The sequence below is a fragment of the Galleria mellonella genome, unplaced genomic scaffold (assembly GCF_026898425.1).
Source record: "Galleria mellonella isolate WM207_F2 unplaced genomic scaffold, CSIRO_AGI_GalMel_v1 utg789, whole genome shotgun sequence".
Taxonomy (NCBI): Eukaryota; Metazoa; Arthropoda; class Insecta; order Lepidoptera; family Pyralidae; genus Galleria; species Galleria mellonella.
In genome coordinates, this window is record NW_026442155.1 from 58,012 (window position 1) to 331,811 (window position 273,800).

The window sequence follows — 273,800 nt, forward strand, 5'->3', positions numbered from 1 at the left end:
TTCAAAATTGTGGTTTGTGGTAGGTAAACAAACAAAAAATACTGACGGTCCACCTGATAGAAAGTGGTAACCGTCGCCTATAGACATGAGCAGTACCGTGGACATAACAGAGTATACTGTTTCGCCCATGATACACCCCAAGCGTTGCCATTCCTGAGGACTCAGGTGTTATTCCTCTGTACCCAGTAAATTCACTGCCATATCCCACCCTTCAAACTGGTTCCAATTGCTTCACGGTTGAAACACGAATGGGACAAAGATGTGAATGAAAACGCGAAATTAAGTTTCATTTCATGGTAGATTCCTAGGTCAGCTCATTGTGATGAACTGAATAACACATAAATCACGATGGTTTTTAGGGAGAACCGCATGGAGGGAACTTAAGAGTTGTCTCATCGTGATGAGTTCACTTGTCAATCATGTTGGTTTTCAGGGTGGACCGCGTGGAGGTCGACCTGACAGATTGCTAGCAATATATCTGCTAACAATATTATTAACTATCCCATTCAACAATTTTTTTCCCTGTAAGTTATGGTAATTATTAAACAGTTTTGACCTGCTTTTGATTTTTAAAGCGATTCCAAAAAGAAGGTTCTTGTCAATTCGGTTGTTTTTTTTAGCTTTGTAATGAGATTTAACAGGCCTATAATGGGGAAAGGGATAATTAGTATATTGCTAGCTATATACCCTGTCAGGTCGACCTCCACGTGGAGTCCTCAGGAATGGCAACACATGGGGGTATCATGGGCGAAACAGTTTTCTCTATTATGTCCATGGTACTGCTCATATCTATAGGCGACGGTGACCACTTCACATCAGGTGGGTCGTCAGCTTATTTGCCATTCTAAGTTGTATATAAAAAAAAAACACCGAAATCGATCCAACAAATGGAGATTAACATTTTGTTCATCATAAATCCTACCGTAAAAGTAAAAAAGAACGCTATTTTATTATTTTAAATATTTCTAAACGATATTTATTTATTTATTTATTCATTTAGGCACAGCAACAGTAATACAATTCACGTTGCATTGACTATAATAAGCTTTATAACTAAGTAATTGTTATAAAATGGTACACCGTTAGTTGCTACGCGCAGCGTTACCTTATATGCTACTAGTTTCAACTATAGAAAACGGGAACAATTATATTATATACTAGCTGACTCGGCAAACGTTGTTTTACCATATACGTTATTTCTAGAACTATACATGAAAATTTATCGTACTACAATTATTATATTCGATTGCCATCTTGCAACCCTATTGCGGTATATAAAAATCGCGATTAAACAACAGGGGTTGATCGTAAAAGCGTGAAAATTTGAATTTGTATGTATTTTTCAATGCTAAATCGTAATAATATAAAAAAAATTGTCAAAAAAATAAAAAAAATATATATTTAAGAGTAGGTCACCCTTATCATTGAGGGATATGAAAAATAGATGTTGGCTGATTGTCAGACCTATCCAATATGCAAACAAAATTTCATAAAAATCGGTAAAGCCGTTTCGGAGGAGTTTGGTAACAAACACCGCGACACGAGAATTTCATATATTAGATTATGTAAATTTAACATCAAATTTGTGTAATATTTGGCCGCGAAATTTCGGAAAACATTTCACGGTGGGCCCTCTAGTTTTATCCTCACCTATCATCCCTCACTGGTGCCCCGTCAGCGTATACCGATACAATACCACAGACAAACTTGTCACTCTATTTGCTCAAAAAAAAAACAAACTAGGTACATTAGTCCCTTAACGTATTCAATACAAGTGTGCCTATTCAGTACCTACCTATATAGGACATCGGAGAAGGGTTGCCAACTTTTTTTACAATAAATAAACTATATGTTTTTTTAATGGTAACCCCGCCTGCGCTAACGATATACGCTGGCGGGGCACCACTGAGTGATGATAAGTGAGAATGAAAGGGGAGGTCAGTTAGCCTGTCGTGATGAATACACTTGGAATTCAGCATGATAGTTTTCGGAGGGGACCACGTGGAGGTAATAAACTATATTTAGGTCTGAGAAGAATATTAAACAGTGTTTTAGAAAAATTAACAGTAATTTATGTATTTAATGTTTTAAATACATATTTTTAAAACTTATTACACAACTTATTAATTTACAGTATTTTTTTTTTTAAAATACATGCCTTACCACAATTATAACAAAAAATAAATGCGTAGCTCGTTTTTTATAAAATTAATCTGCACTGAGCGCCCTCTAACTGAAAAAAACATCTGTAAGTCTCTAACACTTATAGTGTAAAGCATTTTGATCCTTGAAACAGTATTTTTTAAAGTTTATTTTTGTTCAACAGTAAAAAGTATGAAGTAGTGAAAAACAGTATAATACTGTTTGTGGGGGAAAGGGATTGTAGTAATGGGGTCTAACTCACCCATTGCCAGTAATACACCTTATCAGGCCGACTTCCACGTAGTTCCTCCTAGAAACCATCGTGGTTAATTTTAGTGGAATTCGTCACGGTGGGCTAACTGACCTACTTTCATCCTCACCTATTGGTTACCACTGGTGCCCCGTCAGCGTATACCGATAGCGCATGCGGGGTTACCATTCTATTTTTATCCAATAAAAAAAAATCTGTTTGTAACAGTACAGTTGGCAACCCTACATCGGAGGCAACATTTCCGGCGGCATGGCGTTACCTCACGACGGACGAGTCGTGTTCACGAGAACTCACCGACGTACAAGCACCTTTATGTAGTTTTTATTCTTTTGTTATTGTATCGGAAACGTGTGAGGGTATTGTCATTGTTTTTTTTTTTCAAAACATGTCGTATTTTGTTATTAAACAATTAACTGGCCTTTTGGGGGGAAAAGGATTGTTAGTGATGGAGACAAAAATCCCATTACTAGCAATATACATAACCAGGTCGACTTCCACGTGGTTATCTCTGGAAACTACCATGGTTAATTCCTGATGAATTCATCATGATGGGCTAACTGGCCTGTTTTCATTCTCATCTATCACCCTTCACTGGTGCCCCGCCAGCGTATCCCGTTAGCGCAGGCGGGGTTACCATTCCATTATCATCAATAGAAAGAAATAAAAAAGAAAAAAATACTTTTGGATGCTACTTTGTTAGAAAGCCAAGGATTACTTCTAGATGGCCTATGGACATGAAGCATACACCAGATTTTAAATTAGACCTTTAGAAATACAACGGTGAAAACCTCATCGAATTTGATGCAGTAATTTTTGCGTGCTACCGGAACAAACATGCAAACTAATAGACAAACTAAAAATATCGATTTTTCATAATGGTAATCATTATTAAAAAACCTTGTATTATTATTTTTTCTTAAATATCTCCCATGTAGATCCCGTCGTCTAGTCACAATTTCATTATACAAGCATCAGTAAGCTATGTACAAATAAATCTTCATGATAAGAATTATTTTAATTCAAGTAAACTTAGATTTAGGCAATTTTGAATAGTCATTTTTGAAGTAATTTTTGAATAGTCATTTTTGAAGTAATTTTTGAATAGTCATTTTTGAAGTCATTTTTGAATAGTCATTTTTGAATAGTCATTTTGAATAGTCATTTTGAATAGACATTTTTGAAGTAATTTTTGAAGTAATTTTTGAATAGTCATTTTTGAAGTCATTTTTGAATAGTCATTTTTGAATAGTCATTTTGAATAGTCATTTTGAATAGACATTTTTGAAGTAATTTTTGAATAGACATTTTTGAAGTAAGTTTTGAATAGTCATTTTTGAAGTAATTTTTGAATAGTCATTTTTGAAGTAATTTTTGAATAGTCATTTCGAAGTCATTTTTTCATAGTAATTTTTGAATAGTCATTTTGAATAGTCATTTTGAATAGTCATTTTTGAATAGTCATTTTTGGAGTAATTTTTGAATAGTAATTTTTGAATAGTCATTTCGAAGTCATTTTTTCATAGTAATTTTTGAATAGTCATTTTGAATAGTCATTTTGCATAGTCATTTTGAATAGTCATTTTGAATAGTCATTTTTGAATAGTCATTTTGAATAGACATTTTGAATAGTCATTTTTGAATAGTCATTTTGAATAGTCATTTTTGAATAGTCATTTTGAAGTCATTTTTGAATAATCATTTTTGAATAGTCATTTTGAATAGTCATTTTGGAATAGTCATTTTTGAATAGTCATTTCGAAGTCATTTTTTCATAGTAATATTTGAATAGTCATTTTGAATAGTCATTTTAAATAGTCATTTTTGAATAGTCATTTTTGGAGTAATTTTTGAATAGTAATTTTTGAATAGTCATTTCGAAGGCATTTTTTCATAGTCATTTTTGAATAGTCATTTTGAATAGTCATTTTGCATAGTCATTTTGAATAGTCGTTTTTGAATAGTCATTTTGAATAGTCATTTTGAATAGTCATTTTTGAATAGTCATTTTGAATAGTCATTTTTGAATAGTCATTTTGAAGTCATTTTTGAATAATCATTTTTGAATAGTCATTTTGAATAGTCATTTTGGAATAGTCATTTTGGAAGTCAGTTTTGAATAGTCATTTTTGAAGTCATTTTTGAATAGTCTTTTTTTTTTCATTACCGCCCATTCGGAATGCAATTTCAGCTAAAAAGAACGGGCAATAAACTCAGCAGTTGCTTCTTTGAGTGGGTATGTCTAGCCCATTCGTATTTCTGTCATGAAGCTGTTGCCTTGTCATGGCTGTATTTCGATGTGACGAGTATATCATCAATGTTATGTCAGCCATTAACTGTCCACTGCTGGTCATGAGTCTCCTTCTTGGGGGATTTTACCAGTACTTACCAAGCTTTTGGCTGGTTGGTTGGTTGGTTTTTGGATATGTTTTAAGAGGGACGCTGCTGCCCATCCCTCGCCCTGCCTTAATCGCCTCTTACGACACCCATGGGAAATAAAGGGGCGGCCTATTCTATGTTGGGACCGACACGGGACAAATAAAAGTATTGTACATGATTCTATATTTTTTTTATTACAACATTATTAATTATTTATTTTTATTCTATATACACAAATCAATTTTATTGTTAAGAGTTTAGCAAACATTTGATTTTACAAAGGACATATTATATTTTAATATAATAACTGCCGGTTTAGCTTACGTATACACAGATAGATAGATAGATACTCTTTATTGTTTCCTCCATAAGATTACAATAGTAAACTTATTATCGATATAAACGATTACAAGAAATAATCACAATGAGAGAACAATGGGCGACCTTATCGCTAAGAGCGATCTCTTCCAGGCAACCTTTGGATGGTGAGGAGTAATTATAAACTGTTTGATTAGAGGCACGATGAAGATCCTATTATTAGTATAATTATCTAGAGAAAGTTAGACTAGTTTCAGGATCAATTCGTGATCCTTAATCATGAGCGGCTGTGACGCGGCGCGAGGCTGAATGCGCGCCTCGGCTCACTGAGCGCAAGCTGTAGACACTCGGGGACCGTCAGAGATAAATTAAACCGGTATTTATTACATTAAAACCAAATATTTTAACACTAAACCTACCGACATTTCATATATACCTAACCTAACCATGAGCGGGGGGAAAGGGATTGTTAGCAATGGAGTTTGACAGCCCCATTGCTAGCAATATGCCCTATTAAGTCGACCTCCACATGGTTCCCCCTGGAAACCATCGTGAACAATTCTTGTTGAATTCGTCACGATGGGCTAACTGACCTGCTTTCACCGTCACCTATCATCCCTCACTGGTGCCCCGCCAGCGTATACCATTCCATTATCACCCATTAAGAACCAGTCATGAATGGGCAAATATAGAAAATATCATATAACAAAATGGCGGGACAGAGATTCGAATACGGGACCTCAAATATGCAAAGCACAGTCACTGCGCCATGAAGATCGTCGATAGAAGGGGAGGGATTGCTAGCAATGAAGTTTGACAGCCCCATTGATAACAATATAGCCCTATTAGGTCGACCTCCACATGGTTCCCCCTGGAAACCATCGTGAACAATTCTTGTTGAATTCGTCACGATGGGCCAACTGACCTGCTTCATCCTCACCTATCACCCTTCACTGGTGCCCTGTCAGTGTATGCTGATAACACAGGCGGGGTAACCATTTCACTGTCTTCCATTAAAAAAAAAAATACCACATCAGATCGACCTCTACGTGGCCTCCCTCCCTGGCATGTATAATGGTTAATTCTTCACGTTGAACCAACTGGTCTGGCTTCATCCTCACCTATCATCACATGGATTGTAACCCTCTGAGCGTGCATCCCGTACTGCTATTTGTTGTCAAAGCAAAGTGCGGAAATGAAGCGGAAAAATACGCGATCAAAGGGTTAATAAAGTCTATTAGCCCCATGGCTAGTATGTAACGTATCCCATCATGTCGACCTCCACGCGGTTTCACTTGGAAACTACCGTGGTGGATTCTAGCAGAATTCATCATTGTGAGCCAACTTATCTGCTTTCATCCTCACCAATCATCTCTCACTGGTGCCCCGCCAGCGTACACCGATAGCGCATGCGGGGTTACCATTCCATTTACACATTTTTTGTATACAACTTAGAGGGCAAACGAGCTGACGGCCCTCCTAATGGAAAGTGATAACCGTCGCCTATAGACATGAGCAGTACCATGGACATAACAGAGTATACTGTTTCGCCCATGATACCCCCCATGCGTTGCCATTCCTGAGGACTCAGGTGTTATTCCTCCGTACCCAGTAAATTCATGTATATTAAAAACTCATCCCTCACTAAACCATTAGCACGTGGGGTTGCCATTCTCTCTTCATGCACTAAGATAGTCCTTGATAATATTTTGAACACGCAACACTTAAAACACGTTCTCTTAATATTCCCCTACGTGTCCACTATTGATAAGTCTTGGAATAGATTCTCTTCCAGTTCGCTGGTGAAGGTAGGACGGTCGAAGCCTCTGGGGCGTTCCCGAGTATGACTCCTGCATCAGACAATGAAAGGATGAGTGGTTTTCTTTCTGTAAAAGGATGACTTTGAAGCATCGCATATAACTAAAGACAACCGGGGGGAAAGGGATTGTTGGCAATGGAGTTTGACAGCCCCATTGCTAGCAATATGTCCTATTAGGTTGACCTCCACGTAGTTCCCCCTGGAAACCATCGTGAACAATTCTTGTTGTATTCATCACGATGGGCTAACTGACCTGCCTTCATCGTCACCTATCATCCTTCACTGGTGCCCCGCCGGTGTATACCGATAGCGCGGGTGGGGTTACCATTCCATTATCACCCATAAAAACAAACTAAAGACAACCGTGGTGGTATACTGCAGGGGTGGCCAACTTGACTAGACCCAAGATCTACTGTTTACTGACGAAACCCTGTACGATCTACCAATTACATTTTTTTTTATACAACTTACAATGGCAAACAAGCTGACGGCCCACCTGATTGAAAATGGTAATCGTCGCCTATAGACATGAGCGGTGCCATGGACATAACAGAGTATACTGTTACGCCCATGATGCCCGCATGCATTGCCATTCCTAAGGACTCAGATGTTATTCCTCTGTACCCAGTAAATTCACGCCATATCCCACCTTTCAAACCAAAACACAACCATGCAAACACAACTGTTTCACGGTTGAAACACGAATGGAACAGAGGTATCCAAGCAATCACTTCACATCAGGTGGGCCGTCAGCTTGTTTGCCATTCTAAGTTGTATAAAAAAAAAAGAACGCTGCTGCCCATCCCTCGTCCTCCTTTAGTAGTCGACACCATGGGAAAGGAAGGGGTGGCCTATTCTATGCCGGGACCACACGGGACATATAATATGTATTTAGTTATGTCTATCAATTGCTTATCCGCAGTATAATCTTTGTTTATGTAGTTTGGAACCAAATGGAACTGTGTATTATATTTAAGAGTATTTATTTATACGGCCCGCCTTATGGTGACTACCCAGCCCATGAACACCTCCAACACCAGATCACTCTTGTCTTAACAACCCTTGTGACATGAAGATCTGAAGTCGAGAATGACCAGTAACTTTACTGTCACCTCTCACCTTTCAAACCGAAAAACAACCATGCAAGAAAGAGCTGTTTTTAGGAAAAAAAAAAAATAGAATTTAGACAGGACAACGGAATCGATTCTCAGGTACGATTTCTCTAAATCTATCTGTTAATTTAATTCTTTAAATGGGGGGAAGGGATTGTTAGTAATGCCAGTTTTATTGCTAGCAATATACCCTATCAGGTCGACCTCCACGTGGTCTCCCCTGGAAATATCATCGTGCCGAATTCCACGTGTATTCACCACGATGGGCTAACTGACCTGTCTTTTCATTCTCACCTATCATCCCTCACTGGTGCCCCGCCAGCGTATACCGATAGCGCAGGCAGGGTTACCATTCCATTATCATCCATTAAAAAAAAACTTTAATTTCATAGTCTTAAAGCATTAACAATATGTCATGAATATTCATCACTGCTACGTATGATGAAGCGTTTTCAGCGGTAAAGCGACTGCTAAGTCATTAATAGACGATCACACACAACATCAACCAGTCACAAGAGGGGGGAAAGAGATTGTTAGTAATGGAGACTGAGAATCCCATTGCTAGCAATATACCCAACCAGGTCGACCTCCACGCGGTTCTCCCTGGAAACTATCATGGTTAATTCCTGATGAATTCATCATGACGGGCTAATTGGCCTGTTTTCATTCTCGTCTATCACCCTTCACTGGTGCTCCGCCAGCGTATCCCGTTAGCGCAGGCGGGGTTACCATACCATTTTCACTCATAAAAAAAAACCAGTCACAAGAGACGCTCATCACGACATCGCGAGAACGCCAATCATAACGCAGGAGAAATTTACATGACCTTTCAGGTTTCAAACTGTAACCTTACTTGCAAAACAACCTTCAGCGCTGTATATCAAATTTATATTAGGTACATTAACGCTTCAAAATAATTTATTTTTATTTGCCCTAGTTAAACCGCTTCAAATACTAGGTGTATTTATTCATCATCATCGTCATCATATCATCCGTTCATCATCAAAACGCAAACGCACATCATTAACACATAGTTACGTGAAAAATTATAATATTTTTTTTATATGAATGCATTAAAAATATATCTCATATTTAATAAATTATTTCGTCATAATCGTAGAATACTGACGGATCTATATATCGTCATAGTGGTAGAATACTGACGGATCTTTATATGTAATCTTCGTCAGATCCGTCAGTATTCTACGACTATGACGATATGGTCCTTAGAATAATTATTGTGTTATAAAATCAAATTAAAATTTTTAAAGATAGATTTAGAGAAATGACATCCTAAAATCGACCACATTCTGTCTGTCGGTTCAGATACCTCGATCAATAAAATATACATATTTGAAAACATTCATTTATTTATTTCATAACAAAACATTTTTGTATTTAATAAATAAATTTATATCACAACTAAATAAGTTTATATACATATGTTTACAAAGTATAAAAATATATACTTAGGGCGTAGCTTAAAAAATATATAGTTGAAATAACATATTATTTCGATATTAGATTCTACGTATTGCTAACTTCAGGCTGCAGCTGAAAATCAGTGGTTTGCTTTTAAGCAAAACTATCACTGAGCTGTAGCCTATTTTCGGTCACTGCGACACACTTGGCGAAAACATATTTCCATACTTCATCTTTTGTTTTACATTAAAAAAAAAGTGTAATTAATTTGATTGTATATTTTTTTTATACAACTTAGAATGGCAAACAAGCTGACGGCCCACCTGATGGAAAGTGGTAACCGTCGCCTATAGACATGAGCAGTAGCATGAACATAACAGAGTACACTGTTTCGCCCATGATACCCCCCATGCGTTGCCATTCCTGAGGACTCATAAATTAATTTACATGTGTCATAAATGGCTCAAATAAAGTGTTTATCGTATCTATCTATCTAACTACTGCTTATTTTTATTCGTAAAACTACACAAATAATTAAAAACACAACACGAAATAGAAATTAATTAAAAAAATATAATTATAGGCATATAGAGTCATATGTGTTACAAAAATTTATTATATTACAAATGTCTTACATATAATTAATAAATAATAATAATAATAAAGTATTAATCTTAATATATCAGTTATTCTATTCCCCCATGCACAATTAGTATATTTATTTTTAATTTATTATTAAATATAATAAATATGGCACACTTGTGTCTAACAGGAAGCATAATGCATAAATTGACAAAATAACTGCTTTAAAATGCAATGAAATCTACAAACAGCTTCATCCTCAACCATCACTGCTCACTGAGGAGAACAAGTTGTTGGAAGAAGTTTTTTTTTTTAATGGGTGATAATGGAATGGTAACCCCATCCGCGCTATCGGTATACACCGGCGGGGCACCAGTGAAGGATGATAGGTGAGGATGAAGCAGGTCAGTTAGCCCATCGTGACGAATTCAACAAGAATTGTTCACGATGGTTTCCAGGGGGACCACATGGAGGTCAACTTAATAGGAGGGCATATTGCTAGCCATGGAGCTGTCAAACTCCATTGTCAACAATCCCTTTCCACACTGTTAGGGGAGGTTAGTTCACACTGCTATCAGGTTGATCTTCTTAACCCCTGGGAAACCCTCGTGGTAGGGGGGAAGGGATTGTTAGTAATGGGGAAGTTAGTCCCCATTGCTATCAATATACCTTATCAGGTTGATCTCCACGCGATTCCCACTGGAAACCATCGTGACTAATTTATCGTTAAATTCGCCACGATAGGCTAACTGACTTGCCTTATCATCTTCACCAATCATCCCTCACTGGTGCCCCACCAGTGTACACCGATAGCGTAGACGGAGTTACCATTCCATTATCATCCATTAAAAAAAACCATTGTGGTAATTTTTTTTATACAACTTAGAATGGCAAACAAGCTGACGGCCCACCTGATAGAAAGTGGTAACCGTCGCCTATAGACACGAGCAGTACCATGGACATAACAGAGTATACTGTTTCGCCCATGATACCCCCCATGCGTTGCCATTCCTGAGGACTTAGATATTATTCTTCTGTACCCTGTAAATTCACGCCATATCCCACTCTTCAAACCGAAACAGAGCCATGCAAACACAACTGCTTCACGGTAGAAACACGAATGGGACAGAGGTGCCCAAGCAATCGACTTTTGTACAAAGTCTCCTTGTTAATTCGTCACGATGGACCAACTAACTTGATTTCATGCTCGCCTAGTACCTTGCTGACAAAAACCGATAGTACAAATGTTGTTACCATTTCATTTTCATCCATTAAAAAAACATACAATATAATAAATATACTACAAAATTAATTACACTACCCATACATTATACAATTTTACATACACTTAAAATACAATCACTTTTACAGGAACAATATAACATAATTATATTATGTATTACTAATATATCACATATAATTCCCATTACCAGGCATAACAGATTTTGAGTTGGTTAAAACATGAATAACTCCGACTGCATCTTCACTTGCATAAGTGTATTTAAGTGGGGCCAGATGGGCCATACCCAGCACAGAACTGTCTTATGCCCACTCCAGGACAGAGCGAAGCTTTCAATTATGTACAAAGACATATCTGAGAGTACATAATCTTTTTTTTATATATATGTTACTAAAATATTACTGAGATACTATTACTGTTAACGTTATTCAAGCAGATCCGCGGGACTACGCTAGTTTATTACATTAATAAGTGTCTAAGATTATTTAACCAACTCAAAACACAGCGTACTCCAAGTCATCATCCCCGAAGGCCGCACCCACCAGCAACTAGGTGAGAACATCAGCGTGCCTGATGGCGTACCTCTCGTAGAAGTGCATCAGCTCGAAGCAGACCTCAGCCAGGATGAGAGCGATCACCATCCACTCGAGCCGCACGTGGTGCCTGTCCGCCGCCCACGAGGACAGCAGCTCCAGCAATTCCACACAGTGGGCCAGCCGCTCGTTCAGAACCTGGGCGGAAGTTACAATTTAGATCGAAAACATAGGTAGAATATAGAAATATTTTTTTATTAATTCATAATGATGTCTGAGGTACACATTGGACCCATGGGTTTTTTTTTATGGATGAAAATGGAATGGTAACCCCGCCTGCGCTAACGGGATACGCTGGCGGAGCACCAGTGAATGATGATCGATGAGGATGAAAACAGGCCAGTTAGCCCATCATGATGAATTCATCTGGAATTAATCATGATAGTTTCCAGGAGGAACCGCGAGGTCGACCTGGTTGGGTGTATTGCTAGCAATGGGATTCTTAGTCTCCATTACTAACAATCCCTTTCCCCCCTGGACCCATGGGTTTTTTAATGAATAATAATGGAATGGTAACCCCTCCTGCACTAACGGTATATACAGGCAGGGCGCCAGTGAGGGATGATAGGTGACAATAAAAAGATAGGTCAGTTAGCCCATCGTGAAGAATATACCTGGAATTCAGCATGATCGTTTCAGCAGATGATGGTTGACCTGACAGGGTAATATGTAGTAATATTGCTAGGAATGAGACTGGTAGTCCTTTCCCCTCTGAACCCATGGACTATAACGGATGATACCAGAGAGAAATGACAATTGAGAATGTATTACTTGACTACATCCTCGTTTCTCATTATTGTCACCGATTAGTTGATTATTTTGTTTAATTCCACTACCACTCGTGTGCATGTGACTGCCAACATTTGAGAATTGACTTATACAACTTAGAATGGCAAACAAGCTGACGGCCCACCTGATGGAAAGTGGTAACCGTCGCCTATAGACATGAGCAGTACCATGGACATAACAGAGTATACTGTTTCGCCCATGATACCCCTCATGCGTTGCTATTCCTGAGGACTCAGGTGTTGTTCCTCTGTACCCTGTAAATTCACGTCATATCCCACCCTTCAAACCGAAACGCAGCCATGCGAACACAATTATTATTATTAAACTAACCCTGGTCCTCCTCGGTATGGTGAAGTACGCGACGGTGCTGGAGTAGAGGCGCTCCAGCTCCTCCTGCTCCCAATAGAAGTCCGGCGTGTCCAGCAGATCCGACTCCACGTTGAGGGTGTGGCGTAAGGCGAACAGCTCGCCCAGTTTGCGTACCACCTGCCATACAATTACAACTGGTATTTATACTCTATATGTTACAGCTGCCAAGCGTGGCAACTGTAATATAATGTAAATAGGACTCTATTTTCCGCGCTTAGCCTGTCATTTGGGCCGTTGTGCGTATGAGTCGTGGCTAGTACAGCCAACCCAACTTCGTCCAGAAGCACAGAAGCTTCCTGGGAATCTTCACAAGCCTCACAGAGCGACCTCACCGTTCCGAGGATATCTAAACGTTGAGGGGCCACAGGTTCACATTCGTTAAGGATTACGTGAGCAGCCGTTTCTTCGGCGTCGAAACAGCCTCGACATAGAGGGCTGTCTGTGGCTTCTATTGTGTATAAATGTTTGTTTAATGGACAATGACCCATTATTGTCCATTATTTTGAGGTTTTTCCTATTAAGTAGTTAACATAGTTTTGACGTATGGTCCCAGCATAGAATAGGCCACCCCTTCCTTTTCCGTGGGCGTCGTAAGAATCGACTAAAGGAAAGCGAGGAATGGGCAGCAGCGTCCCTCTTAAAACATCTCTAAAAGCCTAACTGCGGTTGCCAACCCGCCTGCCAAGCGTGGCAACTACTGGCAAAACCCCCCAAGGTGAGGCTTATGTTCAGCAGTGGACAGTTAAAAGCTGATATGATGATGTTGATGTTATAGAATGGTATTAGGTCAGGGGTCGGCAACCTACGGCTCGTGAGCTATGTGCAGCTCTTTGGATGTGAAACTGCGACTCTTTAGTTCCATACACAAATAATATTTATTTTATAAAAAAATATCATACTGAATCAATTAACGAGGATTAGGCACTAAACTTTATTTATGCAAATACTATTTGTTATCTATTATTGTTGGCATGAAACATTTTTGTGGCTCCATAACTTTAAAATTTTGCCAATTGTAATTTTTTACTCTTTCGACTGAAAAGGTTGTCGATCCATGGTATAAGTAGCAGGGCACTAGGAAACAACAGGAAGTCGGAAGTGAGAAGCAGGTAATTAAGAACGGGAGATAAATAAATGGGAGAGAGGATCAGAAAGTACGAAGAAAGAAGGGGAATGAAAATTAAAAGCAGAGAATTAAGAGTGGTAATCAGAAAGTTGGAATCTAAGAACAGAAAATGACGAGAAAATAATAATAATAATAATATTTATTTTTATACAACTGATTCGATACATACAGAGAGTATACACATAGATCTCACACAACGTGATAGCTTAACAACTAGAACATATTAAATCTTAAGATCAGACCAGAAAAATAAAGAAAGTACACTAGTTATTCTGTGAAACAAATAAATGACAATCGCCACCCACCAATGTTAGTTTTTTACATCAAAATAGACAGTACAAAAATGAAATGAAATGTATCTACTTTGTAACATCAACGCCAAGTAACGTGAGGGTAGTTTAGGCAACGAAAATGTTTTATGATTATGAACATATTTTATGTTTATCGTACCTACTCATAAAGATTCTATTTTATATAATGCAAAGGTAGGTAAGGTAAATGATATTAGAGTTGGAAGCTGAAGCCATGAAGTTGAAACTGGGATTTGGGAGTTGGGAGCGACGATGAAAAAGTTGGAAGGAGAATCAGAATGTTGGAACCTAGGATCAGAAGGCTAAGAACGGAAAACAATAACTTGGAATCCGGAACCAGGATGTTGAATAATGGAAGCGAGTAATTTAGCAAGCAAAAATCAGAGTAATGGAAGTTAAAAGCAGGGAAGTTTGGAGCAGTAAAGAAGGATTCAGTCGATAGAAGATAGCTGGGACCCGGAAACAAAATATTTTTTTTAATGGGTGACAATGGAATGGTAACCCCATACTGCGCTATCGGTATACACCGGCGGGACACCAGTGAAGGACAATAGGTGAGGATGAAGCAGCAATCAGTTAGTCCATCGTGACGAATTCAACGAGAATTGTTCACGATGGTTTCCAGAGGGAATCACGTGGAGGTCGACCTAATAGGGCACATTGCTAGCAATGGGGCTGTCAAACTCCATTGCTAACAATCCCTTTCCCCCCTGCAACAAGACATTGGAAGCTGGGAAGTGGTTGGAGAGAGGTGTAAGCTGTAGAGCGCGTACCTCCTTCTTGTCGACCTGGGCGATGCCGGTGCGGCGCATGCGGCGCGTGTGGTAGCTGACGGCGGCCGCCAGCGCCTCCAGCCGCGCCTCCCACGCGCCCAGCCGCGCCGACTGCGCCATCGCCTGGCTGCCGAGCACCATTCATTACCAGATTTAACGCACCATATATGTGTACATGGCGCTTCACTTCTTTTTTTTTTATTTTTATAATGATAATGTAGTTAGTCCTCGGACTTCCTCTTCCTCTTTTTCCCTCTATTTTTCCTTCTACTATGCTCTTAAAAAGGAAGACCGAGGAGTAACTACATGGGACAGATAAAAGAAACACTAGGTGTCATGTCGTATAGGGAGGTCAAGGATATGGCCTGGGATAGAGCTGGCTGGAAGAAGATGCATGAATTAGTTGCACCGACAAGAGGAAACTCTTAAATAAAAAGAGAGAGATGATAATGTCATTGTCAATTGTGATCATCTTCTATTCAGAGTTTATTTTTTTTTTTTTTTTCTTTTTGATCAGTGTATTAAGTCTTCTAACTGAAAAATGGGTATTGGCGACCTGCATGAATGCTAAAGTTGAATGAGGTAAGGGGCCGCCTGAAAATCAGCGCTATATAGGTACATCTCGCTGAAGGTGTGCATATATAACAAAATGTATTGATTTTTTCTCTTTTTGTTGTTTATTTTTACCTGTAATTATTGTTATTGGTAATAATCTATATATCGATTTTCATACCGTGTGCTCCCAGCATAGAATTAACTGTAGGAAACTTTTTACTGTAGGACTCAAACCTCTCCTGATAGAACGATATAAGGTCTTGTCTCAAGTTTCCCTTATTTTGCACTTGTGTAGTGTTTTGTTGCAGTAGTCGCTTATTATAAAGAACACAGAACTAACAAAATAAAAATCAAAAAAATATATAAATTGCCATTCTTACCTGAAGGTATACCTCTCCAGAGAATTATCCTTATTTGGCACCATTACAAAGCACGACTCTTGCAAGTAACACTTCTTTCTGGAAAAAAATACCCAAAAATTCCAGATGTTTTATAACCAAAAAAAATCTAAATAAATAATTATGAAAAATATTATATGTCTAAATGTATGTATTTTTTTTATGGGTGAAAATGGTATGGTAACCCGCCTGCGCTAACGGGATACGCTGGCGGAGCACCAGTGAAGAGTGATAGGTGAGAATGAAAACCAGTTAGCCCATCATGAATTCATCAGGAATTAACCATGATAATTTCCAGGGGGAACCGCGAGGAGGTCGACCTGATTGGGTATATTGCTAGCAATGGGATTCTCAGTCTCCATTACTAACAATCCCTCTCCCACCTAAATGTATGTATTGTGTATTTTAATAAACTTGTAAGCATTTACGAAATTGCAAAAATCTTACAAATTAAAACACTAAATAAATAATCAAGTTATAATAATAATAATAAATATTTTTTATTCAAATAAACTTAATAATACATATATACATACACAAATAAACATTTTTTAATAGGCCATTCTTTTTTTATGAAACTACCGCCCAATTCGGAATGTAATTTCAACTGAGAGGAACAGGCAAGAAATAGACCTGTTGGTTTTTTTTTTTTTAGATAAAAGTCAAGTTTACAACAATAAATTGTGGATAGATAAAATGACTATCACAGACTTCGTATTGAGAAAATAAAGAACTAGATAGCTAGTTAAAAGAACTAGTTCTAAAAAGTTTAAAAAGTACCTCTAAAAAAAATATTTAATTACAAAAATTTATTATACACTACAGGAATTTTTCAATGAGAAAATTTAATTGTATTTGTACCTATTTGTTTCAATGTAATAATGTTTTATTTATTTTATGTTAATCGACGATACATATATATAATGTAAAAATTTTGTTATGTACTTTATGAAATATTTATTAATGTGATCGCTGCGCCCTACCAGGGTTCGTGTCGATTCTTTACCTTTAATAACTTAAGACCTAAATTGTTACAACGTGAAATAGCATTAAATTTACAGAATAACATAATTTGTACTCTATTATTAATTACCCTAGCATATAATTTGTTTTTGTTTTAATGTTATACATATCGAAAGCTATTTATTTTGTATACGCGCTGTATCTGAATTTTTTATGTACTCACCATCACCTTTTTTTGTGAAAGTTTTCATCTGTATAATTTGTACTGCTCGAGGTAAGGGTCCTGGTGACTTGTAATACAGGTTTAAGACCTAGTACAGGCACCAGCTCCCACAAATAATATTGTTAAAATGTTTTGCAAGTTATAGATATTAAGTCCTAAATTGTTTGTGGTGAGAAATATAATAATAAATAAATAAATAAATTAGCACTTATATGTATGTATTAAATGTGATGTATCTTGTACCCAATAATAATTTTGCATGCTTTAGAATATAAGGCGAACATTTGTCAATATCTGTAAAAAACAATGTTCTCGCAAATAAAGAAATCTAATCTAATGATTGAATTGAATTGAACCTACGCGTTTGGTTGATAAAAGTAACTCATGACTTCTCTCTCTCTATCCACCACTTCTGTTGGGTAGCTCTCGATTTCGTATCTGAAATTACATACATACATATATTAAGGTTAGATATATGGTTATATATATATTTTTTTTTAAGTTAAAGAAGCAAACGAGCAGACGGTCCACCTGATGGAAAGCGGCTACCGTCTCCCTCACCAGAGGGAGACTTTGTACAAAAGTCGATTGCTTGTGTAGGGTCCCATTCGTGTTTCAACCGTGAAGCAGTTGTGTTTGCATGGATGTGTTTGGTTTGAAGGGTAAGATATGGCGTGAATTTACAATGTACAGAGGAATAAAATCTGAGTCCTCAGGAATGACAACACATGGGGGGTATCATGGGCGAAACAGTATACTCTGTTATGTCCATGGTACTGCTCATGTCTATAGGCGACGGTTACCACTTTCCATCAGGTGGGCCGTTAGCTTGTTTGTCATTCAAAGTTGTATAAAAAAAACCCTTGAAGACCTGCAATACGAGAAGAGTTGCTTGTGTCTTGCTTAATACATAATGGAAGGGACAGGTTAGCCAAAACGAAAATAGCTGATTTAGATGGTCCGAATCGACGGTAGATTAGTTTCCCACCGGAAATGGATCACAGCCATATTATAATTAACTATTCGTAATTTTGACATTTAAAAAAAAATATATTTTCCGAAATGAATTTCCACTGATGTTTAGTTCAGATTAATAGTCTTTTAATGGGCGATAATGGGACGGTAACCCCGTCTACGCTATTGGTATACACTGGCGAGACACCAGTGATATTCTGACGAATTCAACTAGAATTAGTCACGATGGTTTCCAGGGGGAACCATGTGGAGGTCGACCTGACAGGGTATATTGATATTAATGGGGCTATTTGACCCCATTACTAACAATTCCTTTTCCCCCTTATAGTTTGGATTCACTGTTTCACTTTTTTGTCAATCTATCCCTTACACTCTGTATATAATATTAAAGTTTTTTTTTATTGGATGAAAATGGTATGGTAACCCCGCCTGCGCTAACGGGATACGCTGGCGGAGCACCAGTGAAGGGTGATAGATGAGAATGAAAACAGGCCAGTTAGCCCATCATGATGAATTCATCAGGAATTAACCATGATAGTTTCCAGGAACCGGGAGGAGGTTGACTTGGTTGGGGATATTGCCAGCAATGGGATTCTCAGTCTCCATTACCATTTTCACCCATTAAAAAAAACCTGTAATGTTGATGCAATAAAGTGTTAAATAAAAATAGAGGTATTGGTGATGATATTAATGAAAAAAAAAGTTTTGATCCCTAAAAACTCATCATTATCCCCCTACTAGTAGTCTGTAAAAAATAAAATATTAAAATAGACAAAAAGAGAATAAAAAAAAAATTCTTTCTTTGTCAACTCAGCAGCTAATTAATTAATTATCCTGATCTAATTTTGAGAACATGAAACTTACTTTTTAATGAAATCCAACACATTGGACGCCTCCAACTCGGAGCAGTTCCAAAAAACAACTGCACCCTCACTGAAGAATATGATCTCGCGTGGCTCATCACCAACTCTGTATACAGCATTGGCGACCACCACATCACCTATCTCCTGGGCTTGCAGTCTGAAAACAGAGAATGGATCGTCAATTAAAAATGCATCTATTTCACAACTGTGGAGCATAATTTGTTAACCCTTTGCACTGGGGGGAAAGGGATTGTTAGTAATGGAGACTGAGAATATGCTAGCAATATACCCAACCAGGTCGACCTCCTCGCGGTTCCCCCTGGAAACTATCATGGTTAATTCCTGATGAATTCGTCACGATGGGCTAACTGGCCTGCTTCATCTTCACCTATCATCCTTCACTGGTGCCCCGCCGGTGTATACCGATAGCGCGGGTGGGGTTACCATTCCATTATCACTCATAAAAAAAATCCATTCATTTTACATGAAAAATTAACAAACATCCATCTGTCCTCACAAACTTTTGTACTTTTGCTCTCAACTGAAAATGCATTCCGAATGAGTGATGGAATCATAAAAAAAGTTACTATTAAAAAGTACTTGTAAATATAAACTCGCTTGGATAAAAAATATTATTATTTCAAATTCATAATATAATAGGATAAAAGAATTTAATTTTTATTCATACCTTTATTAACTGCCATTTTATACTATGGTATATGTTACAAAAAGCAGAAATAATCCTAAATAGCATGCATCATTAATATATTTGCACAAATGGCTGTCTATATTTCATACTAGCTACCCACCTCGGCTTCGCACGGGTGCACACTTCATCACATCATATTAGAAATTTCTAAAATTATCAATGTTTCTCTACAATTTTATGCATGTATTATACATATAAACCTTTCTCTTGAATCACTCTATCTATTAAAAAAAACCGCTTCAAAATCCGTTGTGTAGTTTTACAGATTTAAGAATACATAGAAATGGACAGACAGCGACTGCGGCTTTGTTTTATACTATGTAGTGATAACTATGTAAATAACAGTTTGTAAATAAATACAAGTGTTTTGTATACAAGAAAATTATGTATTGCATCATAATCATAAAAACAACTGAAAACCTTACGTTCCGGGTTCGTACAGCTTCTGTTGCAGAAGAGCTTCCTTCAGGCCCTTGAGATCGTATGAATTGGCCGTGGCATACGCCATCGTCAAATAATGTCCCTCTTTTTGCGGCAAATCTGCCAATGCCGCTTTTTTATGAATAGTCTTCTTTTTCAACGGTATACTCGAATTTTCCAATGCCGCAGTAGGATGGATAGCATCACTGGAATAATTTCTAACATTTCCTCTCCGGACAATGGAAAATAAATCGTTTTTTGAAAAGAAAATGTTTGAATTGGTGTAAGCAGTCTCGGTGGAAATAGTTACGTTCAGACATCTTCCCGAAGATGTCCTTAGCATATTAAACGCAATTCTTGATAAATACACTGTCATTGTGTTGATTAAAAAATAAAAGTTGAAAAAAAATATTTTATTGCCCAAGTATTACATAAATTGAGGTTATGCGACTATTATGACAGTTTATTTTTTTACTGTTTTTTTTAACAATTTTTTTAATTCTACCTGAAGTTCTTGTTTTATTATGTCAGTATTACCAGTATTTTATCAGTGTTACCAGTTCTCTAAAATTTGTTTTATTAAACAGTAAAGAAAAAATCTTAAAATGCCAAATATTATTAAGCGAATTCAAGAAAGGAAACTCACAATTTGTTTATTTTTTTTTTTATGTGTATGTTTTACGCGATATGTTCTACCATGCCGAATTCATTTTGATGACTTTTTAATCTATTTACAAAACCTTCATAATTTTTTGAACAATTTTCAGTAACAACTTAACAAAAATTCTTAATAACAACTTAATTTTTTTATAATATATAAAAAACAATATAAACTTTCATTAACATAAGAGATTATCCCCATATTTATAAAAATGCAGGGTTACTATTCTATTATCAACCATTAAAATTGTTTTGTAGTTTTTATAAACACATAATATTCCAAACGGTGGACATAGGCAAATTACTATTTATAAACCTATTTTATCTATTAAAGTGTTTTGTCTTTTTCTTTTGCGATAAATTCTTAATTTGAAAGAAAGTATCAAAACATTTCAATAACTAAAATAAGTTTATAGGAAGTTTAAGTTCTTGTGAATAACATTTGTAGAAAATCGTATTTACTTACGATTCATTTGATTATCGTATTGGAGAATTAATACGCACCTATGATATTGTGAGTGCTAATACATCATCAGATGATTTGCATACTTGTTTACTCTGTCATCGTCTTCCTACCCTTATCCCAATTATTATTTGGGGTAGCCGTAATATGTTTTTTATCTATATTACAAAAAGATTTGGCTTATAGTTTTACAACTGGCCGCCTGCTTGACGTCAACCCTCTTTGGGAATTTTGTCAACTCGTTTGCTCTGTATTATTAAAAAAAATTGTTCATACACAATACAAGCCGGCTATATAGCACTATAAAATAGACATTTATGGTTGTATAAATTAAAAGAAGATTTTTTGTCCTTTTTTTTTATTTCATAATAACATTTCAGTCTATTAATATATTTCCATCCTCAGCCGTAAATAAAGTGTGAAGTTTCCTGGCGAATTCGGGTCCAAGACGACGTGCTCTGGACCCTGGAATGGCCGCTCTTGATACACCAATATCGGCTAGTTCGTTCAAACAATTTGGCGATTGCAGCGCCTAAAAGAAAAAAATATTGTATCTGATAGTATGCTCCTAATTGTGAATACATTATTCTTCTTTTTATTTTGCACTTGACTTATTTAGTAAACAGTCTAAATCTGCATTTTTATCTAATTTACTCGTTTAAAATAAAAGAAGTTACTATAAAAGTAACTATAAAGTCATACAAAGCATCTGTCATATCTTGATGTCACTTATTGCTTTCGCTGCTAGATGGCGTTATATGGAAAAAATAAATTCCAAGAGCAATATTCTACTTTCAATAAAAACCACAAATTTAATATAGTTACCATTATCTTACTCGTCACGTCCGTGTGGTCCCGGCATAGAATAGACCACCCCATCCTTTTCCGTGAGTGTAGTAAGACTAAGGAGGGGTGAGGGATGGGCAGCAACGTCCCTCTTAAAACATCTCCAAAGCCTAACTGATGTTGCCATTCCGCTTGGCAAGTGTGGCAACTACTGGCAAACCTCCCGAAGGGGGAGGCTTATGTTCAGCAATGAACCATTAAGAGCTTATAAGATGATAACCATTACCTTATAAAGTTCGAGCGGAGATTTATAGAGGGCGCACAGTGATCTGGAGGTTTCTAAACTCGACAACGGTAACACGGCGATCATCTGCTGCCACAGTCTACTCAGACCGTTACCTGGATGTAAAAATCGTATAAATTAACCCTTCTTTGCATAATGGTGGAAATTTCTATCATAACATTGAATGCCCAAAAATATATAAAAGAACAAGTTTACTTTAAGTTGATCGTGTCTGGATACCTTTTTAATGGCCATTGCAGAAAAAAAACATAGCTGACATTTTTTTTTTAAATTTTGAACAATTATTATGTTACCTCGATTTATTTCACCAATAAAAAAATCATGCAAAGAAGGGTTAATATAAAAACTGAGATAAACAATATAATAATATAAGTGTTTATGGTTTAAAAATGGATTCATTACACCACTTATGCCATTGTTGTAATTGGCGGAGTACTAGTTAGTGATGAGCATTAAGTCAGGTCAGTTGACCTATCAAGAGTTGATAAGTTCAGTGGTAATTAACTAAGATGGTTACCAGGGGACCATTTGGAGGTCATAGTTACCAGGGGGAACCATTTGGAGGTTAATTTGACATGGTATATTGCTAACAATGGAGTTACTAACCCCCATTACAAATGATTCCCTTCCAACCGACACTAATGAATAGTTATTGTAAACATAATTTTACCATCTTTATCCACTGGTACGGATTTCTTCTTGTCACCTCTCATGTAGAACTCGGCTTGCTCGTCACATGCGCGTTTTGATTTCCTGTAACAAACTGGTATTTATTAGTAGTAATTCATAACGTAGTATGGCAACATTACACTCAACTGTCAATTTTGAACAACAATTTTTTTTTTAATATTTCCAATTGATTATTTAAAAAGTACTCTACTAGCGAACTAAAACGTAAATAACAAAATAATATTCTTATTAAGCTCTCATTGACAATTTGAAAATAGATGGCAAAATTTCAATTGAAAAACTCTGAAGTAGGTGCAAAGTTTTTAGTGTAACCTGTGATTAATTTAGTTCACTAACAGTTAGATTTAGTTCACTAACACAGTACTTTTACAAATTAATCAGGAACATTGAAAATTGTCCAATTGTTTTTGAAAATCAACATTAAAATGGCGTTTCTACACATCAATAGGCTAAAAATATAAACGCTTATAAATATGAAACATCTTACAGTAGCTATCTTTAAAAAGTCACACTCCATTATTTTTTTGGTAGTAGTTTAATATCCTTGACACCAGAGGGTAACCACACTCGCACGACTTACAAGAAACAAAATAAATATTGAATGACGATGAGACATACTTGTAAGGTTCCTCCGCGATCGCCTTCGTGAACTGGACGATGAGAAGCGCCAGCTCGTTGGGTGTGTTCACCACTATCGTGTCCACATCGGCGCTCACCAGTAGATCTGTATTTTTTTTATGAAACTTTGAATGGCAAACAACCTGACGACTAGTCATGAACAGCACTATGGACATATTTTTTTTTTTATATATTTTTTATAATAAATTTTAGAATTAAGCACTAAATAAACATTTCTTTCTTCTCCAGATAAAGATTTGAATTATAATTGGATAAATTAAAAACCTTTAACTGTCCACTGCTGGACATAAGCCTTCCTCATAAGGGGAGTTTTGCCAGAAGTTGCTACGCTTGGCAATCGCAGTTTGGCTTTTAGAGATGTTTTAAGAGGGACGCTGCTGCTCATCCCTCGCCCTCCCTTAGTCGCCTCTTACGACATCCACGAGAAAGGAAGTGGTGACCTATTCTATGCCGAGACCACACGAAAAAGTAAAAAAAATATTAACCGATTTTAAAGATTGTACACCTATAAAAAGCTACATTATCAGCAAGTCTATCTACCAGAGGGAGACTGTACAAAAGTCGACTGCTTGGGTACCTCTGTCCCGTTCGTGTTTCAACCGTGAAGCAGTTGTGTTTGCATGGCTGTGTTTCGGTTTGAAGGGTGGGATATGGCAGTGAATTTACTGGGTACAGAAGAATAACATCTGAGTCCTCAGGAGTGGCAACGCATGGGGGTATCATGGACGAAACAGTATACTCTGTTATGTCCACGGTACTGCTCATGTCTATAGGCGACGGTTACCACTTTCCATCAGGTGGGCCGTCAGCTTGTTTGCCATTCTAAATTTTATAAAAAAAAGGTGATGTATGGCTGTATTTTTTTAACTATCTACTACCTACGTAGCTATACGAAGCCGGAGTGGCTAGCTAGGTCTATTGTACTGAAAAACAGTAATCGTAAATTGTAATACGACTCAGCTATTACCTGTTATGGCCATTTCTAGATCAATTTCCGTTATCAATTTCTTATTGCTGTTTATCGTGTTTCTACCTGACGACCTGAAAGAGGTACAGACAATTAAATTTTTTTACACATAACTCATCAGCTCTGATCGTGTTTTGTCCCAGAAGGGATTTTGTTCAAAAGTTGCCTACTTGATTACCTCGTTTTATGGGTGGGTCTTATAAAATGGTAACCCAATGTGCACTATTACTTTATGCTGTTGGGGCACCAGTGAGGGATGTTGGTGAAGATAGAGCAGGTCAATTGATCTATCATGGCAAATTTTATTTTATACCATGAATGTAGCAAATAAGTTTTCAACCCGTCCGATGGTAAACGAATTCTGTAGCCTGTGGAAGCCTGCAACACTAGGGGTGTCAAGTGTGCATTGCTACCCCTAAAGAAACCTTAATATATCCTTTCTGAAATACCCCATCGTGTAGTCTTTAGGGAAAACCTTGACTGGGAGCTCATCCCACAGCCTTAGCGTTCGTGGAAGGAAATTCTTTTGAAACCGCACTGTACATGACCATTTGGTTGGAGCATCAAGCGTGTAATATATTATATTCATCAGGAATTAACCACGACAGATTCGAGGGCAGCATGCACGTTAACTTTAGATAGATAGATATATAATTTATTTGCATTACTTACAGCACACAAATTATAACATATATAGATATACATAAAAAACGAGATAATATACATGAATAAAAAAAAAATATATAAAGCCGAGTACATTTTTTCCTATTGTGCGTGTGCTGTAACAATACAAAATGGCCACAACTCAGTTTATTGCTGCGCCCTCAAAAGAGCAAAGCACTGATATTCTGTTGCGGCCAAAGGGAATAGGGTAACAATAAAACAATACTACCAGATTATCTATACTCTTCTTTGCAGGGTATATTGGTAATAAATTCCCCCCCCCCCCCCTTTCTCAAGATTGAGTGAAAAATAGTCCCTAACAATAATTTTACCCACTTGAAGTAATCGTTGAGGCCGAATATGACAAGCGTGAGCGGGCAGCTGGCCATGTCGCGAACAGACCCGAGGTGGCACGCGAGACGCCGCCCGGCCGCCAGCTCAGCCGCTGTCGCCGCCTCGCAAACGAACAGCGCACGGTTGCAACGCTCCTTCCCACCACTTAAACCCACCTGCGATTGGGAGGGGATTGTTAAAAATGAGATTATAGTCTCTACGTTTGTTCTACAATTTAACATTTTAATTCTCCATTAAAGCAGTTTTAATTCAAAAATATTGAAAAGTACGCAGTGTGTGCCCCAGCATAGAATGGGCCACCCATTCCTTTCCCGTGGGTGTCATATGAGGCCACTAAAGGAGGACGAGGGATGGGCAGCAGCGTCCCTTTAAAAACATCTCTAAAAGTTTAACTGCGATTGCCAACCCGCCTGCCAAGCGTAGCAACTACTAGCAATACTCCCCTTATGAGGAAGGCTTATTTCCAGCAGTGAACAGTTAATGGCTGAAATAATAATTGAAAACTACCTGTATACCGAGGCCACATCCGTGGTCATGTCGTTAGTTTATAATAGTTTACTCATATTTTATTTATTTATATGTTTTTGTATTATTTTATTTATTTATATACTTTTAATTAGTGTCCGACCGAACTTTCGATTTCAGTTTCGGTTTCGGCTAGTTTCGGTCAGAAATTCTACTTTCGGCTTTAGTTTCGGTTTCAGCCAAAAATTAGCCGAAGCTTTCGGCCGCGCCAAAACTTTGTGTGTGTGTTTGCGTTGTATGTGTGTCTAACTGAAAGTTGTTTTCTTTAAGTTTACTTCCAAGAGTAAGTCATAATTTTAACATGTTTTTACATATAAATATATATGACATATACATACATACTTTTAGTACATAAATACATACTTTTAGTGTTTATTATTATCCTTTAACTATCTGTATTTTTGTGTAAACAATTGTGTAAAAAATACACTGGATTTCAGTACAGAAGAAAAATTTGAAATATGTTTCAGTATGTTTCGGTTTCGGCCAAAACTGAGACCAAGGCCGAAAGTTCGATTTCAGCTGTAAAACCTATTTCGGTCGGACACTACTTTTAATATAGGTATTAGGCTATAACAAAACAAGACGGACTTGGTCCTTGAAGGCGATTTCTTCCAGTCAACCTTGAGAACCCGAAAGGAAAAATTGTCTATAGGCTTTGTACAATCCCTTCCCCAAGAGACGAGCTATCGTTTTATATTTGTATTAGTTCATTTATGCTACTGCGTAAGTCGTATAATTCTATGAATAAATTCTTTCTTGCATTTTTAATTGGACATTGACAGACTGTCTACTATAATACCCTGTAACTGAAATCGTTAACATCTTTTGTGAAGAGTATTCTACTAACGAAAGTGGACATTATTAACAAAGCAATATGGATCAAAATCGAAAAAAAAATTTAATTAGTGTAGGACACTCAAAAGAGACAGATTAAAAAAACTATTGAGTACAGAAGAGAAAAAAAATTGGGACGCTTGATACGACACGACGAAGATATGAACATTATAATAGAAGGTAAGATAGAAGGAAGGAGGGGAAGAGGGAGACCGAGACATAGTTACATCAGGCAGATCAAGGAAGGAGTTGGTGTCGTGTCGTATCAAGAGGTGAAGAGACTCGCTGAAAATCGTAGTGAGGGGCAAGAGCTCCACCGACAAGAGTGCAACTCTTAAATAGGATCAATAGATAGATAGTAGGACATTAATATTTTTTTTTTTATTTTTGTTTCCCGGTATTTTTAACACGAATAAATTCTTAGTTGGCCCCGCTTAGGATTCCGATATGTCTGTGTGCCTGTCCTCACCTGTCGGCCGGCCGCCGCGAGCGTGCGGTGGGCACGGTGCCGCGACCACATGACGAGCGCGGGCTCGCACACGTCCGCGGCGCTCGCCACGCGGCAGCCGGCGCCGGCCGCCTCGCGGGCCACGTCCGCCATGTACCACGCGCCCGCCAGCACTGGGTGCATCTCAATACTCATATGCTTGAATGAAATATAAAAAAAAAATGTTTTTTTATTATGGCCTTATGGGAAATTTGAACATTTTTTTTTTATTTTATTCATACCACACAATCTATTTCTATAATCGTTAATCAATCAATCAATGCTTATGGTGTCCCACTGCTGGGCAAAGGCCTCCTCAGGAATGGCAATGCATGGGGGGTATCATGGGGGAAACAGTATGTGTGTTTACTGTTATGTCCACGGTACTGCTCATGTCTATAGGCGACGGTTACCACTTTCCATCAGGTGGGCCGTCAGCTTGTTTGCCATTCTATGTTGCATAAAAAAAAAACTATTTCCTTCTCGCAAGATCACTGACCAACCTGTTGCCAGAAATTTCTATAATTTTAATATAAAGATTGTAAGGGGTAAGGGACAGGTTGGTAAAAATTGAAATAGTGATTTTAGATCATTATTCTAAACTGAAAACCAATAGAAATTCTTTCCAGAATATGTCAAATATTTTTTGTTTTTTTTTTTTAATTTAAAATCATTTTTTAATTCAAAATATTTTATAGTGAAATACTATGAAATACCAAAAAACAGCAATGTAATATTCGCCTTAAATTCCTGTTACTACTACTATGACATGTGGAATCAGTTGTATATTATAGGTGATAATACGCGCGCGGAATGTAGTCTCTCCACCCGCGCTATCGGCTCATTCCATACACTGAGTGTTCGGCTGAAACCGCGTTGTACGCGACCATTTAGGCTGCAAGGTCAGTGAAGGCTATGATAGGTGAGGATGAGGATGAAGCAGGTCAGTTAGCCCATCGTGACGAATTCAACAAGAATTGTTCACGATGGTTTCCAGGTGGAACCACCTGGAGGTCGACCTAATAGGGCATATTGCTAGCAATGGGCCTGTCAAACTCCATTGCTAACAAACCCTTCCCCCCAATCAGCTGTATAAGGTCAACGCCACAAGCATACGTAAACTACCTACAAAGAAGCGCCATTGAGCACGCATTGTAGGTATCACACGTCATGTGGTTGGTAAAATTTTAAATACATTGCGCGGCGTTAAAACTAATCATCGTTATTTAGTCAGCCTGTGTACTATTTTAAAGTGTTTAAAAGAAACAAAACAAACCTTCATACACTCTCCAGGCTTAAATATTTTATTCATCTCTCTGTCTGCAGCTCTAGCCGCTTTACTTTCAGCTATTCTCTGCTTTTTAGCTTGCTTCTCTGCAGCATTACTTTTTTTCTTACTTTTTTCTTGCAAACTACCTGTTATAATAATTCTTGTATTGTCTATTAAATCTTTTTACATTTATATAAGAGTGTTCATAACAAAATATGGCAACGTTGTAATTATTCAATAATTTAAAAAAACAATGTAACATTTTTCAATGTATCAGAAATTGATTATTTAAAAATTGCTTTTATAGCAAACTAAAACATCTATCATAGAATATATTGCATATACCAGAGGGAGACTTTGTAAAGTCGATTGCTTGGGTACCTCTGTCCCATTCGTGTTTCAACCGTGAAGCAGTTGTGTTTGCATGGTTGTGTTTCGGTTTGAAGGGTGGGATATGGCGTGAATTTACTGGGTACAGAGGAATAACACCTGAGTCCTCAGGAATGGCAACGCATAGGGGGTATAGTGGGCGAAACAGTATACTCTGTTATGTCCATGCTACTGCTCATATCTATAGGTGACTGTTACCACTTTCCATCAGGTGGGCCATCAGCTTATTTGCCATTCTAAGTTGTATAAAAAAAAATATATACAAGTACACAAAAAAAAATCAATTACAAAGCAAAACACTAACCAACACTCTTCCTTCCCATCTTCTTTCGACCGCTAGTGGTTGCGCTAACTTCTGATGCTGTCCCACTACTTGCAGTTGATGTTTGTGACCTGGACGGAGCTGATAAATCTATATATTCACCTGAAATTTATAAGTAGCATCTTAGTACTCAATGGTTGAGGGATGCTGCCCATCCCTATCAAAAAGGCACCAAAGCTTAACTGCTGCAGTTGCAAACCTGCCTGCCAAATGGAGCAACTACTGACGGTCCACCTGATAGAAAGTGATAACTGTCATCTACAGACATAAGCAGTACTATAAACATAACAGAGTATACTGTTTCACTCATGATACCCCCATGCACTGCCGTTGCTGAGGGCTTAGGTTATTCCTCTGTACCCTGTAAATTCGCTGCCCACCCTTTAAACCTAAACACAGCTATGCAAACACAACTGCTTCAATGTAGAAACACGAATGGGACAGAGATGCCCAAGCAAACGACTTTTGTACAAAGTCTCCCTCTGGTAATGATGTTGATGATGTGTGGTTGTTATAGTACCATCAATTGATTTCACAGTTGAATACATCAATATACAACCCAAATTAAATAGGGGGGGAAGGGATTATTAGTAATGGAGACTGAGAATCCCATTGCTAGCAATATACCCAACCAGGTCCACCTCCTCGCGGTTCTCCCTGGAAACTATCATGGTTAATTCCTGATGAATTCATCATGATGGGCTAACTGGCCCGTTTTCATTCTCATCTATCACCCTTCACTGGTGCTCCGTCAGCATATCCCGTTAGCGCAGGCAGGGTTACCATACCATTTTCAACCATTACAAAAAAAACCCCAAATTAAATGTTTAAAAATCATGATTCAACTTACAAGGTACTTCTTGATCGTCCTCTTGAGTCAGATCCATAATCTCAATGCTATTACTATCGTCACTTTGTCTTTTATGCCTTTTCGATGTCATCTAAAAATTTCATTGTTATAAATGACGATATAGTTGCATCATATATTTAGATATTATTCTACTACGAATTAATCAATACAATAGAGCAATATTACGGGGAGAAGGGATTGTTAGTAACAGGGATTAACAAACCCATTGCTAATAATATACCCTTTCAGGACGACCTCCTCGCCGTTCCCTCTGGAAACCATCACGACTGGTTTATTGTTGAATTCGTCACGATGAACTAACTGATCTGTTTCATCCTTATCTATCATCCCTCATTGGTACCCGCCAGTGTATGCCGTTAAGGCAAGCAGAATTACTATTCCATTATCATCGATTTAAAACAATATACAATAAGGAGCAATGTAAATAAAATGGTTACAAGAGAGTAATAAAATTCAGCAATTGAATATCTATTAAAGTTTACAAAATTTATATTAAATGTTTAAATAAACTTACCTTATAGAAAACTAGTAATTTGTAAAAAATATCTCTATTAAATCCCTCTATTAAATAGTGAAAAATATTTCATTTAATATGTTTATGTTTGTTTTTGCTTTGTTTATATAAAACATGCTAAAAGTACCGGTACCAACGAACTCCCATCAAACTTATTTGACAATCAATTGACATTGACATCTTTCATTTTAAGTTTTTGACACTGACATATTTAGATGCCATTTTATTTATAGTTCCGGTCAACTGAGTAAAATATGATTGTTAGTACAATTAAATTTAATAATTTTAATAGCAAAATAGTTATAATTAAATGAACAAGAATAATAAATTAGGTAGCAGGCAGCTTAGCCTGTGCATAAAACTGTTTTTAGGAGAAATTTCTGATTTTCTACAGCTAAAATCTGGAATGATCTTTCACTTCCTTCACTTCTTTCCTTTGCTTGTTCAAATGTCTCTTAGGGGGGGAAAGGATTGTTAGTAATACGGACTATCAGTCCCATTGCTAGCAATATACCTCTTAAGGTCGACCTCTACGTGGTCCCCCCTAGAAACCATCGTGCTGAATTCCTGGTGTATTCAAAACACAATGGGCTAACTGACCTGCCTTTTCATTCTCATCTATCACCTCTCACTGGTGCCTCGCCAGTGTATACCTTTAGCGCAGGTGGGGTAACCATTCCATTATCATCAAAAATAAATTCAAATGTCGCAAATTTCTTTCAAAGGTTTAACAGGTTTTAAACAAGTGAAGAACTTGTTTCATACATACATACATATCTGTACTTTTATATATATATATATATATATATATATATATATATATATATATATATATATATATATATATATATATATATATATATATATATATATATATATATATATATATATATATATATATATATATATATATATATATATATATATATATATTTAATATATTATCACATCCTAAAGTAAGCGACCTGCACAAATGCTAAAATTAAGTAAGTGAAAATGAACGCTATAAGTAACTGAAAGTGTATATATATAATCAGATGCTCTGAGGGTGCCCCTATTAGAAGCAAATTGACTTTTTTTCTGTTGTTATTTGTTTTAACTGTGTTTTATTATTATTATTCGTAGTAAAGAATCTATCTATCTATTTCTACATGTAAGACTGAGATGCTACTGTTCTGTTTTAATCTTACAAATGGCAACAGATATGTGCTTGACCCGAGTCAATCTTTTTTAAAGGTGATAATAGAATGATGTTTACCAGAGGGAGACTTTGTACAAAAATCGTTTGCTTAGGTACCTCTGTTCCATTCGTGTTTCAACCGTGAAGCATTTCATGGGGGTTTCATGGCGAAACAGTATACTCTGTTATGTCCATGGTAATGCTCATGTCTATAGGCGACGGTTACCACTTTCCATCAGGTGGGCCGTCAGCTTGTTTACACATTCTAAGTTGTATAAGAAAAAAAAAGTTTAAATTAGTCAGGTCTGTTCAGGGGGAACCTAAGAGTGTGGAAAGAGAATAGAGGTGGACCTGATAAGACATTTATTATTATATTGATATGATAGCAATGGGGACTAACCTCCCAATTCATAGCAATCCCTTTCCCCCACCATAATGGGTTCAAATATGCTCTGCGAAATATGGCCATGAGTGTTACGTTCGTCACTACATTAACTTTATTTTTTATACAACTTAGAATGTTGTATTAAAAAAAAAATTATTTTTTATCCGGACAGAATAATTTATTTCTTATTCTTTCTGCAGTAATCTTTTAGAGGGGACAATAAAGTCACCCAACAAAACAAAACCCTCCTTTCATAGTCAAATGTCCAAATTGAACTTCAGGCTGTAGCTGAAAATCAATGGTTTGCTTTTAAGCAAAACTATCACTGATCTGTAGCCTATTTGGGTCACTGCGACACACATGGCGAAAACATATTTCCATACTTTATCTTTTGTTTTATATATAAAAAAGTGTAAATAATCTGATTGTATAAACTCATTTGTTAATTTACGTGTGTCATAAATGGCTCAAATAAAGTGTTTACCTATCTAAGTTCCAATGGAAAACAAATTTACGCATTTCAACAAGCATAGAGACGTCTCATTCGTAAATTAAATGGCAGTAATATCCCAAAAATAGGCGACACTACAGAAATCTTACAGAACAATAAACGGGTTCATTTGACGGGCGTACAAAGCCAGCCGCGCACCGCTGAGCTATTGATTTCCCATAAAACGCTTCAATAAATCATCCTGGCAACCCTTGCTTGAGTGCTTTTAGCTTTTATTTACAAGTGCTAGACTGCCTGGCGTCAGTAATAAGATTTCATTTTTTTTTATTATAACTAAATAAATTATAATTACTCCTCTCCATCCAAAGATTGCCTGAAAGAGATCGCTCTTAGCGATAAGGTGGCCCATTGTTTTCTCACTGTGATTATTTCTTGTAATTATTTATATTTATAATAAGTTTACTATTGTAATCTTTTGGAGGAAACAATAAAGAGTATCTATCTATCTATCTATAAATAGATAATTAAATACAGACAATTTAGGTAACCTATTTCTTCTATATATGTTTATAAGTTTTTTTTTTTTTAATTTTGCATGCCTGATTATAGCGAAATATATATATTGGTGGAGAAGGATTGCTAGCAATGAGTACGTTAATCCACATTACTAGCAATATAATCCATCAGATCGACCTCCACAAGTTTCCCCTGGAAATCATCGTGATTAATTATCGTCAAATGCATCACAATGGGCCAACTGAACTAACTTCATTCTCACCAATCATCTCTCACTGGTGCCCCGGCAACGTAGTACAAGTGGCGTTACTATTTCATTATCAAGCATTAAAAAATGTGTTTTCATTCATAACTGTATTTTCTTATTTACCAATCGTAGGACTTACCTGTTTATAATTAATATTTGTTAATGTACATGTTATTAGGAGTCATTGTTTTTTATAATAATGGCATACATAAACGAGAGACATTTTATCCGCAGATAAAATCTGTGTTCGACTGGTCTTCCCAGGGCTTTAAGCCTAGCTTCTAATATTTAAGTCTGCGTTATATTGTTTATAAACTTTAACCTACTTTATTATAACCGACAAATATTAATGAATTGATGGTTTATTTTTTTCTTTTCACAAAGATTAGTAAAAAATACACATCTGTAATATCTCTGATTTTGCAGGTGTGAAGGGTCAAATGGGAATAAGAAAATAGATATCTTCAAAGGCATTATATACATATATATGTGTTATGAGCACTATTCCAAGCTTAGCTTGTCGTTATATCGTCTATGTTTCCAGGAGAAAAAAAATACATAAAGAAAAATAATGATGAATGTGGAAGAAGCGAAAGAGGTTTGTTTGAATCGAAGCATTTGGCGTTCCATTGTTTCTGCCTACCCTAATGGGAGACAGGCGTGACAGATATGTATGTATGTATATGTAAAAATAATATCCACCTGTGTACGAGGTCTGTCCACGGAAAGTTCGTATAAAATTTCTGGAATGCGAGTTATAAAAGAGGAGTGGGGAGGACAGGTAGTCACTTACGCAGTAAAAATATTGAATTAAATTTAAAATCTTTCTTCCTATATATCCTAACAATGCTTGATGTTCTGGTCTGACCGCCGTGCGCTGTAGCGAGTGAAAACAGACAAGGCTTGTCACGCCATCTGTGAACTTTTTACCATGTTTCTTAACGAAACCTATTCCGTCGAGAGATGGAGCCCGCTTCCGTTGAAGAGCAGCGCGTCGTAATCAATTGTTTCTCTCGAAACTCGGTCTCAGCAAGAATGAGATTCACGTGAAAGCAAAGAGTGGAAGACAATATATCCGGGGAACCACGAACAAAAAAATCTAAAGAAAATTTGCTCAAATGTCAAGAAAATGTTGATTGTTTTTTTCGATGTTCTGTGGATTGTCCATCTAGAATTCGTCCCTCCAGGCCAGACAGTTGATGGAAAATTCTACTCTCGATATGCTCAGACGCCTCAATGCTCGTATATGGCACGATTGGGACAATTCGTCCAGAATTGGCGCGAGAGGGGCGTTGGATTCTTCTGCCACGACAATGCCGGATTGACGGTGCGAGAGTGCCCACACCTCTCTTGTTGTCCGTGAGTTTTTGATCTCTAAAAATCCGCCGGACTACGGTGACCGAACATCCCCCCTATTCGCGGACAAGTTGGCTCATCCGTGTGACTTCTTCTTGTTCCGCTCCACAAAACGCAAATTGGTACTTCGGGGGCTGGTCATTTGGGGGACATAAATGAGATAAAAAAAGCTACGACGGCCGGCAGCTCGAGCCGCTGAAACCCGTACAACCAGAGGACTTTCAAGGAGCCTTCTCACAGTGGACGCACAGGCATTGGCCTTGGCACAAGTGCATTATGTCACAGCCCTATGTGGCCTGAGTACTTTGAAGGGGATAAAATTGATGTACCTGAATAATTGTAAAATAAAATTTTTAAAAAACTTTTATACGTACTTTCCGGACAAACCTCGTATCCACCACAAACATATTGTCTGTGATATCCACAAATGCATGGGGCCAGACATATTTTTGCATATCAGTTATAAAGAAGTTGCATTAGCGGGTGTCCATGGACAGTGGTAGTCACATACGAGTAAAAATATTGAATTAAATTTAAAATCTTTCTATTTATATATCTACTATATTTCACGACACATTCCACTTTGATGCTAGTCGCACAGAGTACTTTATTAATTTAAAAACAACCCTTCAAAAGTTGTTTATTAACCTGACTACAGTGCGCTGTAGCGAGTGAAAACAGACAAGCGACTCCGCGATCCCGACCCAACAGACATGTCAAGGGCTTGAACTTTTTACTCCATGTTTCTTGTCCCTCACAACCCTATTCCGGACGCGACCGAGAGATACGAGGGTCACAGATTATACGCGAGATATGGAAATTGCGAAATTATTACTAACTCGTGTCGTGGAACCCCTGCACGAAATATGTATTGAGAATTGGTTGTAGGTACGTGCAGAGTAGACCTTCGCTGTCTCTATGTGTGTGTTGATCCAACTGAGATTCACAGAGGGAAGGGATTGTTCGTAAAAGGGAAGATTAGACCCTTTTGCTATCAATATACCCTATCAGGTCGAATTCCACGCGGTTTTCCCCTAGAAACCATGACTAATTTATCGTGAAATTTGTCTCGATAGGCTAACTGACTTGCCTTTTCATCCTCACCTATCATCCTTCACTGGTGCCTCGCCAGCGTATACCGTTAGCGCAAGTTGGGTGTTATCATTCCATTACCATACATTAAAAAAAAACAGATTTACAGCCGTATGTATATTGAGGGGAACGGATTAGCCGTGCCTACCTCAGAATTGTCTGGTACCCACCCTAGAATATGGAGCTTTCAACTATATTTCAGAAAAAACATGACTGAAAATATATAAACAAAAAGCTGAGATTTCGTTTTATGGAACGCTAGATTCTAGGAGCATACTTCTTTACTATACTAGCAGATCCAGCGAATATTGTTCAGCTTCCCACTATCCACTAAAAGGGCCATTTCTCAAGTTGAAACAAACGTTTGCAAAATCTTACTAAAATCGGTAGAGCAGTTTCTGAGATTAGCATGCTCGAATATTATACCCGCCATCTTCAGGGAATTCATCTTCTTACCCTGAACTAAAACCAATACAGCCGGATACAATGCTGTCTCAAAGGAGCACTCAGATTATGGAATGTGAAAGCTTCCTGCTGAGGTTTTCCCTCGAGACACAGTGTAGATTTTTTCAAAAAAAGCGCGGGTTTCTTCGAGGTCTTGTAGATGTAATCCTTTCGTGACAGGCGTTCTTAGCGTTTTCTCTCAAACATCATCATGTCATAATTTTGTCAGCCATAAATTGTCCACATCTGAACAGTCTCGCCATATGGGGGGCCTTGCCAGTAGTTGCTACGGTTGGTAAGTAAATTGGCAACTGCAGTAGGTCTTTGGTGATGTGTTTTTGGTAACGCTGCTGCCTATTCCTCGGCTATTAAATTTCCTTAGTCGCCTCTTACGACACTCACGGGAAAGGAGTGACCCGTTCTATGTCGGGACCGCACGGCATCTAAAAGATATCTAGTTTAAGTAAATAAATATATATGCTAGGATAGTTTTTTTTTTTTTATAATGGATAAAATGGCATGGTAATCCCCCTTGTGCTATCGGCATACACTGGTGGAGCACCAGATGAGAGATGATTGGTGAGGATGAAAAGACAGGTCAGTTAGCCAATCGTGACTAATTCAACGGTAAATTAGTCACGATAGTTTCCAGGAGGAACCGCGTGGAGGTCGACCCGATAGGATATATTGATAGCAAAAGGGACTAACTTCTCCATTACTAACAGTCCCTTCCTCCCTCTTGCTAGGATAGTTGGACTGACATAGTCAATACAAATAATATGTAAGCACTGGAGATGTATCTGTAAAGAAAAATACAATTACACAAATTTTTCTGCAATCACTTTGATATCTGCAAGTCATTGTGCTTAATACTATTTTAAGAAGGATGACATCATGCTTTATTTGACAATCAGACAAAAAAAAAAGAATATTGGATCAAGCGCGGTAGCACGTTAATGTCAAATTCTATATGAAACGAAACGAATGTGCAAACAATTGTAAAATTCTGGAACTTTTTGTATTGTGTTTGCTCTGTGTTGAGTTGAGGGCTGAGGGTTCCGTTGTCTAGTCCCTCCTACGAAGTCCTGTCTGTGTCCGATTCCGATTCCTGCAGTCTCGTTTTGTTTACGAAGGGGAGTGCCCGTCGCGCGACGCGTCCGTCGACCTCCCGCGTAATTGCGTTTCATTTTAAAAATAAAACGAAATTCTTTTGGTTTACTGTAAAAAAAAAATAATTATATTCGTACACAATTATATTTAATTGATTCAATAACAACAAATTCGAGTTATCAAAATAAGTTTTGTCGGCAGCGGAGTGAATCAAAACAAATAAAATTTCACAGCGCATTTTGTTTTCAGAATCAAAAGCGGTTCCGTTGGACCAGTCAAACGACTCGCATGTTTAATATTTATATAATAGAAACACAGTAAAATAAACATATCAGATGATTGGAATACATGTGTAAGCATTTTTACAGAGTGATGCTAGTGTGAAATCTTTTCTAAAATGGACTGGCGCGAAAAACTCTTCGGGAAAGTGCTTGTGAAGTGCGAGTCACCGGGAACTCAAAACGGCCAATTCGAGTTAGTGCCAACTTTACAAGGATTGGGCGATTGTGTCGAAGAAGGGGATGGTGCTGTGTGTGGAATTTATTTTTCATTCGCGAACATTAGCGACACAAGTGATGATTTTGGTGTACGTCTAGAGGAATTGTACAAAATAGTGCAACCGCGGTTGAAAGTGGTACAGGTGGTGCTCTGGGCTCATGTTGGCACACCTGAAGGTCCGGTGGAGAGAGAGGCGGGTTTCCGTAAGAGTTTGACGGGAAAGCCGTGGTATGCTGTGCCTTTTCACGATGTGGATACTAAGGTAATAATACTTACCTGAAAAAGGGAATATTTTAAAATGTTTCTATATATATATAATAACTTAAGATGGCAAAACCAGGTTTTTTTTTTATTTCGAAACATAAATACTAAACTGATTTTGATAAAATTTCTATGGAACCAACCTTTAAATATATCCTGTCAGAGAAAAATATTTTTTTCCAAATCGGTTTACAACTATTATTTTTATATGTTATGCATATGCATGTCTATACATCGATTTACAACTAACGGAGTTATGAGGTAACAAATGTAAAAGAAAAAACAACTGAATTCAGGTACTTCTTCATTTTGAAGTCAGTCGAAAATGTAAAAAAAATAAATTGAAAATGAAGCCCGGATGTAGACTCGACTAGCAGTATTAATTTATGCACCCATTCCTGCAGCCTCATTCCCGAGAGAGTAAACATTACAACATAGCTGGAAACTGCATACGAGAAAGCATTATGCTATTTCGAAAAGTAGTCTCCCAACATATTTTAATTAAAAATATTAAATGCTATTCTATAAAAAAAAAAAAAAAAAAAACAATAAATCTACTTGTCTTTTTCTATCCTAAGTAGACATGGGTAGATTTTTTTTAATGGATGATAATGGAATGGTAACCTCGCCTGCGCTATCGGTATACGCTGGCGGGGCACCAGTGAGGGATGATAGGTGAGGATGAAAAGGCAGGTCAGTTAGCCCATCGTGACGAATTCCACTAGAATTAACCACGACAGTTTCCAGGGGAAACCGCGTGGAGGTCGACCTGATAGGGTGTATTGGGTACCCTGATAAGGTCAATTAGACTCGGTACCGTGGACATAACAGAATATACTGTTTCGCCCATGCGTTGCCATTCAGAACTCAGGTGTTATTCCTCTGTACCCTATAAATTCACGTCATATCCCACCCTTCAAACCGAAACAGCCATGCAAACACAACTGCTTTACGGTTGAAACACGACTAGGACAGAGGTACCTAAGCAAACGACTTTTGTACAAAGTCTCCCTCTGGCAAATTATAAGATTGCTTTCAACTTAATAATAAAAAAATGTCGACATGATCGAGAATCAAACTCGATACATCATTTATACAGGACATAATGCGTACTACACCGCCACGAAGTCATCACAATGATTCGAGAGAGCCTAAATTTTAAATTATACAACCTAAGAAGGAGGAATCCAAATAATTCCTAATGGAAATTTGAATACTGCACAATAGTAGAACAAGAGGCGTATTCAAACACAATGAAAGACAAGTAATCCCATTAAAATAATAAAACGATCTCCGACTCTATTATAAATGAATTTTACTTATCTATTTACTATACAACAAAAAATTAAAGTTAATATACAATTCCTTAAATACTAATACTATTATTATAAGTAAGTAGTCTCCCAACGCACCACACCGAGGCAGCGTACCCAAGATACTGGCGGCATTACCTCTTTGGATTGCCAAACTTATCTTTTGGGCAAAGTAGCTACCAACTCTCGGGTCACCAGTAACCTCGATGAGGCGCGCTGCGATCGTCCGATAAAAATTCTTTGCATCTGGGCCCCACGGGCACATCTTTTTTTTTTATACAACTTAGAATGGCAAACAAGCTGACGGCCCACCTGATGGAAAGTGGTAACCGTCAGCTATAGACATGAGCAGTACCATGGACATAACAGAATATACTGTTTCGCCAATGATACCCCCCATGTGTTGCCATTCCTGAGGACTCGGGTGTTATTCCTCTGTACCCAGTAAATTCACGCCATATCCCATTCGTCTCTACAGCAAATGGCAGAAAACAATAAGACCCCAATATGTGAGTATTTACGCCTCTTTATTGTTTCCGCTGTCACTGCCGCAGCACCCGAACAAGAGAACGATCTAGATAGACGGTTACCACTTTCCATCAGGTGGGCCGTCAGCTTGTTTGCCATTCTAAGTTGTATAAAAAAAAAATGACTTGGAGCTAACGCATCCCACACCATTATAAATTATTGTTTTTGTATCAATTTTTAGCCGAAACTTTGTTCACGTGACCGGGGAAAAGAATAAAGCGCAGAAGTAAATAAATATTCAATTTGAACACTTAAACTCGCGGTGGGTAATTAAAATCTCTAGCCGCAAGAGGCCCTTATTTCAACTCAAAATCCCCCATTGCTACGAGAAAATTATACGTCTGAGAATTTACGGGGTACTTAACTTCTTAGCCTCTGAATGGTTAGTGAATCGACCTAGTAGGAATGAGTGGGGAGGAGAGATAATGTTAATAATGGGAGTCACCAGAGGGAGACTTTGTACAAAAGTCGATTGCTTGGGCACCTCTCTCCCATTCGCGTTTCTACCGTGAAGCAGTTGTGTTTGCATGGCTGTGTTTCGGTTTGAAGGGTGGTTTATGGCATGAATTTACAGGGTACAGAGGAATAACACCTGAGTCCTCAGGAATGGTAACGCATGGGGGGTATCATGGGCGAAACAATATACTCTGTTATGTCCATGGTACTGTTCATGTATATAGGCATTGGTTACCACTTTCCATCAGGTGGGCCGTCAGCTTGTTTGCCATTCTAAGTTGTATACAAAAAAATCTTTCACTGTTAGCAAGGTTCCTATCCCTGGGCGCTATAGACCACTTTTTATTTTGGAATTTTTTTTTTTTTTAATAATTAGCCACAGTAAATTGAAGACGGTAAAAATTCTATAATCAGTCAGTAGACCGGAGATTGCCTCGAACATTCAAACTTACAATCTTTACCTCTTTATCATATTAATAATAGATTATCACATAACCATTTTCCATCAGGCGGATCGTCAGCTTGTTTGCTGCTCTAAGTATCATAAAAAGTAATATAATCATTTAAAAACATACATAAATAATAATTGTGAATCTCCTCTTTTGGAAGTCGGCTAAAACTAGCTAAAGTTTACAATATTAAAATCTCTTAAAACTCTTTTACAATATTAAGACGGGTGGACTGTTACTGAGTGGCGGTGGCAGTCTACCATCTTGAGGTAAATGCCCCCTTTATGCGGGCCCCGGATCCTGAATGGGTCGGTTCATTCAACGTGCACCCGTGGAAGGGCCGTAATTACGGCGAGGCCGGGGGCTCCCGTCAATACTGTGTATCACCCTAAATTACTTTCCACCCCACTTTCTCTTGGGGCGGTTTTTTACATACACAGGTGCGCTGTTACGTTAACATTGGGATTAAGCCGGGCCATTTGTTGGCGCAACATTTTCTTTACCGTAACGTATTAAACTTTTTTATTACTTAACTAGAAATAATCTTTTAAATCCTTTTCAATCTGGTTTCCGCCCTGGTCATAGTACGACGACTGCTCTTATTAAAATCACAGACGATATAATTAACTGTCCTAACGTTATTGATTTTAGCAACGCCTTTAATACTGTTGATTTTGATATTTTATTAGAATTGTTGGCCTCTCTCAACATATCTCCAGTGGCAATTGACTGGTTTCGTAGCTACCTGTTTGGACGTCAGCAGCGCATTCGTATTGATGACGTTTTGTCTTCTTGGTGCCATACGTCTGCTGGCGTACCGCAGGGTGGCGTCTTATCTCCTCTTCTTTTTGCCTTATTTATTAGCACTATCTCTTCTAAACTTCAGTCTTCCTACCACCTTTATGCAGATGATCTCCAAATTTATTCTCTGGCCCCTCTCGCTGATATCGCTTTAGCAATATCTACTGTTAACACTGATCTTACACATATATCAGCCTGGAGTAAATCTTATGGTCTTGTTGTAAACCCTTTAAAGACACAAGCCATCATTATAGGTAGCAGGCTTATTTCAAAAATTTCCTTGGAGAGTCTCTCGCCTCTGATTTTTGATGGAGTTCTAATAGATTACAAAAAAAAAGTAAAAAATCTTGGCATTATCTTTGACAGTACTTTATCGTGGTCTCCGCAAATTTCAGAGGTTAGCAAAAAATTTTTTGCTGTTACTAGCGCCTTGAATAGATTACGCAATTTCCTTCCTGTTACCACCAAAATTGCGCTTGCACACTCCTTACTCCTGCCCATTCTTGACTATGCCGACTCCTGTTATTTAGACCTTACTGAAGAGCAATTAAACAAGCTTGAGCGTCTTCAAAATTTATGTATTCGCTTCATATTTGGTCTTCGCAAGTATGATCACATTTCTCAATTTCGTACTCAACTCAAGTGGCTCCCTATCCGTTTTCGTCGTAATTTACATATCCTATCTCTCCTTTACGCGATTCTTTTTAACCCCATTGTTCCTGATTATCTTAAAGACGATTTGTGTTTCTTAGTGAGGCCAATGGCCAAACTTCACGCAGTGTCAATAATCTCCGTCTCAAATTTACTAACTTTCTTTTATTAATAGTTCGTCTGTGGAACTCACTACCTACCTCTATACGGTGCGCTCAATCTCTCGCTAGTTTCAAAACCTCTGTTAAAGCCCATTATCTCTCCCTTTAAGTAACAATTTTTTCCCATATTCTATCTTCATCTTCCAGTGTCACTCTCTCCTGTTGTATGTGTACTTTTAAGTTTGTGTATGTTTATGTATGTATTTGTTTATGTATATATATGTATATACATGTATATGTATATATCTTTGTATATGTTTGTTTATATATAATTAGTACTAATATAATAGTGCTCCACCTACCCTTTATTTTTCTTTGTTTTCTCAATGTTCTCTACCCAAAGGTTGTCTGGAAGAACACTTAAGTTAAATGTGTTTACTATTCTATAAATGGTGCAATAAAGTGTACATAAATAAAAAATAAATAAACTCTTGAGATGTTATAATTCAACTGTATAAGGTTTCATTTGTTTATCAAACACTAGCGACCGACCCTGTCTTTGTGTAACATCCATATATGTAAATATTTGATAATAAAATAAAATAAAACATATAGAAGCCTGTCCTTATAAAAAAATCCCTGCTCTATCGGTATACACTCACAAAGTACTAGTAAAAGTTGATAGAAGAAAATGAAAGGCAATACAGGCAACACTAAAATTGATAATGATACTAAAAAAAAAAAAAATATGAACAACTACATTAAATTACATTAAAATAAAATAAAACATATAGAAATAAAAAAAAATCGTTAAAATAATTAAATTAATTTGGAATTTAATTAAATTGATGAAATTTAAATTGAATTATTGAAATCTATATGAAAATTTAAGGATCCTCGCTTCTAACTGCGACCCGTAAGTAACCCCGTGCAAACTGAAAATCTGCGTTGAACGCACGTTAGGTCAGCAAAAGCTGAGTTTGTACCTATTGCCAAGCATACGGGTATTTTTTTTTTTATGAATGATAATAGAATGGTAACCCCGCCTGCGCTATCGGTATACACTGGCGAAGCACCAGTGAGGGATGACAGGTGAAGATGAAAAGGCAGGTCATCGTGACAAATTCAACGATAAATTAGTCACGATTTTTACCAGGTGGAACCGCGTGGAGGTCGACCTAATGATTGATAGCTATGGGAACTAACCTCCCCAATACTAACAATCTCTTCATATATATCTTATATAACAGACTTTGTACATATTCCAAAATAGATATCCGACCGATATAGGCGATATCGAAATGCGTGAAGATCTTTTTTCCGCTATCAATGTCCAGAGAAACCCAATATATAGATATCGGATCGGTATCCATAATACCCATGCCTACATCTACGTATGGTAGGTAATCACTGAAGGATGAAATAAACCCTCCTAAATGAGTGGCACACGAAGCCAACGATGGAATCTTTATTGCTAGTATGAGATCTATCTATGAGACAAAATGAGATGGCAACGTCCGCTGTCTCGTTCTTTCTCATATAAGCATTGACCGAAACTGTTCTATCATAGACATAGTATAACGTAAGATATTTCTCGATAAATTCGTATGTTATTTGTCGATGGGGCAGGTCAGTTGATCTAATGAATTGGAACGTATACTCTGTTATGTTAATGGTACAGCTCATGTCTATATGTGACGGTTACCACTTTCCATCAGGTGGGCCGTCAGCTTGTTTGCCATTCTAAGTTGCATAAAAATGGTAACGAATTCTCTAGAAATTACCCCCATACCCCTTTCTGTTCTCATTAATACTCCGGTAACAAAAAGCGCTCTTAATAAGTCAAATTATTTCAAATCCACGGCAGGCTCTCATTATTGGTGAAAACAAAAACTAATCCAGACAGTAAAACTAAAAAATAATAATTAATTTTAAACTTTCGCGTATTTAAAATACACATATTTTAAATACATAATCGTTGGCAATAAAAAAGAAAGTATGTACATACTATTTACCAGCAAAAGTGTTTTTCATCGCATTAAGTCCCGATTGTGTATATTAGACATATTTAAAATTAAAAAAAAAATAGTAGCTAAAAATCAAGCAATGTTTTTATACTTTATAGAGCCACTAGTTTTTACTTGCGACTTTGTCCGAGTGGCCGGAGTATTTGATTGACCGATATTCGAGATCTGACATTATAGAAATTTTAATAAAAAATAAAAATTTTCGAAAGATGAGCAGCAGCGTCCCTCTTAAAACATCTCCAAAGCCTAACTGCGACTCCCAATATGTCTGCCAAGTTGGCCAACTACTAGCGAAACCCCCAAGGAGAAAGCTTATATTCAGCTGTGCACAGTTAAAGGCTGGCATAATGATAATATTAAAAAAAAAAAATATGTAACCTTATATTTATGTTACCAAAGATTTAAAAAAAATAACTGTTGAGTTTCTTACGGACTCTTCCCAACTAATTACAACCTAACAAACCCTGCAGTAGATTAAAAAAAAATGACGATATAAAAGTGCTTGTAAACAAGTCTATTTTAATAAAGATGGTTAGAATGTGTATTTGAAAAAACTTGGATTGGTCGCCTGGTAGCGACTGCTTTTAACATAATAGTTACTGTGGTGAATTACTATTTATATTGTAGGTTTAATTAATTAATGAAATATATTATTTATGCATCATTTATATAAGTATGTATCTATATAATACAATTTTACCTTTTGCTGTTAAATTGGTTACACAGGTTACACTCTGGGTTTGTTGCACGCGTCCGTGTAGCCTTACTTCAGGTTGCAGCTGAAAATCAGTGGTTTGCTTTTAAGCAAAACTATCACTGAGCTGTAGCCTATTTGGGTCACTGCGACACACTTGGTGAAAACATATTTCAATACTTATCTTTTGTTTTATATTTGAAAAAATGAAAATAATCTGATTGTATAAACTCATTTGTTAATTTGCGTGTGTCATAAATGGCTCAAATAAAGTGTTTATCTATTTATTATCTATCTAAAAAAGAAATTAAATTTGATGTCTAGAGTTACTCATGTACCTACATAGCATTATATATTTCATTCCTTTGTCTCAGAAAGTTAGTAAAATATAGGTATACATTTTTTTTTTTTCGTTTTAGATACAAAGCGATATAGCAGAGCGCGTAAATAACTTTGCGTTAACAATACGCCAAGGGGGTGCGTCGCGCCCCATTTATAATGTTATCTTTTTAGTTAAATAAAATAAATTACGATCTTTGGCAATAATTTGTTACATTTTTGGAATCTTATATTTCATTCGGGGAATTTATGCAAATGAAATACAGCTATTTTTCGAGAGAAATTTCTAGACTTTTTTGTTTTAATGTATTTCTGGGATAAAGAAATTATCTCACGGCTTTGCCCTTGTGAATTAAAGTAGACAATATCATATATTATACCATATGTTAATCTAGGATAGATCATCATTATTATGATATTAGCCATCAACTCTCCACTGCTGAAGATAGGCATCCTCCATAAAGAAAATTTTGCCAGTAGTTGCCACGCTTGGCAGGCGGGTTGGCAACCGTAGTTAGGCTTTGGTGATGTTTCAAATGAGACACTGCTGCCCATCCCTCTGCCATCAAGTTCCTTTCTTCGTCAATTACGACACCCACGGGACAGGAAAGATAACCTTTTCTATGCCGGGACCACAAAAATAAACTATATATTTGTATTAAAAGCAATATGTTAAATATTCCCAGATGAAATGTAAACGTACGAGTCTTTATCCATTTTCATATTTGTAATATAACAGATCTTCGCGCTAAATTCCTTGTGAGGTAAGCAGCGGGTCTACCATGAAATGAAATTCCGAAGTTTCGGACTCAATTTCGTGTTTTTGTTCACACCTAAATCGGGTCAGTAAATGGAGCTTAACATTTCGTTCGTCATACATCCTACCATAAAAGTCCCAAGGAATAATATTTTCATATTTTTAATGTTTTTAAACGGCAAGTATTATGTAATTTTAACATCAAATTTGTGTTTTGTTCGGCTCCGAAATTTCGGAAAACATTTCATGGTAGGCCCTCAGATATTGTACTCGAACCAACGAACTCCATCCGTACTCTTTCGTTCTCTGACTCCGTTTATTTACATAAGTGATTACTAGTTTTTGCAACACCCTTCTTCAAACCGGGAATACATTTATTGCCCAAAATAAAAAGTAGGTATGCATACGTAGAATAAGTAATAAAACCTTATGTCCTACAAAAAAAACTTCTATTGCGACAAAACCAGTTATTTTCATCTAAAAATTAAACTATTAAACCGTTTTTTAATAACAACTTTACGTAACCAATCTGTAAGTATAACTGCTTCACGACAGAAACACGAATGAGACAGTTTTTTTTTTAATAGGTGATAATGGAATGGTAACCCCACCCGCGCTATCAGTATACACCAGTGGGGCACCAGTGAGGGATGATAGATGAGGATGAAGCAGGTCAGTTAGCCCATCGTGACGAATTCAACAAGAATTTTTCACGATGGTTTTCAGGGGGAACCACGTGGAAGTCGACCTGATAGGGCATATTGCTAGCAATGTCGAACTCCATTGCTAACAATCCCTTTCCCCTATGACACAGAGTTACCCGAAAAGACGACATTTATTCTAAATCTCTCTTTGATAAGATGGTTACAGTTTTAATACATATTTACAGTGACATCTATGTACATTATGGAAATTGGACTTTTTGTTAGAAAGCTCAAACATCCAAAGCTTTTTTTTACAAAAGTTGTAGAACACTCTAAATTTGGGAGTAGGGATCCCACTAAATTGGTTGTACCGAAATGTAAAACTTCTCTATATCAAAGGAACTGCTAATTTATGTCTATTAAAATTCATAATAATATTCCCCCGCACTTCAAACGATTACCAACTTTAAATCCCAATTACAAAAATGGTCAATTGACCATTGTTTCTATTCAATTAATGAATTTATTAAAATTAAAAGTGAAATGAGTAATTCATTAATATTATAATAATATTGTTGACACTAATCACAGACCTACTAATACATACATACATACATATCTGTCACGCCTGTCTCCCATTAGGGTAGGCAGAAACAATGGAACGCCAAATGCTTCGATTCAAACAGACCTCTTTCGCTTCCTCCACATTCATCAATCTTTTCATACACGCTCGCCGTTTACGGGTACTTTTAATTTGGCCCTTCTTCAGCACGTCGCCTATTGGGTCGACATACGTCCGTCTAAGGCGGCCCCTACCGACATCTCCATTCATTCTTGCTCGATAAATCTCCTAATACCTATTAATACGTATTAATATCAAATGAGATGAAGTACATTAATGGACATGAAATCGTATTTGACATTTTTTTTATAAGAATTGTTATATAATTTAATATTGTGGCGATATATGTGGACTTAATATTATTTTATCTATCTGTATATTTGCCATATTTCTTGCAAATAAATATTCATTCATTCAATAAAAAAAAAAAAACTTTAATGTAGACGTGACCACGTAAATGTGTTCGATATTCAAAAGGAGTACAAGATCAAAGTCAAAGGTCAGCGCACCGCTGTCGACTGCGCACTGTGCAGGACCTACGATATTTGCGTGCAAGCTCATGATTATTCAGATGGCTAAATTAAGCTTAATCGCTACCAACGTGCGTGCACGTGTTCGATAAGCTTCGCCCGGGAATATTCTGCGAACGATTTAATCAAATTTCTTTTAGCTACCATGAAAATTTTACTGTTAAACAAATGACGCATTTGAGATATTTTTTTTATACAACTTAGAATGGCAAACAACCTGACGGCCCACCTGATGGAAAGTGGTAACCGTCGCCTATAGACATGAGCAGTACTGTGGACATAACAGAGTATACTGTTTCGCCCATGATACCCCCCATGCGTTGCCATTCCTGAGGACTCAGGTGTTATTCCTCTGTACCCTGTAAATTCACGCCATATCCCACCCTTCAAACCGAAACACAGCCATACAAACACAGCTGCTTCACGGTTGAAACTCGAATGGGACAGAGGTACCCAAGTAAACGACTTTTGTACAAAATCTCCCTCTCGTGATCAACATCGTATTAAAAATGAACATATATTTTAAAATTAAGATTTTTTCCCCTAATCTTTCGAAATACAGTCAAATAGTAATCAGTCTAAAAAGACGCCAACTTTACCCATACTCAATACCCCATTCAAATCTCTTCAACCATTTTTTTTATTGATGGGTAAAAATAGTACGCCTGCGCTAACGGGATACGCTGACGGAGCACCAGTGAAGGGTGATAGATGAGAATGAAAACAGGGCAGTTGGCCCATCATGATGAATTCATCAAGAATCTACCATGACAGTTTCCAAGGGGAACCGCGAGGAGGTCGACCTGGTTGGGTATATTGCTAGCAATGGAATTCTCAGTCTCCATTACTAACAATCCCTTTCCCCCCTCTCATCAACCATTAGAGCACTATGAGGCATCTAAATTCCTTTACACCTTTATACCTCTTAGTATACAGGAGGTATATATATATCTAGTACTAATACAATTTGAGAATCCTGACCCGAATAGTCCCTACTTAATTAACTCGAATGCCCCAAGTAAATGTGTGAGCAAATAAACTTAATGTTTCACATCTAAGGGAGGCTCTAAGGAACAGAAGTTCTCGTGATGTGATCGAAATTTAAGACGTCTATTACAGAAACAGTCAAATATCTGTTAGAATTTTACGAAATAAAACGAATTTATATAATAAAAAGTTCAACCTCACGGTTGAAACACGAACCCTTCAAACCGAAACACAGTTATGCGAACACAGCTGCTTCACAGCTGCTGTGTTTGTATGTATTAAAAATAAAATAAACCAAACAAAATAATCTTATTGTACACAACTTTTGATAATTAATGCTTCTTTTTGAAGGAGTTAAGCCAGGGGGGGATACAAAAGTTGATGGTCTCTGTCCCATTCGTGAATTTACAGCTGCTGTGTTTGTATACGGTTTGAAGGAATAACACCTGAGTCCTCAGGAATGGCAACGTATGGGGGGTATCATGGGCGAAACAATATACTCTGTTATGTCCATGGTACTACTCATGTCTACAGGCGACGGTTACCACTTTACATCGGGTGGGCCGTCTTGTTTGCCATTCTAAGTCGTATAAAAAAAAATTCAGCCTTCATATCAGGAAACTGTCCAATCTGTGGCAATTGGTGACAAAATCTATATATTATATTTGTTCTGGCAACCCTATTCATAGCAAACTATGTGTATGTGCCTCTTTTAATAGTGGAAATATTTTATCATATCCCCGGAGCCGACCGTCATTGTCTATGCATTGTTCGGCTGTGCATTGTTAACCCGACGCTGCATTCCTGTGACAGTAGCTGCTATGGTTTGAAAAGAAATTATGTTTACAAACTATACAAATAAAGTAACATACTTCATTCAAATCACTAGAGAGAGAGAGAGAGACTGTCGTCTACACCTCTCCCACTCGTATCTTTAAGGGCAAACAGCTGTGCTTACATGGCTATTTTTTTATGGGTGAAAATGTAATGGTATCCCCGCCTGCGCTAACGAGATACGCTGGCGGAGCACCAGTGAAGGGTGATCGATGAGAATGAAAACAGACCAGTTAGCCCATCATGATGAATTCATCAGGAATTAACCATGATAGTTTCCAGGGGGAACTACGAGGTTTGCATGGCTGTGTTTCGGTTTAAAGGGTGGGATATGGCGTGAATTTATTGGGTACAGAGGAATAACACCTGAGTCCTCAGGAATGGTAACGCATGGGGGGTATCATGGGCGAAACAGTATACTCTGTTATGTCCATGGTACTGCTCACGTCTATAGGCAACGGTTACCACTTTCCATCAGGTTGTTTGCCATTCTAAGTAGTATAAAAAAAATAACAGATATGACGACCGTAACAAAAATGAAATATAAACAAAATATATAAAAAAAGTGCTTGACAAAAAACAATACGTGGGAATTCCATTTATTTGTGTATATGTTGCAACCTAAAAATGAATGTGCCGAGTTCACAAGATAGATAGATAGATAGATAAAAAACACATACAGCATGAAACAGTATACTAAACTGTTGTACTGATTTGAATGTCCATAAGAATAGGTACTAAACATATTTAATGATCTATAGGCGACGGATATTACCACTTTCCATCAGGTATCATGGACGATAATATACTCTGTTATGTCCATGGTACTGCTCATGTCTATAGGCGACGGTTACCGCTTTCCATCAGGTGGGCCGTCGGCTTGTTTGCCATTCTAATTTGTATAAAAAAATATTTTTTTTTATACCACTGAGCTAGCAAACAAGCATACGGCCCACCTGATGGAAAGCGGTTACCGTAGCCAATGAACGCCTGCAATACCAGAGGTATTACGTGCGCATCGCCGACCCTGAAGAAACCTTTTTACCCTACTTTTGAAGAACCCCATGCTGTAGTCTCTTGGGAAAACCTCGGCAGGGAGCTCATTCCATAACCTGAGTGTTCGTGGGAGGAAACATCTCTGTTTATCTCTGTTATAACATCTGAGTTTAGACTTTTGTTTTGAATATGAATGGCGGACACAATTCAGCGGTTGGTAAAAAATAATTGACTTTTCAACTGTTTTCCAAAGCATCGTCTAAGGGATCGTCTAAAAAATTAACTCCGCTTTTCCTTTTGTTGGTTTGTTTATTCAAAAGAGAATTCATTATATATTAAACAAATTTCTTTTTTAATTTATTATCAAATCCTAAAAGGTACACAATTCGTCTGAATATTATTCTTTTTTAATTTATTTTTGTACCCCAAAAAGAGATGGTATTTAATTTGTCTGGTATTTATTTATTTATTCTTTATTGCACAATAAAACTTTGTACAAGTGGCGAGTTTAATGCCACATGGCATTCTCTACCAGCTAACCGTTAGGTGAAAACAGAAAGCGTATGAAGGGCAGATGTGGTGAAAAATATAAGACATAATTATACCAACATGGTATTCAACATTTTGTGTAGCGATTATGTTACGCGATTACATGGCTAATTTAAAACTGATTTTCATGAATCTTTTTGTCATCGATAAGCTCTTTTGTTGGTCTTATCAACCAACTTCAAAAGAAATAGGTTCTCAATTATTGTTGTATTTTTTTAAGTTTGTTACCCAATAAATCCATCATTTATAAACTGATTTCGAAAAATCTTTTCTATTTAAAAGGTTTACACTTTTAAATTAGTCCCATAGGAATTATATTAAAATCGATTTAGTAATTTGTTTTTGAAATATAAAAAGAAACTGGTTTCGTCACGAATGGAGATTTTCGGAGAACACAAACTTAAATTATTTACAATAGTAATATAATTTTTAAAGCTTCTTTTTTGTAAATGTTTAATTTACAAAAAAAAAAAAAAAAACAAATCTGCTGATTAGTTAAGGAACAAAATTGTAAATTAAATATTTATCATATTATATAAAAATAAATAGGGGATCAGGGAAATCGGTACGTTTTATCAGTAAGCACTTATGTATAGGCACTTTAGCACTATATCCGCAGAGTGCCACTCACGCCGCCTTACTTATATTAACGATGATCATTTGTTTCTGCTCACCCCCAATAACGGTGACAAGTATGATCATAGCGCTTAATCCCACCACTCGTCCCACCCCCATTGTTGCGAACAATGGCAACACGAGACAAAAGAATTACAAATATTAACCCGTTGCCGATTCGGCGCTTTGATACGTTTGCAATTTTAACACGATTTCAGAAATAAAATTTCCAATTTAAAAATACAGACGACTATGTCTTTACTAACTTTTTAAATTGCCGTGGCTGTCGTACGAGGCGACTATAGTACATTACGGCAGCGGCCAGCAACTAAGGCATTGATGGACGAACGTGCAAATGTGGGCCGAGGCGTAGCCGAGGCACACATACGCGAGTCCACCAATGCCTAGTTGTGGCCAAGGCTTGTATAGTACTTTTCTCAAACAATGCGCGGAAATCAAAAATACAATTTTACTTTTTAAATTCAATGACGAATAACGAACAATAATAATTTTTCACGTGCCATAATTTTTTTTCTTGTCTTTTTTTTTCAATACAGCTTTCTATTTGCAAGCCAGTTCGAAATTTAAATAAAACCTTTTATTAGTTACCTCCTTGGTAGCCATGTTTCGAAGTAAAAGATCATTCCAATTTTAAATTACAGGACAGATATGAGTTTATATAGTAATTTATTTGGCTGCAAATGGTATTTAATATCTCTAAGAAGATTGTTAAAATAATGCTCACATTTCCAAGCCTGTTTGAGAAAAGGGAATTTAATGGTATTTAATATTCGAAGACCGGGCAGCAGCGTCCCTCTTAAAACATCAATACCTAACTGCGGTTGCCAACACGTCTGCTGAGCGTGGCAACTACTGGCAGACCCCCCCCCCACTTCTAGAGTAGGTCTATGTTAACAGTGAAGAATTAACGGCTGATATGATGACGTAATGATGATGATGATGATGATGATACCAAATTTAATATTTTTTTATTCTCTATTGTACACAAAACATAATGTTAAACACAATTCATTTTAAACATAATGTATAGAGGCGAGCTTATCTCTAATAAGAGATTTCCTCCAGCAAACCTTTTTATGTAAATCAGATGTTATTTAAATTTTTTTTTTTATTCTTTATTGTACACATTAGTAATACATAACAAAGTATATAATGGGATTTTTGGATAATTGGCTTTGGGTTAATTAAAAAAGGCGTTTTTAAGATTTTATTAAGAGGACAAATTACAATACAGGTTCATAATGGCAGCGCAGATGAGAGAGAAATAGAGACGATAATGTCTTCTCTGTGAGGGAAAAGAGATTGTTAGTAATGGGTAGTAAAAAATCTTAATTCCCCATTACTAGCAATACACCCTATCAGGTCGACCTCCTAGTTCTAGTGGAATTAGTCACGATGGGCTGGGGAGAAGGGATTACTAGTAATGCGGACTACCCGTCCCATTGCTAGCAATATACTCTGTCAGGTCGACCTCCACGTGGTTCCCCCTGGAAACCATAGTGCTGGATTCTGTATTCATCACGATGGACTAACTGACCTGCTTTTTTATTCTCACCTATCATATTTCACTGGTGCCCCGCCAGCGTATACCGTTAGCGCAGGCGGTTACCATTCCATTATCATCCATTAAAAAAAAGGTGGGCTACTGGAAACTATCATGGTTAATTCCTGATGAGTTCATTATCATCCATTAATCTAAAAGTGCTCCGCCAAATCCCGTTGGGCTCCAAAAAAACGGACCTGTTTTCATCCTCACCTATCACCACTCACTATTGCTCCGCTAGTGTATACCGATAGCGCAAGCGGGGTTACCATTCCAGTTTCACCCATTAAAAAAAAATTGTCTTCTCTGTTACGCAATTCTTAGTAGTGTGGCCATTACAAAACGTCCATCCTGGTCCAGTTAAATGATTATTGCCATTTAAAAAATCAAATTTAACAAATATAACACAGTTTAACTCTAAAGGAGTTCTCCTCCAGCAAACCCAAAGTGGAAAGGAGCATTAATGTCAGCGGATACAGCAGTATACAATATTGTGACAATTAGAGTAATTGGTTAAGCTGTTAAGGCGATATAAGGTAACAAACAAACTCACTTTCACATTTACAATGTCAGGATGTGGAAACTTTACCAGAGGAAGACTTTGTACAAAAGTCGTATACTTGGGTACATTTGTCCCATTTGTGTTTGTACCGTGAAGAAATTGTGTTTGTATAGCTGTTGCGGTTTGGTGGGATATGGCAGTGAATTTACTGGGTACAGAGGAATAACACCTGAGTCCTCAGGAATGGCAACGCATGGGGGGTGTCATGGGCGAAACAGTACACTCTGTTATGTCCATGGGCGTCATGTCTATAGGCGACGGTTACCACTTTGTATCAGGTGGGCCGTCAGCTAGTTTGCCATTCTAAGTTGCACAAAAAAAAACTTGGTATAATCTAAAGTCAAGGGAGACTATCGCTGAATCTGAACACAATAAACATGGCTACCTTACATAGATTTAGAATACGATTAGACGGTACACTAAACGAGTCGGATAGGGTTGGCGTAATCGTTCAAAGTAATTTAGCTAGGGTGGCCAGCGGGCCGGAACGGACCGGGCGTTCCACGGGGGCCGCGTCTTAATCTTGCACTTCGCAAGGGTTTACCCTAACAAACAATAATCCATTCAGTATATACTACACTAGCGACCCGCCCCGGCTTCGCACGGGTGCAATGTTTTTTTTTATACAACTTAGAATGGCAAACAAGCTGACGGCCCACCTGATGGAAAGTGGTAACTGTCGCCTATAGACATGAGCAGTACCGTGGACATAACGGAGTATACTGTTTCGTCCATGATACACCCCCCATGCGTTGCCATTCCTGAGGACTCAGGTGGTATTCCTCTGTACCCTGTAAATTCACGCCATATCCCACCCTTCAAACCGAAACACAGCCATGCAAACACAACTGCTTCACGGTAGAAACACGAATGGGACAGAGGTACTCGAGCAATCGACTTTTGTACAAAGTCTCCCTCTGGTAAAATGATGATAATAAATATAACATAATATAAAATATAAAAAAATGGATAAAAATTAATGCTGTATTGCTTAAAATCACTTCGTAAATAAGCCATTTTTCCCGTAAAATGTAAAGGATAAAAAATGGTTATTGTAGGTTATCCTTAAAAGATAAACATATACCATCGCGGACTTTTTTGTTGACCTTTTCAAGGTGTACAATACTGTAGTACATTATTTTGATTTATCTCGTGGGGTTCAGCCAGCGTTTGCAATGTAAGCGCAAAAAAAAACGTGTTTATTTACGACATCACATTAGAAACCTCTAAATTTATCAGTGTTTCTCTACAATATTATGCATGTATTATACATATAAACCTTCCTCTTGAATCACTCTATCTATTAAAAAAAACCGCTTCAAAATCCGTTGCGTAGTTTTAAAGCTTTAAGCATACATAGGGACGGATAGACAGCGACAGCGACTTTGTTTTATACTATGTAGGATGTTCTGTCCTATCTATTCTCCTTTAACCAATGGTTGTCAAATTCAAATGATCTTTATTTAAATTGACTTGTTTAAAAGCACTTTTAAATCCTCATTTTTTTATGATTCTAATACAGGGTTCGGGGGGAAAGGGGTTGTTAGTAATAGAGACTGAGAATCCCATTGCTAGTAATATACCCAACTGGGTCGCCCTTCTCGCGGTTCCCCCTGGAAACTATCATGGTTAATTCCTGATGAATTCATCATGATGGGCTAACTGGCCTGTTTTCATTCTCATCTATCACCCTTCACTGGTGCTCCGCCAGTGTATTTTCCCGTTAGATTCGTAAATTTGCAGGCTGTTACTCAGTTACTCTTTAAAATCTCTGTTAACGTTGTTATTTATGACTTTTCCATTTCATTTTCACCCATAAAAAAAATACCTGTTTATTCATAAATCTCCTTTACAGGGTACAGAGGAATAACACCTGAGTCCTCAGGTGAAACAGTATACTCTGTTATGTCCATAGTACTGCTCATATTTATAAGCGACGGTTACCACCTTCCATCAGGTGGGCCATTAGCTTGTTTGCCATTCTAAGTTGTATAAAAAAAATCTATACTAATATTAAAAAATTTCGTCGTGTCGTCCTGTCATAGAATGAAACATCTCATCCTTTCCCGAGGGTGTCGTAAAAGGCGATTAAAGAAACTTAACAGTCGAGGGATGGGCAGCAGCGTAAAGTTAGTAACAAAATGAAATTTTTAATTAATTCATTGATTTCCCATCAATTATTAGCCAGTGTACATTTCATCATTTTCTATTGGAACGAACTATGCTTGTCCATACAAATCTATCCTTAAAAAGGTACCCGATAGGGTTGTCAACACTTTATCGCCTGTTTATTTTTCAAAATAAACTATAAAAATATTACTTACCGGAGGGAGACTTTGTACAAAAGTCGTTTGCTTTGGCACCTGTGTCCCATTCATGTTTCTACCGTGAAGCAGTTGTGTTTGCATGGCTGTGTTTCGGTTTGAAGGGTGGATCTGAATATGGCAGTGAATTTACAAAGTACAGAGGAATAACACCTGAGTCCCCAGGAATGGCAACGCATGGGAGCTACGATGGACGAAACAGTATACTCTGTTATGTCAAATATTATTTTACAAATATATTATAATACAGTTGGCAACCCTAGTACGCGTTATTTTGCCATACCTACTTAAACTTGCAGGTTCCCTTAGCGCCCTGTGCATAGATCTCGTAGGTTGACGTTTGCTCAAGGGCACTTCAGCCCCTCTTTCAGTAGTAGGGCCGTTTTCAATGACGTTTACATTGCTTACACGAGCTAAACAGCACCTTATAGCCACCAGAGGTCGTTCACCGCTGAGATTTTATTTTTTTATTACAACTTTTATTTTTGAAGGACTTTAGAAAGAAAGTGACTCGTCTGTATTTTTTACATCCTTATCCTGTAACTATTATAAATGCGAAAATTCGTAAGAATGGATGTTTATTACACTTTCACGTATTAATAGATTTATTTATTTATTTAAACTTTAATGCACAGTAGAATACTATGTACATTTGACGAATTTAACACCGGATAGTGTTCTCTACCATTGGGCAAACAAAGAAATAAGTAGGCGGTGCATTATTATATATATATATATATATATATATATATATATATATATATATATATATATATATATATATATATATATATAACAATAATGGTTATAACAAAAATGTACACAGACGGATTTATCCCTTAAAGGGATTTCTTCCAGTCATCCTTGAGAATCCCAAAGGAGAATGTATTTATAGTGTTTATATCCATATACCATAAAGCATAATATATATGGTGCAAATATACTATAAATTATATATAATACTATAAATAATAGTTCACATTTTAAATCAAAATAAATAATTTTAAAACAAGCTAAACGACTCGGCCGATTTTGATAAAATTCCTATAGGAGAATAACAAAAATACACCCGAATTGAGTACTTCCTACTTTTCGTTCCTCGTTTGCTCTGTATGTAGTAGTTAATAGAGCAAACTATATTTGTTAATAATTATTTACAATATATTATTTTATCTGTTAATTGTACTGTTTGTTTCCCAAAATGAATTCCAAAAATGAATAAAATTAAATAAATATAAACATATAAACGAGGGTACAGCGATGGCAAACAAAGATGGAGCCATCAGCCCCATTAGTTATCTGTCATTTCCACGTCAATGCAGCTTTTAGCTGATTGCTTTCTGCCATTGTGAACAAGCGTCCTGTATGCTCGACACTTGTACAAATAAACTGTGCCTGTAGATAATATATCTAGAATCAGTGTTTACAAAAGATATAATAGAATAGGAAATATTTATTGCCAGAAACACAACTACAAAAAAAACTACAGCCTAAATGGGCGCGTACAACGTGGTTTCAGAAATGTTTTCTCCCACGAACAATCAGGGTATGGAATGAATTCCCTTCTGAGGTTTTCCCAAGAGACTACAGCATGAGGTTCTTTAAAAGAACAAGGGTAAAAAGGTTTAAACAGTTATTTTGATCTAAAAACTTTTAAATCCTAATTTTTCTATGAATACGGGCTTCGGAAAATTGTTATCTGCTGAGAAGAGCCCGCAAGAAACTCAACAACTACAGTTTTAAATAAAATTTAAAAAAAAACTTTATGTGTATTTATTTAAATGTGCTATGTCTATGGCCATTAAAAAGCCCGTGTATGATCCACTAACACCATGCACATTTGTCATTCAAGTAATCGTTTAGCGTGTAACAGGTTTTGTTCAATAAAGGCTGTTTTTAATAACAGTTTTAAACTTATTAAAAGGCAGATCCAAAATATCCTTCGCTATCTTATTATAACATTTAATGCCCATTCCCATAAAAGACCTATTAACTTTTAAAAATAAAAAGCTAAATACCTAAATATTGCATACAGGTAGACCCTCAAAAACTTATTTCTTAGCATTATTTCAGTGGACAAATTAGACTTATACAAAACCTGGTTATCTCCAAACTCCGAAAATAACCACATAAGTAGCAATTAACTGGCTTCCGGCGCGGTCGCCGACGGTTATTTTTAACTTTTTAACTGGCTTGTTATCCAGACGGTCGTTTGACTTTAACCCATACATGTGGATTTCTATCTATTATACATATATGAGTGAGATAATTAACATTTGCTTTTAACCAACTATCCTAAAAGTAGAGTAATGAACGAATGAGTTAATAGAAGAGTTATTTGCTTTTATTCATTTATTCATTAAAATAATTATAATATGATGACAGTAAAAACGAAATCAATGTTATTTTTACTATTTTATCAAATGATTACTTTGTACAAATGTCGTCTGCTTGGGTACTTTTGTCCCACTCGTGTTTCTGGAGCGAAACAAACGTGCTTGCTTGTTTCGGTTTGACGGATGTGGAAGTGAAATTACAAAATATGGAGCATAGAACATAACAGTCCCCAGAAATAGCAACTCATGAGGAGTCACGGTATACTCTGCAATGTCGAACATCTTATCTACAATGTTTCTGGCAAATAAATTCCATTTCGTTTCGTTTCATTTCCTTTTATTTCCTTTAATTTTCTTTCATTTCGTTCCCTTTCGTTTCATTTCTTTTCATTTCGTTTTATTTCATTTCACTTCGTTTTATTTCATTTCCATGATGCTGATGAATATACGCGACGATTATCACCTTCGGTGGCAGAAGGGACTACTAGGTAGTAATGGAAAATAACAACCCCGTTGCTACCCTATATATATACCGTATCAAGTCGATCCCCATGCGGTTCTACCTGTAAACCTTGTTAATTCTTGTCGACCTATTTTCATTCTTATCTATCAGATGATAGATAGAGAGAGATCTCTCTGGTGTACCGTACCGTACAACATACACCGATAGCGCAGACGAGGTTACCATTCCATTTTCACCAATTAATCACAATTTACGAGCCATTATTTACACTTATTACACGTATGGTCCCGGCATAGAATAGACATAGCCGCCCCTTTTTACCCCGTGGGTGTCGTAAGAGGCGACTAAGGAAGGCCGAGGGATGGGCAGCAGCGTCCCTCTTAAAACATGTCTAAAACCTGACTGCGGTTCCTAATCCGCCTGCCAAGCGTGGCAACTACTGACAAAAAGGAGGCTTATGTCCAGCAGTGGACAGCTAAAGGCTGATATGGTGATGATGAAGATGATTTACACTTATTGCCATATATGGAAACAAAAAAAAAATTTAGTTTCTAATACCACTTTAAAATTTATTCATCTATAGCAGCCTTTCCCAAAGTGGGCGATAACGCCCCCTTGTGGGCGCTACAGGCTTAAAGGGGGGCCGTAAGAGATCCAGAAAAAATGGGGGCGTTGTGTAGTGGCTTGGGGGTGATTTGCTGATCTTAATGTAATAGTAATAATGGATTGGTAATTAGGTCTTCCCTAATTGTATAATTGTTACTTAGTACACATTGACGCTTATCTGTGAGAGCTGTATACACCTTTAATTGATGTGTTCACATGGCCTTAAGCTTGGTAGGGAGGAGTGAAATGTTTTTGTTCAGGTAAACTTAGATTTAAGCATTTTTGAATAGTAATTTTTCACTTTTTACTTACTTATAACATTGTGCATTGTCTGCTTAATTGTTTTGAGCATATTGTTGGTGTGTCTTTTATAAATAAATAAATAAATAGGGGTTTTTAATTAGGTGAAAAAATGGGGGCGCTAAAAAATTTTTTTTCTCAAAGTGGACAGTAGATAAAATAAGTTTGGGAACACCTGATCTTTAGTTAGTTAGTTTATTTATTTGCATTAAACATTTTAAAATTATTACAAAAGCCACTTGGCACTATTTTGGCAGCTGTTTAATTGCCTTAAAACATGTGGATATGCAAATACGTTACATTTTATAAAGAAAAAAAAAGCGAAAAACAAAATTATAGAAAGCTACCAACCAGTAAAATGGGCTATATTTTATATTAAAAAAAAAAAAAGAAGCGTGCGCAACTGGGGCGAATCGCTAGTACAGATTATCTTAATTACAGTTAATACATACTTCTCGTCAAAGCAACAGTCATTAAGAGTTCATTAATCGTTAATTGTCAGAAAGTTGCGGCTTTGTGGCTACCCATTTATCGGTCCATTGGCACGTGCTACGCAGAGGGGTCAGCAATGGTTCAAACTAAGGATGGATAATACATAGCATTAACTGTATATTTTAGTTGCAATATGTATATACTAGTCCAGTAGCAAATAAATTGAATGTGAAAAAGACTATTTCCGCGCTTAGCCTCTTATTTGGGCCGTTGTGCGTATGATAACAAATATATTACAATATTATTTTTTTTGGATAACACACTTTTAGCAAATATATTAAAAGTGTGTTATCCAAAAAATAATATTGCATAACAGACTTTAGACTTTTAACATATTTATTTTAGAACATCTCTAAAAGCCTAACTGCGGTTACCCACCCGCTTGCCAAACGTGGCAACTACTGACTAAACTCCTCTTACAAGGAAGGGCTTGTTTAGCAGTGGACAGTTAAAGGCTGATACGAGAGGTAGACTTTGTACAAAAGTCGTTTGCTTGGGCACCTCTGTTCCATTCGTGTTTCAACAGTGAAGCAGATATGTTTGCATGGCTGTGTTTCAGTTTGAAGGGTGGGATATGGCGTGAATTTACAGGGTACAGGGGAATAACACCGGAGTCCTCAGGAATGGCAACACATGGAGGGTATCATGGGCGAAACAGAACATGTCTATAGGCGACGGTTAACACTTTCCATCAGGTGAGCTGTCAGCTTGTTTACGATTCTAAGTTCTATAAAAAAATATATAAAAAAAAAAATAAAACAGAATACTTCATATAATGATACACGAATGACACACCTTCAAGAAAAGAGCATATTCCTTTTTAAAAGGCCGACAGCACACCTGTAATGCCGTTGGTGCTGTGGGTGATCATGGGCGGCGGTAGTCACTTACCATCAGGTGAGTCGCGTGCTCGTTTGCCCCCTGTGTTGTAAAAAAAAAACAAATGTAGGTAAAGCCACGGGAAACGTCTAGTGAGTTATATAAACATGGCGTCAAAATTCAAACGTTCTGTCATAATTCTATTAAATCGGAATAAAATAAATATTCGATTAGGCAATAAAATACCACGGGCTCTCCGTAAGTAGCAATTTATTATTCTAACCATGAGTACCAGCTATACGCATGGCGGACGTGATGCGCGTAGAAAGATTAAAAGATTTAGGTTATCAACAGACCATGGGACAGGCGCAAAGTACCAGTGTCATTTATAAGCAATACAGTTCTCTATACTCGCCTGATAGATTTTTTTTTAATAATATTAAAGATAATGTCCCATAAAAAAATACATCAATTTTGATAAAACCAGTTATTTTGGACTAAAAAATAAACTACTATGTATCCGCTTCATATTTGGTCTTCGCAAATATGATCACATTTCTCAATTTCGTGCTCAACTCAAGTGGCTTCCTATCCGTTTTCGTCGTATTCTGCATATCCTGTCTCTTCTTTACGCAATCCTTTTTAATCCTGCTGCTCCTGATTATCTAAAAGACTGATTCTTGTTTCTCAGTGAGGCTAATGATCATACTTTACGCAGTGTCAATAACCTCCGACTCAAATTTCCCACTCATTCTTCTTCCTTTTATTTTAAATCCTTTACTGTACAGGCAGTTCGCCTATGGAACTCACTACCTACCTCTATTCGGTACGCTCAAACTCTTACTAGCTTCAAAACCTCTGTTAAATCCTACTACCTCTCACTTTTGTACTATTTTCCTGTGTTCTCTCTTCGTTTTCCTTCGTCATTTTTTTTCTGTTGTATGTGTGCTGTTAAGTATGTGTATGTTATGTATATATTTGATTGTGTATATATTATATATGTATGTGTATGTATGTATGTATGTTATTTGCATGGCTGTGTTTCGGTTTGAAAGGTGGAATATGGCAGTGAATTTATAGGGTACAGAGGAATAACACTCGAGTCCTCAGGAATGGCAACGCATGGGCGGTATCATGGGCGAAACAGTATACTCTGTTATGTCCATGCTACTGCTCATGTCTATAGGCGACTGTTATCACTTTCCATCAGGTGGACCGTCAGTTTGTTTGTAATTCTAAGTTGTATAAAAAAAAGACTATCATAAACTAGACTAAGTCACAGACATAATATCAAAGGATTAAAAACACTTTTACATACACACTCACACTAATACAAATGCAGGAACGACCTTAGGATGTATCCTAAGGTCATGTATGTAACATATATAGACAAATTGAGAAACCCTTTTTTGAAAATTGCCTAATAAAAAGTAGGTTATCTGTTATCAAAGTGCATTTCAGTTGGCGAAAATGCGAGCTACCGCTGGTAAGTGAGTGATAACTTAAATTTGATACCCACCCAACATTATCCCGGAGGACGGTCCTTCATAACTGGCCTTTTTTGTTGAAATGTCTCACAAAAATATGGACATTAGGCAGTGTTTCATCGGATTTTGTCCGTGTTTTAAGTGCAGCAACGGCGCCTTTGAATGACATTTGGGAAAGAAAGAAAATACTTAAGTGTATTTTATTAAGCTACACATAACAGTTCTTTCGTTAAATTATTTAAAGTAACAAAGGAAAAATAAGATTTCTCTCTTTTCTCTCTAGCATTGTTCCATATAACAGGGCAGGCAAAATGGTTTTTATAGTACATTACTGCAGCGGCCAACAACTGAGGCATTGATGGACGAACGTGCAAATGTGGGCCGAGGCGTAGCCGAGGCACACATACGTTAGTCCATCAATGCCTAGTTGTGGCCAAGACTTGTATAGTACTTTTCTTAAACAATGCGCGAAAATTAAAAACACAATTTTACTTTATAAGTTTAATGATGAATAACGAACAATAATAATTTTTCACGCACCATAACGTTCCTATGTTTTTTTTTTTTTTTTTACAATAAACAGCTTTCTATTTGCAAGCCAATTCGAAATTTAAATAAAACCTTGTACTAGTTACCTCCTTGGTAGCTATATTTTGAAGTAAAAGGTCATTCGATTTTTAAATTACAGGACAGATATGAGTTTACATAGTAATTTATCTGGCCGCAAAACACGACAGATATGGATTTTCATACAACTTTTGCCGGCCGCTGCTGCATGTATCTGGCCAGTATGGCAATTTTGATTTATTTCTAAGAAGATTGTCAAAATAATGCTCACATTTCCAAGCATGTTTGAGAAATAATTATTATTTAAATGAAACACAAAGTAACTGAGGAGCGTCCATATGTACATATAATATTTTATTTTTAAAAAGTGTTCCTATCTACAATTGCAATATCCAACTAAATGAGATAAGGATGCCATATATGCAACAAGCGTCTTATCTTTTCTTTCTAAGGAAATATTAGTATAGTATTTATTACTGAAACAGTTATTTTTGTGTAGACCACCAGGCTAGCTGGTACCCAGCTCACAGCTTGTTCGTTATCAATCAAGCAAACAACAAATTTTTACAACACATTTAATTTTAAACTACGAATATGAACTCTAAGTAAAGACATAGAGTATATGTTTATATTTTTAAACACTGCAGGGTATTAATTCCACGATACAAAGTAGTCCCAGCTAAAACCTATCAATTACATGTCACCATGTGGTACCATGCGTAAAAACTAATTAAGAAACTAAGGATACATCAGAGCAAGAGATTATTTGTCTTGAAAAACTTCAATTTTAACCCGCCTGGCCAGTGTGATAATTAAAAACTATATCTATGTATATGTTTATAATCACTCCTCTCCATCCAATGGTTGTCTGGAAGAGATCGCTTTTAGCGATAAGGTCGCCCATTGTTTTCTCAGTGTAGTTTTTTTTTATAATTGTTTGTATTTATAATAAGTTTACTACTGTAATTTTTTGGAGCAAACAATAAAGAATGTATCTATATCTTTCCCTTATGTGAAGAAATTTATGAATCATGATCGACTGCAAGATGTTGGTAGGTTCTTAGATTTCACAGATATATTTAACTAAACTAGATGTTATCTTGCGGAAGTCTATAAACAAGATAGCAGTCGGAGATTGATGGCTAATATGGAAGGTTGGAAGGAAAGGGATTGTTAGCAATGGAGTTTGACAGCCCCATTGCTAGCAATATGCCCTATTAGGTCGACCTCCACGTGGTTCCCCTTGGAAACCATCGTGAACAATTCTTGTTGAATTCGTCACGATGACTAACTGACCTGCTTTATCTTCACCTATCATCCTTCACTGGTGCCCCGCCGGTGTATACCAATAGCGCGGGTTGGGTTACCATTCCATTATCACCCATTAATTAAAATATGGAAGGTTGTGGAACTTATGCTAATAATAATAGTAATTAATCTTCGAATGTTGGCAATCACACACATATTATTGGTAACGGAATTAAATAAAATTATTCTGATCAAATAAAAAAGATTTTTTTTCTTTGCAGCGGCGACTTACACAAAAATACAGCATCGCCGTCGGAGTGCCAACTCTAGTCATACGTGGGCGAGCGGTTCGCGACGCTCTCCTATCTGACCCTCTAGGGGAGAGGTTCCCCTGGCCGGCGCCCCCACTCCACGAAGTGTTGAGAGGGGTTCAGCTCGAAGGAGACAAGGAAAGTAAGCTGTACGAGAAGTTACCAGCTGATGCTGTAAGGGTATTCTACTTTGCCGCTCATTGGGTAAGTGATCTAGTTCACTGCATTTTATATTCAAGGCATTTCTGTCCTTTATCTTTTTTTTTTATGCAACTTAGAAAGGCAAACAAGCTGACGGCCCACCTGATGGAAAGTGGTAACCGTCGCCTATAGACATGAGCAGTACCATGGATATAACAGAGTATATTGTTTTGCCCATGATACCCCCCATGCGTTGCCATTCCTGAGGACTCAGGTGTTATTCCTTTGTACCCAGTAAATTCACTGCCATATTCAAACCTTCAAACCGAAACACAGCCATGCAAACACAACTGCTTCACGGTAGAAACACGAATGGGACAGAGGTTCAGAATTATGTAAGATGTCATGTTCGCCTACCTCAATTGCCTATTCTTGACTGATATTACTTTCCAAATTGGATGCTAAATTGGTAACTACTTCCTATCAGCACGCTTGTATACTGTTGCATTCTCATTTAAATGTATTACTATTGGCTTATTAGTGACGAGACTGACTTGAGACTTTAGATTTTGAAAACGCTGTCGTATCGTTAAATACTTACATCCGATAATATAGGCAGACACGCCATGTCCTGGCAGTGATCTTGCTCAATCAAGGAACCTCAGTTTTCCAACCAAATCAATCATGTTTTTTCCTGTTAACATATTTTTTAATTTATTGCAGTGTCCGCCATGTCGAGCGTTCTCTCCGAGCTTGTGTGCTGCACTGACAGCAGTGCGCAAGCGCAGAGCCAAATACGCCAACACTCAGCTCATACTCGTCTCCAGCGACAGGTGAGTGTTTTTGTTTGTCTTTCTTGTCTTATTAAGAATGAAGAAGTGTAGAGAACAAACTATTATTTTTTTCTGCTAGCTAAATGAAGATTTTACTCAATATCGTCGGCCGTGTAGTTCCGGCATAGAATAGGCCACCCCTTTCTTTCCTGTAGATATTGTGAGAGGCAACTAAGAGAATTAAATGGTCAAGTGATGGACAGCAGCGTCCCTCTTAAAATATTACCAAAACCTAACTGCAATTGCAAACCTGCCAGCCAAGCATGGCAACTACTGGCAAAAGCCCCATTATGGGGGAGGCTTATATTGCAGCAATTGACAGTTAATTGCTGATATGATGATGATGATGATCATCATCATCATCTTTTCTATTAACGAACAAGTTGGTAACATGAAGGATGCTAATATGATAGTGAAATACAACTGTACGGATTTCATAACTGTACTGTAATAAAATTCATACACATTCGAAACCGCGGAGGGTAGGGGGTCGCAAGATATTTTTACATTATAAGGGGGTCGCGTCATGAAAAATATTGAAAAACACTGCTCTAGTACGTCGAAAATTATCCCTCGCCTGCGCATGTCCTGACTAAGGAACGCAATTAAGTCTCAGCGCTCATAAAAATAATATTCAAAATGGAGCATTTGCTGTAAAGTAAAATTTTACGATGTTTGTTGACACGGCTTTTTGGCCACTTGGGAATGGTGACAAAATAACTCATCACACCACGGCTACGCTGACTCTTGAAATGTCTGTTTGAATTTTCGTATACTAGAACTTTGAACAAATAAAGTTATTCATTCATTAATTCATTCATACATCATCCAACCATCTGGACGAGTGGCGGTACTCCATATTGCGTTTTTCAAGGCACTTTCTTCCACGCACAACCACTCTTTGGAATCAACTTCCAGCAGCAGTATTTCCGAACCGATACGACAACATAACCTTCAAGAAAAGAGCATATTCCTTTTTAAAAGGCCCGTAGCATACCTGAGTACACCTACAATGCTGTTAGTGTTGTGGGTGATCATGGGCGGCGGTAGTCACTTACCATCAGGTGAGCCGCATGTAAAAAATCATTTTTTTATCTGCTACTTCGTTCGAGTAGTATAGTGTTTTATAATATTTTTATGATTGTTTTATAATATAATTGAAAATTAAATATATTGTCCCCTGTGTTGTGAAAAAAATCATTCATTTTATCAATACACCTTTTCGTTCGAGTAGTATAGTGTTTTATAATATTTTTATGTATTTCCTTTGTCTCTCTGGGGTTTACAATTACAATGAAACCTGTATACCTGACATCTCAAGGGATTTAGTATTTTATCACTATCTCTTATGGAAGCTTTTCATTTATACAATTCCCCAAATAGGCAAGTTTATAACGACAGTTCTCTTATTTATCGAGGGTCCCACAAAGAGAGGTCGAAATGTAATGTTTTATTTTCCATTTATAAGAGTGGATATATTAATTAAGAAATTACGTATTTTATTGTTTTTTTATTTATTTATTTTTTTTTTTATTTTTCAGAACAATACAAAATTTTATCCATTTACAAAATTTCCACTATTATCCAATAATAACTTTAATTTTGTCAGCGGCTGTTAATAATTTAAACATTCGTGTCGGCATTTTTATTCGCTCGCTTACCATAGGTACGTACCCTTAGTTAGTACTGAAAAACTAAGCAAGTACGGAGGAAAGTGGAATGAATATAAATAAGTTTTCCAAACCTGATAATTTGTCTGAGTTAGAAGGGTTATTGAGCCACAAAATTCCAATTATGGGAGTTAACATCGACAAAACCTAAGAAAACAAATTTCAGTTAACGAGGTTTGAAAATTTCCAGTAGCAGAGTTAATCCACAAGCGTCCAGACCTCATTGTTACCATGAATAAAACAGAAGATCAATTAGATCAAAAAGAGGTTTCTAACATATCAACAAATTCAACTTGTAACATATCTATAATTGTGTTAATATATTAAATTTTTGTGTTTGTGCGTGCGTGCGTGCGTGCGTGCGTGTGCGTGCGTGCGTGCGTGCGTGCGTGTGTGTGTGTGTGTGTGTTTTGTATAAATTTATAATATTATTCGTCTATTATGTCATTTAATATGCATAGGTACCTAAATCCATTTTTTATGTAATGTATGTTCGCCACCACTACTACACTACTACTACACATTCCAAGTTTCCCCTCCACAGACCCTCTTAATTTCTATGCATTGCGAAGCCGTTTAAAAGGTTATGAGATCCTCGGGAACTGTCTACAATATTAAATGGATACATTCATACATACATTCATCAGGTTTCGGAACGACCCAGAATACAAATGGATAACGCTAGAGAGAAACAAAACAAGCAGAAACGAATTAATTTAATTAACATTATTTATTTAGCAAATAAACAAAGTAAAACTTAATTTAACTTTCTCTGTATAATTATCGAACTTTCAAAATGAGGAAACACTGAAGTTTTTTTTTTATACAACTTAGAATGGCAAACAAGATGACGGCTCACCTGATGGAAAGTGGTAACCGTCGCCTATAGACATGAGCAGCACTATGGACATAACAGAGTATACTGTTTCGCCCATGATACCCCCCATGCGTTACCATTCCCGAGGACTCAGGTGTTATTTCTCTGTACCCTGTAAATTCACGCCATATCCCACCCTTCAAACCGAAACACAGCCATGCAAACACAACTGCTTCACGATTGAAACACGAATAAGACAGAAGTACCCAAGCAATTGACTTTTGTACAAAGTCTGTTTAAAAATTAGTAAACCCCGGCTTCGCACTGTTACCTAAATTTTTCACTTTTCCATACAATTTTTCGAACATTTTCTTTCATACAAACCTCGTCCTTATCATAACAAAAACAACTAAAAGAAAAAGAATTAGCTAAATGTGTGCAGTGGCTTTAAAGTGATACATTTACATTCGGCAATTCATATTTTTCTTAGTTTTACCCGCGACTTCGTCCGTGTAACCGACTTGACGTGGCGTGGGATATATCCACTGACCGGGATAAAGAGGAGCCGATAACATTCTTCATCCCGTTTATTGCGTGTATACCAAAATTCATAGTAATTGGTGCATTATGAGGTAACCAACCATTGCTAGGTGTTCCCACCATAGAATAGGCCACCCTTTCCTTTTCCATGGGTGTCGTAAGAGGCTACTATGAAAACTTGGTGGTCGAGTGATGAGCAGAAACGTCTGTCTCAAAAACCTAACTGCGTTTGTCAAGCCGACTGCCAAACGTGGCAACCACTGACAAATCTCCCTGAAACTGATAAAAAAAGGAGTCAGCCAATTTTGTCAAATTAGCTGACAAAAAGGTGACCCGTTTTTGAGACTATGTTCTCTATGTATGTATATATATATATATATATATATATACATATATATATATATATATATAAACTAAGAACATATAATTATTTGGAAATCTCACAAGTAAAATACAATACAAAGAAAATAAATCTTTGGAGAAACTGGAAATAACACGCTCTGTTACAATGTGTAAATAATATATAAAGACCGCCATTATACGTCTGTCTGTCTGTAATCTACCTCTATTCAGACACGTGCTATAATATACTTTCTTTTGTACGGTAAATTTCTTATATCCCATTTGTTATATTTATTGAAAAACATGAATTACAGTGGTGAGCCCCTAATGCAAGAACAGCCCCTGTAAACAAGTGGAAATGTGAATTATGCAATAATATATATATATATATATATATATATATATATATATATATATATATATATATATATATATATATATATATATTATATTTTATATAATTAGATAGATATATAATTTATTTACATTACATACAGCACACAAATTACAACATATATAGATATACATAAAAAGCGAGATAACATTAATGATAAAAAAAATACATAAAAATTTACCAGAGGGAGACTTTGTACAAAAGTCAATTGCTTGGGTACCTCTGCCTCATTCGTGGTTCTACCGTGAAGCAGTTGTGTTTGCATGGCTGTGTTTCGGTTTGAAGGGTGGAATATGGCGTGAATTTACAGGGTACAGAGGAATAACACCTGAGTCCTCGGAATGGCAACGTATGGGGGGTATCATGGGCGAAACAGTATACTCTGTTATGTCCATGGTACTGCTCATGTATATAGGCGACGGTTACCACTTTCCATCAGGTGGGCCGTCAGCTTGTTTGCCGTTCTAAGTTGTATAAAAAAAGCTAAGTTTATTATTTATTTATTTAAATGACTCTATTGACCAAAATAAAATATGGTACAAAAGGCGGACTAAATGCTAGTATCGTTCTCTACCAGTCAACCTCTGGGATGAACAGTGAATTACGAACGCGGTACTTCATTATTGGGATGGGTAAAAAAAATAACAACTTATAATGTATCCTTTTCCGTAATCCTTTTCCGTTAGTGTCGTAAGAGGCGACTAAGGGAACTTGACGGTAGAGGGATGGGGAACAGTGTCCCTCTTAAAACATCATCAAAGCGTGACTGCGGTTGCCGAGCGTGGCAATTACTGGTAAAACTCTTCTCATGGGGAAGGCTTATATTTTAGCAGTGGGCAGTTTTTTTTCTTTAATGGATGAAAATGGCATGGTAACCCCGCCTGCGCTACCGTTATACATAGGCGGGGTACTAGTAAGAGGAGATAGATGAGGATGAAAAGGCAGGTCAGTTAGCCCATCGTGACGAATTCAACGATAAATTATAAATGATAAACAACGAAGTCACGATAGTTTCCAGGGGGAACCGCGTGAAGGTTGACGTGATAGGGTATATTGATAGGAATGGGGACTAATCTCCCCATTACTAACAATCCCTACCCTCAACAGTAGAGAGTTAACGGCGGAAATGATGGAACGATGATATTATATACATCCTACGTAAAGGGGAAAGGGATTGTTAGTAATGGAAACTGAGAATCCCATTGCTAGCAATATACCCAACCAGGTCGACCTCCTCGCGGTGCCCCCTGGAAACTATCATGGTAAATTCCTGATGAATTCATCATGATGGACTAACTGGCCTGTTTTCATTCTCATCTATCACCCTTCACTGGTGCTCCGCCAGCGTATCCCGTTAGCGCAGGCGGGGTTACCATTCCATTTTCACCGACCAAAAAAAAAATACTTAGTACATAGGATTTTTTATGTACTGATACAAGCGGGGCAAGCCGAGAGATACAACTCATTAATTTTTTTAACTCAAGTTCTCGTCTTTTTTATTCTTTATTGTACACAAACATAATGTTAAGAACAAATAATTTTAAATGTAATGTACAAAGGCAAGCTTATCTCTTATAATAGATTTTTTCCCGCAGACCTTTTTGTATTTTTATGCATTCATTTTCTTTCTATTTTGTATGTATATTTAATAATTATATTATCTTTCCAATACACTGTGTTTTCCATACCAGTCTACAGTCCATTTGCCCAGGGGGGGAAAGGGATTGTTAGTAATGGAGTTTGACAGCCCCATTGCTAGCCCTATCAGGTCGACCTAAACGTGGTTCCCCCTGGAAACCATCGTAAACATTTCTTGTTGAATTCGTCACGATGGGCCAACTAATCTGCTTCATCCTCATCTATCATCCTTCACTGGTGCCCTGTCGGTGTATACCGTTAGCGCGGGTGGGGATACTATTTCATTATCACCCATAAAATAAAATAAAAAGTCCCTTTGCTCACGTTAAATCCAACAGTATTAGCGGCATTTCCTTCGCAAGTCCGCCGTAGTCCGTAGTCCCTACAGCGGCCTTTCCCAAAATGAGCAATAATGGGCATTATTCCTTGTGGGCGCTGCGGGCCTAAAGGGGGACTGTAAGAGACCTAGAAAAAAAAGGGGGAAAAGGATTGTTAGCAATGGAGTTTGACAGCCCCATTGCTAGCAATATACCTTATTAGGTCGACCTCCACGTGGTTCCCTCTGGAAACCATCGTGAACAATTCTTGTTGAATTCGTCACGATGGGCTAACTGACCTACTTCATCCTCACCTATCATTCTTCACTGGTGCCCCGCCGGTGTATACCGATAGCACGGGTGGGGATACCATTCCATTATCATCCATTAAAAAAAAAGTCCCTTTGCTCACGTTAAATCCAACAGTATTAGCGGCATTTCCTTCGCAAGTCTGCCGTAGTCCGTAGTCCCTACAGCAGCCTTTCCCAAAGTGGGCGATAACGCCCCTTGTGGGCGCTGCAGGCTTAAAGGGGGCTGTAAGAGACCCAGAAAAAAAAATGGGGGCGTTGTGTAGAGACAGAGAATTAATGTTTAATCTCCACTAATATAGCTCACAATAATTGATTAATTTGAAATAATAGTGGTTTTTAAGTAGGTGAAAAAATGGAGGCACGAAAAAATAATTTATTCTCAAAGTGGGCAGTAGATCAACAACAACAACACGTTCTTCTCTTTGCCCGCCGGATGATGTGTGAGCGGGCGAGGTAGGGGCCTCGGGGCGTACCCCATTACCCCGGATTCTACTCTGGAGGCGACGACCTCCGGGTCGCTGGGTTTGCAGCCAGCATGCACTGATGGTCTGTTTTCGCCGGCGTGGTGTCTTGGGCAGTAGACAAAATAAGTTTGGGAACCCCTGCCCTACAGTCTCGCATCGGCCGGCGGGTTCGAAAGAAAAACAAAGCGCCGATCGATCCTCGGCGGGCGGCCGCCGAATGCAAACGAGACGTATCCAATTTGTCTTAACGACCTCCTCCCGTTTTAGATTATATAACCATATTAGGGATTCTGTTTTAGTGATCCGTACCTCCAAATAAATAAACGGAACCCTTATAAGATCACCTCGTTGTCCGTACGTCCGTCTGTCAAGACCCTTTTTTCATAGGAACGCGTGGAGATATCAAGTTGAAATTAATATAATATATTAATACATATACTCCCATTCGTGTTTCAACCGTGAAGCAGTTGTGTTTGCATGGCTGTGTTTCGGTTTGAAGGGTGGGATATGGCGTGAATTTACTGGGTACAGAGGAATAACACCTGAATCCCCAGGAATGGCAACGCATGGGGGTATCATGGGTGAAACAGTATACTCTGTTATGTCCATGGTACTGCTCATGTCTATAGACGACGGTTACCACTTTCCATCAGATGGACCGTCAGCTTGTTTGCCATTCTAAGCTGTATAAAAATAAAAAAAATAAAAAATAAAATTCAGATCTGCAATCTCTTCTTTTTGGAGTCGGTTACATAAAGAAGTATCAGTTTTTGCAGTCGAACCTACCTACAGCTTAGCCAGGTACCCGAAAGAGTACTTGGCCTTCTTCATCTAAAAATAAGCATCTCTTAAATATTGATATACAAATCGAAGTGCAGATCTGTCTTCGTTAGGAACTTAATTTGTCAGAAGCGTTCTGACAAATTACTATATGTTATGTTCGGTCCGTGAACATGATATCCGCTCCAACTAACCGAAGCTCTGTCATTTCATGGAAAAACTTTCGACAGGATACATCCGCCCGTGTTATGTCGACCAGTCATTTCTTTATCTTACTAATATAATAACATTGTGTAACTCGATATATAGTACTTCTATACATGGTTGATCATCGTCATCGTCATCATATGAAAGAAAGAAACTTTATTTTACAGAAATATGCGACTACACCCACACAGGGATTAAAGAAAAAAAAATTAAGAATCAGCCTTAACTGTCCACTGTTGAACATAAGCCTCCCCCTTGAGGAGTTATGCCAGTAATTGCCACGCTTGGCAGACAGATTGGCAACTGCAATTAGACTTTGGTAATATTTTAAAAGGGACGCTGTTCTAGTCTGGTAAGATATGGTACACTGGTAAATATTGTAACATCAAATTACCCTTTGCACTGCGAAATTTGAATTTAGAAACAATAGACAACAAATATGATAACTTTAATATATACATATATATTATGCGTGTGCGTGTGCGTGTGCGTGTGCGTGTGCGTGTGCGTGTGTGTGTGTGTGTGTGTGTGTATGTATTAACAGAGATTTAAAAGAGTAACTGTCAAATTTCTTGCGAACTCTTATCAACGGATAACAACATTCCAAACCCTGCAATAGATTTAAAATAATGACGATTTATAAGCGCTTGTAAACAAGACCATTTGAATAAAGTTGATTAAAAATTTGAATTTTAAAATCAAACACAAAAGTTAAAGAGCCAGGATCGTGCAGCGAGGCAGTATATTTTAAATTTCAACACCTTTTCCCTTTTTATTGAAATGAAAAATTATAAAAAAAAAGGATTTATAACGCGCACGCGGTACGGTGGGCACAATTAAATTAAGACGAAAACGATGTAGCAATTATTATGGGGCTGGCGTCACTGTTTCCCCATTTGACGATATTAAATTCCCGCGCAAATATGCAAGCCTTTTATTTTCATACAAAATTTTTGCCCGCCCCGGCTTCGCACGGGTGCACATTACGAGTACATCACGTCACATTAGAAACCTCTAAAATTATCAGTGTTCTTCTACTATATTATGCATGTATTATACATATAAACCTTCCTCTTGAATCGCTCTATCTTCCACCAACATTACAGGATTTGTTGAACAATTTACAATAAGTATAGTGTAGTACAAAATGCGGTCTTATTGCTCAGCAATTTTACCCATTTTCGTGTACGTCGACGATATCAAATAATCAATGTTTTCACGTAGCAATGAGTGAAATATGTATTTACAAAGTAAAATATCTCATATTTTATGCTATCTCTTGTTATTTACAATGTCGCAGCCACGGGGGAGTCAAAACGAGTGTGCGTATCTCTCATAATTTGAAAGTAGATGGTACTGAGGAGTCATACTAATGTTTTAAATTACACTAGCTTTTACCTTTTTTTTTACCTTTTTTTTATACAACTTAGAATGGCAAACAAGCTGACGGCCCACCTGATGGAAAGTGGTAACCGAATTCGCCTATAGACATGAGCAGTACCATGGACATAACAGAGTATACTGTTTCGCCCATGATACCCCACATCCGTTGCCATTCCTAAGGATTCAGGTGTTATTCCTCTGTGCCCAGTAAATTCACTGATTAATTATTTAATTAAGTAATTACTGATGATTGATGATTAAGATGTTTTACCACGACAAAACTGACGTGACCACGACGTGGTGCAATCCACGTCGAAACGACAGTTTTTTAAACCTAAATTCCGATACTGTATTTAAAATATGTGTCAACAACGCTAAAGCTTTAAATTAACTAACTTAAGATCTGTCAACGAATATTGAAAGCTACTTACGTTCATCTTAAACGACGCGATGTCAAATTGGACAGCGTCCATCGAGTTGACACTGATTTGAATTTTATAACGGATCAGTGAAATGATTTTTTTTATGGGTGAAAATTTTATGGTAACCCCGCCTGCGCTAACGGGATACGCTAGCGGAGCACCAGTGAAGGGTGATAGATGAGAATGAAAACAGGCCAGTTAGTCCATCATGATGAATTCATCAGGAATTAACCATGATAGTTTTCAGGGAGAAGCGCGAGGAGGTCGACCTGGTTGGGTATATTGCTAGCAATGGGATTCTCAGTCTCCATTACTAACAATCCATTTCCCCCAGTGAAATCATTTTCCTGATCCTTAAAAAGTAAACTCAAAAAGTACGTAACGTATTTGATAAATTAAAAACCAAACTGCCTTTGGGCCATCAGCCTTAGGAATTTATTAATTAAGCACACGCATGAAGTAAGGGATTCTAAATCGATATATCACTTACTAGCGCCTCGCCCCGCCTTCGTACATGTAATTAGTATTAATTTTTTTTTATACAACTTAGAATGGCAAACAAGTTGACGGCCCACCAGATGGAAAGTGGTAACCGTCGCCTATAGACATGAGCAGTACCATGGACATAACAGAGTGTACTGTTTCGCCCATGATACCCCCCATGCGTTGCCATTCCTAAGGACTCAGATGTTATTCCTCTGTACCCAGTAAATTCACTGATTAATTATTTAATTAAGTAATTACTATAAAGATCTCTAATATTTTTAATAAAATACAACCTTAGATTACATAGATAGAGCGTCGAACCTTAAAAACAGGTCAAGTTTTTGTCAAATTTGCTGAATCGTTGTTTTTTCAGTTTTCTATATACTTACGCAAACACACACAATGTATCTTGACGTATCTGTATTTAATTATTTAATAAATAAAATGAGTTTTACGCATTAAAAAGATGCAGAAATTATAAAACAAAATAAATAAAGAAGTTATAAAGGAAACATAACTATTTATCACGCAAAATTGTATGAAAAAGTTGACCCGCTTTTTTCGAAGCATTTGTATGGAGACACTCTTTCTATACGATAATCTACAACCCACGTTGGCCGCTAAATATATAGCTTTCTATAGGTCAAAGTTTTTTTTTTTAATCAATTAAGTATTTTTTTATTTTTTAATATAACAGCTAAAATTTACAGTTTGTATCTAAGTCTCTATTTACATATCACCATCATACCAGCCTTTATCATCACTGTCCACTGCTGAACATATCTTCTAGGGAAAAACTTATTGTTAGTGATGAAGACTGAGAATATATACTAGCAATATATACCAACCAGGTCGACAGGAAAATAGTACTCGCGGTTCCCCCTGGAAACTATCATGGTTAATTCCTGATGAATTCATCATGATATAACGGCCTGTTTTCATTCTCATCTATCACCCTTCACTGGTGCTCTGCCAGCGTATCCCGTTAGCGCAGGCGGGGTTACTATTTCATTTTCACCCATCAAAAAAAAATAAGTCTTCTCCTAAGGAGGTTTTGCCAGTAGTTGCCACGCTTAGCAGGTGGATTGATAACCGCAGTTAGGCTTTGGAGATGTTTTAAGAAGGACGCTGCTACTCATCCCTCGCCCTCCTTTAGTCGCCACTTACGACATCCACGGGAAAGGAAGGGGTGACCTATTCTATCCTGGGACCACACGACAAGACCTATATGCATAACATATATATCTAAATTTATCCATTCCAAAGTCTTTCCTTTTTATAATATTAGTTTAGATAATATGGACCTAACATGATAATCAGAATGCTAATAGCAATGTTTGGTCCCAGGGAAAACAGCCTATCTCAAATGTAAATTGAAACATGTAGACACTTGCCGAGTTTATGACGACGCTGTGACAGTTTCAAGTGAGAATGAAATATAAACAGTCTTTATTGCGTTCATAACACAAAAATAACTACACGGTTTCCTCCTACGCACTCAAACTTAATGGCCCCTCTAGCTATTGTTCTTTAAGATTCCCGCAATACCCGTATATCCTCTACCCGCAACCACGAGCCGTGGGCTTGAGCATCTATTGTGATTCCTGCATCTTTGTTTTTCATTTGTCTGGGGCAATTTTTTAATGCACGCTACGAATTTCCCAGTAAAATATTTAGGTACAAAAAATTACCGCGTAAAATTTAAATTTAGAATAAATTATTTCTAGTCACTTTTTTTTCGCAAATAAAAATGTAATTGTAAAAAGGAAGTTAACGTTTTAGAGACAATTATTTCTGCTTTATAGATACATATAACTTTTTTTTTACTATTTTTATTCATTCCTTACATATTAGGATCGCAGATTATGACCACAAGTACTATTCTTAATCTAATCCACCAAAAACGTAAAGTAAGTTGACTTTCTCTATCTTTGACCAAAAGCAATATAACATTCTTGACAAATAAAACTTTTTCTATTATATGCAGCCATAAATAAAAGAATAAAACTTACGTTTGAAATAAATTTCGCTCGGCTCACTTGATTTATTTAATCGATTATTTATTCTTACAACATCTTGGCTTTTATTTTTTATTTTTTTATAAAACAACTCTGTAGTTGTTTTATATGTCGATAACTTTTTACAAATTTCAACCATTTTTAATCTATAGATTAAGGCCTGCGTGTTTCTATGATTTTAACATTTAGACTTGGTCTTGGAATTTCCAGATAGCAGTTCCAACTATATTGCACCGCTCAGTATCATCTTTTAAGATTTATAAGTCCTTGTTGACCACTATTCAAAATATACTTCCCTAATAGACTGCCAAATAAACTATACTGAATTTCCTGAGAAATTTGCATCCATGTACATATGTACTTTCTAATAATAGAATCGTTTCGATTAGCGCTCACATGAGAAAAAACAAGACATCAGATGTCACCATCTCATTCTACCACACGGACTCGCTAGCGACAACGATTCTATCGATAGATTCATTCAAATTTCAAATTTAATATACTATACAAATGAGAGGAATATAGCATTTGCTGTAAGGAAACTCAACTTGAGCATATCTTCGTCTTGTCTGTTACCATCATTAAAAAAGGGGGAGGAGGGATTGTTAGTAATAGGACTAGCTGCCCCATTGCTAGCAATGTACTCTATCAGGCCGACCTCCACGCGGTTCCTCCTGGAAACCGTTTTGATCTATCCCTTATGTATTTATCACGATGGGCCAACTGACCTGCTTTTATTCTCACCTATCATCCCTCACTGGTGCCTCGTCAGCGTATACCATTAACCTAGGCAGGGTTAACATTCCAATATCATTTATTAAAAAAAAATCATTTGAAAATAACGAAATATTTTCTTTACATATTTTAGAACTATATAAATTCTAGAACGTTTGGAGTTTTTTTTTTTATACAACTTAGAATGGCAAACAAGCTAACCGCCCACCTGATGGAAAGTGGTAATCGTCGCCTATAGACATGAGCAGTACCATGGACATAACAGAGTATACTGTTTCGCCCATGATACCCCCCCAGGCATTGCCATTCCTGAGGACTCGGGTGTTATTCCTCTGTACCCTGTAAATTCACGCTAAACCGAAACACAGCCATACAAACACAACTGCTTCACGGTTGAAACACGAATGGGACAGAGGTGCCCAAGCAAACGACTTTTGTACAAAGTCTCCCTCTGGTAAGAGTTGGTTGTGCAAAATCGCGGACTATCCTTTTGACAGAGTTCATTACGCATTCCGCTTTTATGTAAAAAATATCTTTTTTCTTTATCCGAATAAAGTTGGGGGAACGCGGTTAATGTACAGAGAGATATTGCGAGAAACATCTCGTGGAATATGTGGTATATTTAAACGACTTACAAAAGAAAGACATTTTCAACTCGTCTGTTTTTTTTCGAGGCCATATTACGCGATATCTGCACCAGTTCCGAGCAGATTTCAATTATTCTTGGAATTCACTTGCGTATTGGTTACATATTAATTTTGTGTCAATAGAAGCTATAATGTATAATTTACTATTTCATCATCATTTATTTATTTAAACTTTAATGCACAGTAAAATTCTATGTACATTTGGCGGACTTAACACCGGACGCTGTTCTCTACCAGTCAACTATTGGGCAAAGTAAGAAGTACGTAGGCGATGCATTTTTTAATAGAGAAAAAAATTAAGCAATATTTAATAAATTCATATAATATAAACATACACATAATATATTAAATAAATATATATATATATACATACTATAAATACATACATAAAAAAATCATCCATTATTCGATAATTTCAATATTATTTATGGCTTTATTTCCAATATATGATTACAGGGGGAAGGGACTGTTAGCAATGGAGTTTGACAGCCCCATTGCTAGCAGTATGCCCTATTAGGTCGACCTCCAAGTGGTTCCCCCTGGAAACCATCGTGAACAATTCTTGTTGAATTCGTCACGATGGGCTAACTGACCTGCTTCATACTCACCTATCATCCTTCACTGGTACTCCGCTGGTGTATACCGATAGCGCGGGTGGGGTTACCATTCCATTATCATCCATTAAAAAAAAACCCATAGATAAGAGAGGGAAGAAGGGATTGTTAGTAAATGGGAGGTTATCTATAGCTGATAGTTTTTTTTTTTTTTTATGAACAAAAAATAAATTCCCTTTTATAACATTAGATTGAGGACAAAAATGTTTTTTAATAACCGAATGAACATTCATAAATAAATTCTCAGCTTCTGGCTACTATTAATTAAAGTATATAAAAAGTTTAACATAGTCAAAGAAAAAATATAAATGTAGACTGAACAAATGAGGTAACAAACAGTCTTTACCTCAAAAGGGCTTCCTCCAGAGATGTGACCTTACAAATATTTACACTTTGTCCCTTTCTGTCTGTAGCTGTTTCATTTAATTGTAAAAAGCTTTCAGTCAACAAGAGAAAAATATTTTAAAACGTAGTAGAATGATATTTACGTTTTAAATTTATTTATTTACCCTGTATTCAGATTTTTTCTTTTTAATTTGTTTAACCATTGCATTGTTTTGAATAACATCATCATAAATTTAGCCATTATTCGTCCACTGCTGGACATAGGCCTCCTCCATAGACTGCCATAAGCAACGGTCCTGAGCCACCTGCATCCACTAAATCCCTGCAATGCATTTGAGGTCATCACTCCATCTAGTGGGGAGTCGAACTGCACTGCGTTTGCCCGTACGGTGTTGCCACTCAAGAACCTTTCTTCCCCATTCGGATTTGGTTTTTTTTTTAATGAGTGCTAATGGAATGGTTACCCCGCATGTGCTACCGGTATACACTAGCGAGGTACCAGTGATGGATGATAAATGAGGATGAAGTAGGCCAGTTAGCCCATCGTGACGAATTCGACGAGAATTGTTCACGATGGTTTTCAGGGGGAACCACGTGGAGGTTGACCTGATAGGGCATATTGCTAGCAATGGGGCTGTCAAACTCCATTGCTAACAATCCCTTCCCCCAATCGGATTTGGATTTAATTCTATTAATTATAATATAGAAAAAAGTTGAAAGAAGATACATGAATTAGTTGTACCGACAAGAGGAAACTCTTAAATGAAAAGAATTGGAAAAAAGTCAAATCTTACTTTTATTTCTGTCAAATCTATTTAAGAACGGTTCAATTCTTTCAGTAATTTTTAATAGTTATCATTGTTAACTTAAACTGCATCTCGATGATGTTGTGTTAAAACATTTTAGGGTATCAATCTTGTCTTATGATTCCTATATCTAAAATTATTATGTATATTTTTTATTGTTATCTATTGTGTTTCCCAAATAAAATATATATATATATATATATATATATATATATATATATATATATATATATATATATATATATATATTTTATGCAATTTAGAATGACAAAAAAACTGACGACCCACCTGATGGAAAGTGGTAACCGTCGCCTATACCATAGACATGAACAGTACCATGGACATAATAGAGTATATTATTTCGCCCATGATACTCCCCATGCGTTGCCATTCCTGAGGACTCAGGTGTTATTCCTCTGTACCCTGTAAATTCACGCCATATCCCACCCTTCAAACCGAAACACAGCCATGCAAACACAACTGCTTCACGATAGAAACACGAATGGGACAGAGGTGCCTAAGCTAATGACTTTTGTACAAAATCTCTCACTGGTAAATAAATATATACAATATAAATAAATATTCAATTCAATTTTCTTTCGTCGTAAAACATCCATTCAATTCTTTTTTTTTTTTTTTAATTGCAAATAAATTGCACTTGTCATTCTCCAAAGATACTGAAACTTGATATCATTGTGGGATGTAAGTTGCTATTGATTTCGTCCCTAAGGGCCCACATCCACGTGCTAGGGTTGCAGTGTACTCTTGTTACAGTAGTAACACACGTGCAGATGAGAATAGTGATAAAATAAAGCGTTACCATATATAGTTACTAACTACACAATCTATACTTATAATAAATCTGTAGAGAGGTCAATTCTGTACATGAAATATATTTCCAAAATAACTATCAGGGGGTGTTTAGTGATCGGTACTGATGCCAAAAATGCAATCAGTAAAATTTTTGTCTGTCTGTCTGTATGTTCGTTATAGAAACAAAAACTACTCGACGGATTTTAACAAAACTTGATACAATTATTCTTTATACTCCTGGGCGGGTTATAGTATACTTTTCATCACGCTACGATCAATAGGAGCAGAGCAGTGAAGGGAAATGTTGGGAAAACGGGAGAGGTTACTCCATTTTTAAGCTTCCGTCGCGTGTGCAGCCTTAATGGCCACTTTTTAAAATGTAAAAATGTCCACCTGTGCGACGCCGGGACGGGCCGCTAGTTATAAATATAATCATCATCACCTTACCAGCCGTTAACTGTCCACTGCTGAACATATGCCTCACCCATACCCCTTTGCCAGTAGTTGCCACGCTTGGCAGTCGGATTAGCAACCGCAGGTAGTCTTTGAAGATGTTTTAAGAGGGACGCTGCTGTCCATCCCTCGCTTTTTTCGTATTTATATTTTTTGTCACCACATTTTATTCATATATTCTTTATTTCACTTATATATATATATATATATATATATATATATATATATATATATATATATATATATAGTCAGAGGGAGACTTTGTACAAAAATTAATTACTTTCCCATTCGTGTTTCTACCGTGAAGCAGTTGTGTTTGCATGGCTGTGTTTTGGTTTGAAGGATGGGATATGGCGTGAATTTACAGGGTACAGAGGATTAACATCTGAGTCCTCAGGAATGGCAACGCATTATTAATCATGGGCGAAATTGTATACTTTGTTATGTCCATGGTACTGCTTAATATTATAGGCGACGGTTACCACTTTCCATCATTTTGGGCCGTCAGCTTGTTTGCCATACTAAGTTGTTAAAAAAAAATCTCTGACAGAGATCTCTTCCAGTCAACCCAATGCAGTTAGAAAGCATTTCGTTAGCGGGCAGCTGAAGTGCTACAATTATTTTACTGAAACTTTTTAATTTGTTTTTTTGTTTAATTATAGTAATGTTTATGTACAGTACGACTAAATTAATTTATTTGTTTAATTTATTTATTTAATAAATTAATTTGTTACTATTTGTACTACCTAACTACTAAATTGAACATAAATTTGATAAAAACCCTACTACAACTGAAACATTTTTTTATGAACATTTATCTTTCTAACCAGAGATAAAAATATCTCTTTTATAGACAACCTATTTTCCAATAATCCCCACGTATTTCCTTCGAATCCAATACCGGATACGAGAATCTATTTAAAGCTTAAAACCGAATGGTAAATATTCAGTCGCGCAATAATACAAGTGTGTCAACCCTAGCTACCCTTCCATTAGCCAGGGGACTGTGAGGTAGGGGCAGACAGGGGCTACCTGTCGCGCCGTCTACTGACGTCACGAGGGGAGCCTCGGGCGGTACGTGGTATCGTTTAAAAATATTAGTTGCTGTTGCTACCAACACGCGCGGAATAGTTGGAATATGGGAGGATTGTTATGTCACGACACCTGTCCTGCGCTGACACCCAGGGGACTGTGTCCGTGTCGTCGTATATATGTTTGTTATGTCGACGTATTAGTTTGTTCTTTATAGTTTATACAAATAACAGATTTTATGATATTACTAATAAAATGGATAATTGAATTTTTTATTTTAAATTACTTTTTTTTTATTTGTCTAATGATAGTTTTTTTTATACAACTTAGAATGGCAAACAAGCTGACAGCCCACCTGATGGAAAGTGGTAACCGTCGCCTATAGACATGAGCAGTACCATGGACATAACAGAGTATACTGTTTCCTGAAACCTCCCATGCGTTGCCATTCCTGAGGACTCAGGTGTTATACCTCTGTACCGTGTAATTAGTTTAACATGTAACATTCGCTTAATTACATCATAATAACTCAAATATCTATTTAGAAAAAAAAACAGTGTCTTAACACTGAAAATCCAAAACTGGCGTACAATTTCATTCAAAACTGTACAAAAATACAAATTCTCTCATTTAAAATGTTAGTAGAATGTCTTAAATAAACTACACTCACTATAATATACTCAAATATAAATTCTATTTAAAAAAAAAAAACATGCAACCTAAACCTCGGCATCAAAAACGCGGACCCCGCAAAAAACCCCTTCTCTGGTATCGATCCCCGTCACTCCATCCCCTGTTTGCCGACACCTTCAAGCAATAGTCGTGTACGATAGCATCACCCCTGAACTGATGAGGACGCATTTGTGCAGCGAGCTCCAAAGCGCACTCCACTACGAGTATAAGCTTCAAACAAACGATCTGTGTAAGTCCGCGGTAGCACTTGCAGCGGGTAATATATATTTTAGTTACAATATCTATGTAATAACTGAATAATAAACGAATATGTTGAAAGTCTAATATCCAATGTTATTTTATGAAATTGCAAAATTAATTGCTAAACTGATTTTGATAAAAAAATTATAGGAGAAGTTTATCTCTCGAAATTTCGGAAAACGTTTCATGGTAGGCCCTCAGTAACTGTGTCAACAGCGATTTGGAAAATTTTATCTGAATGTATATCTGTAAGTATATACATTCGCTGTTGACACAGTTACTGAGGGCCTACCATGAAACGTTTTCCGAAATTTCGGAGCTAAACGAAAAAGAAATTTGATGTTAAAATTACATAATACATGCCGTTTGAAAATATTAAAAATGTTAAAATATTGTTCCTTTGGACTTTTACGATAGGATGTATGACAAACGAAATGTTAAACTCCATTTATTGGTCCGATTTTGGTATAAACAAAAACACAAAATTGAGTCCTTAATTTCAGAATTTCATTTTATAGTAGACCCGCTGGTTGAACTTGGTTGGACGTTGTATTTTTTATTTTTATTATATTTGTTACTGCATGTTGTTAGATGAAGTAACAAATATAAAAACGTGCTTGGATGGAATGACGGTCGGAGATTGATAGCTAATACGGTTGTGGAACTTCTGGTAATAGTAAATAAATAATGGTAATAGTAATCAATCTTCGACAGTCGCACACATATTTAATGGTAGCGGAATTAAACATAATAATTCTAACTAAAAAACCAGTGATATAGACTTCCGCAAGATAACACCTATGTATATATATATAATTATATATAATTAATTTAAAACTATCAATATATAAACTCGGCACAAATATATCATCACCAAGAACGATGAAAATTTAAAAAAAAATCAATTCGCTCGCCTCATCTGACCGCAGCTCAATCAGACACGAAGTTAACGATTGACTCCGATGACAATCGCAATATTCTGGCGGGATGTCAGCGGACCTTTTAATACTTTCCACGCGGCGGGGCAAAGGACAAAAATTACTCAGCCTAACGACGACTGAGCCGCACTCGGAATGTTATTAAATAGTGATTCATGTTAGATATACGGTCGCGTCCCTTTTAATTAGAGTTCCGATGTTATTGGTGAAGGTAACGCGACCAGCATACAAATTTGTTGGGGTGATTGAACTCGATTCCTTATAATTTCTTACTTGTAGTTAGTTTTCGTTGATGGATTAATAAGTATGTTTATGTATTTATTATAATAATTTACTCATATCCTTCATCTAAGTACTGATTTACCCATATAAAGGAGAAATATTACCTATGGCAAACATAAAGTCTCAAAATATTTAAAAACGCAGTGCTTTGAAAAAAAATAATGTTTTCTGCAAACCATACAGTCAGTTCATCTTGGACATTTATTTATTTATTTAATACTTTATTGTACACGTTAGTTATAAAAATATGACAGAGGTAATCAAATGTACAAAGGCGAGCTTAACTCTGATAGAGTTCTCTTCCAGCAACACCACTTTGGGTGTTGCTGCATTGGAATTGAAAGGAGCATTAAGGACATTGTGTTTGTTATTGGAATTATGTACCTGATTTTGGAATATTGTGCCTTTTATATATATATATTTATTTTTAAATGGATGATAATGGAATGGTAACCCCACCCACGCTATCGGTATACACCGGCGGGGCACCAGTGAAGGATGATAGATTAGGATGAAGTAGGTCAGTTAGCCCATCGTGACGAATACAACAAGAATTGTTCACGATGTTTTCCAGGGGGAACCACGTGGAGGTCGACTTAATAAGGCATATTGCTAGCAATGGAGCTGTCAGACTCCATTGCTAAGAATCCTTTCCCCCCTTGCCTTTTATATTATTTTTAGACTTTTATAATTACTTTTAACAATATAGTCTACTTATCTGTTGTTTGTATAGCCAGCGGCCGAGCGTGGGGCCAGAATACCGTGACACAGGGTATCCTAGTACGGATTCTGTCCACTACCAATGACAGTCTGTATATATTCGATTGTTTTTTATATAGTCCACAATTATTACATTAACCAGGCGTTTATTATCAAGTACCACCAGAGGGAGACTTTGTACAAAAGTCGATTGCTTGGGTACCTCTGTCCCATTCGTGTTTCTACCGTGAAGCAGTTGTGTTTGCATGGCTGTGTTTCAGTTTGAAGGGTGGGATATGGCGTGAATTTACAGGGTACAGGGGAATAACACCTGAGTCCTCAGGAATGGCAACGCATGGGGGGTATCATGGGCGAAACAGTATACTCTGTAATGTCCATGGTACTGCTCATGTTTATAGGCGACGGTTACCACTTTCCATCAGGTGGGCCGTCAGCTTGTTTGCCATTCTAAGTTGTATAAAAAAAAAAGTATAAATTCGGCTTTTTCTTTTCTTACACAGACTTTTTCACTATATTACAGACTTGAAAAATTATGGTAAAATGACTGAAAACCATTCATTTATGTTTATAATGTATATATATAATGTAAATAGGTTATCCATAAGAGATTGCCCCAACGATAAGACCTTTTGTACCTTTATGTATATATTTTAATCAGTACTCCATGCTACTGTATTTCACTTGAATTGTTTATATGTCATTATTTATCTTTCATTCTGGTGCAATAAAGAGTTAAATAAATAATGTTATAATTATATTTAATTATAACATGGGTTTGGCCACTTAGAGAGGATGGATGAAAGAAAAATTGCGAAAAAGATTTATCGAGCACGAATGAATGGAGAAGTCGGCGGGGGGCCGCCCTAGACGGACGTATGTCGACCAAATAGGCGACGTGCTGAAGAAGGGCCAAATTAAACTACCCGTAACCGGCGAGCGTCTATAAATCTTGGATTATAAACGTACTTATAATAATACTATGCCTTTGGTATTAATAGATTGGTAAAAACGAAAGAGGTCTGTTTGAATTAAAGCATTTGGTTTAATTCAAACAGACCCGAGAGACTACAGCATGGGGTTCTTCAAAAGGGGGGTAAAGAGGTTTCTTCAGGGTCGGCAACGCGCGCGTAATACCTCTGGTATTGCAGGCGTTCATGGGCTACGGTAACCGCTTACCATCTGGTGGGCCGTATGCTTGTTTGCCACCTGTGGTATAAAAAAAAAAAAAATTTGGCGTTCTATTATTTTTATTTACCCCAATGGGAGATAGGCGTAACAAATATTTCATGTTTAATATTTCTTCTTTGTTTTTTTTTTTTTTTTTTTTTTGCTTTAGTATTTATATATTTAATAATCATCACGTTTGATCTTTATCGTTGTTTATTTGTATGTAGGTTTATTTATATATGTATACTAGCTGACTCAGCAAACGTTGTTTTACCATATACATTATTTCTAAAACTATACATGAAAATATATCGTACTACAATTATTATATTCGATTGCCATCTTGCAACCCTATTGCGGTATATAAAAAATCACGATTAAACAGCAGGGGTTGATCGTATAAGCGTAAAAATTTGAATTTGTATGTAATTTTCAATGCTAAATCATAATAAAATAAAAATAAAAAAAATTGACAAAATTGTCAAAAAAAAAATATTTAGGAGTGGGTGACCCTTATCATTGAGGGGTACGAAAAATAGATGTTGGCCTATTCTCAGACCTACCCAATATGCACACCAAATTTCATAAAAATCGGTAAAGCCGTTTCGGAGGTGTTTGGTAACAAACACCGCGACACGAGAATTTTATATATGTATATTTATATTTGTATGTACGTATTTTTATTACATATTTGTATATTTATGTAATATTTGTTTAATGTATTCATGTATATATATATATATATATATATATATATATATATATATATATATATATATATATATATATATATATATATATATATATATATATATTTAATAAAATAAAAAAATTACAACACATACAATGGAGAACTACTATATATATATATATATATATATATATATATATATATATATATATATATATATATATATATATAATCATAATGTGCAGTAGTTCTCTATTATATGGCTGTGTTTCGCTTTGAAGGGTGGGATATGGTGTGAATTTACAGAGTACAGAGGAATAACACATGAGTTCTCAGGAATGGCAACGCATAGGGGGTATCATGGGCGAAACAGTATACTCTGTTATGTCTATGGTACTGCTCATGTCTATAAGCGACGATTACCACTTTCCATCAGGTGGGCCGTCAGCTTGTTTGCCATTCTAAGTTGAATAAAAAAAACTAACTATATACCCTATCAGGTCGACCTCCACGCGGTTCCCCCTGGAAATTATCATCAATCATTCCATATTCACTTATTTAAAAAAAAAAACAAATCGGACAGGCCAAGAGCACGGACTATACAGCCTATTCATAAACCATAAAGTATATAAATCGCTCCAATATTATTTTTACAGAGAAAAGAACAAAAGTTCAAATAAAAAAAAGTCTGACTTTCTTAATTTCATTTAAAGTTTCCAAGTCGATGAGTGCAGAGATAGGATGGGGAATAAAAGGAGGCCGATCAAACGAAGAAAGAAATGCCAAACCAATCGGAGTTTGGAACTAAACGTATTGTTCTTTGTACATAAATCTAATTAACAAACGGTCCGTATGTTGATTTTGTAACAACTTTTTTTTTAATTTCTTTATCTAAACCTTAATGCACAGTGAAATTTTATGTACATTTGGCGGATTTAACACTGGACGGTGTTCTCTAGCAGTCGGCTATTGTCAACTTAGACTTAAAATAATATATTTTACTAATACAAAATAAACTGATAAGCAAATATCCAAAATAAATGTACATACGTTTTTTTTTTATATTGTATATGTATTTATGAATATTTACGAATACCTAAGTCTCACAAGACATAATTATTACATAGTGTCATGTAAATCCCACACCAAATACTGTTTGTGGACATAACATAATTGATAGAGACACTTACTTTTTCGCATATACTTACATTACACATAGAAAACACACAAGGCAATACAAACAAACATACTGATGAATATTAATGATTTTATTGTACGGGAATCGAACCAGTAACCATTAATCGAGCAAAGTGAAATGCATCGTCTAATGTAAACAGTATTATAGGAGTACATAATTAAAATCTCTTCAATTCGACGTACTTTAAAGAGCTAGTACCCAGGGCCGTGAAAACGATTTAAAAAAAGAATCTCCCTACATTTTTTCTTTCGTCGGTTAGAAACGCGCCTTATTTTAATGAAATTACCTTAGTCGACCTCCCTCCTTCTCACAAGCCGTAAAGATTCACAATCTCTTATCTATCCACACGGAATAATCAACAAATAACACTTCACACAATTTACTGCCTCACATAAGCGTCCAATAAAAACAGGGGCTGTCCCCCCCCCCCCCCCCCCCCCCCCCCCCTCCAGAGTCGATAAACCGTCCCGCGGGTTTATGACCTTATTTGCCCGTTTTCCTTCACTCACTAGTGCTGTCTAACAAAGTTAGATATCGATTATTAATCGATTGTAAAGTATATAAATAATTAATCGACTATAAGTAACTACGATACTATCAATTAATCATAACTACTCCTCTCCATCCAAAGATTGCCTGGAAGAGATCGCTTTTAGCGATAGATTTACAGGGTACAAAGGAATAACACCTGATTCCTCAGGAATGGCAACGCATGGGTGGTATCATGGGTGAAACAGTACACTCTGTCATGTCCATGATACTGCTCATGTCTATAGGCGACGGTTACCACTTTCAATCAGGTGGGCCGTCAGCATGTTTGCCATTCTAAGTTGTATAAAAAAAAAAGATATGGCCACCCATTGTTTTCTCAGTGTGAACATTTCTTATAATTGTTTGTATTTATAATAAGTTTACTACTGTAATCTTTTGGAGGAAACAATAAAGAGTATCTATATATCTATCTAATGCATGTATTATTGGACAATACAGTTTTGAACTAAGTATCTATATAATCGATACTATAAATTACCCCGTTAGATAGTAAACAATTAGTTAAAATACACGTAAAATTTCCAATCGATACTTTCTATTAAATATCGAACTATCGATAGGTCGAATCGATTTATATTATTCCGAGTGAACATTATCGACTGATAATCGATTACTGGACAACACTACTACTATTCACTCGTGTACTATTTTGAATTGTATTACATTTTGTTCAATTTAGACATTCAGCGTGGGAGGGAGGGGATTGATAGTGACTATTTATTACTTAAACTGTAATTCAGCCACGTAACTTTGTAAATACGAGCCATGTAACTAGCTTTTACACGTGACTTCGTCCGCGTGCCGGCGGTAAGAAACGATCCTCCTGTCCCTTCAACTGGTAGTCGAGATACGGCAGCCTGAGCCGAGGTTCGAACCGCCTCGCGGTGCCCTCCATCTAAAATCTCGTATCCGGGAGAAGGTAGGTTGTTATTAATGCAGACTACCAGTCCTATTGCTAGCAATATGCCCTGTCAGGTCGACCTCCACGTGGTCACCCTGGAAACCATCGTGCTGAATTCCAAGTGTATTCATCACGATGACATAACTGACCTGCGTTTTCATTCTATCCTGTCATCCCTCACTAGTCAGGAGGCAAGGCTGCTTCATTAGCCCTTCTGCGGGTTTGGAGTGCCGCTTACCCTCGCCCTATTATCTCCGGTGAAACTGAAAAGGTCATCTACGGTCAACAGAATTAGAGTATTATTTTTAAAAGTTGTGTCAATTTTTAATTCAAATACAAGCATAACTGTATAAATACTAAATTGTGCGCTGTGACGCAAAGCGCCGTACGCCCCCTGAAGAAGGCTTTCGGATGAAGTCGGAACAATTGCCGAAAATTAGAAACAAAATAAGTTCGTAACTCACACTCGTTCGTAACACACAGTTCGTCACACTGCACAGACAATCACCAAAAATATTGCTCTTTTTATTTTATATTTATTTTTTTTAATTATTATTTTCACGTACCCTCAAATGGGTTAAAGCTGAAAATCAGTGTTTTGTTCCTTGAACAATGTTACACGCTGAGCTTCGACCTTTTTGTGTTGCTGCGGATCACACATAATAACACAATCTTATAAATCTTATGTTGTTTATGTATTATCTATTCTTATGTACATGTTGTGTGTGATTAGTAACAAACAAATAAACGATATATCTATCTATCTATCTAAAATTTTCGTTTTGCAAGTATATAGGGAGGAGAACTCTGAGGAATTGTTCGGATTGATACCTGCTGCTGATTTTCACCACCGTCCAACCCGCCACAAACTAAAGTTCCATCCCAACCATCTGAATGAGTGGCGGCCCTCTACCTTGAGTTTTTCAAGGCACTTTCTTCCTCGCACAACCGCTCTTTAGAATCAATTTCCAGCAGCAGTATTTCCGAACCGATACGACATCATAACCTTTAAGAAAAGAGCATATTCTTTTTTAAAAGACCGGAAGCACACTTGCAATGTCTTTTTTTTTTATACCACTTAAGTAGCAATCAAGCATACGGCCCACCTGATGGTAAGTGGTTACCGTAGCCTATGAACGCCTAGATATAGTAAATTTTAATGAGAAGTGATATAAAAGGTAAAGCAATTTTTCCAGATAATTGTGGATTTCAGATAACTTATGGGTAGAGGATATATATATATATATAAGCAGCATTAGAATAGATCGAAAAATTCGTCCTCCTTCTCCATCCCATATGTCCTATATGTGTGTGTGTATACCAAATTTTATAATTGGAGCTAGCATCGTTGATTCGTGCAAGTTAGTGCGGCTCTACGTATTTGTTTCTAAAAAAATAGAAATGTCTACTAAAAGTACCGAAGTTGCTATTCGCGAGTTAACTAAAACAGTGCTTTCACTACAGAGTAAAGTTTTATCACTCGAGAAAGTTATTATTGACCAATACAAGCTAATTAAAAATCTAATCGGTGATGAAAAAGTTTCGTCGAAATCTATTATTAGTGATGGTGAGGGTAGCTCGACATCGGAGACTGGGCTACGACCAATCCGTGAAGCTCGTATTCGTGCGTCATCAGCAATTGCAGGTGCTACAAAAAAGGCAACAATGCGAAACAATACGGATCGGGCAACGACGTCAACAGGTGGACCTCCTACTCCGTGTGCCCCATCGACGCCCGATAATAACCACGAAGCTATAGTTACGTTGACGAGTGACACTGGGGCTGAGGCAACGGACAGCGCGCGAGAATGGATCGAGATAAAACGACCGCGTACTCGACGCTCGCTCGTCAACGTTACTCGTGGTACGGCCATCCCTACTGACAATAATATTACTTTGTCGGCTGCACAGCGGAAGTCATATTTACATTTATATTATGTGAAAATCGGCACTACAGTTGAACAGGTTAATGAATATCTCCGAACCATTTGCCCGGGAGATAACTGTTCTGCCGAAGCGCTGAAGTCGCGAGGAGATTATGCGTCATTTAAGTTATCTGTGCCTACAAAACATCTAGATAAGTACCTAGCATCTGAAAATTGGATAGAGGATGTCTACATCAGACCTTGGCGTAGTGGATTTCGCAAGAAAATCGATGATACCGCCCAAGTATAAACACCACAAAATTGTTTATCAAAATGTTAGAGGACTACGTTCTAAATTACATACTTGTAAGTTATCAATACTCAGTGAACCAGCTGACATATATGCGTTAACGGAAACATTTTTAATTAGTAGTATATTTGATGCGGAAGTGTTCCCCGACGGTTATACCATAGTACGCCGAGACCGTCCAAATAATGCCGGTTGGGGTGGAGTGCTATTAGCAGTACGTTCGCATTACAAAGTCCAACAAATATTAAACATTAGTGGGTACACGGAGCAGATTGAAATAGTGATGGCACTTGTCACATTGAAATCTAAAACAATTGTATTCAGTGTTGTTTATATACCGCCTAACTCGAATGATGAAAAATACTTAAATACGTTTTTAGTTTTAGAGAATGTAATCGCAAAATATTCAAATTTGGATGTCGTCATACTGGGCGACTTTAACTTAAATTCCTGTAGCCAAAATGTTATTCTACAATATAGTTATTTGCTTGCTTTTTGTAAATTGAATCAATATAATGTAACAAAAAATAAATATGGTAACATTCTAGATTTAGTGTTAAGCAATCTGAGCAGTGAATATGTACAAATGTATGAGGATGTGAAACCGCTAGTGCCGGCAGATGCACATCATCCACCACTCGGCATCTACCTCGCGATGCCGCGTTCGCGGCACGCGGGTCCGCGCGCTTGTACCTTTCGGTCGCATGAATCAGTCACTGAGTGGAATTTTAAAAAAGCGAACTTACATTCACTATATGAATCGATAGCTTCGGCAAGGTGGAATCAGATATTCACTTGTGACGATGTTGATGTAGCATTGAATTATTTTTATGATATATTTCACTCGTGTTGTTTAGAATCTAATGTCCCTATTAAAAATTTTTGCAGTAATTATAAATATCAATATCCGAGATGGTATACGAAAGAAATTATAGAAAATATAAAAAATAAGTATTATCACTTAAAAAGTATAAAAAATATAGTAAAGAATTCAATAGAGAAATGTTTAAATTTTATCGTCAGCGTACAAAAGAATTAATTAGGATAGCTTATCAAAATTTCATCACGCGAACTGAGGTTAATATAAAGAATGATCCGAAAAGTTTCTGGGAGTTTATACGAAATCAACGTTCTAATAGAAGGGGCCAAGACCTATACGATCATGATGGGGAAGTGGTAACTGGGATAGATGCTGCAAATGCATTTGCAAAACATTTTAAATCGAGTTTTTTAGACGATAAACCTGTCTTATCTGGCAATCTGGCTGAAAGCAAGGCAAGGTGTTCCCAACTCTCTGCTCGCGTCGCTATAGAGAATATAACGCTAACCGACCTGCAGCGAGCAGTAAAACGATTGAGGGTGGGGACATGCATTGGGCCTGACGGTATACCGTCATTTATTATTAAAGATTGCATAAGAGTTTTAGAGGAAGCGCTCCTACATATAATGAACTTGGCTATCACAACAAGTACCTATCCGCAGCTATGGAAAGTGTCCAGGGTTATACCTATACCCAAGGATGGTTCTAAATCCCAAATTTCAAATCATAGGCCAATTGCTGTACTTCCAGCTTTAGGAAAATTATTTGAATCCATTTTAAACAGACTTATTTCGGTGCAAGTCCAGCCTCAATTGACAGACTGTCAGCATGGATTCAGACCTGGTAGGTCGACTACTACTAATCTAATAAACTTTGTTGATTATACAGTTACTGAAATGGATCATAATAGACAAGTAGACGTGACATATTTTGACTTCAAAAAAGCATTTGATCGCGTTCACAATGATATTTTATTAAAAAAGTTCTCAGAGATAGGATTTACACCTAAACTTTTAAAATTATTTATTAGTTATTTTTCCGATCGCTCGCAATACGTCCAATTACATGGTTATCGATCTGAATCCTATGTTACCGACTCCGGAGTAAGCCAGGGTAGTACCCTGGGTCCATTGCAGTTCCTAATTATGATCAATGACTTGCCAGATGTTGTTAACACTGCTCAGTGTCTCATGTTTGCTGACGATGTGAAGCTATTCATGGCTATCGGAACCATGGAAGACTGTGTAACTCTACAGCGAGATATTGACAACGTTGTGGCATGGGCTGGACATAATAACTTGGAATTTAATATTTCAAAGTGTAAATCGGTCACATTCACGCGGTCTCGTGTTCCCCATTCTTATGTCTACAATATATCTGGTACGCCGCTTGAACGTGTGTCACAAATACGCGATTTAGGCCTTACGCTGGACACTGCTTTAACTTTTAATAATCATATAACCATCGTTTGTAGTCGTGCATATAAATCGTTAGGTTTTGTGATAAGACAGTCGGCACAACTTCAAGATAAAGGTGCAATATTATTATTATATTATTCATTTGTACGAAGCATTTTAGAATTCAATTCAATTATTTGGAACCCTCATGAAACAAAATACAAGATAATGATAGAAAGAGTTCAGAGGAAATTTGCACGTGTTCTATATAGTAAACTTTACGGCTACTATCCTTATTTGTACCCATCACTGTTCGTATCCGGTATGGTAGGTCTAGACACGCTCGAGGTAAGGCGAAAGTGCAATTTGATGATGCACTATTATCAGTTGCTCAACGGCGGAATAGACAATCCTGCAACTCTTAGCCGTTGTTCTTTGTACGCACCCCAACGCTGCATGCGATTGCGTGCTTGTAGACTACTATCGGCACCGCCGGTTCCTACCTGTACTGCTCAGTTTGCTCCCACGTATCAGGCTATTTCTCTGCTCAATTCTCTGATTGCTCAGCAGCCAGATATTGACATATTTAATTACAAAAGAAGTATATTTTTAAAATGTTGTACAAAATTTGTAAGTTTGTGAAATAAAACTTTGGCTCACTACACGTTTTGGGAAACTGTAAGTGTAGTGAGAAATTTTCAAATAAATAAATAAATAAATAAATAAATAATGATTGGTAAAACCGTTAAGGCGATAACAAACAAACAAACTCACTTTCACATCTATAATATTAGTGATTTGAAATAAATTATTAGTGATTTGAAATAAATAGTGATTTATTTAGCAGTTGATTCGTTTTCGCGGCATTCCCAAACTATGTCTGTGGACACGTGACGAACTTTTCCATTACTCGAAACGAATGCATGAATAGGTATAACAAAGTAGAACAGTCCTTGGGGAAAACGAGATATCACGTTCGCCGTCTCATTTCCGCGAAACGTGAAGTGGAGAAGTTTGTATGTTATTTTAACCGATTTCAAAAAAAGTGGCGGGTTTTCAATTTAGTGCTGTTTTTTATTGGAAAGGACACAGAGGAATAACACCTGAATCCTCATGAATGGCAACACATGGGGGGTATCATGGGCAAAATAGTACACTCTGTTATGTGCATGGTACTGCTTATGTCTCTAGACGACGGTTACCACTTTCCATCAGGTGGGCCGTCAGCTTATTTGCCATTCTAAGTTGCATAAAATATATATATGTATATCCTCTATCCACAAGTTATCTGAAATCCACAATTATCTGAAGAAATTGCTTTACCTTTTATATCACTTCTCATTAAAATTTACTATATCTATTATTTTTTATAAATGGTGCAATTAAGTTTAAATAAATATTTATATATTGGCATAATATATATCTCATGCCTTTTAACTTCCAAATTACCAAAATGGCGACTGAAAGTCGACATATCAAATTAGAATATCCCTAGAAGTCGCCTCCCCCTCACATTACAACCCACCAACTTTTCACATTACGCTTTGTGCCTATAAAACAAACTTGCGTGATTTACGAACCAATATTGTTAGTGGGTACCTACCTACTCGGAGCTACCCACGCAATTGTATAAATGTTTCGCTGTCACAACAGAAAACTCTGTTATGTACCTATCGTTTATAACAATATAGTTAATACAATTTAATATTGTGTGTTAATAGTTCCATGCATTAATAGTTCCATGCATTAATAGTTCCATGCATTAATAGTTCCTTGCATTAATAGTTCCATGCATTAATAGTTCCATGCATTAATAGTTCCATGCATTAATAGTTCCATGCATTAATAGTTCCATGCATTAATAGTTCCATGCATTAATAGTTCCATGCATTAATAGTTCTATGCATTAATAGTTCCATGCATTAATAGTACCATATGTTAATTTCTGCTTATTGTTATCTCGTTTTTTGTTCTTATGTAATTAAGTTTAGGTATATAATTAAGTATTTATTTTGTTTGTGTACATAATTGTTAAACATTATAATTTGTATCATTCTGTGAAAGGAACAATCAAAAAGTTTTCATTCATTCGTTCAATAATTAATAGTTCCATGTATTAATAATTTCCATTTGAGATATAGTATAGTTTTTATCCCAGTAAGTGATCTATAGTGGGCAAACGTTTGCCCTGCCCACTAGTGAATAATATTATATGTAATAAGATTGTTTTCCAAAAAAAAAGTCGACCAGAGTTCTGAAGTAATAAACATAAAATAATTTGAGGTTGTGTTTGTGCTGAAAAACAGCACTGTAGCGCCTCAAACGCTGAAGCAACATGCTGAGCGCGGACCTTTTTCACGGAACATTGCGACACACACACACACACTCGCACGACTACACACTTACACTTATTATTATTTATTAGTTTTTGTTTATTTTTGTTTTTTGTTGAAAAAACAAAAATATTTTGTCATACTTAGTTTTTTTTCATTTATTCTACTATGTGAGTTGCACGATTCTATGAATAAATTTATTAATAATTTCTTTCTTTCCACAATTTTCATTTAAAAACTAAACTACTGTACCGATTTTTATAAAATTTCTACTGAACAAATCTGCAAGTATAGGCTTTCAGATAAAAAAAGAATTTTCCAAATCGGTTTAGAACTGACGGAGTTATAAGGTAACGAATATAAAAAAAAATTTAAACCGAATTGCTAACCTCCACTTTGAAGTCGGTTAAAAATCGATTCAAATTAAAAAAAGACGACGCGTAACATTCACGAAGAGTTGATAGCCCCTTATGGAAGGCGGTTGTGAATATTGTACGTAGGTAGTTAATTCCCGGCCAAACTCCAAGTAATCTGATAACGGCAGTCACCATTTCTAGAGACCGAAGCTGACTCCCGATTATTCCGGGACGGTAACTTTACCCGGGCGGCCGGATCCCGCGCGGGATTACCGGGAAGTTGGCTCGTAAAAATCTCATCTTATTACTACGCCCCTGTTACAATTTACGATGGTCGATATTATAATCATAAGTTCCACCATTTATACAGGGATGAAGTGAATAATTATACGTATATATATATATATGTATATATATATATATATATATATATATATATATATATATATATATATATATATATATATATATATATATATATATATATATATATATATATATGAATGAATGAATGAATGAGTATACTTTATTTGCATTATACAATATAGGAAATAAACAAGACAATTTACAGACATAACGATACAATTGTATAAGTACAGTAAGGCGGTCTTATTGCTGAGAGCAATCTTTTCAAGACAACCTTAAGGTAATGGACTAATTGTTGTACAAGTAGGTATCATAGTGCTTTATAATTAAAAAAAGCATCTTTTGCAGATTAAAAAAAAAAAAAAAATATATATATATATATATATATATATATATATATAATCCAATTATCCGCATATGCAGAAAGTATAACAATGTATACAAGGAGCTTGATATTTTCCAACAATCCTTGCAATGTTACATTAAGGCTGCCTATTTGTTACTTTAAATTTGTAGCCGTCATTCTTTTAATGTATATAATATCGAATGATATGCAGAGCAGTTGTTGGAGTGCAAATTTAATGCTGTTTCATGTAATATTTATTTTATTAATGTATTATGTGATTTGTAATCTTTCGCTTTGCTGTAAATAAATATATTTTTTTACCTATGTTCCTTTGGGGAAAAATAATTGACATTTTTTAAATTATTTTCCAGGGGGGAGTGCTGACACCTTAAAAAAAAGCATAAACACACTCTCAGACATAACTTTATAAAGCTTCGCTCAGATCATGGTATGGACACCAGAGAATTCAGGCCTTTTTTTATGGGTGAAAATGGAATAGCAACCCCGCCCGCGCTATCGGTATACACTGGCGAGGCACCAGTGAGGGATGTTAGGTGAGGATGAAGACAGTTGGCCCATAGTGTCCAATTGAACAAGAATTAACCACTATGGTTTCTAGGGGGAACCGCGTGGAGGTCGACCTAATAGGGTGTATTGCTAGCAATAGGGCTCTTATATCTCATTACTAACAATACCTTTCCCCCGAGAATAAAGGGCTGGGTGCGGCCTACCAGTCTTCCCTTTAAACGTGTCTATAGGAAATCTATTCAGTTTAACTGTTAGAACCAGTTAGAACAAGGGGGAAAGGGATTCTCGGTAATACGGACTAAAGTCCCATTGCTAGCAATATACCCTGGCAAGTCGGCCTCCACGTGGTCCCCCCTAGAAACCATCGTATTGAATCCCAGGTGTATTTATCACAACGAGCTAATTGATCTGCCTTTTCATTCTCACCTATCATCCTTCACTGGTACCCTGCCAGCGTATACCGTTTTAATGGGTGATAATGGAATGGTAACCTCACCCGGGCTATCGGTATACACCGGCGGGACACCAGTGAAGGATGATAGGTGAGGATGAAGCGGGTCAGTTAGCCCATCGTGACGAATTGTTCACGATGGTTTTCAGGGGGAACCGCGTGGAGGTCGATCTAATAGGGCATATTGCTAGCAATGGGGCTGTCAAACTCCATTGCTAACTATCCCTTTCCACCCTAGCGTATACCGTTAGCGCAGGTTACCGTTACCATTCCATTATCATCGATTAAAAAAAATAATAAGATTTACAGTGGCGAGTACCACTCAAGGGTGGCAGAACATGTCAAAATTACATAATTAAAGATTATTTCCAGGAAAGTAAACTTGAAAAAACAGTCTGAACACAAAAAAAAAGTTGTCAATTTTGGCCACACCCTGTACATTTACATAGAAATTATTAAACCACTTTATAACGTCTTTTTAGGACTTTATTTTATGACTGTGTTGTATGAAGTTTATAGCCTTCTTCTTTAGTACCTTCGTATTAATGCGAAGTTTTACCAGAGGGAGACTTTGTACAAAAGTCTATTGCTTGGGCACCTCTGTCCCATTCGTGTTTCAACCGTGAAGCAGTTGTGTTTGCATGGCTGTGTTTCGGTTTGAAGGGTGGGATATGGCGTGAATTTACTGGGTACAGAGGAATAACACCTGAGTCCTCAGGAATGGCAACGCATGAGGGGTATCATGGGCGAAACAGTATACTCTGTTATGTCCATGGTACTGCTCATGTGTATAGGCGACGTTTACCACTTTCCATCAGGTGGGCCAGCTTGTTTGCCATTCTAATTGTATAAAAAATTTAAAAAATAAATTTTTGTTAATCATTTTATCTATTCGTATATATATGTGGTGTATAATTAGGTGGATAATGTTATTTCGGGAATTTTTATAAAATAAAACTACCTATTATTCGATTCCCTCGTTACGGAGACATCTTTTGTTTTTTTTTTTTTAATGTAGTGTTTTGTAATTTTTTTTTTATAATATTAATGCAAAGGAATTGTATCTATCTGTCAGATCGAAAATTAAACGAAATCTCGTAAATAACTGGCTGTTCCGAGCACGTCTCAGCATGTTACGAGTAAGTACGTACTCTGGTGAAGGCAGAATAATTCCGCAGAAGGCGCCGCGCCAGACCCACAGTTCATACGAGAGAAGTGTTTCGGCAACAATATTACATATTCGTGAAAATTATAAACACGAATGGAATATATTTTGTATTTCGTTTTTACGGAGTATAGAAAAGTAATCTTGGAGGAAAATTTAACAATTTTCAAGCAAAAGAAGGTTTTTCATACGTTCGCACTTTGTGTGGCCGCAATACGCGATTATTTTGCCAAATCGCTTTATGTAATTATAAATATTTTTTTTAATACAACTTAGAATGGCAAACAAGCTGACGGCCCACCTGATGGAAAGTGGTAACCGTCGCCTATAGACATGAGCAGTACCATGGACATAACAGAGTATACTGTTTCGCCCATGATACCCCCATGCGTTGCCATTCCTGAGGACTCAGGTGTTATTCCTCTGTACTCAGTGAATTAACACAGTCATGCAAACACATCTGCTTCACGGTTGAAACACGAATGGGACAGAGGCACCCAAGCAATCGACTTTTGTGCAGTCTTGCTTGTTGCTAAGCAGAACTTTACTAATGTAATAAAATTTGTAAAGTCTATTTTTTTTTCTCGTCAAACACAATCCATAATTAATGTCAATTTTTGACCCACATCGATTAAAGTTACATTTTACAGTGTTGCTAGATTTATTAATGTGTGTGCCAAGCAGTTTCGGCTGTACTCGTATGTTGACAGGTCGAAGCCAATTTCTTTAAAAAAAATCTTTTTTTTTATATTACAGAAGCGAACAATCCTACAACCGGACAGTGCAGTCGGTGTCAGGAGTCGGAGCCCTGTCCGTGCCGTGGTCCGCGACGGAAGCCAGGCTAGCGTTGCCAGCCGCCCTCAGCGTGGCCGGCATACCCGCTCTCGTCATCACAGACGGCGCTGGCAAGGTGCTAACGTCGAATGGTCGGCAGCACTTGACGACAGATCCGTTGGGATATGTAAGTCTTCTATTCTATGTATCTTCTCTTCTTTTTCGTTACATATATAATGATTTGTAACTTATGTAAACATTTATTTAAATTTCTGTTTTGCACTACTACTCCCCCTGGAAGAATTCTCTTTTAGAGATAAGTTTTCGTTTGCTACCCCCCATGATACCCCCCATGCGTTGCCATTCCTGAGGACTCAGGTGTTATTCCTCTGTACACAGTAAATTCACGCCATATCCCACCCATCAAACCGAAACACAGCCATGCAAACACAACTGCTTCACGGTTGAAACACGAATGAGACAGAGGTATCCAAGCAAACGACTTTTGTACAAAGTCTGGTAACATCTGGTGTTATTTTATGGCTCTTAATTCTTCATACCTGTTTCCAGAACTTTCCGTGGGCTCACAGGCCAGTGTCCGTACTCACCGAACAAGCTCTGCTAAAGATGGCGCGGCATCCGGCTGTCGTGTTATTTATTGGTGAGTTTGTTGTTATAATTGTATCGACCGGTGGTTAATGACCATGGACTAGGGGGAAAAGGATTGTTAGTAATGCAGACTACCAGTCCTATTGCTGGCAATACACCCCGTCGGGTCGACCTCCACGTGGTCCCCCCTGGACACTTTCGTGCTGAATTCCAGACGTATACATCATATTCGCAGGTGTGGTTCTTTACCATTGTAATGAATTGGACATCTATGCTTATAGTTTAAATTCTTTTCTTAAAATGGCAAAAGAAGTGTTAAGTTTAATATATATTTGTTCTTATTTTCTATAGTTATTGTATATAATATTGAAACTAGTAGCATATAAGCTAACGCTGCGCGTAGCAACTAACGGTGTACCATTTTATAACAATTACTTAGTTATAAAGCTTATTATAGTCAATGTAACGTGAATTGTAATACTGTTGCTGTGCCTAAATGAATAAATAAATAAATACATTAAGAAAACATGGTTATAGTAGTTTTTGATATATGTATGTAAACAATGTTCTAGCTCCGGCGTCTCGTATTGATTTTTCAAATTCTAATGGCAATGTAAAGATTATCTTGATATAAATAAAATAAACAGCGTTATTGCTCACCTAGCTGCCTTTTACTACAATGTCAGAAATAATTAAAAGCGAGTAACTTCACAGTGCAGGAATTTAGACTTTACGGAAAGGTGAAATAAAGCTTAGAATGATAAGAAGCTTAGTACTTTCACTAAAAGCCTCATTAATATTAACGTCTGTATCACTAGTAATACAAATTGCATGAGGATAACGCCCTCTAGCGCCAAGGGCTTGTAGATCAAATGCGTAGGCCTCTGACATACGAAGCAAAACAGGAATATAAAATAAAAATTGAAAAAATAATATTAAAAAAATATTTTTCATTATCTCTGGCCAGAATTTTTAATCTATAATATAAAAAAAAAAGTAAATAAAAGACAATTTGAGTACAAGTACTCGTATGTTATTGGATATTTTTATGAGGCTTGGAATGGAAAACAAATCGATCTAGTCGACCGAAATCGAGTTCATCTGATGGAAATATCTATAAACAATTACAGGTTACGTTACGTTCGTTATGTCATTGTACCTTCACGTGTTACTTTTCCGTTACTTCCTTGCCGTGCCTAATCTCACTCTTAAAAAAATGACAAAACAAGAATAACTGTTTGGATTCCAGACAAATTATCATATTGAAGACTAAGCAGCATGGTCTCCGACCTTAGCCTGTTCCACAACGGAACAAACGTACTAAAAAAAAAAATAACTGTTTGGCGGGAAAATACGAGTGGAACTTACTATAGGTATTTTAGCATCTCGTATTTTTTTTAGCATTCGTATTTTTCGCAGACGACTCGAACAGTTTCTCTGTTGTTAAAATATTTTTTATTTATTTATTTAAACACAATAAATGTACAAACTCGAGTACATTGGACTTCGTATTAGGCGAACCTGTATCGCGGGAATCCATGAAGAAATTATCAAGACACAATATGTTATTAATAGAGATTAATAAGGAAATTTACACACAAACAAACATTACAGAAAAAATAACATACAATAATTATTTTTTTAAATTTTATTATTGTTAAATTAATGATTAAAGATTAAAGATTGGGTCCAACAAAAAAATCAATTTCTATTTTGACAAAACAAAAAGACAAATTATATATAAAAAAGAAATCTTTGACAACAAAATAACAAGTAAGTACTAATGATTAAAAGTATTCAATGAGAACATTTCTTTACAGATGACGAAGACTCCGAAATAGAATTCGCCGAGTCGGTCCTCACGCCGTCAGCGGAATCCTACTACGAGGAGTGCAGCATCCAGTACCCTGGTTTCTGCCCCTACCAGAACTCATCGGACGACGAAACCATGGATTTCGACTACTCGACTTCCAAACATTCAAGAGTTAAGAAGAAGTCATTTAAACACACCATGTTCTACATTGGCGTCGATGGGGCGGACTGTGCTGATATGCTGAGAGAGCATATCGGTTTAGACGACGCCGTTCCACTGTTGACGGTCATCGATTTCCCCAAACAAAAACTGGTGACGATGAAGTACGGGGATGAAATCACCACCGATTCAGTGCAGAACTTCGTTGACGCATACCTAAGCGGCAATGCTGACTTCAAACCGTTGAAGCCGTATAGTGAGAAATGTTAGTTCTAGAACGTTCCACGAGTTGTTTCACTTGTAATGTCTGTAGTTGTTAGATTTTAATATACCACCAAATACTAAAGATCTAGGATCTAAAGATCTCTACTAATAGGCTGTTTTAGGTTCTAATGTGAGGGAAAATATGAAAAAACTCTTCTTTTTTGCCTCTTTCCTTTAACTTGCGGACGGCTCTACTCGTCGTCATACTCTAAACTTGTCTGTTGTCTATTCTATATTGTATTCTGAGCATACATTACATTCCGGTGGGCTCGAGTTGCCAACGAACGTCCTCTATCCCTCCCTTCGAAATAGCCAAATACCAAACCATATACAAAAGGACAGAGGGCGCTGCTCTCACGTAAACAATACTGTCCTATGTTAAAGTATATTAAAAATATTTCCTCATATTATTCCATTAAAAAACGACTAAAAATAAAAGTTAAAAGTGTAGACTACATGTGATAGTGTTAGCAGCGATTAATAACAATGACAGCGTACGAAAACAGAAGTTTATAGTATATATATATATATATATATATATATATATATATTCCCAAAGAGGGTTGACATCAGGCAGGCGGCCGGTCGTAAAACTAAAAACCAAATACTGATATATTATCCTATATATATATATATATATATATATATATATATATATATATATATATATATATATATATATATATATATATATATATATATAAACAAAACGACCAGAACCAACTCATCGCTGCGTACAGTGCATAAAAGTTGTGAAGTAATTTGTGTTGAGTTTTTCCAAATAAACTTAATAAAAGTAATTCGACAAGTTATACCTTTCAAACTATCCACATTTAAAAAAAAAGACGCAGAATTTAAAAACGTAATATATTACAGCGACACCTAGATTATAATAGTGCATTTGAACAATCAAATTACGTAAGTTGAACCAAAATTCGTGTTTCCACCGTGAAGCAGTTGTGTTTGCAGCTTGTGATGGGATATGCATGAGGAATAGCACCTGAGTGTTATCATGGGCGAAACAGTATTCGTTATGTCCATGGTACTGCTCATGTCTATAAGGATATGACAACGTTTACCATTCTAACATAAAAAACTCGGCGGGTTATGTAAAGTATATCCTATTTTGATGTAAGAAAGGTGAACTTTTTTATTACCTTGGTGTACTGTAGACCTATCACGTCAGACAATGCACTTCTGTCTTACTGTCTGCATTCGTGTAACACTTTATTATGCTTAATTACTTAGAATACTTAGACTTTGTTATAAGAAACAAATAGAAATGGAAATAAAATAATTAAAAAAAAACTGGTTGTGAAATTATTTTGTATAACCTAATATCATTTACAGGGGGAAAGGGATCGTTAGTAATGGAGACTGAGAATCCCATTGCTAGCAATATACCCAACCAGATCGCCCTCCTCGCGGTTCTCCCTGGAAACTATCATGGTTAATTCCTGATGAATTCATCATGATGGGCTAACTGGCCTGTTTTCATTCTCATCTATCACCCTTCACTGGTGCTCCGCCAGCGTATCCCGTTAGCGCAGGCGGGGTTACCATTTTCACCCATCAAAAAAAAAATTATTAACTTGTCACTCATGAGAGAAAAAAAAAAAAAAACTAACAGTCACGATGGTTTCCAGGAGGAACCACGAGGAGGTCGACCTAACAGGGTATATTGCTAGCAATGGGGCTTCTAATCCCCATTACAAACAATCCCTTCTACCCCCATTCTTTTGTATTAGATACGTGAAAGAGATTAGCAACGATGGTGCTTCCTCTATTAAGTGATTTAAGAACTAAACTTACTATTTAAAATTAATTCTATCTTTTGCTATTACATCGCAAATAGCTCTGTTTTATGGAAAAAGGTTACATTCAAGCATATAAGTAGATACATTATACGTTCCCTATGATTATATTTTAACCCATTTAGCTATTATGAGAGAACCGTGGTACATTCTATATTTTAAAAATACTATAAATACATGCGTATGTTATTACTAAAGTCTATAGATCGAATGGAAAAGTATAGTAAGTATGGCTGAGTCACAACACCAACAAACATGTCTATGAATCACTGATTTAGCCGGTTATTAATTCGTCTAAAACCATAGACTAAAAATGGTAAGATAGATAAGTTCCTATCCTTTTACATCATAAACTAAAAATAGTGCCGTCCTACATTATATTCGATTTTTTTATGGTAAAATAATGACAAATAAAAATTAATTGATTCCTGTTAAATAATGTAAGTATTAATTTGTAAGATTTATATAATAAAATCAAATTATTACGCGCGCAATAGATGAATTGATATTTTAATTTAACAGTGACGTAACTAAGAGCTAAAAGGACCTCTGCAATAATATACATATATGAATTTTAGTATGACCCTCCTAGATGTTTGAAGCCAGCGTTACAAGATTGATTTTTTTTTTTATTTTAAGTAAATTTTGCGTTTCATGAAAGTTTGAAGAAATGGATTTATTTGAGAAAAGAAAAATGAGTGTAAAGTAATTTCATAAATTTTTTGGACAGTTAGGGTACTTGTGAAGTATATAGAGGTATCCAAACAGAGAATGGAGTAAAAGAATGAAAGGAAAAAAAAATTGAAAGCATGATCAAAAAACATAAAAAAGACAGCTCCGTTCTCACATAAATACGCGGCAGTGCCAACAATATCCTGAAGATGTTTATAAATAAATAGAAATTAGTATTTTTAAATATAATTTTTAAGTACACATACTAACAAAATAGTATGTACTTAAGTTATTTGAAATAAATAAATCAATATACTTTTTTTATCGTACTCATTTCGTGGCACATGGCAAAACCTAGTAAAAAAAATTATAAAGCTTTTTGATAGGGTAAATGTCCAGCCAATCGTGTCAATTGGGAGACTCGAGTACGATACATGTCGAGTGCGAAATTAATCGGGCAACCCCAAAGAAAACCAGTATAAATATTTTCAATATATTACTCGATACAGTATTCACCTTATTCATAAAAATTAAAACCTGTTACAAACTAATTTAACTATTATAGTGTTTTGTCACTTTCTTTCAAATTGAAAATTTTGCATAAAAAAGAGACAAAACAGTTCTATAGCCAAAATAGATTTATAAGAAGTTTGATGAGACTAATAATCAATTCGTAATAATTTCAATCGATTATTTTTTTTTTAAATCCAATCGATTAATCGAATCATCTGTTTGAAATATACATGACAACACTAAGCAAAGCAACACTATTATTGACGCCGACTTGACGCCATTGTTGCAGTTTTGATATTCCAAAATAATTTTCACGTGCTCTCTCATAGTATATGAGTTACTATTTGATTTAATACAAAACAAAGAAATTATGGCCGACAACGACGACCTTCTCGACTACGAGGATGAAGAGCAAGCGGATCAGCAGACCGCTGAAGGGCCCACAGAAACTGCAGCGAAGAAAGAGGTTAAGGGATCTTATGTATCTATTCACAGCTCCGGCTTTAGAGATTTTCTATTAAAACCCGAGATATTGCGAGCCATTGTCGACTGTGGTTTCGAGCACCCTTCAGAAGTGCAACATGAGTGTATCCCTCAGGCCGTTTTGGGCATGGACATTCTCTGTCAAGCAAAGTCCGGTATGGGTAAAACAGCAGTATTTGTTTTGGCGACTCTGCAACAATTGGAGCCCACTGACGATCATGTGTACGTCCTAGTTATGTGCCACACGCGGGAACTCGCTTTCCAAATCAGCAAGGAGTACGAGAGATTCTCCAAATACATGACAGGCGTGAAGGTGTCGGTATTTTTCGGCGGTATGCCCATACAGAAAGACGAGGAGGTGCTTAAAACCGCCTGTCCCCACATCGTTGTAGGCACCCCTGGCCGTATTCTCGCGCTAGTGAACAGTAAAAAGCTGAATCTAAAACATTTGAAACACTTCATACTTGATGAGTGTGATAAAATGCTCGAATCTCTGGACATGAGGCGAGATGTGCAGGAAATATTCAGGAATACCCCCCATGGTAAACAGGTGATGATGTTTTCCGCTACATTGAGTAAAGAAATCCGCCCTGTGTGTAAGAAGTTCATGCAGGATCCTATGGAGGTGTATGTAGATGATGAAGCCAAGCTGACACTGCACGGCTTGCAGCAGCACTATGTTAAACTCAAAGAAAATGAGAAGAATAAGAAGCTGTTTGAGCTATTGGATGTATTAGAATTTAATCAAGTAGTTATTTTTGTAAAATCAGTACAGCGCTGTATAGCTTTAGCACAGCTGCTCACCGATCAAAACTTCCCAGCGATCGGCATCCATCGCAACATGACCCAAGATGAACGTCTCTCCCGGTACCAACAGTTCAAGGACTTCCAGAAAAGAATCTTGGTGGCTACCAATCTCTTTGGTCGAGGTATGGATATTGAGAGAGTGAACATTGTGTTCAACTATGACATGCCTGAAGATTCTGATACATACTTGCACCGAGTGGCCCGAGCAGGGCGTTTTGGCACCAAAGGTCTCGCAATCACCATGGTATCTGATGAGAACGATGCCAAGATCCTGAATGAAGTACAGGACCGCTTCGATGTCAACATCACCGAGCTCCCCGAGGAAATAGAACTTTCTACTTACATAGAGGGACGATAGATATATTAATTTAGTTTGTCATTCCTTTCATACTTACGATTAATCAACTGTGTTAATAAAATTAAGCATCATTTTCGACTGTATTGAGTGTGTAGTAAACATAAGTTTCTGTTAATTGACAGTCCTGCGAGACTATTCCTTTTCATCTAATATAATGGTTTTTGACATTAGATTCAAAACATTGTGTTATTAAAGAGACATTTCTATTGTACTAAACTTGTTGTATTTATTAACTTTCATAAACCCACACCTTTTTAAATTTGATCTAAGTATATTATGATATTATGTGAAAGCTTGACTTTTGCATGTTTGTTACCAAAGTAATGGCTGAACAGATTTGAATAAAATTTAATCCATAGATAGGCTATTTCCTGGCTTAAAATATACACAAACACATAGGATATGTTATAATGATTCACATAGCCAAAGCTATGGGAAACAGAATGAAGCTATTAAGTTCAAAAGCAATAATATTTGGTCATAATTGAGTAGGTAGAGCATTTTATATATGAAAAAACATTTAAGTTTCAACTATATACATAATCAAGTAATTGTCTATCTAGAAATTGTCATAAAAATTTGAAATAACAGTATTATTAGGTAAAAAGAAACTTCAGAAATCATTATTTTCAAAAATTATATTGTTTAAAATATTCATACATATAAATGTAATAACAATAAGTAGGTATGTACGCACTGAACAATGATGTCACACCTGAGTTAGCAGAGAGCAGTCATAGGTAGAATCAAGTTTCAAATAAACAATAAAATAAGGTCATGTTTAACACGATTTTTTATATAAATATAACAATGTAGTTTGATTACAAATTAAAAATTTATTTTATACTTATTACATCTAAAATACATTAGTTTCAGAAACAAGAACTATCCCATAAACTATCCTGATGAAAAAGCATGTGAAATTTGAAAAAAAAAACCATCTAAATTGCAACTTTTAATATAAATATAATAAAAAACAGTCTATAACTTGTAAACAAATTATTTTGACAGATACTAAGGAAGTGAAGGCCAAATTTTTATGAGTTTAGACTTAAGCAAATAACAAACAATAAATCAGCTAATTAATAAAAAAAATTATACAAAAGTACAAAGATTCTATCCATACTTAGAAACAATCATTAAACTTAAAATCTAATTCTTTGATTATGTTCAGTGTAGGTTTTCTCATGTGTAAACCGAGTAATCAAGTCGAGTGCCCACTTTGGCTGATCTCCTGGCACCATGTGACCGGCGTTCCTCACCAGTATCTCAACAAGTTTACCAGCCTGCTTCACATATCCTGCTACCTCACCATCCACTTCCCATATATACCTCTTCGCTGTCTTATACTCTTCAGACCCTGTGAAGTTCAGATTCCTCAAGTAATTCACAGTCAATGGATATGCAACAATAATATCTAATTGTCCATTGTAGATCACTACATAGTAGTTGTCCAGCAACTCTGATACCCAAGGTGCAACGGACTTCATGACGTCTTGCTTCAAATGCTTTTCGACTTCAGTGCCATTATTAAATGGCTTGTTTCCCACATGGATCTGTTTACGTACAGAGCTCTTCTGAATCATTTTACCGAACCCTTCATCAGAGTAATCTTTCGTATGGAGATAATTGAAGTAAAAATTAAAGCCTGTCATAGAGTGAAATATACTGCTCCCATTAATTAAATCACCATTGAGGAGGTCATCAAATGTGTTGAATGCTTCCTCCCATTGTCCCTGCTGTATGTACTTCACTGTTTGCGCCTCATATTCGGAGAATACTTTCTCTTGATTCCAATCAATCAGACCAATTTGGTACAAATACTTGCTGTACACCATCTGGTGTTCGGGATCACTTAGACCATTCCCAATCGCAATGCCCTTCAAGTTTACCTTTAACTTTGCATCAGGGTTTTTCTTGTGGATGGTGTAGGCCAGGGCTGGAACATACTTCCCCGCATACGACTCTCCGGTGACGAAAAACTTATTATTTTGCAGTTCAGGGAACAATTGCAAGAATTGTATCACAGTGGAGTATAGTTGCTCACCCACCTGTACTTGATCAGTGCAGTATCCTTTGACATCATTGGTAAAACTAAAACCAGTACCTACAGGGTTATCTATATAAATGATATGGTGATTCAGCGCCCAGTTGTATTTGCGGCGTACAAATTTCTCATTTAAAACTTTAATGGGTCCATTTTCTGTAAAAAGCCCATAGAGGGAAGTAGCTCCCGGGCCGCCCTGCAACCACACCACCACGGGAGCGTACTTATTGTCAGATACCATAGCCGGAAAATACCAGAAAAACTGATTGGAGTCATACGTTTTGTTGACTGTGAAGTAGCCGGCGTAACTTTTAATATTCAAACTCTCAGTGAATGGAACCCGCGCTAACCGCCTTCCCTCCGTTATATTCCCGCTCTCTATGTACTGTGTAAGGAACAGCGGATCACCTGCATCGTCCCCATCGCGCTCACCCAAATCAATTTCTGGATACCGGTGAAATAAACACCGGACTGACATAAAAAATTGTACAATAGTTATAAATAAAAAGAGGTAATTCATTATAACCACTTTTAGTAAATACACGCTAGTGTCGTTCACTGGTAATCGAACATAAATGAGAGCATGCTAATTTCCCAAGTTATTTTAGTTTATCGTAATATTTATCACAATGTTTACACAGAAAGTTCAAAATGTTCATTTTTTTTTTTTTTTTTAGTACGTTTGTTCCGTTTGGAACAGGCTAAGGTCGGAGACCATGCTGCCTAGTCTTCAAAAAGATAATTTGTCTGGAATTTTATTTTTCTAATGTCGCTTTAATTATTGTCATAATCTTCAATATTTCATTTGTCAAATCCGGTAAGTACATTTTCATAAATATCTTTTCTTGAGTTTTCTTAAACCAGTGGATTTATCAAATTAAAAATAAATAATTATAAAAAATCATTGTCTTGCAATTCAATAAAAGTATTCTTATAGCTCCTTGAATGTTGTAGTAATATAAGTGAAAATAGCTTTGAAACAAGAAGGAAATCTTAAGAGAAGCGGGATTGAGTGCGGGATATTTTCGGGTTTTTTGAAGATAATCCTAAGTTCGTCAAACATAATGTGTCTTTGAATGACAAATTCAGAGCAATCAAAAAAAAGGTGATGTAGAGATTGGGCTGTATTTGAGTTACACCATGTGCATGATGGGAAGCGATCATGCCCATTCGGTGCAGGTGTTCGTTGAAATGTCCGTGGCCGATTCGTAATCTACAAATATTGGTGTAAAATTTTCTGTTTGTGTCCTCTCCTTTGCAGAACCACGGTTTTCCAATACGCCAATTAATTTTGCGGTACCATTTGCCTTTAGTCTGTAATATTTGAGTCCAATGCTCCTCCCATTTAGTTGTAACGATTTTATGTATTCCAATACTACAATCTGAGTAACAAAGGGGTAAATCTTGAACACGAGCAGCACTTGAATTAATAATTTTAGCCAAAGTGTCTACTTGTTCATTCCCAAACACTCCAATATGTGAAGGGGTCCAGATGAAGATAATATCTTTTCCATATATAGTACAGAGATGATAATATTTATTACGAATTTCTTGAATTAAGTAGTTTGATGATGAAATGAATGTGTTATTTTTTAATGCCATAAGAACACTCATACTATCTGTAATTATAATCCATTTCGAATATAGTACCTGTTTTTCTATGTATTCTAATGCTAAAAATATAGCTTTTGCTTCTGCTGTGTAAATACTAGCCAAAGTTGAAATTTTATAACCGTGACCAAATCTATTTGACAAATCGTAAAAAGCCACTGAAGTGCTAAGTGCATTTTTGGAACCATCTGTATATATCTGCCTGTAGTCAATAAATTCTGATAAAGTCTCATACATATCGTGCTTTTCTTTTATGTCTTTACGTATAACAATTTTGATCTTACAGAACTTACTCTCATAAAGGCCATTATAACAAGGAAGTATCTTACTACTATAGATGTTATATTCATCTCGTAAATTCAAATCATTGACAATAGTTTTATTCAAAAACATAGAAATGGGGCAATTTAATAATTTGAGTACTTTTTTTCAGTTTCCAATAACCCACTCAGGGTTATTGGAAACTGAAAAAACTTTGAAGAGAAATTTGAGTTTTAGGTATTCGAAACGAAGAAGGATAGGAGGCAAATTACATTCTACTTGCATTGAGATAATTGGAGAAGTATACATAGCACCTAAAATAAGTCTTAAATTCATATTTTGAATTTTTCGAGTTTTCTACTAATTTATGTTCTGAGGCATAACAAAGAAAGCGTAATCAAAATTACTTCTAACAAGAGATTTGTAAAGTAAAAGGATAATTTTAGGATCAGCTCCCCAGTTACGACCAATTACAGATCTTATTATATTAGTGGCTCTTAAAGCACGATCTACTAAGCAATCAACGTATAGATCCCATTTTAAATTTTGATGAAAAATTACCCCCAGAAATTTAACGCTACAGTCTGTTGGAAGAGTTTGATTATTATATATAATATTCATTAATGGAACATATTTATGAACTTGATGAAAAACAACTACTTTACTTTTGGTTAAACTAATATCGAGGAAAGAAGAAAAATATTTCTCAAGTCTTTTTAATGACTCATTTAACACTAATTGCATATCAATAATATTCTTTCCTTTTATATAAATTAATAAATCATCGGCAAATTGCAAGTTGTTCACACTGTTTCCTAAAATTGAATTAAGTTTATAGATATATAAAATATATAGTAGCGGGCTTAGAATACCACCTTGACATACTCCTTTAGAGCTTAACCTAGGTCCTATTAATTTACTATTTACTTTAACATACACTTCTCTATTACTAAGAAAATTATAAATCCATTCGATAAGTTTCATTGGAAGAAATGAGGATAAAATCGAAGATAGAACTGTTAAATTTACATTGTTAAAAGCTCCTACGACATCTAAAAAAACAGATTGAACATATTCATCGTTATTCAAAGCAGTACTAAGGTCGACATAGAAGTTCGCTAAACTTTCGCGCGCTGAATATCCACGGCGAAAACCAAATTGATTCGATGGTAATATACTATTACTTTCAATAAAGAACTCTAAACGCTGTTTAATTAATTGTTCGAATAATTTGCCTGCACAGGACGTCAATGTTATAGGTCTATAGGAGTCGAAATTTGTAGGATCTTTACCGGGTTTAATTACTGGAATCAAACAATCCATTTTCCATTCTGGTGGGATAATACAGTCCTTCCATAAATCGTTAAAAATTTGTAAGAGTTTAGTAAGGTTTATTTTATTCAGCAATCGAAACATATTGTATGTTAAGCGATCAAGGCCACTAGCTGTATCTTTTCTAGATTTTACTGCACTGGATATTTCATCAATTGAGAATGGGTCAGTGAGAAATTTTGGGCATGAATTAACAGAATTAAACTGTTTGTCATCAAAAGGTGAGTGTACAAAATCAGGAGTATATTTGCGTAAAAAATCATTGACCCATGATATATCTTTAAAATGATTTTGACGATGTTTTGAATTTAGTTTTCTCATATTTTGCCAAACAGTGGAAATTGGTGTTAATCTATTAAATTTGGAACAAAATTCCTGCCACCCCTGTTGTCTTACTTGCTTAATTACTAACTTTTTAACAGCTTGAACTCTTTTAAAATTTATGTAATTATCGAGAGTTGGATTTTGTTTAAACCTAAGGTAAGCCGCTTTACTATCATTGACAGCTGTCGCACCTGTTATTCCACCAAGGTACTGCAATATGTTTGTGCCTCTTTGAAGTATTTGCACCGCTATTTGATAAGTTCCTACGTGGAACGGAACGTTCCACAGCTGTCAAAATAATTTTACAGAACCTATTGTAATTGTTTAAGGGTTCATTGACATCATACTCGAAATCCAAAAGTAATCGATTAACAGTTTCAGAATAAAGATCCCAATTAACGAGACGTAGGTTTATACGATTTAACAAAAGTTTATTAACTTCATCTATAGGAGCATGTTGTTCACCTGACGGAGTTGATGAAGAGTTCTTTGTGTTTATTTTAGTAAAAGTCGGCAGGTGATAACTTCCTAACGGATCATCATGAACCGACCACTCGCATTTTAATGATATGGATGGGGATACCATAGTTAAATCAAGGCCATTGGGTCTCCAAATATGAGAGCCAACAGTAGTAACTTGCTTATCATTTAATAGTACCAAATTACATTCATCTAAACAATCAAGAATGTCTTTACCTCTTGTATTAGTGGAGGTACAACCCCACATAGTATGATGTGCATTTAAATCTCCAGATATGATAGTGGGTTTAGGAAGAGACTCCAAAAAGAACTTAAATTTGGCTTTAGTAAAACTAGGTGTACTATTGGTAGGACAGTAAATACTGGCAACTGAATACCAAGAATTATTAACTTCAATACTAATAGCTATAGTTTGCAAAGAATTGTCGAAAAAAGAGTGAAGTTTTTTATATCTAATACTATTATGTATAATAATCGCTACTCCATTGTGGTTATTACCACAATCATTTCGTTCTATACAATAATCTTTAATTTTTAATTTGTAATGTGGTTTTAGCCAAGTTTCTGAGATGAGAGCAATGTGAATATGATGTTCGTTTAAAAATTGTGTAAAAATATGTCGATTGCTCAGTAGGCTCTGAGCGTTCCACTGTATGATAGTTAATTGGTCTCGATTGAATTTTGTAAAATAGGTCTATTACCAAAAGTATCATATAACACATTCAAAACACTTTTAGTGTTAATAGATGTGTTCTTTGTGTTATGTAGTGAAATAAGTTTGATTATGCTTTCTATTAAAAGTGATAAACTCTTGTTATCAGAATTTAGAATTGAAATTAGGTCTACATTTTTTTTAGGTTTGTTACCCAGTTTAGGAAATATTTCAGTGCTAAGTATATCTCCAAAAGAAGCAGGTCTGAATTTAGATCTATTTTCAGCAATTTTCTTTTGTTTAACAGGGCATTGCGGTGATACACTTGTGTGATTTCCATTGCAGTGTACACAAATAGCGTTTTCCATTCCAGTTGTACAAGTTTTATAATTATGCTCACCTTTGCAGATGCTGCAACGCTCAGAATTCTTACAGAATTTAGCTAAATGTCCATACCTCAAGCACCGGTAGCATTGTTTAACTGGTGGTATATATGGAGTGACATTGTGGCGCCAACCTCCAATATCCAGATATTCAGGTAATACAGATGCAGCAAAAGTAATTGTCACGGTTAGAGTTGGCTGTAACACATATCCATGAGTCAAGGTATTTTTTCTTAAAATTCTTTTAATAGCAATAATTTTCTTAGAACTCGATATCATAGTATATATTTTTTTATTAGATATATTTGTAGGTACATTTCTAATAACGCCTGTAACTTCTGTTGAAGAAGCAGGAATACTGGCCTTAAAATGGTAGTCATTTAAAAAAGTTTTATTATTTAAAAAAGCATTGGCTAAGTCTGGCTTTTGAAAGTATACTCCGATTTTGAATTTATTTATAGATCTAAGATAAGTTACCCCTTTATTAAATCGTTTTAAACAGGAGGAGAGTGAGAGCAAGTCTCTGGATCCAATGGTTTTCTGACTATCTGAGGATTCTACAAAGACAACAAATTCTGTCCCAGGGGATTCCTCGGGATATCTTCTAATATAATCTGTGACGTAGTAAGGTTTATACTTATCGGCCTTATCAATTTCAGATTCTGAGTCAGTAGAAGTATCTTCCGAATATATATCCTTGTCATTACAAGGTTCATGGTCTACATCACCTGAATCGTCATCTTTTTTTTTCCTTTTTCTACAACTGCGCTTCCCCATGAATGCTTATTATATTACTGTCGCTGAATTTAGTGAAAATATAATATTTTATTCAATAATAAGAATTGATAGAGATAGTTTTAATAAATTAATAAAAAAAATTTAAAAAACCCGCTTGTTCTTATTCGAGTTTCCCGCCTTTCCCCTCAAAATGTTCAATTCAAATCAAAGATCAAGTAACCACCACAGATTAAATAGACTGGTAATCACTCAATATGTACAAATTTAAATTCTTCGGCACAGATCACAGATTATACTCATTAAAAGAGACACAAAGACTAATAAAATATTTTAAATAGAGATGTAGATGTTAAGCGTTTTGTATGAGAACCGGATGTTCACAAATTATTATATACAAATGTCGTTTGCTTGGGCATCTTTGTCCCATTTGTGTTGCTACCGTGAAGCAGTTATGCTTGCATGGCTATGTTTCGGTTTGAAGGGTAGGATATGGCAGTGAATTTAGAGGGTACAGAGGAATAATATCCAAGTCCTCAGGAATGGCAACGCATGAGGGGTATCATGGGCGAAACGATATATTCTGTTATGCCCATAATACTGCTCATGTCTATAGGTGACGGTTACCACTTCCCATCAGGTGGGTCAAGTTGCATAAAAAAATTACATATATATATTCAATTTCTTATAAATAAATAAAAAGATCATGAACCATTATTCTAATTGACAGTAAAGTAATTATGATATACAAAAAGAATCATTAAAATCGAAAAAGAATATATACAATTGTCGCGAAACATTCAATTAAAAAATATTAAGTCGAATTTAGAACCTGTAAAATAAAATGTAATGCATAGACGTGACCTTTATTTATACAAAAAAAACCACCTTACTTTACTAAAATTGCAGCTATTTATAATATCAATGTAAAGACTTTCCTCGTGTAAATCTAGTTATCATATCCAAAGCCCATACAGGCTGATCAGATGGCACAAAGTGACCTGCATTTCGGACCATAATCTCTGTCAATTTACCCGCTTGTTTCACGTATCCAGCAATATCATTATTCACTTTCCATATATATCTCTTCGCCGTCTTGTACTCTTCACTACCAGTAAAGTTCAGATGCCTCAAATAATTAACAGTCAATGGATAAGCGACAATGACATCTAGTTGGCCGCTATAAAGTAAAACTCTGTAATGGTCCAACAGTTTAGATACTAATGGAGCAACTGACTTCATGAAGTCTTCCTTCAAATGGTTCCGCACCTCCGTCCGGTTATGGAAAGGTAGATTACCCACATGAATTTGACGACGTACAGAATTGGACTGAATTAGAACTGTATAATCTTCACCATCACTACGCTCGTGAGTATATAAGTAATTGTAAAAAGATCGAAATCCAGTTGCATTGTAGAAAAACTCTTGGAATTCATCAAACTTTTCCGTAGCGGCATTCCATTTGTTTTGTTTTATATATTCAACTATATCTTTCTCTATATTTTTTAATAACTTTTTCTGGTTCCAATCGATGAGTCCGATTTGATAGATATATTCACTGTATACCATTTGAAATTTAGGATCTGTAAAACCATTGCCTATAGCTAAACCTTGCATATTTATTTTAGTTTTGGCCCTCTTATTTTTCTCGTGAATAGTGTACGCAAGAGCTGGAACATATTTCCCGGCGTATGATTCTCCGGTTACGAAAAACATATTCTTCTGCAACTCTGGGAACAATTGCAAAAATTGTATTACAGTTGAGTACAACTCTTCGCCGATTTGTTTTTCATCAGTACAATATCCTTTCGGGTCTTTCGTAAAGCTGTACCCAGTACCTACAGGGTTGTCGATATAAATTAGATGATGGTTAAGAGCCCAGTTATGTTTACGAAACTCTAGTTTTGAATTCTTCATTCGGAGTGGGCCATTTTCGTTGAAGAGTCCAAAGAGCGAAGATCCACCGGGACCACCTTGTAGCCATACTACAACTGGAGCTGCCTTGTTATCTTGAGACATCGCCGGAAAATACCAAAAGAATTGATTGCTGTCATAGGTCTTGTTAACTGTGAAGAAACCTGAGTAGCTAGTTATGTTCAGGCTATCAGTGAGAGGTACACGCGCAAGGCGCCTGCCTTCCGAGATTTTCCCCCTCTCTATATAGGGAGTAAGGATGAGCGAATCCTCGAAATTCCTTCCACCATCCGCAGCAACCTGTGCTGTCAGATAGAGGTATAGAAAACATTCCACTACTATCAATAACTGAAAAGTGAACCGTGACCACGAATAGATGACCATTTTTATTATTAACGTACGTACGTCGTCAGTTATTTAAAGTAAGCTTATCTATCTGGAATCCCGCTATTTGCGACCCAAATATTTGATAATAATCTTGCATATTTTCTTTTACAACTGTCCATAGACACATTATTGATTTATAGTTTAACTAAATGTTAATAATTCTGTTTTATGTACGTTCCAATATTATTACCACATTTCCAGTTATTCAAAATAGTAACAAATTTTATAGTAAATTTTATTCATTATGGAGAACTTCGTGCTTAGTATACTACTCCGATTACCAGACTCTAAAGGTTGTGAGTTCTGTTTAAACTTCTTGAATAAGTCTCAGGCAATGAAGAACCTTGTTATCCGAGAGACTGCTGTAGGCACTTGGCGGGTTGGATTCAAACATGTATCTGTATATAACATCTGTAATATATCCGTATAAATATGTACACAAAACCAAATAAACTATGGTGAAATAACCCCGTTATGAAAATAGGAAGGGAATATTAGTAATGCAGACTACCAGTCCCATTGCTAGCAATAAACCCTGTCAGGTCAACCTCCACGTGGTCCCCCCAGAAAACCATTGTACTGAATTCCAGGAGTATACATCACAATGGGCTAAATGACCTGTTTTTTCATTCTGACCTATCATCCTCCACAGATGCCCCGCCTACGTACTTGTCACTTAAGGACTACTCACACTTATTCGACTCCATTCGCGTTTCGCTGAACGAGTTTGGTCACACTTATACAGCTTTGCTTCTATCAGCCGCGTACGGCGTCGTAAGGATGAGAAAAGTCGTCATAGCGTGCTATCTTCGCTGAAATACTTGTATATTGCGTACAGCGTTGAATATGCTGCATTTCGTAAAAATAAAATAATTATAATTACTATGAAATAAGCCTGCACTCTTTAATCTTTACGTACATAATGATTACGCAATAATAAATCAAATTAATGCAGAAACAATACAGGTAGGAACTTGTCGACAAGGAATCACGAAACATCCTTGTAAAGAGCTGTTTCGCCGCGTTCGACAGGGAATGCGGCGGAACAGCGCTTAACGCTCTCTATAGCATTCGCATGATGAATATATATTTATCATCATTTTATGCTGGGTTGCCGCAAAAGCAAAATAGACGCGGAAAGCTGCATCCATTCAGCTTCGTATACATCTCCATACAAAATCGTTGTTTTCTATAGGCAAAACCTGAATAGAGCTGAATAAGTGTGAGTAGTCCCTAAATCGTTTATAATGATATAATTAATTTATTAATTGATTGACAGATCCTTAATCGATGCGACAGCCAACTTAATAAGTTAATAACGGACGAATTTGACAATGACAAACATTTCGTTCGAAAAAAAGCGCGGGAAACGTTTAAAAAAGCGGGAGTGTTTTTTGATCTTCTTTAAATTAATTTTATTTTTATTTATATAAGGATTAGTCTTTTTTATATATTGTGTATTAGATTGTATATTTAATTGTATATTTTGTAGTAATAGTGTTTGTTGCTGTAAATATTGGTAAGTAAATTACCTATATTAACATTATGGATCCACCTATAGACCCTGGGGGGACAACCCCCCAGGTGTCTGCAAATATAACTATTCCATTCAATAATAGTTTTGATATATTGGGTGAATCTAGTATGGACACAGATGGTTCTAGCGTTGCAAGTTCTAAACGTAAGCGAGTACGTGGTGAACGTCGCATTTGCAAACATTGCAATAAAAAACGAAGGAGGCACACCAAGGGTCTTGAATCTAAAATTAAAGATAGTGATTGTCAATGTATTGAAGATGAGAATCAAACTCAAGTATCAATACCAGTTGTAAACAATACCGAGTCTGTTAAACCTGCTTCTCCACCCAGTACTTTAAGCAGAACTTTGTACAATGCCGAGGATATAGCACCTTATGTCGTTCATGTACAAAAAAATGAAACACATCCTAATGATAACACTACATTACATCCTATTGCATTTGGTCGCTTTTTACACACTAATAAGATAAATAATATAGTGAATGGTATCCTCAAAAGAATAGGAAGAAACCGTTTATCGCTTTCTTTCTCAAATTTTGAAAATGCAAATGCATTTTTAAATAATAGTCACTTAGAAACACATAATTTTAAGGCATTTATACCTTCTTTCCATGTAACCCGTATGGGAATTGTGAGGGGTATTCCTAAAGATTGGACAGAAGAGGAAGTAATCCAAAATATATCAGTACCGATAGGTTGTGGGAAAATTCTTAAAACCAGAAGAATAAAGAAAAAGACAATTAATGAAGGACAACCAAGTTTTATTAATACTGAAACCATTGTTATTACTTTTGATGGACAAATATTGCCAAAAAGAGTATTTATGTTTTACACATCATTAACTGTAGATTTGTACATTTACCCTACTATCCAATGCTATAACTGCTGTAGGTTCAGACATGTCAAGATGCAGTGTCGTTCAAATCCTCGGTGTTATAAATGCAGGCAAAATCATACAGGTGATAAATGTGAAGTAGATGAGGAAAATGTTTCTTGTATCTTGTGTAATGGTTCTCATTCAGCAATTAGTAAAAAATGTCCTGAATATGCACGTCAGAAAGCCATTAAAGAAACAATGGCCCATAGTTGTGTTTCTTACGCTGAAGCATCAAAATTTCATCCTCCAACTTCTAAACTATATTCAGATGTATTAACATCATCATCTCCTTCCAATAAATCTCATTTTCAATCTTCTTTCCTTAAAGAGAAATCATCATTACCACATATACAATCATCATATAAAAAAACAGTTACACTTAAACCACGCTCTCCTCAAAAAATACAACAAGGATATGATCGTTCTGCCCATGAAGCCATAGTTAAGGAATATAATATTCCTGCTCCCTCTAATGGTTGTGCATTATCATCAAATAATATTGACAATAATCAATCCATCATTGATATTATTCTCATGCTTATTAAAGTGTTATCGCAATCAAAAATGATACAAACAACTTTACCACCGTCCAACGATGCCATGTACAATGTATTTTCTCAATTATTAACTTCTCACAATGGATTACAAAGTCCAAATAATTCAGTGGAACTGTCGTAGCATAACAAATAAGAAATCAGACTTATTTTATTTGATTAATAAATATAATCCTTTTATAATAGCTCTACAAGAGACTTGGTTAAAGCCAGGATATCCTTTTAGGATTTCAGGCTTTACAAGTCTCCGTGATGATAGAGCTGACGGATATGGCGGTGTTGCCATATTGGTCAAAAACTCCCTTCTTTTTTCTTCTTTTTCGCTTCATGTATATAGCGGCATTAATGCAGCTGCTATAATTATAAATGGTATCTGTTTTGTTACTTTATATATTCCTGATCCTACATGCCAAATATATTCACAACTAGAACAATTATTTTCAATTTTACCTAAACCTTTTCTCGTAATGGGCGATTTTAATGCTCAGCACCAATCGTGGGGCAGTTCTACTTCTAATTTTTATGGTGGAAAACTCCTGACGATAATTGACACTTACAACTTATGTATTATTAACTCAGATGTACCGACACGTAGAACTGCACCGAATGAAGGGTTTAGTGCTCCTGATATTTCAATATGTTCTTCTGATTTAGCTTCTTCACTGTCGTGGTATCCTCATTCCTCTACCTTCGGAAGCGATCACTTTCCCCTCATTCTTTCTTTTCCAATTTCCATTCCCTCAAGTCGAAAGAGTGGTCCTCGACTTAAATATAATTTATCAAATGTAGACTGGAATATTTACAAACAATATTTAGATAATAAAATATCGGAGTTACCTATTGTTTATCATGGAAATGAACATCAATGTTGTAATGACTTGATAATTAATATGAAGGAGGTTGCTAATTTATTATTTCCTGTTAAAAATAGTGCTTCAGGGAAAATTCCCTCCCCACCTTGGTGGGACAAAGATTGTACGGAAGCAATTAAAAATCGTAAAAAGGCTGAAAAAAATTATAATAATTACATGACATCAGAAAATTTTGAAATTTACACCGCAGTTTCACGTTCTACTCGAAAACTACTGAAAAAAAAGAAATTGGAAGGTTGGAGAAGATTTTGTTCTTCTATCTGTCCAGAAGTTAATTCATCAGTCGTTTGGAATAATATTAAAAGATTCAGATCTGCCTTTAGTGATCATACATCACGTTCTGCACTCGATTTAACTTTAGCGAATAAATTTTTAGATTGCCTTGCTCCTAGTTATGTGCCGGAATGCCTTTACAATATTTCTCTATCCGTCTCTGACGAATTATCCGAACTTGAGTCTCCTTTTACTCTTGTAGAACTTAAAGGTGTTCTAGCTTGTATTAAAGACTCTGCACCGGGAGAAGACGGTATACCGTATTCCTTTTTTAAAAATGCTAGCGATGCGACATTAATTTACTTTTTAAATATAATTAATTCCATAATTATTTCGGGAAATATACCTACTTCATGGAAGTCTCAGATTATTATACCATTTCTAAAGCCTCATAAACCACCTTCTGAACCATCTTCATACCGTCCTGTTGCACTTTCCTCTGTCTTACTAAAGCTAGCTGAACATTTAGTGAAGAACCGTCTAGAATGGTTTTTAGAAAGTAATAACTTACTATCCCCGAACCAGTTTGGTTTTAGGAAAGGTAAGAGCACCTTAGATAATGTGAGCATTCTTATTTCAGATATTCATATAGCTTTCTCACAAAATTTGTCAATCCTCTCAGCCTTTTTAGATATAAATTCTGCCTATGATAATGTAATAATTTCTATTTTAAAAACTAAATTACAAGCTTTAAATGTACCGGTAATGCTTTCTAATTTCATTATTAATATTTTATCAGAAAGAACAATACATATGGATCTAGATGAAGATACCAAATTATCTAGAACAGTTTGGAAAGGCCTTCCACAAGGATCTGTTCTCAGTCCAATTTTATTCAACATATACACATACGATCTAGAATCATTCCTTGATAAATCCGTCAAAATTTTACAATATGCTGATGATCTCTTATTATATTTTATTGCGAAGTCCATAGAATCTGCTTCTGCCAAATTATCTGATTCATTAGATTTGTTAAAAACGTGGTTAGATGCAAATGGTCTTAATCTTTCTGTAACCAAGAGTAGTGTAGTTTTGTTTTCAAGAATGAGATCACCGCAACAAATTAAGGTGCTTTATGATAACTCATACATTCCTATAAAGACTGAAATTAAATTTTTAGGTATCGTGCTAGATAATAAATTAACAGGTCTGTCCCACTGTAATTATATTTCCACGAAATGTGAGCGTAACCTCAACATTCTTAGGTGCCTTGCTGGAGTTTGGTGGGGAGCACATCCCGTTTCACTAAAACTTGCTTATAATGGTCTTATAAGGAGTGTCATTGATTATGGAACTTTTTAGTTAGCTCCAGGAAGTTCATTTGCTTTTAAGAAATTGGATTTAATTCAATCAAAGGCCTTGAGGATTATCTCTGGAGCAATGAAATCAAGTCCAATCAATGCTTTACAGCTCGAAGTCGGTGATCCACCTTTGGTTTTAAGAAGGCAATATTTATCTGATCGCTTCTTTTTTCGTTGTTTACAATTATCTGATCATCCGCTTATTCAAAAGTTATCTCAACTATATATCTTTATTTCGTCTTCATCTTATTGGAAACATAAAAAACCTCCATGTTTAATACAAAGTTATGAAAAATATAAATCCATAGAATCTCCCACTTTTACATCGTCCTGTTTTCCCATTTATAAATGCTCATATCAATCTTTAGTTTTATCTCCTAATATTAAATATGATTTTGGGTTATCAAAAAATGATTCAGAATTGAATGCCAAATTTATGTTTATAACTGACATTGAATGGAATGAATGGCACTACATCTTTACTGATGCATCAAAACCAGACAATAGCGGTTGTGTAGGTGTGGGTGTGTTTCATTCACAATTTAATATCGTTCAAAAAATTAAACTTCCACCGGAATCTTCAGTTTTTACCGGGGAATGCTATGGTATTTTAAAAGCTGTAGAATATATACTTTTAATGAAATTACATAAGGCAATAGTTTTCACTGACTCTATGAGCTCTTTGCAAGCTCTAGCCAAATATCCGTTTAAATCAAAACCAGTTTATCCCATTATTTGTGACATAAGACAAAGTCTTTATCTTTGCATGTTGAGAGGGTATTCCGTTTCTTTTGCCTGGTTACCAGGACACAGTGGTATTAGCGGCAATGACAAAGCTGACCTTATTGCAAGAGAGGCTGTAACTTGTGGTGATATGTATCCGTATCATAATTACTGTAGTGACCTAGCTTGTCTCCCAAAAATATATTTAAGGTATGCCTGGAAGGAATATTGGGAAAAAACAAGTACAATAAAAGGAAGATTTTATCGTCTTATACAACCCGATATTCCTTTCAAACCATGGTTTTGTAAATTAAAGCTTGGAAAGACCGCAACAACTATTATAACTCGTATGCGTCTAGGTCACGTATGCACACCTTCTCATTTATACAAGCTTGGTATTGTACAAAGTTCGTCGTGTAATTGCGGTGCTGAAGTGGCGGACTTGAATCATATATTCTTCTCATGTTCTAAATTTGACCACACCTCCCTTTTTAATCATCTCCGATCCATCCGTGTTCCATTCCCAACTTCTATTCTTACTCTACTTTCTTCCAATGATCCTATTATCTATAAAATACTATCTTCATATATATATGATAACAATATTAAGATTTAGTTATATTACATGAATACATTTATAGTTGCATCAATTGCTTTTCCTATATATTTATAAGTATATTCTCATATGTACAAGTATATCCTTCATATCCTATAAATATCCTAGACCTAATCCTTATCCTTTCTAAATTCGTTTGTGTTAGGTATTTTTATTACTATTATCGTTTCCCCGTTTTGTTCTTGGCAAAATACCCTAATATCGGGGTGAACGCCACAAAAGAAGAAAAAAAAAAAAAAAAAAACATTTCGTTCGTTTTTTAAACGTCAAATAAATACAGTTCAAAAGTCAAAAGTTCAAATAAACAATCACTAAGATATATATACGACTGTGTAAACAAGTTAATAAAGGCCATTTCTTTATCTTGTTATACTTAATACAGTAGTGCAGGTTTATTTAAAGTTTAAAATATGAAAGTATATAATCAGTGTGTTCCGTTAACTTTATTCCTATTGTCCAGTGTATACCCATTGGTACTCGGTATAATATTTCCCTATGTTTATCCTCGTTTAAAATTGGAAGCGACGTTGAGTAATGCCGGAGACCCTTTAATACTCACACCTTACCTAAAGAAGGGTCTAATCTCAGAAGCTCAGAACTTATCGCGCGTAACTTTAACAGATAAAATTGGTTTTGTTAGCTATGCCGGCTTCTTTACGGTTGAAGAATCCTACAATTCCAACCAATATTTCTGGTATTTCCCGCCGTTTTCAAAGGACGCAGCCGCCCCTGTAATTCTCTGGCTCCAAGGTGGACCAGGAGGTAGCTCTCTATTTGGTTTATTTACAGAATTGGGGCCATTGATTGCAAAGAGAGATGGGTTTGCTCTTAGAAAATATCATTGGGCTCTCAATCATCACCTTATCTTCATCGACAACCCTGTTGGTACAGGTTTCAGCTTCACTGATAATGAAAAGGGGTATTGTTCTGATGAAAACTGTGTAGCTAAAGGATTACATAGCAGTTTAGAACAGTTCTTTACTCTGTTTCCAAATTTGAAAAACAATGAGTTTTTTATAACTGGTGAATCATATGCAGGAAAGTATGTGCCAGCATTAGCTATGGAGATCCATCACCAAAACTCTAATGGTGGAAAGGGTAGGATTAATTTAATAGGACTAGCTATGGGAAATGCATATTGTGATCCTGTCCACCAAATAGATTATGGGAATTATTTATATCAACATGGATTAATTGACAATAATCAATTGCTGGTCTTTGAGAAATTGCAGTCTCAAATTGTTGCTGAAATTAAAGATGGCAACTGGCAACAAGCAGATTTCCTTATGGACAAGTTAATGGATGGAGCTCTTACCAATTTTTCATACTTTAAATCATTCACAGGATTTGAGGATTATTATAATTTCTTATATACCAAAGAGGATATTGATACATCTACGCTTGCAAACTTGTTGCAGAATGATAAAGTCAGAAGGAGTGTCCATGTAGGTGGGTTGCCGTTTAATTCTGGCGAGGAAGTTCAGATACATTTAGCATATGATATACTGAAGTCAGTCGCATCCTATGTATCGGAGTTGTTGTCACATTACCAGATCTTGTTCTACAATGGCCAACTGGATATCATTGTGGCTTACCCCTTAACGGAGAACTTCCTTCGTAACTTAAACTTTTCAGCAGCCAATGAATACAAAACAGCTCCAAGACATATCTGGAGAGTAGGTGACGACATAGCCGGATATGTGAAGAAAGCTGGTAACCTCACTGAAGTCTTGGTGCGAGATGCAGGCCACATGGTGCCGCATGACCAGCCGCGCTGGGCACTGGATTTGATTACTAGATTTATTAGAAATAAATTATGAAGGACCCAGTTAAATTAATAATTCTCTGTTGTAATTAATATTTTTTGTACATTAAACTACCAGTTATTTTTTAAATGTTTTTTTTTATGTATTTTATTCAAAATGTTGATGATCTCTCATTTATTAAATTTCTTTCCTGTTACGAAAGGTAGAGAATGAATGGATAGTGCAAGCTAGTGCCATGTTTTTTTTTTATACAACTTAGAATGCCAAACAAGCTGATGGCCCTCCTGATGGAAAGTGGTAACCGTCGCCTATAGACATGAGCAGTACCATGGATATAACAAAGTATATTGTTTCGCCCATGATACACCCCATGCGTTGCCATTCCTGAGGACTCGGGTGTTATTTCTTTGTACCCTATAAATTCACGCCATATCCCACCCTTCAAACCGAAACACGGCCATGCAAACACAACTGCTTCACGGTAGAAACACGAATGGGACAGAAGTGCCCAAGCATTCGACTTTTGTAGTTTCCCTCTGGTAAAGGTACACAGAGATTTACCTATCAGATATATAAAAGTGAAAAAGGTTACTAAAAATACTCATTATTTTACCAAACACTTAAACCATCAATATACCAAAATAAGTATATAAACCATTATATCCTGAAGGATTAGCAAGCTGAAGGTTGACAATGGGCTGGTCACAAAATTCAAAGAACCGATAAGCAATGGGGGAACATAAGTTCGATCGATCGAGCAATCCCATATGGGCAAATGCAATGAAGAATGACCCCCCCTTCTCCCTAGATAAATTGACAACCTCAAATGCATTGCAGGGAATCAGTGGATGCAGGTGGCTCAGGAATGTTCCTTATGACAATCCGTGGGGATGGGCTATATTTAACAGTGTCCATATAATAGTTGAGATGTTGATATAAACCATAAAGTAAAAATCTCTTTTCTCAGCTTAACTCACTATAATTCTTAAATCTTTTATTATTATTCTATCAAGCTATAAACAATATGCTTACAGAGGGGGAAAGGGATTGTTAGCAATGGAGTTTGACAGCCCCATTGCTAGCAATATGTCTTATTAGGTCGACCTCCACGTGGAAACCATTGTGAACAATTCTTATGGAATTCGTCACGATGGGCTAACTGACCTACTTCATCTTCACCTATCATCCCTCACTGGTGCCCCGCCGGTGTATACCGATAGCGCGGGTGGGGTCATTCCATTATCATCTGTTAAAAAAAATATGCTTACAGAGATATAGTCCTTTTATAAATATGTCAAGCTTATCCGTTATCTGTGTTAATTTGTGGACACAAGAATTAATAATAGGATTTCCTACACATAACTATGTATTGGAAAGAAGTTAAAATTCTTTTATAGTATAGGAAAATATATAAAACGAGTGAATAATAAAAAAATCGTAAAAGGAATTCAAATCTCATTTATTTTATAAAACTAATTAAAAATAAATATTAAACTAATTAATTACTGCTATTGTCGATTGCTTTACTATATTATTATCCATTGAGCACAGTGGAGAGTTGATTTTATATATTTTGACATTTTAATTGAACTGATCTGATACTGTAACCCATACAATTATATCAACAACTTACATGCTTATAATAATAACTAGCTGACTCGGCAAACGTTGTTTTACCATATACATTATTTCTAGAACTATACATGAAAATTTATCGTATTAGAATTATTATATTCGATTGACATCTTGCAACTCTATTGCGGAATATAAAAATCGCGTTTAAAAAACATCGGGTTGATCGTAAAAGGGTGAAAATTTTAAGTGGTATGGATTTTTCAATGCTAAATCATATTTAAATAAAAAAAATATATGTCAAAAAAATAAAATTTTAGGGGTGGGTTACCCTTATCATTGAGGGATATAAAAAATAGATGTTGGCCGATTCTCAGACCTACCGAATATGCGCACAAAATTTCATGAAAATCGGTAAAGCCGTTTCGGAGGAGTTTGGTAACAAACACCGCGACACGAGAATTTTATATATTAGATTAAAATTTGATTTCAACTTGCCATTTATAAACTGTAAATATCAAATGCCTAGACTGGTGTGTGAACCATAGTTTCAGATGTAAAATTGCATTCATTTTTTTAAAATTATCACTCCTTTCCATTACACTTAAATACTTGTTATCAATTAAAAAAAAAACCATGCGATTTGTCTTCTATATCTTGCCACAGATTCGTTATAAACGTTTAAAAATATTATAAATAACATTGTTACTGGGGCGATTCCGAGACGTCACTTCTCTAAACTTATTTCTTATTTTAATTTTATAGTTTCATAAAATTACTCCTTTGTAAACATAAAATAGGCCATTCCTTCCTTTTCCATGGGTAGTAAGAGGCGACTAAGGAAGGGTGAGGGACAGGCAACAGCGTCCCTTTAAAAACATCTCCAAAGCCTAACTGCGGTTGCCAATCCGCCTGTCAAAAGTGGCAACTACTGGCAAAACCCCCCCAAGGGGGAGACTTATGTTCAGCAGTGGACAGTTAAAGGCTGGTATGATACTGATGACTGATTTATAAACCATCATAAACTAGATTTATAAAAAATTTGACTTCTAATACATTGAAAATTTAGTTTATATTTGTTCTTAGAATAAAGATTTTACTGTGACATCATATTGAAATTTTAATTTTTTTTTTATACAACTTAGAATGGCAAACAAACTGACGGCCCACCTGATGGAAAGTGGTAACGTCTATAGACATGTGCAGTACCATGGACATAACAGAGTATACTGTTTCGCCCACGATACCCCCCATACGTTGCCATTCCTGAGGACTCAGGTGTTATTCCTCTGTAACCAGTAAATTCACGCCATATCCCACCCTTCAAACTGAAACACAGCCATGCAAACACAACTGCTTCACGGTTGAAACACGAATGGAATAGAGGTACCCAAGCAGTCGACTTTTGTACAAAGTCTCCCTCTGGTAATTGATATATTTAGAGGAATGCTGTCTTAGAATCAACCCCATTGTCTTGGACTCCCTATAAAACCCTTTTGGAATTTGGTGTCACTATTTATAAATCTTTTCCATATTCTATATCATCAAAAATGACATTGATTTTCTTTCACTAATAAAGGATTTCTAAAGGGAGACTGTAAAAGGAAAAATAGTATGCATGTGTACATCTGCCTTTTTTTTTATACAACTTAGAATGGCAAACAAGCTGACGGCCCACCTGATGGAAAGTGGTAACCGTCGCCTATAGACATGAGCAGTGCCATGGACATAACACGTTACTGCATAGCTGTATTCTCAGAAATAGCAATGTATGGAGTCTACAATATGCATAACATTGTATATACTGTAACATCCATAGTGTTATGGTTCACATACATATTTACACTTTTTATATTAAACTAGCGACACGACCCGGCTTCACACGAGTACAAAGAATTTTCTATAATAAAACATAGCCTATTTACTGGCTGATAATTTAATTTTCTATAGGTGAAATAATTTTAAATCAGTAGTATAGTTTTTGAGTTTATAATAGATAAACAAGCAAACAATCAAAATATATTATTTATATTATATTTGAGTAAATATTTAATTAAATACACTATCGGGACTAGGAAAAATTTTGCAGGCAAATTGTACCTACATATATACTTCTTTATTTTACTTGCTAAATTTTTCACTTCGCTAAGTCCGAATAATGTATTTAAATATATGCAAACAAACGTGAAAGTTTAAAATCAACTATAATTGAGTGCATTTGTCTGTAATCTGAATATAGATGTCAGCGATCACTTACTATTAAGATATTATGTCAGCGTGTTGGACACTCTTCAATGTTATATGTAGAAAGAGGACATATCGTCACCTCTATGGCAAATTTACGAATCTGCAGTTTTTTTCAAATTCGACATTTCTTTAAAAATCTACATTTTGCGTCATACTACTTATTGTGGCTTATTTTCAAATTTCTATCTCTAACGGTTGAAGAAATCGAGTAACTCGAATCTCCATATTTTTGTGATATACCCAAAGTAAACTTACTTGGCATATTTTTATACTATTTTCTATGATAAACACTTTAATTTGAAAATTTCAATAATTATTTTATCAATTTTTCAATCCTAATTTAGTTATTTTACATGAATGATTGCTTTAACGTTGTTATTTAAACTGAAATTCTCTCCAAAAGACGTGATTTATACCTTGGTATATTTACGAAAGTGGCACTTTCGTTAGTTTGCCAGATATTAAAATAAATGATTTTCTTTGGCAACTTACGAAACTGCCACTTTCGTAGATTTGCTGTTATATAACTCAATACCTAGGAACTCTCACGTATGAAGGTGCAAAGTAACGAATATGCATTTATTTCTGATACTTGTAATATAATAATAATTAATTAAGCGCATTCAATAAAAAACAGGATTTTAAAACTAAAATGTTAGCATGAAATTTTACAATAGTCTTCTATCAAAAGTTATTTGCATTCTAATGTTTTAAAGCGTTCCCCTGTAAAATGTATTTTTTTCAGTTTCGTAAATTTACAGTAAAGGTGACGATATGTGTGTCCGCCGGGAAGTACTGAGAGGGTGGATGCTGGCCCGTGGTCAGGCTAGCAGCGCGGTGAGAGCGTCGAGGAACTGCGCCCGCTGTGCGACGGGCAGCGAGATGACGGACGTGTCGGCGTAGTCCAGCTTCACAGACGCTCCACACCGGCTCGCCGCCTGTTCGAACGCCGCGCCGAACAAGCTGCCGGTACGATAAATACAAAAATAAATATAAATGCAATTACAAAGGAAATAAATAAAAAATAACAAATGTTTACATAATTACATTAACCGCGCTGATCCTACCACAGGGAGACTTTGTACAAAAGTCGATTGCTTGTGTACCTCGTGATGATGTGGATGTCGTTTTTCGTAAAATAAGTAGCCTATGTCCTTCCTCACGGTTTAGTGGTTTTGATGTAACAGACACATATTCCTTCACTGCTCTGCTCCTACTGATCGTAGCGTGATGTATACTATATAATATAGTATAATAGTATACTATAACCTGTCCAGGAGTAAGAAGAATAATTGTACCAAGTTTCGTTAAAATCCGTCGAGTAGTTTTTGTTTCTATAACGAACATACAGACAGACAGACAGACAAAAACTTTACTGATTGCATTTTTGGCATCAGTATCGATCACTAATCACCCGCTGATAGTTATTTTGTAAATATATTTCATGTACAGAATTGACCTCTCTACAGATTTATTACGCGTATAGATTTACAATTATTCGTCATTCTTATATTTATTTCTCTACCGTTGAATTGGATCCCCTTAACAAACATAGCTGTTCGAGAATTGTTCCTTAGCTTTCCACAAACAAACATAGCAGTTTGGGGACAGTTCCTGCGCCTTAAAAAGTTACAAGTATACGAACTTCCTGGGCTCCTCCTCGAAGTTGGGCGGGATGCCGAGTAATATGCAATGGTCGTGCGTGAGCGGCGCACTGGCCACCAGGGGGCGCGTGCGGGCGCGCGGCGAGGCAGCGCGGGCCACCCAGCGCGCCGCCACGCCCAGCCACAGCGGCCCGCGCACCCAGCCAGCCTCCGCGCTGCCCTGCAACCGCACACACACCATTTACAACAACGACATATATATACTGGGCACAGAGGAATAACACCCGAGCCCTCGGGAATGGCAACGCACGGGGGGTATCATGGGCGAAACAGTATACTCTGTTATGTCCATGCTACTGCTCATGTCTATAGGCGACGGTTACCACTTTCCATCAGGTGGACCGTCAGCTTGTTTGCCACTCTAAGTTGTATAAAAAAAGGCCGAATTTAGCCCACTTTAGGATGTTTTTAGTAAAATTTTTGACGGCGTATCTCCTCCAACGACAAGAACAGATCTTCGATCTCCGGTGATCGGTATTTGATCATCGGAGAGCGGTGACCGGGAACGCGTTGTCAGTTAACTTCGAAATGTCAAAGTCGAATTCAATATTAACATTAGTATGGCTCTTTTGGATGTCTTTTGAATTTGATGTCCCTTTCCCATTCATTTTTTAATTAAATAAAAATGGAAAAAAAAAACCTCACAAATACTATAGGTGAATGCTGGAAAGATATCGGTAATAGATAAGGATGAAGCCAAATCAGTTAGGTTTTTTTTTGATGGGTGAAAATGGTATGGTAACCCCGCCTGCGCTAACGGGATACGCTGGCGGCGCACCAGTGAAGGGTGATAGATGAGAATGAAAACAGGCCAGTTAGCACATCATGATGAATTCATCAGGAATTAACCATGATAGTTTCCAGGGAGAACCGCGAGGGGGTCGACCTGGTTAGGTATATTGCTAGCAATGGGATTCTCAGTCTCCATTACTAACAATCCCATTCCCCCCAATTAGTTAGGTTATCATGCGTAATAAATTGATTATAATATTTCTTCGGGGAATACATAAATAAAACCAAACCGGCGGTTTAGCCGAGAGGACTACAGAAGGATCCATTCTTTTTCAATAAATGAAATAGTGACCCTGTAGCCTTATCTGCTCCGAAACGAGTGAGGACCAGTGACGATTTTGCCACGTTAGAGAAAACGGTACCTCCTGCACGATGAAGTAGCTGAAGGGCCCGGCGAGATGCAGGCGGCGGCCGGCCAGCGTGGCGTGCGCCACGGCAGCCGCGGCCTGCAGCGCGGCACGCGCGGCCTGCAGCGCCGCCTCGCAGCCGTCCGTGTCGTCGCCGCCAGCACCCACGTCCAGCGCCCACAGTGCCTTCTGGAAGCCCACGCCGCGCGGCAGCGACTCCTGTCGTACACGCATTGCCACAAATAAAATCAACTTGATATAAGAAAGTTTTTTTTACGACACAGGGGGCAAACGAGCATGCGGCTCACCTGATGGTAAGTGACTACCGCCGCCCATGATCACCCACAACACCAACGGCGTTGCAGGTGTGCTACCGGCCTTTTAAAAGGGAATATGCTCTTTTCTTGAAGGTTACGATGTCGTATCAGTTCGGAAATACTGCTGCTGGAAGTTGATTCCAAAGAGTGGTTGTGCGTGGAAGAAAGAATAAATGTCACATTGTTCTCCAGAAAACACGTATTTGTGGTTCTACTGAACCGCTATCTATCCCGGTTCCAATACTTGGGATACGCAAAAGTATGCCTCCCTGAGTACGAGCCGGTATTTTTTTTATACAACTTAGAATGGCAAACAAGCTGACGGCCCACCTGATGGAAAGTCACCGTCGCCTATAGACATGAGCAGTATATCATGGACATAACAGAGTATACTGTTTCGCCCATGATACCCATATGTTGCCATTCCCGAGGACTCAGATGTTATTCCTCCGTACCCTGTAAATTCACGCCATATCCCACCCTTCAAACCGAAACACACCATGCAAACACAACTGCTTCACGGTAGAAACACGAATGGGACAGAGATACACAACAAACGACTTTTGTACAAAGTCTCCCTCTGGTATGTTGTATGCGACACTGATGATAAGACATTTTAATCCTATTTCTGGCAACAGCAAAAAAAATGCATTTTGTTTTGGCTTAAAAAAATATGAATCAAATGTCCAAAAACGCTATCGGGACAGCCCAGACCAATTACAAATAGATGGGTATAATGTAGAAAATGTGAAGACATTATGAAAAAATATGGTCTGAAGCTTTTATTCTTTTTACATTGGTAATTAAAAAACTATGCATTTTCTATTTTTATAAATAATATTGTGAAGTACTCGCAAGGTACACTGTACCAAGATGATGCAAGTAAAAGAAACCGATTTCTTTATGTCAGTAACTTAAAGTTAGCTAAAATAAGTTATAATATCTTATATTCACTGTAATTTGTAATGTAATAGAACAAAATTTCGGATTTTTTTAGATTTTTGTAATAGTAAAAATCAAGAACCAGGATTTTTGGTATTAAAGGGAATAATTACGAAATGGGAGTTTTACACTGTTCTGTCATGTGATTTGCTGTTTTTTGTATTTTGAATTTCTTCAATTAATTGTATTTATAATGGGATTTTACTTCGTCGTTAAACAACAATGATTAACATTTGTAACAAACGGCTTCAAAGAGTATGGGCTTTTTTTTTAGCCCAGTGTATCTGTTTCTATCCTCTAAGACAGTTTAAGACGAGATTAATTTGTAGGCGTCGATTCGGTGGTGTAGTCGGCGTGAGCGGGCGTGTACGCGGAGTGGGTAGTGTGTGGCAGTAGCAGCAACTCACGTGCTCGAGCAGCGCCATGAGCCCGTAGGCGAGGTCGAGCGCGGCGCGGCGCCGGCTGCCGGCGGCGGCGCGGCGCAACAGCAGCGCGGGCCGCGCCGCCGCCGGCAGCCGGCGCCGCGCCGCCGCCGCGCCCAGCGCCGCCGCCAGCCCGCGCCGCAGCTCCACGTCCATCGCGCCGAACGCCTGCCGCGCCGCCGCCAGCGGGTACCTGCGTCCGGCACGCGCCGCCAGCCCACACATTCTTACTCATCAACCTCTACACAGTTGCTAGTCCCCTGGTAACCATCGGGATTACTAATTGTCCACGACGGACCATCTAATCTCCATACTGGGGGGAAAGGGATTGTTAGTAATGGGGTCCAGTGGCCCCATTACTGGCAATACACCCTCTCTTATTTATTTATTTTATTACTCTTTTATTATTTATTTTATTCATAAATGACCGTGAATGAAGGACGATATAGCCATTGCGATACCAAATATTTATGACTCTGAGAATGTATATAATAAAGAAATTAATAAAACCGTATCTGATGTTATTAATTGGCTAGAAGAAAATAATCTAAAAGTTAATATAGACAAAACTAAATATATTCAATTTCATAATCAACGAACTAACAAAACATTTGACTTAATGATTAAACACAAAGATCAATTAATTAATGAATGTGACATTGTGAAGTTTCTAGGAATCATGTTGGATAATCACTGTACATGGAAACCACACATAAAAAACCTAAACAGTAAAATTAATAGTTTTTCCTATGTCTTGTGGCGCCTTGTAAATATAGCTGATGAAAGAACTGCTTTATTGGCGTATCATGGATATGTTGCTTCCAATCTTAGATACGGCATTTTGGTATGGGGAAATTCAACAGAATTGGAAAGAGCATTTATAGCACAGAAGCAATGTATTCGTGCTATAAACAAACTCACACCCAGAACTAGCTGTGTACCATATTTTAAAAAGCTGAAACTGCTAACTTTACCTTGTTTATATATTTATGAAACATGTAACTTTGTTAAAACACATACTTATTTATTTGAAAAGTATTGTAATAATGTCGACAATTATCGTGGAAGATATCCAAATAAGCTAATATTGCCTATAATGTTAACGGACCTATATAAAAGAAGTTGTTATCCAATGGCTATCCGGATATACAACAAACTTCCGACCTCTTTAAAGGAATTGCCATCGACACAATTTAAAATACAATTATTTAATTTATTAATTGACAAATGCTACTATTCAATAAGTGATTATATAAACGACGTTGAACTATAATTATTAGAAAACATAATATTTTGACAATACATACTTGATATAATTTTGACATTCGTCATGAATATATTGACAGTTTTATAACAATAATTTCATACTTTTATAATAATAATAAATGTATAATATGTAACTTTAATTGAATTATATAAAGAATAATAATAGATTAATTCAAATATGTATTTGCATGTCTGTAAAGACTAAAAGTGAGATCTATATAACATAAATAACCATACCATCTATTATGTACTACTTTTATAACAAATAAATTTCATTTCATTTCATTTCATTTCTCAGGTTGACCTCCACGCGGTTCCCCCCAGAAACCATCATGTTTAATTCTTGTCGAATTCATCATGGTGGGCCAACTGACCTGCATTCATTCTCACCTATCATCTTTCACTGGTGTCTCGTCGGTGTATACAAATAGCGCGGGCGGGGTTACCGATCCATTTTCATCCATTAAAAAAAAATCTCCATACTCACCTAGCAACCCTCACCGGTACCCCACCGGTATTTATCGATAGCAAAGTTACTATTTCATTTTCACCCATTGAAAAAACACCAGCCAACCGTCCTCACACAAGGGGGAAGAGGATTGTTAGCAATGAAGTTTGACACCCCCGTTGCTAGCAATATACCAAATTAGGTCGACCTCCACGTGTTTTCCCCTGGAAACCATCGTGAACAATTCTTGTTGAATTCGTCACGATGGGCTAACTGACCTGCTTCATCCTCACCTATCATCCCTCACTGGTGCCCCGCCGGTGTATACCAATAGCGCGGGTGGGGTTACCATTCCATTATCATCCATTTAAAAAAAAACTGGCCTCACACACACTTGCACACATTCATCTCCAGGGGAAAAACTACTTGTAATGAGCAGCAATGACACTAAGTTGTAACTTGTTTGCCATTCTAAGTTGTAAAAAAAAAACCACTAAACCTACAGTTTCTAAAACAACTGCGTAGAGATCGACCTTTCTTCTTCGCCTTACTTTATCGTAAACTATTATGCACATTTCTATTTTAGTAACATCTCAATGCAAGATACATTATGTATACAACTTAGTATTTTCTATTTTACTACTTAGTATAGGTGCTCAACAAATTGAAAAAAAAAAATTAAAATGGATGGAACTAAAAAAAAAACACCAAAAACAAGAATTAAAACACTCTAACTTAACGTTTTATAGAAAATTTAAAATGGATCCTGATAACCAAAAGGAAGACATACCCCATATCGGCCAGTAGCTGCCGCACCTGGCTATCTCCGGCGAGGGTGTGCAGCTTCAGGTGAGGGCCGAAGTCCGGCGAGTGACGGAGCGCCGCCTCCAGAGACCAGCTACGGTACAGCGGCAGCCACACATCATTTTCTAGTACGACAGCAGTGCCACACGACTGTAAAATACATCGATAAATATTGTATTGTATCTATTCCGGATGACTGCTTCGGCGCTGCATCTAATAGAAATAATGTTTTTGTCGAATGCAGTGTTATATTGAGGGACAATACTTTGTACAAAAGTCATTTGCTTGGACACCTCTGTCACATTCGTGTTTCAACCGTGAAGCAGTTGTGTTTGCATGGCTGTGTTTCGGTTTGTAGGGTGGGATATGGCGTGAATTTACTGGGTACAGAGGAATAACACCTGAGTCCTCAGGGATGGCAACGCATGGGGGGTATAATGGGCGAAACAATATACTCTGTTATGTCCATGGTACTGCTCATGTCTATAGGCGACGGTTACCACTTTCCATCAGGTGGGCCGTCAGCTTTTTTGCCATTCTTAGTATAAAAAAGTATAGTATTTAACTATCCACTGCTGAACATAAGCCTCCCCCTAGGGGTGTCTTGTGTCTAAATGCAGATGACACTCTGAACCCACGGAAGGACTTATGAAGCGGCCTTTCGCTGACCTCAATTATCGTTTGAGGGCATCGCTATGCGATTTGAACCTCGACTAAGGCCATCGTATACTCACGTAATCCTGGAATGTGAAGCTGTGGCTCATCAACGTTTAGAAATCCTCGGAACGGTGAGAGCGCTCCGTGAGGCCTGTAAACATCCCAGGAAGCTTCTGTGCTTGTGGGCGGAGCTGGGTTTGCTGTACTAGCTACGACTCATACGCACAACGGCCCAAATGAGAGGCTAAGCGCGGAAAATAGAGTCCAATTTCTATTACAAGGCCATCGTATCTCGATCCCTACCTGAAGTGGCAGAGGATCGTTTAGAACTGGCTGAAGTGCTGGAATTGAGCGCCCGGACACTGGATTGTGTGGTGGGGTCTTCGCCCTCACCGGGAGAATGGTATCATCACACGTGTATATGCCATAGCGAGGGTTTTTTTTTTTCAATGGATGATAACGGAATGGTAACCCTGCCTGCGTTAGCGGTATACGAGTGCGCGGCGGCGGCGGCGGCGAGTGCGACGGCGGCGGCCCACTGCACATGACATCTCTGTTCGGTGCGTAGTGTGTAGTGTGTAGTGTGTAGTGTGTAGTGTGTAGTGTGTAGTGCGGTGTGCTGACTACTCACCTGGCGGTGTGCGAGGCGGCGGTGCAGCGCGTGCGCGTCCAGCAGCGCGGCGGCGGGCGGGCGCGCGTGCGCGGCGGCGGCGGCGGCGAGTGCGACGGCGGCGGCCCACTGCACATGACATCTCTGGTCGGTGTGTAGTGTGTAGTGTGTAGTGTGTAGTGTGTAGTGTGTAGTGTGTAGTGCGGTGTGCTGACTACTCACCTGGCGGTGTGCGAGGCGGCGGTGCAGCGCGTGCGCGTCCAGCAGCGCGGCGGCGGGCGGGCGCGCGTGCGGCGGCGGCGGCGGCGAGTGCGACGGCGGCGGCCCACTGCACATGACATCTCTGTTCGTAGTGTGTAGTGTGTAGTGTGTAGTGTGTAGTGTGTAGTGTGTAGTGTGTAGTGCGGTGTGCTGACTACTCACCTGGCGGTGTGCGAGGCGGCGGTGCAGCGCGTGCGCGTCCAGCAGCGCGGCGGCGGGCGGGCGCGCGTGCGCGGCGGCGGCGGCGGCGAGTGCGACGGCGGCGGCCCACTGCACATGACATCTCTGTTCGGTGTGTAGTGTGTAGTGTGTAGTGTGTAGTGTGTAGTGTGTAGTGCGGTGTGCTGACTACTCACCTGGCGGTGTGCGAGGCGGCGGTGCAGCGCGTGCGCGTCCAGCAGCGCGGCGGCGGGCGGGCGCGCGTGCGCGGCGGCGGCGGCGGCGAGTGCGACGGCGGCGGCCCACTGCACATGACATCTCTGTTCGGTGTGTAGTGTGTAGTGTGTAGTGTGTAGTGTGTAGTGTGTAGTGCGGTGTGCTGACTACTCACCTGGCGGTGTGCGAGGCGGCGGTGCAGCGCGTGCGCGTCCAGCAGCGCGGCGGCGGGCGGGCGCGCGTGCGCGGCGGCGGCGGCGGCGAGTGCGACGGCGGCGGCCCACTGCACATGACATCTCTGTTCGGTGCGTAGTGTGTAGTGTGTAGTGTGTAGTGTGTAGTGTGTAGTGTGTGTAGTGCGGTGTGCTGACTACTCACCTGGCGGTGTGCGAGGCGGCGGTGCAGCGCGTGCGCGTCCAGCAGCGCGGCGGCGGGCGGGCGCGCGTGCGCGGCGGCGGCGGCGGCGAGTGCGACGGCGGCGGCCCACTGCACATGACATCTCTGTTCGGTGCGTAGTGTGTAGTGTGTAGTGTGTAGTGTGTAGTGTGTAGTGTGTAGTGCGGTGTGCTGACTACTCACCTGGCGGTGTGCGAGGCGGCGGTGCAGCGCGTGCGCGTCCAGCAGCGCGGCGGCGGGCGGGCGCGCGTGCGCGGCTGCGGCGGCGGCGAGTGCGACGGCGGCGGCCCACTGCACATGACATCTCTGTTCGGTGCGTAGTGTGTAGTGTGTAGTGTGTAGTGTGTAGTGTGTAGTGCGGTGTGCTGACTACTCACCTGGCGGTGTGCGAGGCGGCGGTGCAGCGCGTGCGCGTCCAGCAGCGCGGCGGCGGGCGGGCGCGCGTGCGCGGCGGCGGCGGCGGCGAGTGCGACGGCGGCGGCCCACTGCACATGACATCTCTGTTCGGTGCGTAGTGTGTAGTGTGTAGTGTGTAGTGTGTAGTGTGTAGTGTGTAGTGCGGTGTGCTGACTACTCACCTGGCGGTGTGCGAGGCGGCGGTGCAGCGCGTGCGCGTCCAGCAGCGCGGCGGCGGGCGGGCGCGCGTGCGCGGCGGCGGCGGCGGCGAGTGCGACGGCGGCGGCCCACTGCACATGACATCTCTGTTCGGTGCGTAGTGTGTAGTGTGTAGTGTGTAGTGTGTAGTGTGTAGTGCGGTGTGTGTAGTGGCGGTGTGCGAGGCGGCGGTGCGCGCGTGCGCGTCCAGCAGCGCGGCGGCGGGCGGGCGACTGCACATGACACGGTGCGTAGTGTGTAGTGTGTAGTGTGTAGTGTGTAGTGTGGCGTGTGTGCGAGGCGGCGGTGCAGCGCGTGCGCGTCCAGCAGCGCGGCGGCGGGCGGGCGCGCGCGCGGCGGCGGCGGCGGCGAGTGCGACGGCGGCGGCCCACTGCACATGACATCTCTGTTCGGTGCGTAGTGTGTAGTGTGTAGTGTGTAGTGTGTAGTGTGTAGTGTGTAGTGCGGTGTGCTGACTACTCACCTGGCGGTGTGCGAGGCGGCGGTGCAGCGCGTGCGCGTCCAGCAGCGCGGCGGCGGGCGGGCGCGCGTGCGCGGCGGCGGCGGCGGCGAGTGCGACGGCGGCGGCCCACTGCACATGACATCTCTGTTCGGTGCGTAGTGTGTAGTGTGTAGTGTGTAGTGTGTAGTGTGTAGTGTGTAGTGCGGTGTGCTGACTACTCACCTGGCGGTGTGCGAGGCGGCGGTGCAGCGCGTGCGCGTCCAGCAGCGCGGCGGCCGGCGGGCGCGCGTGCGCGGCGGCGGCGGCGGCGAGTGCGACGGCGGCGGCCCACTGCACATGACATCTCTGTTCGGTGCGTAGTGTGTAGTGTGTAGTGTGTAGTGTGTAGTGTGTAGTGTGTAGTGTGTAGTGCGGTGTGCTGACTACTCACCTGGCGGTGTGCGAGGCGGCGGTGCAGCGCGTGCGCGTCCAGCAGCGCGGCGGCGGGCGGGCGCGCGTGCGCGGCGGCGGCGGCGGCGAGTGCGACGGCGGCGGCCCACTGCACATGACATCTCTGTTCGGTGCGTAGTGTGTAGTGTGTAGTGTGTAGTGTGTAGTGTGTAGTGTGTAGTGCGGTGTGCTGACTACTCACCTGGCGGTGTGCGAGGCGGCGGTGCAGCGCGTGCGCGTCCAGCAGCGCGGCGGCGGGCGGGCGCGCGTGCGCGGCGGCGGCGGCGGCGAGTGCGACGGCGGCGGCCCACTGCACATGACATCTCTGTTCGGTGCGTAGTGTGTAGTGTGTAGTGTGTAGTGTGTAGTGTGTAGTGTGTAGTGCGGTGTGCTGACTACTCACCTGGCGGTGTGCGAGGCGGCGGTGCAGCGCGTGCGCGTCCAGCAGCGCGGCGGCGGGCGGGCGCGCGCGCGCGGCGGCGGCGGCGGCGAGTGCGACGGCGGCGGCCCACTGCACATGACATCTCTGTTCGGTGCGTAGTGTGTAGTGTGTAGTGTGTAGTGTGTAGTGTGTAGTGTGTAGTGCGGTGTGCTGACTACTCACCTGGCGGTGTGCGAGGCGGCGGTGCAGCGCGTGCGCGTCCAGCAGCGCGGCGGCGGGCGGGCGCGCGTGCGCGGCGGCGGCGGCGGCGAGTGCGACGGCGGCGGCCCACTGCACGCCGGCGCCGTCGCGGGACGCACGCCACGCCACCTCCAGTGCCACCATCGCGCTCTACACGCCACGCCCACAGCGGACAAATTACATTATATCTTCTATCTCAACAGATAAACAATTATAAAATGTATTTCTCATTTCCGAAAATCTCGGTTCTTGATTTTTAATTCCCATTTCATGACTTTCACTGTTGTAAAGAATCGGGAACTTCACGATATCGTACGACTTTACCGTCACGATACAATAGGAGAAGCAAATGTATGTACTTGTATAGAGACGCTTTTAAGTATTCGCTACGATAATAATGTGGTCGTGCACGGCACTACCGTAACCTTGCCGCAGCAGAACTAAACTCTCCTATAAATGTAAGTATATGTATTTGTATATATGTTATTATTATTTTTTTGTATTGTGCTTGTGCAGATACCTGTACTCGCTGATTCCTATCCATCTTCTAGGAGGATTCCCATAACTTTAAAAAAAAATTAAATACCCATGTCTTTTTTCAGTCGATTTCATTAGAATTTAATGTTTAAAATTTAAAAATGAGAGATTAAATATTAGAATATAAAAATTTCAAAAGTGATCTTATCGTTTTGAAATCGGTTGAAAAGAAATATGGTGCTGAACACTATTGCCAAACCATTTAATATTGTCTTTCATTGAATATATTTTTTATATTACAAAATTATAAAAAATAGTCCTCGCCATTTTTGGTACTTAATGGTAGACAAAAATTTAATAAGCCTATAACGGTAATCCGCCATCTTGAGTCTGCGGCCATTTTTAAACGTGTAAATCATTTTGACAACCATAATATGGTTGTCAAAATAATTTACACGTTATTTACAATTTATTAATTTACACAGGGTTAAAAATAATACAAATTATGTCTATTTGCGACGACGGCCATTATGCAAATATTACAATATTAAATATTTTATAATGTAGTAATATCAATAGAACTAATGGTTAATTTTACAATCAAATCAGTTAAAATGAATTGGTTCTAATTTAAGATTTTAACCAAACACACAAAGGAATATATATATAAATTAAATAAATATATAATAATAATAAAAATGGCGTCGACACTCCACGATATCGTGGACATCCACGGTAAAATATAAAACGTTCATTTGCACGCCACATCGTGGAAGTTCACGATAAATCGTGCTCGCTAAATAATAAAAGCGCCCAATGCTATTAAAACCTTCTCCATACAAATGCATCGAATACATTTTACTCACCTATTGTATCGTGACGGTACAATCGTACGATATCGTGAAGTTCCACGGAAAAGTATGAAAACGCCCTATTATCTGGTTTTTCAGTACTAGAGATCCCCGGGATTTTCGCAATTAGCGTCTCTCGATTCTATAATCTAGTAAGTACATCTTCATTGTCCATAGACAACAAAATAAACAAAAAATACATTATGAAGGTAAAACATAGTATTAAAATTAATTCCTTACTCATCCAAGTCCTATGCCAGACCTATAAAAATATATTTATATCAATGCATAGCCTTGAAAACAACTTTAGTTGCATAATTCCAGTTATTAATATTATAATTATTTGTTTGTTATCCAATAGCCAATCATCATTAATTTTCATCATCATCATCACATCATCCGTTAACTGTCCACTGCTGAACATAAGCCTTTCCCAGAAGGGGAGTTTCGCCAGCAGTTGTCACGTTGGCAGGCAGTTTGGCAACCGCAGTTAGGATTTTAGCGATGGATGTTGCTGCCCATCCCTATACCGTTAAGTTTCTTTACCATCCTTCAACTCCTGATTTTTTTTTGATGGGTGAAAATGGTATGGTAATCCCGCCTGCGCTAACGGGATACGCTGGCGGAGCACCAGTGAAGGGTGATAGATGAGAATGAAAACTGGCCAGTTAGCCCATCATGATGAATTCATCAGGAATTAACTATGATAGTTTCCAAGGGGAACCGCGAGGAGGTCGACCTAGTTGGCTATATTCCTAGCAATGGGATTCTTAGTCTCCATTACTAACAATGCCTTTCCCCCCTCAACTCCTGATTACTTCAAGATATGTCTTGAGTTTCATGTCGATTTTCATTCGACCATACATTGCACAGCGATCAGCATTACGATGCAGCAGAGATCTCTTCGTTTAGTAACTTCTGTTCACTCTTCCAAAGTGTATTCCTATTTCACTATACAAACTATTCGCCTTTGGAACTCTAGATTAGCAAAATCTCTTGCCTCATTCAAGAGGCAGGTAAAATCTCATTACCTATCTCTCTAATTTGTATTGATGTTTTACTACTTGTTATTTACTTTGACCTATTTAATATATTTATGTTTACATATGTACTATTTATAATTACTCCTCTCCATCCAAAGGTTGCTTGGAAGAGATCACTCTTATCGATAACGCCGTCCATTGTTTTCTCAGTGTAATATTTTCTTGTAACTGTTTGTATCTATAATAAGTTAACTATTGTAATCTTATGGAGGTAACAATAAAGAGTATCTATCTATCTATCTATTAAATATATTATAAATGTATGTTTATATAATTTACTTACTTTTTTTATGTTAATGATATTTAGAATAATACATATTTTATTTGTTTACTTTTTTGTATTTACCCTGACTAGCGCCATCTACCTTTCTCTCTGTAAATATACTACTATTTATGCCAGGTTGTCTGTAAGAGATTGCTTCTAGCGATAAGGCCACCTTTTGTATATGTACATTCTGTATAAATACTCTTTGTATACATCTCTACTGTGCGCAATAAAGAGTTTATTATTATTATATTCTGCTTTGATTCTAACAAAACCATTAGAGGTTTCAAAATAAATCGCGAATAGATAAAATACCAACCGGTTTCCCATAGTAAGAGAACTGTGTATAGTTGAACATGAGGGTGTGCCTCCTCTCCTCCCACGCGCGCCGCGCCCGTTTCCTCTCCACCACCGCCTCGAGGGCCTCCATACCACTCGCTTGCTCCTCGTTCTATGTTAAAAGACAGACTATTTATAAAGATTTTATTCCTACAATAAAAATTGTAAGGATTACAGGAATTTTTTTTATAAAACTTAGGATGGCAAACAAGCTGACGGCCCACCTGATGAAAACTGGTAACCGTTGCCTATAGACATGAGCAGTACCATGGACATAATAGAGTATACTGTTTCACCTATGATACCTCCCCCCCCATACGTTGCCATTCCTGAGGACTCCGGTGTTATTCCTCTGTACCCAGTAAATTCACGCCCTATCCTACCCTTCAAACCGAAACACAGCCATGCAAACACAACTGCTTCACGGTTGAAACACGAATGATATAAAACATTAAGTTATTTAGTAAAGATTTTTTTTTTCAACTTATTAACGAACTACCCACCAATATATGGGATAATATTACTATTAATAACACCAAGTGTAAATTAAAAAACTACTTCTTGCAAGATGTTAATACAAGTTGAATAGTCTCAATGTATTTAGCATTAATATAACACATAGGTTTATATTTTCTTTCTGAATGCTAATGTAACATATTCATTCTGTAATTCTGAATTTTTATATAGATAAAAAAATACTATAGTTTCTTTAGGACCACACTGTAGGTGTATTTTTGCAGATAAGAAAAAGAATTTTCCAAAGTGGTTTATAACTGACGAAATTATAAGGTAACATAAAAAAATATATACATACAAATCAAGAATGTCCTTTTTCAAGTCAGCTGATTAGTTGTACTTTATCAAATAAAAATATGTACAGCCAAAAATATAAGTTAATAATGCATCAATTGCCAAATATTACACATTTAATTCATATAGTATAACAATTTATTGTATACACATGCGAAATATCCTTTTTCTGATTTCTAAACTAAACAAATATATCTAATGAAAAGCATGGAATAGTTCACAAATGTATTCAAAAGACACAAACTGAAAAATTAAGAAATATATTAAAGCTAATGGGTTACCTGTATAGAAACTGTAAATTTTATAATCAATACATATGTGAACCATGCTTTGGTCTATTTAAAAAATAAAAATATTACCTCATCTTCATCATCTCTGAATATATCGTCAAAATTAGGAATGTTCTCTTCACTGTCTTTGTACACTATCCTCACCTGAAAACAAATTGTTACATATATATATTGTTTACTGTGATCCTAGCATAGAATATGCCACCCCTTCCATTCCCATGGTTGTTGTAAGAAGTGACGAAGGTCAAAGGATGGATAGCAGCGCTCTTAAAACATCACCAAAGCCTAACTGTGGTTGCCAACTTGTCTACCAAGCATGGCAACTACTTGCAAATCTCCCAATTAGAGGAGGCCTATGTTCAGCAGTGGACAGTTAATGACTGATATGATGATGTATTGTATCAGTGTATATATCAATAATTCTGTGTCTGTGTTTTCTAAAAGTAATTTAATTTAAAATAGGAATTTATTACTAATTTAGTACAAATTAGTATTTTATTACTAATTTCATTGAAATTAGTATTTTATTATTAATTTAAATTGGTACATACCTAATAACAGTAGTACTAATTACTAGTACATAGTCATTGTTAATAATCAAGTTCAAACCAAAAATAATAAAGGGGAGGGGAGGGACAGGATCAACCTGTTATTTGAATTTATATCTTAACCTAATATTTTATAATAATAATTTCATGATATTACTGTTTTACATTTTTGATGGTCTAAATCAGAGGTGTCAAACTCAATTTCGCAGAGGGCCATATATAAAAATTTTTATTTGTAGGTAGGCCAGAAAATAAAAAAAAAAATGAACTGAATTATTATGACATTTTATTTATTAAATTATATAAGTATATAATATACAGTTGTTAAAAATCATATCAAAGTTATAAAAGGTGGTAGGTAATTATGTTGCACTCGAGGGCCGGAAGGCGGCCTGTGGACCATATTTTTAACATGACTGGTCAAAATCATGAAGTAGATTTATAATAATATAATAATACTAATAATAAAAACAATAATCATAAATAAATACTAACCTGTCCATCACTGTAAACATTGCAAATATCTGTTGGTTTGTGTGAGTCTAAGACAAAAAATACAACATGTTCTTCAGGCTGCAAGATATCCACTAAATCGATGGTGCCACCGCAGTTCACCAGCACCACGTACTTTATTTCCTCATTATTCTCTTCATATGCCGACTTTAATTCCGAAATACCCCCCACAGGCACCAACGTGTATGAAATATTATCACATTTAAATAACTCCTGCAGTATTTTACACGTGCATATCGCGTCGACGTCGTAATGTACTAACAACAACACCCTCTGTAGAATAAATTTAATTTATTTAATTTAAAAAATTAAATAGTATTTGTAAACACTGTGTAAGTTTGACACATACATTTCCAAGTAAAACATCGTAGAAATCTGTTTTTATATCTTCTATAAACATTTTGAGGTTTGGTGGATGTCACCTCTAAAGAGAAGATCAGAACAACATTATGATTTTATTGTTATATTTAACAATGTGATGAAATTTAATATAGAAACAAGGGAAGGAAAGATGAAAACAATAAACACCTGTTCGGAGTGTCAACTGCAATAGTTAGTGTTGCCAATATCTAGTCATTTATTACAGCTAATCCGATTTGAAAAAAAAGTTGGCTAAATTATTCCTAGTCCGAAAATTGGTTTATCATCGTTACAATACATCGTTGAACCTACTTATGAAATAAAGTGCATATTTTTGGTAAAGTTTTCTTTTTAAAAAATATATCACGAATCAGCAAATAATAAAAAAAATATGTGAAGATATTGATATTGTTATCAATGGATTTGAAAGATAACTCTTTTAAATTTAATTTTTTGTAAATAAAAAGATTTTCATTTTGTTTCGACAAATCTCGATTTAGGGCTGTTTACGTTCTAAATGAAAAGGCTAGATAAGGATAAAAAGGCTGAATTGGCAACACTATTAATAAACTATCATCTTGATTTAGTAATGGCTGGTGGCTAATTTCCCGCCAAAATTATTGACGCGTTCATTCGCTAACATTTTCAATATAGACAATGAATAGAAACAAAATTGACGTAAGTTCATAAAATAATCTTAATGTATATGTACTGTGACTTTATGTATTTTTTTTGTTTATTTTTGTTTTTTTTTTACTATCTAGATACAATTACTTATCTATCTTATTCAATTAAGTAGTCAATATATTTTAAATTCCTTTGAGATAACTTCCCAATTTAAATCAAATGATATCTTATAGCCTTGCATTTTAAGCTTGCCATATAAGATAAATTTCGGTATGAAGGTTAATACCATAGTCCTTAGAAAAGCAAAGCGTGAAGGATGAGCGTCACTGTATATTGGGAGTACTGGATCAAAATTAACAAATGACGTGTCGTTCTCACTCTTTGCTTTAGGTTGAAATGACTTTTAAGTAAGTTGTGATCTAATCTTTATAAGTTACTACAGTTTTAAATTATTCCACGAAAACTTTAATTTTCCGTGATTAAAATTATCTAAAATGTTGACCGGGGATGTAAGATATCACCATGCAAAATTTAATTTAAATCGATCCAACAGTTTCGGAGATTAGCTCGTACAAATAGACAAACAGACAGGGAAAAAAACAATTTGAAAAAATCTGTATGTTTTCTATTTCACTTCTAACATCCCTCTAACTCGGTTTTTAGTGTGTTTTTCTATGTACAAACATTCGACCTCTACAGTTTTATTATATGTATACCTACACTACATACGTGATCTAAGGTTGGTAATAAAAAAAAGTAATTCAGTGAACTGTTGACATTTATTAACTTGTATTCACATTTAACATTCTTAAAATAGCTATAACCTAAATAGTAAGTACAGTATTATGTGTCTATTGTATGTAGACAGATACAATAAATATCCAGAAATGATTATGTATACTCCTTGTTTTGTACTTTGATTGGGACGGATAGACTTATTTATTATTATAATGCGATAAATCGAGTTCTGTTACAGTGTTACCAGTTTAGATATTTGAAATAATATTATATTATAAACAATAAGTATGGGTGTTTTAGATTCATTACTATAACCTAAAATGAGTATATTTGGCATATTTTTCAACAATTCGTAAAAACGACAGGTATATTTTAATAGATCTGCTTAAAAAAATAAATCACACTATGAGAACCATACAGCTAAATTTCAGAGCCGTTTTAAAATTCTACAAAAAAAGGTAAAAGTTTTTTTTTTATGTCTATGTGCTGATCTCGACTATAACAGAGTAATCAAGAAGTAGATCGCTAACATAAACAAGTACAACAATAAAATTAACATTTGACAAACAAATGTATAAATGCCACTGTTCCATACAAGTTACCATTCACTTACAATCATTTAACGAACACATACACTTAAGTATCTATATTATTTAATATTTAAACTAGCCACATCACTCATCCACAATCTATAAATGTATCCATTACTACATGTAAATAAGTATATTTAAAGTCCTTGTTAATTCGTGTGGTTAGGTCTTGTTTTTGTTTGGGAGCGTCCATTAATTAAATAGGGGGAGCGGCTATGATATGATCTCTAATGAAGAAATCTTTACCTTTTTTTTTTGATAAACATTAGATAAAGAAAATTTGTCAATATAATTTAAAAAAGGAACACTTACACCAATAATAGTGCAACATTTGTGTTAGACAAAGGAAATTCTATCAACATAATTATAAAAAAAATTACACCAATATCAGTGCAAAATTTGTGTTAGATAGTGGAAAATCTATCAATATAATTATAAAAATAAATAATATACACCAATAATGATACAAACGTTTTCACTAACAGGTTACCAATCTCATTAAAAAAAAATACATAATCAATGGACGTCCTCTTTGAAACAATGATATTAAGTATTATTTACATTTTTAAGACGCGTAATATTCAGACAGTACACAGATATAAATATAATAATGTTTAGACTAAAATTAATATAGCCGATTCTGAAATGTAATTCTAACTGTGGTTTTGTCCGCATACATTAGAATAAAAACTATTCTTGTGTATTTAGGACGAGTCAGGACACCATTTAATTTGAAACCCCTTCAGCCATTTAAAGTAATTAAGTAACAAACATTCAAATAACTTTAGAAACACTTATATATTTACAATATCTTTAATAAGAACACATTAAAGAAAATCAGATACGTGTATATATTTATATTATGAACACATTCTAACACACAAAATATTGAATTACTTTAAAATCGATCTAATTATACTTTTAAACAGTAACGACTCTATGTATGTATCTCTAATTTTAGAGAAATACATTACAGAATCGTTCTTAATGCGCTAACAAGGAACAAACAACATATACGCTGCGACTGAAGCTAAATAACATCATACCAGACATGATCATAATACATATATCATTAATAAATATGCTTATGGCAGAATAAAAATAAAAAAAAAAAACAAGATTTAAAACCCCTATACAAATGTGACACTATAACATAACTCTAATTATAATTGAAAAAAAAAAAATAGTTACCATTTCGTAAGACAAATGCAAAATGGAATATATACCATCTAAGAACAAAAAATCTTTGCGTACTAAGAAAAGTAAAATAAAAAACTGTATCATATTAAACTAATTTTTTTTTATAAAATTTTAAAGAATATATTAGGCTTAGGTTTAACTCTTAAAAGACGTTATACTAACCCCCTTATTCATAAATACGTCCTATAAAATTGTTTTAGCTCTACTGAACTGTTTTAAAATAATTAATAATTAAAAAGAATCTAATTTAAAAGAAGGTGACAAAACAATGTATTAGAAGATTTTAGTTTTTAGTGGGTTAGTCTATGGTTTGACTACAAATATCATATGATCGTTAGATATAAATAAATGAAAAACTTTTTATTGTTCCCATCAAGAAATGATACAGATTACCTATATAAGTAAATTACGCTCTATTTTCAGTATAACATTTTATCCTGATTCAGATAATTACGTATCGTGATTTTTTATACTTTATATTTGACCAATAATCGAGTCTGGTATCGACGCGAAAGCTACAATCGCTGCGACAAAACGAACACTTCATAATGTTTAAGTGAAACTAAGATACCCTGTACGACGAGTAACCAGACAAGGGATATCTGGAGACACAACCTGAGACAACAAGACCGGAGCTTATTAAAGAAAAATAATAAATTAGTAAATAGTATCAAAAATTGGATTGCGCGAAACAATCAGTGTTGCCACTACACTGCAATGGCCATCAAGATATCATAGTATCAATAATTTCAATCGATTCCAATCAAGAAATGTCAGATGGCATCTTTTTACAAAAGTTTTCTTTTTTTCTCCCATTCTATATACATATAAACAAGGAATGATAAAATATAGAATGGGATCAGTATCTTGAGCTGTTCATCCGTCAATCTTTAAATTTATGTCTCAAAAATATCTGTCTAAAAAATGTAAAAAGGAGGTCAGAAAGATCGAGTTTCGTTAATTTATATAAAATCGGAAACCCTAGTTTTAAGGACACGATATAAAAAAATTATTAAAATTTATAGTATATAACCTATATTAGTATAATATAATTTAGTATTCACTTAGGTATTTATAAAACTATCTACTTACATATTTTCTCTATAAATAACAATACAAAAGCTATGTATTCAAAGGAAGAAATTAAAAGGAAGCAATGAAGTGAATTTGATTATATAGTTGTATAAAAGTTGTTCAGTATACCGAAAATTAAAACTGGTTATTTAATTAGAGTTATCTTGTTTAATTCTGCTACCATTAATATGTGTGCGACTGGCAACACTCGAAGATTGACTACTATTGTTATTAACAGAAGTTCTACAATGACAGCAGAACTAAACAAAATAACACTAAACAAGTAATCAGTGTAGTTCAGTAAGATATCTAAAAAGTTAACGCGATTTACTTCAATCATAAATTCTCATTTTATAAATTTATCTCTAAAATTCTAAAATTATTAAATTGATTCTAAAATAAATAAGTTAAATTTAAATATACAATTATTCAAATTGTACTCTGAAAAAACTGCATTTAAAAAGAATTTAATTTCATTAGTTTGTATTTTATTGGCTTAATTTAATTAATTTTAGAGACACATCTACAAATAGTTATTATGGAATCTTCCAATTTGTTTCATAACACGATTAAGTTTAAATAAGATGCACTGTTTCGTAAGATATGCAAAGTAAATGAAGGTAAAATATAGTCTCAGTTGACTTTAATCCACAATTCGAGGCGTCACGTCTTATATACTAATCTACCTAAATATATTTGTAAAGTAAAAATAATTGTTTAGCTCGTGGCATGCAAATAAATAAATAAAATTATAAAATTACCTACCTAACGTTTTAAGTTAAAATAACTATCATATTAACTAGGTATAGCCATAACTAATGTTTAGATATTGGGGCTTACATTTATGGGGCGTCCGCCGTACATCGACATAGAGGCCTTTCATCGACAAAAAAGATTTTTTTTATGCAACTTAGAATGGCAAACAAGCTGACGGCCCACCTGATGAAAAAGGGGTAACAGTCGCCTATAGACATGAGCAGTACCATGGACATAACAGAGTATACTGTTTCGCTCATAATACCCCTCATGCGTTGTCATTCTTGAGAACTCAGGTGTTATTCCTCTGTACCCTGTAAATTCACTGCCATATCCCACCCTTCAAAACGAAAGCAAACAACTGCTTTACGGTTGAAACACGAATAAGACAGAGGTACCCAAGCAAACGATTTTTGTACAAAGTCTCCCTCTGGTAAATCTTAATAGATCTTTGCGGGGTCATCATGCTAGTACCACCAAGTTAAACAGCGTTGAAGATCTTTCTGTATATATTTTACATTACAACTCCCAATATATGATATTATATATTTATTTTAATTTCATCATCAGCCTCTTTCTATCTGATCTTAGATGCGAAATCATCATTTACGGCTTCCTCTATCTGATTAAGGGTAAGTGACTTTACTGTACATTTTTTATACATTGCTTACATTTCGATTATGGGAATAGAGGATTTTTCAATAACGGGAATTAACAGCCTCACTGTTACTAATAAGAGTTATCGTTAAATTGTTATGTAACAAAAAAAAATTGAAATTTCCGTTCTCATCTGCCGACACTCACTCTATTTCCATTCACAGACGTGATCAGCCCAAAATCGGTCCCTTGATGTAAACATATGTTTGAGACCATTTTATTTCACTATCTCTAATCTTTAACTCGTAAAAGTTATTATTTAAATTTAATTTTAATGAACCACATTCAAGTACCTATCCATCTAATATTATATACTAGTAATATATTCGTATTATAGTTGATAATAAAGACAAAATCACTCTCACAGTGATACAAATCGATTTCCGAACGCAACATACGTTGCCAGTTATCTCAGGATTTCCATAAGACATGGTTGATTCCTGCGTACGTAGTTCCAGTCATTCTAAAACAGATTTACCTAAATCTTATATTTAAACTATCTAAGTATTATTAATAGTTTATATGAGTGTTAATTGAGCGGCAAATTCTCATATAGTCATATCAAAAATAAGTAACAATACCCTGGAATCTTATTTTTAAGAGCCATTACAATATTGCCTCACCAACCGATTGGATAGACAATTTTGTTCTGTTAAATATTACAGGTTGGTACTAAAAGTACCTGCCTACATAGAATTATAATAATTTATTTTTAAGGTGCGTCCGTGCTTTCATTCTGAATAGCTGTATTTCCCTTTTTAGCTTTTGTTTTAGAGGTCTTTTTTAACGACGACTTGATATGGTGGTGAGCTATTGTATACGTTAATGTGGAAGATTTTAAGGAAAAAGTGGTAATCGCCCGGGTGTATATGTTAAGGAGAGATTCGTCCGTTTCCAGGGGGAACATATAGTCATTGTCGTTATAGTGCAACAATTCTGATGGACATTTGATAGACTTTAAGCAAGAGGAAAATTCCGACCACAGCATTCTGCGCCACTTTACGTTATGCACCTGAGCCACGGGCACCATGACGCACGCAACGAATGTGGGATCATCCGTACCGGCCGCCTGAAACTGCTTTAAGATTTCTCTATAAAAATCCTCAAAATTATAAACACCCATAAACTTTTTCTCAAAATTAAAATCATTTGTCCTTTTAAACATTAAAGTTATACATTTTCTCAGCAAATCTCTGATTACGGATTTCGCAAATATTGACTTGCCAAGTAAGAAAATAGACATTAGTCTCAGAAACCTCTCTGTCACATCTACGTTACGCGTTAGTTGTGGATAACACTTTTCAATAAACAAGATCCATCTTAAATTGCATTCGACAAAGGATGGTATTTTAGATTCATCAATTGTTTCTACTTTATCCACGCCAGTATTTAAACTATGTTTCATCTCGTACAAACTCGAAATTGGCAAGTATAACCACTCTTTAGGAATAATAGGCTGTTCCCAATATAAATCCTTACATTTAATAAATTTTATATAAAAATTGTATGATTCCTTGTATCGTAATTTAATTTCTGCAAAATAATTCAGAGTTTTATTTGGATTTCCTACTCCTGTTATTGACATAAAATCGAAAACATTTTCAGGAGTCATAAATTTTTTGCTAAAAATTATATAGCTAAAAAGAAATTCAAGCTTAGACCACTCATCTTTCCTTAAAACGTAACAAAGTTTATGCGATATGGTAAAAAGCCATTCTTGATTTAATTTGGTTTCTTTGAAAAATGCAGTTATCACAAAATTAAAAAGGAAAAATATTTCTATTCTTGTGGTCCAATTGCTACATAGACTTGGTTCTTTTAAGGTATACAAACGTTTAAAATAAGGTGCCATTTTAGCAACAACCACACTCACTAAATCGTTTTCCTCCAATAAACACAATACGCTAAATATACCCGAGAAAAACGTAAACGGTGAATCTTTGCGTAGTAAAGGTAATACTTTATCTGGTGAATCTATGACTGTTGTACAAAGAGTTTTTAAATTTTTGGCCGTGTGAAAGTCTTTAGGTTGTAAACCAGATAATAAATTCGAGCATGGCACAAGTTTACTTGCTATTTCTTTGTATATTTTGCAAGATGATAATTCTTTTAAAGGAATACCGAGGAATTTCAACGGGGCCTTCATTGTTAGCATAATGCATTTACAAAAATATAAAGCTGAACTAATCGGGCGTAACATTGCAGCAGTATACGTATCAGCATGTAATAATTGTGCAATCCATTTCTTTAGTCCCTCTTTTACCATTGGAACAACTTGATGTTTAAATTTATTAAAATTGACTGTGTTACAATTTACTAATTTATTTACCGACTGAATAACACAACTTGCGTGTGTAGCTAATAAAACTGAAGAATTGCCTATCACGTCTGTGCGTTTTACATGATTATGGAATGATCCGATTATAATAGGGGCTAATGACGTAATAGTTCCGAGTCCAACACCAACATGTAACAGATTGGTCAATATACTGTACGATTCAATTTGAACTCGTAATCCATAATTATCATTTACATTTGAGCTAATATATTCTGAAGCTGGCTTTATAATTTCATATTTCTCAACCAAGATTTCGCTATTTTCTTTTGATTGTATAGTAAGAACTCTTATTAATTTCACGGCTGGTAGAAATGGTTTGCCATAAACATGTTGTGTCTTATACGGAGACTTAAGACTGGTTGTAGGCATGAAATTTTTTATTATTGTTTTCATTAGATGTTCAGATTCTATGATTTTATCGACTAGAGACATATTTTGCCTAGCCAGCCTTGTTATGATTTGTAAGCAATACTGAACACAGTTACTACTAGGCCTGACTGTTTCCAAAATATAATAGAACCTTTTAATTATATCACTTTTTATAAGGACAGTAAATATATCTACTTCGGCGATATAAAAATCTTTTTTTCGGAACTGCTGAGTTCTGGTTCTAAAACTGATTGTGGATATCTTAACCCTAAATGTGGTTGTAACATGCCTTCTACAGTTCCTAGCAATACATCTAAACTAGCTTCATCTACTTTATTACATAATAGATTTCTCAAAGCTTTTAACGCTGGTTCCAAAATCAAAGGTCTGTTATCATCTATTGCAAATCGAAGGTGAAAGAATATTTGACTTATAGGAAGATCAAGTATATCTTTATATGTACCTACCGAGTAATAATCTAATATTCCGGCAATTGTATTTAACGCCATAGCCTTTTGTTGTGGAAACTCCGATTGGCTCAACACAAATAGCTCCGAAAGGGAATATCCAGGGCGATGCGATTCCTCACCATGGTGAAATAAAGTTCTAGTCTCTTCTGTACAAGGCATTGTATATGGCAGTAAATAACCTTTAAAATTGAACCTCGCTACGTAAGGTTCGTCTGGTTGTACAGTTTTGTTTTCTTCGATATTCTTCATCCATTCCAATTTATCCGTTTCAATAGTATCAAAATGCATCCAGTTATTGACATCAATATTAGTGAAAATATCATTATCCCAAAATGACTCGTCGTTATTAATTTTGATTTTATCAGATTGAGAATTGATTGGATCAGACTTATTCTCATCGTGGTCTGATATAAGAGGGATTGATTCATCCGTAACTGTTTCTTGCTCAGCCACTGTAAAATCATCATTGGGCTTGGAAACGAGTTTCAGCTGTTCTTCATAAATCTCCTCTTTAGACAACGCATTGAAAGGTATCGAATCAAACTTGTCAAAGCTTTCTGTATCATTTACTGATTGTTCAGTTTCATCCCGTCTGCTTGCCACTGGAAAACCTTCTGGTGGCATTTGTTTATCATCTAAATGCACGGGTTCATTATATTTTTTTTCAATAATTTTTCCTAAGATGGATGGAATTATTTTTGGATAGTACACCTTGTCGTGGCCCTTTTCAGACTCCTCATTGTTTGACGTTTTATATGTGGCATGCTGAATCACTCGTAGATTAGAACGAGCAAGATTCTTTTTATTCTTGAGTTCTTGATTATTTTGAGTGTGTTTCGTTTTTGGCTTTTGTTTCCGTGTACTTTTTCGCGTTCTATTTTCGAACGGTATCTCGGTATATTGGAGTAGTTTTTCTCGTATGTAATCAAAATCCAATTTCACAGGTGCATTATGAACTCTTTTTTTCAGTTTAACGTGTGGCATTCTGTCCACCTCACCTTCATCCTTGTCTCTAAATAAATGTTTACACTTTTTCTTACTATTATATCTTGATAACACACATTGCACACAAAAATAATACACAATCGCAAAAATAGTGAAACACTGCTGCGCGTTACGGATTATTGATTTTTTTTAGTTCAGAAACGATGCGCTGAGACGCATTCGACATACACGTAAAGTATTACCATAAGAATAAATAAGACCGGCAGTAATTTATTTATGTAACATCATTATTGGAATAATAATATAATAATGTATGTAGCGATGCCTGAGCTACTTATATGTACATGTAGTATTTATCTGGAGTTAGCGTAATTAACCTGGATTCATTATTTTTCGATTGATAAATATATGGATATATTATAAAAAATATAATCACGACTATAATCTCTGACGAGATCATCATTTCTTCATAGTCGTAGAATACTGACGGATCTGACAAAGATTACATATAAAGATCCGTCACTATTCTACGACTATGACGATTTATCGATTTTCCGTTGTAGTGAACAATAAATTCGAGATAGCCAAGTAGGTACATTAAAAATTTAGCGAAGACAATTATTTATTTACTATTAAATTATAATAATGAAATTGTTAGAAAACCGACTTCAGTTGTAATGCCACCAGATATGTTGATTTAAAAACTACTGGACCGATTTTGATAAAATTTATGAGACTAATCTATAAGTACCTATATCCTTTATAATTAACCTGCTAAAAAAATTACTACAATTGTAGCGCAACCAGTTATTTTAAAAACTAGTAAGCCGATTTTGATAAAATTTACATGGGACTAATCCATAAGTATATCCTTTCAGATAAAAGAAAACTCAAATCGGTTTACCATTTTTGACAAAAAACCATGATTGTTACTGATGGTTATGAGGTAACAATCATGAAAAAATAAAAGAAACACAACCGAATTGGGAACCTTCTTTTTTTTAAGTCGGTTGAAAAGGAAAATACATATAACGAACTCATATGAGACATAATCCAAAATACAAAATACACGAGTTAACTAATTTAGAAATATCAGAGAATCGAATAGATAAATAAAGTACTCATTTATCTACGGAGAGCAACATACCTGACAATGCACCATAGAGGTACTAATATTCCAATATGGGGGAAGAAAAGGATTGTTAGCAGCAAGATGTAACAGCCCCATTACTAGCAATATACGATATCTGGTAAATCTCTATGCGGTTTCCACTGAAAACCTGTTGTTATTTCATGTGGAATTCGTCACGATGTACTTACGGAGCTGCTTTCGTCCTCACCTATCATCTCTAACTAATACCCTGCCAGCGTCTATGGATACGCAGGTGGAGTTAAGAGTATCATGCCATAATGTGGGATAAAATTTACTCTGTCTTCACCGCGGATTTGCATTCCCTTGTGTTCTATTTTGATGGACAAAATATACTATTCATCTTATAAATGGAAGAAAGGGGAACAGTGTACCCCATGAAAAGGGTCATATTTGAGGTTTATTTATTGATGGCGTCCGTCGCTGTTTCGGTAAAATTTGATAGCATTATATAGGCATATCATGGAGTTTAATATGCATAGGTGACTCCCCTAGTATTCTTTGTGTCCATAGGCCGCAGCCTATCACTTAGCATCAGATAAAATGCACGCAAGTTTGTCGCCTTTCGACGTAATAAAAAATAAGCTGGGATTCGATCATAATTCTAATAAATTAGAGGAAAAAAAATGGTTAATTAATATGGTTTATTTGATAAATACTATTTATCACTATTGGTTACATTTTTAGAGCGCTTTTTAAAGCTTTCGACATGATGGCGAGCTATTCTATACGCTATGGTATCTGGCCGCAATAGATTGCTGGATAATGCTTGGAGATAGGATCTAATGAGAGATTCGTCAGTCTCATCTGGATATAGGTAATCGTTCATTTCATAACATAGTAAATCTTCAGGACAGTCTAGAGCCCTCAAGCAACCAGCATATTCTGACCACAGGAGCTTACGCCACTTGACATTATGCCTCTGTGCTATGGGTACCAGAACACATGCAGCAAATGTGTGATCTCCATAACTAACAGACTGAAACTGCTCCAAGAACTGCGTATAGAAATCTTGAAAATTATTCAAGCCAACAAGTGGCTTATCAAAGTTGAATTCCGCTTTTTCTTGAACAGTATTTGAGTGCACTTATGTAATAAATCTTTTATACCTGCATCCAAAAATATAGAATTATCACAAAGGAAGACGCACATGATGCGACAGAAGCGATCGGTCACATCGATATCGTTCAAAAGATCCGAATAGCAAAGTTCGTTTAATAAAATCCACCCTAAGCTACTGCTTACGATTGTATCTTTCTGGTCAAGTTCTTTTGACACTGATTTACTATATGGATGCACTTCTGTAGGTTCTGATTTATTCTCAGCATCCTGACTTTTAGCATACAACATCAGTATGGGCAGGTAAATCCAATCTCTGGGAAGTATTGGCTCCTGCCATTTACGAAATACGATATTAGGTCCAATGGCCCTATGATTTATGTTAATTACTTTTCGGTAACAACTTTTTATATTCATAATATTTGTTAAAACTTTAGTGCAACTATCTGTATTTGATATTGACATCAGATTAAAAAGCCTTTCGGCTGTAAACCATTTTTTGTTGAACACAACAGCATTAAAAAGAAATTCAAGTTCATATTTTTTATCTACTCTCAAAATATAACAGAGTTTATTTGATACAGCATAAAGCAAGTCCTCATTTAGATTGGTATCATTAAGAACTGCTATTTTTATAAGACTAAAAAGTAAATCTATTTCAAATCTACTAAACCAGTTATCACACAGACTTGGAGTTTTTTTCTCAATTTCTTTTAAATAAATAGAAAATTGTTGAACTATACTCATAGAAAGTTCTTTATCTTCCATTACACGTAATAAATTTAACAGTGCCACTAAGAAAGGTATTGGTGATACAACATTTAACACAGGCAATACTTTTTGGGCAGAATCAATAACTGATGTTCCAAGGGATTTCAAATTCTTGATTAAATGCAAATCTTTGTTGTCTATGCCAGATAATAAATTTGAACATGCGACAACATTTTTTACTATCTCCTTAAATCCCCTTGATGAGACCAATTTTTTTAAGGAGTCACAAAGAAATTTTAATGGTACTCTTTCATATATTAATATAGTTAAGCAGCAATCTAGAACTGAACAAAGAAGACGTAGATGTCCACAAGTGTAGCAATCAGAATATGACAGCTGTGCAATCCATTTTTGGACACCCTCTTTGAGCAATGGATATACTTGTTCTTTGAATGTTTTTAAATTGATGGTGTTGCAATTTAAAAGTTTATTTACAAACTGAAGCACAATTGCCGCATGTGTTGCTGACACCACTGAAGATTTAACAAATATGTCTGTCCCTTTTACATGTTTATACAATAAAGTAACAATTACAGGTGATAAAGACATGGCCTCTTCATTTACAAGATTAAACTGTAACAAATTTGATATTATACAGATTGCCTCTATTTGAACACGTAATCCATAAGTACCATCAACTCCTGAACTTATATATACAGAAAGTGGTTTAAATATTGCATATTTATTTACTAATATTTCACCTATATCTCTAGATTGTAATGAGAGAATTCTTAGAAATTTTAGCCCAACCAAAATTGGTTTTCCATTATAAGCAATATGTGGTGAAAATGCAAAACTGAGACTTGACACTGGAATAAAATTCTGGATTACTGTTCTCATTAGATGATCAGTTTGTACAATTTTCATAGCAATTTCATCTGAATCTCTAATCAATCTTATAAGTATTTGTAAGCAGTATTGAACACAGTTAAAGCTAGGCCTAACTGTATCTAATATATAAAATAATCTTTGAATTATATCACTTCTCACGGCAGCAGCAATAATATCTATTTCAGCTAAATGAAAATCATTGAGCTCAGACTCTTTTGATTCCAATTCTTCAATTTCTGATTTATCATTCTCTAAACAAGGTTGACAGGTACCTTCCTTAAAACCTAATAATGCATCAAGGCTTGCCTCATCAATTCTGTTATAAAGCAGATTCCTCATAGCTTTCAAGGCAGGTTCCAGAATTATAGTTTTATTTTCATCAATAGAAAACCTTATGATAAAAAATATTTTACTCAATGGTATGTCTATGATATCTTTGTATGTGCCAGCCATGTAATATTCAAGTATTCCTGCAATTGTGTTTAAAGCCATCACTCGTTGTTGTGTCACAGTCGATCGAGATAGTTCAAAAAGCTCCAATAAGGAATATCCAGGTCGGTGTGGTTCTTCTCCATGGTGAAAAAGTGTTTTTGTTTTTTCTGTATACTCCATTATATATGGTAACAAATAACCCTTAAAATCAAATCTAGCTTCATAAGGCTCATCAGGTTTTACTTTTTTACTTTCATTAATGCCTTTTATCCATTCTAATTTGTCTTTCTCAAGAGAATCAAAATGTAACCACTTATTGACATCAGGATGTGACAGGATATCATTTTCCCAAAGTGAATCGGTCTGGTCTATAGTCAAATCATTAGATGATTCATTTGTATCCATTTTTTCATCACCAATTGTGTTTTTGACAAGTGGAGTATGAGTAACTTGTTTATTATCATATTGATTATTCAGAGCATGTTCTCGTTTCGACTTTAAAAACTGAATTAATTTAGGGTCTAAACTAGATAGCAACTTTTGTTGTTCATCCAAAATTTCCTTTTCAGATAAATTTGTAAGAGTTTTTATATTTTCATTATGTATATCATCAGCATCAGCAGAAGATAAAATGTAACTCTTTGTTGGAAAATTCTTTATTAAATTTGTTGACTGGTTAGTTGTCAAACTAAAGCTTGATGATTCATCAATATCCATATTTTGACATGAACTTACCTCTATAGTATTAGGAAATAAATTGGTGTTACTTTCATCATTTACATTACTAATTCGTTTTGTAACAACTGGGAAACCTTGAGCTGGCATCAGTTTAAAATCATAATCTATACATTCACCAACATTCTTCTCCACAATATCTCCCAGTATTGACGGTTGGAGTTTTGGAAAATAGACCTTATCGTCTTCATCTACAGGTTCATTACGTTCCGACTCTCTCATATTTTTCTCTAAAATATCACCAATTAAGGCACCTCCACTTTCGTGTTTTTGAGTGTAATTTTTAAGGCCTTTGGATTGTGCATACTTAGATTGTTTACGGATTCCTGTATCACTTGTGCTGGGTCTCTTCAATTCAGTCCGGCGAAGGTTAACAACTTGAGCTGCTGGTTGCAAATTTTGGTTTTTATTTTTCTCCCGAAGAAACTCTTCTTGCATTTTAAGAATATCGTCCTCATCTTCACCGGGGCAGGGGCGTTTAAACATTGTAATTGTATACAACAAGAGACCTTGTGCACTCAGGTGAGTGTTTATAATAATTAAATAGGAATATTCAGATTAGAATATCAAAAAACAATGGAAAATAAAAAATATAACCTAATCTAAATATCAGTGACAATGACATTTGATCTGTGACAGTTATCGTCAAGTGACAATTCTCCATTCGGTTGATAGAGTAATAATTTTTTTGTAAATTATTCCGTAGACGGTTTTTTTAAAATAAAATATAGATAACAAATTGATATATATTTTTTTCTAATTGCAATTAAGATTAAGAAGCTAGTTCCATTTCTGTCCTTCAAGTGACAATTAATACAACACGTCATTAAATTTGATTGTGCCCATTTACAAAACAAAGAATATACATATAGAGTTTGGAGTCGGTAATGGCAACATCTAATATATTAAGTATGTAGGTAACACAAATGTTGGTAGTCATTTGTCAAATAAATGTCAAAAGCATAAACAAAAACACGTGATTGAATTATATTTTATTAAATAAATTTAGAATATTTATTATTATTAAAATGCCCAATTTAAAGAAAAATATGGAGAAATTAAAACATCCCAACAGCAGAAAAACTATGTCGCTATCAAAGAAAATGAAGAGATGTGAAAAAAGGGATCAGAGTAAAATAGGAACGCACATTAAACAAAACCTTATTGGTGAAAAAATTATGTGGTTTAAAGAGAGATTACCCGAAGAATGCGCTGTTTTAAATAAAGAACAGACATTGCAATTGATAGAAACATATCTAAGTAGATTTGATGAGGAATTAGAGCAAATTGCATTAAAAAATTCTGTAGGTCAGAGAAAAAATCGCCAACATGCCAGCCGGGAGGATATAATCAATATAACGAAGAAAAGGGAACACGAGGAGTTCGAAACATGTGGTCTAGAGATGCCAGACCTTATGGACCAACACCAAATGCAAGTTTTAAAGTCATGGAATGGAGAACTCCGGTTTTTACAACACTTTAAACTTAAAAGAATTGCTAGAAAGCATTTAATATAGTAGAAGTAGTTAATAAATTATGTTTGAAAATATATTGTTTTATTTCTATTATTTTTATCAGTTCAAGCAGATGGTGCATATGCCTGTTTCAAAAATATGAAATATCAAAAATAAAATTTTTACAAAAAAAAGTATTAGTAACTTTTCAGATAATTATATATAACATATTGATTTCAAACTCCCTTTAATCTGTGACTGTAATAAACAGTATCTTATGATCTCACATATGGTACCTGTATACCATATTACATATATATCAGTTAAGCTCTTAAATTGATAAGAAGTAACAAACAAACACTTTTACACTCATAATATTAGTGATATTGTAAATGTACCACTTAGTTCTCTAATAATGGCAATGTATGAATGGTATCAATACATTACACTTGATTTTGTCTTCCATGGTGTTGTTCAAATCTGTAGATCACGGTTAACACTCCATCAGGTAGACCATTATCTTGTCATCTAAAATGTACCATAAGGAACATACCATTGGCATATTTAACAAGTTCCCAGGAGGAGACTGACCACTTAAAAAGGCTTGTTGCACAGCTGAAAGCTTTACCCGCATTCTGCGATGGGCACCCAACAAATATGAGTGGGCATAGCACACTCTTACATAGCACGCCTATACTAGCTTATCAGTAGTTAAGGAAGAAGGGATTGTTCACAATGGAGACTAAAGGCCCTATTGCTAGCAATATGCCCAACCGGGTTGAGGAATTGTTAGGAATGGAGTCTAGCTGACCCAATGCCAGCAATACCCCCTACCAGGTCGACCTCTATGCATTTCCTCCTGGAAATCATCATGGTTAATTCAAGTCGAATTCGTCACAATGGGCTAACTGACCTGTTTTCATCGTCATCTATCACCCATCCCTTACTGGTGCGCCGATAGTTTATACCGATAGCGTAGGCGAGGTTATCCTTCCATATTCATCCATTAAAAAAAAATCAATAATTAAGAAGAAGGTAGGAAAGTTTTATTGTCAATAAATATACAGGCTATATTAAGGTTTCTTCAGGATCGGCAACGCACACGTGACGCTCTTAGTATTGCAGGCGTAGACGTAGTGTAACATACTTCCAAGGTTGCAGGCATCCATAGGTGAACATTTACCATATTAGATACAAGAGACAAGAGTCTTTAAAGAATTAATTTATTAACATTTACTTTCTATTTAAATATTACAATTTTATATATCACAATCACTACGATAAGCACAATTGGTAATTTCATGGTTACTCAAGGAATCCCCTGAGCTCCAAAACAAGGAGCTACAGTGACCACTAGTTTCTCACGGGACGTAAATATTATAAACAAACGAATGATAACAAATACGCAAAAGGAGGGGGGAAAGGGATTGTTAGTAATGGAGACTGAGAATCCTATTGCTAGCAATATAACCAACCAGGTCGACCTCCTCGCGGTTCTCCCTGGAAACTATCATGGTTAATTCCTGATGAATTCATCATGATGGGCTAACTGGCCTGTTTTCATTCTCATCTATCACCCTTCACTGGTGCTCCGCCAGCGTATCCCGTTAGCGCAGGCGGTGTTACCATACCATTTTCACCCATCAAAAAAAAAAAAACGTGAAAGAAATACTACGTGCCATTATTTCTGTAGTTTAAACATCTCGCCATTTTCGGAGACCAACTTAGGGTCGCCGTTGTTTCTTGTTCTGCTATCGGCAGGCAGTATTTCCATTGACAACAGCCATCAGACGGGCGTATAGAAAAACATCAAATGCATTTACATAAAAAAAAAATCTGTAGCAATTACTTACCAAAATGACTAGCACTCGGCATTATGCTAATTAATTAATAAATACATAAAGTTTATTATGTGCTAAGTTAGGATGTAACCACACACAAACACCCATCCATCCATCGTTACAAAGTTACGCATTTATTATAGGTATAAATTGGATTCACTTTATTTACCTACTGATACAGTGCTGTTATTCTGTACAGAGTGACCTCATGGTTGACTACAGTGTACTATTTACGAGGCTAATTATGAAAATTTATAAACTGACATGTAGAATGTAATTTTTTTTTCTTTATTAAAAAATACACCGCTTACGTATTTCTCTGTTCGCCCAATGGTCGACTGGTAGAGAACACCCTCCGGTGTTAAGTCCGCCAAATGTGCATAGCATTTTACTGTGCATTAAAGTAAATAAATAATAAATAAATTAATTAAATTAATAATTTGAGTAATTATTAATTTTGTTTGACGATATTAAATATGTACTTACACAAATTTATTGGTTTGATTTGAATATGTTTTTTTTCTTTAATCTTAATAATCACAAACATTAGTATTATAGCCTTATTTAATTAATACATTAAATTTGCATGCCTACAATTTCTGTCTTGCACTACTACTGCCCACTCACTACTTCCTATGCCACTGCGTTAGGTTGACTGAAAGAAATCTCTTTTAGAGATAAGTTCGCCTTTACTAACATTGTTATAAACTTATTGTTGTTATTGTTTTACTGAATATATATATATATATATATATATATATATATATATATATATATATATATATATATATATATATATATATATATATATATATATATTTTAAGGCAATTAAACAGATACCAAGAAGTTTTGTCACATGGCCTTTATTATGTTACATGTCTGTTTAAACCAAAAGAAATATTTCCTTTCATATTTCAAACCACAGTGTTAAACTAGACTAATAAAAATGGTTGTGTTTCAGGTTTAAAGAGTGTGATACGATAATATACAATGACACACCAGAGGGAGACTTTGTACAAAAATCGATTGCTTGGGCACCTCTGTCCCATTCGTGTTTCAACCGTGAAGCAGTTGTGTTTACATGGCTGCGTTTCGGTTTGAAGGGTGGGATATGGCAGTAAATTTACAGGGTACAGAGTAATAACACCAGAGTCCTCAGGAATGGCAACGCATGGGGGGTATCATGGGCGAAACAGTATACTCTGTTATGTCCACGGTACTGCTCATGTCTATAGGCGACAGTTACCATTTTCCATCAGGTGGGCCGTCTTGTTTGCCATTCTAAGTTGTATAAAAAAAAATGGTGTTTATTTCTTTATGTATAACTTACCACTATCCATTACGGTGAGCTATCCATCCGTCACTTCAATTTGCATAAAAATATTACACTCGTGATTTCTATGAAGTCATTTGCATTTGGAAATAAATTAATGTTCCGTGAAATCAAAACAAGATACAAAGTCACAACGTACCACCGTTAACAGCTCTATTGACCCATGAATCAGTACCATTCGAGTGTTTCTTGTACCTAACAGTGATTATTACGTCATTGTATCTGCTGTACAATAATAGTAAATTCCTCGAATTGGTTTAATAGCTGTTGACCTACAGTTGAACGTTTAATGCTCAATCAATTTTGTAGTAGCCAATGACCGCCATGACCTGTGCTAATGCATATTTCGAGTAAATCACGTTCCAAGTTGGAATCTCGATTAAAAATAAACTTTAAGATTGGATTAAGGAAGTTATGGCTTCTGTATAGTGTATTTATATATTAAGTTCAATGTATCTTGTCGCGTAGTAGAACCATAGATAATAGAATACTATATGGTAAATTGGTTTTCACAATGACACTGGATCGTCGATGAGGCTTTCCTTCGCGGTTGAGGTCCTCGCAATATGTCTCCATCTACTTCTGTTCGCCGCCGAGCGAGAGCATTCCACAATAGACTGCTGTGTGGCCGTTTTGATGAGGTCAGTCCATCGCTTTGGTGATTTGCCCCGAGAACGTTTGCCTTGTACCGCTCCTTGGACAATTAGACGTTCCATACAATCTTCATTCCGGATAATATGGCCGAAGTATTTGAGAATTCGTATACGAACAGTCGACATACATGTACGACGACATACATACGGTAGAACATACATGGTTATTAATTTTTAAAACCAGATAATTCGAGATTCATTGTAAAAATAAAAGTCCAAACCTACGTAACGTTACAAGGTCGTGACGCCTACCGTAGTGGGCCGTGAATGCAGTGTTCCGGGTTTCAATTGAATTAGTAATTTGTAAAATGAACATTTCTAAGTAATCTCGGATGTGGGAGGTTTATATTGTTGTATTCTAAGGATTAGTAGTTATGGGGCGCGATACTTAAACGCTATCCCAATAAAAAACTTAAAAAATATATGTTTTAATGCAAATATCGAGTTACGGACCTCGAAGTTTTTTTTATATAACTTTTTTTATATGCAACTTTGAATGGCAAATAAGCCGTTAGGTTACCTGATGGGCAGTGGCGTAACAATAGGGTGGCAGGGCTGGCAAAATGCCACGGGCCCCCGACCCAAAAGGGTCCCGGCTCAAGAGGTCGAGAGCTCAGAATTTTTTTTTTTAACATTGTATCTGAGTATTTTATTTTAGTTTTTTTTTTACTGATAGGGCCCCATTAAAAAGAATTTGCCACAGGCCCCAAATGGTATAGTTACGCCACTGCTGATGGGAAGCGATAACTATCGCCTATAGACATATACAGCACCATGAATGTCACATAATACACTGCAATACCCATGGTAACCCTGTTTGACTTTCTTGAGGCCTAGTTTTTTTAATGGATGATAATGGAATGGTAACCCCGCATGCGCTAACGGTATACGCTGGCGGAGCTCTAGTGAGGGATGATAGGTGAGGAGGAAAAGGTAGGTCAGTTAGATCGTCGTGATAAATACATCTGAAATTCAGTACGATGGTTTCCAGGGGTCCACGTGGAGGTCGACCTGACAGGGCACATAGGTAGCAGCAGGGTCGCCTCGGTCCCCCCCCTCCAGACTATGATTTTATACCTCTATACCCTGTAGATTTACCGCCATATCCCACCCTTCAAACCGAACTACAGCCATGCAAACACAACTGCTTCACGGTTGAAACACGAATGGGCAGGGATAATTACGTCTTCCTCTAATAAATTTAAAGCAAACAGTTATAATTCTGTTATAAATTTATTTCATGCTAGCTCATAGTATTACTTCGCTGTAATATCAAAGTCAATTTTTTGTTTACAAACACAGGACTTCAAAATAGACCCCGTAATGTAACAAATATTGGATCCAGGTTCAAATAAAAAAAACTAAGTATAAATTAGCTATTTTATTTAACTATTTACAACCATACAATAAAACAGACATATTGATGTGACAGATCCGGCGTGAAGGACTCTACAAAGGAACTTACAGGACAAAATAATTCGTATATCAGGTTCACGCTGGATCTGTTTTACAAAATGATATGCCCCACGAAAGGAATCAGTCACAAATTAGATATCATATAAAAAAAAAAAAAAGAAAAACTTAACTAAAATTTGGATAAATAATTCATGAAGAAATTCAGAATAATTTATTTATGAACAATGGGAAAATCGGTGAAATTATCAGATACATTTACTTAACTATCTCATAAAATCAATACCAATAAATTAAGCAATAAAAAATCTCGCGTGTTCTAATCTGTGAATATCTAAAATAGGTAATAAAAATAAGTAAGTTTTGTATCGAGAAAAACAATTTCTAACATGGCAAATTTGTATGGGATTAATACAAAAGTAAATTTCTTGGATTACATACATAATTATGGAAATTGCAGTACGTGGTCAGAGATTGGACTCACTCTAGGAGGTCGGCTTCAGATTGGGCATGCATTATGTTATTTTACAATAAATTTGACCAATATTTTATACAAAAAAAAAACATATTACATTTGCTGAACTTGCCCTATAATTCATAATTCACGTAACATTAAGAAAAACAGACGAATTAAAAACCTTTTTTTAATTAAATTACTATCAATCAGAACAAGTTAATACAAGATGTAATCAAGCTACTTATTTTTATCTACGTTTACGTGTACAAGTATTTTAACAAAAAGACATGTCAAAATCGATCAAGCATTAATCGTGCCAAGTGTAAAAAATTATCGCCGTGTGGTCAAAGTATAGAATGGGCCCTTTCTTTTCCTGTGAGTGTCGTAAGAAGCGACTAAAGGTACTGGTCGAAGGACAGCCACGTTAAAACATTAAAGTCTAACGCTTACGAAATATGGGGGTGGCCTATGTTCAACAATGGACAGTTAGCGGCTGACATAATGATAGAAATAATTAAATAGTTTTATAAATTATATGATCAACAACTACTCGCTTTACTACTTTTTGCTCGCAGCTTTGTACTCGTGAATTTTAGAAATAGCAACTTGCAACCACTTCTAGACGGTGCATCAAGACTACAGATAAAAATAAAACATACATCAGGTTTTAAGTTACACTGTGTTCAGGAACAAAATTAGGGAACCTATTTACGTGACGCCACATATACAGATAGACAAAAAAATTTAAAAATTTTACCTTCTATTACCCTTCAGACCGCTTCAGCCATCAAGTTACCATTTCATTATTAATAACTTTACTAAGATTACATTGTTTCATACGCCATTTTTATTATTTCAAATATAATACATAGTTGAATCAGCAATGCATACTTACAACAGTTGCCAAGAATTACTTCCTATTGCGTGTTACATAACCAAATATCCGCAATACCGCGGAACATGTGAAAGGGCACGGCCAAGGGCACTCCCTTGGAGGTCAACATCGATTTAATCCCTTCCCATTTCTGGACAATTTTTTTTTAATGGATGATAATGGAATGGTAACCCCACCTGCGCTAACGGTATTCATTGGAGAGGCACCAGTGAGGGATGATAGGTGACGATAAAGCACCCACCATGACGAATCTAACATTAAATCAATCAAGATGGTTTCCAGGAACCACGAGGAGGTCGACCTGACAGGGTATATTGCTAGCAATGGGGCTACTAATCCCCATTACTAACTATCCCCCCTTTCTGGCCATCATTAATATTTATTTTTACCTACTAACTAGCAACCATTAATCCCAATGGCCCCATTGCTAGTTACATACCCTGTTTGCAGGAAAGGATTGTTAGTAATGCAGACTATCAGTCCCATTGCTAGCAATATACCCTGTCAGGTCGACCTCCACGTGGTCACCCCTAGATACCATCGTGCTGAATTCCAGGTGTATTCATCACGATGAACTAATTGACCTGCCTTTTCATCACCTATCATCCCTCACTGGTGCCCTGCCAGCGTACACCTTCAACTCGGACGGGGTTACCATACCATTGTCATCCATTAAACATACCCTGTCTAGTCAATATACATGGAATGTCAGTGGTTGATAACAAAACAAAATCTGTGGTCAGCCAATATTCTAACGAACATCCGTGCCCTACTTGTGTAACGTGGTTTTTGTCCAAAGACTGTAACGACTAGACATTTGTAAGTCTAGGCTGATTTCTGAATAGGCCACCAGGTTCATTAGAACAACAATTAAAATAACAGTTTTAAGCAAACCACAAACTCGCAGATATGAATTTAAATAGATAACGCAACTGCATTTATTTTTATTATTATTTTTATATATAAAAACTATTACTGGCTAAACCATAATTTTTTTATACTATACATACATACTAATGATCTCCCTCGGTTTCGCATGCGTAATGGAGTATATATTGTTACATTTTTTACATCAACTTGCTGCGCCTATTATGAATTTGGTGGGCATAGTAAACCATCCTAAAGTATAGTCAACAAGAAATAGACTTTTTTGTAAATCTATAAAAGAGGAACAACCCCCCTATGCTTTGTCATATCTCAAACGAAATAGGCAACATTTTCGATGAAAACTCCCAGATTGCTCGATTTTTCTAGACAATTTCATATTTCAATCAATTTACACAAAACCTTAAAGAATTATACATCTAAACGTTCCTCAGGAATCACTCTATTGATAAATGAATATCACATTAAAATCCATTCAGTAGTTTTCGAGATCATCGCGAACATACAGACAGATACGGCGGAGAACTTTGCAATATGTAGTAATTCGTATTTTTATATTATACTTTTTCATATTTTTCTATCAAAAAACATAATCAAAATTTATTTTTGACACATTTTTTTGTTAGTTCAAATATACAGTTTCGAATGACGTACTGTTTTATTGTTCTCCAGTTACCAGCAAATGCGTTGAAAACAGCTGGACTAAAACAACTAAAGTTTTTTTAACCTACTTCTAAAAAAAGTACTCAATTATTCTGATTTTTTATGGCTACACTAAAGAATTATGTCGCCAATAGTAAAACCGATTTCCATAATTATATTTGCACAATTCAAGGTTCTAAATTCAAATATTTTCTACGAAATATATATACGTCGTTCGTCAATGTGTGTGTGTGTTCACAATAGCTTTTTTTTTTAAGTAAAATGTATTAAATACATAAATTGATGTTGCGTCGTCTATTCCAAACTATATCTGCGACAACTGCGCGTGAGTCACTGCGTCAACTGAAGGAACCAACGAATTTTTAACAACACCGCTAATCAGACAGTTGAAGAAACTCATTCGAGATGCAAAACAACTGATTCATACTGATAAACCAATATCCTAAATGACATCATATCCATTTTTCTTCAAAGCAGCACGGTTACACGATCCATTGTCCGAAAGATTTCATAATTTAAGATCCTTGATCTACGAATCGATTATTATTGCAAATAGAGAGAAAATCAGTAACTAAATGAATTTGGCATCAACAAAAGTAATACAAAAAAGAAATACAACCGAAGGAGACTTTGTACAAAAGTCGATTGCTTGTGTACCTCTGTCCCATTCGTGTTTCAACCGTAAATCAGTTGTGTCTGCATGGCTGTGTTTCGGTTTGAAGGGTGGGATATGGCGTGAATTTACAGGGTACAGAGGAATAACACCTGAGTTCTCAGGAATGACAACGTATGGAGGGTATCATGGGCGAAACAGTATACTCTGTTATGTCCGTGGTACTGCTCATGTCTATAGGCGACGGTTACCACTTTTCATCAGGTGGGCCTTCAGCTTGTTTGCCATTCTAAGTTTTATAAAAAAAAATACAAAATTAATTGACGTATCTGATAAAGGGAGGAGGTATAGGCAACGATACACGAAAAATAATATTAAAAATGTCCTATCTACAGGTGCAACAAGTTCCTACTTGTTTACCTATCTTTACGCCAAGTCACTTGCGGCGTAGGCAAAGAGAACAGAGTGTCAAAGACCTACATCCTTACATACATCTGCTGCTTCCTCCACATCCATAGCTCGTTTCTCGCATACACGCTGATTCCGAAAACTCTTGACTTCTGTTTCAGATGGGACATGGTCTTTCTCATCATAATAGGTTAGTACACGTCTCCGCCGGTACCTGCATCCATCCACATTTGCAGCATATATTTGCATTGTCAACTTTTTATGTGGCATTCGAATTTAAGAGTAATTTACTATTTTTAGTTGGATTTTTTTAAGTTATATTTTATATATATCCCAGTTTAATTTTCAATTCCATTTCGTTGTAAATTAATTTCTTAACATAATTATACCTATGTTTATATTTAGTTCATTATAAATTAAATTTAGATAATTTACTAAAACAAATGAACACCGAAAACTATAAAGGGCACTATTAAAAACGATATTACGCTTACAATATTTTAAATTTACGTATTATTTTAAATGCACAAAATTAAATCATTCCAAAAACAAATATCGAATAGTTCCAATGAAATAAAAGTTCTTTTATTAAAACTTCAATTTTATAAATAAAATATTATTCTAAATATTAATTCCTTTAACAGTTGATTTCTTAAAAAAAAAAAAACATTGGAATCGCGTGCCGGTACGCTCGAGCAAGTCCGCACGTCTCGTACATCACAATGTGGGAAATTTTTCAAGCATCCTTACTTTCTGTATTGTATTCACTTAAAACATAAACAACTTACAAATTTATATTTATAAAGGTACTTTTTTTTTATTTTGCAAACTTTTTAACATTTTTTTTTAATTATTCCTTTTTGGCAGAATATCACACACCATTCGCCTAGTTTTCATGTACAATGAAAACCAAACAACGAAGCATCTTAGGGCAGAGTTCGATGCACGAGAATATTAAAAGATAATTCGAGACAGTTTTAAAGACGTTCGATTTTTAAACCCAAGACTAATAACGCGATACAATGTATTTAACCACAGCGGTATATTTTTTTTTTTTTTTATTTTGTAATCACTAAACAGCCATCATCTTCTTGCCTTATCTCGTATATATGCCATACTCGTGTTTTTTTCTTACATTCTTTCAATATACACATTCCCTTCTCGAGTCTCTCTCTATCGCACAGTGGCACAAGTAATGTTAACCCTTCTTTGCATGTTTTTTTTTATTGGTGAAATAAATCAAGGTGATTCATGTTCAAAATTAAAGGAAAAATGGTAAAATAATAAATTTGACAGCTATGTCTTTTTTTCTGCAATGGACATTAAAAAGGTATCCAGACACGATCAACTTAAAGTGAACTTGTTCTTTTAAATAATTTTTGGGCATTCAATGTTACGATGGAAATTTACACCATTAAGCAAAGAAGGGTTAAAAGATTCACTTCGACTTACAACGTTCTGAATACGTTTTATCTACTTTACCACGCTCATCCACAACGATCAAAACTCGCGAATGGTTTTTTTTTTAAATGTCAATATCATACGGGTATTTGTTAAGAACAAGGAATTGCATAGAAGGAATAATAAAATAAAAACTATGAATCATACGGTTGCCTCCTTTCTTCTTATGCAAATATAATTAGTAAAAAGAGGACGAAAGATACACCATCGGTTGCTATTTTAATGAATTCATAGCAGGCTAGCGTATAAAAAAATGTGTATAAGAAGAAATGAGGCAACCATACGATTTACAGTTTTTATTTTATCATTCCTTCTATGTAATTCCTTGTTCTTAGGGCATTTGTGTAGTCGGCTAGATCTAAGGGCCTACCATGAAATATTTTCCGAAATTTCGGGCACGAACGAAACAGAAATTTGATGTTAAAATTACATAATACATGCTGTTTAAAATTATTAAAAATGTTAAAACATTATTCCTCTAGACTATTAGGATAGGATTTATGATGAACGAAATGTTAAGCTCCATTTACTGGGTCGATTTCGGTACGAACAAAAACAAGAAATTAAGCCCGAAAATTCGATTTTTCGTTTCATGTTAGACCACCTGTATTGTATTCGAGTACGTCGTTTATGATTTCGTATGTGTAGATTGAAGAAAAACTTCTTAGTACACATTGCAGAGCTCCACGCAATGTCTAATGGTGATAAAATGCAAATGCGATTAGAATAATTAGAGAAAGTTTTTTTTATCTACTGTTTCTCACATCGTTTATAATTAACGGTATATTGTATGGAATAGCATATGTAAGTTTACTATTCTAACCTTATGGAGGAAACAATAAAGAGTATCTATCAATCTTTTTGGCGTAATAAAATAAATCAAACGTAGAATAAAAAATAGTTTCACAGTTTTAAACGAGCAATAGGACTGTTACATTAATTCATAGAGTAATAGACATTAAAATAGTAACATTTTTAGCCGACTTCAAAAAAGGAGGTTCTATGTTCGCAAGTATAGTTTTTATTATTATTTTATTTTTTATTTAATATATAAAATCATGCACTATTTCTATGCGTCTAGGCACTTATATAGTCTGTTATTATCAATGTATTATTATGTTAAAATTATTATTTCAATATTAAATTGGACAATATTAGATTCATATTAAAATTTTATAAAAACAGTCAACTGTCTAATTGTTTTAACGAGTACCATCACTTTTATATGTTTAAATTAAATTAATTTATATTTACATTTAACTAAGAGATCTTTATACATAGAAGATAAACCTAATAGTTGGACAGAGTTTATAAAAATTCGTTAAGTATATATATATATATTTTTTATAAATTAAGCAATTGCAAAATATACACTATTATTAGCTTTACAAATCGAACTCAAGATAACTGCATGCAATATCAGACAGTGTTACAATTAAGTTATATAATGTATTTAAATTTTTTTTTTAAACACGCTTTCGTATTTTAGGACTGGCAACATATAAATTAGATACCAAATTTGAAAACAAATATTTGAATAATAAAAAAAAAAAAAATAGCTGAATACGCTGATACCTGTCCTAAAACGTTAATCATAGAACAAGTTTAATATAAATCTACACTTATCCATTACAATAATGTTTTCATTAGAAGTTCTTAAATACATTTTTATATAAAATTTTAGTAATAGAGTACAGAGAATAAATAATGAGAATCTAATAATTAACGTTTCACTTCACTATCGGAATATTAAATCAATTTTTACAAATAATACCCTAACGTTGCCAGTTTTACGCTACGAATTCTATATTACAACCTTACAAGCTTTACCTAAAGCCGGGTCCAGATGTGTGTACTGTAATGTTGCGTGTAATGTAATGCAATTTTTATGTGTCGACAGCATTACGGAAAATTCAGTCATGTATTTTATAAAATCTAAGTCTCCTACCAACCTATTTTAGCCATTAACGAGTTTTGACACTAAGTTTTAAGAATTTACCATAAAACAGGCAAAACATCTCAATAGCTAAAACATGTTTTTACAGATTTGATGTTCTTATGAGAAAGAGCAAAAAGAATTAAGTAGTTTGAATACACAACTAAGTAGTTTTAGACTAAACAAACGACACAGTTCGTGAATTTGATCGAGCAATGAAATTATTTTTTTACCACATTGTCATTCGTGTTAACCCAGACGCTCGCAGTTCTCGGCCACACCGTTTGCATTACATTACACAATATTACACTACATATTACGTAGGTCTACACCCAGCTTAACATTAGAGAGCTAATCAGGCAACAGCACCGAATTCAGGTTGCTATATATCGCATTCCTATTTTTGATTTACATATCAATTGACTATAAAAAAAACAACGGAATCAAGTGAACAGAGGGAGATGGTAGAAGTCGTATCCTCTCTGGCCACGGGCCGCTAGCCAGATGTAAACAACGTGGTACGCACCAGGCACGAAGCATATCAGACCGGCCACGAAGAACACAGCGCCCTGCAGCCCGTTCTCAGGCTCGGCCACTGCGTACGCGCCCATCCCCAGGAGTGCTACTCCAACCAACAGGAGTATGACAGCGGCGCAGACTGTTTTCCAGTTCTCCCTTACTTTGGGATGGTTCCAGCAGTACATCGACTGCGTGGCTTCCTCGTATTCGTGTATTAGTGAGTCGGAGTCGCGTGATGTGGTGTCCTCAGTGCATTTGTAGGTTTTGCTGAAAATAAAACGGCCAAATTAAATACGGTCAATGGAAAATGTAGAGGTTGCCCATAGACATTAAAACTAAAGACTGTCAAAAAAAAAAACACTTCAATCATGACAAAACCAATTATTTTGTTCAAAAAATGAAACTACAGAATCGATTTTGATAAAATTTCTATGAAACCAAACTGTATGTATATCCTTTCAAATAAAAGAATTTGTAACAAAAATAAAAAAAAAAAACAATCAAACTGAGAACTTCTTTTTTTTTTATTGGATGAAAATGGAATGGTCACCCCGTCAGCGCTATCGGGATACGCTGGCGGAGCACCAGTGAGGGATGATACGTGAAGATAAAACAGACCAGTTGACCCCCATCGTAATGAATTCATCAAAAATTTACCACGATGGTTTCCAGGAAACCGCGTGGAGGTCGACCTGTTAGGGTATATTGCTGTCGGATCTCACTACTAACAATCCCTGTCTGCCCCGCTATGTTGTGTTTGGTCCATTTATATTATCTAGGTGTATTAAAGTTTAATAGATGAATAAGTATAGATAGATGAATAAGTATAGATAGATAGATAGACAGATACTCTTTATTGTTTTCTCCAAATGATTACAATAGTAAACTTATTATAAATATAAACAATTACAAGAAATAATCACAATGAGAGAACAATGGGCGACCTAATCGCTAAGAGCGATCTCTTGCAGGCAACCTTTGGATGGAGAGGGGTAATTATAAACAGTTTAATCGGAGGCACGATGAAATTCTGTTATTTCTAAAGTATGTAAGTGCTCATATTTTAAAATTTTTACAAACGACTAGTATGATAAGCTGCCAAGTTACATTTGCTGGCGAAATGTATAATAAATTCTCGATGCAACATTCTGTAAAACACTGAAAACCCTCTTGTACTGCATAACAATCTTGGCATCGACTTAGTCTCCAACTGTTTTATAGATAAAGCATCATATAATTTGTGATTGGGGTATATGAATAATCACCAGAGGGAGACTTTGTACAAAAGTCGATTGCTTGGACACCTCTGTCCCATTCGTGTTTCAACCTAGAAGCAGTTGTTTGCATGGCAGTGTTTCGAGTTCAAGAGTGGGATATGGCAGTAAATTTATAAGGTACAGAGAAATAACACCTGAGTCCTCAGAAATGACAAGGCATGGGGTGTATCATGGGCGAAACAAACACAAACAACATGGTACTGCTCATGTGTATAGGCGACAGTTACCACTTTTCATCAGGTGGGCCGTCAGCTTGTTTGCCATTCTAAGTTGTATAAAAAAACTAATAATAATAATACGCGATCGTGACCCGATTCTAACAATTCTTTTTGCAACCAATATAATTTACTCCCGTATTGGTCTCATATTAATTTTGTGACGATTATATGAATGAATGAATATTTATTTGCAAGAAATATAGTTGTTTCTTTTTTTTTTTTAAACCGAAACACAGCCTTGGGAAAGGTATTGTTAGCAATGGAGTTTGACAGCCCAATTGCTAGCAATATGCCCTATTAGGTCGACCTCCACGTGGTTCCCCCTGGAAACCATCGTGAATAATTCTTATTGAATTCGTCACGATGGGCCAACTGACATGCTTCATCCTCACCTATCATTCTTCACTGGTGCTCCGCCAGCGTATCTCGATGGCGCAGGCGGGGTTACCATTCCACCCATTAAAAAAAAAAAAGTTGTTTCTTTTTTTTTGCTGAGCAAAAGACTGCCATTATTTTTTATTGTATTTCTGCGTTCTAAATTCAAATATTTACAATGTATTTCCAAATTCAAATTATCTGCTAACAATAAAGAGCTTTTATAACAACAATGCGAATACGTAGTTTAGTAATACTAGTAATTACTAATTGCGTTGATGTAATACCAATTTATTACTACTAAAGTGCTATAATCTGTGGTCATATTGATAAAACGTTTAAAGCGCAGTTATCTCGATTTTTTAATTAACAAGTCTATCAATCACGATTGTGGTTGACGGTACTTACTCGGTGGTATTATGAATACATATTGATATTATTAAAAAAAAAAAACTTATACAATATCCCGCCTCATTCAGAAAAAACTAAAAACTACTACACACCTATTTTAACTATTACACTGTTTTGTCACTTGCATTCAAATTGAGAATTTAACAAAATAGAAAGAGACAATACAATATTTGAAATAGGTTTTACACACATATCATATTAAATTTATTTTTCCATTGCATGTATGTAACATATCTTGTGTTGTCCTCCTTTCCAGAGAACTCAACTGAATGATTTTTCTACATTACTGAAAAATGTCATAATATAAATTACACGGAGTCTTCTCTAACCCTGACATTGGCAGAAAATCACCGTTGCTTCTACGGTGGAAGCCATATTTTTAAAAAAGAAGAAGAAGAAATAGGTTTAACATTTATATGAGTAAGTGGATATACATTTATATTTTTAACATACACACGCATACGCGCACACGCACACGCGCGCGTACACGCTCACACACACACACACACACACACACAACATGCATGCGTGCATGTACACGCACGCACGCGAATACACAAATTGTTATAATAAATACTAGATAGGTTTCGCCTTTCAAATAATTTTGAAATGTTCATTTTAATTGTCATTTTTGAAATGTCATTTTAATTGTTAGTAACGCAGACTACCAGTCCCATTGTTAGCAATATACCCTATTAGGTCGACCTCCACGTGGTTCCCCCTGGAAACCATCGTGCTGAATTCCAGGTGTAGTCGTCACGATGAGCTAACTGACCCTTTTTCATTCTCATCTATCACCCTTCACTAGTGCTCCGCCAGCGTATCCCGTTAGCGCAGGCGGGGTTACCATTCCATTATCATGCATTAAAAGAACACGAATGAGGTCGCGGGCAAAAGCTACTGTTGTAATAAGGGAAAAAACGTTGGGAATACATGAAACCACATAAATATACACTTGTACAACAGATTTAGAACTATAATTTTTTTTTTTTCAACACAAATTATTGAAAATATAAACCGATACATTTAATATGTTTACTAATATTATGTGAAAGTGAGTTTATGTTAAGTTTAGGGGCCGCCCTAGACGGACGTATGTCGACCAAATAGGCGACGTGCTGAAGAAGGGCCAAATTAAAAGTACCCGTAACCGGCGAGCGTGTATGACAAGATTGATGAATGTGGAGGAAGCGAAAGAGGTTTGTTTGAATCGAAGCATTTGGCGTTCCATTGTTTCTGCCTACCCTAATGGGAGACAGGCGTGACAGATATGTATGTATGTATGATGTATGAGTTTATATCTTATAGTGCCTTAACGGTTTAATCAATCCCTATGAAAATTGGTATACACGTAATCAATCTGATAAGGGGGAAGGGATTGTTAGTAATGGAGGCTAAGGACCCCATTGCTATCAATATACCCAACCAAGTCGACCTCCATGTGGTCTCCCTGGAAACCATCGTGCTGAATTCCATGCCTATTCATCACGATGGACTACACTGATCTGCCTTTTCATTCTCACCTGTCACCACTCACTGGTGCCTCGCCAGTGTATACCGTTAGCCAGGCGGGGTTACCATTCTATTATCGTCCATTAAAGAACTAAATCTGATGGAGAAAGACAGAAGTTACTTTCTATCTCGGTCTATAAACACATCTTGATCTCACGGTGAAGTCGTGGGTAAAAGTAGTACTCAATACATAAGTTGTTTATACAATCAAATATATATCTGTTTTATAATACATTATTATTATTATTATTTCAGCGTTTTCAGTAAGTAAGCTCATGGTGAAAGGATGGGCAGCAATGTCCCTCTTAAAACATGGCAAAACGCTGAAATATACATAATATATATACATACATACATACATACATACACATATATATATATATATATATATATATATATATATATATATATGTATATATATAAAATTAATATTATTTCATTTAATTATACATGTGTTACTATACTGAAGCTTTCTTGGGTGAGCGTATTGGGAGACTGTAAAGCTCATCTACTTAATAAATAAATAAATAAATATCTAAAGAATTATAATTATATTAAATATATATATAATTGTCCTCTTCTACTGGCATTGAGTTAGCTTAATGGATTCTGATTTAGACATATTTAGCAGTGACTTTTGCAGAATGAATGATTTAGGTAACATTTTATAATTTGTTATTGATTGCTTCAATAGGAAAATTTAATTTTAATTAACTAATTAATTAACATTGTGATATGTTACTAATATAACAAAATTGTAACTTGAAAGTGATGTGAGTGGTCTTAACAAGAACAATGGAGCAAATTTCTTAAAATTATTATATTGGCCTCTATCTGTTTCGGCATCACACAAAAATTACTTCTACAAATTTGATACGGTTTTAAGAATTGTATTCTTGAAAACTTTATTTAAAAACTAGAGTATGTTATACCCAACTAGAAGTGATCTAATTTATTTATTATCCTTATTCTAAAAACCACAAACAAAAATGCTAAATGATGTAAAAAGAAAAAAATATAATGCCTAAAAGGGATTGAACAGCAGTTAAGCTCTTTTAGTTCATAACAATTCCAAACAGGTTTAGCAACCTTATAATCACTAATGAGGTAGCCAGGGACATTAGTCGATTATTGCTGTTGTGGTGAACATAACTCTACACCTGCCCACATTCCACTGAGCAAACTTGAATCCAACATGACAGACGCCATGCTTACACCATCAATTATTATATAACAATTATTTTAAAATTCATATGAGTAAACAAAGTGGATAAAATAAATAATGCAAGAATAAATATGACTATTAACACTGCCACAATTTTTTATTTAATTATACAAGAGAAGGAATTTAATTTAACTATTATTAAAGATGTCATAATGTGGCTAAAAAGGCAGGGTATTACTACCACAAGAATGTTTTGATAAACTCTATCAAATTAGAAAAAAATATTACTTAAAAGATAAATTTATAGTAAACACAAACTAAAGTTAACTGCAATTTTCAAATTTGGTGTAAAATCATAATTAGCAAAGATAAAAAAAAATAAACAATCCATAAATAAAACTGAATCATTTTTATTCAATTCCAATGAAGGTAATTTAAGTACTTTGGATTTTATAATTTATTTATTTATTTATTTACCAAGTAAAAAGAGTGATAACAAATACAGTAAATATTAATAAAAATAATATATAATAATAATTGTTTATAAAATACATATATCATTTTAAAAGAATCTGTACGAGTACATTTTGCAATGTCTATGACACTGTTAGTATCATATAAGCGATGATTACTTACTTTCCACCAACTTGTTCATCATCATCAGCTTATTTACCATTCTATGGTACAGAGGAATAACACCTGAGTCCTCAGGAATGGCAACGCATGTATGGTATCATAGGCCAAACAGTGTACTCTGTTATGTCCATGGTACTGCTCATGTCTATAGGTAACGGTTACCACTTTCCATTAAGTGGGCCCTCAGCTTGTTTACCATTCTAAGTTGCATAAAAAAAAAAATATAAATTGCATACAAAAAGGAAATGCATACCTTTTTTGATTTGGTTATCTCCAAAACAATAATGGTACAATTACAGATCATTTTAAGCTATTTAATTAGTGTAATAGCTTTAATAACTGTTGATTCTAACAATGATAAGTGAACTATGTCCACAGCTAACAGTCATGAATGATTTAGTCAGTTTATGGTACCGTTACATACAAACGCAAATGGGCATTAAACTGTATTGTACAACTCTTATTAGCAAACATTAACAACAATTAGTGCTTCACACGTAGTACAGATAGCAACAAATATAAAGCTATGAAAATATTATCTACTTTATTTAATTTATTTTAAAAGGTCAAAACATCAGCAGTGTAAGCACAGACATTAATTTTAATTAATATACAGGACTTGCTTATTGCATTCACACCAATTACAAACGCAGATAACGTTTTTCTAAGACATGGATTTCTCATTAATAAAATCAACTCTAACAAAATAATTTACTTGCAAAATATTATTGTTATTATTGATTTTTTATTATTTTAATTGACAGAATAGAATAGAAATATTTTTTAATCAAATAGACTTGTTTATTCCTTTAAAGTTCCTTTAAATCATTTTTTTTTTTTGGTTTCGAAAACAGTTACAAAAATATATTGGTACCATTTAATTTTATCAGTTTCTAAATTAAATTGTAACTCATTACTGAATATATTGGCATATATTACAAAAAGAAACATAAAATTATATTAAAGTAAATATTAATAACATTTTATTTAATAATTTATACTAGTTCTTAGAATTTATATATATAAAATCTTCTTATTGAAATCTTCTTGTCACTTGGCCTTTGTAATATTTACTAAAGCATCAGTTGAAATATTAAAGAAATAAATGAATTTGATAATCAGAAATGTAAATTTTTTAAATTCCATTCCTTCAACAGTGTATAATAAAATTGTACATATCAATATTCATTTCAATTCAACATATATTGTATTATTATAAATGTAAAAGTATGACCTTTAAAATAACACATATCAGAAGTGAAATTTCAATTAGTATGTAAAATTTATTAAAGTTAAAAGTATGTGAAAGATTTTATGATATTAATGAATCTATACAAAGATAAACCCTGCCCTAAATTAACACGCAGAAAACGGGGTAATGGCGCGAAATACAGTTAGAGATATAAATAACAATTTGATTTGCATTTTGACAGAGGCCCTCATTTGTAATGGTCAGTGATCGTCACACAATGATAGAAATGATGATGAACTGTTAATGTACTATTTACACTGCTGACCGTGCATTGAAATCATGAACGAGTTCAATCCCCTTTAGCCTAGTGATCAAGTAACTCGCAAAAGGTCGCTTGACCTTTTGAGAGTTGAATACCTTCACATCGGAACAAAGAACTGAGTTTTACGCACTACTACAACGTATTAATAAAATATAATGCAGGTAGGAGTTACCTTGATAAATAATCGCCTCCATTCTTGAGTTTATTCTGCATTGGAGACCGATCGCCCGTAGCTCCATACACTTTTATGGCTTCATCGGTTTCCTCTTCAAATGCATCGTCAATAGAAAAACGTTTATCACTGTTACCGAACGGTCTAGTCATTGTTATTAATTGTTAAATATTAATTTTACTCGCAGCCTTCTGGCGATGCAAAATAAACATTCCAACGTCCGTACCTAAGGAGACAAAACACAGCTGTCAATTTATCATAACATGCGCCATATTGATTGAGACGAAGTTTGTTCTGAAAATTAATATTTAATCACTTTTATCTTTAATATTATTAAACATTAGTAACATTACAGTGCATACTATTTCCTTAAAATGATTTTACTGATATTCAAACGATGTTTTCAAAATTTACTTCAATTAACAAATTATTAAATAAGTACAAATCTTTATGTGTGATTTTGTACTTCTGAACGTCCACACCGTTCGAATACTTTTCGTGATATGAATGTTCATATATATATAAATATATATATATGTATATGTATAAAGATTTTACACGCAACCACTAGTTATTTACCAGTGGTCTACACATTGCGCTTTTCATATAAATAGTAACATAATCCCAATTCAATGTTTATTTTTTTAAATTCTTCAGTTGGAGAAAGATGAAAAAAAAAATAAGAATAATGAAAGATCATTTGAAAACTCCAGAGTGAAGATGTATTCCAGACAAATTATCTTTTTGAAGACTAGGCAGCATGGTCTCCGACCTTAGCCTGTTCCAAACGGAACAAACGTACTAAAAAAAAAAAAAGTGAAGATGTGTTAAGTCGACTTTACATTATCAGCTGTCAATCAAATGTCAAATCTAATGTCAAATTGATATTGTCAATGTCATACCCTCGTGTTATTCGCCATATGATTTGTTTTGAAATATTTCATTTATTTATTTGGTTATTATAAAATGGTTAACAAAGACTGGTTTCGTATTACACCGGCATTATCAAAGCCGGTATTAAACTGCATCAATGCACAAGGTTTTAAAACGATGACTCCTATCCAAGCGGCCGTAATACCTCTCGTATTGTCGTGTAAGGATGTCGCTGCTGAAGCAGTGACTGGATCAGGAAAGACGCTGGCATTCGTCGTGCCCATGCTGGAAATGTTGTTAAAGAAATCAAAAGAGCCCCCCCTCAGGAGGGATTTCGTTTATGCCGTAATAATTTCACCGACAAGGGAGTTAGCCACCCAAATAAGTAAGGTTAGTTCTGTTTGCATTTATTTATACTTTATTGTACACAAGAATTACATTGTTATATTAAATTAAGTCTATATTAAATGAGGATGTCCAACAGGTGAGCTTAACTCTGTTAGAATTCTCTTCCAGCAAACCTTGAGTGGAAACGAGTATTAATTTATTTTAAATTTTTAGAAAATATTTGGTGAGTATAACTTAAATTTATTGCTACTGAAGTAATTTGTTGTTGAGATGTAAATTGTTGTGTTTGGTGGGTTCTTATATTGTTTGTAATATTTAATAAGAAGAATGTAATGCTATTTATATTACAACACACAACAACAGAATCATTGGACGTAATTAATTTGTAAAAAGCAAGTGACAGCAGACAGCTCAAAATTATGACATAGGTCATTTGACACTTCAGTGTTGAGATGCTGACAGGACTGGGTGCGTTCCGAGCGTACGTAACATAAATGATATGAATAAATGGGTCTAACTTAATTATGCATAGAATGAACATTTCAAGTGTAATAATTGAATTTTCTCAATTATTCATGCTTAGTCAATTGTAGTTGGTTGTAAATATCATCATAAACCATTAACTGTTCACTGAAAAATTCCCCTTATGGGAAAACCTATGTTGAGCATAGGCCTTTCCCATAAGGGGAATTTTTTCAGTAGTTGCCGTGCATCCTTCTTAAAACATCAACAATGTTTTAAGATGGATGACATTCTTGACCATCAAGTTATAAATATATTTGCTTTGTAATCCACTATCTATTTGAATTAAGATCTATTTGAATTTAACAATACATTTTTTGTTTCCCATATTTTCTCAGACATTTCATAACATTTGTAAATATCTTAGATTTTTCTTTAAAACTGTTATAGATTTTTAACATATAAGAGATGACATTTCACCACTTGTTAATTTAAATATATTTTGCTCTGCAACAATATGCAATATATGGTGGCCGACTTAACTAGACCCAAGATCTTCTGTTTACTGGTGAAACCCTATGCGATCTATTAATCACATACCTTCTTGAAAACCCAAATGAAGCAACAGGAAAATACATAATTCAGTACACAATTAGGTAGAACTTTTTTTTTATTTTTTTAATGGATGATAATGGAATGGTAACTCTACCCGCACTATTGGTATACATTATCCTGGTCAGTAATCATATCCTGGTTACGCCGACTATATTGTGGGTGAAAGCTAGTTATTAAGTAAATATTTTCCATTCAGGTAATAGAACAGTTTCTTCAAGAGCCAGACTTAAACCACATGACGCTTGCTGTGCTGGTGGGAGGCAGGTCTGTGGATGCAGATATGGAGACTCTGCACAGGGGAGCTCACATCGTGGTCTGTACACCAGGACGTTTCAGTGACCTACTGGCAGAAAGGAAGCAACTAAATCTACCTGGGAGACTAAAAGAGTTGGTATGTTACTTTTTAATTGAACATTTTTCTTAAAAACAGACCACTATAAAATAATTCTATGTATATTTGTTAATGTCTTGAAGAGGCCTATGTCAAAGTACAGTCTGGAAATGGAGATAAGAATAAATAATGTAATACTTTGAGCAATAAAGGCTTTATAATGGAAAGGAGTTGAGAAAAGAAAAACAAGTCTGTTTAACAGCTTTTTTAAAGCCTTTGGGCTTTATCATAACATTTCACAAGTTTCTACAACCTTTTGTAAAATTTCAGTACAATTGGATACTAGCAAGTGGTTAAAAAATAGATTTCTAATTTTGAATCCCCCCCCCCCCCCCTATAAATTGGCTTATGGGCATGATTCACACTATAAATTTCACTTCATTATCATTTTTGTTAATAGGAATTTTTAGTTCTGGACGAAGCCGACCGCCTCCTCGACCTCGGCTTCAGCGCGACCCTAACCACAATCCTGCAGTACTTGCCGCGACAGCGACGCACTGGCCTGTTCTCTGCAACCCAGACGAAAGAGCTCCAAGACCTGGTCAGAGCCGGCCTTAGAAATCCAGTGGTTGTCAGCGTTAAAGAAAAGTCCACTATCAGCACGCCGGTTCTGCTAGAAAATTATTATGTAATAGTAGAACCACAGGACAAGTTTTTATTTCTGTTAAACTTCATAAGGAACAGAAGAATGGTGAAGGGTCTCTTCTTTCTGCCGACGTGTGCGTGTGTCGATTACTGGGCGGATGTGCTCCCGGTGTTCCTAACTGACATCAAAGTGTTCGCAATACACGGCAAGATGAAACAGAAGAGGACCAGGGTGCTGGAGAAGTTCCGTGAAGCTGAAAATACTATATTGTTGTGTACAGATCTGTTAGCCAGGTGAGCAATTATTATATTTTGTAAATTTTTTACCTCATGTAAATGTGAAAAAGACTTTATTTTCTGCGCTTAGCTTCTCATTTGGGCCGTTGTGCGTATGAGTCGTGGCTAGTACAGCCAACCTAGCTCCGCGTAGAAGCACAGAAGCTTCCTGGGTTCTTCACAGGCCTCACGGAGCGACCTTACCGTTCCGAGGATTTCTAAACGTTGATGGGTTTTTTTGATGTTGACCTCATAATCATAATTATAAAACAAATCAAACCTAGTGGTCGTTCTTTGATGCTCCTTCTGTTTTGCTTGTTACTGCTGATAAATGGATATAAAAGCACTTTTATTTTAATTGTACTAATAACTGAGCTCTATTTACATATATTTCGTAGCTTGCATTCGCGTCATGACCACTCATGATCAAAGATCCTGAATGGTCCCGAAACTAGTAAAGCGTTTTCAACAAAAATACTTTTATCATTTATATTTACAATTATTCTCCTCATTTACCAATTTCCTTTACGCTTTACCAACGTTTCCTTCCTTTTTTCCTCAATCCTTTCCTTCATACCGTAGATGGCGGAAACCACCAACAAATGCATTCTCAAAGAGGGTTGACGTCAGGCAGGTGGCCGGTCGTAAAACTAAAAACTAAATCTTTTTGTAATATGGACAAAATCTTATTACGCTGACCCCAAATGATTGAGATAAGGGTATAAAGATGATGATTTACAATTAAAATATAATGGTGCACTTATGAAACTTTTAACAATAAAGTTTTACCATTTAATACTATACTTTAATAAAATGCATTTTTTAATTTTTTCTTCTAAATATTTCATTGCTTCAGTAGTATATAGTTTTTTTTTTCTTATTTTTAACCTCAGCGACAACACCCACACAGCGTGTTTACACAAAGTAAAGTTTCTTTCTTCTTTTACTTTAAAAAAAAAATATAATAATTCCTTACTAATATAATAAATATGGTCGCGTGTCTGTTTGGGGCGGGCGGGCGTGCGTGCGTGCGTGCGTGCGTGCGTGCGTGCGTGCGTTTAGTTTAAAGAATATTGTTACTAATAAATTTTTAATGGACTTAAAAAGTCTGAAATAAAAATTATTATTATTATATGTATGTTGGTCCACATCAGCGAACTGACAAATTTCGCGTATGGTACACATTTTTAGTATAATTCGTCCCAACACTGTACTTAAATGTATCCAGCCAGACATTGCCACTCTTAAAAATGTTTTAGACACGTTCTTTGAAGTTGGTTGAATGGTATTAAGAGGTTGTGAACGTATCAGAGGGCTCGATATCCCGGAGGTGGAGTGGGTGGTGCAGTGGGAGCCGCCGAGCCAGCCGGCGGCGCTCGTGCACCGCGTGGGCCGCGCGGCCCGCGGCGGCGCCGCCGGCTGCTCGCTGCTGCCGCTGCTGCCCAGCGAGGACGCCTACGTGCCCTTCATCAGGACCAACCAGATGGTGGAGCTCAAAGATTGGAGAAAGTCCAAGGACGAAATCAAGATCAGCGAAAAGTTGAGGCTGAAAGTAAGTTGACATTAACCTCGTTACTAGCTTAATTGAGCTTAATTTTAGTTAGAAATTAAGTTTCCTAATGTAACTTAACAGTTATGCTGGAGCATCGTATTATTTGCAGAAACAATATCATGGGCGAAACAGTATACCCTGTTATGTCCACGGTATTGCTCATGTCTATAGGCGACGGTTACCACTTTTCATCAGGTGGGCCGTCAGCTTGTTTGCCATTCTAAGTTGTATAAAAAAATATATTTTCTAATCTAATTAAATAATTAAAGATTTCTGAAATAATAAGCAAAAAATGTATAAAATTTTATTATATTAATATTTTGAACGTCGATTTAATTATAGATTTTTTTATACTACTATGGTGGCAACCAAGCATACGGCCCGTCCGATGGTAAACGGGGTTACCGTATTCTATGGACGCCTGTAACATCAAGAATGTCACACGCGCGTTTTTCTTAAGGGCTATTAAGCATATGCTATCGCAAAAGCAAATAATCTAATCAGTGTTTGTAACCCATTTTCAATTTCACTATAAAATCTCACTGATAAATCACATTGGAACAGGTATTAAAAATCCTCCACGATCAACAGAAGAAGGACCGATCCATATTTGATAAAGGACAACGCGCCTTCGTGTCCCATATGCGGGCATACACGAAACACGAGTGCAATCTTCTACTGCAATTCAAAGAGCTACCACTGGGCCACATCGCGACCAGCTACGGCCTCCTCAAACTGCCTCTGATGCCTGAGATCAAGCAAGAACACAAAGACCAGTTTGTAGGGCCGGTAGAAGAGATCGACTTTAACAGCATAACATACAAAGACAAACAGAAGGAAGCGAGCAGGTTGCAGAAGTTGCAAGAGTATAAGAAGACCGGTGTGTGGCCGTCGAAGAAGAAGAAAAAGATGGTATGTGGAGTGTATGGCAATATATTTATTGTCCACTGCTGAACATAAGCCTCCCCCTAAGGGGGTTTTACCTGTAGTTGCCACGCTTGGCAGGCAAATTGGCATCCGCAGTTAGGCTTCAGAGATGTTTTAAGAGGGACGCTGCTGCCTATTCCTCGAGATTACGATACCCACGGGAAGGAAAGAGGTGGTCTATTCTATGCCGGGACCACACGGTATTTTTTGTATACCACAAAGATTTCTCTATACCACCGTATGGTCCCGGTATAGAATGGGCCACCACTTCCTATCCCGTAGGTGTTGTAAGAGATATGAACTTAATGGTCAAAGGATTGCAGCAGCGTCCCTCTTAAAACGTCACTAAAGTCTGACTTTGGTTGCCAACACGCCTGCCAAGCGTGGCAACTACTAGTACTAGCAAAACTCCCTCAAAGAGGGAGGCCTATGTTCAACAGCGGTCAGTTAACGTCTGGTATGATGATGGTAACTCCATAATAATAGAAAAATTGATATATCATAACATGAATGTGTACAGATAGAACGTCAAATGCTCCAATTCAATACAATATAAATTTTCTAAGTATAACTCTTTCATATACAGTGGTACCTCGATATACTAGTGTTTTGAAATACGTGGGAATCGCATTACACCGACCACGACCTCAGGGGGGAAAGGGATTAGTAATGGAGACTGAGAATCCCATTGCTAGCAATATGCCCAACCAGGTCGAGCTCCTCGCGGTTCTCCCTAGAAACTATCATGGTTAATTCCTGATGAATTCATCATGATGGGCTAACTGGCCTGTTTTCATTCTCATCTATCACCCTTCACTGGTGCACCGCCAGCGTATACCGTTAGCGCAGGCGGGGTTACCATACCATTTTCATCCAATAAAAAAAAAGACCACGATCCCAACATGCAGGGTGGATGTCGGTGTCTAAGTTTCTCCCACCTCAGACCTCAGAGGTGGTTTTATGGGAGTGCGGATTAATCGCATTTCAATTAGTTTCAATGGGGAAAATTGCTTTGAGATACAAGCAAGATTACGGAACGAATTTTTTTTTTAATGGATGATAATGGAATGGTAACCCCACCCGCGCCATCGGTATACACCGGCGGAGCACCAGTGAAGGATGAGAGGTGAGGATGAAGCAGGTCAGTTAGCCCATCGTGACGAATTCAACAAAAAAATTTCACGATGGTTTCCAGGGGGAACCACGTGGAGGTCGACCTAATAAGGTATATTGCTAGCAATGGGGCTGTCAAACTCTATTGCTAACAATCCTTTCCCCCTTACAGAACGAATAAAACTCGTATGTCCAGGTACAATTATTCTCGAATTAGTAATAATGTGCCATTTGATCTTTTAGGCGCAGTCACAACCGTGGGAACAAGCGAAACAGAACAAAGAAGACAAAAAACAGCGTAGGAAAAAGAGGAAAGAGTTGAAACAGAAGGTGGGTGCGGAAGGGAAGAAAGGCAAGAAACGGAAAGCAATCACACAAGAGGAGTTAGACGAGCTCGCGGCCGACGTGGCCCTGATGAAGAAATTGAAAAAGGGAAAAATTACAGAGGAACAGTTCGACCAGGCATTTGAACTTGATAAATAAATTATTTATTGTATGTACTTGTTTTTTTTTTTTTGATCGGTGAAAATGGTATGGTAACCCCGCCTGCGCTAACGGGATACGCTGGCGGAGCACCAGTGAAGGGTGATAGATGAGAATGAAAACAGGCCAGTTAGCCCATCATGATGAATACATCTGGCATTCAGCACGATGGTTTCCAAGGGGACACCGGGAAGGTCTATCTGATAGGGTATATTGCTAGCAATGGGACTGATAGTCCGCATTACTAACAATCCCTTCCCCCCTTGCATGTGTAGTGACAACTAGAGCGTGAAAATTGAGTTTGCTGACCCGTTTGAGAAGGGGTGAGGTCAGATCGCAGCGGGCGGCAGTGTCCATACTGTATTTTAATATTATTATTTATACCGTGTGGTTCCAGCATAGAATTGGCCACTCTTTTTTCTCGAAATAATTCCCGTAGTAATTTTGAAAAATTCCTTCCCTTAAAGTATTCTTTTATGTCCATGGTCCATGTCTGTTGTCATGTTGCCCACGTCTATAGGCGACAGTTACCACTTTCCATCAGGTGGACTGTTTTTCTTCCCCAGCGCTTCTTAAACTCACATTTTAATATTAAGATAAAGATAAATTTATTTGCAAAAATGTGTACATAGTAAGTGCAAGTATTCTTAGGTTATGATAACTTTACATACATACACTTTCCTATATTCCGGCATAGAATAAGCCAACCCCTTCCTTTCCCGTGGGTGTCTTAAGAGCCGACTAAGGAAACTTAAAAATCTAGGGATGAACAGCAGAGTATCTCTTATAACACCACCATTGGCCAAAATTAGCAGGCGGATTGGCAACCGCAGTTTTTTTTTTGATGTGTGAAAATGGTATGGTAACCCCGCCTGCGCTAACGGGATCCGCTGGCGAAGCACCAGTGCAGGGTGATAGATGAGGATGAAAACAGGCCAGTTAGCCCATCATGATGAATTCATCAGGAATTAACCATGATAGTTTCCAGGGGGAATCATGAGGAGGTCGACCTGATTGTGTATATTGCTAGTAATGGGATTTTTAGTCTCCATTACTAACAATCCCTTTCCCCCCTTCCCTGGCAACCGCAGTTAGTCTTTAGAGATATTTTAAGAGGGACGCTGCTCTTATCTCGCCCTTTCTTAATCGTCTCCTACGACACCAACGGGACGACCAGTGATCGGTCATCCCTCGAATTGGGGACCGGTAGACAGCAGAAGTCGCCAGTTCAGGGGCCGACCACATACTCATTTGTTGCAGTATCCGGCCGTAGTACCTTCCTAATGCTCCTCAAATATTGCGTCTAAACTGCGCCCACCACGTACCCTCTTGTATAGGCATTCCGTCACCCGTATCCAATAGCGAGGACGGGATGCCTTAAATACTGTACCACAAACCATAAAAAAAAGACACCCACGGGAAAGCAAGAGGTGGCCTAGTTTAAGCCGGGATTAATTCAATTAAGGTTGAAAATAAAAATAAAATGTAAATAAAACAATATATAAATAAAACGACCAATGAAAATAGTAAAATAGACATATATTTCTGCTCAACTCTCGTAACTGCAACATTTGATTTGAGTATTTCAACACAACAAGGCACTTAACACATAATTATGACAATATATTTCGATACAGTATACGTGTTAGGTTCGCTTTACAATCGAACATGATATTTGGCACGATCACTACCGCGCGCCGGTGGGCCAACGCGGCACAGGCGGAGCTTAATACTTCAGTATTACTTACTTTTACAGTGTGTATAAAAATCACTAAGCGTTCAGTAAGTGAAACCGAACATCCCCCCCCCCCCTTTCTAATACAAATAATAATCACTCCCTTTCACGCCATAGATAGGACTTCATAATTTAGCATATTTACTTTTTCAGGGTGAAATAAAAATAATTAAGCCGAAAATCCCCCCCCCCCACAGCAATTTATTGTTCTTACATCATCAGTAATAGGGATATAAAAACCCTACAAAACTAGAAAATAGAATATTCTTTAAGTAGACTCGGGTCTCGGTAAAAGGAGATTGATGGGTAGTCAATACGACGTAAATCATCAACGATCTGAAACGACCTAATTTCAGTACATAATTCTAAAATTCCCAACCGCCGACGTCGGCCACCGGTTCGCCTACACAGCACCAATATAACAGGCATTAGTCCTTCTATCACACGAGTACAGATTGTGCGTTACATTTTACTATTTTCTTTTACCAGTTACCAATACTCGCGGTTTAAATTCAGTAGCAAATATACATATGTGAATTAATTAGCATAGCGAGCACCATCACACGGGGCGTTCCCTCTCCACTCTCAGCTTTGTATACACATAATTATCAAATATGGAAGCCCCTGTATTCATACTATGAAATTCGATATATTAATCATTAGGTAAGCATCTCAAACGGTGATCAAAAACACCATTACAAATATTCAACGTAAAAAATAACATTTCATACATATATATATTATATTATTGTCGTATAAGTTTACAGTAAGTACATTTTATTGCTAACTGTTTGCATTTACATAATACGGTTAAAAGCCTACAAAAAGAAAATTCAATAAAAGCTTCACGTACAAAGAAATAATAATTTACACGAAACCCTCAAAATTAAAACAAGCACTGACATACACATAAAAATCCATACACTGCCTTGTCATGGTCTTAAAATTAGAACATCTAAAATTACGCCATCTTAAAATTAGCAAAAAAAAAATGAAATAATCGTCATAATAATAATACTAGGTATACAATTTAATCTATAATACTCGCTGTCACCGTGACAGTGCAACTGTCAAATATTGTCAATTCCTAAATGACATGACTAGCTGTCAAGAAGAACCATAAACAATTGACTAAAAGCGAGACACTAACATCTCGTCGACGTTCACATAATGTCAAAGGAGACAAAAGGGACAGCCATAGAAATAAATTTATGTGTTAATCATGTTACAACGAAGCTTTAAATTAATTGAATACTTAGAACAAGTGGATTAAACATTGATGAAATTAATACAGTGTCACTAGTAAACAGAAGCGGGCAAATGTTTAAAATAAATTGTCAGAATTATCAAACAAAATTGAACCTTAAAAATGTACAATAGATATGTATTTAAAAAAATATTTGAATATACTGGAGTATAGCCCGTTTCAAAAACCGCCAAACTGTGGCACTGTAAAGTAAGAAGTCGCGACAATAGACAAATCTAGTGTAACCACAAAACTAATTTGATGAAATTACCATAATTAAAAAATTTTGAGGTTAGCATAAATTTTACATATACCATTTTGGAGAAAACTTTATCCATTTAGAAGGTATATATAATTTACATAGGTTTGAAGTAATGATAACTTCAAAATGTTTTTGATTTTGGATAAACAGTTCTTTTCTGTACCTGTACTTTTATTTAAAAATGTAACTCAGACTACTAAATTTCTAAATATAAAACAGAGAATCTGCATAGATTCTCTGTTTTTATTTTACAAGAACTATGCAGTTTTACAAATACAAATGTTCTTAGAAATTAAAAAAAATCTTTAGACATATTGGATGAAACCTAAATATCATATTTTCGAAGCAGTATTCTACCAGCGAAACAACACGTTTTCTAAAAAAAAAAAACATGAAAAAGCTTATAAAATTTCAGCTTCTTATACTAACTTGAGAAATAAACTCAGCTTTTTTTAATCACTATTCGATTCATGTTTCTTTGATAAAAACATTCAGCCTCCCATGACAAATACAAACGAATCTATTGATAGAATCGTTGTTGCCAGCGAGTCCATTTGACAGAATGAGACGGCGACATGCACTGTCATCTTCTTTCGCATGTGAGCGTTGACACAAGCGATTCTACAAGTAGTTTCGTTTGCAGCCTGTATAGGGGGGCAGGTTTGCTAGTAGAACATTCGTGCAAAAGGATGTTAGTAATGCCAATTTCAACAAGATTAAACATTTTTAAATTTATTTAAATATTATTGTGTACATATATATACTTGTACACAGACACACACATATATGTGTATATATATATACATATATATATACATATATATATACACATATATATATGTGTGTGTGTCATCAATCAAAATAGTTTTGTCATAACAACAGACTTGGAACGATGTTAATAACATTAAAACAGGTTAAATTTGGCATAAAGTGTGTTATTGTCAGTCAGTTCAGTATAACAGTTAGTTTCAGAACAATTAGCATTGTTCTAATTGAACTCGAGCGTAACTAGGACAGCTGTATTCGCGGTGGAGTGGGGGGGAGGTCATTGACCACGTCTGTTAACATTGGATCGTCTAATTTGGCACTGTTTAGTTATGAAGAATAAACATTTTTTTAAACCTATCTGGTACTAAAATAAAAAAAAATAGTTTTATATTGAGAAAAATATCATTTTCAAAAACAAAAACCGTCGAAATAAGACTCTCTTCCCCCCCCCCCCCCAATAGCACCACCATATTGTCAATTCATTGTTTTTATTTGCATCCTAGTTTGTTTGTTTTATTTGTACCACAGTGTAATACAGTAGTATTAGTAAAATATTTAAAAAGGGCACAATGAAGCCGATTCTGGGGCATTAATTCTCTTAACCTATTTTAATTTAATAGTTTCGAGAAATTACTATTTTATAAACCATCATATACTGAATTTCTAATAACTTCGATTTAACTGTTTTAGAAATTTAGTTCATATTGAACAAAAAATAAAGATTCTGCTGTGATATCAAATTGTAATTTTAGAGACAGGTTTAAAATAATGATGCCTCAGAAACGACCCCAATATGATACAAGGCACTATTGCTAAAAAACAATATTCTGAATCAACCCACAGGTCGACTGAATAAATTATTGTAAATTTTTCATTATTTCTAACTAACCAACTTGGTCAGTCCTAATTTAAAACGAGGTTCCCAACCGTCTCCTAGTTACACATTGGCCTCATGAAAGGTAAATCGCCCTCAATAGGTTTAAATTAAAGTTACATTAAAAGAATTCAACGCATTGAGCCAGCACTTATAGAAGCGTAACGCATTACATTATCAATTATTACAATAAGCACCATAACACAAGATACTCTTAATACTAACTTAACTAAATTCAATGTTACGAACGCAAACGTGCGGTGACTGTGTAAATTAATAAAATCACAATAAGGCAAAGGTATTAGTGTCATTATGCCCAATTCTTGACTGATTACACGTTCCTTTTTCAATATATAACAGCTCATTTATGGGATGTCTGTTTTCTTTTTTTAAATACTTCGTCAAAGAATCTAGTTTTTTTTTTTTTTTAATATAATATCTAGAACTACAATATTTCAAAGAAATTTGCTATAGAAAAACATTTATATAAAGGTAATTATAATAATTGACTAAAACAGTCAGTCACAGACATCAGAATACAAAATTCGAAAAAACACATGAGATCTTACAAGTTAGTCTATGGTAATTATATCATTATGGCTTATTATTTATACCTGTATATCTGTACAACTTTCAAGGAAATATAGAAATCTTTGCCCAGCAGTGGGATAAAATAGATTAATAATATAATAATAGTCACGGCACACGCTTGCGTCCTAACACCTTTAATAAATTACTTCGCCTACAGAGTGAGACAGTGGTGCCAACATAACATGACAAAATTAGTAGAGAATAAGAAAATTAAAAAAAAAAAAACTAGTGCAAAACAAAGGGTTAGAAGGAGATAGAGCTTTAGTGTTGCCATCTGACAATTATAAAAATAATGACAAGAGTACACTGGACAAAATTGTCTATGGACATGTGTAAAATGTAATAAGCTTATTTTTTCCTTAGCAAAAATCTAAAATCCGGGTCCATTTTGAGACATTTTTTTTTTTATAATTATGTCTTATTTTTTTTTATACTACTATGGTGGCAAACAAGCATACGGCCCGTGTGATGATATACAGCCTATGGACGCCTGTAACACCAAGGATGTCAGGCGTGCGTTGCCAACCTTTAAGAAATCTCAATACGCCATTTTTGAAGAACATCATTGTATGTTATTAAATAAATATCATATTACATCGATGTCCTAACAATTAGGACATGGGCATGAATTTGACGAGTGTTACACCATTTATTTTTTAAAATATATTATTGAATTTATATTCGATTGTATCACGCGCCATTTTCAAGTTTTATACACATTTGTCCAAAGTGAATTCTGTCTACTTTTTGATGCACCCACAACCGACACGTGAATCAAAACCTAACAAACCTTTGACTGGCAAAGGCGCTTTGAAGCGACTGTAATTGATGATCTAGCCTCTTATATACAATCCCATTATGTATATATGTATTTTTCAATATGTTCCTCTAGTAGGGGGAGAAAGGATTGTCAGTTATGCGGATTATCAGTTCCGTTGCTAATAATATACCCTAACAGGTCGACCTCCCCGTGGTCCCCCCTGGAAACCATCGTGCTGAATTCCAAGTGTATTCATCACGATGGGCTAACTAACCTGCCTTTTCAGCCTCACCTATCAACTATCACTGGTTGATAGGTATGGGGTTACCATTCCATTATCATCCATTAAAAAAAAATATATATATATATATAAAATGCTACACACGGACAGCCAATCGATATCTAACCCTCTGTTTTACAATAACTCCGAATGAATGATTAATTTTCAAATAATTTGTAAACACTAAATGCACAAAATATACATCACCAATTGTTTTATTAAATTCCTTTACAAATATCAATGTTGTGACTCATAACTAGTATAGTACAGCGTGTAACAAAGACGGTATAAACGAAATCTAGTACAGTATTCGTCAACTACCCAAACCTAAAGGAGCATAGACAAAAATATTCTCTCTGACAGAGGAATAGGTTTTTTTTTATACAACTTAGAATGGCAAACAAGCTGACGGCCCACCTGATCGAAAGTGGTAACCGTCGCCTATAGACATGAGCAGTACCATGGACATAACAGAGTATACTGTTTCGCCCATGATACCCCCCACGCGTTGCCATTCCTGAGGACTCAGGTGTTATTCCTCTGTACCCAGTAAATTCACGCCATATCCCACCCTTCAAACCGAAACATAGCCATGCAAACACAACTGCTTCACGGTTGAAACACGAGTGGGACAGAGGTACCCAAATAAACGACTTTTGTACAAAGTCTCCCTCTCTCTATATATTGACTATATATAGATATTGTCATATCAGCCTTTAACTGTCCACTGTTAAAAATAAGCCCTACTTGGGGGTTTGCCAGTAGTTGCCACGCTTGGCAAGCGTTACATACAATGATCAAACATCACTGACAAGTTCGTTTAAACTAATTCTACTATCATCATTCGGGGAGAATAATAATGATTAACTACCTATATTTGTATACTAACTTTCATACAAACTGTATGGTCACAAAATACATTTTGTATGAAAGGGTTCATTCGACAATGCTTTACAAATTCCATACCAACTGGTCACTAGATTTCGTCTTGTTACACACAGACTTACACTTTGTATATATTATAATTTACTGTATGTATGTATGTATATAAGGCACAATATATTCTGCGTATCACTTTAAAAACTAATGTATTTACAACAATATATTATAAATAAATATACATATCAATTCATAATGTGTTTAAACAATGAAATATCAGAACATTTATCAAATTGGGTGTACACAAAGAAACTGGCACTCTACCTGTCAAAATTAAAAAATAATTAAACAATTTCACATATTTTTCAATTACTTTTTTTGCCTTAAATTTCTGCGATGCCATTCCTGATGACAAGTCAGTAAGACTTAGCAAGAATATAAGAAAAACTATAGCAAATTATTCATTTAGATTTTAACGAGCTTCTGTTTGCAAACTTATTAATTATCTAGACCGGTGTTTCCCAACGTGGGGCCCACGCCCCACAGAGAGACAATTTGATAGTTAAGGGGGGCAATTAAAAAACGGACTCGAAGCGATTTTAACCCTCTTGCTTCAAGCCATTTAAATGCAATGCTACAAGTAGATGTCAGTGCAAAATTTAACAAAAAAAAAAGTAAATAAAAAAAGCTGTAAATATTTATTAGGTATAATTTCATTTGACGTTACCAAAGTATCAACTGGGCGATTAGAGTCGTCGAGTAAACTTTGTCGGGAAAAATTATGTATGGGGACATAAAAATTTTAGAAATGTTCATGTGGGGCGTGGCACAAAAATAATTGGGAAACACTGATCTAGACTGTAACTAATTCAATTTTCGTTAACTATATGTGGTAGCTTTTAATTAGCTTACTATTGCTCATGTCTATAGGCGACGGTTACCCCTTTTCCATCAGGGTAAGGCCGTCAGCTTGTTTGCCATTCAAAGTTGTATAAAAAAGAAATTAATTATTAAATTATTATTTTAAACTACCCTCGAAAATAATAAATAAAATAAATAACTAAAAGAGAAATAATTTCACTGTCACATCTCGTTAGACACAGTGCAGTGTGACAGAGAGAGACAACTCTTGTACAAAACCTCTGCTCAATGTATGCAAATCACTTTGAAGCTATACGGAGTCACTTCAAATAAACAGTCAATATTGGAAATTGTTTAATTACATTGTTAAGACGACGGTCAGATAATGCAGACGATGCCAGACTTTGTAAAGGATCAACAAACAAGCCAAATATTTCTATAAACATTTTGTAACACAATGCTATCAAAATAAAAAAATGTCTGACAATTGAAAAATAAAGTTTGCTTTAAAAAAAAAAATATCTGCAAACTTAGCTATGGATAAGTGCATCTAGAATATTGTCGTGTTTTTTTTTTTATCGTGTTGTGTATAATTTTATTATTTGCCTTTTTGTAAAAAAAAAAATGCACTTGAAAATAATTCACAGTACGTATTAATTGTTGATTTACATGTAAAATTATTTATTGAATATATATCCTAAAATTCTTTTTGCTATATCATTCACATTCAGAAATACATTTTTTTTTATTTATAAAATTTCTTTGACAGCTAAGACATGCCAACATGGCGGACTATTATTTTGATAACATTACAAGTGTATTATAATTTATTAAATGTATTTGATATTTCATTGTCATTGCGTTGATATTCATTCTCCAACTGCTTTAGAGATCTTTTTAATACGTCATCGGCTAATACACACTTGGGAGAATAGACTTTGTTTTATTTACAACAGAGATGATATTAGATTGTACGTTGCAATAACTCATAATTGCCAGTTGCAGAAAAAATATCAACCTGTTTGTATTTTTAATCGAAATAGATGATTTTATTACAGTTAACAGTTTTTTTTTTTTTAATGAGCACTTTATTGTGAAAATGAGCTTAGTAAATTTATTGCACGATTTTCTTTATTTACGATAAACTATCAGATTTTTATTTATCCTACTAAGACAAAGGTATTAATACCATACAGCCATATTTTTTCTGAACAACATAAATACATTTTTTTATTTTTTTATTACTGTACATTAAAAAGACACGTGTCAACAGCACAACAATAAGACGCTTAGAGCAATCATTGTTCGTTGTAAACAGTCATTAATAATAACAAAATATACTCGAAAGATGATTCACATGACATATAGAACACTCGCCGTCGCTTGAAGCTTATCTCTAGAACATTCATAAGTCGACGGACACGTGTGATTAAAAAAAAAAATAAGCAAAGACATAAACTACAAACATCCAATAGGGAACCCGCCTGTCTCAACTATTAGTCGATTAAAAATACAAAAAAAAAATATATATATATATAAACATGTTCAGACCTCGTCCGGAGCCATAGCGTCGGGTGAATCATGATTGGGTGGTTCCGGAGCTACCGGCTGAGGGGACGAAGCTGGCGGGGACAGTACTCCCTTGACTGCAGCCTCTAGGGCACGGATTCGATTCTCTTGTTTGACTATCACGGATTTTAGTTTGCGGATCTCGTCTACCAGGTCCGACAGTTGCTTCTCCTGAAAACGAGAGGATTTTTTATTGCAAATGTGTCTTTTAAATCAAATCCTTTTAAACCTCCACACGGTTCCACCTGGAAACAATCATAGTTAACAATTGCTAAAATTGTCACGAGGGCTCAACTGTCTTCCTTCATCCTCACCTATCATCTCTAACTGGTGCCTCGCCAGCGTATACCGTTAGCGCAGGCGGGGTTACCATCTCATTTTCACCTTTTAAAAAAGTATTTATCCTCACTTATCATCCACTACCGGTATACGGTGGGGAGGGGGGGGGGGTTAAAAAGGGGGAAAGGGATTGTTACTAATGGTGATCTATTAGATCACCATTGTTGGCAGTATGTCCTATCAGATAAACTTCCACGCGGTTCCCACTGGAAACCATCTTGATTAATTCTTGTGAAATTTCGTCACGATGGGCTAACTGGCCTGCTTCCAACCTTACCTAATGGCCACTGGGGGAGGGGAGGGGGAGGAGATTTTAGTAATGCAGACTACTAATTTCATTGCTAGCAATATACCCAACCAGGTCGACCTCTCCGCGATCCCACCTGGAAACCATCGTGCTGAATTCCAAGTGTATTCATCACGATGGACTAACTGACCTGCCTTTTCATCCTCACCTATCATCCCTCATTGGTGTCCCGCCAGCGTATACCGTTAGCGCAGGTGGGGTTACCATTCCATTATCATCCATTAACACGTTGGGCCCGGCGCCGGTCCCTGGGAACCGGCAGCGAACTTACCGTGTGACCAGCGTCGATCCCTGGGGACCGGCACTAGAATTTTCCATGTGACCAGCGTCGGACATATTCAATGTTATGGGCAATAACTATTTCCAAAACTAAATTCAATTTTCTTTTTACGAACAATCTGTACACTTCGATAGGTCTTTTGTAACTGATCACCTCTCGAAGGTACGTACGTGGTTTTATTATACATCATACGAAAATATGGAATAGAATCACACATACATTACACATACACCTAAAAAAACGTCCAAAATAGCGCGACAAAGAATTCCTTATCTCATTAGTACTAAAGCAATCTCTTGGCGATAGCATACAACATTGTATCTCTCGCCGGCTGCCGGCTGCCGGCTGAACGGAAAGGACAGCAAATTCAGCGCCGGGCTCAACGTGTTAAATAACAAAAATTACTGATGTCCTGTCTGCAGGGTGTCTGTCTATAATAGTCGGTGAGCTAACCACAGCGGGGGAGATGGCGGCGGCGGGCGGCGGCGTGGGGTCGGCGTCGTCCCTGCGCTGGGCGGCGGGGCGGCGGCGGCGGCGGCGGCGGGCGTGGGCGAGCGGTCCTTGTCCTTCTCCTTGGCGCCGGCGAGTGCGTTGGCCTTCTTGGTGACGTGCAGCTGCTGCGCGGCGCGGCCCGACACGTACCCGCCCTGCACAACCAGCGCGCGCTCCTGTAGTTTGGTTAGGGAGCCCCTAGCCTATAGCATCTGTCTTTTGATACTCCCGTTGGCTTACACCGACTACCACCGCGAGGTGACAGTGTGTAGTTATTTTTAGTTATTTTTTTCTAAATATTAAATTTTCAAATAAATTATGTCAAAATTAACTGTACTTTTTAGATCAGCGCGGAAATAATTTGGTAAAAAAAAAAAAAAATTGCGAATATTTTAATAAATTAGATACTTTAACAAAATTATGAATTATTCAAATCTATTTTTGATGGGGCTGACATATCCTTATAGGATAAAAGCCTTTGAATAAAAAAGATGAAAAAAAAAACTATTTATTACCATTTATTTATTTATCTCTAATCTTTTATTTAAAGTCAATACAGATAAAGTAAAATAAAAATATTGAATAATCAAAATGCTCTTTGAAAAAATTTAAAAAATGGGAAAATTTAATGGTTTTATCTACAATCTATTTCTAATTAGAATACTTCAGTTAAAATTTTAAGTAATAAAAAAAAATATATGTGAATGAAAGATTAGAAATGATAAAAACTGTTTACTCACAAGATAATATAAATCATTCTATTATTTTATCTATTATATATAAAATGGGGAATGTAAATATAAAAAATAGCAAAAATAATTTATAATATATATATATATATATATATATATATATATATATATATATATATATATATATATATATAAACACAACAATCATTAAAATTATATTAAAAAAAAAAAGAAAATTAAAAAAAAAACTCAAAGTTTGCAACGGTTAGTAAATAACATCATTCATTTAAAAACACATTACAATTATGTTAACACAACACACTCCAACACAAACAATATTAAATCAAACGAAGCCAACAGAATTATCAATGCAAACAACGTACAGATGCTATGTTTTGCACTTTTTTTTTTTAATTAAAAAATATCAGACCTATTTTTTTTTGATGGGTGAAAATGGTATGGTAACCCCGCCCGCGCTAACGGTATACGCTGGCGGAGCACCAGTGAATTGTGATAGATGAGAATGAAAACAGGCCAGTTAGCACATCATGATGAATTCATCGGGAATTTACCATGATAGTTTCCAGGGGGAACCGCGTGGAGGTCGACCTGGTTGGGTATATTGCTAGCAATGGGATTCTCAGTCTCCATTACTAACAATCCCTTTCCCCCCCTATCAGGCCTAGTTGTGGCAGAATATAGCCATCTCTTTTAAACATTCCAAATGGATTTCTGCATATCTAGTTCCAATTCAATTCCTGGTAGCGGATATAAAGAAGTTACTAAATTAGGTCCAGGAAACAAACTGAGGGAAACTTTGTACAAAAGTCGATTGCTTGGGCACCTCTGTCCCATTCATGTTTCTACCGTGAAGCAGCTGTTTTCATGGCTGTGTTTCGGTTTGAAGGGTGGGATATGGCGTGAATTTACTGAGTACAGAGGAATAACACCTGAGTCCTCAGGAATGGCAACGCATGGAGGGTATCATGGGCGAAACAGTATACTCTGTTATGTCCATGGTACTGTTCATGTGTATAGTCGACAGTTACCACTTTCCATCAGATGGGCCGTCAGCTTGTTTGACACTCTAAGTCGTATAAAAAAAAAACTGACATTCGGATGGGGGAAGGGGAATATTAGTAATGCGGACTACCAGTCCCATTGCTAGCAATATACCCTGTCAGATCGACTTCGAGAGTCAATGCACTACCTACGGTACCTGGACTACGGTAACCACTTACCATCAGGTGGGCCGTATGCTTGTTTGCCACCTCAGCGGTATAAACAAAACCTTAAAATGTAAGGCTCCAAGCAAATTAGACAGATTTATTTTTGAGAAATCACTTAATTATATTTTCTAGCCTACCAAAAAGTTCTTTTGTACCTTAAACATGGGTCTAGTTAAGGTCCTAATGACGTTATTTTATCATTAAACGATTATTAGTAAATCAAAAGCAAATCTAAATTAATATGTTTAAAATTATGTAAATTATTGATTAGTTACAATAAAATACACACTACAAAAAGGTATAAATGTTGTATTTGACGAAATGTAGTTAGAATTTATACAATAATGTAAAACAACGTTATAATAAACAGTACACAGACACACACACACATATCTTCATGCCTATTTACAAGTTTGGGGTAGGCAGACACGATAGAACACTGAACTGATATTCGCTTCGAACAAATCTCGTTCACTTCCTCAACATTGAAAACTTTTGTACCTTGTCATTTTGGCGATTTTTTTACACATAAACCGTAATTATATTAGTTTATGGTATAATTTCCCGTATGGTCCCGGCATAGAATAGGCCACCCCTTCCTTTCCCGTGGGTGTTGTAATGAGGGATGGGAAAAATTTTTTTTACAAATCGGTTTATAATTGACAAAGTTATGAAGTAATAATAAAAAAAAACAACCGAATCGAACCAAGATAAGTGAGAGAACATTTAAACACATCTTCAAGCTGTCCCTCGCGGGGTAGTCAGATAAACCAAAATGATTGCAAACATTTCAATAGTAAGATTTATATTTAAAGATTAACGTTTTCCTTCACTAATAGAGCGCTTTTTAAATAACCAATCAAAAACATTAAAAAATGTTATGCAATTGTTTTTGAAAACTGACAGGTGAGTGCGACGTTGCCACACTTCTGAAGGCAGATGTCACGGTTACGCTTAAATGTTTGCTAACGATTTCGCCGTGTACATTTGTTTATGGCCCCATCTAGGTACATCAGGTCTCGAGTGCAACGGTTTAAGTTTCATCTGTGTCGAGTGACCGAGGGGTACCTTGAGCGACATGGTGCACGGCTCCGCGTCCTCGCCGCCGATCCACTCGTCAGCCGTGAGGCTCGCCTCGTCGCTCAGCGTGTCAGGGTACAGGTCCTCTTGGAACAGCTCCGACTTCCGTGGCACTGTCATCGACACCACCTGCACACAGAGAGACGATTAGGAGGGGATGGAATTGTTAGCAATAGAGATTAACGAACCCATTGCTAGCAATATATTTTACTTTATTAAGTCGATCTTCACACGATCCCTTCTGGCAACTATAGTAGTTAATTGCTGGCGAATATATCACGATGAGCCAAATTATCTGTTTTCATCCTCACCCATCATTCTTCACTGATTCACATATATTCATGTATATATATATATATATATATATATATATATATATATATATATATATATATAGTTTCAAAAGGTTTTTTTACACCAGCTTTGTTCAAAATTAAATTAAATCGTTTAAAAACTTGTAAACGTAAAGTTTGCATATTGTTGTCTCACTACACCCCATGACCTGTTGGTCCGATACTTACGGGACACCCTGTACAATATATGTATAACACGTGGCTACCTGACACAGGCCCGAATTGTTGAGCCGGTAGAACTTGGCGATCTCGCAGGTGGCCACGTCGCAGCCGCGCTTCGGCATCATGCCGATACCTGCGCCAAAAAACAAATTAATGCAAAGTCGCAACTGTCTCTTACAGACATAAACAGTTTCATAAACATCACAGCATATTGAGGGAAGGGATTGTTAGTAATGCGGACTGCAAATCCCATTGCTAGCAATATACCCTGTCAGGTCGACCTCCACATGGTCAAGAGTACATATTGTGTTTTGTTTCTCTTATCAGCTCTTATAGTATTACAAGGATGGAAATAATTCATGAAATGCACAAAAGACCGTCGTTGTCAGTCAGGACTTACCTCTCTGTGGGTCTGGTGTTTGGAACGTGTTGATGTAATGGACAAACGGTGGCTCTGGGGTCACCTGTAAATATATCAAATACAAGGTTGAATGTCTCCGTCCAAAGGTTGCCTGCAAGAGATCGTTCTTAGCGCTAAGATCGCCCATTGTTTTCTCATTGTGATTATTTCTTGTAATTATTTATATTTATAATAAGTTTACTATTGTAATCTTTTGGAGGAAACAAAAAATAGTATTTATCTATAATAATAATTTTCAAAACAATTACTTGTACAATTCTCGCGATGATGATGACTATCATCAGAATTCACACTCACACTTAAATGGTCGCATACCTCACTCTAAAATATCTGACAACGGAGTAGTGCCTCACTCTAAAATATCTGACAACGGAGTAGTGCCTCACTCTAAAATATCTGACAACGGAGTAGTGCCTCACTACAAAATATCTGACAACGGAGTAGTGCCTCACTACAAAATATCTGACAACGGAGTAGTGCCTCACTACAAAATATCTGACAACGGAGTAGTGCCTCACTACAAAATATCTGACAACGGAGTAGTGCCTCACTACAAAATATCTGACAACGGAGTAGTGCTTCACTACAAAATATCTGATGACACAATCGTGCTCAACCTAGTAAGTAATGTCTAATAAGAGAGTGGTGGCTCACCTCAAAGTATCTGATGACGGAGTCGCCCTTGCCGCAGAGGTAGATGAGATTGGTGTCCGGGTCGTAGAGCGGGAACATGACGCCGTTGCTGGTGTCGATCTCGACTGTCACGATGGGCTCGTTGAGCGCGTCCGGTGTCCGCAGGGTGTACTGGCGCTCCGACATGCGGCTGAACCTACAGAGCAGCACCGCACACACACACGCCAGTAAGTATGTTTGGAATTTATATTATAAAACACTAGTGACTCACCTGGACTTCGCCTGAGCTCCAAGTTACTTACTAATAATAAAACTTGCTATATGTGAAAGAATTTTTAAAATCGGTTAAGTATTTATTGACTTAATATATTACAAACAAAAATCGAAACTTTATAAAATTAATAATTTACATAAAACAAATATAAAAGGAACAGTTCTTGAATGGCAACTCCGTACGGACAAAGGAGTGGGGGTCGCCCCACTAGATGGAGTAACGACCTCAAAAGCATTGCAGGGAGTTAATAGATAGAGATGGAAGTGGCTTAGGACCGTTCTTTATGGAAGTCTATGGGGAGACCTATGTCCAACAGTGGACGGATAATGGCTAAGACAATGATGATAAAATAAATATGTATACGTACGAATTAAAAAAAAATCCCTAACACCCGAACAAAGGCATTGATAAAAATTTATGAATTGTTGAAGACTTTGGCCACATTTTATTAAATATATTCATCATATCATCATCACAACAGTCATTACAGTCCACTGTTGAACATGGGCCTTCCCCATCAGCAGTCTTACAGCAAGTAGTTGCCACGCTTGGTAAGCGGGTTGGCAACGCAGTTAGGCATATGGCGATGTTTTAATAGGGACGCTGCTGCCCATTCCTCGACTATAAGTTCCCTTAGTCGCCTCTTACGACACTACTGAGTATATTAACTTTGCTAAAATTTAAAAATTTTGATGTGTTTATTTACTGCATGGAATTAATTCTTTGACTAAGTGTCATGTTCTTACCCAGTGGTGAAGACGAGGCCATGTTTGAGGAAAATCGCCCTGGATGCCTTGCTGCCCTCGTGGGCAATAGCCTCCGACTCTACTTCACCCTTGCGTGGATCAATTATTCTGAAAGGAAGAAGATTTTTAAATGTATTAAATACTTCCCACTGTTTTTGGCAGTATTGCTTAAAATAATATAATGGTATATTAAAAAAAAGTTTGTTTTTTTTTTATTTTTTTTTTACAACTTAGAATGACAAACAAGGTGACGGCCCACCTGTTCCATAAAAAACTACATTAATTGTGGCAAAACCACGTGTTTTAATTTGAAAATGAAAATATTTAATCTATTTTGATAAAATTTCTATGCGATCCATCTAAAAGTATACCTTTTTAATAAAAAAAAATCTAAATTGGTTTATAACTAGTACAGTTATGATGTAACAAACAAAAAATAATAATAATACAGCCGAATTGAAAACCTGCCCTTTCTCTTTTCATTTAAGAGTTTCCTCTTGTCGGTGCAACTAATGGCAAACAAGCTGACGGTCCACCTGATTGAAAGTGGTAACCGTCGCCTATAGACATGAGCAGTACCATGGACATAACAGAGTATACTGTTTCGCCCATGATACCCCCCATGCGTTTCCATTCCTGAGGACTCAGATGTTATTCCTCTGTACCCTGTAAATTCACGCCATATCCCACCCTTCAAACCGAAACACAGCCATGCAAACACAACTGCTTCACGGTAGAAACACGAATGGGACAGAGGTGCTCAAGCAAATGACTTCTGTACAGTCTCCCTCTGGTAAATATATTTCCGGCTATATCCTTGACCTCCCTATACGACATGACACCTAGTGTTTCCTTTATCAGTCCCACATGGTTATTCCTTCTCTCAATTTACTTTAAAAAGAACATTCGGTTTGTATTTTTTTTTTTTGTTTACATTTCTTTTTGAGCGACTCTCCTACACATTTACAAAACTCCCTTCCTTCCTTTTTAGCCTCTTCAATGTCTTCCCTACACTCGTAAAAGAGTACGGTGCTACGGTGGATATTAAAAGCGGTGGTTACCTAATTTTCTTGTCCCTGCAGGTGGTGAGGAGCTTTGAGCCGGTCCAGTTCCAGCAGGCCGAGTAGATGAGGTCCGGGTGGCAGTCCAGCGTGATCAGCACCTCGCCAGTGCCCACGTTCCATATCGCTATCTGGTGGCAAGAATAGATATTGAATAAATCGAATTTAATTCTTGTTTTATTTCCTAATAGTATCCTTATTATTAATATTATAAATGTGAAAGTGGATTACTACGCTTGGCAGGCCTGTTGGCAACCGCAGTTAGGCTTTGGTGATGTTTAAAGAGGGACGCTTCTGCCCATCCCAGGACATTCCACCCATTAGGTTAAACTCCCCAATAGAGGGAGGGCTATGTTCAGCAGTGGACGACTAACGGTTGATATTTTTTTTTTAGAACACAGGGGGCAAACGAGCATGCGGCTCACCTGATGGTAAGTGATATGAAAATGATCAATGTTTGAAATTGCCTGATCTTATGACTATTGCTCATTAATTTATATTTTAAACTAGCGTCCCGTCCCGGCGTCGCACGGGTGGACATTTTTACATTTTAAAAAGTGGCCATTAAGGCTGCACACGCGACGGCAGCTTAAAAATGGAGTAACTTCACCCGTTTTCCCAACATTTCCCCTCACTGCTCTACTCCTATTGATCATAGCGTGATGAACTATATATATATATATATATATATATATATATATATATATATATATATATATATATATATATATATATATACTGTAACCTGCCCGGAAGTATGAAGAATAATTGTACCAAGTTTCGTTAAAATCCGTCGAGTAGTTTTTGTTTCTATAACGAACATACAGTCAGACAGACAAAAATTTTACTAATTGCATTTTTGGCATCAGTACCGATGACTAATCACCCCCTGATAGTTATTTTGGTAATATATTTCATGTACAGAATTGTCCTCTCTACAGATTTGTTATAAGTGTAGATTAACCATATTGTTCTCGATGTGGCAACTGTATGCCGTATTCTATGTATTTTCTTTTACAACACAGGATGCGGCTCACCTAATTGTAAGTGACTACCGCTGCCCATGATCACCCACAACACCAACGGCATTGCAGGTGTGTTGCCGGCCTTTTAAAAAGGAATATGCTCTTTTCTTGAAGGTTATGTTGTCGTATCGGTTCGGAAATACTGCTGCTGGAAGTCGAGTTCCAAAGAGTGGTTGTGCGTGGAAGAGAGTGCCTTGAAAAACGCACGGTGGATGACCGCCACCATAACACCGATGTATAATGTATTAATCTAGGACGTGGTTTATCTTTGTACTAAGATTCTTTCAAATCCGTTCGGCCGTACATCATGTTACTTACTGCGCGAGTAAACAAGCTAGTATCATTGGGATGGAAGCCAACAATGCGTAGATTTATATATTGCAATTTCAAATTGTTGATTATAAAATTGGCTAAGGTATAATGTAACACACATATATGTTGCATAACCAGAGGGAGACTTTGTACAAAAGTCGATTGCTTGGATACCTCTGTCCCATTCGTGTTTCTACCGTGAAGCAGTTGTGTTTGCATGGCTGTGTTTCGGTTTGAAGGGTGGGATATGGCGTGAATTTACTGGGTACAGAGGAATACCATCTGAGTCCTCAGGAATGGCAACGCATGGGGGGGGGGGGGGTATCATGGGCGAAACAGTATACTCTGTTATGTCAATGGTACTGCTCATGTCTATAGGCGACGGTTACCACTTTCCATCAGGTGGGCCGTCAGCTTGTTTGCCATTCTAAGTTGTATAAAAAAAAAAGTTTGTAGTGTTAACTTTTTTTTTATACCACTAAGGTATAAAACAAGCATACGACCCACCTAATGATAAACAGTTACCGTAGCCTATCAACACCTACAATATAAGAGGTATTACGCGCGCGTTGCCAACTTTGAAGAAACTTTTTTATCCTCTTTTTGGAGAACCCCACGTTCTTGAAAAAAACCTAACCTTGAAAATATTCCCTCTTACATCATGATTATCATCATCTCAGCCTTTATCTGTCCATTGCTGCACATAGGCCTCCCGCATAGAGATGGGAAATTCCCCTACCCACGTAAAACATTAAAAAGTATCTATTTATCTAAAAACTAGTGTCCTACCGAAACAGGTTTTACAGCCGAAACCGAAACCAAACTTTCGGCCTTGGCCTCAGTTTCGGCCGAAACCGAAACTTACTGAAATATATTAAAAATTTCTCTTCTATACTGAAATCTAGTGTATTTTTTACACATTTATTTACACAAACACACAGATAGTTAAAGGGTAATAATAAACACTAATTAATGTATGTAATTAATATGTCATATATATTTATATGTAAAAACATTTTAAAATTATGACTTACTCTTGGAAGTAAACAAAAGAAAAACAACTTTTAATTGGACACACGCACAACACAAACACAAAGTTTCGGCGCGGCCGAAACCAAAACTGAGGCCGAAAGTAGCCGAAACCGAAACCGAAAGTTCGATCGGACACTACTAAAAACTTTACTTTTTTGAAATTATACAATTTTTTTCAGGCACTCCGTCAATTGCCTTCCAAAAACCAATTGACTACTGTTTACATTATAACACGGTGGCGCCACCTTCGCAGAAGTTTTCGCAACAGACCTGGTTATCAGAGCCGGCGGTGAGCAGCACGTTCTGCGCGGTGGGGTGCCACAGCACCAGCCCCACTCGCCGCTGGTGGTACACGAGGTCCACCACAGGGTCCGTGAGGGTGCGGGAGAGACCGCCGTCTGGGATTTGCCACACCTATGAAAGAAGATTGATTTCAAAACCAGGATCCAAAAATTTAGTATGACCAGGAGAAGGGAGAGAAGAGAGGGGGGGAGGGAGGTGTTGCCAGTAGTTACCATACTTGGTAGGCAGATTGGCAACCACAGATAGACTTTGGTAATGTTTTAAGAGGGACGCTGCTGTCCATCTCTCATCTCAGCTTAGTTAATAACAGAAATAAGTAAAAATATTTTCCAGACGGTAAAGTATTTTTATATTATTGACTCATTGCTAGCAATATACCCTATCAGGTCGACCTCCACGCGGTTCCCCCTGGAAACCGTCGTGATTAATTCTAGTGGAATTCGTCACGATGGGCTAGCTGACCTGCCTTTTCATCCTCACCTGTCATCCCTCACTGGTGCCCCGCCAGTGTACAGCACTAGCGCTGGCGGGGTACTTATCTTATTTTCGCATATGGAGTCAGCTAAGCCGGTGCACGTCGACCCATAGGGATCTTTTGTGTTTCCCCCTGGCTTATACCATCATTTCATAGATCCTATGTGTTACCCTAACGATATCCCGCGGTTAAAGATATCTGTAGTCTAAAAATCCAAGATATCTGTAGCGCAAGCGGGGCTACTGTTCCATTATCACCCATTAAAAAAATAAACTATCTGTATGTATGGTCGGAACGCGTGTTACCTTAACAACACAATCCTCGGAGCCGCTGGCGATGACATTGTCGTTGTGCGGACACCACGCTATGTCCAACACTGGGCCTTTGTGCCCACCCACTAACGGATGGTCAGCTGGTATACGCCCAACCTGAAACAATCAGTCAATTAAAAAATTAAATAAACAAAACAAAAAACAATGAAAATTATACTTTACTCTTATTTCGCGAAATAATATCCTTACTAATATAATAAACGTGATAGTGAGTTTTTTTTTTATAGGAGAAAATGGTATGGTAACCCCGCCTGCGCTAACGGGATACGCTGGCGGAGCACCAGTGAAGGGTGATAGATGAGAATGAAAACAGGCCAGTTAGCACATCATGATGAATTCATCAGGAATTAAACATGATAGTTTCCAGGGGGGACCGCGAGGAGGTCGACCTGGTTAGGTATATTGCTAGCAATGGGATTCTCAGTCTCCATTACTAACAATCCCTTTCCCCTCTCTCTTTAAGGGTTGAGTCGAGGCTTCGTAACAAGCGTGTGCATGCATGAGAATATTTGAAATATTAGTTATATAAATCGGCGTACATAAGGGGGTCTGCCAAGTGTCACAAATACTGGCAAAACCTTCCCTTAAAGGGGATCTCAGCAGTGGATAGTTGGTATTACATGATGATGAATTAAATTGAATTAATTAAATTAAATTGCAATCAATTTAAATACAAACAGTGATTACAATCATAGAATGAGTAGATAAAGTACTATCATCAGGTGCAATGATGTCCAAATGCCTTTATCACGATGACATTACTGACAATTTTATTAGTCACTAGCGGCGCGTCCCGGCTTCGCGGCTTTTACAACATTTTAAAAAGTGATTACTGTGACATAACGATAATAGTTGGACATATAGTGTCGCGAAGTTTTTTGTAGTCATTGATATTTTCTCCAATATTGTAGAACATACTTTTGTTCTATCACCAATAGTTTCCGCAGCGCACGCGACCAAAGATACTTTTATAGCATTTTTTTACACCTCGAGTTACGTTACTAAAGTTTTAGTAAGGATCCCTAATCTTTTCTAGCAATAAATATAGCCTACGTTACTCAAGGTGAATGTAGCTTTTTAATGGTGAAAGAATTTTTGAAATCGGCACACTAGTTTTTGAGTTTTTTTACATTACAAACATACATACAGATAAAAATACAAATCTTTCCTCTTTATAATATTAGTGTAGATGTAGATTAATCATGTTATTATAAATTGCTTTTATATATCGGTATGTTGATATATCAATTTACGTCTAACACATCATATGAGGAAAACTTAACAGTACATAAATATTTATTTATTTATTCATTAGTACATGTATGTGTACATGGCGAACTTAATGCTGAAAGCATTCTCTCCCAGTCAACCATAGGGAAGTGTCAGAACACTCGAATGCGGTACTAGTAATTATTGATATACATACATACTAAAATTACATATATAAACGAATAAATATATATTAATAACAAATATACTTACACATATGTAAAATATACTATATTATACATGAAATTGAGAATAATATAAAGTACTTACTGATCGGATAAAGTAAATAAGTGAGCATGAACTTTTTTTTTAAAGACGGATTAGTCAATAGTCTCTTAAAATATATATTTCCCAGAAAAAAGTAAAAAACCAAAAGGGCTATATTAAAAACACTGGCGAGCGTGTATGAAATGATAGATTGAATGTGGAGAAAATGAAGGAAGCCTCTTTGAATCGAAGCATTTGGCGTTCTATTGTTTCTGCCTACTATAACAGAAATGACAGATATGTACGTAAAAAAACCAACTTCAACAGTGGCAAAACAAGTTATTTCAATTTAAAAAATTACCTACAGAACCCATTTTGATAAAAAAAATTATGGGACTAATCTGAAACTATATCGTAGCAGAACTTTGCAAGTCGGTTTAGAAATGACGAGTTATGAGGTAAAAAACATAAAAAAATAAAGTTTTTTTTTTAAAGTCGGTTAAAAATTGACAATCAAACGTGGAGGCGCAACAAATCACAAAGTCCTGCCACTTTCACGTGCAACAATGACGTGAAAGTGGCCGGTGATTAGCAATTATATCGCGAACAATTAGCGGTTATATTTTGGCAGAGTCGCGCGCGCCGCGGTATAATCAACGCTGGCTTTATGTAGGTCGCGGCTAGGGGTGGCGCAAATTGTCGTTAATCAAATTAAATAATAATTAATGAATAAGTAAATAATTAAGAGCTCCTGCCGGTCCTCGAAAGCGGCAGCGTCAGGCTCTACTGGAACCGATCCATCATAACGGACAGGACAGTTCTTGCGAACAAACCTGATATCGTGGTGATGGATCGGTCACTCTCGAGGGTGTTTTTGGTGGATGTCACCATACCGCATGACGAGAACCTCGTGAAAGCCGAAACCGAGAAAACCAGAAAATATCTCGACTTGGCTCACGAGGTGACCGAAATGTCACGTCATGGGGTGGCGTCCACCGAAATTATTCCGATCGTTTTGTTGATGAACGGTCTTATCCCAACTAGTCTGGAACAACATCTCAGACGGTTGGGATTCCGAGGCGGCTCACTCCCGGAAAAGATGCAGAAAGCGGTGCTCTTAGAAACTGCCCGCATTGTACACCGGTTTCTCTACCTGGGACCCAGAACTCCGGCCCATTGTGCTTCTGCCGGGGGTTAGTTTGCCATCTCCTCTCCTTACGAGGGGAAGTGTGATTTTTTGTAAAAAAAAAAAATAATAATTTATTTGCCAAAAACATTGTTACGATATATAATGTATGATGTTACAGTTTTTTTTTTTTTAATGGATGATAATGCAATGGTAACTCCGCCTGCGCTAACGGTATACGCTGGCGGGGCACCGGTGAGAGATGATAGGTGAGAATGAAAAGGCAGGTCAGTTAGCCCGTCGTGCTAAATATATCTGGAATTTAGCACGATAGTTTCCAGGAGGGACCACGTGGAGATAGATCCGACAGGGTATACCGTTAGCAATGGAACTGGTAGTCCGCATTACTAACCACCCCCCCCCCCCCGACGTTACAGTTTGTTTTTTAATATTCCTTTAATAGTCCACTGCTGAACATAAGCCTCCCCCTTAGGGGGTTTGCCAGTAGTTGCCAATGTTCAGTATGTTTCGCTATATTTAATAGCACGCAAACCTTTATAGGTGGGGGGAAAAGGATTGTTAGTAATAGAGACTGAGAATTCCATTGCTAGCAATATACCCAACCAGGTCGACCTCCTCGCGGTTCTCCCTGGAAACTATCATGGTTAATTCGTGATGAATTCATCATGATGGGCTAACGGGCCTGTTTTCATTCTCACCTATCACCCTTCACTGGTGCTCCGTCAGCGTATCCCGTTAGCGCAGGCGGGGTTACCATACCATTATCATCCATTAAAAAAAACTTTATAGGTAGTATTCATCACATATTATATAATGAGTTGTTTATTAGTGTCATTGTTTTATAAATTGTTAAATTTATAAACAGTAAATGGTGTTGACTGGTAGAAAAAGTTTGCACAAAATCGGTCGAGCGGTTCTTCATTTATCACATTGTTTGTAACAAATTAATTCAATAAATGGCGGATCATTTTGTTAATAGGGATTTTTGTGTCAAATTTACAGTTAAATTGTTTTTTTTTTTTTAAGATGGGGATTGTGCTGTCAATTTTAACTTTTTTTCAGTGTTGACAGTACAAGCATGTTGTTGTCATTTATTCGGTTATTTAATTTTTTTGTTTATTATTTCATTTTAGCACGTACAGGATCGGTTGAAAAATATATTAGTAAAATAGAAATAATGTTAAAAATCAATCTATCATATCAAAATGTTTTATAATTGTATTAAAAAGAAATTTTATTGCGATATGTTCGAATTAGAGCATGGATCATAAAATAATGTCATACGGTAGTGAACGAGCGACAACCCTACGTCGAGAAGGTTGGCGGCACACTCAACTTTCTGGAGATTTGCTAGCTTTCATATTTTTAGATGCGCAGTCGGCTAAAAACACAAATAATGTGTGTAATAAAATACTAAGACGATAGTTATTTTTAAATTTAAACTTTACACCACATTAGGATGACTGAGTAAAAGATTTTACAAAAAAAAATATGTGTATACGTTGAACTTAATGATGATGGTGATGATAATGATAATAAGTGGAAGTGAGTGATAAAGTCACTAATCACTTTTGTAATTATTTTTTAAAATGGATGATAATGCAATAGTACAGTATACAATATGTTTATGCAACTTAGAATGATAAACATGCTGACGGAAAAGTGGTGGAAAAGTGTTAACCGTCGCCTGTAGACATGAACAGTACTATGGACTAAACAACACTGTAGACTTCTCCCATGATACCCCCATGCGTTGCCATTCCTCAGGACTCAGGTGTTATTTCTATATTGCTATATACTCGTATTGACTACCCTTAGATATTATTAGCTAGTCGCCGTTACTGACTTCTACTTTCGGACAAATAATTACCATCGAAATACTCTGGTCTAGAGGCTCTGGGCCTCTAGACAAGTGGCGAGCGAATTGGTTGATGGAATCGACATCGCTAGCGAGTCCGTGAGATAGAATGAGATAGCAACGCCGGGTGACTCATTTCAACTCAGGGATTCACTAGCGATGTCGATTCCATCGACGAATTCGCTTACCACTTGTCTAGAGGGCCTGTTATCGAATAGTGAAATCATCCAGCAAACATCGGTGGCGCACAGCTAGTCAGCTACACTTGATAAATGTTTGTCGTACAATATTTAACGAGCGCGGCCGGTGGCTGGCGGCCAAATCAATAAATATTTCTATTACTACCTCTGTATATGTATAATGCCATTTATTTGCGATTGCCAAAAGGAGATTTTCAATTAGTCTGAATTTTTTTGTGGTTACACCACGTGATACATCGCCGATCGAGAACCGATTTGATGAGAAATAATATTTATAATTTTTAAAATTTACCTTTTTTTTTAACGTATTTCAAGAAGAAGCAAAAGGTTCAGCATCCATTTCGATATCGCCTGTATTGGTCGGATATCTATTCTGAACATGTTAAGTCTTTTATTCAATATTATTTATTGGACCAGTATATAGACATTGTAACTAATATATATATATATATATATATATATATATATATATATATATATATATATATATATATATATATATATATATATATATCTAATTATCATATTATATATTTTTTAATTCAATTCACTCATAATCGTATTTTCTGGGTCTTTGTAAATAATAAAAATAAACATGTATATAAATCACCGTACTATATAATTATGTGAGAAGTAAATCATGGTACGTGAATAAACCTAAACTTTGCATATTGTATTGTATTTAATGTTTGTTATATGTGTTATAATGCAATATGCTGTTGATGTTCCTTAAGTAAATATATATATATATATGGGTGTAGATAATATATATATATATATTATCTAACTCTTCATTGCACTAGAAACATAAAAATAAACAATGACAATTTTTTTAATGGATGATATGGTATATAAATCACCGTACATAGCTACGTGAGAAGTCATGCATGGTACGTGCCAGCATAAACCTAAACTTGTGTACTGCGACTGCACGTTTCAAGGATGAATCATGTTAGCTAATCGGACATTTATCACATACAACGGAAATGCGTTTGGAATTCACTTAGTTGCAGTCTGATAATTCGACATTGTTATTTATTTATTTATTTACTCTTCATTACACCAGAAATATAAAAATATACAATGAAAATTGAATAAATCAAGTGAAATACAATAACATAAATACAAATTGAAATATATACATAAAGGTACAACAGGCGGTCTTATTGCTACGGCAATCTCTTACAGACAAACTTTGGTTAAAGGAGAACAGATAGAAGTGATTAGATGGCGCGAGAGTGAATTAATATTTTTTCGTGCATAAAATACAAAAACCTATATTGCACAGAAATATCAAATAAATGTTATGTAAATACAATAGGTGACAATTGGATTATTCTTTATAGCAACTTACAATGGCAAACAAGCTGACGGCACACCTGATGGAAAGTGGTAACCGTCGCCTATAGACATGAGCAGTACCATGGACATAACAGAGTATACTGTTTCGCCCATGATACCCCCATGTGTTGCCATTCCTGAGGACTCATGGTGTTATTCCTCTGTACCCTGTAAATTCACTGCCATATCATGCCGAAGCAAACGACTTTCATACAAAGTTCCCCTTATCAAGTCTGTCGTCTGTGCGGGGGGGGGGGGGGGGGTGTTAGTAATATTGCCTAGCAGTCACATTGCTAACAATCTATTAAAAAAAACCGTCCATACGGATCTGAATGCCTATGTATATACATCTATATGTATAATAAACAATCCGGATGTCATTTGGCAAATAATTAAATTACTCACCAATTACATCTCTGTCACTGGTTATATTTAGAACAAATGGTAATGGTGAACATACTATTATTAGTTATTATTATTTTCATTTACGAGTGGCTATTTATACTGTGTTATAAGTACGGACCGGGAGCAAGGGAACGCCCACGCCGCGCCGCCAGAGGAATGGACGGACGCGCGGTGTGCAATCTGGCTACACTACGGGACTACCGTTTAAAACTGACACACTCGTTCTGCAGATTTTTTTTTTTAAATCGATGTATTCGGAATGGTAACCTACTTTCGCTATTTTTTTTTACCGTTAACGGTCTGGGGAGGAAAGGGATTGTTAGTAATGGAGACTGAGAATCCCACTGCTAGCAATATACCCACCCAGGTCGACCTTCTCGCGGTCCCCCCTGGAAACTATCATGGTTAATTCCTGATGAGTTCATCATGATGGGCTAACTGGCCTGTTTTCATTCTCATCTATCACCCTTCACTGGTGCTCCGCCAGCGTATCCCGTTAGCGCAGGCGGGGTTACCATACCATTTTCACCCATCAAAAAAAAAAACCGTTAACGGTCCAGTGCTAAACATAAGCTTTATCCATAAGGGGAGTTATGCCAGTACTTGCTACGATTGGCAAGCGGGTTGGCAACCGCAAGTAGGCTTTTACAGGTGTTTTAAGTGGGACTCTGCTCCCTCTCTCTCGAACATAAGCTCGCTTAGTCGCTTCTTACGGCACCCACGGGAAAGGAGGGGTTTCTTTTTTGTGGGTGAAAATGGTATGGTAACCCTGCCTGCGCTAACGGTATACGCTGGCGGAGCACCAGTGAAGGGTGATAGATGAGAATGAAAACAGGCCAGTTAGCCCATCATGATGAATTCATCAGGAATTAACCATGATAGTTTGTAAGGAGAACCGCGAGGAGGTCGACCTGGTTGGGAAAGGAAGGGGTGGCCCATTTTATGCTGGGACCGACACGGCCACTACTGCTATTGGTATACATTAAATAGTACTACTATGAGGGTACTACAAGAAATCATGGTCAATTAGACCATCCTGACGTTCTCAAAAACAAAGGACAGTGTTTTGAATATTATCCTGGTGTCTAAACCACGACGGTTTACAAAAGAAACCGTGTGGAGGTCAATCTGACAGTTTTCTTTTACAACACAGGGGACAAATGAGCATGTGGCTCACCTGATGGTAAGTGACTACCGCCGCCCATGATCACCCATAACACCAACGGCATTGCAGGTGTGCTGCTGGCCTTTTAAAAAGGAATGTGCGTATATTGTTTTTTCTATCAGTTATGGTAACCAATCGTGAACATCGAGACACCTGGAATTCAGCACGATGGCTTCCAGGGGGGACCACGTAAACGTATCACCTGACAGAGTATATTGCTAGCAATGGGACTGTTAGTTCGCATTACTAACAATCCTTTGTCCCCACCACATAATTATTCTATCTTTTCATTTAAGAGTTCCCTCTTGCCGGTGCAACTAATTCATGCATCTTCCTCCAGCCAGCTCTATCCCAGGCCATATCCTTTATCTCTCTATACGAGATGACGCCTAGCGTTTCCTTTATCTGTCCCATGTACTTATTCCTCGGTCTTCCTCTTCCTCTTTTGCCCTCTATCAAGTAGCAACATAATTATTACTAAGTATTATAAATTTATTGTTAGGAAAATAATTACTGGGTGTAAGCGCTTTAGTTATAGAATCAGTCAAGCGCGAATCGTGCACGTGTAATGTCTCGTGGTGAATACTGAGGTGATAGAGTTACATTATTGCTCTCTGTAATCCTTCTAATGTTACAAACTAGCGATGCGTCCCGGCCTCGTATAGGTAGATTATTTTTTATACAACTTAGAATGGCAAAAAAGCTGACGGCCCACCTGATGGAAATTGGTAACCGTCGCCTATAGACATGAGCAGTACCATGGGATATAACAGAGTATACTGTTTCGCCCATGACACTCCCCATGCGTTGCCATTCCTGAGGACTCAGGTGTTATTCCTCTGTACCCAGTAAATTCACGCCATAACCCACTCTTCAAACCGAAACACAGCAATGCAAACACAGCTGCTTCACGGTTGAAACACGAATGGGACAGAGGTACCCAAGCAATCTACTTTTGTACAAAGTCTCCCTCTGGTATCTACTGATCGGGCTTTATCCTCACCTATCATCCCCCATTGGTACCCGACCAGCATATACTGTTACTATTTAATTTCCACATAAAAAAAACATAGGAGAAAAGGACATTTTTATCACCGAGATATGAACACTATGTCACAGTCAGAAGTGCATAATACAGGCATAAGATAAGACAAAATGATAAATAATAACATAACCTTGAAATTATTTTACGCGCGAAACTAGAATATATTAAAGTGACTACCCAAAGCAACTTGAACGACAGTCAGAAAGGTTTAAAAAGAATACAGAATTACAGGAATCATGATATCGTAATATTTTTCGTTCGATTCCCAGCAAAATGTAAGAAAGGACCTAAGGAGAACAAAGAATTATGTTTCACAAAAAAAAATTAACATAACCAATGGGCAAAATCAGTTATTTTAATTTAAAAATTAAATTACTGAACCGATTTTGATAAAACTTCTATGAGACCAGTCTGTAAGTACATGCTTTCCAATAAAAAGAGAATTTTTCAAATCGATTTCCAACTGACGGAGTTATATGAAGTAACAAACATAAAAAAAATACAACCTAATTGAGAGGGGGGAAAGGGATTGTTAGTAATGGAGACTGAGAATCCCATTGCTAGCAATATACCCAACCAGGTCGACCTCCTCGCGGTTCTCCCTGGAAACTATCATGATTAATTCCTGATGAATTCATCATGATGGGCTAACTGGCCTGTTTTCATTCTCACCGATTACCCTTCACTGGTCCTCCGCCAGCGTATCCTGTTGGCGCAGGCGGGGTTACCATTCCATTTCCACCCATCAAAAAAAAAACCGAATTGAGAACTTCCATCTTTTTGAAGTCGGTTCAAATAGCAGCATTACGGGAATAATAAAAAATATTATTAATATTTTTATGAAAGAGGAAAAGTGATTGCTAGTAACTGAGCTTAACAATCGCATTGCTAGCAATATACCCTGTCAGGTCTACCTCTACGCGGTTCCCACTGGATACCATCGTGATCAATTTAATGTTGCATTCGTCACGATGGGCTGAGACCTGGCTCTCTAGACAAGTAGCAAGCAAATTCGTCGATGGACTCGACGTCGCTAACGACTCCGTGAGATGGAATGAGACATCCGACGTTGCTATCTCTTTCTATCTCACGGGCTCTGGCGATGTCGATTCCATCGTCGAATTCGCTCACTGCTTGTCTAGAGGGCCTGCTGTATCTTCACCTATCATTCCTCACTGGTGCACTGCCCGTGTATACCGTTAGCACAGACGGGATTACCAATCCATTATCATCCACTAAGTAATAAAAAAAAAATAGGGTATCCTAGCATGAGAACTAGGCGACAGATGTGATTGTGTAGCACTTATTAAATTTAATTGCTTCTAATGACGTTATGAATAATTGACAGCCCGGATGGTGGATAGTATGGATGACGTATCGTCAAATGCATTATCTACGGCAGATTTACGAGTAGACGATATATTTACTGTTATCATTCAATGTTCACTGATAACGTAAATCATTGCCGTCAGTTTCAAAAATAACTACCAGACCAGGGAAACTTTGTACAAAAGTCGTTTGCTTGTGCACCTCTGTCTCATTCGTGTTTCTACTGTAAAGCAGTTGTGTTTGCATGGCTATTTCGGTTTGAAGAATGGGATATAGCAGTGAATTTACAGGGTAGAGAGGAATAACACCTAAGTCCTCAGGAATGGAGAATACATGGGAGTACATAGACACATGGGGAGTATCATAGGCGAAACGGTATACTCTGTTATGTCCATGGTACTGCTCATGTCTATAGGCGACGGTTACCACTTTCCATCGGGTGGGCCGTCAGCTTGTTTGCCATTCTAAGTTGCATAAAAAAATAACTATTGAATATTAAGTATTTTTATAAAGCATTGAATTATGATTAATTTTTAATGAATTCCATAAAGGTTTTATCGAGCAAGAATGAATGGAGATGTCGGTAGAGGCCGCCCTAGACAGACGTATGTTGACCAAATAGGCGACGTGCTGAAGAAGGGTCAAATTAAAAGTACCCGTAACCAGCGAGCGTGTATGAAAAGATTGATGAATGTGGAAGAAGCGAAAGAGGTTTGTTTGAATCGAAGCATCTGGCGTTCTATTGTTTCTGCCTACCCTAATGGGAGACAGGCGTGACAGATATGTATGTATGTATGTTTATTTTTTCTTAACTTTTAATTTCTCTAGGTATATCAGCCCTATCATACCTTGTACTGATTTCTCAGATAAGATTCCATCTACTTTGCCTACTCTCGGAAGTTTCGACTCGGAGTTGTTTTGTGAATGTTAGCGATATCTTCGTATATTTCTTAATGGATTTGACGATTCTTTTTGCAGATAAGATTTTGTCTACATCTGTCGTTCTGATACTTTTAGTTTGTATTTTTTGTGTAACAAAATCTTTATTTATATACCATTTGGGATTGGCCAAACAAGCTGACGGTCCACTTGATGGGAATTGGCAATCATCCTAAAATATAAATCCTGTTATTCACCAAGTTACAAGGTCGCCTGCATGGGTAACACGGTCTCATTCATGTTTCTGCTGCTAACCGGGCAGCTGTATTACATTTATGGGATGAAAATAGAATGGTGACCCGGCCTGCGTTGTCGGTATGCGCTGGCGAGGCACCAGTGATGATAGGTAAAGGTGAAATCAGGTTGATTCCTATCTTATCGTGACCAAATCACCAGCAATAAACCACAATGGTATCCAGGGAGGACCGTGTGGAGTTTAACCTCTGAAGGACTGAATGTATTTCTAGAAATGGGACCGATAGTCCCCGTTCCATCACTTCTTTGTGAAAAATGGGATATAGCAATGAAGTTACTGAGTATAAAGAGATAATCTTCGTGATCAGAAATGGTAACAGATGATGCTGTTCCCAAATGACGATTACCACTTTCCATCAGGTGGGTCATCGGCTTGTTTATCGTTAAATTCTTATAAGAAGTCTCTAAACCGAGTCGTATTTGTATCTAATTGTTTTGTTTGTTTGTTTAGTGATTGTTGACATTTGGTAGAACATTTAATTCTATTAATCCTAGTAGTGTTTTTTTTTTATAGGTGAAAATGGTATGGTAACCCCGCCTGCGCTAACGGTATACGCTGGCGGAGCACCAGTGAAGGCTGATAGATGAGAATGTAAACAGGTCAGTTAGCCCATCATGAATTCCTTAGAAATTAACCATGATAGTTTCCAGGGGGAACTGCGAGGAGGTCGACCTGGTTGGGTATATTGCTAGCAATGGGATTCTCAGTCTCCATTACTAACAATCCCTTTCCCCCAATCCTACTAGTGTTATGTTCGTAAATGTAGAAGGTGGATGTTTGTTACTCAAGCTCGCTTAAATGACTGAACGGATTTAAATGAAATTTTATATGCACGCTCTTTAGAATGGATAATAATGGAATGGTAACCTCACTTGCAAATTGTAACTTCGCCTGAAATTTCTTTATAACGTCAATTAAAAAAAAAAATATTAAAACTAAAAACAATATTTTGAATTAGATCCGTTTTATGAATCCGTTCATATTTTTAAAAGTAAATTAACTCAAAAACTTGTATGTTAAGATTAAATCGGCGCTTCTTCTTTCTTTCTCTTCATCTTTGATACTTGTATATATTAGTACCTTGGATTTTGTTGCTAAATTTCATGCGTGTTTCCATAGGACTTCATAAATAAATCTCTATGTTTTAAAAATACTGTTATTGCCACTGTTAGGTCTATTGTTCTAAAACTGTAATGTATATTGTTGTTAATTATTTTGTAAATGACTGTTTGTTGCCATAAATAAATAAATAAATAAAATAAAAAAAAAATATGTATTCATACAAAGAAACTAAAATCACAACAACAAACAATTAACAACCTTTAGACAATAATTATAGAAGCTAAATTCGGCAAATTGTCATAGTACAACCCTAATTGCGGGAGCCGTTAAACCCGGCCCACTGGCTGTGCAGTTAAATTGCTAATTTGACGAAAAATGGTCGCCGCTTGCATACACGCCGCATAATTCGGGGTAATGCACTCGTCATGGTGTCTCGCGTCCGGAGCGGCCGCTTTTTGCTCGCATTTCGACCGCCAAATTGTTAGGCATTTTTGATGGCCGCAACCGACGTCGCCGCCCGGTCCGTTCCTCTTGTTGGACATATTATTACACCAACCGGTCAAAAGTTCTTTTTGCTCCACTGTAATTTAAGATTTTGTTTCGCAAAAACACCGACTACAATTGTGGCAAAATCAGTTGTTTTGATAAAAAAAAAAAGTAAACTAGGTCAGCAATTTAGTTTTTCAATATTTTTTTTTTATAAAACTTCTATAGGATCATTCCGAATGTATATTCTTTAAAATAAAATAAAAACGCTAAAGGGGCACCAGTGAGAAATGACAGGAGAAAATGAAAGCAGCTCATTTGATCCATCGTGATGAATTCCACAGCAATTGAACACGCTGGTTTCCAGGAGGAACCGCGTGTAGGTCTACCTGATATTATTAACAATGGGGAAGTTAAACCCTTGCCTTTTTTCATTATTCACCTATTACCACTCACTGGTGCCCCGCCATCGTATACCGATAGCGCAGGCGGGGTTACCATTGCATTAATCATTCATTAAAAAAAAAAAAAACTACTTTTGAGCGAATAACTATCTGGCTTAATGATGTAAATACTACTGACACATTGGCGTTGATTCAGAGGCGCCATTCGTCAAAATTCATCTTTAAAATTAAAACTTCAATTTGATATCACAGCGAAAGGTTTAATGTAAAGACCGTTATGAAACAATTTTGGATTATATTTATGTCAAAATTATTATAATTTTATACCCTAAGGTCATGTCGTCCCGGCATAGAATAGGCTACCCCTTCCTTTCCCGTGGGTGTTGTAAGAGGCGACTAAGGGAGGGCGAGGGACGGCAGCAGTCCCTCTTAAAACATCTCTAAAGGCTACCTGCGGTTGCCAATCTGCCTGTCAAGCGTGGCAACTACTTTTATACATATTTTGCGTGTAACCTTTTGCCCGCTACTTCGTACTCATGGATTCCAAAAGTAGGAAAACCAACTAAAAATACCATTTCTTGATGGCGTATCAAAATAAAACATATACCTGATTTTAAACCTTCAGAAATACAACTGTGAAATCTACATCTAATTTTTTTTTTATACAACTTAGAATGGCAAACAAGCCGACGGTCCACCTGATGGAAAGTGGTAACCGTCGCCTATAGACATGAGCAGTACCATGGACATAACAGAGTACTGTTTCGCCCATGATACCCCCCATGCGTTGCCATTCCTCAGACGGACTCAGATGTTATTCCTCTGTACCCAGTAAATTCACGCCATATCCCACCCTTCAAACCGAAACACAACCATGCAAACAAAACTGTTTTACGGTTGAAACACGAATGGGACAGAGGTACCCAAGCAATCGACTTCTGTACAAAATCTCCCTCTGGTATTGTAACTATCGATTTTACAATGTCAAGATGATTAATCAAATATCAATTAGGCATAATAAAGACCAATCAGGCATTAAACCGTCCATTAGGTGCTGATACGTAAACATGCACTTCGTTATTATAACGCAGTCGGTTTTTGCCGTAAGCGGAGCACCTTCCATTGTTCCCCCATATCAGTTAACACAATACTGTCCACTGGCAGACGTATTGTTCTTTCGATAACTGCTGACCGTCACTCCAACCGCATACTTCAGATAACGCGGCCTGAGTAATTCATGCTCAGTATAATGTAACAAACAAAGTAATTTTTATACCATAAATGTGACAAACAAATACATAGCCTTTTTAATGGTAAATGGTTATGGTAACCTACGAACGTCTCCAAAATTCCAACAGTACGATTCACTTGCGAATTTGCCAAAATTGAATAAAACCTTTTTTTTACAACACAGGGGACAAACAAGCATGAGGCTCACCTAATGGTAAGTGAGTACCGCCGCCCATGATCACCTACAATACCAAAGCCATTTCAGGTGTGCTGCCGGCCTTTTAAAAAGGAATATGCTCTTTTCTTGAAGGTTATGTTGTCGTATCGGTTCGGAAATACTGCTACTGGAAGTTTATTCTAAAGAGCTATTATCATGCCATTTTTAAATGACCTTGTTCTGTAATCGGTAAAGAAAACGTCGTCAGGAAAACAGGGAAAGTTAATTCCACAAGTGAAGCCCAATCCACAGCTCGAGCGTTTACGGGAGGAAATTCCTCTATAACTGTACTGTACGCGACCATTTAGGTTACAGACTGTAAAGACGAATTCCCTGTCGATGGCGAGCGGTGTACGCATCATTTTGAACGATTCCTCGGAACACAATCCGTTATATAAGCGACAGAACACACAATGGATTCGATACCGCTTATGAGCTTGGGATTGTTGACAAATTACGTAGCGACGACCTACCACAACCTGTTACGTCTTTAAATCGAGTCTAAATGAACAGAAAATTAAGGAAAAATCGCCTTCCATCTTGAAAAAATTTGTATAGACAAATAAAGATTTACTATTCAACTAAAAAAAAAAATAATCAAAATCGGTTTACAAGTGGAAATATGTATTGCGCCTTTTGTACAAATACAAGTGTATGTATACTCAGAACATTAATTAACGCTACTACGTGCAAAAGAATTATCGTGTTTAGGTCTAATCAATTTGAAAACAAACAAAAATCTGGTCCACATAGATGTCTCTATCAGCCAGATGTGAGTTTCTAAACAGCAACCTAATAAATAGTGCTACAAGAACTATTAATTGACTTGTTATTTTATACTAACGGGAATAACAAACAAATTGAAGGACAACCTGAAATAAAGTGATAAATAACCATCCTGTATAATCTATATGTAGAAATAAGAGGGAGACTGTACAAAAGTCGATTCTCCCTCTGTCCCATTTGTGTTTCTACTGTGAAGCAGTTTTGTTTGCATGGCTGTGTTTCAGTTTGAAGGGTGGGATATGGCGTGAATTTACTGGGTACAGAGGAATAACACCTGAGTCCTCAGGAATGGCAACGCATGGGGGTATCATGGGCGAAACAGTATACTCTGTTATGTGCATGGTACTGCTCATGTCTATAGGCGACGGTTACCACTTTCTATCAGGTGGGCCGTCAGCTTGTTTGCCATTCTAAGTTGTGTAAAAATAAAAGAAACTAATATATGCTAATGACATCCCCAGATTTCTATCAAGGAAAATCTATCTAGATTTTCCTAAAGATTAACATGTTAGACATCACATTTCAGATATTGCTTTCAGGCTGAAACTAGCAACATCTGTCAAGCAAAATACATTAAAAGTCATGCAGCCAAATGTGACTGAATAACAAACATACAGACACCATGACAAACTTTCATAATATATTAATAGGAAAGCATTTAAGTCAAGTCAAAAATAGATATTGCAATTAAAATGTAATAACTTGTACTTAAATTTGCGACAAGTTTCTAAATATTATATAAGGGGGGAAAGGGATTGTTAGCAATGGAGTTTGACAGCCCCATTGCTAGCAATATGCCTTATTAGGTCGACCTCCACGTGGTTCCCCTTGGAAACCATCGTGAACAATTCTCGTTGAATTCGTCACGATGGGCTAACTGACCTACTTCATCCTCACCTATCATCCTTCACTGGTGCCCCGCCGGTGTATACCGATAGCGCGGGTGGGGTTACCATTCCATTATCATCCATTAACAAAAATAAATATTATATAAATATTTTATAGTCATTTAAACATTTAATTAAACAGTGTCAAGTGATAATGTGTATGCAAATACAATAATTAGATAGTAGCACAGTGTAAATAATGTGTTTAATTAGTGATTATTCCTGCTTAGATATGGTACAATGTACGACACAAACATTCCGAATATTATATGCTGTGGGGAACTAGAAGCTAACCTGATATATAGACAAAATATTTTATACAATCTTGCATTTGGGAATCCTATTTTATTAATAGTAAAAAAAAAAAAAAACTTAAGGAGAACAAGATAAAATTAAAAACAAACAAATTTCATTGAATAAATATCATATGTAATTAAAGATAATATGTGTTTGAAAGCTATTTCTTTTTATTCAACTTTAATGACAAACTCGACGGCCCACCTAATAGAAAATGGTAACCATCGCCTATAGACACGAGCAGTACCTCAAACAGAACACAAAAAACAATGTACCTTTTGTGTTGCTGAGTACTAAAACGTTAGGCTTCCATACCCCATAATATCACTGTAATATTTCTACACATTTAAAATTAAAATAGCCATGAGCATTTCTGCTTGTGACAGAAAGATGAATGACACATTGAACACAACTCTATCATATTAAAATTTAGCTTGCATTTTATTGTTTTTGTAATCTAGTGAATTTTATACATATGTCAAAACACATTCATATAAAAATTGAGCACATAGACAAATAGAGATGATTTATTTGTCACAAATCCAGTTGGATTTTTATTAAAGAATTTTATTGTTAAAAGAATGGAAAACTATACACAGTTACTGGTAGTTGGCGACTGACACAACATTGGGACCAAGGTCCCCTAATAAACAATATATATCTATAAAGTAATTTAAATAATTTACATTCCTAAATTACTATTATGGCATTGTTGGATATGGAAATATAGAGAATTTATTAATATTATTTTCCCAAATTTCAATGGAAAAATACTGATAAAATAATTATTTCAATATGGAAATCTTAAACAGCAAGTATTTCACTAAGTATATGTATACACAGTTTACAAAGTTTGTGGCACACATTTATTTTTACTAAGTTTGGTATATTTAATTCAAGTTTATACTATTTTATATTTACATAAAATAGTACATTTATAAATGATTGTTTTATATTGCAGAATTATGGTTGTGATCACTCTTTTTTAATTAATACATACATTAAATATAATAATATTTAATGTATCTTTAATAAAAAAAAGTCACTTAATAATAATTGATAAGTGTATGAAATAATATTAATGCTCATAATGACATTTTGGAATAAAAATAAATATTGAAACCCAACTATTTATACATCTTCCTGTTAGAAATATATCACATTTGTGATACACAATTGGTCTGACTAATTTATTATATGTTACAAATTGTTATTTTAATCAAATTCAGTTAGATAATACTTTAAATACAATAAATATATTAGGTAATAAGAAAATGTATTAAGAAACATTAAAACTAATTATCCAAAAGAATTTTATCACAATTGATATTAAATAAATACTTTTTTTATATGGACTGTCATTATAAAATTGGTAAGATTTATCTTTTAAAATAATTTAAAAGTGACAACAAGAATACTTTATAGGCCCTAAAAATCCTTGTTCTTATCCATTAAAGAAAAGCTACAACTTCTTTAATAGTAAATATATGTAGAGCTACAACTTATATGTATAGAGTAGATGACTAAATGTCAATAAATCTAAACTTTATAAATAGTTTGACTTGGTGTAGAACACTTTGGTACTCACCTTGTTGTGTGGCAGCACTATGAAGGCGCCTCCGCCGGCGGACTCCACGATAATCGCCAGGAATTTGGGGTTCACGGCACAAAACGTAGAGTCCCAAGAACTTTTCGATACTCTTATATTATCATAACACTGCTCCCTTTTCAGGGCTTGCCCGTAAACGTGGCGGAATTTTGAACTACGAACCACTCTAAATGACATCTGCAACGCGAAATTATCACACGGTTAACAACAAAACAATAAACATTACGTTTTATCCGAACAATTTCATATAACATAACCTCCAATTCACTAATGACCTATATTTTGACATAAAATACTTGGAATGAATACCAACTCACTTTTATTTATAAGAGGAAATTATATTAATTACACAAGAGAATAAAATTGAATCATTTGAAAATAACTCAATAATTTATAGAAAATAAAATAGAGAGCTACTAAGAATCGAAGGGAGGACGGTTGGGAAAACGAGCGAACTCCATATTTGGTAATGCCTACAGCCGCTACATTTGACTGATTTTAAACTGACATCCAGGTGTTTGAAATAAAATAATGCTTTGCTCGTAGGATTGAAGGGAAATATGTAGAAATTATATTTAAGTATTAGAATTTTTAATATCGAATTTTAATGTACTTTTTCAAATCTTAATTTACAATGCAAATTTAATATTTTGGAACGCACCTTGCCTACGTCAAATGCTAACGAGTTACGAATGTGTTCAAATTTTATAATTTGAAAATTAAACAAGCACACAATATTTTAATTTATGAGTAAATTCATTTTTTACATTAAAAAAATTTGTAAATTCAGATTTATAAACTTACTTTTGGCACCCGTAAACAAGATTCTGGTTCCGATCTTCTTGTAGGAGTTTGTGAGTGATAACTATGGCATCGTTCTCTTCCAACTCTTTTCGAGACCGGTGCTCTGGTTTTAGGACTAGTAAAGCTGTTGTGCCTTTTTATTTCTTGCTGGAAATTCAAAACAGAATATAAGGATTAAATATATTTACTTGACTCAAACATAAATGTCTATAATATTGTTGAAAAATATTATATTTATAGGTTTTTACTAGGCTCTTTAAAAAATCGGCATGTTGTGTAAGGTAGCCCAGCATTTTACTTCTATTCTTCATTGTTTTAAGTTCTTTCCTTATTCGCCTTTTCAAAACTTCCTCGTTTGTTTCTTTTTCTGTCCAGCTTATGCATTCCATTTTCCTCCATATCCATATTTCGAATGCCTATTTTCTTCTGTGTGACAACATGGACAATGACGCAAATGGAAAGAAAGATGTTTGAAAAGAAAATTAGTTGCACGGTAAGAAGAAACTCTTAAATAAGAAGAAGAAAAAGAGATACTATACGTACTTTACTATTTCTTGAGTAGGCAAGTAGGTATAATAGTTTCGAAAGAAAGCTCCGTTTTAAATATATTACTTTTATTATCACTTTTAAGTATTGATTTAAAGTTTAAATTGTTACATAAATGATGCTTTAGATTATGGGCAATGCATTGCATAAATTCACATGTTTATCTTAATCTATCATTATATTATGTCACTATATCACATAGAAATCCTGCATTTACATGTAAAGGCAAAACTAAATACAAAAATTTAATTAAAACCATAAAACTTACCATGTCAAAATCCATGATTCTTTAGTTTTTACTTTTAAGATTTTAAATCCAAATATCACTTTTGCAGCTATGGATTAAATTATCTCGTTCCCATTCTATATTTTGTAAACAAGGGTAGATGTAAAAAAAAAATAAAGTTTAATCTCACTTTAAGGTTTTTACATTTACCACAGCCGGAAACACATCAATTAAAAATAATTAATTAAAACATGAAACTATTAAAACATTAAGAAAGTACATATATTAACAAATTCAATTACTTATAATGTAATATTTTTATTTGTTAATGGTAAATATATATCTATAAGCAAAAAATCTTTACATCTTACAACGTGTACTTTCACAGTAACTGTGGATTTACTTCGTTACAAAAAAGTCTGAGTCCAATCGCCTTTATATTTTTTAATTACGCTCCTTCTAACCATTTCTTTAATTAATTAAGTCTTTTTTTTAATTATCAGAACATTTTTTTGTTCATTTCCAAAATTTAATCTGTGGACTTTTTCAGTGTTGTCTGATTATTAATATTTACAAAAAAATTAGTAATTTGATCCCTGGACGTTTTTAATACAAAATGTACATAATCATTAACAAGAAATGACATAAATAATTCATATAAATCTGTACATATATAATTAATCTATATATCGTGAGTCTTACTGTATTATAATTATTTAATCGATCGTGCATCCATTGGTATTTAAAATAATTTTCAGGGAAAAGAGGCTCTTTTCCCACAGTCCTGAAAATTTATTTTGCTATCGCCCCCGCCTCCCCCTTTACAAAAAGATCTCGCTCCTCAAAAAAATTCATATTATGTAATCTAATAAACCTATTTGCTAATAGCTATCAGCATACTGGAGTGGGCAACAGACGTTCTAGGAAGGATTTGGAGGATTGTTAGTAATGGAGATCTAACAGCCCTATTGTTAGCAATATATTTTGTCAGGTCGACGTCCACGAAGTTTCACCTAGAAAACATCTTGGTTAATTCTATAAGAATTTGTAAATAGGCAGTATAATTTTTACTGCCAATTTTTATAAAAGATTTTTATAATGCTTCTAATTCTATTTACAACACATTTAAAGATCTAAAAGTTTTTAACTTACTTATGTATAAAATGAGTAATTACTACCCATTTAAATCGTTTCAAAGTACACTGTACTGCAAATATATTCTTTATGATTTATATTACGTTCAGTCATCATTTATATACTATAAAATATTTAATGTATACGTACAAATAATTATGTTTTCAAAGCAATTACAGTTATAATTTAATTATTCACATTAGAATAATTAATAATATAGGTGAATACTATCTATCTATTCGCTCTTAACTATATATGTATTGCGATATTCTTCTTTATTACATTATTAATTATTATTATAGTAATTTTAAGTGATCGAACTTGGGGGGAGGGGGAAGGTTTTGTTAGTAATGCGGACTACTAGTTCCTTTGCTAGCAATATACCCTGTCACGTCGACCTCCACGTGGCCCCCCTTAGAAGCCATCGTGCTGAATTCTAGGCGTATTCATCACGGTGACCACGGGCACTGGTTAAATATTTTTTAACAATGTTGATAGCGTCGTCTTCAAACTTGCAATGACTGAAAAATTATGAATAATTTGCCACTTGAAAGTATACTTTCCATGGTGTAACTAAGAACGCATTCAGCTCATATAGCTAAGATGCACCGGCTATTGACAGGTTTTTCAACATTTTCGTAATTGAATGGAAAATGTAATTTAATAAAAAAATTGGGATATTAAAAATATATAACTTGCAACTATAATAAACTGTCAGCAGTCAAGTGTCTTGCTGTCAGTGTCAATTCAATACTGTCAATTGTTTTACTGTTGTACGTCGTTCGTTTCGTTGCCTTGTCATTTTGTCGGAAAAAGTTAGAAAATCTATTAGTCTGTTTGTGTGAATCATTTTTATTTCCATAATTTCTGTTCTTTTGACTATTGAAATTCACAGGATGTATTAAATAGAACTTTTTCAAACTGCTAACAAATCGGAACAATGGAGCCGACACTGTCCAAGGTATTTTCACAAAAATATATTTTATTTAGTGTTAATATTTTGAACAATAACATTTTTGTTAAATCGAGTAACGTTAAAAAAAAAAAAACATGAAAATAATAAAGAATGTTATATTTGCAATCTAATAAATTGAATCTAAGACTACTAATTAGAATACTTCACAATAGAATTTGTTTTCTTCGTCCGTGTGCGCTGTCCGGCGTTTCTTGAATATTGACATTAATTGGAATAAAAAGTTTCTTATTTATTTATTTATTCTTTATTGTACACAAAAAAAAAATATTACATATAATATATATAAAATAAAGGTGTACAATAGGCGAGCTTAACTCTGTAAGAGTTCTCTTCCAGCAAAGCCTGAGTGGAAAGGAGCATTAATTATTTATTAGCGGGCAGTATGCGTACAATAATAGAAGGAAACATTATTGATGTTTCTATTAAAACATATGAAATATGTTGACTACATAAATAACTCATACAATTAAAATCAAAATAAATACATATCTGTATACATATACATATATACATAGACATAAAATATCTCTTTACATACAAAAAAATAGGTACATATACATACATAGACATAATAAGTTTATGAGGACAGAAGATGCTCTTTTAATCTGCTCTTGAATATATTCAGCGATTGACTTTCACGAATATGCAGTGGAAGAGAGTTCCATAGTCTAGCCGCATGAACCGTAAATGATCCACTATAGCATGAGGAGGTATGAGGAGGGATTTTAAGAATAAGGGATTTACTCGACCTACTGGACATGCCAGTGGGGTTCTTACGTATTATTATAGGACAATTCCATCCACAGATTAAATTTCATTAGAATCCTATCAACTGTCTTAGTGTCATTGAGTAATAAACATCTAAACATAAACTTTCATATTTATATTAAGAATTTTTACGGCTTGTCTTTAAAATATTGCTGTACTCGTAGCGCTTAATTTAAATAAAAATTTTTTTGCTTGTACTTATTTTTAGAGAACAAGAAAATATTGTTTTTTTTTTATTTCTAATTTAAAAATATTGTAATTTTTTTCTTCTTTATTCCCTCTGTTAATATGTTACTAATATAAAAAACTTGTGACTGTACTGTATCTGTATATAGGACATATTTAAGATAATATGATAACTCTTAATAAGGTCAATAGAAGCTAAAAAAATATAGAAATTTTGTCTGTCTATATGTTTGTTCTAGTGTCACGCAAAAAATAATTGTACTAAATTGAATGTGGTTTTCACATTTGAATTTTTGAAGGTCTAACTTAAAATCTGGTGTATGTTTTATCTCAATACCCAATTGAGAAGTGGTAAAGATCATTGGTTTTTCTATTTCTGAAATTCACACATAAGAAGTATAAGATTATGTTAATTTAGTGTCTAATATGAACTACCACTTTGTCGGTGATTCTTTTGGTTACCTACATCAAATCATTGTTTATTTTATATATAACTAGTGGTCCGCCCCGGCTTTGCATGGGTACAATGCTGATACTAAATAATGCCATCTGCCACCCATAATATTACAACATCACATTAGAAACCTCTAAAATTATCAGTATTTCTCTACTATATTACGCATGTATTATACATATAAACCTCCCTCTTGAATCACTCTATCTATTAAAAAAATCTACTACAAAATCTGTTGCGTAGTTTTAATGATTTAAGCATACATAGGGACAGACAGACAGCGACAGCGACTTTGTTTTATACTATGTAGTGATATATTTATGTTTAAATTTTTCACTAATAGTTGCAACCTAATGGCTTTGTTGCAGTCACATTTATTATTGGATCATGCTGTGTGCACATGTTGTGGCAAGTTTACCTGATATGTACTTGCACATTATAATTTAAGTTTTTATTTGTAAACTTCTGTTATGTGCGCCTAATAAATAAAAAAATATACTTTATTATTCAGACTACAATTTGGTCCATTTTGTTAGTAACAATTTTCTTACAAACTATGTTAGTAAAAAAGAAAAAAATATTTTGTATATTCGTGCCTATTAAATCATAATCATAATTTAAATATTTGTATTTCCATATTTACTGTAATATTGTGTTTGAACGGTGCATATTGTGAACTGTCATTTATCTGTGTCATTTGTAGTGTCCTACCGAAACAGGTTTTACAGCCGAAACCGAAACCAAACTTTCGGCCTTGGTTTCAGTTTCAGCCGAAACCGAAACTCACTGAAACACATTTAAAATTTCTCTTCTATACTGAAATATAGTGTATTTTTTACACAATTATTGACACCAACACACAGATAAATAAAAGGTAAACATTTACAAAACTTAAAAAAAAAGCACCTTTCAGTTAGACACACACACAAAGTTTCCGTTTGGTCGAAAGTTTCAGTTAATTTTTGGCCGATAGTAGAATTTCTGGCCGAAACTAGCCGAAAGTTCAGTCGGACACTAGTCATTTGTATAGTTTAATTACTGTTTACTTTGTATGTTTTAAACAATATCTTATTAATAAATATAATTTATGTTATAAATATTATATTTACATATATTTAATATTTATAACATAAAATATATTATTATGGGTGAATGATGTGCAGGAGCATCCCTTTTAAAAGACTTCTAAAAGCCTAACTACTGTTGCCAAGCGTGGCAATTACTGGCAAAACTCCCCTTATGGGAAAGGCTTATGTCCAGTAGTAGACAGTCAATGGCTGAAAGAATTAAAATAAAAATTCATATTTAATAATTTTATATTCATTTTTATAAAATATGATCAATTCATTTTCATAATAATTAATGAATTTACAAAATAAGGACTAGTAATTCAAGGACTCGGTGGCAGTATCAATGATTATAAAAATGTATCGCCATTTTGGAAAGGGCAGTCATATTCGAAACAAGGAAATGAATGGAACTGTGAAATGTAGATATATCGAGAAAGCAGAGTTGCATTTTACACCTGTCACTCTAAAAAAAGCTTGACTCTAGTAAAAGTGTTATTTGTTAGTTTTGTCTTTTTCTTTTAAACTATATTCTTATTTCAAAAGAAAGTGTTGTGTTTTGAAATAAGAATTGTGAAAGTAAAAAATGCATTCCAGACAATTTATCATATTGAAGACTAGGCAGCATGGTCTCCGACCTTAGCCTGTTCCACAACGGAACAAACGTACTTAAAAAAAAAAGTAAAAAATGCTATAATAGTTATGCAGTTATGAGGTTCTATAGAATTAACATGCTTCCTTATTTTATGAATTCGGGGATATATATATTTTTTTGTGTAACATGCTGATTTTTATATTTATAACAGATGCACATAACATATACTGCATGATTACATTCACAACAGTGAAAACATACTAAATACATAATAATTATAACAAGGCTTAAATAATAAAATCTAAAAATTGTATGATTAAATTTGTCTTAATCCTGTTTTAACTGACTTCAAAAAGGTGTGTGTGTGTGTGTGTGTGGGGGGGGGGAGGGTTAATTATTTATTAAATTCTTTATTGTACACACCAGTTATAAGAATATGACAGCGGTAATCAAATGTACAAAGGCGAGCTTAACTCTAATAGAGTTCTCTTCCAGCAACACCCAAAGTGGAAAGGAGCATCAATGTAATGCAAATATCAATGTAAATGCAATAAAAATCAAAAAATGCGAGTAGAGAGGTGTACAATATTATGACAAATTTTTAAGCAAACTAGACTAGGGTTCTCAATTCGTTTGAATGATTTTTTTTAATGATTGTTACCTCCATGGAGGTATTCCATCAGTTGTAAACTGATTTGGCAAATTCTTTTCTTATCTGTAAGGATATACAGATTGTTCACATAGAAATTTTATCAAATTTGGTTCAGTAGTTTTGTTCCTAAATTAAAATAACTGGTTTTTTAAAGCAATAAACTGTGTTGTGACCATTTTGTATTGTTATGGCACATGCCCAAAAGAAAATTGTGCTTGGCTTTATGTATTTTTTTTAATCATTTATGTTATTTCGCTTTTTATATATATATATATATATATATATATATATATGTGTTGTAATTTGTGTGCTGTACGTAATGCTCTATCTATTTATCTTTTGCTACAATGGAAGTCCAGTTTTCTGTGAAACACAATCTTAATGGGGGGGAAAGAGATTGTTAGTAATGGAGACTGAGAATCCTATTGCTAGCAATATACCCAACCAGGTCGACCTCCTAGCGGTTTCCCCTGGAAACTATCATGATTAATTCCTGATGAATTCATCGTGATGGGCTAACTGGCCTGTTTTCATTCTCATTTATCACCCTTCACTGGTGCTCCGCCAGCGTATCCCGTTAGCGCAGGCGGGGTTACCATACCATTTTCACCCATCAAAAAAAAAAACACAATCTTAATTATTATTCTGGTAGGCAACACTAATGTAACGTGACTACCAAATTTAAATACAAGTATTTTTTATTTTGTTTTTTTTTTCCACTGAATGCACTGCTAATGGCTTTGAGTGATTGTTATCTAAATCTAATCATGTTTTTTTTTTTAATACAAAAGAACTGATACTGAAATAATGTTGTTTTACCATTATTTATGTTTTTGTATCCAGATGTTACCTACTGATTACATAAGTGTTTACTGGCCTTCAAGGGTGATGACTCCAAATAATTTATTTATTTATTTATTACGTCCACGGAATGAGCTTTACAGTCTTCTAATACGCTCACCCAGGAATAATGCTATTTACTCGGACAAATGGTATTTTAATTAGATGTCAAATCAATATTTATTTTTTTTTTGATGGGTGAAAATGGTATGGTAACCCCGCCTGCGCTAACGGGATACGCTGGCGGAGCACCAGTGAAGGGTGATAGATGAGAATGAAAATAGGCCAGTTAGCCCATCATGATGAATTCATCGGGAATTAACCATGACAGTTTCCAGGGGGAACCGCGAGGAGGTCGACTTGGTTGGGTATATTGCTAGCAATGGAATTCTCAGTCTCCATTACTAACAATCCCTCCCCCCTCCTTACTAATATTATAAATGTGATAATGCATTTGCTTTTTTGTTTGTTACCTTATCATGCCTTAATGGCGTTAACAATCACTATGAAAACTGGTATAAATTTTGTACCATACGGAGGGGAGAAATACATAGGCAACATTTTCTCCTAGCTAGTGAACATATCTCAGTCACACAAAGTAGCGGGTACAAGCTAGTATATATATAAAACCAATTTAATTAATCTTTACTTTCTATTGCGTGTTCAACCGCCTGTACAATGGATTGTGCTCAGAGGAATTGTTCAATATGATGCCCACAGCCACTTTCTACCATCGTACGGCTCGCCATCGACAGGAAGTTCATCCTCATGTCCTACAGCCTCAATGGTCGCGTACAACGCGGTTTCAGAGATGTTTCCTCCCACGAACACTCAGGTTGTGAAATGAGCTCCCTGCCGAAATTTTCCCAAGAGACTACAGCATGGGGTTCTTCAAAAGGGGTGTAAAGAGGTTTCTTCAGGGTCGGCAACGCACGCGTAATACCTCTGGTATTGCAGGTGTTCATAGGCTACGGTAACCACTTACCATCAGGTGGGCCGTATGCTTGTTTGCCACCTCAGTGGTATAAAAAAAAACTTTGTTAATTCTAAGAGAATTGTGATATGGGATTATTATCACATAAGATATAACAGTTTAGAATTTGAAATCATTGTTGAATTTGCCCGTAGTGATGCCCTAAGTGGATATTGCTCTGATAACGCTGCATGTACTGGCCCTGAGCAGAGGCTGCTAATGGGTGCCGAAGTCTTTTTTTTCTGTCCACATATATTATCAGGATCTGGCTTCAGCCTTAAATATTATTATTTGGTGCCTCACTACCGTATACCGCCACTGCAGGCGGGGTTACCATTCCATTACCACCCATTAAATGAAATAGTATAATAATTTGGAACAATGGGATTACACCGCTGACAGTAACTATCGTTGTTTTCTCATTGTGAATATTTCTTGTAATTGTTTATATTTATAATAAGTTTACTATTGTAATCTTTTGGAGGAAACAATAAAGAGTATTTATCTATATGTTTTTGTTGACGGCACATGGTATTTTGATATTTTTTCATTGTTCATCGAAAATTTGAGCAGGTGTCTCCAAGAAATTAAAACCAGCACTGCCTTTATGTGACGCTTACCCGGAAATTAATTTCTGGTGGCTTTGTCACGACCACCCAACTGAATTGACTTCATCCTCACTTGGCATTGTGTAAAGGTCCTTCTTGGGTGGAAAGGGATTGTTAGTAATGGAGATTTACCAGCCCCATTACTAGCAATAAACTCTGTCAGGTTTACCTCCACGCGGTTTCTCCCGGAAACATCGTCAGTTAGCCCATCGTGAAGAATTCCACAAGAAATAACCACGATAGTTTCCAGGAGGAACCACGAGAATGTCGATCCATTATCCTCCCAATGTATGCCCTTAACGCGGACAGGGTTATCATTTCAGTATCATTTTTTTAAAAAAATCAAGGCTTTGAAGAGATTGTTATTAATGGGTTCTGACAAATCCATTGGTAGCAATATACCCTGTCAGGTCCACCTCCACACGGTTCCCCCTTAAACCCATCATGACTGATTTATCGTTGAATTCGTCACTACGGGCCATCTGACCTGTTTCATTCTCTCTCACCTATCATACCCTCACTGGTGCCCCGCCAATGTATACCGATAGCGTACACGGGGTTATCATTCCCTTATCATTCATTAAAAAAAACCTTACCGATTACAAGAAGACTTGTTAAAACCGGTTCAGAATTGATGTCGTAAACGCGTTAAATGGCAAAAAAATTCATTTCAAATAATCTTTATTCAAGTACTCTTGTTTTTTTTTTTTAATGGATGATAATGAAATGGTAGCCCCGTCTGCGCTATTGGTATACGCTGGCGGGACACCAGTGAGGGATGATAGATGAGAGTGAAGCAGGTCAGTTAGCCCATCGTAACAAATTCAACAATAAACCAATCACGACGGTTTCCAGGGGGAACCGCGAGGAGGTCGACGTGATAGGGTTTATTACTAGCAATGGGGTTGCTAATCCCCATTACTAACAATCCCTTCCCCCCAAGTACTCTTGTTTACAAGCACTTTTAAATCGTCATTTTTTTATCTACTGAAATATTTTTAAGTCTAGGGTTCGGAAAGTTGGTATGTGTTAAGAACAATCCTCAAGAAACGCAAAACAATTACTCTTTTAAATCTTTTTTAACATCTGAACTTATATGTTAAACAATATGTCATTTATCAACTAATATTCAAATGTCCTAATCCAAATCCAATGCAAATATATATATATATATATATATATATATATATATATATATATATATATATATATATATATATATATATATATTTTATATATATATATATATATATATATATATATATATATCCAATATATATATATATATATATATATATATATATATATACACTAGCGGCCCGTCCTGGCTTCATACGGGTGGACATTTTTACAACATTTTAAAAAGTGATTATTGTGACAACGATAATAGTTGGACATATGGACATATAGTATCGCGAAGTTTTTTGTAGTCATTGATATTTTCTTCAATATTGTAGGACATACTTTTGTCACCAATAGTTTCCGCAGCGTGCGCGACGAAAGATTTTTTTATAGCATTATTTTTAGCAATAAATGTAGCCTATGTCACTCAGGATGAATGTAGCTTTCTAATGGTAAAAGAATTTTTTAAATCGGCAAAGTAGTTTTTGAGTTTTTTCATTACAAACATACACACAAAAATACAAGTCTATCCTCTTTATAATAATATATATATATACGAATTGGGCCTTCTATTAGAAGTCGCAAAAATATCTGCTGATTAGGCCATTTGAATATTACTTGATAAATGGCAAATTGTTTATGTCTGGTGCAAAGAGCGTTGAAAAATAATATTGATAGTATTTCGGGTCGATAGTATCAGTACATAATACTTACTGATAATAATTAGATAGGCAGGTTGTTATTTTTTTTATTTCAACTTATAATGGTGATGATGGAAAGTGGTAACTGTCGCCTATACACATGAGCAGTACCATGGACGTAACAAAGGATACTACGTCGCCTATGATACCCTTCATGTGTTGCCATTTCTGAGGATTAAAGTTTTAGGTAGAGACCTAAAACTTTAATCCTCAGAAATGGTACAAAACAGAGGTACCCTGTAATTTTATTGCCATACCTATTTAAACCGGTTAGAATTATTTTCTTTAATTCCTCTACTATTATTGCGACTGCCAACATTTGAAGATTTACTGTCTTCATCCATTCTTTTTTTTTTATTTTTTTTTATACAACTTAGAATGGCAAACAAGCTGACGGTCCACCTGATGGAAAGTGGTAACCGTCGCTTATAGACATGAGCAGTACCGTGAACATAACAGAGTATACTGTTTCGCCCATGATACCACCCATGCGTTGCCATTCCTGAGGACTCAGGTGTTATTCCTCTGTACCCAGTAAATTCACGCCATATCCCACCCTTCAAACCGAAACACAGCCGTGCAAACACAACTGCTTCACGGTTGAAACACGAATGGGACAGAGGTGCCCAAGCAATCGACTTTTGTACAAAGTCTCCCTCTGGTCATGTCTTCAATTCAAATTAACTAACCAGTTATATAGTCCCATTTTTTGTTTTTTTTTTTTTTTTCATTTCTTTTTAGCTGTGTGTTTAGGGTTATGTTCAGCAGTGAACAGTTAAAGGCTGATATGATGACGATGAATAGGGTTCCGCAAAATAACACCTAATTCAATAGAATGTTTGTTATCACTTAGCGTCTTAACTGCTTAACCAATCACACTAAAATTTGGAATACACATACGATATGGGACGAAGAAAGATATAGACTACTTTTTACCCCGGTTATGCGAACAAAGTTAGTTGTCTATTCATCGAGTGTCTTTTTTTTTTTATTTACTTAACCAATAGTTATATTCAGACAGTTTCACATACAATATCAGTTGGTTTGTACTTTAGTCACAAGACTACATTATACATTTTCTAATTATAAAACATTATCTGGATGTGTACCGGCCATAACAGTGATAATGACAGCGTATTAGCATCAAATCTTACGAATACAATGCGACCGGACTGGTCTCACGTGGAACGTGGTAAGCGAGTATTTAAGTCAATAGCTATAATATCTATCTATCCTATTTAAGAGCCGCGCTCTTGTCGGTGGACCTCTTGCCACTCACTACGATTTTCAGTTTTTTTTATACAACTTAGAAAGGCAAACAAGCCGACGGCCCACCTGATGGAAAGTGGTCACCGTCGCCTATAGACATGAGCAGTACCATGGACATAACAGAGTATACTGTTTCGCCCATGATACCACCCATGCGTTGCCATTCCTGAGGACTCAGGTGTTATTCCTCTGTACCCAGTAAATTCACGCCATATTCCACACTTCAAACCGAAACACCGCCATGCAAACACAACTGCTTCACGGTTGAAACACGAATGGGACAGAGGTACCCAAGCAATCGACTTTGTACAAAGTCTCCCTCTGTTTATAATTACTCCTCTTCATTCAAAGGTTGCCTGGAAGAGATCGCCTTTTAAAGGTTTCTGAAGGGTCATCAACGCGCGCGTTGGTATTGCAGGCGTTCACAGGCTATGGTAACCGCTTACCATCAGACGGGCTGTATGCTTGTTTGTCGCCTTTGTGCTATAAAAATTATTGAAGTCGGCGTTATTTTGGAATATATCTCTATTTAACTATAATATTTGTGGCGTTTTGTTCCAGCCGCGGCATTACCGCGCCGCCATATACATCCTGGCGGCGTCCAACGCTGCAGCTCTCTTCGTCGCTGCTAAACTGGTCCTCAGTCTTGAACCTCACGACAGGTACTGTTAAATCACATTTTTTTTTTAAATAAGCTATTCCATTTTTGTGTAGAGAAGGGATAATGAGGGCTAGTGGTTCCATCAGTTCAGTTGATTTCATCAGTCAGTTAGTCCACTGTGATGTATACACCTGAAATTCAGTACAATGGTTTTCAGGGGGGACCACGTGGAGGTCGACCTGACAGACTATATTGCTAGCAATGGGACTGGTAGTCCGCATTAGTAACAATGCCTCTCCCCCCAGAGTTTTATGTTACGTGTACACACTTAACAAACCACGGCAAGTGCTTACAATTACATACATATATTAGATATAATACATGCATACATACATACATTCATACATACATACATACATACATATATACATTCCTGTCATCCATAAGATATACATAGATACAGTATTTAGCTTAAATAAGATCGATTATGTAATTCGGCAGCTGTTTAAAAATTCTCGTTTGGAAACAAATTATAACTGACACTTTTTTGTGGTTTTCTTTTTTTACTTTTGGACGTATTCTAAAAACATTTACGTTAAGAAAATAAAAAAAAATATTTTTACCTGACTACATGTGACAATTTAATAATTTGATGGATCGGTAATTCGATAATCGCAATAGTGTATTAGCGTGACGCAATAGAGACGGACTCGTGACGTAGTCGAGTGATTTGAAGCGAGTCATGCTCATTATAATGCCCAGACGGGTGATGGCAGCCGGCCCAACCATATTATAGGATACCTTACGTATATTTTAAAACATCCCAGAGGGAGACTTTGTACAAGAGTCGTTTGCTTGGGTACCTCTGTCCCATTCGTGTTTCAACCGTGAAGCCGTTGTGTTTGCATGGCTGTGTTTCGATTTGAAAGTTTGAATATGGCAATGAATTTACAAGGACAGAGGAATAACACCTGATTCCTCAGAAATGGCAACGCATGCGGGGTATCATGGGCGAAACAGTACGAGGTCTGTCCGGAAAGTTCGTATAAAAGTGTTCTGGAATGCGAGAAAGAGGAGTGGGGAGGCCAGGTAAGCGCAGGACCCCTTCCTTATGTCCCTAACAATGCTTCAGTTCTGGTCTGACCGCCGTGCGGTGCGAACTGGCTTGTCACGCCATCTGTGAAGTTACCTCTTAACGAAACCCCGTCGGCATGGAGCCCGCTTCCGTTGAAGAGCAGCGCGTCGTAATCAAGTTTCTCTCGAAACTCGGCAAGAATGGCCGTGAAATTTTTGCCGATCTCAGAACAGTTTATGGGGATGATGCTGTGAAGGAACCAACCGTCCACAAGTGGCTAAAAAGATTCAGAGAGGGCCGAGAAAGCGTTTAGATGACCCACGTTCAGGACGTCCTTCCACTTCACATTCCGACGAAAACATGGAAAGAATTCGAAACAGTTGTGTTAATGGGGACCGTCGTTTAACGGTCAGACAGGTGGCTGAAGAGCTTAATTTGGGCAAAACCGTGGTCCACGAAATTCTAAGAAACGAACTTCAAATGAAAATAATTTGCGCCAAGATCGTTCCGTGAGTTTTTGAGTAAAAATTCCATTACGGTGACCGAACACCCCCTATTCGCCGGATTTGGCCCCGTGTGACTTCTTCTTGTTCCCAAAAACCAAATTGGTACTTCGGGGGCGGCATTTGGGGGACATAAATGAGATAAAAAAAGCTACGACGGGGCAGCTGAGAAACCTACAACCAGAGGACTTTCAAGGAGCCTTCTCACAGTGGAAACGGCGTTGGCACAAGTGCATTATGTCACAGGGGGAGTACTTTGAAGGGGATAAAATTGATTTACCTGAATAATTGTAAAATAAAATTTTTAAAAAACTTTTATACGTACTTTCCGGACAAACCTCGTATACTCTGTTATGTCCATGCTACTGCTCATGTCTATAGGCGACGGTTATCACTTTCCATCAGGTGGGCCGTCAGCTTGTTTGCCATTCTAAGTTGTATATAAAATCACAAAGCCTAACTGCGGTTGCCAACTCACCTACAAAGTGAGGCAATTATTGGCAACCCATCACCCCCTCCCCCCTGTCGGAGAGGCCTATGTTCAGCAGTGGACAGTTAACATTTTATATGATAAACGACCCTGTGGTTGAGAGTACAGTTGACTGGCTCGTCCAACATGTCGTGACGGACGGGCCAGTCAATGTGGACGGGTAGGTACCGACAACTGGCTTATTTGTCATTCTACTAGTAATTCTTTAGTGCAGTTTACTAGACTTATTAATAATATGGATTGGTAGTTAGGTCTTTTCTAACTGTATAATTGTTAGTTAGTGTACATTGACGTTTGTCTGTGAGAGCTGTATACATCTTTAATTGATGTGTTCATATGGCCTTAAGCTTGGTAGTGAGGAGTGAGATGTTTTTGTTCAAACTTAGATTTAAGCATTTTGTAATAGTAGTTTTTCTCTTTTACTTATTAATAACATTGTATATTGTCTGCTTAATTATTGTGAGCATATTGTTGGTGTGTCTTTTATAAATAAATAAAATAAATATTCGTGGACGCCTTATGAGGGCTGGTTTGCTCATGTTGACTATTTAAAATTGTATTGTATTGTAGTATTTTTCAATGCTATATCATAATAAAATAAAAATAAAAAAATTGTCAATAAAATAAAAAAAAATATTTTGAGGTAGGTCATCCATATCATTGAGAGGTATGCAAAATAGATGTTGGCCGATTCTCAGACCTACACAATATGCACACAAAATTTCATAAAAATCAATAAAGCCGTTTCGGAAGAGTTTGGTAACAAACATCGCGACACGAGAATTTTATATATTAGATTTTGTGTTTGGCCTCTTCGCTTATATTGTTTTTTTGATTTTCTTACATAATTTGCACTCTGACCTGGCATAAAAAATATGATAAACAGTTGAGTTCCCGTCATCGTATTGTCATCGACACGCTGATCAAGTTAATTTTACAGTTCTTTAGTAATTAACCGACTTCAAAAAAGAGAGGGAAGGCAGCAGCAATAGGAGAAAATGCATTTAAACGACTAAACATTCAGATATTTTGTACAAAGTGTCATTAATAATATTAAATACAAATAGGTTTAAGGAAACTACGAAATTTGATTTAGAACTAACTGATAATAGTTAATGGTTTTCTAGTAGTGGGGATTAATAGGCCCATTGCTAGCAATAGCAATATAGCCTGCCAGGTCGACCTCCACTTGATTCCCCATGGAAACTATAGTGCTTAATCGTAAAGAATTTGTCACAATGGACCAATGGACCTGCTTTCATGCCGATATATATATATATATATATATATATATATATATATATATATATATATATATATATATCGGTTTCTTTGTAGTCTCCATTACTAACAATCATTAATTCCGAATCCTTCAAAGCGTTTTCGACTAATCGGCATACATAAAAAAAATTAAACATTCTGACGAATTGGGAACCTCCCTCTTTTCAAGTCGGTTAACAAATAAACACACACATTTAGAATGTTAGTAAGTACTACATTACGGCACAGTTAAAACTTTCAGTGCGTAACTCCACTAGCATGATGTAACTACATGCCTACACTATGTCGTCATACACTTTGTATGGTCATATGGTTTTGTAGCTACCATGCTGTATGAATCACTTCTGATTCTGATGAAAGAGTGGCGGTCTTCCACCGTGCGTTTTTCAAGGCACGTTCTTCCACGTACAACCACTCTATGGAATCAACCTCCAGCGGCAGTATTTCCGAACCGATACGACATCGTAACCTTCCAGAAAAGGGCGTATTCCTTTTTAAAAGGCCGGCAGCACTCTTGCAATGCCGCTGGTGTTGCGGGTGATCATGGGCGGCGGTAGTCACTTACCATCAGGTGAGCCGCGTGCTCATTTGCACCCTGTGTTGTAAAAAAAACTTGAGGATTGATTAAAAAAAAATAAGTATTTTTATCAGTTGTCTATTACTCACAGTATAAGCTTTGCTTATCTTATCTTTTTTTTAATATTATTTTAAGGACTTCTACCTTCTTCAGGTATATCAGTCCTATTGTACCCTGAACTGATTTCTCAAACAAAACTTTATCTACTTTCCCTAGACGCGGAAAGAGAAGAATTAATGGGCATCAATAATTTACAGAGATGTTTAAAAATGTCTGGTTTAAGTTCTTATATTCGCATATGGGGTCAGCTAAGCTGTTGCACGTCGACACATCGGGATCTTTTGTGCTTCCCCCTGCCTTATACCATCAGTATTATAATGACATAAACGTTCTTAATTGGATATAGATATGTAGATAAATTGTATGTTCACCGTTATAAATGGTTATTTTTTTTGATGGGTGAAAATGCTATGGTGATAGTTTCCAGGAGGAACCGCGAGGAGGTCGACCTGGTTGGGTATATTGCTAGCAATGGGATTCTCAGCCTCCATTACTATTCCCCCAGCGCGGGTGGGATTACTATTCCATTATCACTCATTAAAAAAAAACGGTAAACCCTAGTGGGGACTCAGTGTGGGATGATAGGTGAGAATGAAAAGGTCAGTTAGCCCATTTATGTAAATACACTTGAAATTAATCATACGCACAACGGTCCAAATGAGAGGCTAAGCGCGGAAAAGAGATTCTACATCTACATCTACCTGTAATTAAGAACTATGGTTTCCATGGTGGGACCACGTGGATGTCCACCTGACTCCAATATGCCCTATATTACTAGCAATGATACAGGTATCCCGTGTTACTAACAATCCCTTCCCCTGACATTTGTACACTTGATATTTGATTCCATTTTTTTTTTTTTTTATTTATAAATAGGCTAATATCTGGTAGTTCATCGCGATCGATACGTTTTATTCATACGAATTAATTAATATTTAATTTAATTAATTTGGCCCAGCTTGACCTAAGTTAATAAGTTTATGCTAATAATTAGAAGTGTTACGAGTGTTGCAGTGCACACAAATTGTATGATTGCATATTTTTGTTTTTAAATAATTTATTTCCCATGAAAAGTTTTGCTGGAAGATACCTCTTGTTAGAGATAAACTCGCCTATATGTACATTACGTTTAAAATTAAATGTTTTTTTATCACTATGTTTGTGTACAATAAAGAATAAATAAAGTCGTAAAACTAAGTCAAATCTTTATGTAACATATATAAAAAACGTATTACGCCGACCCCAAATAATAATTGGGATAAGGGTAGGGAGAAGAAGAAAGAATAAAGAAAGGTAGTTTTTTTTTTTACAGAGCCAAATCAAATTATTGTTTTCTCATAACTCCGTCAGTTTTAACCTTTAATTTGGCAGATTTTTTTTATTTTTTTTTTTATTTTGTGAATAATATATGTTTTAGGATGTAGGTTGTATGTACCTTGTAAAAAATAATAAAAAAAATCATCTACTTTTCCTTTTTGAGAAAATACATGCCCTCTGTGGTGGACATTGCCAAAGTATGGTAATAAAACAGTATTGTAAAATTTGAACGACTTGGATTTTTTACAGTTTATGTTCGAATCTGTGGAACACAATCCTAATAACTATTGTAGTGTGTTGTCTCTTTCTTTCATATTGAGAAATTAGCGTAAAGGAAAAAGACAAAACTCTTCAATAGCTAAAATAGGTTTCAGACACGCTTGACGATTTTATATATAAGAAGGATTAGTATTTAGGATGGCTACTTTTATCCTAGTTGATGGATGTTCCCGTAATACAGACGAAGTCGCGGGTAACAACTAGCAACCGACTATAAATCACTTTGATACAAATAACATTTGCTGAATTCGTTTCAGAATGTGCAAAGATAACGCATATCAGTCTTTATGTAATCTGCGTATTTGTTTTTACTTCATTGTTGACTAGCGGCCCGTCCCGGCTTTGCACGGGTGGACATTTTTACAACATTTTAAAAAGTAATTATTGTGACATAACGATAATAGTTGGACATATAGTATCGCGGAGTTTTTTTATAGTTATTGACATTTTCTTCAATATTGTAGAACATACTTTTGTTCTATCACCAATAGTTTCCACAGCGTACGCGACGAAAGATATTTTATAGAATTTTTTAAACCTTGAGTTACATTACTAAAGTTTTAGTAAGGATCCCTAATCTTTTCTAGCAATAAATATAGCCTATGTTACTCAGGGTGAATGTATCTTTCTAATGGTGAAAGAATTTTTGAAATCGGCAAAATAGTTTTTGAGTTTATTCATTACAAATATCCACACAAAAATACAAGTCTTTCTTATATTTATTATATTAGGTCCTTTATTATATTAGGTGTAGACTAGCTTTCGCCCGCTGCTTTGTACGCGTGGATTTCAAAAGAAGGAAAATCAAATAAATAGATACATACTCTTTATTGTTTCCTCCATAAGATTACAATAGTAAACTTATTATAGATATAAACAATTACAAGAAATATAATAATCATAGGCCACTTCTGGATGGTGTATCAAGATAGAACGTGCACCAGTTTTTAAGTTAGTCCGCGAAGACAACTGTCAAAACTGCATCCAATATGGTTCAGTAGTTTTTGCGTGATAACAAAATGAACGTACAGATAGACAGACAGACAAAATTTTCAAAAAATATTGGTTATGCATATATTGGTCTAGTTAAGACCCTTCGTATTATTTATTCTCAAATATCTTCGAGGAACGGGCAGCAGCGTCCCTCTTAAAATATCTCTAAAAGCCTAAACGCAGTTTCCAATCTGCCTACTAAAAATGGCAATTACTGGCCAAACCCTCCCATTGGGGGGAGGTCTATGTTCAACAGCGGACGGTACCAGTCAATATCATCACCTTCCATGTGCCAACATTATCTAGTTACAATTTTATTACATTAATATCCGCTGCTGATTTTCATCACCGTACAACCCGCCACAAACTAAAGTTCCATCTCAACCATCCGCATAAGTGGCGGTCCTCCACCATGCGTTTTTCAAAACACTTTCTTCCACGCACAACCACTCTTTGGAATCAACTTCCAGCAGCAGTATTTCCGAACCGACACGACAACATAACCTTCAAGAAAAGAGTATATTCCTTTTTAAAAGGCCGGCAGCACACTGCAATGCCTCTAGTGTCGTGAGTGTGTGATCATGGGCGGCGGTAGTCACTTACCATCAGGTGAGCCGCGTGCTCGTTTGCCTGAATTTATATTAATAATAATTTTTATTTTGGACTTTTTGGTTTATTAATAGTTATTAGTAAGATATATTTATATTTATAAAAAAAAAAAAAGATATGACTGCTAAGTTCTGATAAAGATTAATAATATAATTTTTAAATATGATTCTTTTTTACAACATTGTAAGCACTGTCTGTTTATAAAAAATACGATGAACGATACACTTTGACCCCTGTACTGTTGACGTGTTTGCCAATTTTGCCGGAATTATTGCTAAACTAGTATTCACTCGTGACTGTCCGCGTGACCGGCTCGTGTTAACTGACAGCGCCGATCTTGTTTGTTTGTTTGTTGTTGATCTACCTAATGGGAATTGGAGGGGGGGGGGGAAGGGATGTAGACTAGTAGGTCGTAGTGAATAATGTAGACTAGTAGGTATTATACCACATTGTTACCACAGGCTGAGAATCCCATTGCTAGCAATATACCCAACCAGGTCGACCTCCTCGCGGTTCTCCCTGGAAACTATCATGATTCATTCCTGATGAATTCATCATGATGTAACTCACTGGCCTGTTTTCATTCTCGTCTATCACCCTTCACTGGTGCTCCGCCAGCGCATCCCGATAGCGCAGGCGGGTTACCATTCCATTCTCATCAAAAAAAAAAAACGGTATACGCTGGCAGGCACCAGTGGGGCTGATAGATAACAATGTGGTGTAATACCGTATCCCGTTAGCGCAGGCGGGGTTACCATACCATTTTCACCCATTAAAAAAGAGTTCGGGCTGCTCAAATGATGTTATCTACATTGAAACTGCATCATGTATGGATTGGCAACGTGTTAACAGGCACGCCGCGATGTTTACCAAACAGCCGACGGTGTAGTGCCGTAACGTAATCTCGTAGTATAAACTCGTTTATCAGAATTTAATTCTGTACAAGGTAGCCTTGGATTTTTATGAGAGAGTCTGCTCTCGTAGTTTTTGCACGCAAATATTTATATCTCCTATTCTCGTAGGTATTCCGGAACTCCTTTAGACTTTACAGGAAGAGTGAATGCTTTCCGAATGTGGGGAGTACGGATTGTCAGTAAAATGTACAGTGCTATTAAATGAACCCTTTTTTTTTAATGGATGATAATCAAATGGTCACCTCACCTGCGCTATCGGTATACACTGGCGGGGCACCAGTGAGGGATTATAGGCAAGCATGAAGTTAGGTCAGTTAGCCCATCGCGACGAATTTGATGATAATTAATCACGTTGGTTTCCAGAGGGAACAGTGTGGAGACTTATCAGGTCGCCCTCCATGTGGTTCCCCCTGGAAACCATCGTGAACAATTCTTGTTGAATTCGTCACGATGAGCTAACTAAGCTGTTTCATCCTCACCTATCATCCTTCATTGGTGCCCCGCCGGTGTATACCGATAGCGCGGTATGGGGTTACCATTCTATTAACACCCATTAAAAAATACCTCCACGCGGAGCACACCTGGAAACCGAAGGATTTGCCGAAATTCCCGCGGAAGTAAACACTTCTTGAATGAGGGGAAAAGGGATTATTAGTAATGGGGTCAAAGGGGGAGCAATTGGCTCATTAAATCGACCTCGACCGACTCCAAAAAGAATGTAGTTTTTAAATCGTTTGTATTTTTTTATGTTTGTGTTACCTCATAACTTCGTCAGTTGAAGACAGATTCAAAAAATAATTTCTTTATCTCAAAGGAAATACAGTACAATACAAATTGGTCCCAGAGAATTTTCATGTGTAGTTTTTATATAAATAGATTTGTCACAATTTTTTTTTTTTGTGGAACACGATCTTAATTATTTATTCTCAATGGGTCAGTTAGATTCCGTTACTAACAATCCCCCTCTCCCCGAGAGGCCTATGTCCAACAGTGGACAGTTAACGGCTGAAATGATGATGATTATAAAGAAGTAAGGATTGAAATCTGGGGGTCTACCATAAAATGAAATTCCGAATTTTCAGGGCTCAATCTCGTGTTTTTGTTCGTACCGAAATCGACCCTGTAAATGGAGCTTAACATTTCGTTCATCATAAATCTTATCCTAATAGTTCAGCGGAACGATATTTTAGCATTTTTAATATTTTTAAACGGTATGTATCATGTAATTTTAGCATTAAATTTTTGTTTCGTTCGGATCCGAAATTTCGGAAAACATTTCATGGTAGGCCCTCTAGACAAGTGGCAAGGGAATTCATCGATGGAATCCACATCGCTAGCCAGTCCGTGAGATAGAACGAGATAGCAACGCCGGATGTCTCATTCCAACTCACGTACTCGCTAACGATGTCGATTCCATCGACGAATTCTCTTGCCACTTGTCTAGAGGGCCTGTTGTTCTTCACGGCGCGAAGGATGTGTCGTTATTTAGGAGTCGTGTCTAATTAACAAATAGTGCTTGCACAAAGCAATGACTAATTCATGGAGATATGAATTCTTATTCACCGCCCGAGACATAGCATACGACTTGTAAGCGTGTAACAAGTGGGCACTTTAGTATGTATAAAGGGTGACCTCTGAACTGAACTGTATATTGGATAATGGGGCAACAATTGTGTATCTGATTTGTATATACTACCGTTTTGTGTTATATGCGATTTTTAACCGACTTCGAAAGAGGAAGGTTCTATGTTTGATTGTATGTATTTTTGTGTGTATGTCCTCCGATTTATCCCTCAATTGTGGATTGATATTAAAGATTTTTTTATTCGAAAGTGGATACTTCCATGTGGTTGGTCCCATTATAACCAAATCAGGATTTGATGATGTAATCTCATTTAAATCGAGGGCTACCCTCAAATGTTATGGGCGTTTAATATATTGTTTAATTTATTATAAAGTTATCTAAATATTTTCTATAGATACTGTTTATCTTTCCTTCCAAAAGATTACAGTACTGAACTTAGTAGAAATACAAGAAAAAAGTTACAAGGCGAACTTCGCTCAAGAAAACAATGGACGGCTTTATTGCTAAAAGTGATCCTTTCCACTTAATTTTGGGTAAAGACAGTTCAACGCTCCCGTTGCTAGCAATATACTCTGTCAGGTCGACCTCCACGCGGTCGCCCCTCGAAACCGTCGCGGTTAATTCCCGATGAATTCCTCACGATGGGCTAACTGACTCATCATCCTCATCTACCATCACCTTTCACTATTGCCCATCGTATTCCGTCAGCGCAGGCGACTTTATTATCATTTTCAGAAAAGGGTTCCATGTAGACTGAAGCGTGAATGAATGAATGAATGAATGAGTATACTTTATTTGCATTATACAATATAGGAACTTCAATCAATCAAGTCTTCTCTTAGCCCGCCAGATGGCGTGGGCGGGCAAGGTAGGTGCCTCGGAGCGTACCCCTTTGCCACGGCTTCAATTCCGAGGCAACTACCTCAAGGTCCCTTGGTTTTAAGTCGACATACATTGGCGGTCTGTGTATGTCGGCGTGGCATCTTATATAGGGAATAAGCAAGACAATTTACAAACAAAACGATACAATTGTATATGTACAGTGAAGCTTAAGTCTTCTCCGCCTATTGCAGAATCTCAGTGCGTCGCGGCGGCGCGCTCACAGCGCTGGGCTTCGTGTACTTCATGACGCTGTTCGAGCTGCTGAACGTGTTCGCGCTGTACACGGGCGCCGGCGCGCGCTTCCGCCACAAGTACCGGCTGAGCTGCGGCGACGTGCTCGACATCACCAACAAGTGAGCCCGCATACATATATACACAACGATTCTACAATGGGGGGAAGGGATTATTAGTAACGGGGATTAGATTAGCTTTTTGCCCACTGCTTCGTACGCGTGGACTAGTAGGTCAATTTTGAAATTTTACAATACCACTTTTGGACCCCTGAGGAAAAAATAAAATATATTTTTCCATTATTTTTTTTTTTTAATGGGTGATAATGGAATGGTAACCCCGCCCGCGCTATCGGTATATACTGGCGGGGCACCAATGAAGGATGATAGGTGAGGATGAAGCAGGTCGGTAAGTCCATTGTGACGAATTCAGCAAGACTTAATCATAATGGTTTCCAGGTAGAACCGCGTGGAGGTCGACCTGATAGGGTACACAATCCGCCATTTTTATACCCTATTAGATCGACCTCCACGTGTTCCCCTTGGAAACCATCGTGAACAATTCTTGTTGAATTCGTCACGATGGGCCAACTGACCTGCTTCATCCTCACTTATCATCCTTCACTGGTGCCCCGCCGGTGTATACCGATAGCGCGGGTGGGGTTACCATTACATTATCACCCACCATAAAAAAAATCCGCCATTTTTACAATAATCGGAATAGTATACAAATTGACATAGTAACTGAAATAAAGTTTATAACTGTAGTAACCTTCCATGAGACATTATCTAAATGATGGAGAGAAGCCTCAATAAAATGAATTATGTTTTAATAACATAGACAAACAGACTAATACATCATGCAGCTTCAATTATACTATTTAAATCCGATATAAACTCACATGGATTACCATTGATATGGTTACAAAAAACCTTTAGATAAAAATGTGATACCGCGAAACATAAAACATGTGATGGTGTGTGGTGAATCAGCATTACTCAATATGAATAGCATAGAATAGAATAGAAAACATTTATCGTTATAATTATTGTGTATAATAGCAAACAAGCTGACGGCCCACCTGATGGAAAGTGGTAACCGCCTATACACATGAGCAGTACCATGGACATAACGGAGTATACTGTTTCGCCCATGATACCTCCCCATGCGTTGCCATTCCTGAGGACTCGGGTGTTATTCCTCTGTACCCTGTAAATTCACGCCATATCGCACCCTCCAAACCGAAACACAGTTATGCAAACACAACTGTTTCACGGTAAAAACACGAATGGGACAGAGGTACCCGAGCAAACGACTTTTGTACAAAGTCTCCCTCTGGTAATAAATTCTATTATATATACAATAGAATTATTTACAGATACACTAGAATGTACCTACGCTAATAAAAACATATGTACCAAATAGATTTGTTTGCCAGTTGTCCTAAGAGACCGAATACGATTTATTAGTTAATAGATCAATAGATGATGCCAGTATCATCAGCAATACAATCGATTTCGTCATTCCCCTCGCGGTGACAAGGTCGAGTAGACATTTCACTGCAAATAATGTTATTTTGTTGCGTTCGTGTAGCGGACTCGGCTGTATGAGACATTACATAGTCATTTCACTTGATAATTGCTTCCTAAACTCATTTGTATAGATAAGGATTCAATTTAGCGCGTTTGTAGTTAAGTTTTATGTTAGTTTTAGTTTCAGATGGTACATAATTATTTTGACATGACTAGCATTATGGAATTGAATCAACAATATAAAATAATAATAATAAATAAAGCCCATATAATCACAAACAATTTTATGGTCGAGGAATGGGCAGCAGCGTCCCTGTTAAAACATCACCAAAATTTAACTGCGGTTGCTCATCCGCATGCCAAGCGTGGCATCTACTGGCAAACCCAAAATATAATAGGCCAAACTTATGCTCCTTGGAGGTTATGGAGGTGGTCTGTGTTCAACAGTGGACAGTTAGTGCCTGATATGATGATGTCCATAAACCACACCAATTTCCTGGTCCTTAACGTGAACGAATATCGTGACGAGGAGATATTTAAATATATATTATACTGAAACTGTGCCTTAAAGGCATTTAGATATGTCTAACAACTTCTGACAATGTAAAAACTATTAGCAAGCTAAATGTAACAGTCGGCAAAGTTGCATGTGCAGCTTTATCGACTCTTACTTACACTTCCATGTCTTCGCAATTTAAATAGTTAAGGATATAATCTTTAAAATGATGCTGTTTCTGTCCCGTACACTTTATCTATATATGTAAATAAAATTGGAATGTTTATTTGTAATATTGAAATAAAAGGCCGGCAGCACACCTGCAATGCCGTAGGTGTTGTTGGTGACCATGGGCGGCGGTAGTCACTTACCGTCAGGTGAGCCGCATGCTCGTTTGCCCCCTGTGTTGTAAAACAAACCGGTTTTTTACTACATGTATATGACTATACATACATATACGGTACATATACCAAAATCACATTTTTTACAATTTTTGTCTGTCTGTCTGTTTGTTCCGGCTAATCTCTGAAATGGCTGTACCGATTTTGACGGGACTTTTATTGGCAGGTAACTAATGTAATAAGGAGTAACTTAAGCTACGTTTATTTTAGAAAAATTCTTTTGTTTTAGAAAAATAATGTTGCAATGTCCAAGTACTGTCCAGTACCGCGCGCAATTAGGCAGAACGAAGTTTGCCGGATCAGTTAGTATAACATAAAACGATGTCCGCAGGCTAGTGTCGGCGGTGCAGGCGGCGCTGTCGTGCCTCACGGGCGCCGTGGTGTGCCTGTGGTCGTGCACGCGCGACTTCATGCGCTCCTCGCACTACATGTCCGAGGCGTACGCGTGGTTCGGCGCCGCCTACTTCTTCTACGACATATGGTCCATGTACATGGTCAGTTTGTTGCCGGACTCTTTTTTACTGTAACAAAAACAGAGTTATCTGCCCAAATTGAAACCGTTTATAAATGTTATTCGCTAGTACCTCTTTCGTTGTCAGTCACAAATTGGTCCTTCGAACCGGATGTTTGTCGTACAGATGGATAACTCCAGTTTAAGGGTTTACTATGGTCCCGAATATACATGCAAGTCAATCTGAGTTTCTTAATATTCTTTTTGCCACGAATGGTTGTATCTACCTATTTGTAAAGCAAACTTCCGGCTCTAAGGACCAATTTATAGTAGCTAAGTCCTAGTAGCTACTGATGGAGTAGCATTGTTTAGTCGATGTTGATTGTTAATCGTTTAAACCGATAATGTAAACTATGCGAAGCTAAATTGAAGCACAACCTGACTATATCTTTATATATATATATATATATATATATATATATATATATATATATATATATATATATATATATATATATATATATATATATATATATATATATATATATACTGCCTAATTAAAATAAAACGATATGAAATGTTATCAAAGTAATGCAAATATCTCTTCGAGTTCTAAAAATAAATGAAGTAAGTTATGTACTTATGTAAAAATAATCTTCTGGCTTCAGTTTTTTTTTGCCTAACTCATAAAAACCTGCCATTAATAGAAACTCATAAATAAATAAACCTACGCCGTTTCCAGGTGCACGTCCAAATGCACACAGGCGTAGACTACTTCAAGAGTAAACTCCAGCGGAAGCTGTCCAAGAACGGGGACGCGCAGCTGTCGTCCGGGGACGGTGCCGTCGCCAAGCGACAGACGAGGCCTTCCTTCCTGGCGTACTGCCGCCACGAGCCCGTCATACTGATGCACCACCTCTTCATCGGGGGCTTCGGGTTCCTAGTCATCGTTGTAAGTAGTTATTTAAAAGTTTTGCAGTTTATGACGAGATTTTTCTTTGTTATTGTACATAATCTATAAAATATATGATGTCACATGCCAGTACCTCCGCGGTGACCTTGGCGACTGCACCTTCGGCTTCGTATACCTGATGGAGCTCTCCACGCCGTTCGTGTCGCTCCGCGGAATCCTGTCGCGGCTGCGGCTGAAGGCGTCCCGGGCGTACCTGGTGAATGGTTTGCTGATGCTGGCCACGTTCTTCCTGTGCCGCGTTATCAGCCTGCCCTACGTCTGTCTCATGTACAGCAGGGTGCTGGGCCTATCGTACTTTGAGGTGAGATAACGTTCATTATTTTTGTATTCGTTCCTTTCAGCCGTTAACTGTCCACTGCTGGACATAAGCCTTCTCTAGAGGAGTTTTGCCAGTAGTTGCCAAGCTTGGCAGGCGGGTTGGCAACCGCAGTTAAGCTTTTGGTGATGTTTTAAGAAGGTCGCTGCTGCCCATCTTTTGACCTTAAGTTCCCGTAATCCTCAGGAATAAAACATGTGAGGGATATTATGGGCATTGCAATGTATTTTGCGATGTCCATAGTGCTGTACACGTCAATAGGCGATGGTGCCACTGTCCATCCGATGAGCCGTCAGCTTGTTTGCCATTCTGAGTACTCATCATAAAATTGTCTCGCCAGGCAATCAAGTCACTACCGACCGGGTGCAAGGTGTCGATCTGCATCCTGCTGCTGCCGCAGCTGTACTGGTTCTACCTGATGTCGGCGGGCGCGCTCAAGATGCTGGTTGGTGCTGGCGGCGGTGCGGCGGCGGCGGCGGCGGACGGCGCCGGCGACGAGCGGCGCAGCTGATGGCGGCGCCGCGCCCGCAACAGACGCCGGGCCGCGCGGCACTAGTCTGCAGGTACACTGCACCTCCACTCGTGTTTAGCAATAATACTTGAGTTGATGAACAATGTACCTACAAAAGTCGTTACTAGCGTCCTGCACACATAAATAACACCTCATCCATACATTATTCTGTGACGCCCATGGTACCTCTCATACGTGGTGTTCTTGAGGACCATGGTTTTATGTGTTCGTACCTCATAATTAGACTGCCATATCATCCGTCTCTTTATTTCTGTCTTTTACATGCTTAAAGTTATAGTAAAATATAGAGCTGTTTACTCACTGAATAATACAAATTATACATATATAAATGGCGTGAATTTACACGGTACAGAGGAATAACACCTGAGTCCTCAGGAATGACAACGCATGGGGGGTATCATGGGCGAAACAGTATACTCTGTTATGTCCATGGTACTGCTCATGTCTATAGGCGACGGTTACCACTTTCCATCAGGTGGGCCGTCAGCTTGTTTGCCATTCTAAGTCGTTTAAAAAAAAAATTATACCCACATACCTTTAACTGTCCACTGCTGAATATAAGCCTTCTCCTTGTGTGGTTTTGCCAGTAGTTGCCATGCTAGGCAGGCCTTACAGATGTTTAATGGGGGACGCTGCTTCTCATTCTTCAACCTCCCTTAGTCGCCTCTTACGACACCCACGGGAAAGGAAGGGGTGGCCCATTCTATGCCGGGACTATATATTATATTGCAAGGGGAAAATTGAAGATGGGAGCTCATTCCACAACCTATAGGTACGAGGTAGAAATGAACTTTGCATCAGGTGGGCCGTCAGCTTGTTTGCCATTCTAAGTTGCATAAATAATTAAATAAATTGTTTTTCTATGACAGGTACCGACTGACCAGGCGAGGTATGCAGTTACCTATCGTAGTATTTCCACTAGGATTTATTGTGGATAGTACACTATTCTAATTGGCTAATATAATTGTAACCAGCAGAATAAATAATGGTAGAATTGACACATCATCATCGTCATTCCAGCCATTATCCGTCCACTGCTGGACATAGGCCTCTCCCACAGACCCCTATAAGGAACGGTCTGAACCACCAGCATCCATTGACTCCCTGCAATTTGAAGTCGTCACTCCATCTAGTGGGATGGGGGGGGGGTCGTCCTAATTGAATAATCGAATTGACAGTTGCGTGGATTTAATTTTTTTTTAATGGATGATTATGGTATGGTAACCCTGCCTGCGCTAACGGTATACACCAGCGGGGCATCAGTGAAGGGTGATAGATGAGAATGAAAAGGCAGATCAGTTAGCCCATCGTGATGAATTGATCACGATGGTTTCCAGGGGGAACCGCGTGGAGACCTGACAGGGCTTGCAATGGGGCCAGTAGTCCCCATTACTAACAATCCCCGTCCCCCGTGGATTTAATTATCAATATGCTAGCGTGTTGATGCCGAGTCTTTTTATATACAAAATTACCCATGGCATTCCAACAATAGATGTCGCAATGGGAGCGTACATCTCGCTCACTGGTACGCGTGACGCGGCGTATCGTAAAATTATCAACTAACTTAAAAAAAAGATTCTCGATTCGGTTGTATTTTTTTTATGTTTGTCACCTCATAACTCCGTCAGTTGTAAACCGATTTGATTTTTTTTTCTCAAAGGATATACTTACCGATTGGTAACGAAATTTTATCAAAATCGGTTCAGTAATCTAGTTTTTAAATCAAAATAACTGGCTTTGTACACATTTGAAGTCGTTTCCTTTTTTGGGACAGAATCTTTATTTGTTAAATGTGAATAAACTGGCAACCCTCCCAAACCTATGCGCAGTCGAAAGGCAAATGTACCCTACATTTTGGGCGAAAATGACAGTAAAGAATGTATATGAGTGTCACTTCTAACCAGTATATTTATTCTAATGGAATAATCACACAGATCAATAACAACTAGATAGAGCGTTTCCCAGCAAACGCTTCGATAAAAACTTTTTTTTTTTAAATAGCCCGCTTTTATAATGGTATTAATATATAGTACAGTGAACGCTCTATATAAGCGACCTCTCTATAAGCAACATTCTTTGTATTTTATTTATTCTACTCAGCTTAGTTACTGGACGGTAGGGAAAAAAATAAAATTATAATGTAAAAATTTGACGTTCATAAGCGGCTAAAATGTCCTACATGAATAAATGATTTTTGAATTTTGAATTTTTTGAATTTAGTAAAAGAAATTAGTAAAAATATTTTCCTGACTGTAAAGTAGTTTTATACTCTTTTTTTCCCCTATAAGCAACTTTTTCCAATAAGATTTTGTTTAAAATTGGTTGAAATGAGTTACTTACATAGAGCTTTCACTGTATAATAATAATAATAACTTTATTTAAACAAAAATGCGGGTACAAAATTTACTTATCAGTGTTTACTACAGGCACGCAGGCCTGTTTCCTAGTAATCAGTAACTATTAATTTTAAAATTTGCCACGTTCTTTATTATATTTATTTATATCTTTACTATATCATCAATAATATACTATTAAGCTTCCATACACGCTAAATGATCGAATATTTGAACACACAGTATGTAGAAACGACGCATCAGTCATTAGTGGATTGGGCGATTTTTTGATACACGCTCCATCTAGATGCATTTGATCTCTTCTGAATATTCGAGTCACAGAGGGGGTGCAGTCAGCTCGACAGGGGCGGGGAGTTACCATACTATAAGGAGTAGTACTAGACGGACGAAAAAGTTAAGCCAGTGGGTTCGATTCTGATGAAACATATTCTAAACCTATCTCTTAACCCAATATTTTAATTTGATAGTTTGGAGAGATTAATTTTTTTGTGGACTGTCCTAAACTAATTTTGTAATCATTTTAATTTAAATCTATTATAAAATTAATTAATGATAAAAGAATGAATGAGTATATTTGCATTATACAATATAGGTAATAAGCAAGGCAATTAATAAATGTAACGATACAGTTGTATAAGTACAGTAAGGCGGTCTTATTGCTGAGAGCGATCTTTTCAAGATGACCTTAAGGTAGTGGATGGTCCTTAGTATTAAAGATTTCGATGTGATATCAAATTGAAATGTTAATGTTAACTTTAGGTTTAGAGAGATGGCGCCTCTGAATCGAGCCCGGTGCATGTATTGAATATTATAACTCCATTATGTGTTAATAACTAAATTTGTTAAAAAAAAACCATCTGTTTTGCATTTATAATATTCTAAGTAATATTTCAATGTAATAACTACCGGTTTAACTTATGTGTAATTAGATCGTAAAAGCTCGACTAGTTTCGGGATCACTTCGTGATCCTTAATCATGAGCGGCTGGGACTGCGCACCTCGTTCCGCTGATACTGTGAAATATAATGTGTGCTTACGAAAATTTTAACAATACATTTCTGAGCATTGTCTCATGTATCATTGTCTAAATCATGCAATTTAGAGGTTTCGCAACAGATGTCGTGATGGTAATATGCGTCAGAATAGAGTTAAACGGCCTCATCAAATACTTCTTCCATATCTACTTCCCTTCCCAGGGTTGCCAGATGCAAATTTTGATTTTTACGTAAACGCCTAATATTTTTTCTCCAAATAGATATGATATTCAGGATTTTACTCTAACATAAAATTTTTAACCTAAAATTTGGAGAAAAATACCGAATCTGGCAACACTGTTTCTTCCAGTATATATAGTATTGCATTTACTTTATATAAAACTTACTGTTATGTTGTTAGAATCAAGACGCAGCTGAAATTATGCACAAAGTCAACTTGCACATTTATACAGGTCATATTATTTATTAGTAATTAAATATTAGGGTAATATCTGGAAATATCTATATAGTTTAGTTACAATATCTGTACATATATCGGCCCAATAACAGATATATTAGGTATCGGTTATCGAATATATAATGTCGATATAAGAACTCGCTCGTAATGAATATAGATTAGTATGGATGATATCGCAATGAGTGGTTATTAATTTTTAGAAGAACTCGATATATAGATATCAGATATTACCTGTATCTATGTATTTGTAGTATTATTCTGGCCAGTTGCATTTACATGATCGACTCAAATGTTAATATTATGGTTACTCAATTGTAAACTGATTTTTATGTATTTTTAAATTAATTATTTTGAATGACTAAAGTGCATTTTCCAAAATCCAAATGTATGGAGTTTTTTTGTTTGTTATTCTATACAAATTAGAATGTCGAACAAGCTGACGGCCAGCCTGATGGAGAGTAACAGTCACCTAAAGACATGTGCAGCACCGTGAACTTCACAGAATGTACATGGCACACACATGTTGGCATGTGATTACACAATTTTGTTAATTTGCCTCTTTTTCTGCAAAATCTCCATCTATATGCCAAATGTTGTCATTGTATCGTTATTTTTTTATTAGAATCTCATTAAAAACGTTGTTATTTATTTGTAAACATTACTAACGGATGCACATTGGTCCTGTTAAAGGGAAATGTACCCTAATTTATTATACATTAGTTTTAATATCCCATTTTCAATTAGTATTGTCATTTTAGATTTATTTTTTTAAGTAGTTAGTCATTTGTTGCTACTTGTATAAAGTTATTATTGATGTACAGATTGTCCATGTTAACATGGCACGTGCCTCCAACATTTTACTTCAATGTGTGTGTACCATATACAGACGTGATGCTCTGTTTGTGTTCGTGAGGAGACGCCTTCAGTCGCGACCTTGGACCAGAGGAGGAGTATTATACTCCTTGGTCGAAGCCTTGTAAATGTTTTTACACACACATGTTTAATTCTTTGTATGTCGGAGTTACGTGTCGTGTTATCGAAGGCAATGTTCATTAGGAAATCTCACTTTGATATATTGATGTAACTCAAAATTGGTAAAAATTATTTATATTCTTATTGTTTCATTATTATTTATATAAAAGTAGGTTTCTCAATCTAGTAAAAAAAAAAAAGAAAAAAAAATTGGACAGTATGTTGTCTGAGATTTTTTTTCATAACTGGATTGTAAAATCACTCTGTTTTTTTTTTAAACGGTTAGTTCAATTTAGTTAAATAAAATGATTTTTGCCAATTTTAAATTATTACGCTTTTTCATCAACGTAGAATAAATAGTACATGCAAACTACCTTTACGCCAAGCTATCTCTTCCAGATGTTTTACTGTATTAACAAAGTATTAAAATAATGGTTTAAAACCTACATTTTTTTTTTTGTAACTAAGTATTCTAATATTGTTAACTTCCACTCGCTCGCATTTGCTCGTTTTGAACGCACTTGTTTTGTATTTATTGTAAGTAATACTATTATAGCTGTTTTATGTGATCATTCATAGTTTAAGGCCCCCATACACGTTCACTTTTGTTTCCATAATTAAAAACTTTATTGCCAGAACTAATTTGTGTATTCTAATAACTTATTCAAAATGAGTTTTAAAAAAAAATAATTAGTTGTAGAATATGACAATGTGTCCAATTCGTATGCTCTTTGCGGTTTTGGTACTTTTGTATGGACAGATGGTGTTCGTTCTTGTAATGGCCACTGACCTATTTATAGCTATTATATATTACTAGTTTAAGTAAACATTTGTGATTTTTATTATTTGTCGTGAGTGATAACGGAGATGAGATAGGCTGAGTTTTACATTCTATACAAATCTGTCTACATTCATAGAATTTTTTAACTCAACTCAGCTTTTTTTTCTATACGACTAGAACGGCAAACAAGCTGACGGTCCACCTGATGGAAAGTGGTAACCGTCGCCTATAGACATGAGCAGTACCGTGGACATAACAGAGTATACTGTTTCACCCATGATACTTACTTCCCATGAGTTGCCATTCCTGAGGACCCAGGTGATATTCCTATGTACCCAGTAAATTCACGCCATATCCCACCCTTCAAACTGAAACACAGCCATGCAAACACAACTGTTTCACACAGCTTTGATATTGGTATCGATACTGCGCCATCATTCTCTTGTCTAAAATTAAGAATTTAATAATTTCGTCAAAGTACTATTTTATCAATGGTGAATACATCGCTCAACCTTCGATTTGCCGTTACATAGTAATCATGGTGGAAACCCTGGAGGATCTGATGATGACCATTTTATTTTTATTTACATACTTTATTTTAAAGCGGCCATTTGACCGCTCATGGTAGGATTAGGCATATATAAAATGTCGGTAGGTTTAGTGTTTTAAATGCCAAAGAAATCTTTGTCGTGTCGATGTCATTGACTTTTGTCTCTAAAACAAAATGTATCTCCTCCAAAAAATATCATATTTTAATAATTTTTCTATAGAGAACTAAACAGCAACTGATGTCACGAGCGCTATGGCACTCGTCGGCACTCGAACTATTAAAATATCAAATTAAATGGCGTGTTATGGCGTGAATTTATTGGGTACAGAGGAATAACACCTGAGTCCTCAGGAATGGCAACGCATGGGGGGTATCATGGGCGAAACAGTATAATCTGTTATGTGCATGGTACTGCTCATGTCTATAGGCGACGGTTACCACTTTCCATCAGGTGGGTCGTCAGCTTGTTTGCCATTGTAAGTTGTATAAAAAAAAAATTCTATTTTAGAGCTAGAATTAAAGAATTGTAACGCAAAATCGACTTTATTATCTCCATAATAAGATTGTTTTAAACTGATCTTCCAGACTATACGATAACTTCCATGAGCCATTCAAAAGTAAAAAACGACGCCATGTTGTCCATATTTATTTTCAAATATTAATAATTGTCACAGATACTAATAAAAGTAAATATTAGTTATAACCGATAGATAACAAACAGGGTGTCATATGGCAGACAGCGTTGTACATTACATTTATAATACTACTATAAAACCGCATGTACAAGGTGAAACTAGTTTCACCATTTTGTTAAAGTTTTTTTTTTATACAACTTAGAATGACAAACAAGCTGACGGCCCACCTGATGGAAAGTGGTAACCGTCGCCTACAGACATGAGCAGTACCATGGACATAACAGAGTATACTGTTTTACTAATTAGGTGACAAGCTGAGTGAAGCAGTTGTGTTTGCATGGCTGTGTTTCGGTTTAAAGGGTGGGATATGGCGTGAATTTACAGGGTACAGAGGAATAACACCTGAGTCCTCAGGAATGGCAATGCATGGGGGGTGTTATTGGCGAAACAGTATACTCTGTTATGTCCACGGTACTGCTCATGTCTATAGGCGACGGTTACCACTTTCCATCAGGTGGGCCGTCAGCTTGTTTGCCATTCTAAGTTGTATAAAAAAAAATACTGGTCCAATTATAAATAGTTTCAGTAAACTGTTGCTCACACCACATTATATCGCGTAAAATTCGCGGAAAACTTTAAATAACACAATTTCCATACGTTTTGATTAATTGTAACTTAATTAAATTAATTACATCGTGAAACTAGTTTCACAGCATAAATACGGCTTTATATACCTTATTCCTTAAAACCTAAGAACGTTGTATGTTCAAAATCTACACATGTCTAGTTTTATGTACTAAATTCGAGGTGACACTTAGCGGCCGCACGGCGGATCAATGTACTTAGGCAACAATAAAAGCAGTTTCAATATTTAAAAGCAACTTGCGACATCTATCGATAGTTAAATGTAACTCTCATGTGAAAAAAAGTATATTATGAAATGTCTATAAATGTTTAAAGGCCTATTTATCATTATATCGGCCGTTAACTAACAATGCCGAATATAGATTTCCCGCATAAGGGAGGGGGGTTGTAGTTCCCACACTTGGGAAGATGGTTGGCAACAACAATTAGGCTTTGTTTATGTTTTAAAAAGGACGTTTCTGCCCATCGCTAGAAAATTAATTTACCCTAGTCGCATCTTATTTTTCCATGCGAAAGGAAGAAACGGCCTATCTTGAATGCTAAACTGCTGATCGACTTCCATACAGATCTTTTCGACCTTTGAGACTATTTACTAGGAACGGCAGACATGGCTTTGTTAAAGCTCCGCTTGCATCCTGTGGTGGGCATCTGACAGTTCTGAGGCGATGACTTTAAAGTAGTAGTGGGTAATATATAGCAATATTTATATATTTTATTTATAATATCTATATACTGGTCCAATAACGAATATGTTAAGTCTGACATCTAAAAAATAATATCGGATAAAAGACTTTAGATATCCGACCGATATGGGCGATATCGAATTGGGCGATCTGTTTTCCCCCGTCAGTATATAGATATTGAATCGGTATCCATAGTATCCATGCTTACTTTAAAAACGCCTTTTTTCATACAACTTAGAATGGCAAACAAGCTGACGGCCCACCTAATAGTAAGCGGTTACCGTCGCCTATAGACATGAGCAGTACCATGGACGTAACAGAGTATACTGTTTCACACATGATACCCCCCCCCCCCCATGTGTTGCTATTCTTGAGGACTCAGGTGTTATTTCTCATTTCTTTATGCATATTTTAAGGGAGCGACGTGTGGCCGCTAAGAGTTAAAATGTGTGTGCTGTTGAGGCCTAATGTAACATAGTTATTGTAATATTGAAGATTTGTTACCGTTATTTATCAATAAGTGACGTTGTGCACGTACAAAGTACGGTTACCATTGCTAGACTAAATTTGCGTGTAAAACTAGGGACGCTTGCTTAAACACTGAGTGGTTTTTTTTTAAAGAAATAACTGGTTGGTACAAATAAGATTTTGTGGTTTGATGTTAAGTCCGCCGTTTACACTTTCAAGATGTATTAATGTTAATTAAATAAATAATTATAGATAGATACTCTTTATTATTTCCTCCAAAAGATTACAATAGTAAACTTATTATAAATATAAATAATTACAAGAAATAATCACAGTGAGAAAACAATGGGCGACCTTATCGCTAAGAGCGATCTCTTCCAAGCAACCTTTGGATGGAGAGGAGTAAATATCGAGGAGGATACATCGTTGATTGAATTTATTTCGTGACAATTATTCATACTATATTTTTATTGTTAACCTATTTTTTTTTTCAACTTTTGTGTTCAAATTTACTTGTGACAACTGTATTGCCAATGTGTAAAAAAATATTTATCATCTGTACTGTGTAATAAAAGAGTTGTGGGTTTTTTCTTATTTTTTTTTTTTTTAGATAATTTATAGCTAAATGTTATATTGTTAGAGTTGATATTTTGGTTATTGGTAGACGCTGGTGTTGCCAGCAGCAAGCGTCCCTTAAAGTCAGTATGGAGGGTGTGATGTGTGTGGAGCGGCCCACCGGCCGTGCTGCAGTTCAGGGCTGCATGTTGTTGCACTTGTATTTTATAAATGTATAGAATATTGCCATGCGTTTTATTCATTTACCCTAAAATTATAAATATTTAAAATTAATTGACGACTTCACTGATTTCACCTTCGGATGGTTGAGTTCTTTTTTTTAATGGATGATAATGTAATGGTAACCCCGCCTGCGATAACGGTAGACACTGGTGTGCCACCAATGAGGGATGATAGGTGAGAATGAAAAGCTAGGTTCCTTAACACATTGTGACGACGTCAACGATAAATTAGTCACAATGATTTCCATATGGAACCGCTTGAAGGTCCCATTACTGACAATCTCTTCACTCTCCATGGTTGCAGGTTTTTTTAATGGATGATACTGGAATGGTACCCCCGCCTGCGTTATCGGTATACGTTGACGGGGCACCAGTGAAGGATGATAAGTGAAGTGAAAGAGCAGTTCAGTTAATCCATCGTGATAAATACATCTAGTATTTATGGTAGCAAGTTTGAACCCTGTACAAAAAAAAATTGCTAATTCTATTTGAATATTTATTTTTTGGTGATGATAATGGCGGGGTGAAGTCAGAAACGGTCATACTTTTAAACTCGCATTTTATCAATTAATTTGTTAGTTATTTTGTTTTATAAATTTTTGACAAAAAAAGCTACCCGATGGAAATAAAACTGTGTAGGAAACTACGTTAGTCTTGAGCAATGGCAACGAAACGGGCGTGGAGCACATTGCAGTACCGTTGCTAGGGGTATACTCCCATAGTTCTGTAGATAGATAGATACTCTTTGTTTCCTCCATATGATTACAATAGTAAACTTATTATAGATACAAACAATTACAAAAAATAATCACCGTGAGAAAACAATGGACGAACTTATCGCTAAAAGTGATCTCTTGCAGGCAACCTTTGGATGGAGAGGAGTAATTATAAATAATTCTATAGTGCTTCTTCAGATGTGTTTGTAAAGGCTGGTACTCATTAATGGATTCATATCGTAAGACAGAAGAGAACTGCATCCAAAAGGTATTTACAGAGAAGCCGTAATGTCCATTCCTTAGTCACTCGAACACTACGCACAGTTAAGGGCCCAGTGCAACTAATGATGGACATAGGTATACCTACTATTTTTAATATAGTTTTTTTAATTCTTGTTATTAACACTATAGTATTTGGTATTAACCGGGAACCGCGTAGAGGTCCACCTGATAGGTTATATTGCTAGGGAGGAGAAAGGGATTTTTAGTAATACGGACAACCAGTGGCGTAACTATACCATTTGGGGCCTGTGGCAAATTCTTTTGATGGGGCCCTATCAATAAAAAAAAGATACTTTTCACGTAAAATAAAATACTCAGGTACAATGCAAAAAAAATTGAGCCGGGGCCCTGTTGGTTTGGGGGCCCGTGGCATTTTGCCAGCGCTGCCACCCTATTGTTACGCCACTGCGGACTACCAGTCCCATTCCAGGTGTATTCACGATGGGCTAACTAACCTGCATTTTCATTCTCATCTATCCCTTAAATGGTGCTTCGCCTGCGTATATTAATAGTACAGACGAGGTAACCATTTCATTATCATCCTTTAAAAAAAAATAATATAAAACTTCGCTATAGAGTTAGATTTTTGTGTTTAGAATTCCAGAAACTACAGTAGGTACCTACTACTGTAAGTATTGTAATTTGCTTTTTTAAATAATGATACCAACAGGGTCGGATTATTTATTTGGCTGTGTAGGCTACTGCTTAAGGGCCCAACATCGGCTAAGGGCCCAGCGCCCCGTAAAAATATTTCTTCTAGGAGATTTCTTTAAATGAAAATATTAAGCAAACGATCAATGCAAAACAAATTATTTGCTTTTGTATTCATCATCATCATATCAGCTTTTAACTGTCCACTGTTGAACATAAGCCTCCCCCTTGGGAGGTCTCGCCAGTAGTTGTCACGCTTGGCAGACGGATTAGTAACCGCAGTTAGACTTTGGAGATGTTTTAAGATAGACGCTGCGGCTCGTCCTTCGCCCTACCTTAGGCGACTTCTACAACACCCACGGGAAAGGAAAGGGTGTCCCATTCTATGCCGGGACCACACGGCGATGTTTTTATAATACATTGTCATATTTCAGTACATTTCTTAAAGGATGTCACGTTATTATATTTTGAATAATATTATAGCAGCTTTTAGTAAGCGATCCGTGCATTGCCTAAGGGCCCCGATTTGATTAATCCGTGTTGGTATTTAGCTTGAGATATTAGCTTATATTTCCGTAGTGGAAGGAAATAGGATAAACACAATATAAAAGTACGATAAAATTTAATAGAAGAGCAAATACAGAAAAGCAACGATTGTTTCTAACAGTGTGTCAACTAAATTCAAAAACATATCTTTTTAAATTACAACCAGCCAGTAGTTTATAGCTGTATAAAAATAAACCTATTTCTAAAAATCCGGCCCTGGGTTCGGATAACGACTACATCTTTGATCAGCGAAGGATCAGTTTATCAACGCATTGCCTATCGACACTCGAGAATACTCGAGATTACAATCATGGAACGTTCTAAAGGTATACGTTAGAATAAAAAATATGCATATAGTAATAACCCATTGTATTACATTTTCTATAATTTTAGAGCATATACCTCTTTAAAAGTCCTGCAGCACACCTGCAATTCTTCAAGTGTTGCACATACTGATGGGCGATAGTCACTTATTATCAGGTAAGCTGCATACTCGTTTGTTAGTGTTTTATCTATATATCGTATATTTAATTAACTTTTTAAATACCCTCCCCTATTTGATAGAAGGGATTGTTAGTAATGGGACTAGCGGTCCCATTGCTAGCAATGTACCATATCATGTCCTCGGCGCGATAACCCTGGGGGGAAAGAGATCCCATTGCTAGCAATATACCCAACCAAGTCGACCTCCTCGCGGTTTCCCCCTGGAAACTATCATGGTTAATTCCTGATGAATTCATCATGATGACCTGTTTTCATTCTCATCTATCACCCTTCACTGGTGCCCCG

General features: G+C 36.5%; 15 protein-coding genes and 1 long non-coding RNA gene across 17 annotated transcripts; 6 read left to right on the forward strand and 10 right to left on the reverse strand.

Moving 5' to 3' along the window:
• Positions 1–5,025: 5,025 nt before the first annotated feature.
• LOC113515292 (required for meiotic nuclear division protein 1 homolog) lies at positions 5,026–20,857 on the reverse strand. The gene is made up of 8 exons (XM_052901727.1): positions 20,355–20,857; positions 19,222–19,377; positions 17,743–17,820; positions 16,179–16,256; positions 15,244–15,370; positions 12,995–13,150; positions 11,865–12,013; positions 5,026–6,957 (listed from the first exon to the last, which is right to left on the reverse strand). Exons 1-8 carry the CDS (start codon positions 20,723–20,725, stop codon positions 6,858–6,860), a joined length of 1,215 nt encoding a protein of 404 aa, XP_052757687.1. The 5' UTR covers positions 20,726–20,857; the 3' UTR covers positions 5,026–6,857.
• Positions 20,858–21,819: 962 nt separating this feature from the next.
• Positions 21,820–31,244, reverse strand: LOC113515291 (crossover junction endonuclease EME1). Its single transcript, XM_052901737.1, has 11 exons — positions 31,092–31,244; positions 30,557–30,647; positions 29,689–29,808; positions 29,001–29,140; positions 27,707–27,883; positions 25,858–26,030; positions 24,859–24,932; positions 23,871–23,976; positions 23,233–23,315; positions 22,545–22,657; positions 21,820–22,004 (listed from the first exon to the last, which is right to left on the reverse strand). Exons 2-11 carry the CDS (start codon positions 30,645–30,647, stop codon positions 21,849–21,851), a joined length of 1,233 nt encoding a protein of 410 aa, XP_052757697.1. The 5' UTR covers positions 31,092–31,244; the 3' UTR covers positions 21,820–21,848.
• Positions 31,245–37,734: 6,490 nt separating this feature from the next.
• On the forward strand, positions 37,735–105,272 carry LOC116413350 (nucleoredoxin-like). Of its 2 annotated transcripts, XM_052901729.1 has the most exons (7): positions 37,735–37,934; positions 38,122–38,632; positions 65,574–65,807; positions 66,468–66,577; positions 101,887–102,091; positions 102,475–102,565; positions 104,334–105,272. In XM_052901729.1, the coding sequence occupies exons 2-7, from the start codon at positions 38,270–38,272 to the stop codon at positions 104,753–104,755; spliced, it is 1,425 nt and encodes a 474-aa protein (XP_052757689.1). In that variant the 5' UTR covers positions 37,735–37,934; positions 38,122–38,269; the 3' UTR covers positions 104,756–105,272. The 2 variants fall into 2 exon arrangements, with proteins under 2 accessions (XP_052757689.1, XP_052757688.1); XM_052901728.1 differs by having other exon boundaries at positions 37,735–38,632.
• A 2,713-nt stretch (positions 105,273–107,985) lies between these two features.
• Positions 107,986–109,612, forward strand: LOC113515054 (ATP-dependent RNA helicase WM6). The gene has a single exon (XM_026899188.3). It carries the CDS (start codon positions 108,119–108,121, stop codon positions 109,394–109,396), a length of 1,278 nt encoding a protein of 425 aa, XP_026754989.2. The 5' UTR covers positions 107,986–108,118; the 3' UTR covers positions 109,397–109,612.
• Positions 109,613–110,016: 404 nt separating this feature from the next.
• On the reverse strand, positions 110,017–112,117 carry LOC113515060 (venom serine carboxypeptidase-like). Its single transcript, XM_026899195.3, has one exon. It carries the CDS (start codon positions 111,961–111,963, stop codon positions 110,542–110,544), a length of 1,422 nt encoding a protein of 473 aa, XP_026754996.1. The 5' UTR covers positions 111,964–112,117; the 3' UTR covers positions 110,017–110,541.
• Positions 112,118–117,952: 5,835 nt separating this feature from the next.
• LOC113515155 (venom serine carboxypeptidase-like) lies at positions 117,953–119,519 on the reverse strand. Its single transcript, XM_026899317.3, has one exon. The coding sequence runs from the start codon at positions 119,517–119,519 to the stop codon at positions 118,143–118,145; it is 1,377 nt and encodes a 458-aa protein (XP_026755118.2). The 3' UTR covers positions 117,953–118,142.
• A 2,285-nt stretch (positions 119,520–121,804) lies between these two features.
• LOC128202223 (uncharacterized) lies at positions 121,805–123,042 on the reverse strand. The gene is made up of 2 exons (XR_008253655.1): positions 122,513–123,042; positions 121,805–122,258 (listed from the first exon to the last, which is right to left on the reverse strand). It is a non-coding gene; the product is annotated as an uncharacterized LOC128202223 (long non-coding RNA).
• Positions 123,043–126,555: 3,513 nt separating this feature from the next.
• On the forward strand, positions 126,556–128,174 carry LOC113515156 (venom serine carboxypeptidase-like). Its single transcript, XM_026899318.3, has one exon. It carries the CDS (start codon positions 126,690–126,692, stop codon positions 128,097–128,099), a length of 1,410 nt encoding a protein of 469 aa, XP_026755119.2. The 5' UTR covers positions 126,556–126,689; the 3' UTR covers positions 128,100–128,174.
• Positions 128,175–129,483: 1,309 nt separating this feature from the next.
• On the reverse strand, positions 129,484–148,984 carry LOC113515157 (cell division control protein 45 homolog). The gene is given in 10 exon segments (XM_052901726.1): positions 129,484–132,827; positions 133,510–133,688; positions 134,683–134,886; positions 136,334–136,541; positions 138,853–139,073; positions 143,256–143,423; positions 146,229–146,360; positions 147,418–147,492; positions 148,392–148,682; positions 148,759–148,984. Coding segments are annotated over 10 exon segments (1,671 nt in total). The 5' UTR covers positions 148,810–148,984; the 3' UTR covers positions 129,484–132,685.
• Positions 148,985–150,156: 1,172 nt separating this feature from the next.
• LOC116412871 (uncharacterized) lies at positions 150,157–158,739 on the reverse strand. The gene is made up of 2 exons (XM_052901725.1): positions 157,586–158,739; positions 150,157–157,436 (listed from the first exon to the last, which is right to left on the reverse strand). The coding sequence occupies exons 1-2, from the start codon at positions 158,570–158,572 to the stop codon at positions 155,124–155,126; spliced, it is 3,300 nt and encodes a 1,099-aa protein (XP_052757685.1). The 5' UTR covers positions 158,573–158,739; the 3' UTR covers positions 150,157–155,123.
• Positions 158,740–160,313: 1,574 nt separating this feature from the next.
• LOC113515079 (RNA polymerase II-associated protein 1) lies at positions 160,314–164,135 on the reverse strand. Its single transcript, XM_026899215.3, is given in 2 exon segments — positions 160,314–160,742; positions 160,745–164,135. Coding segments are annotated over 2 exon segments (3,654 nt in total). The 5' UTR covers positions 163,998–164,135; the 3' UTR covers positions 160,314–160,341.
• Positions 164,136–164,434: 299 nt separating this feature from the next.
• On the forward strand, positions 164,435–165,058 carry LOC113515118 (translation machinery-associated protein 16 homolog). The gene has a single exon (XM_026899266.3). The coding sequence runs from the start codon at positions 164,540–164,542 to the stop codon at positions 165,026–165,028; it is 489 nt and encodes a 162-aa protein (XP_026755067.2). The 5' UTR covers positions 164,435–164,539; the 3' UTR covers positions 165,029–165,058.
• Positions 165,059–170,159: 5,101 nt separating this feature from the next.
• LOC113510124 (transmembrane protein 134) lies at positions 170,160–185,618 on the reverse strand. Its single transcript, XM_052901736.1, has 2 exons — positions 185,324–185,618; positions 170,160–178,310 (listed from the first exon to the last, which is right to left on the reverse strand). The coding sequence occupies exons 1-2, from the start codon at positions 185,473–185,475 to the stop codon at positions 177,968–177,970; spliced, it is 495 nt and encodes a 164-aa protein (XP_052757696.1). The 5' UTR covers positions 185,476–185,618; the 3' UTR covers positions 170,160–177,967.
• LOC113512664 (probable ATP-dependent RNA helicase DDX55 homolog) lies at positions 185,211–192,961 on the forward strand. The gene is made up of 7 exons (XM_052901734.1): positions 185,211–185,312; positions 185,981–186,586; positions 187,818–188,012; positions 188,413–188,891; positions 190,185–190,425; positions 190,990–191,337; positions 192,709–192,961. Exons 2-7 carry the CDS (start codon positions 186,290–186,292, stop codon positions 192,946–192,948), a joined length of 1,800 nt encoding a protein of 599 aa, XP_052757694.1. The 5' UTR covers positions 185,211–185,312; positions 185,981–186,289; the 3' UTR covers positions 192,949–192,961.
• A 1,505-nt stretch (positions 192,962–194,466) lies between these two features.
• On the reverse strand, positions 194,467–234,201 carry LOC116413491 (coronin-1C-A-like). Its single transcript, XM_052901735.1, is given in 14 exon segments — positions 194,467–202,944; positions 204,153–204,199; positions 204,202–204,367; positions 207,181–207,321; positions 207,752–207,840; positions 208,108–208,171; positions 208,783–208,957; positions 209,782–209,889; positions 210,843–210,973; positions 213,482–213,625; positions 214,295–214,417; positions 232,440–232,637; positions 233,265–233,411; positions 234,079–234,201. Coding segments are annotated over 14 exon segments (1,743 nt in total). The 5' UTR covers positions 234,094–234,201; the 3' UTR covers positions 194,467–202,749.
• A 1,731-nt stretch (positions 234,202–235,932) lies between these two features.
• On the forward strand, positions 235,933–270,613 carry LOC113519245 (TLC domain-containing protein 3A). The gene is made up of 8 exons (XM_052901733.1): positions 235,933–236,131; positions 245,943–246,043; positions 256,739–256,900; positions 259,539–259,701; positions 260,401–260,610; positions 260,702–260,932; positions 261,288–261,510; positions 262,349–270,613. Exons 1-7 carry the CDS (start codon positions 236,111–236,113, stop codon positions 261,456–261,458), a joined length of 1,059 nt encoding a protein of 352 aa, XP_052757693.1. The 5' UTR covers positions 235,933–236,110; the 3' UTR covers positions 261,459–261,510; positions 262,349–270,613.
• Positions 270,614–273,800: the final 3,187 nt, after the last annotated feature.

What these genes read in the sequence shown, in the direction of transcription:
- LOC113515155 (XM_026899317.3), bottom strand. Translation starts at nt 119,519, where the DNA reads ATGGTCATCTATTCGTGGTCACGGTTCACTTTTCAGTTATTGATAGTA.
- LOC113515118 (XM_026899266.3), top strand. Translation starts at nt 164,540, where the DNA reads ATGCCCAATTTAAAGAAAAATATGGAGAAATTAAAACATCCCAACAGC.
- LOC113515291 (XM_052901737.1), bottom strand. Translation starts at nt 30,647, where the DNA reads ATGACATCGAAAAGGCATAAAAGACAAAGTGACGATAGTAATAGCATT. An exon ending in AGCCTGGAGAGTGTATGAAG is followed by an intron (nt 27,884 to 29,000) that starts GTTTGTTTTGTT and finishes ATTTCATTCAAG; the next exon opens with CATATGAGTATTGAGATGCA. An exon ending in GGCCTCAACGATTACTTCAA is followed by an intron (nt 24,933 to 25,857) that starts GTGGGTAAAATT and finishes TACCTCTTTCAG; the next exon opens with GTCGTCAGGTAGAAACACGA.
- LOC113515054 (XM_026899188.3), top strand. Translation starts at nt 108,119, where the DNA reads ATGGCCGACAACGACGACCTTCTCGACTACGAGGATGAAGAGCAAGCG.
- LOC113510124 (XM_052901736.1), bottom strand. Translation starts at nt 185,475, where the DNA reads ATGACTAGACCGTTCGGTAACAGTGATAAACGTTTTTCTATTGACGAT. An exon ending in GGAGGCGATTATTTATCAAG is followed by an intron (nt 178,311 to 185,323) that starts GTAACTCCTACC and finishes TTTTATTTTCAG; the next exon opens with CAAAACCTACAAATGCACTG.
- LOC116413350 (XM_052901728.1), top strand. Translation starts at nt 38,270, where the DNA reads ATGGACTGGCGCGAAAAACTCTTCGGGAAAGTGCTTGTGAAGTGCGAG. An exon ending in TCTACTTTGCCGCTCATTGG is followed by an intron (nt 65,808 to 66,467) that starts GTAAGTGATCTA and finishes AATTTATTGCAG; the next exon opens with TGTCCGCCATGTCGAGCGTT. An exon ending in CGACAGATCCGTTGGGATAT is followed by an intron (nt 102,092 to 102,474) that starts GTAAGTCTTCTA and finishes ACCTGTTTCCAG; the next exon opens with AACTTTCCGTGGGCTCACAG.
- LOC113512664 (XM_052901734.1), top strand. Translation starts at nt 186,290, where the DNA reads ATGGTTAACAAAGACTGGTTTCGTATTACACCGGCATTATCAAAGCCG. An exon ending in TAGCCACCCAAATAAGTAAG is followed by an intron (nt 186,587 to 187,817) that starts GTTAGTTCTGTT and finishes TTTTCCATTCAG; the next exon opens with GTAATAGAACAGTTTCTTCA. An exon ending in CGAAGAAGAAGAAAAAGATG is followed by an intron (nt 191,338 to 192,708) that starts GTATGTGGAGTG and finishes TTGATCTTTTAG; the next exon opens with GCGCAGTCACAACCGTGGGA.
- LOC116412871 (XM_052901725.1), bottom strand. Translation starts at nt 158,572, where the DNA reads ATGCCACACGTTAAACTGAAAAAAAGAGTTCATAATGCACCTGTGAAA. An exon ending in GAATATTAGATTATTACTCG is followed by an intron (nt 157,437 to 157,585) that starts GTAGGTACATAT and finishes AGATGAAGCTAG; the next exon opens with TTTAGATGTATTGCTAGGAA.
- LOC113519245 (XM_052901733.1), top strand. Translation starts at nt 236,111, where the DNA reads ATGGAGCCGACACTGTCCAAG. An exon ending in AGTCTTGAACCTCACGACAG is followed by an intron (nt 246,044 to 256,738) that starts GTACTGTTAAAT and finishes CGCCTATTGCAG; the next exon opens with AATCTCAGTGCGTCGCGGCG. An exon ending in TCGGGTTCCTAGTCATCGTT is followed by an intron (nt 260,611 to 260,701) that starts GTAAGTAGTTAT and finishes GTCACATGCCAG; the next exon opens with TACCTCCGCGGTGACCTTGG.
- LOC113515060 (XM_026899195.3), bottom strand. Translation starts at nt 111,963, where the DNA reads ATGAATTACCTCTTTTTATTTATAACTATTGTACAATTTTTTATGTCA.
- LOC113515156 (XM_026899318.3), top strand. Translation starts at nt 126,690, where the DNA reads ATGAAAGTATATAATCAGTGTGTTCCGTTAACTTTATTCCTATTGTCC.
- LOC113515292 (XM_052901727.1), bottom strand. Translation starts at nt 20,725, where the DNA reads ATGACAGTGTATTTATCAAGAATTGCGTTTAATATGCTAAGGACATCT. An exon ending in TACTTTTATCAACCAAACGC is followed by an intron (nt 16,257 to 17,742) that starts GTAGGTTCAATT and finishes ATTTTTTTCCAG; the next exon opens with AAAGAAGTGTTACTTGCAAG. An exon ending in CTGATGCACTTCTACGAGAG is followed by an intron (nt 6,958 to 11,864) that starts GTACGCCATCAG and finishes TGTCTGATGCAG; the next exon opens with GAGTCATACTCGGGAACGCC.